Source organism: Astatotilapia calliptera, chromosome 6 (assembly GCF_964374335.1).
Source record: "Astatotilapia calliptera chromosome 6, fAstCal68.1, whole genome shotgun sequence".
Lineage (NCBI taxonomy): Eukaryota > Metazoa > Chordata > Actinopteri > Cichliformes > Cichlidae > Astatotilapia > Astatotilapia calliptera.
In genome coordinates this window covers 9528380-9781119 of record NC_137427.1, presented here as the reverse complement: position 1 = coordinate 9781119, position 252740 = coordinate 9528380, and the positions used below count along the sequence as shown (strand labels likewise).

Genomic DNA, 252740 nt, shown 5'->3' with positions numbered 1-252740 from the left:
TCTTTTTACAGGATCGTATTCAGAAGCACTTAAATGTTTCTGGACTGCTTTCATTCCACCCAAATTATAATCAATTCAAACAAATAAGTAAAAAATTAACTTATTAAAAGTTGATTCTTGTTACAGGTTTAAATTTTTCATTCATTAGTTATTGCTCAAAGAGACACCTTGTGGCGGAAGAGTCTTGTTACAGATGTTATGTACAAATATAGATATAAGCGATAAAAAATGTGAACTCTCTATAAAAAAACAAGTTATAAAACCAATACACTCAAAGTGAAATGTTAAATTAAAATTAATTATTCTAATATGAATATAAGTGAAAATGGTCCAGGTAGGAGTGATTTCCTGTTCCAATGATAAAATATACCTGATCCACATCAGTATCTATCTAGTGAAGTATCTAGCAAAGTGAAAGCACTATTCAGGATTTCTGGCTCTTTAACTGATACCTTTCTTCTTCTTAATTTGTTCCCTAGGTTTTGCATTAAGATTTCATGAGGTACCCTACCACTGCTGTAAGAAGACCCACCCTCACAGCCTCCATAGTCTGGCCTCGCTGCTCTTCTTGCTCCCTGCTGGCTCTGGAGAAAAGATCTCACTTTGTGCAGAGAAGGACACATGCCACACAAATATGTATAATTTATAAAGTAGCATTTTAGCAAAATAAAGGCAGAAACAGTCAGATACAGCTCAGGCTGCCTGACATTTGTTTGAATCTGTTTTATGGCATGAAGCTTTGATGGAGAGAGCACTAATGGTGTAAGTGGGAGTTATCTTCTAGTGCTTTATTATCGCTGGTGTTATAATTGCTGAGAGTGTGGTAAAAATATCAGTGCAAATGTTCGGCATCAGCGGCTTCATAAAATGTTAGATACCATAATAAGCTACATTAAAACTCAGTTCTTGAAATGGTGACTGTAACCTCCTGGTTTCTGCCCCATCTACAAAACAGGCTAACTGATTGTGCGCATGTTCAGACATCACAATATTTGCTTTGCCAGTACTTTTCCGTTAGAGATTAACAACGGTTTTACTAACTTGTTTAACTTGAAATGGGACCTTTGTGAGGTCCAGTTTTTCCAGTTTAGTCTTCACGTGGACTCGAGGCCACAGAAAGCTTTAAATGAGTTTGATTGATTGCATTTATTGCTTGTTACTCATACAGTTCGGTGTGATTGATGCTTTGTTTCGTTTCTTTCCTCTTCATCTTGTGCAGCTCCACATCATGTTAAGTCATATATGAGAAATTGTTATTATACATCTGAGTAATAAATACAACTGCTCAAATCAGTATTTTCAGCTGTGGTTGATTACATTTGCATATTCAGTACATCAACTATGTGCTTTCCTCTTGTTTCCTTTTCTGTTTACTGTTACACTTTGTTTCTATTTGATTATGAAGTTGAGCCAATCATCGCTCAATCATTTCTGCAGGAGCTGAAGAGTTTGCTTGGTTTTGTCTGTTTGTTGCCTCTGTCTGCACCATAACCAGATGAGGGTGGCCGTCAGTAGTTATAATGTCTCCCCATTTTGTGTGAGTCTTCACCTGCATGTGATGGCAAATACACGAAGCTTCAGACTCTGTTCAGGTGTGGCTATATTATATTTTTAGTTTATTAAGGAACTCCCTGATCTGTCTGACTCTGCTAGCCATTTGCCTCATTGCATGTGAATAAGCTGGGAAGAGGAAATGAAATAAAGAGACCTGGACTCTTATTACCTAATAAATAATAAGCTTTAAAAATAGAGATCTTTATTCACTTTTTTATTCACTTTATTCACCTGGTTAGCACTAAGTGCAGGATTTAACACAAAGGTCTTTTGTAAATGTAAATGTTAGATCTCCACCAGGTGAGAAGAAGCTAACCGCCCACCCACCCAAGTGCTGAACTAACTCATAAAACCTATGCGATGAAGCACACTATGAGCTTTTCATAACTGACTGGATATTTTACGTAAAGGAGACCAGTGGTTTTAAGATAAACTGCCTAATTATTCGTTTCTGTACAAGCCAGAGGAGAGATATGCAGCTGAAGGTCAAAGTTGTTGTGCACACATCAGATCCTTTTTTAAAAATTGTGCACAAGTTGTCAAGCTGTATTTCCTTGAGAGTGTGGTGCTAATTCTTCTAATATATTATCCCAATAGAGCACCTCTCTCCCAGACTGCAGGCTTGCTTGTATTTTCCAGAATTTCCAAAAATAGAGTGGGAGGCAGGTTTCAGCTATCAGACTCCTGTTCGTGGAACCGGCTCCCAGTTTGGCTGCAGGAAACAGACACCCTCACTACTTTCAAAATGGGGCTTCAGCTGTCTTTTTCTTTTAATAAAGCTTATATTTAGGGCTCAATCTGGTGACTGTAAACCATTTTTAACTATGCTGCTATAGACTCAGACTGCTGGAGGATTTCCCATAATGTACTTTTCACTCCCCAATGTGTTTATTGTTTGTGGTCTCTCTGTGCTCTTGTTTTTTCTCACCTCTTATTCTTGTCAATCAACAACAACAACCACAAGTTGCATGTAGATGCTCCTCCCTGAGCTTGGTTCTGCTGGAGGTCTGTTCCTGCTTGCTCATAGGGGATCACCTGATTGCCCCTCTGATATAAGAGAAGCTTTACTTGCAATAAAAAGCACCTTGAGATTACTTTAGTTGGTGATCTGATGCTAAATCAATAAAACAGAATTAAACTGAAATCAGCTGAATTGAATACTCAGCATAATGAAAGTCAGACAGATTAATTTCATAGCATTAATTTTACACTTTTATATGACTGACATAATTTAGGTCCTGGCTATTTAAATATATTTCAGGGAGAAATATCTCATGTTCCTATTTTTGGGTCATGGAGGTGGAAATATTCCACTGCTGCAATGTATTTTCTCCACTAGATGGTGATATTGTACACCTGCCATTACGTTCCACTCATTCTTTTGTTTTCTATTGGATATCAGAAGTTGTGAATCAGTTCATTCTCAACTCCATACCAGCCACCTACAGTTAAAGCTATTTAAATTGCCATAGGCATTTGCATAATAAATGTCAAGGTTGTTCACCTTTCTGTTTGTGCTATCTCGTATTATCTTGTCTTTTTTTTCCTGTGGAGGACTGTGGATGTGTCTGTCCTGTTATCTTGTGCATACCAGGAAGGAGCTGACCTTTCTGCTGAATGTCATGGTGGAGTCAATGGCTGCACCAGATTAGCAGGGAGGAAAAATGTACTCTCTGATATACACTTTTAACAGGGTACCACACATACCCTGCTCATTTACAAGTCTGCCCGATATGTACCTATACTGTACGTCATGTCTACCTTGCAGTCTGCTCAGCTTGTCGCCTGTTTCCCACTCTTTTTGTTGCTTTATATAGTTTAATCCCCTGTCTTCTTCTGTTCTGTTGCTTCAGGTCTCTTCAGCTGCCACACACCGACGACCTCCCACCTCATCTTCCACAACTCTTGAAACACATTACTGCCTGAAATGGGGCCAAAACATCCTCCAGTCTCCAGTGTGAGTGTGTTCAGGAGTGTGCAGAGGCAAGTGTTTGTGTGTGTGTGTGTGTGTCAGGAGAGGCAGTTCTGTGTAAGTGGGTCACCTTACTGCCGCATCCAGCGCACAGCCACCCTGCCAGTATATGTCCCCACAATCACGAACACCCACATTTAACCCACTCTCCACACACCACATGCCCCCACTTTTATCCTTTTTCTTCTTCATTTTTTATACTTTTTTAAACTTATTCCTTAAAAATAAGGAAAATATAAAATTCACTCACTAAGTTCTTTTAAGTGCCAGCCTTCACTTTCATTCTTGGTGGGAAGAAAAGCTCTCCTGCTTTTCTTTCATGCCTCATCTGTCCTGTACTTCTCATCTTTTCCTCACTCTTGACCTGCAGGAAGACTCCCACGGTGCTCTTTTGGCATGTTTGAATTTTTAAAGAACCTGTGAGGTCTAAGGAGTCGGGTATAAGCTTTCCTTTATCACTCTAACTCACACTTGCTGCATTTCTCTGTGTGTGTGTGTTTGTCTATATGACTTCCAGTCGTCTTGGCTGCTCAGTCATGCAATGTTTTACGTGTCTCTTATGTGACCTTTCAAATATTGTGTAACACTGGGAGCAGTGTGTTATAAAAAGGCAAAAGCACTCTGATCTTTAACTTGACACCTTCTCTATGGGGGAAAAGCAGGACACACAGGCATTACTTTGGAGACTGCTGAGTTGGGGAGCTCTGTTGCTTTCGTCCTCGTTTGATTTTTTTTTTCTTTGCTTCAAGTAAGTCTTCTTTTTTCTTTGCTTTCAAAGCAGAGTGGAGGAATGCCCTCCCACATGGTTCAGAGAACATCTGTTAGTGAGAAATGAAGGCCTGAGAGAGAAAGAGAAGGAGGGGGAGGTGGTGCAAGGGGACTTACATTAATACAGAAGACGAAAGGAGGTGAAGAAAGAACAGGAGAGCATGCGGAGAGGTGGAAAGGGGAGGAGGGAGAGTGACAAGACCTCAGCTGGGGAGACCACCCTTTCTGCAGATCAGCAGAGGTGAGACTATCCAGAGGTATCCGAGAGATAGTGACTTACAGGTGCACATGTTTCCGTGCACGTATGCATACAAACACACTCGGCATGGTAACAGAAACCTACATCAATAATGTAGCTGAGAGAAACAGGATGCAGTTTCTGCCTTACATAAGAGTTTACAGACGGCTGGCTCGCTCAGAACAGCCTCTTTCATTCTCTGCTTTGCCCTCAGGCTGGATGCACACAAGATTTCTTGAGCTAATTAACCACCACATTTGCCTTCCAAACAACTTTAACAGATAACTATGCAGCTACAAAGGCATGAGAGTGGCACTAAAGCCATTTTTAACTTCAGTCTACTGACTTTAGGTGATTTGTTTTACTCTCTAGAGCAAAATTTTTCAGCAGTGCTTCTGTAGCTGCTAATTTGCTGGTTCCTACATTATTAAAGTATTGCAACAGGCTTGTTTCTAACAGGCATGACTAATGACCTGGGAAATGAACTTTTGTCTTTGCTGCTGCGCACATACTGATTATAGTCAAACCTGGCAGCACCTAAGCGTGTGGCGTGTTTAATCCAGGTCACAGAGGGTCGCAGAGACATGACAGAGGTTCAGTAGGACTTGGTATATTAATGTTTGATGGGCTATATCCTGTGAGGTAAAGCAGAACAAGTCAAAATCTACTAGAGCATTTTCTAAGATGGCAAACATTGCATCAGCTTTACACGAGTATGTTAGCAGCATACTGACTTCAGCTACTGTTAAACTTATTCCAATAACATTTTTAATACTTTTTAAGTAATGCGACACTGTCGACACAAATAAGAAACTGTTGCTGTAACACACTCTTTAATCTATATTTGAAAAAGAACGGGCAATTTTAGTTTTTTGTTTAGGGGTGGCTGTAGCTGAGGAGGTAGTCCAGGTTATCTTCTAATAGGAACTAAGCTCGATTCCTGGCTGCTCCAGTCTGCGTGCCGAAATATTCTTGGGCAAGATACTGCTTTCATCAGAGTGTGAATATGTGTGAATGCTAGATAAAAAGCACTTCTATAGAAAAAAAGCGCTTGCACAAATGGGTGAATAAGACTTGCTGTATGAAGGCCTTTGAGTGCACAAGTACAAGTGGGCCTGTTAAGTAGGTCAGTTAATAAGCTGACTTATTGAGGAAGAACTCAACATATATACAAGCAGAGCAGTACAAGTCTAAACCAATTGTGCATAGAATTATTTAGAACTTCACTAAACAAACCTAAAGTTTTTATGTAAATCCAGAGAGTGAAACAGAAATAAACCTAAGTATAGTGCTGATGTGGGAGAGTATGAAACCATAAATCTGTATGTTGGATTTATGAGGGGATGAAGATTAACAACCTGTTATTTCAGTCGTGGGGCTGTGAAAATCACCATCACAGGAGCATTTCTGGCAACTTCATCAGTTTTGTTCCTGTTCTGGTGTCAGCTTGGGAATTCCTGATATACCTGCTGTATGCTACCTGCTGTGCACCACACACAGAGTCAGCAAAATGTTGACCGCGTAGACAAACTTCCCTCAAGAGCTGTCTGGCATCACGGAGGAGCAAAAAATGAGTAAATATTAAGCTAGCATTCATCAGGTGGACAAAAAAAACAAACAAACACACAAACAAAAAAAACATTTCAAATGAGCATTAGTGCTGCTTTGCATCTTCTGGGTGCATAAATTGGCAACTGCTTGCTGATGCATTAGCTATAACAAGTAATTGAAGTGATAATTTGTCAATATTGTATTTGTCTTTCCCCAAGTGGAGCCAAAATAATCAGTTAATGCTGGGTTTACTGAAGTGTTTTATAGATTAGTGAGAAAAAAGGGGGTAAGAAGAAAAAAACAAGTTAAAGGAAATGCGCATCATAATCCAATAATGTCTATTGTAAGGCAACACAGCAGGCAACGGTGATACTTGATTAGGTATTTAAAAAACTGCTTTCTTGTTCTCCTTTATTATTTTCTTCTCCGGTGCCTTTTCTTCACCTTCTTGTTTTGTGTTGACTGCCTGTCTTTTATGCTGTAATCTCCCTCTTCCTTTGTCTCGGTTATTTCTCTGTTATGCAGGCTTTGACTATCTGCAAACTGGCAAATTGTTAATGCGTGTGCATGCCTGTGTATAAATGATTGTTGTAGAGTTTAAGACGCCGTGCTTTCTGCCCACACCCATTTGAAAGTATGAACTTGTCAAATATGTCTCCATGAAACTGTTAATGTGGGCAGATACATGTGTGAATCACAGTTTTCATTTATAAAATTGCGTGTGTAGAAGCTCATCATGCTTGTGCTATCCTTTTTCTGCCACATTGCCATGGCGACAGTGCCCTCCCGGGGTAATGGGGGACGAGTGCGCCAGAGCTATTTATTCTTTCACCCTCCCTCTTTCCCGCTCTCCCTCCATCCATCTCCCTCTCTTTTCCTTCGTGTCTCTCTCTCTCATTCTCTCTCACCACCTCTCTCACTCACTCCATCTCTGCCCTCTTCCTTCTGCAACCTCGCCGTCTTTCCCTCTCTCCTTCTCCCTCCTTCCTCTGCTCTTTCTTCCCCTCTCTGATTGGCTTAACGCTCTCCTCCTCAAAATGAGATGCTGCCTAATGAGACAGAGGGTGAGGAAGAGAGGGAGGGGGGACAAAGAGCAAGTGTCTTAAAAAAGGCAAGTAGGAATATGTGGGGGAGGCAATCTACGCAGACTTGTGTTGCATGTAAAGAGAGAACCAGATTTAACAAAAACTCTGTGATGTCATTCTGGAGGGAAACGGCACGCTCTTGTTTATAATTAGACATCTCAGGAATGTGCGTATGTGCAGAATGTGTTGTATTCAGTCTTAGGATGTCAGTGGGGGTCATGACCTTTCTAATGGCTAAAATCCCTGAATAAGCACAATTTATACACTGCTCAGCCACAACCATTAAAAGCACTGACAGGTGAAGTGAACAACATTGATTGTCTTGTTACGATGCAGTGTTCTACTCAGAGACCTTGCCCTCACAATAAAGGACACAATAAAGAGCCCCTATGTTTTGATCCGACCGTCAAACCGGCCCAGATCCCGATCCAAATGAGCATCTTTGGGATGCACCAGAACAAGACCAACCCAGCACCCAAAGTTGCTGCCAGGTGTCAGACATCACAGGAAAACTCCACATATTCTGATGGGCAGAGCTGCTTTTGCAGCACCATATTATAATTGGTTTAGCAGTGTAGCTGATTGGTGAGTAGGTGTTTATTTTATTTCTAAGGTGAACAAGAAAGATTTTACCAGTATTTTACGAGAAAATAACTGCAAAAAATTATGAATATGGAAATAAAGATAAATTTGGGTAACTAAATTCTACAGTAGCAACCAGAGCTGGGTGACTTAGTGTGGAAGCAAATGGTTAATTTGCATATAAGCTTCTAAGCTCCTAAGCTTCCAACTTGCAAGTCTTAAGTTATGAACTAATAAGCTGCATAAAAACAGCTAACTGCTAATTAGTGGTAAGTAACTTATAAATACAGTGACAGAACTTCACATGTCAAACCCGAGCACAGATTTCTTGGACATCCTGTTAGTACAATTAATTTGTCTTATAATTGCATTTACCTTAAAGTGCTCCAAAAGGTGGCAACACCCACACTTGAGAAGTCCATTTCAGTGACTTAGATTAGCTGAGGTGAAGTGTAGCAGACCTCCATTAACTGTAGCGGCCTATGTTTGCATCTACATCAAAGCAGACCTGCCACTAATAATATTTTATGTGCCAGGCTGCAAACTTATTTGTGCCGAAGGGCTGAACATGCAAGTCTGTGGGATCAGACCTGATTCAGGAGCCAGCCTCAAGTGGTCATACAAGGAACTGGAGTTTTTGGCACCTTTTCAGCATTGAAATAGCACCCTGGTTAGGGACCATAAGTTTACAAGATATCAAATGCCAGGAAAAGACCACCACCATCCATGTCGGTGGCACTCAGCCACAAAGCCAATTTGTTCCAAGTTAAATCATTTAAGTATAATATCTATCTAAACTTACAAAAAAGAGGTAATGTGATTTTCCTCAAATTACTGGGTTCTGGGGCTTTGATCAAAAGCAGACATGCATTTGTTGGGAACTATTGTCAGCTGTGGATTAATACGCATTTAGTTACAAACTGAGTACTTTGGAGTAGCAGGGAAGTGCACTCAGGATAAACTGCAGAGCTCATGTATAACTACATGGCTCAGTGATGTAGCTTAATAGTTCTTTGGCAGAGAGGAAAAAATACTTGTTAATCGCAACAACTCGCTGTCAGAGTCCTGTCTTTTATTTATTTATTTTGGCAATTAGAGTAGGATAGTACCTGATGTGTCCTTAAGCAGTCAGGTGTCATGTCGCTTTTAATGTGGGCCTAACTACTCTCTCCTCCTGACACAAACTTGAGCATCTGACCGAGAAAGAGAAATGACATAGTGATGGAGGGAAGATTAGGGCGAGATGGAGGCAGTGGGAGGGAAAGGTAGAATGGAAGAAAGAGTAATAAGGACCGAGAGAGAGAGACAGCGAGGGGGGAGGGAAGGGCAGGAGAGATAAATGGCCGAGTAGACAGGAAGATGAGTGAAGCGAGAGAGCAACACTGTGTGACATACTGCAGACAGGAAGACTAACGGAGCGAGAGAGCGGATGGGTGAGAAAGGGAGGCGAGAGAGAGGGCGAGAGAGAGGAGGCATGTTAGTTGCATCCTCCTCCCTTTTTCCTCACCCGTTTCCCTCCCCCTGCCCGTAGCAGACCTTGTCCGGATGGTAACAAGCCACTCAGACAGCTGCAGCGTGCACACACACACACACACACACACACACACACACACACACACACACACACACACACACACACACACACACACACACACACACACACACAGAGCCAGATTTCCTGAGGATCATTTAAAGCTTCACTTCTCTACGTGTGTGTGCTCACGTGTGTGTGTGTGTGTGTGTGTGTGTGTGTGTGTGTGTGTGTGTGTGTGTCATTGTAGCAGCAGCAGTAAAAAAAAAAGGGGAAAAAACAGTCTCTACATATTTAAAGGAGGGAAAAAAGGGACCCACATCACATGGTTGTTATTCTCTCAAATCTGCCTCTCAGGTCACTTTGACAGTCCACTCTCTCTCTCGCCCTAGCTTACTCGCTTGCTCGCTCGCACACACATTCGCACACACACACACACTCTCTCGCTCTCTCTCTCTCTAGCACTCAGCTGCTCATTCCCTCCCTCTCTCTTTCTCTCTTACTCCCTCTCTCCTCCCACCTGAGCTGTAATTTGCAGGGCTGATGAGGGTGAGGGCAGAGCAGAGGCAGGAGCAGTATTCTCCTCACTCGACAACACGCACTCACTTACACACTTGGACACACACTCGCAGTGTGATTCAGTGTACAGCTACAACTGAGAGAATCTGATCCTTTGTGTGTGTGTGTGTGTGTGTTTGTGTGTGTGTGTGTGTTTGTGTGTGCTCTTTTTTTTTTCACCTTTTCTTCCCCTCTTTCTCTCTTTTCTCTTTTCCTCCCTCGCCGTCACTCACTCACTCCCTCCCTCCCTCCCTCACTCACTCACTCCCTCTTCTCTCTCTCTCTGCTCCCTGGCGGTGTGTATATGTGTGTGTATGTGTCTGTGTGTGTGAACCGTGGGGATAACAGACGCTCATGTGAGCAGCCTCAGTGGCGGCAGCAGTGACTGGTGAGAACGAGGAGAGAGAAAAGGAGAGGAAGAGAGCAGGGATAACAGAGCCACCACCACCATCATTCTGATCGGATTCACACCAGACATGTGAGAAGATGTCCGTGGGCGGCTGCGCGTGTCCCGGTAAGTAGCTGCCGTGGTGATGGTTGTCTTTAACGACAGCCCTGCCGCTGCTGCCTCTGCTGCTGTTGCCAGCCGCTGACTTTTTCTGGTTGTTGTTGTTGTATTTTGGTTGGTGAGTGCAGCGGCTGCTGTGGCGTGACCAACTGGGGCAGAGAGATGGGGAAAGAGGTGCCCCGAGGCCCTAGGGCTCTGTTTGCAAAGGCTCATGGGAGGTCACCCTCTGCGATGGCTGATGAAGTGCAAAGAAAATACTAGGACATATGCAGCAAACATGCATTCTTCTTATCATCGTACTCTTTTAGTTTCAAGATGAAACGCTGAAGATATTTGCTTGCGGCGCGCACATCTGTGCATGAAGTTGTTGCAGTGGCGCCACCAATGCAACTTCTTCCTCTTCCTCCACCAGTTGTTGTTCTTGCTGTTTCTGCTGTTGCTAATGATGCTGATGCTTTCTGACTAATGGCCCAGGTTAACAACAGAGTCCTTTATAAGTTACTCTCTCATCCAAAGTGGAAATCTGACAGCGGAGGTAGTGGAAAAGAAGAGAGGAGGGAAAAAAGGGATCAAAGTGTGACATTTAAAGGGCAAAGATCAGTGGCATGAATCAAAGGCTTGCATGATTGATTTTGCTCCTCTTTTCACAGAAGAGTTATTAATGAATGCTTGATGTTTCGTAGCTCACACAGGAGTATGCTGTTTAGGATATGTGAAGAGGGAGATGAGGGGATGCTCCTCTTGCAGGTACAGAAGCAGTTTTTATCACTGATATCAAAGTGGGGAAGAAAGTGCCCTGCTACATCTGTGGGACGTGATTTTTAAAGATTCAAGTCTTGTTCCTTAACCAAAGCATGGATGTATAATAGCCTTGTTAGGGAGCTTTTTACCTAGAAGTTCTCTTTAAGTTCACAAAACGAGGTCAGCAAGTGCACGGTCGAGTGGGAGAAGGGCAGACGCTGATCTTACTCTAACACAATTACTTGCACCTCTCTCTGTTCGCTGCTGTTTTCTGTGACATCTGAGGCTTCTTCATTCATGTTAAATATCTGTCTTTGGGGTTGAAGAAGTGTCAGTCATATCGCCACAGTCGTAGCTTCATAGGCCGTTTTCATTTTGCGCCATGATAACAAAACAGCCCCGCAGTCCGACTGTTGTATGTCACCATTTTATTAAAATTGGTTGAAGTTGAGTATCGGCTACAGGGCTTCTGGGAACAGCGCCACGGAGAGCGACCTGGAGGGAGTAATATCCGTCATATTAGGCCACCATATTGAGAGGCGTGCGACTTCTGAGGAACTCCCCGCAGTCCCCAAACAGTTGTGTTTAGGTGTGGGACGCCTGACAGCAAACAGATAATTCTTCTGGTTTTATTGACTTTAATCAGGCAGAGGTGGAAAGAACAAGAGAAATAAAGGTCTAGAAATAAACCCTGCACTGCTCAGCCTCAGGCAATATATTATTAAGTGTTACAGCGATTTATGTAGCACTCCTGATAGGATGTGTAGGACATGAAATATAATCCTATAGCTGCGAATGTATTCATAATCATGATAGATGCTCTCAGAATCTGCTGCTGTATAATTCTCAGCAGCAGGAGAGGAGGAAGGAAGTGTGATAAAGTTGTGAGCTGCTGTGTGTATTTATGTGCGTGTAGGGTGCTGCATAACCCTGACGTGGCCTCCTCTCTTCTCCTGCCTACCAGGCCACAGCGGCCACAGTGGTCAACCCTCAAACAGCCGGGATGTGGATAAAGAAATTTAGCCAACCACTCATCGAGTATCGTATTTCCCTGGTGCCAGTCTCGACTTTAGTCATTAGAGAGATGGAGCACTAACTGGTCCCATGTTTTGCGGTCTGGAAACTCTTTAGCATTGCAGATTATTTTAAAGGCGGAAAGTTTCGGAGAAGCAAACTGAGAGACAATGTCAGCTCGTCTTGGCTTGTACAGTTGCAGCTTGTAGACAGATGAATAGGAAGAGACACGACCGAGGATGACGGATCAGAAAGCTGGATAGTATAGAAACATGTTGGCAGACAGATTTGGTATCAGCAAGGGCAAACTCTCTAGACGCACCAGATAACAATTTGTCTGGAGCGCACAATGGTACAGGGAATATGGTGCATCAGAGTTTTCGCCTGTGTGTGTGTGTGTGTGTTCAATCATGTGTTTTCAATCTCTGCGCAGCGCTCCGTGTTACAAAGGCAAACGCTGCCACCTCAGCCGTTAAACAAGCCTGCACAGCAGAGGCGAGAGCATTTGTTTAGAACCGGGCCTTAGCTATCTTGTGGTCAGATTGCATACTTAATCAACGTGGTCATGGAAATTTCCAAAAACACGTATGACTGCACTCTTCTGCGCTCCACTTTTGCTCTCATATTGTTCTCTCTGGTGTTCCCCTTTTTGCTTTTGGCTTTTTTTTCTGTTTTCTTTTGTATTCTCTTTTTCATTTTCTCCTTATTTTTCTTTTTTTTTCTCACTTAAAAAAAAAAAATTATTGACAAAGTAGCTTCTTGTCTGGTGACATCTTTCACTTTTCAGCTCCTGGCTTCATAGATGTCGACACATATTTAGCAAAACCCAAACTTTAAAAAGACAACACAACTGTGCAATCTTACTTTCTCATGCACATCTGGTGACCTTAAAGAATACGTGTGATTAATACAGCTTCAGTCACTCACACAGATACACATGTATACACAACATGAGGTAACTGAAAACCAATGTAAACACTGCCTCCTAAAACGGAACAATCACTTCCATTCATTCAAGTCAACTTCAAATGAACCCAAAGCTTGACCCTAAAGTGACGCTAGTTAATTTACACGCTTAAGTTGCCACCCTCTTTATATAATTAAAACACGATCAGAGACTCTGAGAAAGCTGACTAAATACAACAGCATGTAAAATGTGAAACTATATAATTTCTGCCTTTCGGTTGCTTTCGTCTTGTTCTCTGTTGTTTACATTCCTGAGCCGTGTTCAACGCACAAGGATCCTCCCCCTTCTTGTGTGGGCTCACAGTTTGTACGTGAGTGTGTGTGTGTGTGTGTGTGTGTGTGTGTGTGTGTGTGTGTGTGTGTGTGTGTGTGTGTGTGTGCGTCTGGATGCACACACACAGCATGTGTCCTGACATGTGGATGACATAAACAGTGGGCCGAAGTGTGTGAGGGAATAACTTTACTCAATGGTTATTGTGTTTTCTGCTTGGAGATCAATTAGATGACTTCATACTATTCTACACTGACCTTACAGTAAAATCCACACTACTCTGTGCCCCCCTCACCTCTGTGACATCTCCCCCCATACCTCCCCTGTCTCCCCTCTCCCACACAGTTTCAGTCTGCACTGTGTATATACCTTCATCCTTCTTTCCCCTCTCACCCTCCCCTCACTCCCTCTTTTTCTTTGACTCCTCTGATTGCTAGCGTATGTTGGCTGGCTGGCTGGCTAGAGTGGGGGAAGCGGTGGGGAGGAGTAAGGAGGGAGACGGGGAAAGGGAAAGAGAAGGAGAGAGAGCGACAGAGAGAGAGAGAGAGAGAAGGGGGAAGGGACTGTGCCCTCTCATGCAGAGAGTCACATGGTGTCCCTGATTGGAGGAAAATGAGTAAAGACTGCAGCTCTGGCTGAAATGGCAACAGACAAAAACGCACAAAGGCTGAGCTGTTTAAAAACGGGTTGCACAACAAGAGAGCCTGAAGAGGAGGAGGAGGGTGTGACAGAGGGGAAGAGAGAGGGAGTGAGCAGACACCGAGGAAAGATGTGGATTAAGGGAGGAAGAGGAGGAGGAGGAGGAAGTAGGAGAAAGGAGGGAGAAGAGGTGATGGGGGGGGGGGGGGGGGGGGGGGCAGAAGAGCCAAGAAAAGAGAAGCAAGTAGGAGATGAACACTGTAGGAGAGGGAGGGAGATGGAGTGGGTGAGACAGAGTGAGAGAGAGAGATCAGACTGTGTTTCTATGTTTTCTGCAAGGCTGAGCGGTGACGTGATTGGCTGAGGGTGTGTGGGGTGGGGGGGGCAGACCTGACTCTGAGATCAGAGACAGACAAAATGGCTCCCAGAGAACAGAGAACGCAGCATCAGGGCACTGTCATCTCCACTCACACAGCTGCCAGCTGACACCAGCCACCGCCACACACACTCTCGTGCACATCTGTCACACACACACTTAAATCTAAGCTACCTGCAAAATGCCAGGGAGAAAAGGGGGTGGCGGTGTTGGGGGGGGAGTGCAACAGTGAAGATGATGGATAATAATATAGATCATTAAGTTACTACAGCACATGCATGATTCTTTTGACACTTAAAGTAACACACTCATATAATATATTTCAATGCCAAACTGCCTCACAGCTGAGCCTTTTCCTGATTTAATCCCTTCACCTCTTGGCCTGTTATAACATGTGACGCACTTGCCGCTGAACTTCCCAGGTTGCAGTGTGTCTGTGTTTGCCTGCCAAAAAGATCCTGAGTAGGGAATTCACCCAGTGAGTGAGAAAAAAAAACCTGTAGGGCAGCATGAAAACAAAGACACTGGCTCACTGTGGCCACGAGAGGGCGCTGCTATCAAAGGACAAGCTGCAGATTGTAGGTCAGTCCGAATTTTCCACAGTGATTTCTCCTGACTGTAAAGCAGATGAATGAGTGATGGATCTCTGCTGAGCAACAGCAGATCCATTTATATTCAGTGTCGCTTGTTTTGATTGTCGCACTTTTGTTTTCTCTTGCAAATGAGACGCATCAATAACAATTTCCCGTCTGACAGTTGAGCTGTAGGGTGCAAGAGATTCAGATCGTTTAAGTAAAAGCAGTCAAGTCCTTTCAAAGTAAAAGTCCTCACTAAAAAAAATTACTTATAGTATTTAAAAACTATTTATTTTTCCGAACAAAATATCAATAGTCCCTGTGTTAAGCTTCATTATTTTGGACAGGGGACGTTAACATTATCTATGATTTAATAGAGGGAGAAATTAATAATTTATTAATATTAATCCTATTATACATTTTTTTTAATAAAATAATTTTCTGAATGGATAAAATAAGCTTACTCAAGCTTTGAGCTTTACAATATCTTTTTTATTATCTAAATCTGAACACAGAGGGAGAAAAATAAGACCCAGTTGGGACTTAAGCGCCACTGAAATTAGTTTAATATCACTGTTTTGCACAGACTAGCTGACAAACTCAGCAGTATTAGTATTACATGAGGTTGGAGGGATAAAATTCTTATAAATAAGACCATTTGATACTGGTTCTTAAATGTAAGGGGTTTCAACTTCTATCCCTGATTGTTATTACCTATATTGCTTTTCTGTACACGCACGTACACACACACCCTGTTTTTGGGGTCTCCTGTGATTTAAATAGATAAGTCAAAATTACTTTAGACAGTTATTTCTAACTTTTGATTCCAGTGGTTGTTCATGTAAAGAAAGATTACAAAAACACCCAACAAGATATAGTAAAGCTGTTTTGTGATTAAAATTCTAGAGTGAGGCTACCTGTGCACATCTTTGACCAGGTGATATAGAAGCAGAACCTGATGTTTGTATTATCTTGAACTGATGTTAAAAAATCCTCCAAACATTAAAACATTCAGTGAGCAGCAGTTCTCTGCCCTGATAAATATTAGGAGAATGGACAGAAGGGTTCAAGCTGATATGAATGCAACAGTAACTCAAATAGTTGCTTATCACAACCAAAGAATGACAAAGAGTATCACTGAATGCACAACACGCCAAACTTTGAAGCAGGTGAGCTACAGCAGCAGAAAACCTATTCCTGTCAGATGAGAATAGGAAATCTGAGGCTTTGATTTGGACAAGTTGACCAAAATTGGACAATACAAGATTGGAAAAACATTGCCTCAACAAACAACATGAAAGCATGGATCCACCCTGCTTTTTACCAACAATTCAGACTGCTACTGGTGGTGTAATATGTGGGACATATTTTCTTGGCACACTTTGTCCCCCTTACTAGCAGCTGAGCATTGTTTAAATGCCACAGCCTACCATCTCCATCCCTTTATGACCACAGTCTACCCATCTTCTGATCGCTGCTCCCAGTAGGATATCATCCCATGTCACAAAGTCAAATCATCTTATAGTGGTTTCTTGATCATAACAATGAGTTCACTGTACTCTAATGTGCTCCACAGTCATAGAATCGAAATCCAACAGAGCACTTTTGGGATGTGGTGCAACAGAAGATTCACATTATGGACGTGCAGCAAATGTGTTATCATATCAATACGGACCAAAATCTCAGAGGAATGTTTCCAGCACCTTGTTGAATCTGTGCCATAAAGAATTGAAGCAGTTCTGAAGGGAAAAGGGGGTCCAACCTAGTACTTTGCCCTCATGTAATAACTAAGTACAACTCTTGAGATTAGGAATCTCATTTGTGAGTGTGTCCTGGGCCCAGATGGGATGCTGTTCAGTGGCAGAAGTAACTAGAGAAAACCTTCCCAGGCTGAGGGAGATCATTTGAACTCCACAAAGAAATCCTCTTGCTGTGAGCCACCATGCTGCTAATTAATGTGAATGCTACTTTCTTCTGTTGTACGTTTCTCTGTTGAGATAAGACATTTTGCTTTAACCCTAAACCTTGAGTCCATTAAAATAACTACAGCTGAAGTTCTGCGTCAGTTAAGTGTCTGCAGCTCTTCTGGCTCACAGTCTCTTTGATCTAAAGCTGGCCACTGTTAGAGCTCATTCCTCCAAAAAGTGGCAGCTTGTCTTTTGGATCTTTTATCAGAGCTGAATCAGACAGAGAGATCTCTGTCCCCCCCCATCTGATCCAATAAAGGAGTAAAGAGGCCTGAGCTGCCAAATGTATCAAATCTGGCAGGCAGACACCAGTGAAACGAGCCCCAGAGACATGTAGCTAGCCTCCGTGTGGACAGTGTGTGCCACTGATGTGTCTAAAGTACTTATTTAATATTGTGAAGTGGGAAAAGTCGAGAAACAGTAGGCATGCTTTTAGCTTTGGGAAAGAAATGCAGTGAATGCTATCTATGAAAAGAGGAGTGGTTCTGTTTTCATTCCTGTTTGGGGAAAAAACGGAAAAAACAGCACTTAACTGATGTCACTCATTCTCCAGTTGGAACTCATCTTTGAGCTGGGATCAGCTCGGTCAGGGCTTTTTCTGCAGTCAAACCGACACAAAACTGTCCTGAGATCAGTGCTTAGGATTGTGCTGAAGGGAGGCTGGCGGGAATGGTTCTTATCAGAACTCTGGCAGATGCATGTGCAGTTGAGTTTCCTGTGGACTAGTAAGTGGAAGTGGCACATTGCACACATTTGCACATGTGCACGATAGCATGCACGCACACACATGCACATGCGAGGCAGACACACACACACACACACAGACTGTAGGCATCCTCCTTCCCCCTCCTCGTGCCCCTGAGCCTGACAGTCTGGACATGGAAGATATCAGAGAGTGGGAGAGGCATGAAAACACAGACTCAGGCTCTGAGTTAGATCAGTGTGTAGCCGTGAAAGTGCATTTGTAGGTGACAAAATGGCGATGTCAGAACAGCTAGAGTCTGAAGGAGGTAAGTCTGTCTTGCTGACCTTTTCCTTTTTGCCTTTCTCACAGCTGACGAGGTAACAAAAACCTCTGAGGTCAAATAAAACGGTCGAAAAGAAGAATTTCTGATTTGTCTTTTATTTAAAAGCAAGAACTAGTACAGCATATTTATACCAAAATGCTGTACAAGTTCAGTCTCTTACTCTCTTTTTATTGACTTTAACAAAGGTCAATTTAAACAGGTTGCACTTGTGGGTTTAAAGTGTAGGCTTAGTGAAAACACCATGTGTGTCCGCTTTGAGCACTTATTATACATGGCTTTATGGCTTTAGGTGTGAATGTTTAACTGCAGGAAAATGAGGCAAGCTGACGAAGCGAGGGTTGGGCAGATCTGTGTGAGTGTACCCGTGTGCCTCACTGGTTGGGGTGCTGGTTGAAGATAAGGCTGTCCCTATGCCTGAGAGCAAAGGAGATGGTGTGTGTAAGCCCTTCAAGCCTTATCCTGACACACCTCCCACCCCCACCTCCTCTCCAACACCCCACCACACACACATGCACTGGGGATTAACCCCGTCATGTACCATTTCAATGGGTGAGCTTGGGGAGACACACACACACAGGATTAACCCTTGTGTGTCCATTTCCATGGATGTTTCTTAGCCTCTCTCTCTGGTTGTGTCAGCAATGATTGCTCATGTTGCCATAGTGACAGGGGCCAGCCAATGTAAGATAGGCAAATCCACATAAGTCACCCACAACAGACACTCTTAGCTACAACAGACTACACCTCCCCCTGGTACTAGACACACAAAGATGCTGCCAAAGGACTGACAGCAGCCTCGTGAGCTGTGAAGAGCTCATGTCACAGGCTTACCATGGTCAAACCAATATACATAAAGTCAGCCCGGGCATCTTTGTTGCTGGTCGGGTGAGAGACAGGCCTTATAGAGGCTTATCCTCTCTACATGCCTGGCTCTGGGAGACAGTGCACTTCACCATACTCTGGATTTCATACATCAGAGTCTACAAAGAGGTTCATATTTGAGTTGCTGTCTTCATTTTGGGCATATAAGAGCAGCAGATCCCGGTGGGATAGATGTCCAACAAACAGATCCATCACTTGAAAAACATACACAAGTATTTTAAATGTATAAATGGAAAAAAGCATAAAAATAAAAATACAATAAAATGTATTACACCTAGATTCAGTGTATCAAAATGCCGGCATGAATTAAAAAATATAACATAGTAATAATAGTAAAAAGAAATCTGGATGAAAATGTGAGAATAATGTTTTAAAAAATGTGCAAAAATTGCATCTTTACTTATATCTACTGCACACATTTAAATGACTTATAAGTAACTGAGAATTAGATTATTGCATTAAAACTATCATGTATTTATATCATGTGTACAATGTAATAAAGAATCATGGAGCAACATGTATACGGGCACACAAACTGCATACCACTGCAAATACACCCCAGTGCAAGTCTGGTTCAGGATAAAATATTACACCATCAGAACAACAAATGGGATTTTAAATATCAGACAAAGGCAGCAAGTCATAACCCACTGAAATAACTTGTTTAACTGATGCTTGAAGTTTAAATTGTTCTGCATACCAAAATGTGTAAAAAGAAACTTAAAAAAAAATCACATTTCTACTCATGTCCGCTTTGGTGTATATATTTCCAGTCATTTATATGTGTTATCTATAGTGCAGTTAAAAGGTGAAGATGAATGTAATATTAATAATGATGATGATAATAATAATAATAACGACGCTGATGATAAATGTTATTATAATGTTGCAATAATGTCATATTACTGATCAGCACCAGTGTTTAGTCTCACTCCCTCTGTGAAGACCTGTTTACTGAGCAGCTCGCAACAGCGGCTTAATTTATGAATAAATCATTTATGAAACATTGTTTTCACTCCCAGTGTGCATGGGTGGTGTATTAATGAGAACCGTGTTCGTGCTGGTGGCTGTAACAACCTAAAGAGTGCAGCAGGAAGGGAAAGTTCTTTAGTGGGTGAAAGGAAACTACTTTACATCCTCGATATGGGATAATCTGTCTTTTCTGTCCTTTGGGGTTAGATGCTGTAGATCAAATAGTTTGCGTGTTAGATATGACGCTTGCATAAATATGGAAAAATTGCTGTCCTAATACTGCTTGTTCTTTTTATATCACAACTTTGGACATATGGGTGAGATCTCTGCTGGCTGTGATCTGAATATCTGATTATTATTTGAGGCGATTTAAGCAGATTTAGAAGCCTGTGGGATTCTCCTTTTGGCTTAGTGCTTTGTGTGTGTGCGTGGATCTGTGTGTGTGCGCGCAGACTCAGAGAGGAAAAGAGGGTATAGAGATTCCTGATGTTAGGGGATTTACTCGTCCACCTTGGGCAGTTCAGCATACAAACTGAAAGGCAGAATTAACTGACAAACTTATTCTGCTGTCTTTAAGTGTAAATTTATAAGATCTTGGTGTACTTTTGACCAATGGGACTGCTCCACTGCAAATGTATGTGCATCACGTTTGCATCCTGCTTGGGCCCAGGGTCTTGGTTGTCACTGCCTCAGCTCAAGCTGATTGCAGCAAGCCTATGTTCACTAATTAGGTAAACATGACAGCCACTTTGCAGTCAGCATGATCTTTGTCTCCACGCTCATCTCCACTGAGTTGCATTAGGACAATTCTCATCTGTGTCAGTTACAAGGAAGGGATATGGGATGCAGGGAGGAGGAAGGGAAAAATGCTTACCAGACAACCTTTATGTGCAGTTGTGCATTAGTGGGGGGAGGAGGAGCAGAAGTGGGAGAGGGCGGCTGGCGGTGCTGGGCAGAGGAGAGAGGAGCAAATGCATTGCAGAGGGAGAGGAGGAGGAGGGCCTACAGCTATTGTTCATGTCCTCCCGTGAACAAAGGGCTCATCGGGGTCCATATGTAAACCCACAGCAGGCTTCAGCCCACTGACAAGGCCTCATGCGGGACAAAACATAACCGACCGACTCCCGCAATTTAGGCCTTATTCCGTTTGGAGGAGATTTTTTTATTGATCCAATTCAAAGGGACGTATTGTGTGGGTACGTTGCGTCCAGCGGGCCTATCCGTTTTTACGCACGGAGCGTACACACGGTCTATCAGCACGGATCTGTAAACATCAATTTTCTGATAGGACTTCTTTGCAGGTAAAGGGTCGCCTTTCCTCCAAACACACTACTCGACTCTAACGTTTAGCTTTTTTAACGTTTACAGTTGGTGTAGGAACTGCCGCCGGTGTAATTGCTCCTCTTTTTGAGTGCTTTTTCGTTGCGAAGGGATTTAACGCTAAGGCGTTAGCAGGAAGGCTAAAACCAGCTAACTGGTTACAAACAGTTTTCAGGCTAGCTGACGTTAGCCTACCTTGCAGGCCTACGAGGCAGTGTTGTACACAGTCACCGTCGCTGTGGTTGAGGGGATCGGGATTATGTATTGTGTCTTGTTTGTTCACATAAATGTATTGCTTTTCAGATTATTATTGTTTGGCGTTTTGTTGTTAAGCTCGCTCGAGTCCCGTAAAAAATTTAGCCTAGCTAGCAACTATATGCTAGCTTGGTGCCATTCTAATTGCCTTTGTAGCAACTCTACATCCAATCTTCTTTAGCAGTTATATTTATGAAGCATAGATGCCGAAATAACCTAAACCGGTGTCACTTTACGTTCAAAGTTTAACAATGTGGTTCAGGTTTATCCGGCTCACAAATTCCGTTTGGATACTTGTCCCTTATCTTGTCCCTTGTACCAATCATGGTGGCAGTCTTGAGTGGCAGGAGTGCACAACCACGACAGGTTATATCCCCATTTAGAGGAGACGTGATGTTGGGTGGATTTTTGGCGGCTGAGCATGAAGAAAAGTCAATAGTTGAGTGTTTTTTGGCATCCGTGCCAGTTTGACAGATGATCTGCTCTAAAAGTTTCTGTCCACAAGCAGATGTGTGTATGTTTAATGTGTATGTTTCTGTCGACATTGTGTACTGTGTGCTTGTAAAAGAGAGGAACACGATTCCCAGTGGAGGAAGTGGAGTCCAGCTGATGTGATTGTGACTGCCTGTCATTAACCGCTAACGGGAGAGGAGAGGAGCTAATGGAGCTCTCAACAACTAATGGACACACAAAGAATCGATTATTTATTTATTTATCTGTCTTCTGGTGGTGCATCCAGCCCATAGCATAGTGTTGCACATAGTAAACAGCTTGTTTTTAACTCGATTTGAAGCCAGGGTTTCAAATAGATGAGTGTTTTATTGCCTTTTCTTTTTAACTTTTTAGAAAGATGGAAATGTTTTATGGCTCTATACTCTTTACGGAAAACTTTTTTATTAATTTACCTCTGGGTCTGTAAAAGCTGTGATCGCTGCTGTTATTCACAACATATTTGAATGCAATTCCTCCTTTCACTAGAATGGATTTCATAAGGATGCATAGATTAGTGATTTATAGGAACAACATCCTAATGTGTGTGACTTTAAAGGTTAGGCAGCCTCTGTCTGCCCACCTCACCACAGTGTGTCTGCAGATATGTGTTATGAAGTGTTACTAGTACTTTTTACTGGTTTAACTGTTTACTATACATCTTACGTCACTGTGTTCTCATTTCATAACAAACTTTCCTCTGAGACAAGTCCCCCTCTTTGGTTATATCTTTCCTTCAGACATACAGTGACATAAATATGTTTAATATGCAGAGACACCACAGAGAGATATGAAGGAGGTGGGGCTTCACCATGGTGACGCAGAGGTCGTGACCCAGAGGCCGCCACGCCTGGATGGCCTTTATAAGAGAGCCAGGCAATTAGAGTAGAACAGGGACTGGATCTTTATGTGTGTGTGTCAGTGTCATCAGTATGTTTTCTCTTGTGTTTGGGGTTCCTTCTGACTTACTGTTTAGTACTTCATGGTAAGGCACCAGTTTCTATGGTATTGCTGCATGAGGCTTCTTCCATTGTGTTGTTTTATATTTTAATGCCCCAAAAATGAGCCATTCAGGGAAGACCATGGAATGAGTGCAGTTAAAACTGGACCATACTGGTTATTTCAGGCTGATTAGGCATCAGAGGTGTAACAGTTCTCCACTTTTTACTTTGGTTTTCAAAAAAAACAATTTTTAGCACAGGTCCAGTTATTCAATCATGATTGGATCATGGACCAAAAAAGAAACTATGTATTTATGTATCGCCGCTTCAGTTTTTAGCCAGATAATCTTTAAACCTGACAACTTTACCATACTAGCATGCTTCAAGTAGGTAAGGCAAGATCTGATGCCGTATCGTGGGCCTTTGCATCTTTTCAATCTCAGTATTACAGATTCGTACAGCCCTGTTCGACATCATCATCTTTGGTTTTGTTGGTTTTTTTTCCATAACCTCAGCTTTATCAATATTGAAAAGTTTACTTTTTTTTCAGTTAATAAATTTTTTATCTTTATCTTTTGTGTCTAAATTTGGCATGCTTACTATACACACGTCATGTTCTCAGTCAGGTTACAAGTTTTCATCTGCCATAAGTTAAATATAATAATGTATATTACAAATATATACGTCACTTCTATTCCAGGCTGTTCCTCCAAGTCGTTCAAGCTGTACTCCCCCAAGGAGCCCCCCAACGGTAGCACTTTCCCCCCTTTCCACCCCGGCACCATGCTGGACAGAGACGTGGGGTGAGTTTAATTTCTGTGCTGTGTTTGTAAAGCTTGCCAAAAATTAGTCTAGCTGACTGCTTATGGGGCCAACTGTGTTGTTTTTAAAGTATGTTTTCTGTTAGCTGTCAAATGTTTTTCAAATGCTTCTGTGCATTCAAACTGTTGTCGCAAAGTTTTTGCAGTGCGTTTACAATAACCTTACAAGTTATCGACTTAAGTAGCATTATCCTCACTTTAGCTGTCTCAGCTCCGCTCTACAAACACGGCGAAGGAAATCTTGTATCTTTGCATAATTACTTTAAGCCTTTAATTTAAAATCAAACCAACAGATAGAAATCCTCCTCAGTCTGTTTTCCCACGTTTTGTGAGGGATCAGTGTAGCCACTCAATGCTTGCACATTCATTTCAAAGTGTGTAGAGAGATGAGCACATGCAGTAGGTGTGACTGTGAGCACATCAGTGTTGCAAGAGTGTGTTATATTAGCTGAAGCTGGCGTGAAGCGTGAATTTTCCTGGGAAATTTTAGTTCAATATTTATTTAATCCATCCATTTTTATTAGTTACTTATGGTACTTACGGGCGAGGGGGCACAGCCTATCCCAGCTGAAATGGTCAATCACATAGCAACACAGAGAGATGACACACTCACGTCCCCATCTATGGCCAATTTAGTCTCGCCAATTACTGTAACATTCGTGTCTTTGGTCTCTGGGAGGAAGCCGGAGTACTCAGAGAGAACGCACACAGGGATTGGGAGAACATGCAAACCTCAATTAATAATTGAATGCATTATGCTTTAAAAAAGCATCAAGCCTTGAGATCATCTATTGGCATAATAATGTAATAACTGAGTGATGCTACCTTCCAGTATCAGATCCTAAATATAAGCCGTTTTTCAAAGTGTTGCATACGTTGTACAATATTACCACGCACTGGTAAAACACCTTTAATATATGAAGGTTTATTCCTTGTATTTAAGTAAAGGGGGGCCCGCTGATCTTCTGTCATTGAGTGAACATTTGCATCAGTACTGCTGTAATCCAGAGTAGAAAAATGTTATTCATTCATCGTTTACGCCACGAATTATAAAGGCAATTACCTGCTGAGCTACTGTGAGCAATGTTTAAACTGTTAACTGCTGTATGAGGTGAAAATTTACAGCCAAAAAATTGCATTGAATTGTGTAGCTCAGTAAAGTTGGAGAATATCGTTGTTTTTTTAAATTTTGGTTGTTTTTCCACCCGTTGTCATTTTGCAATAAATAAATAAATGAATCGGCTGCAGTTGTTGATTGTGTCTGTGCATTTGAGAATTGATATTTACCGTCTCATCCAATTTTTGCCATGTTTGGCTCATGTCCCGGGGTTGTAAAGGCAGACTAGCTCCTTGAGGAGAGCATATTAGCACTATAGCTGAATGTAATAATGTCTCTGTCTCCTGTTTCTCTACAGCCCCACTCCAATGTACCCTCCCACATACCTGGAGCCAGGAATAGGGTAAGACTACATTGTTTCCCATTATTCCAGGCAGGTTTAAAAACCGTAGTAATACAAATACAGATAAGATTGTGAGATTTTTTTTCCCTTCTCTTAATTGCCTAGAGATCTTGCAGTAAGACTGTAAACCTCAACTGGGTTAAACCCTGCTAAATCTAAAGAGTCTATGAGAGCTGTAACCCTACTGCATTTTGATGACTGTCAGCTTTTGTGTTCTTTTCAATTTGTTTCTTCCAGGAGGCACACACCATATGGCAACCAGACAGACTACAGAATATATGAGCTCAACAAACGACTACAGAACTGGACAGAGGTTTGTGTGCATACACAGCCACATACATTGACGCTAAACGCCCCCAAAAAGGTGTTTAATGGATAACTTTCTCCTCTCTACAACGTAGGAGTGTGACAACCTGTGGTGGGATGCATTTACTACAGAGTTCTTTGAGGACGATGCCATGCTGACCATTACTTTCTGTCTGGAAGATGGACCCAAACGTTACAGTAGGGAGCTGTTTGAATGACACAAATCAGATTCAGATTTTCAGAATCAGGTTTTTCAGATTCCGATTTCTTCTTACAGCAATTGGCCGGACGTTAATCCCGAGGTACTTCCGGAGTATATTTGAGGGCGGTGCCACTGAGCTCTACTATGTACTGAAACATCCCAAGGAGTCCTTCCACAATAACTTTGTCTCCCTCGACTGTGATCAGTGCACTATGGTCACACAGAATGGAAAACCCATGTTCACACAGGTGTGTATGTGCAGGGGATGGGGACAATGAGGTATTGGGGACAAATACAGCTGGTACTTCTAAAAACTGATATTTAAAGATGAAATTTCTGTCTATGTCCATCAGAGTAATTCTATTTCGAGACAAAAGTTGAAATATGGAGATTAAAGTTGTTTCAAGAAAAATGGAGTCGGTGGAATCTTCATAATTAACTTTAGTAAAAAGGAAGGAAACAATTTCTCTTTTAGCACGTAGACGTCAAAAAGGTGGTGCAGGAAGCTGCAGCTGCAGAAGGAAAAATAAAAACACTCGGAAGAGTGGATTTGCACAAAATGTAATGGCTGGCAGTGGACAGATGCAAGGATATCAATAGTTCCACCCTCATCCAATAAAGTGGATGTATGCTGTATCACAAGACAGTTGATCAATTTGTTTCACCAACTCATCTAAATAAGGCATTTTGGAAAGGGTATAGAAATCTGTCTTGAAACAATAACTGTAATCGCCACATTTTGACTATTTCTCATCTTTAATCTCGAAATTTCAACTTTATTCTCAAAGTGATCAACATGTTTCTTTTCTTAATTTGGCCCTAATACTCAATAAGATGTAAATTTAGCTTCTCTCACTTTAAGGCACTTTTCATCTGATTGGCTGTCCATTACAAACAGCAGATTGGAGCATCTGGGTTTAGAGCCGTGTCCCTGAAATAAACGTATCAGGAATATTTCCTCTTATTAACATACAGATACATAAGTTTAGAAATAAAATAAAAAATAATAAAACCCATTGTGCAGATCAAAAACTGGTCGTCTCCTCGAGTTACCTGCATGCTACCACAGCATTAAGGACGTGGTTAGTTGCCGTTTTGATCAGATTTTATGAGTGTTTCGTGCATTCTGTCGTGCACAGAATCTCTGTCCCAGGCTCTCCGCAAGTGATTATTAACTTGGTTGACATTGCATTGATGATAGATGTGACCTTCTCTTTCCACCTCTCTCCACTCTTATTTTGAGTATAATTACTGTCCCAAAAATGGAAGGCAACATGCAGCTTTGTTGATCATGAACTTGGCTCATATCATTGTCCTTTTCTGCAGACAACGTAGGGATTTGTTCTACTCGTGTAGTGAGAATCTGATATTCTGTATAACAAGAATTATTTAAAAAAGTATTTTCGAAAAATTTCTTAATGAATTCCCTGCTGCAAAAAACACTAATCTTTAAATGTGTAAACATGTACCCACTCCTGCATAGATTCTATTCGTCTCTCTTCGGTTGTGTACTAACTCCAGTTCTCTGATCTTCTGCAGGTGTGTGTAGAAGGGCGCTTGTACCTGGAGTTCATGTTTGACGACATGATGAGGATAAAGACGTGGCACTTCAGTATCCGACAACACCGTGAACTCATTCCTCGTAGTATACTGGCCATGCATGTGAGTGAATGCAGAGGAAGTAGGAACCCACACCGGCACACGCTGTTTGCTAGATTTCTAATCTCCTTTCCATATGTTCCAGGCCCAAGACTCTCAGATGCTGGACCAGCTGTCCAAAAACATAACAAGATGTGGCCTGTCGAACTCCACCCTCAACTACCTCCGAGTGAGTACAGTACATGTGCAACATTTGGATTTGGAAAAATGTTCTTTCCTTGTGTCTTGATCGTGGTCCAGATGTAATTTCATAAGAAAACATTTCCATCTCTGAAAACTTTACAGGATGTTAAACAGTTAATTAGGGACATTGAGTAACCTGCCAAACAGCAGCATATGTTATATACAGCATCACTGAGTAGAGTGAGAAGACTGTTCAGAGCAGTTCCTGCTTTTAAAGCACTTTGAATGATTACCTTCTGGTTTATAAATGAATATATAGTTTGTAGTCAAGGTGTGTACAAACTGGAGACTTTATTTTTGGATGCTTTACAGATCCTGTGGGGTGACAACCAACATAAGCACATTGTGTTCATGTACAGTAAAGATACAAGAATGGTTGAAATGGTTTATTACTAAAAACTGACCCTGTATGTAGAGCATTTTTGACTAGTAGTGTCTCTGGAGAGCAGTGCTTTGCTTGAATCTCTTGTTTTACAAGCGTGAAGCTGCTGCTTGTTGACAGGAACCTTTAAAACTTTAAGGGGATATTATAAGTCATCATCTTGGCAACATTTTACCAGCATCTATGTCTGCATAATTTACATTTCATTCAACAGCTATTTCCCCATTTGCTTTTAAAAAAAGGCTCTTCATCCTCTACCCGACTGTGCAAATAATCACAGCTGTTTATTAAATTTTGTGTGTGAGACATGAGAAAAATACTGCCTCTTTAGTTATTGGTGACATCCCCTTGCAGAACAGTAATGCTTTAAATGTTCTTGTATGCTTGACAAACAGGCCCAGTTGGATACTAGCAGGCTGTTTGTTTTTCTGCATCTGGCGTGCCTCTCATTTTAAACACAGCACGCAGCACCACCTCACATCCATGTGAAAATTGATTGGAACATGAGCTTTAGATGCCTCTGTAGTGATTAAGCCACTCTAACGTTGCCGCGAAGTGATAACAAATTGTTTTGCTTGATGTTTTATCCCATCGCATTGTCTGATCTCAAACTTTCAAGTCAACCAGTGATGCTAATAATGCTGAACACCAGCTGATAATGCTGGTAATAAATCAAGCGGAGCATCTCTAATTACCTTGAAAAATGGGTAATCACTAACCTGTGGCATCTCCTCTGTTCCTTCCTCTAGCTGTGTGTGATTTTGGAGCCCATGCAGGAGCTGATGTCCAGACACAAGACCTACAGCCTCAGCCCCAGAGACTGCCTCAAGACCTGTCTGTTCCAGAAATGGCAGAGGATGGTGGCACCACCTGGTAGGTGAACCGCATGATTAGATAGGACACGCAGACACGTTGATATGTGGTAACTGGATGTGTAACTTTCTCTCTTTATTCCTTATCTGTAGCTGAGCCATCAAGACAAGCCCCTAACAAACGGCGGAAGCGTAGGATGTCAGGCGGCAGCACCATCAGTGGAGGAGGAGGAACTAACAATAACAACAACAACAAAAAGAAGAGTCCTGGTAGTGGCTTCCCACTGTCCAGCCAAGTTCCGGTGAGTGCTCTGGTGCCATCTAGTGTCTATCATTTGAGCAGACATTATCATTTTGCTCTTTGATAAACTGCTCCATGGATTTGCTAAGGAGAGTTCAGATAATCGTGGCAACAAAAAAGCGGGACTCAATAAACCAAAGTCATTCTGTGTACAAAAATATGAGGACTGACTCAGATTCTGTAATCCTAACCCTAACTAAAACACAGTTGAAACATCTTGTTACTGACTGAGCTAGTAGAAGTACAAATGTCACTTTTAAACCCTCTCATGTTTTTGCAAACACCTCATCAGGGTTCATTCTTGTTTTGTTTAACTGTAAGATAAACTTGTGCCATTTAATGCATTTTTAATATAGCCGGGAAAAGTTACTAATAGCAACCCAGGAAAATAAAAGCACTGTGCTATGACTTTTGGGTGAGTTCCATACTTTCATTTTCATGGTAGAAAATGTATTAATTTTCTTTAAATTCAGTTGTTGTCATTAGTCTATAGCCATTACTTTTGGAATTAACATTTTAGATGTTGCTTGACTGTAATCAGGTCAGAGCAAGTGTTTTAACAGTAAATACATCTTTATTATTAACAGCTGGTTGGTCAAAGTTCCTGCCAAAACTACAGCAGGTGCAAATGAGAGGTGGCTTTACAGGGGGGGATTCAGAGGCACTAAATGCATCGCTTGTATGATATAAAATCGTATGCCATCTGTTCTAAGATATTCATGTGGTCTGATTGTTGTGCTGTTTTGTAACTCCGTAGGATGTGATGGTGGTGGGAGAGCCCACTCTGATGGGAGGGGAGTTCGGCGACGAGGATGAGCGTCTGATCACACGGCTGGAGAACACACAGTTCGACGCTGCCAATGGCATAGATGACGAGGACAGCTTCAACAACTCTCCGGCGCTGGGCTCCAACTCGCCTTGGAACAACAAGGCTCCTTCCAGCCAGGAGAGCAAGAGCGACAACCCCACCTCACAGGCATCACAGTAGAGCCCAGAGCCCCGCATCCTCAACCTAACCCCTCCCTGTCACTCCTAGGCCCCCACCCCACCTCAATAGCCATGACTGCAACAGTAACAGTCCATCATCTGCTCTCCAATCCAAACACCACTGTAGCGCTCAGATTCAAGCACAGGTAGCCCGAGGGGGCTCGGACTGTTTTGCCGAGCTGGAGGAAGTTTCACAACTTCGATTATTGCGGTGACTTCCTGATAATTAGGCACTGTGTCCCACCTCTCGCTCCCTTTTCGTCATTTCATAGACAAAAAGTCCCATCTGCTCTTGCCAATTTTCAGTTTTGGATGGCAACCGGGTAGCACGAGTGATGATTTAGTCCAGGGGAGAACTGTGCACGCTAAAGTATCCATACTGAAGTTCACATGTAGGAACAGGTGGGGTGGAGGGGAAGGTGGCAGTCGGGCTTCAAGATGGTGGCGAGTCGCTTAGGGACGACTCATCCACTCCTACGCTAAACATGCCTCTGGATTCTGGTCTGCTCTGCTGATGTGCGGGTCGCCCATAACGTTTGTTAATAGAGTGTGTGTGTGTGTGGGTGTGCGCTTGCATGCGTGCGAGTGTGTGTTTGTGAAAGTTTTGAGAAGAGAAAAGCAGCAGCGTGAGTTTAATGGTGGCTTTGCTGAAGCAGATGGACCAGGATTTAGAATCGGTATGTAAAACCATTTGAAATGAACACACTAATAAGAGAGGTGAAATGTGGCACTAGGGAAACATCAAACACACAGACGCGTGCGCGCACACACACACACAACCACACATAATGATCGAAGGATTTTGAGTCCCCCTAGTGCCCAAATATCTCTGATTAGACTACAGTGAATGCAGTCTTTCAAACAGAACATTGACAACACACACACATGCACAGTCTTACACACACACACACACAGTTACACATTTTAAGAGTTTTTATACAGTATATATTTCCCTAGAATGTTTTTTAATTTGTATTAAACGCCTTCATTTCAATTGTTACTTTTTTATTTTCTACCAATACTGAAAAAGCTACAGACCAAGGAGCAACACAGGACTTTTATCCCTTCCCCCTCTAAAATATATTGTTTTTATCTTTTATGTTTATAAAAGAGAAATACTTTAGTGTGGATGTTTTTATTTTGTCTTTTTGTTCCTTTTTTTTTTTTTTTTCCTTTTGAGATTTGAATTTTTGTGTATTTGTGCTTGTATATTTAAGGTAGTAGCAAAGTTCTGTCTGACTGTAATAAAATGTATTCTTACTTAGATTTACCTAAAGCCATCCCAATCTAATGTAAAGAAACAAAAATAGGAAAAAGGAGAAAATTCATGAACCCGTCCCCTCTACCTTCCCACCTGCTCTCTTTCCTCCTCCCTCTTTTTTAAAAATGTAAATTACAACTCCCCCTGGGGGTACAATGCCACCATAGAGAGATGGTTTTACTGTTTATTTTCTTTAATTTATTCAGAAATTCAGTCATGTATTCATCTATACAGAAAGTGATTTTTTTTTCACTTAACATTCACAATTTTGTGTATTACAACTTGATGTCAAGTGAATGTGCTCGCTGAACTTTAGTTATCCGGTGACTTTCATGTTTCGTCACTGGCTAAACAGATTTTTTGTTTTAAGAAGTTTTCTGTCTAAATTGTCTTTATTTGTATTCATAACCAGAATCATACACATCTTCTTAAACCAGCCTCACATTGAGTTCAGTCTGCATATTTGGTAGCAATGCTGAGTCTGTAAAGTCTAATAAATGAACAGCTGAAGCTCTGTCATTGTTTTGTACATTTCCATTTTGTTACTGTTGAATCCAGCAGCAGTTATGACTGAGTTTGAATGGTGACTTGTACCTTCTCCAGACCCTGTAGGAAAATCATTGTTTGATATATATTTTTTTGATTTGGTTAGTTTCTGCCCTTGATAATTAATGTATGGTACCAATAAAAAGATACATTTTCACTTTAAAAAGCTTCTTTGTAGTTGATTGTACTAAATTTTACACTCAAAGCTTATTTAAGCCAACACTGTTTTTTTAGTTGCATGTTGTGTCCTTTTGGCTTACATAATTTTAAACAACATTATGTAGTGCATATTTCGCAAACACAAAACAGCTTAAACCCTGTTGCATATCTGGTTACTGTTTATTGAAAGCTTATTTTTGGATAAAACTTACACACTTTACTTTGTGTGTTACATAGACTGATCTGCTTTCATCTCAAGACAAGTGAGACCATATAAGCTAAAAAGCATAAGAAAATGACTCATCAAACACATGATCAACTGCCTGGTTTAGGAAAAAGTGCAGTTACAGCAATATGTTTCATATTTTCCGCTTTCGATCACAACTCGAAGACTAAGCGGCATTAGATTGCTGTAAAAAAAAAAAAATGCACTGGAAAAACAACAACAACAATGCCCTTTTGTGCAAGATTACTATTTTAAAGAACTAGAGGCGCTAACTGGACACTTTATTGGGTAGGTTCTCTGGTATATCACGTTATGTGACTTTATGTTAAATTACCTAGAACCTGGAGTATGTCCTCTCTGGAAGTCCATAAAAATGCACCTTCTTGAATTCCACATAGGAGGTGTTGATACTCTGGGTTTCCTTCATGTAAACTGCCTTTAACAGCCTCTCTACATGTTTAGTATGCTGTTTACTTTTGTGGCGCAAGAATAAAAAAATAATTTAGGAACGGTAGCAAATTTTTTTTTGTAGTTGTCAATGTTAAAAACCCTCCAAATCTTCAGAAGATTATTTTGCATTAGTGAAACATCTCAAAAACAAAACAAACAAAAGCAATGGTTTTGAGTTTTCTGCATACAACAATCATGAACCCGTCCTCTCTACCTTCATACAGTAGCCATAGATGCCCGGGGTGAAAAACAGAAAGCGTTGATGACAAATATTTTTGTTGCTCTCCTGCCTGTCTCCTCGGTAGTTTATGAATTATAGTACATCCCTCTGTTTTGTCTGAAACAGACCCTTTAGAGCGCAGCTCCTGTTCTAGGAGCCAGTGTGAATTTGTCTGTCTCACAGGCTTGAAGCTGTCCTTCTGGGTGTCCAAAGCCTGCAGGTATTCTGCCCTACCGGGTGGTTAATGGCTGTCAATCAAGTCTACATGTGCCCTGAAACACACATCTACAATAACATTGATGGGGAGAAGAGAGAACCAGTAGGCTTCTGACACCAAGGAACCAGAGATGTTGCCCTTATTGGTGAGACAGATTTCATATCTGTTCAGAGTGGCAACCAACAGTTCTGTCATTCAGGTTTCATCATCAGTCCTTTGTTTATGTAACAAAACCCCCCAAATCAACATCAATAATGTGCCTTCTTCACCCATTCAGTACCAAAAAGCTTTGTTTTTTTCCAAATTGTTTCCACTTGTATTTACAGAAGTGAAATCAAGAGGCTCACTGTGGGTTACCAACATCCTTCAGACATTTACATACACCCTGCCTACCTACCATCATTATTTTTAAACAGGTATTTATTCCTCTTATTGTGCCACATGGTACCTTCACAGCTATAAAGGCTATCATTTGATCTTCTGCCGGGTCAAAGAGCAGACAGTTGGGACACAATAGAAGATTTGGGGAGAGTCAATTGTCTTTGTAAGTCCCAGCAGAAAAAATTATGTATGACTAATTGGGACGATGCACAGTTGGGAGACCAAAAAACAAACAAACATGTGCTGGAACCAAGGCCCTGAGCTGGCCTGGTGTTTGGCTTTGCAAAGTGTAAAATGGGCTGCTGTATTAAAAAATACTAGTTTGGTTTATTTACAGAAACTCTACATGTGAAAGTTTTGCGCCTTTCTACGGTATTCTTTTAATGCACATCAAATGTGCATTAATTTACTTAATTTAAAAACTAAAATATTATTTTTCAAACTGCACTTATTTTTTTGGGACATCTCAGACTTGTCTATATAATAATAGAAAACAATTAAAAAAGAAATAATGCCCTCTGCTGCCTGAAAAGTTTTAAGACAATGGGGTGTGAGGTGTTTTTATCCCATAATTATGGAATGGTTTTACTAGCGTAGCCCACATGAAATCAAATTGACATGTGGATGAAGTGAAACAAGTCTGACAGACACTCATGATAGAAAGAATAACATATGTTAAAGAAATTAGTAATAACGAGTAGTTAGTCTTTTGCGAGGCTCATTGTTTGCAACAGGCTTAATTATAAATGACTCATGAATAAAATGAATCATTGTGCTCTATGGCAGGATAATTATGAACTAATCATTAACTAAAGATTCACTAATGTAGTGTCTCTCACTTTGATCTCTAGTAATTAGTTATTTTCTATTACATACTCACTGTCTATGACGTATTGGTCGATAATGAAAAGATATTATTGATTATTGATTCTTTATCAAGTTCCCTCTTGATTGTTGATAGAGCTCATTGTGATTATTCAGCAGTTTGAACCCAGTGTATAAATAGTGACTCAGGTGTGTAAATGCTCCACTTACATGATTCTGACCATGACTTAAAGCTGGCAAACAACCATGCAAGCATTTATATTTGGATCTTATACCATTCTGATGTACAGAACATTTTAGACCCCTCTTTAACAGTTATTAGGGAAGTACTTTTGAATGATGCATCAAACTGTTCCAGATGAATTCTGTACTTGTTCTTTATTAACTACATTGTTACAATATTGTTGTGTTATTGGATTATCTTGAAATATATCATAGTATTTTTGCATTATTAGCTGTCTGACGCTGCCCACAGCTTCATTTAAAACGTGAAATCTAGTGAAACTCTCTTTCAAAGGTCTTTATGTCTGCTGATGTGTTACAACAGAACTATTGAGCTGTGCTGGCATCAAGTAGCTGGCAGACAGAAATGACTGCGGTAGTGTTTAACTTTCCTTTCTGTTTCATCATCAATTTTAACCTTAACAAAGAGTTTCAAGCAATGAGCACCTGCAAAGTTAAAACCTTCTTAATGTTCTCTCACACTCTATAAACCCAGTTTCTCTCCTCTACTCCTTTCTCATTAGGTTCTGATTTTCTTCCACTCTCTTCCTTCGTCTCCTTCTCTGTCTAATGACGCAGTAAAAGCAGAGCTTGTCTAATTTATTTTGGAAATTGAGGTGGTCCATGTACTCCTTACCAGAAATATTACCCCTTGATTGTAAAAGTTAATTTACCAAAAACGCATGAGGTCAAAATATGGACGCATTAACTACTGTTTTGAACTACAGCCAAAACCATTGGGAAATATATTATCTTGGTCCTGAGAAACAGGTCTACCATAAAGACGGCAAAGCACTTGCTCTAATTCACAGATACAGACAAAATGAACGTGCAGTATGAAGTAGTTAAAAGGGAGTTCATTCATCTCAACTCACTGCATAATTTCCACACAACTCCATAGGAAGCAGTCACATAAATATGACAGAAAACTGCTGCTGAAAAGCCATTAAAAGACTGTAACTTTTACAGAAATAAAACTAAGATGTGAAATTAAGCTCCAGGATTTTAATGTACTGAAAATAAATTACAGTCAGAGGTGGGTAAATGTTTATTTCTGCTACCGCAAGCAATCTTTGTGGTATAAAGAAGAGCTTAATAGTTGGACTGTAATGAAGGCCACAAGCTGAAATGAGCTGGGCAAACAATAAAGTTACATACTTTAAGACAAGCCTTAACCCTTCAGACTGTATGCTCTTCTCTCTGAACCTTTGAGATATGTGAAAATATGCCAGAAAACTCTTAAACATTTATTTGCTGTGTCAATTATTTTTTACATTTACTCATCAGGGGCTTGGACACATTGATACTCTTAAATGCTTAGTGAAACTTTCAATTTTCTATGGACCTAAAATTTCCTATCACTAATTTGATATTAACTGGAACAGACTTATAAAATGATCTTTTCATCGTCTGAAAAAAGGGTGTTTGATTATGTAGTTTTGCTGCTTTTCCTGCCTTGTTTAAAAGCAACATGACTGCCAGAAAAGAGGTCAGGTGACCATTTCACGTATGAGCTTTGCTGTTTTCTGGAAGTGTATTATTACCTCACTCAACGTCTTTATAAACACAGTTTTAACAGAATTTAATAAATCGTCACAAACATCTAAGTGTTAATAGAATACACAGATCTGTCGCATCATAAAAAGTACTGTAATCATTTTAACACTTTATTTGTTTTGTAATTTAGAATCTTTGGCTAAAATTGTGTGATATATTAAAGCAAATAGTTGTTTTCCCAGGTTGATGTGGGATCAACATCACCTAGAAGGGGCTGTGTAGTAAAGGTGCACTGGCTATAACTACAGAAAATATAAAAATAACGTTTAGACTCTTTGTTTAATTAACATTGTCACCACTTCAAAAATGAAACAAAACAAAACACAAGCAAAAAATTGACTTTTAGCTGTCTACCATGTCGACAGGAATAAACCAGTCATATCTAAGTAGGCCTGTAACTGGGAGCCACCATCCGAACGTGGCCAGCAATGTCCTCACAAATAAAGACGGTATTATCTGAATGAATCTCCAGTGAAATAGGTCTGTACTGCTATTTGACTTGATTGTGCTTCACTTATATGTGCAACAAAACCTTTTCTGTGAACCACAACATGCTCCAGTTTTTTTTCGTAATTGCTAAACATCTGTCCTTTCTGCTGCATATTTTTGAATCGGATCCGGTGGGTTGATAATCTTGCAGAGATGTGACCCTCTCAGTTATTCCCATTTTACAATGAGTTATTCTCCAGAGTCCCAGTCTTATATTAAATTATAATGAGTTAACGGGTAGGACAGTTTGTACACAGATAGTAAATATTTAATTTTAATCATTCTCTTTGTCACTCAGGGGTAAAAGTTTCAAAAGTAAAAATAGAAAAGGACAAATATATGAGCTCATGCATTTGCGTGAATATCAGCATCCATATGTCTGGTGTCTATATTTTCCTCATTCATTCATACAGACACGTTCTGTAGTATCAGTGTTTGACAGTGTCAGCACTGTTAAATTGTCAAAATGTTCACTGTGTCTCCTTTGCCCGGAAAAGCTGCCCTATGGCGTAAACATGTTGCAATAAGTGTAGCGCTAGGACCCTGCAGATAAGCAAGAGTGTCGACAGCCGTATGCTAGCAGATACTGACTGTATGCTAGCAGATACTGTTGTTACAAGAATTCATGAACTGCAATAGCAGCATAGGTTTTAAAACTTTAATAGAGGTAAGAACAGACGACAGCCACCAATCTAAACAACACAGTAACGTTGCTAATAATCCCTTTCAGATATCAGCTGACAGCCAAATCGTTGTTAATATCTTTGTGTGACAAATATTAAGCTACGTAGCGTTAGCTTCAGCTGGGAGGAATCTGGGCATTTTATTAGATTAACATTTAATGACCTAACCGCTAAAGTGCTTTTCGGATGTCTGCTGGACAACAGTGCATGCTACATGATGTGTTGCCGTTTGTTGTTTACTGCTTGATCCCACCAAGTTAGGTGGCAGTGGTTAGCAAGCTAATGTTAGCTGACAAGCTAGTACTTCAACGTCCAGTTGGCTTAATACTGATCAGTGTGAGCAAATGTCAATATGATATATGATACTCAGATAATCAATTGATGCAAGCCCATAAGATGTTGGCAATGCAAACTGATAATGCACGTTCATTTTAAACGTATTACTCGGTCTGATTATGGGAAAATAACTTCTTAAATAAAAACTGTATACTTACATTCATAACCTGTTCATTATAAAAAGGGTGTGGGACAAAGGCACGAAATCTTGAAAAACAGGTCAGACTATTATCTGTTTCTTATCTTTTCTTTTATTCAAACAATACAGAATATTAATAGCCTTGTTTTTATAATAATCAATTGACGATTGTGGCTCCACAAGCCAGTGCACTCCTAGGGCCAGTCCTAAGTTTGGTCACAGAGGACATCTGGCATAAAATCCTTTACCAAATCAAACATACAGATTTTGAAGGATGAGATTTCCATATTGGATTGGTCGGGGAGTCTGGGTTAACAAGAACTACCTCTGGTGCTGTTGACCAGCAGGGTACAGGTAAAAACTGTGTGCTGGAGAGGGGGGAAGGCATATTCAGTACAGCGAGAAAGAAGGAATGACAGGAGTGTGGAGATGAGGAATTTAAATGTTGGAACTATGACTGGTAAAGGGAGAGTGCTGGCTGGATACATTGTACAAAGGATGCTGATTATGGACCTACCAGGTGGGGAAAAAGGAAGAACACAGGGACAATTCGTGGATGTAGTGAAGGAGGACATGCAAAGAGTTGGTTTGACGAAGGAAAAAGCTAGGAATACAGAGAGATGGAAGCAGATAATCTGCTCTAAAGGGAGCAGCTGAAAAAAGAAGACAAATACGCATTAAATATATATGTCTTTTAACTGTGGTTATCTTCTCAGACTTAATCATGTCTCAGGTGGAGAAGAAGGCAGGGCTGCTGAGGAGGACGTCATCCTCTAAAAAGCCCTTGAAAGAGAAGGTGGTCCTCATGTATGATGAGATTTTTGCAGTGAGTATCATAGAAAGTCAAACAATGTCGATGTTGAGAGTTTTGAGAAATGCATTATGTTCAAGTGCTAACAATGTCATTTCTGCTTGATTTAGAAAGAAGACCCAGCAAAAAATAACCCTCGTTTCTGGGATGAGCTGTTTCTTATGAAGGTAAGGAGAAAGAAGTGTGCTGCATAACAGGAAATCTCTCACAGTGCACTCTGTGGTTATGTGAAGCTGCAGCAGTGATGTGATGCACATAGTTTAAAGAATGCATACTTTAGAAAAGAGGAAGTACTGATGCTCAAATCAAATACACTGCAACCAAATACTGCAGAGATAAGGACTTTTGAAGATTGCCAGGCAGTATAATTTGCATTTATTGTGATACTTCTCTACTATGAATGGTTAGGCTATTGCTTTTTTAACAGGAGAGTAGTCTGAGATTTTGAAGTGAATCTTTTATATGACTTATGCACCCTTAACGTTTAATTCTCCTTGCCTTTCACTCAACACTTTTATCTTTTTTACCCGCAGGTGAACCTAGAGTACCTGGAGTCAAAGTTGGAGAGTGTGGATGGGGAGGACGTCCAGCGCATTCAAGACAACATCAACTCTCTGTTTCACCACTGCGTTCAGGCTCTGGGAGAGGAGCACCAGATCAAAGTGGTCAATGCCCTGCAGGTAACTGTCACCTGGATTTTCAACTGCGTGCACATTGTGTATATAATCATCACATTAGGAGCAATCTAAGTATGTTGATCAGGCTGTTAGCTTCTTTTGACTGATAAATTATGTTAGCTTGACTCCATATTTTTATTTTATAATATCATTTCACAAAAATGTGGAAATGTGTGTTGTGGTTTTTAAAAAATAAAAAATATTTAGGTTAATGGCATTCTATAATGAGTGTGTTGATATGCATAGAGGTGTTATGATTGCAGTTTATAATAACTACAGTATTAAAGCTTAACCCTGTTAAATAATGAAACATACTAAAACTATTTTTCTCCTTGATGCAGTAACAGCGACAATATCATCCCATGACTGTTGTTGTCTCATGCAGGATTTATGGACCTGCATCAGTATTGCTTTTTAGGTCTTTTTCTATTCAGAGTGAAGTTTAAGTATGCAACCAATGCAGAAGTACCCACCTGCAGTGCCCTTCAAAAAACAACACAGTGTAGCCTGGTGGCACTGACATTATGTAGCAGTTGAATGCTGATTGGTTGAAAAGCTGGGTTAAACAGAAAAGGGAGCAATAGCAGAGTTCACCATAAACACCATCAAGCATGGAAAAAAAATCCAAAATCCAAACAGCACACTCAAAAAGCCCATAGATCTGTCACAACACAGCAGAGTCATTACCGTGTAGTATGACTTCTGTCTATCAAAACTCAAATATATAGTACATATTTACCTGATGTTCCACACCTTTGAGGCATCTCCCCTTGCTGTAAATCTTCGAAAATCTGCATAACATTTAGAAATTACCAATGCAAAATGATGTGGGGTGCTTTACAGACGTGCCGATTCATGAAACATGTGTTAAGCAGCCCATGTGTCCTCCTTTACTTCCAGACTCTCTGTGCACTTTTCCGAGGGGTCCACCAGAAGAACAAGTCGGCGTCCGGGTTTGATATTATCAACATGCTCATGGGGTTTGATAAGGCTGAGCAAAGGATGAAGGTATGTTAGACTCTAAACCAAAATAGAAAGAAATAGAAAATAGAAATAGAAATAGAAATGAAATTGAGTGAAGTCGATTAGTAAATAAAGATGTAAAGGGAAAGATGGGTTGAGTTGTTGCTTTTTTTTAACTCATTCATACACTTCCTTTTGTTTGTGTCTCCTGCAGGACCTGATGGAGAGACTGGACAGCCTTCTCTGTGGAGACAGCTCAGAGAGTCTCAAGAGCCTTTGCCTCAAACTGTTGCTGTGTTTGGTGACGGTGAGATGGAGCATGTATGATAATTATCATTTGATATGCTTGTTCTGCTGTTACACAAAATGTTACAGCTGTTGAAATATTGTGTTACAGGTAACAGACAATATTAGCCAGAACACTATACTAGAATATGTGATGATCAATAGCATCTTTGAAGCCATTCTTCAGGTAAATCATTTGAATAGAAAATATAATTCTGTGATTTTCAGTTATATTTTGAAATTGTCTCTCAGCTCTGGTCTATTCATCTTTGCTCTCTGTTTGTTTCCTGCTCAGATTCTGTCAGATGCATCCAGCAGAGGGCAGCATGGTTATGATGCTGTGGTGCTTCTGGCTCTCCTGGTGAACTATAGAAAATATGAGGTCTGTTTGATGTGCATATGCTGACTTTTGACTGTGCTAGCGTTTCTTCATATAAAGCTTTTTCTACAATAGTCATGAACTCCAGTATAAGACCCATGTGAGACTGAACCGGGTTGTGTATCCAAAAGCAAAGATCAACCTCTTGTTCTCCGACGAATCTCCTTCTGGAAACTGATATGTATCTTCTGCTGTAAAGTCTAAAAATGAGAAGATATGTTAAAGGCAATTATTAGTCTCTAAACACCGCAACAGTAGAGAATAATAGGTAAAAATAACTAAGAGGAAGAAAATAACTCGGGCGTTTTAAATCATGTTTCCAGAATATTAATGGTGCCACACTCTAATTAGTTAAGCCAATGTGGATGAGGGGTAAAACAGTGTCTTCATGCATCATCAGGGTGACTTTACCGGCTGACTGTTTCTATTTGTAGTCTTACTGGGATGCCATCTTGGGTGCATCGGGGACAAAAAGAATAATATTCCAGCATCCATTTTCTGCACTTGGTATAGAGTTTAAAAACATTATTTTTTGTACCAAAGCCCTTCTTGACGCCATATTTTCACCCTCTAGAAAGAAAAATAACCTTCAAAAAGGATGATGTATTTTTATTTGCATTTCTGAACATTGCATTGCTTAGCCTGACCAGTTAAATGTTGCAGGTTGTTAGTGTATATACTGGGTAGGAGGCTCTTGAGTTAGTAAGTTATAATAAATAAAGAATGGTCTTTCATGGTCTTTAATAATAAAGTATTTACTTTTCCTTTTCTGTTATAGTCTGTGAATCCATACATTGTAAAGCTCTCCATTGTGGATGATGAACCAACACTAGATGTAAGTATGCTGTCACTAGCTGTTGTAATTGCAGAATAATAAATAGCCAGCCTGATGTAGGTGGTCTTTACATCAGACAGATAATCAAAGCTTTCACTGACACCTTGAATGTTTTTCTTTTCCAGGGAATGGGTATGGTTGTCCACCAAGCTCTGACAGAATATAACAGGTGCGATTTAAAACTTCCATCTGTCAAAAAGGTGTTTTTAATGATGCAGTACATAGTGTGCTGAGAGTGTTGGTACCATCAGTTTAGTTTGATGTATCCTGCAAATGTTCTATTTCTATTCTCCTTAAAAGAAAACAGGCCTTCATAGCTTTAGTTATTTATATCTGACAGCTTTCTTTGGGAGTCTGTAATGTTTTTTGGATGAGGAAAGGTTCAGATATTAAAATGCTGTGTGTGAAGGAGGTCTTGTTTGTCTGCGTGCATGGACAGACACATCAAAATGATGGATGGTGGCTCAATGCACTTCATTGTTTTTGTGTATAAACTGATTGCCCGTAGATAATAAACTGCAGAGAGCAAAAGGAGGTGTTAGGTAAATGTGTGTTAGGTTAGGCATGGCTGTTTTTATTGCTCTCTTTTGTGGCTTACCTGCCTTTCATTAATTTGTCATTCACTCCTCTTTTTTTGTTCTTTCTACTTTCTGTCCATCTGGTCTTTTTCTCTTTTTAGGCAGTACAAAGACAAAGAGGAGGAGAACCAGGGTGGCTTCTTCTCTACCCTCACTAGTATGGTGGGCAGCATGTTTATAGCAGATGCTGATGAGAAGCTCTCCGTACAGTAAGTGCAAAGCTGTTTCACTTCCTACATCAGACAGATTCATTGTTCTTTATACTCAAGTTAAAAGTAACAGGACAGAATTAGAGTACGAATGAACAGGTTGGCTGAAATGCTATAAACAGAAGGAAGACACTCAGATATTAATAAGTTTAACCCAGTATTTACTGTTATATTTACAATGTGTTACATATAGTTTTTAATATCTTTAAGTCCATTTGTCAGAACCTCAGTTTCATTAATAAAAACAAGATTTATCTGGTAGAATTTTAGATATCTCGCCATGTTATTTCATCATTTAGATGCATGGACTTGCATGGAATTAAATCACTATTTTTGCCCATCAGTCCACATCCAGTAAGCCATAATAACACAGGAGTATTTGATTGTGGCCTTTGTCTAAACCACTTAGACAAAGGTACTATAATTTTGCTTTTGCTCCATTTGCATCCATTTTTCAGGTGATGAGTAGACCGAGTGCTCCTCTGAAATAGTGCTTGTGTCATCAGATTAGACGATTTGTTTCATTCATTCATTCATTCATTCATTCATTCATTTATTTGTTCATTTTCAGGCACAACAAATACCTATATTGAACATAAAATGCACAAAACAAAAAACAAAAATTGCCTGAAAAAGGAGTGGGACGAAGAAAACTTATTAAATCCCACCCCTATACTCACTCATCAACAAAAAAAACAATAAACTTCCCGCAGCTACGCCCATCATTGCATACAGATGTTTGCTCTTGCTTTGTTGCTCATTTTCAGTTCCATATTAGAACCTTGCAAGACTTAAAGTCTTTGTATTATACTGGACTTTAGTTTAGCATTTCAGTTAATGCTGTCTCTGAAATAAGTTCCATTCCAAGCCATCTTCGTTCTCATTGGATGCCCCTTGCAAACAGAACATTTTTACAACAGGTGGGTGGGGCTTCTGGGCTCGCAGACATAGATGTGTGCTTAAGATGTCCATAGTAGGTATACACGCTCTCTGTGACATCATACCGATCTAAAAGTAGAAAAACATTGTGAAACTGAGTGTTGAGATCAGTCTGATATATATAGTCAGCTGCTGTATAATTCTCTCAGTCACTTCAGTCTTGCTAGTTTACCACCAAGGCCTGATGCTTTGTCCTCCTTCAGGAGGTTCTCTGATCTCTCCGTTAGGGTTAGGGGTCGGGGTTTTTCTTACACCTTTTTTACTTTACTATTTAGTTTGAGTTTTGAGTTAATGCTGAACTGAAGGAAAAGTTTTGTTTCAGATTTCTTGCATCTCACAGGTTTTGGGCTGCTGTGCTTGTGGGTTTATAAATCATTTGTACGCTTCTTCTGGTCTATTCCTCACTACAGCTTTACAGCAGATGTTGTAGGAAGTTTATTGGACTTCTTGGCTTGGTATATAATCACTTTTTCACTGTGAGTTATTTAGTCTAGACTGACGGGGAAAAATATATAGCAGTAGACAATATAACTTTTATATGGTATGATGTTTTTGAAGAAAGTAGAAGATAAAAACTGTTGCATTGTTTAGTACAGACAGTTTGGCTCAGGCCAACTAACTTAATATGTTTAAAACTGCAGTCAAATACTTGTGTTCATAATCAGTATACTCACTGTTGTTTTACATGACTAATGTCCCAATTTCTATCAACATAAAAATGGACAATGCATTACGAGGGAATTTGGGAAATGATTTATTATTCTGTTCAAACATTGTGCAGTAGTTAATGACACAGAAAATTAAAAAAGTGACCTGCTGATGCGTGAAGCCGTTGTTAAGAAACTTTGAGCAGCAGAGTGCTTTTCCAGTTGTTCCTTGAGCTTGACTGGATCAAAGGCTGGAACGCTCAGTCCACTATTTTGTAAAATTTGGATATTTATCCAATAAAAAAAGTGTTCTCTCTAACTTAACTTTCATTTCAAGGACAAATGAGGCGATTCTGCTGGCACTCTATGAGGCTGTGCATCTCAACCGCAACTTCATCACTGTCTTGGCACAGGTAACATACAACACTTTTTTGTGTTCTTCTATGCTCACAGCTTTTGGATGTTAGAGGTCAAGTAAAAGTTATTCCACCCCTTAGTTTTTCTGTAATTTTGTGTGTTGATGCCTTTTGGCCTGCACTGTAACTCACAGAAAGTTGGTAAGAAACTACCTTGTCTTCATTTATGATTTAATTTAAAGAGATATTACAGGTGGTCCTCACGCTAAGCAAAGGTCCTCAGGTCCAAAAGTTCCTGAGGTTCTCAGACTGCAATGAGAATTCAGAAAACTTTGAGTTTTATGATTTAATCTTTAGCAAACCTTATCATTTACCTCCTCTCGAGGTTGAAATCTTTTTAATCTTAAATCTTCTGCTACACATGGTATCTGTGAGATGATTTGCCAATAACGACCGATGCGCAGACCAGTGGTTAAGAGTAGAAGCGGAAACAGGCATCACTTTTTATGTATAAGTGGGCACAGGAAAAACTGTTTTATCATGAGGAGACCTTTGAAAGAACCAGGCCCGGGGAAGGACAGCCATGTGTTGTGAGTGAAACAGAAGAGAGAAAAAAAAAGACTATAGAGAGAAAATACTAACTATGGGAGTTAATTACATGCATTTGTCATATATAAAGGCTTCGGAAGTGAAAAGATTGGAGTTGCTTGCAATTTAATGTGTTTTGCTCTTTTAGTATAAATGACTTGATAAGAGTAAAGCGTTTGAGCTAACGACCTAAATAAGGATAAGATGGCAGCCTCAGGACCAGCTCACAAATGTGTTGCTTTTTTGCAGTGTTGTGCTTATTTGCATATTTCAGGGTAAATGAAGAGATTAGGTGAATGATTAGTGCATCGTTCTGTAGATGTTTCACTCTCCTAAACGTAATCTGTCTCTACTACTCTTCTTGTTTTCTCACTGACTCAGCTTTTCTTTACATTATGAGACTCTAGGCAAGGTTAATCACTGTTAATGAGGTGTTTTTATGTGTGTCATGTCTTTCCACAGAGCCATCCCGAGATCGACATTGCCGCCACACCTACCACCACTACTCCAACCACCCCTACGACGCCACTTGGCACAACGCCGCCCTCCCTTGACAGTAAGCCGTACACTTAATATTTTGATTCAGACACGTGTAGACCCAGAAAAGCTTACATGATGTCAGGGGCATTAATCATTGGTTTCGGAGGGCAACTCTCACTGGCTTTATATCACTGTTTGGGAGCACATTTTAAAGTTTCTAGAAAGAATATTTGTTGACCGCAGTAGTCAGTCAACAGACCGTTTTAAAGGCGTTGTCTGGAGGTTGAAAATTGATTGAATAGACTCAGTTACAGGATTCGGTTTTTTAACCTAAAAAACTGTAACCTTGTCTTCTTTGATATAACAAAAAATGACCCTTCAAAGCACCTGAATAGGCCGAGAGCACTGCAAAGGTCTCTAAAGCTGTGGAGCGTTAATGGTCTCTGCTTCTTTGCGTCCATTTAATCGTAACTTTTAATATGCATTTTTAAACACTCCCTTTGAATCTGGCAGCTTTTGTTCACGTTTGCTTTTAAACACTCAAAAGCAAAGAGGCAGAAATAAAAAATACAGTTTGTGCTCTTTACCTGATAGAATTGAGTTCCTAATACACACTCGATTTATTACACCTTAATAAGTGAATTATTAATGCTACTTCAGCTGCTTACTAATCTCACTTTGAAAAGGAGTTCATAGCTCCCACTTCAGCTTTTGTGGATGGTGTATGTTGATGCTGGCACATTGAAAAGCAGCTCATTTGGCATACACATGTGCTGTAACTGTTAAAAGGTACATGTTTCTATCTCTGGATAACTTCAAACCCAAGAGCCATTTTCTATATAAAATATTAACCTCCAGCTTCAAATACAAATGAGAGTTTCACATGGAGTGTGCATCATGAAAAGTTGAGAGAGCGTCAGCCCTGAGGTCTTTTGTGTGGAACATACATGTGCCTTGTAATCACATGTCAGGAATATGCATTTCCTTCTACAGTCGAGCCTCACACGATAGATGGTGTGAAATCTTTTTGTTTTTTTTGGTGGTATGCCTGCTGTGTGCTGAGGAAGAAGGAAACACAGGAGGGTTTTGTGGGGTGGAGGGACATGACCAGCTCATCATTTAACCATGAGTCAAGCTGTATGTTTCAGAGAGCAGAGATTTTTAAATGGATGAAAATGCTTGTCTAGACTGCACAGTTAAATACAGTAGCTACAGTAATGGCAAAAACACATTACTTTTTGTGCGTGAATGAACACTCCGTTTACCCAAACAAGTTAGCTGCTGTTTTATCCCAAAAGGCTGAGTCTGTTCATCTGGACGTAGCAATTTCAGTGGGAGAAACGTTTTGTCACTCATCCAAGTGATTTCTTCAGTCTCAGCTGACTGCAGGATTCCCCAACCATATAAACAGTACATTTGCACAATGACTGAAACCAACCCACTGAATGAACAGTTGGGCTGTGAGGTCAAACAGCTACGTCCAGATGAACAGAATCAACCTTTTGGGATTAACTTACCTGGATGATTGAGCATGCATCAAGACGGCTGTTGTTTCAGTGTCATGCTGTTGTTAATGGTGGCTTTAAGATGGGCTCAGGTTTCATGGAGAGTCATAATTTAAAGACTGGGACTAACTTCAAAATTTCTTTTTTGCAACTCTTTTGTTTTCTGGATTCAGAGTAAATCTGAAAACAAGGAAATTAGTTTGAGTGTGTGTGTGTGTTTTTTTTTTTTTTTACCCTAGTGATGATGTTTATCTGTACTGTCATTTCTACATTTGCATTATAGTGATGAGCAACCCAGAACTGCCTCTGGATCCCAACCTGCAGACCAGCAACCTTCTCATCACCTTCCTCAAGTATGCTTCCATTGTAATGCAGGATACAAAAGGTAACAAAAAGATTTAAATCCTCTTTCTCTTGGTCTCTGCTACTCTACCTTCTTATAATCATTCATTCTGGTAATTTTAATTTCATCTTTGTCCTAAAGTGCCCCCCCAAATTATTAAACTGTTATAGCTGTCATCATGTTGTGGGTTGTTTATGTTTAGTCCTTTTATCTGTTATTGTTTTCAAAGATGAGCACCGACTCAACAGCGCCAGACTGTGCCTGATTATTCTCACCTGCATAGCCGAGGTATGAGAACCTACCGTCCTGCAACAAATGCCACCGACCACATTCTCCATCAACCTGACCATCTTTGTTTTTAATCCTTCCCTGTACGATAGGACCAGTATGCTGATGCCTTTCTTCATGATGACAATATGAACTTCAGAGTCAGTCTCCATCGAATGGTGAGTTCATGGCCGTGTGAGTGACACTCAGTGAGGATAGAGGTAATTACAAGGTGCGATCCGAAAGTCCAGCCTGTTTCTGTTATGCGTGATTAGCGTACATCATGGTCATTTCCATGAACAGGTGTGAGAAGTAACATTCCTGAGTCAGGATTTTGTGTGACAGTGCACGGTCAACACTGGGATCTGCGTTAGACAGGTGTGGACATTTGTCATTTGTATGGTCTCTGTGAATAGCCCAGTGTTAATGTAATAAACCTGCACTGTCAGTGGAAGATGTTTCACTCTAAGGGGACACATCAGGTCAGGATGGTGACCCAGGCCGTGATCATCACTCTTTTGATTGTTCCCGGGGGTTGAAAACTGAATTCATTCCCTAGGATCAGACTTTTTACTGCATGTTCTATTATAACATCTTGCAGCACAGATGAATCTAAATGTTACACAGTGGCACAGTGAATTGTACGCTTTAAAAATGTGCGCTGGTTCGTTTCCCCCTACTAAGATATTTTTAACTCCCTACTTGTCTTCCCTCGCCTGATATTACTCCATCTGATTGCTTCCTCTTGTGCATCAAAGATAGTTAGATAGAAAGAATGGAGCATTTCAAGTGTGGACACTGGGTGTGGTATATGGTGTCTGCAGTTGGTTGGAGGTATCAACTGTTTTAGTTTTGTCAACTGAAACATATAATCAGCTCTTGAGTGAATCTCGTTCTGTAGTTAAACTCAGACTCCATCATTTTGGACTTCAGCTGGCGGCTGTAGACCTTGTTCTTCTCTGCAGCCTCTGTGAGCTCAGAATAGCAGTGCATGGAAAAATTGCCCACTGCTACAGATTCTGGTTAGTGTGGCCCTCTTGCTCACTGATCTCCAGACCAGAAGGAGGACTGCTGACAGTTCAAAACAGTAGAATTGGAGTACCTCCCACAAATCCTCTTTGTGAAAACAGCTAAATGAAATTGACATATAGCACAAAAGCAACCTGGCCAGTGAGATATCTGGCAAAACATGAGATAGGCAGTGACTGAACTCCGACACTAAGATGGAAGGAATAGAGTTGCAAATAAAGTTACTCTCTTAAAAGTTGTACTTTGAAGGATTACATACCCGTGCAGATGCTGTCAGTTTCTGACTGTGACTGTTATTTAGTGTCTGCTGATTATCTGTTCTGTGTCACTTAACAATAAATAACATACAGCTGTAAAAACTGTTTCCAAAACTGCAAAGTAGGCTTGTCTTGTACAGTTGTAATTATTAAAATTACAGAGTATCTGTGCATATTAACATATTTTTCTATTTCTATATTTTTCAGCCTATGAGGCACAGGAAAAAAGCAGTGGACAAGAACATCCCGTCACGGCCGCTGGTGTGCGCTGTTCTAGGTAAGAAGAGTGTTTTAACACTTGTTTACTATGGATTCAAATCAGCAATGATATCTGTTAGCTGTAAGGCCTAACTTCTGAGTTTTAAACCTCATTATTATGCAATCAAAGGTCATGCATTTTAACAGTTATCTTTTGTGCAGATCTGATGGTGGAGTTTATTGTTACTCACATGATGAAGGATTTCCCCATGGATTTATACCTGTGAGAACACATTAAATTACACATATATCATTATGACTCATCCATCATCAAATCGATTCAATCAGAGTTTCTTGTCTTATTTCCTGTGCAGGCGCTGTGTGCAGATCATCCACAAACTCCTTTGTTACCAAAAGAAATGTAGAATCAGATTACACTACACCTGGAGAGAGCTTTGGTCAGGTAATGATACCTCATCTTCTCGCTTATGTACTGTTTGTCAGAAAAAAAGCCCCATTCAGATAGGATTTATTTCTCAGGGTGAAATAAGGTGAATTTAATGAAATGCCTGCTGTTTTTTTATATATCACAGGTTATCTCATAATTTAAATCCCAGTGTCCTTGTATTTTAGAGTCAATCTCAGCTTTTCCATTTTCATCCCAGTTTTTGTGAATTAGTGAGCTGATAATACCATTTAGCTCAAAGCACAGTCCCTCAAAGCTCTGAAGAACAATTTCCAATTTATGACCTTTTCACAGAAATAAGTAGATACGTTTTAGATAGTAGATAAGTACACCCTTACTGCTTTTAGAGTTTAGAAGGTAAGTAGCACCCAGGTGCTGCTAATCAAATGCACTTGATTGTTGATCATTTGCAAGCATGACCACCTCTATAACAGCAGAAGTTTGAGGTATTTGCTTGCATGGCGCATTCAGGTGTGTTAACACAATACCGCAGTCTTTCCACGAATGAACGTTCAAGTAGATTTAACCCAAGATCATCTGAGACTCTACACGCCTCAGCATGTAGCATGTTAATGTTCATGACAGTGCAGCTGGAAAAAACTGTGCAAATATGGATTATTCAGAGGGATTGCCAGGAGAAATGGTGACGTGGCGTCTGTTGGATCTGAACAAAGATTTTAAGACTTCTGGAACAATGTTCTTTGGAGAGAACAGATTAAAGTGGGGATGTTTGGTCGTAATTCGCAACACCACAGCATGTCAGCACAAATACCTCATACCAACTGTCAGCATGGTGGTGGAGGGATGATGATATTGGTTTGTTTTGCAGGGACAGGACCTGGGCACCTTGCGGTTGTTGAGTAACCATAAACTCCTTTGTATAAAACAGTATTCATACTCTAGAGTCAAATGTAGGGACTTCTGCCCAACAGTTAAACATTTTGGTTCATGAAACGGGACAATGATCTCAAGCAAGGAGCAAATCTACAACAGAATGGCTTAAAAAAGAAGAGTCAAGGCAGTGCAGTTGCAGTGACTCATTCAAAGTCCAGACTTCAACACAACTGAAATACTGTGGTGGGAGCTTAAGAGAACTGTGCATAAACAAATGCCCACAAACCTCACTGAACCAAACCAAGTTTGCAAAGAAGAGTGGGCCAAAATTGCTCCACAGTGATTTGAGAGATGGATAAAGTCAAACTGAAAATGAATTTGAAGTTAAATTTGAAGTTATTGCAGCTTAAGGTGGGTTTACAAGCTATTGAATCATTGGGTGTATTTACTTAGAGTCCTGTGAAAAGTTCTTTTTCACATGACTGTTGATGTATATACCAGAAAATAAGTAAATGCTCAACAGGTTACTTTTAACCTAGGTTTAAATGACCTGAGAGACAACATATGACTAATTTAAAATGTTTGATTTGCTAAATATATATCACCTCACGAGCTGAGCAAATAGTTCCTGCTTTTGCAAAACAAACACAATTTTCTTCTAAAGTGTTGTTTTGTAAATGTACTGCATCACTGAAACCAGATAATGAGTCTCTAAAGAAAGCACAATCCATCCTCGTGGCCTTGTTTTCAGCCTGGTCAACAAACAATAGGATAACATTTCAGCTTGTAATGGCCTCATCGCGCTGTGTCTCATTAGAATACAGATTCCTCTAATCAGACCAATAATCAGCTTAATTCCCTGAATAACCCCGACTCTCTTTTCCTGGTGGAGATAATAGCGTACCATGAAATGACACTGGAGAGAAAAATGAATTCGATTGTTTGTCTTCTTTTAGCATGTTGCTGTGCCAACTCGTGTTGGAGCTTTTTTTGTGCGTGCACATTTTGGTTCTTCTCGTGGGATTGTTTGCCTCAATAAAAGCCCGTGAAGAGGCTAGATTTGGTGTTGAAAGACCCCCCCTCCTGTGATTCCATTATCTACCTTAATAAAGCTGCACACTAAGGAAAGCAGTCTGCTGCCATATGCCTGTGCTGCTAGACGATTAGCAACACTCCTCTGTATTTCATTAATGCAAGCATGTCTCCCTCTGCATTAGCTCTCATCAACCTGCTGAAGTTCCTGCTGTCAAATGAGACCACACTGCTGGCCAAGCACAACATCTTTCATCTGGCCTTGCTGGTGAGAATCATACACTGTTAAAAAAAAAACACATGGAGGCACAGGACCAGACCACAAACCACAGTGAGGATTGGTTTAATAGAGATGCTGTATGTGTGAGAGTTAGTAAGAAGACAGATTCTAGTAGTGGCGCTTCAACCACGAATCTAAACAAATTTTATGTTTGTCCAAGGAGATTAAAAGCACCAAACGGATGTGGTGTAAATGTAATTTTCCTTTATAAATCCTCTTTTTGGTTTATTTTTCTCTTGTTGGGTACTTTCTATAAATGTAATGCTCAGCTAATCCTAGTGTGTGTCACTTTATCCAGGTAGTAAACCTGTTCAACATGTTCATAACTTACGGCGACACATTCCTGCCCACCTCCAACAGCTACGACGAGCTGTACTACGAAATTGTACGAATGCATCAGGTCTTCGACAACCTCTACTGCATGGGTATGTAACCTCATGCTTGAGTTTTTAATTTATTTCTTTTAAAGCATTCCTGAACTATTTAATACGCACAGCCATCTTTATACAGCCTTAATCCTAAAAAGGATTTTTGTGTATTTCTGTCATTCTGCTTTCCAGTTTTGAGAGTTTCAACTAACACAGGCCAGTGGAAGGAGGCAGCCAGTAAAGTCACACATGCCCTTGTCAATGTTCGGTAATCACACAGCCACACACCCGCACTCACACTCTTTACTCTGATTTCTGTATCCTAAGAAGGAGAAATGAGTCATACTGGATTGAAGGGAGCTGAAAGTGAGCGAAGTCTTCAGAGCCGTAATTTGGGTTCTCTACCATCTGACTTTTTTTAGTCCACTAGGCCCCTCTATTTTATAAATTTTTAAGCTTTTATCTCCTTCACCCCAACCTCACACAGATATTGTACTTGGTCTCTTCCTCAAATCTTTTCCCTGTAATCTCCCTTTCCTCCTCCATCTTCTCTGGGGAGATGATCCTCTGAGGTCACCCTGGCTCGAAGGCCCCAGAGGGCAGCCGTATGAACAGGATAGTCCTAGAGGATTTAGCAAATGCAGTGGGCTCCTGATAGAACAGCATCCCTGTGTAAAAAGGCAATCAGAAGAGCTGAAGTGAAGGCTGGGAGTATAACAGGAGTAAATGTTGAAAGAATGGATGAATAAATACACGAAGACAGAATTCTAAAGATTCACAGAAGATGGTCTTATAATGAACTTAAATGAAAGGACCAAACCCATTTTACTCAGTTTGTTTTTTCCACTATAGGCTGGCTTCCCATACATAAATGACAGCAGAATTACCACTGCCGAGAATCCTCTGCATGTTTGTCACTATAATCTGTTTGATATATGACGCAGCCAAAGCCAGTACAAAATAAGCCATTCAATCTCTCAGCTGTGCTTAGTGCATCAACTCATACTTGAGCTTTAAAGCAGTTTATTTCTCGGAAATAAATGCTAATGATGGAGAAGATTGCCTCTGAATTTAGATTTGATTCCCTGGTGTATCCAAACAATATAAAGGAGACAGTGACATGTATCAGTGACTTTTCTGTTAACAGACACGTTTTGTCAAAAAATACAAATTTCAGATATTTAAACCTTTAATATAATTTAATTATCAATTATTATTTGAACCTAAATAAGATGTTGTTCCACATATCATAGCCAAATGTATTTGGACATCCTTGCTTTCAGCAGATTTCAGACAACTTGTCAAGGATATCAGGTTTGATCCTTGTAGCCTATATGCCGATTATATCTATTGAACTGGGGCCAAGAGGCACAGCTGTTCTTCCTCTGCTATGTATTTCCATTCTGAGCTGCCCTTGATAAAATCTGGAGGATGCATCACACAAACATGCTTTTCTTGACATAACTCAGATAGACTGTGGCAGGAGTTACCTCTTAAATCATCCAAAACATTTTGTTTTCTCCCATCTTTGAACCTCTTTTGCATTGGTCATTTTTAATCTGGGACAACATCGGACGGGTTGCAGTGTGGCCAGTGTCATAGTACATTTAGACTGGCACTGTTTCTTTGTTTTGGGTCACGACTCTGTTTCAACTTTTTGTACTATTAGTTTAGAAAGATTCTTCCACATTAAACCATCTAATTTATTTTTCCCCATGTCCCAGACAGTGGAACAAGTGTGGAATATTTGTTTGATTGTAGCTCATAATTGCTGCCTGCTGTGCTAGTCCTGCCTCTTTAGTCCTTCAGCTCTGGATCTCCACCTGGCACTCAAGCTCACAGCTGCTGTAGCAGGTGGAGAACTGGTTTATGTGGCGCTACACAGAACTCGCCAAGGCTTCAGACAAGGGCTAAGATCAGCAGCTGCAGTGCATGATGATGAAGTTGGAGTTAATCTGCAGGATAAGAAACTTGCTATAGAGCAGCTCAGTTATGTACTGTAACAAAGTATTAGGTGGATAAAACAGTTAGAGACAGAAGTTGAATTATTAAGTCATTCAACAAACATACACATACATGCGCATGGATATCCCCTTTATCTCCCATTTCTTATTTAAAAAGTTTTTTGCGTTTTTCTTCCAGGGCCATAATCAACCACTTCAACCCCAAGATTGAGTCATACGCTGCAGTGAACCACATATCTCAGCTGTCAGAAGAGCAGGTAAACACTTTGCCTGACTAAAAGTTGCATGTGAATAAAAATGAACTTCCATATCGTCTCGGGGCCATTTGGGCTGAACTCCAGTGACATGTCACTCTTGTTCTTTCAGAAGAAAATCTTCTGAATTTCTCAGTAAACAATGAACTAGGCTGAAGTGTTTGAGGAAAAGCTCACTGAGTTTTGTTTTGGGGGGAAAAAAGCCTATTCATCAAGACGTAGTTACAGCAGTGTGGCAGAAATGAATGACTCAAACATTGGTTATGGTGATGAGACGCACAGAAAAGCAGTTGTTATCACACACATCGCTGAGCTTCAGACTCATCATGGCAGATTCAGGGAAACATTACACTGAAAGGCAGGCTTGAGTTATTCTCATTTGAGATTTTATTGTACATAAAATACAGCAAATGTTGCCATTTCTCTGGTGTCTGCAGCTGCTCTTGTAGAAATAATGACAATTTTTCCACATAGTTTGCAAACACAAACAGAGTGTGGATCGAGTCATTAAGCAGAAGCGCTGGGCGACTTTTGAAACAGTAATTTTTGGAAATACGTGAGCCGGGACTGGAAGGAGGCTGAACTGATATGAGCTCTATAAGTTCCATTTAAGACTCGTGTGAAGTCTTTCGCGATGGAAAACAGCAGGAAAAAAACTTTGGTTTTTTTTGTACTTGATAAGAATTGATGGATTTGGTCATTATTCTCTCCAATTACCTCTCTGCTTTTATCTACTAGATTTATTCACAACAAAGAGGAAAGCCAGAAGGTAACTCAGGTGTCAATGAGCTGCGGCTGGTTTTATGTTATTTTTCACCTTTGGTATTAACAGCCTTTTCGTTAGATGCAAGGGTTGAACAGCAAAGATTGGGTTGAAGCTGCGGTTGCCTAGGGCTGTTCGATATAACGAGATAAAAACTATCGTTTCATTTTACGCTATCGTTTGTTTCGTGGTGTCGCAAAATAAACTGTTTACGGTAATATTTTTTCATCGTTTTGATGGTCACTGTAGTGGCTATATTAATTTCTTAAAGTTCTCTCTTTCTTTTATATTTAATATAACCACACTACAGACGGACAAGCACCTGTTTTTATGCTTTGTCGTTAGCAACAACGACGGTAACACCATCGCGTGTCCTCTTGTTTATGTTCCACATAAACCTTTCAAAATAAAGCTCAAGATCCTGTTGAGACTTTTCAAAATAAACTGAATCACGTGAAAGAGCAGATTATTTACGGATTAGAAGTAAAAAGGAGCCGCCAGGTGCTAAAAAATAAACCTTAGACTCAAGCGTTAGAACAGGCTTTTCCCCGCAGCACGCCGTGTAATAAATACTCACAAAGAAAACGGCGGCCGTTACAACTTATGTCTAAAAATGTGTAGTTTCATGCATCGGTTAAAACACTCGACTCCAGCTACATGACGCGCAGCTGGAAACACTTCCCGCAAGTCGAGCTGGCCGAGATTCACAGAATTTACAGAAAATGTTACATTTTTGTGATTTATATCGTTATCGGACGATAGAATTCTTATATCGGGATATGAGATTTTGGTCATATCACACAGCCCTACGGTTGCCTTTCTTAAAGTCCATAAAATAGGCATTTCAGATCAGTGATTCTCAGCTGACCATAGGTGTGGATGTGATTGTGTTTGGTTGTCTGTCTGTATTTGTTAGCTCTGTAGTGGACTGTCGACCTGAAAAGTCAGTTGATTGTTTTTAAGAGCTGACAATTTCCAGCTGTCCACTACGGTTAAATTGATACAGATAGAGGAAAGCTGGAAATGTTTAAAAATGATTTTCTTTAGAGTAACGCTGGAAAAAAACCCTTTTACTTGTCTTCTCCTAATTTTAGGCTTTAACTGCTTTTGTACACATGTGGCTGGCTTGGCTTAAGCACAACACATCACGTCTCAGCTGTCCAAAACACGTTTCTGCGTTGTAAATGAATGAACTGCAGAGCAGTGTGAACACATGAACACGCGCTGACAGTGAGAGGCTGAAGATGCCAAGACCTGTCCAAACCTTCTGACTCAGCTTTGTCATAACGACATTGTGCAGACCTCTGCAGGATACTGTTTAAAACATTATAAAAGGCCATTAATATAATTTTATGTGTTTTTATGTTTTAAGATTAATGCCCATTGTGCTTTCTCTGCACAAAGTAATTACAATTTGTAACTCAAATCTGGAGGAAAGAACATGGTCACTATTGGGATTAATATTTCGGTTAGTGTGTTTATGCCGGCTGAATAATTACTCTGGTTGTAAATTACAAGATCAGCCACAGCCAGGGCAGCATTTCAGTAGCTGTATGCAGCCGGTGACTCACATATATGCAGCAGAACAGAGATAAAGAAAGCAGGAACACATGACATCTATAGAGTCAGCTCTTTACTTTTCTCTTGTCTGCTTCTGTCCCTTGCTCTTTGTTTTTCAGTGAACTGAAAGAAACTTTGAATTTTGATCCCTCAGTCTTTTGGCATACTGTCCTAAACACACATACACACACACCAACACACACAAACCCCCTGCTCTCCAGCCCTCTGGAGCGACTTCACTCTCTACAGTGACACCAGAAGACGGATGGCCTCCAGAGACACGCAGCATTGAAACAAGCTGCTGTACGCTCTGTTCCTCACACAAAGTACGAAACTGGACTACAATACTAGAGTTAAAACACATTAAAAACCTGCTTTTTAGTCCATGCATCAAGATAAAGACAGTGACAACTGCGTGCACACAATCGTATCTGCTTAGACACTGAAACAGTTGCACAAGCAACAACCCCTTCTAACAACCTCATACACTTTCCTTTAATTCCCCCTTTTTCCTTTACTTTATATCAACATTTTTGCTTCTGAACAGTTTGTTATATCTTTTGGTTTTTTTCTTCTTTACTTTTTCTTTTTGCATTAGTTTGGTTGACTATTCAAACCTACCACCGCTTTTTCATACAGAGAGGAGGGAGATGGAGAGGGAGGGAGCGAGAGAGAGATATGGGTATGAATTTTTCATCAGTGTACCACCAGAGGTTGAAGTAAAAACAACAGCACTTTTTATTCACAAGCAGAGTCGTAGATTTATTAGAGAACACTCTTCAGGTCTCAGCCTTTAATAAGTCTAAAAATGTTGATTCAGCTGGATAGTAAATAAGCTGCCATGGCTAAAAGAGAATTATGTTATGTATAAATGAAATAAGACCTAAATGTAAGTTAACATATGGGTGTTTAATGTATGAGTGTTCATGTTTGTGGAGCCTTTCTGAGAAGCATGACAAAGTGCAGCTCATGTTCTTTGCTGTGAATTTTTCATGCCGTGTGGAGTCTTTCTGGAGCATTAATAAAAAAAAAATGAAAAAGGTCTGCTTAGTGGCTATTTCACAGCTGAAAGGTGTGGAGAATCTCTGTATAATTACCTCTGATTTTAGCCAGTCTTCTTATCTCAGCTGGACATTAGCTGAGGCAACTCTTTCCTCTGCATACGTAACCACAGTTTATACACACTAGTGACGATTCTGCATTATTCGTAGCCTGAAACTTTCATTGTGAAAATGCTTTTAATCCGTGAGTCTTAACAGTCCGCTCAACAACAAAGTAATTAAGCAGCTGCAGTTGAATAAGCCTGTTAGAGTCCCAACTGAAGGCGCGGACAGCACTGAGAAAGTGGGACAGAAGAAATAAAACTTAAATTAAGTGAAATCCGTCAATAAAACCTCATTTTTCTAAATGACACGTGAAACGGTTCATTACAGTGAGGCACATTATCGCTGGAAAAAGTCGGAGAGGAACCAAATGTTACGTTGCAACTCTGAAACACTACTTGATCCCTCATAAATAAAAGTGTGGGAATAAAGTATTTAACACTAATTAATTTTTGACTGCTCTGTAACCATTCCCAGTGTTCGCTGTACAATGCAAAAACCAGTTGAGAGAATCACATGAGACTTAATTTCATTTTGTGTTTGTCTGATCTTTTTGTAAGGTGTTGGAGGTGGTACGGTCCAACTATGACACACTGACCCTCAAACTGCAGGATGGCCTGGACCAGTTTGAGAGATACTCTGAGCAGCCCAAAGAGGCTGCTTTCTTCAAGGAGCTGGTAAGAGAGAGGGAGGGTGGTTTGTTTTGAGTGTTCAGGGTTTTATACACTCCATTTGAACTCTTTCTCAAGTGCATCCAGTCTAATGTTTGACTCAAGCAGCGTTTCACTCAGAATGATCAAAAATCTGTCTCTCAGGAGTGTTAGAAACATTTTCTCAGATTTTACTGTGTTTTTTTTTAAGGAAGACCATTACTTGCCAGCTTGTTTCATTATAAAATTAATGGAGAAAGTACAAGACACGAGGCAGAAGTAGCAGAAAAGGTGCACATTGACACAACAGCTAGAAGGTAGAGGGTGATTGCTCAGCGCACTATTAGTGAGGTTTTAATTTCTGTTTTTTAGACAAGAGGCAATTATAAAGTTTCAGGACTCCCATCAAAAAATTAAGCATCTTGCCTGATGTAAACAGGGCCAATCTCCTCTTCAAGGTATCTTCTTGCGTACCTTTTGACCACTTCCAGTACAGTTATTATATTGCTCTGTGAATGCCTCATTCTGTGCTCTTGCAAGCCTCTGCGACACACACACTGGATCTAATTTCATTTTGGGGAAATACCAAAAGGAGACTAAGCGATCTGCGTGCACTGAATGTCGTCCCTCAGATTCCTCAGGATGTTGCAGTATAATTTAACATTGTTAGTGCTACCTTGCTGATCAGATTCACGGTGCACAGCTTGTGCATGCTAAAGGGAAAACAAACATACTACAGCTCCTGCTTCACCTCGCCCAGTGCACCGCTTCTGGGATTGGAAACTGTGAAGCCTTCAGAGGACTGCAGTTCTGATAATCCTCCATGTTAGACTTGGGTGGAAAGAAAAGTTTATGCCTGTTTTGTGCAGCAGTTGAGGTCTGTGTGAAAATATCTGGCAAATGCAGGTGGTCAGAACACACCTTCCATGGAGTGGTACCAAAATCCTCCCAATTATTGAAGATAGTTAGTGGGGTTAGGTTAATTGGTGAATCTAAATTGCACAGTACATAAGTGTGTTAGACTGGTGTAGCCTGCCTCTCACCCTATCGTAGCTGGGATAGGCTCCAACCTCACGCAGCCCTGAATTGGATAAGTGGAAGAAAATGAATGGATGATGTATTTATTGTCAGTGCCATAAATTAATTTGTCGCTGTCGTTAACGTGTTGAAACCTCAGCAGGAAATCACAGAGGCATAGCTGATGAAGAGAGGTTGTTGTGAGTGGAGTGAGATGTTTTACACAAACATAAAGCCTTGTAATAAATGTGCGTGTCCCCAGGTGCGCTCCATCAGCCTGAATGTGAGGAAGAACGTCTCCCTGAACACGCTGAGTCAGGACGTCCTGCTCAAAGAGTTCTCCACCATCTCCTGAGAAACACCCACACTCCCTTCAACACGGATGTGTAAATATAGTTTAACACATGCAACAGAAACGATAACAATCCTGGATGGTTCTTTCCATAAATCATTTCTCATCTTCAGTGTCCTGTGAACTGGATCGGGGGATCCTGCAGAGACACTTAAAGGCTGGATGCACCTTAAGGACAGGCCTGAAAACTCTCCAGACTTTGCTCCTTGTGCTTGTTCATGTTCGTGCTGATTTGAAGAAGTGCCCATATTGCACTGGTCCCTCACGTGCAATCAGCAGTATTGGCTGGACTGTTAACTGACACTTAAAAGTTTTGATTATGGTAGTAAAACAAAGTATTTCAGTCCTCTGGTGTCTAATCACATTTTCTGAATCATCTGTTTAGCAGTTTGTCCTTCACGACATTAGTGATGGTGATGCTGAGCCGTTTTGAGTTTGGTGAATCTTACTGTACTCTTGAATTAGAGCATTAGCCTTTTCTTTTCCGATCAGTGCTCGTTGCGCGAGTATTAAATTCATTCTCTACATGTTCAAGATTGAATTTGAGTATTTTTATGTACTTACTTGCTGAGGGGATAGAGCAAGCTGAGGATGCTTTGAAGTGACGGAAAGCTTTTTATTTTTGTTTTTGATGAGAGCCAATACTAACACTCACTACTGTTACTCACGTCTCCATTATTTTAACAAATGACCTGAATGTGTTTGACGTGAGCTGTTATCATTTAGAAGAAAAACTGTTTATTAATGAAACAAAATGAGCTGTAATGTCATCATGGCTGTTGTGTCTCTGGCACACACAAGGTCTTTAGTGAGAATAGTCTCATGCGTATGCGCTCTTGAACTCACTTTTCTTCTTTCAGAACAGTTGAACTTATATTTTTGAAAGTTGATCTGAATTATGCAATTTCTTTACCTGAAAGGTCTTCTTTCTTTCCTTCACCTCTAACCTCTGTTGGTATATTTATGTTTCTTTTTTAAATAAAGATTGGTTTCCTACTATATCAGTGATTCCTCTTGACTGTTTTCACACATCGTTGAGGATCTGTGACGTTGGTCGCATTGCCGAAGTGCTAACTGATGAAAGAAACATTGAATTGTAGGGGACAGAATTCATGTCACCTGCAAGAAATATGAAATGTGAATGATTAAAAAAAAAGAAACCAGGAAAAATTAATGGTTCTTTCAGAGTATTTGATATATTTACTGCACTCTGCTGGGACAAACTAGCAGTGTATGAATTTATGTAGAAGGTATGACATCATCTTTATACACACATTTTTCAAAATAAAAAATAATAATAAAAATCCCCGTAAATCCAGCTTAGAGGATGAAATGAAATGAAATGAGAACAGCAGCTGCAATAAATATATCAGACTGAATGCAACGATCCTGATGTATGATTGTAGTTGCAACATGATAATCAGTCAGAGAGATGCAATGTGATTCTGGGTCTCACATGTACCAGGCCTGTTATTCTAAACTGTGGGAACAAGTCTGTGAAAATGAGACACACACCTGATTATATAATGAGAATGTAAAATGTGTTTTGTTGCAACAGCAGAGATGTGGAAGTAGTTCATTAAAAACAAAAAATCAATAGTCTGCTGCTGAATAAACGTATTATCAGGTCATAGTTGGTGAGAAAGTGGAAACTTTCCTGCTCCAGTCTCGCTGTTCCGCCTTTTACCCTTCTTGCCCCTTCATGTTGTGAAACTAATTAGCCAGTATCTCTGATAAACTTTGTCCTCCAGCTACTTCCTAATGATGTCTGCACCCTGAGGCTCGCACAAACAACACCAGCTAAGTCTTTTTTTTCTCAAAGTAACCTAAATCTTTGGATGGAGAAAAAAAAATGCAAGCAGAGGTCAGAGAGGAGGATGGTAGAAATTGTGATAAAGGGAATAAACTGACGCTGAGAAGGTGCAGGAAATAATCTGGATGCACAGTGAGGGCAGAAGTCTGACTTTATTGAAGGGATATTTGGCAGCTGGCTTGCAGAAGTCCAGACGAATCAATAAAGGTAGTGCTTGACTTGCTTTCTTAAAACTTCTCTCCCCTGCTGCTGGAAGTTAGTTTCACACCAGGCAAGAAACAGACATGATCCTTCTGTCAGGAGATTCCTGATTGTTTTCCTTTTTCCTTCATCATCATCCAACTCATAGCATAAGAAGTCTGTGAATACATCTTGAGGGCTTGTATTACTTATTATTGTGTTTGACTGCTTCTGGTAGCTCAGATGACGCCATTGTGGGAAAGGGGTTCCTATCAACTGTGTTAATTAATCACAAATTTATTTAGGCACACGGACTGTGTGCCTTTTTTCTGCAGGACTCCTTTAAAACAAAAGATGTAATCAATCTGATACCAAGCTAACGCCGAGTTAATACGCAGCCTCTGGCTCTGCTGTTTGGTTTGACTTGTATGGCATTAAAGCTGCTTGCTGGTTGTCTTTGCTCCTAAATCAGATGTGACTTGTTTACTGAATTCACACACAGTGCACACAAAAGTTCAGTGTACACAGCATACATAACACATAGGCAAATTATAGCTACTCTGGACCATCTTAATGCAGCCCACAAAGTCCCTAGTGGAATTACTTACAGTGACTCTGCACTTCTGTTCGATCTTAATTACAATGCAGTGTGTTTCATCAGTGACTTGTGCAGCGGTGCACATCAGAGAACTAGTAAGCTGTAGTGATATTGTCCTCATAACCTGCAATCAGGTTTTAGGTAAACTCTGTGGCATTAGCATGCTGTATCTGAGTAATGATGGCACTGTGGAAACAGGAAATGTTGCTCGCCCCTGTTATTCATGTTGAGCATTTTCAGGTTTGTTTGTGTTTAGGGCCGGTTAGAATAGAAAGGAAAGTGACTGTTGCCTCAAAACGCATAAATATTGCATCACATTTGGGCCTAAAATTGAAAACTATTGAGTTGATTTGTATGAGTGGAAGTTAAAATAGAAAGAAGCACTTACCATTAATAATTAACACCAAGCAGTTAAAGAGTCACAGCTACCTTTGAGGAGACGATGGTGACCCCAGCACCCCACTGTTGTTGTGCAACTAGCAGAGATTTGGCAGGTGATTTTATTTTGTATGATCACCTGATTGATGATTGCTGTGATATTTAAAAATATCAGTGAAGGTATGATGAAAGTGTAAATAATCACCATTTATGCACACTTTGTTACAGTTATAGTTGCAATCTCTCACAAACTTGTTATAGATCAATTTGACTGATGTCATTAATGCTGTAATTTAAAAAATGAATCCAGTTGATAGCACTGTCGCCTCACAGCAAGAAAGAAAGTACGCTCTTGGACTGAGACCTCCTGGCTGGAGATCATCTGACTACAGTCATTGTTACTGAACTCAAATGTTTGCCATGTTATTTTATCCTGCAAGATGCATCAAGCAGGAGGTGGGTACACTGGTTTTTAAACAATGCTCAGTTGGTACTTAAGGGGTCCAGAGTCACCCAAGAGAATTTTCTCCACACCATTATACCAGCAGCAGCCTGATCCACTTTTACAAGGCAGGATGGATCCATGGATTCACTCTGACCCTACCTTCCAAATGTTATAGCACAAGTCGAGACTCGAAGCTCGGGGCAGTCCATTCTTCCAGAGAACAATCACACGCTAGATTTTTTCCTCTTTTGCAGCCCTTTCGCTATAAACCTAGAGATGACTGTGTGGGAAAATCACAGGAGATCTGCAGTTTCTGAAATACTCAAACCAATTTGAAGTGGTGTGTCTAATGTAGTGGCCTGTGAGTGTATATTATATGGTCAGTTTCATCTTCACATTCAGTAAAAATCACATCAAACACAATCTTATCCTTTACCTTGAAATTCAGAAAAAATACGCTATATATTAATGTAATAAAAGTTAGAAAACTCAAAATATTAACTTTCTATTTTGTTTTTTTTGTTTGTTTAATGAGTAAAGGAACCATTACAGTGGCATTTGCTTTGTCTACAGTCCAATGTTAAGTTAACTGTGAGGTTTATACCTAACATTATCACAATTTCCAGTTTGGGACAAGTTGTTGCATGACACAAGGAAGGCTGTGACATGTTCTAGTATAAAGAAGCACAAAAGCACTGCTACCAAACCAAACACATTTCTTTTTTTGTAATATTTTGAAGAAAGACAGATGATTAGAAATTCCAAAAGAAGACAGTGGTGGTACACCACCTCCTGCTTCTCTGTCCTTTCTTAAACAACTGCTTAAAACCTTTAGGTGTCTGAGATGCAACAGCTGGGCCTTTGATACTTGCACTTACAAGTCATAGTAATCCTTAGGGAATTGTAAGGAGTAGGAATGCAGTAGTCAGATATTTATTGTCAGCTAAAATAACACAAGTTAAAATACAATTAATTTCTTTTTAGAAACATAAATTATAAAAAAAAACCCATGACCATTCCTTTTCTTTCTTCATTACTAGATATCAGTCATTTTTTAACAGTAAAAGCAAAAAAGTCTTTTTTTTTGTAGCTGCAGGTGGCTACCTGTCACTCCCATCAACACAACAGCTATTGAAACAACTTTGCTCTTTTCACATTCGCTTTTTCGTTTTTCTGCCTTTCTCATAAGTAAGTAAAATTTATTTATATAGCACATTTCACAGATAAAAATCACAAAGTGCTTTACAATAAGATCAGACATACAGTGGGGCAAAAAAGTATTTAGTCAGCCACCGATTGTGCAAGTTCCCCCACTTAAAATGATGACAGAGGTCAGTAATTTGCACCAGAGGTACACTTCAACTGTGAGAGACAGAATGTGAAAAAAAAAAAAAAAAATCCATGAATCCACATGGTAGGATTTGTAAAGAATTTATTCGTAAATCAGGGTGGAAAATAAGTATTTGGTCAATAACAAAAATACAACTCAATACTTTGTAACATAACCTTTGTTGGCAATAACAGAGGTCAAACGTTTACTATAGGTCTTTACCAGGTTTGCACACACAGTAGCTGGTATTTTGGCCCATTCCTCCATGCAGATCTTTTCGAGAGCAGTGATGTTTTGGGGCTGTCGCCGAGCAACACGGACTTTCAACTCCCGCCACAGATTTTCTATGGGGTTGAGGTCTGGAGACTGGCTAGGCCACTCCAGGACTTTCAAATGCTTCTTACGGAGCCACTCCTTTGTTGCCCGGGCGGTGTGTTTTGGATCATTGTCATGTTGGAAGACCCAGCCTCGTTTCATCTTCAAAGTTCTCACTGATGGAAGGAGGTTTTGGCTCAAAATCTCACGATACATGGCCCCATTCATTCTGTCCTTAACACGGATCAGTCGTCCTGTCCCCTTGGCAGAAAAACAGCCCCATAGCATGATGTTTCCACCCCCATGCTTCACAGTAGGTATGGTGTTCTTGGGATGCAACTCAGTATTCTTCTTCCTCCAAACACGACGAGTTGAGTTTATACCAAAAAGTTCTACTTTGGTTTCATCTGACCACATGACATTCTCCCAATCCTCTGCTGTATCATCCATGTGCTCTCTGGCAAACTTCAGACGGGCCTGGACATGCACTGGCTTCAGCAGCGGTACACGTCTGGCACTGCGGGATTTGAATCCCTGCCGTTGTAGTGTGTTACTGATAGTGACCTTTGTTACTTTGGTCCCAGCTCTCTGCAGGTCATTCACCAGGTCCCCCCGTGTGGTTCTGGGATCTTTGCTCACCGTTCTCATGATCATTTTGACCCCACGGGATGAGATCTTGCGTGGAGCCCCAGATCGAGGGAGATTATCAGTGGTCTTGTATGTCTTCCATTTTCTGATGATTGCTCCCACAGTTGATTTTTTCACACCAAGCTGCTTGCCTATTGTAGATTCACTCTTCCCAGTCTGGTGCAGGTCTACAATACTTTTCCTGGTGTCCTTCGAAAGTTCTTTGGTCTTGGCCATGGCGGAGTTTGGAGTCTGACTGTTTGAGGCTGTGGACAGGTGTCTTTTATACAGATGATGAGTTCAAACAGGTGCCATTCATACAGGTAACGAGTGGGGGACAGAAAAGCTTCTTACAGAAGACGTTACAGGTCTGTGAGAGCCAGAGATTTTCCTTGTTTGAGGTGACCAAATACTTATTTTCCACCCTGATTTACGAATAAATTCTTTACAAATCCTACCATGTGAATTCATGGATTTTTTTTTTCAAATTCTGTCTCTCACAGTTGAAGTGTACCTCTGGTGCAAATTACTGACCTCTGTCATCATTTTAAGTGGGGGAACTTGCACAATCGGTGGCTGACTAAATACTTTTTTGCCCCACTGTACAAGTTAAAATTAATTAAAAGCCCGTTTGTATAAAAATGTCTTCAGCTGCTGCTCATACACCTAATTAAAGCTGTGAGCAAGAAAAAACACAATGACAAGCCTCTTATGGACACGTATTATGTTAGTTTAACCTGTTCCTGAGATAATGATGTGGTTTTGTATATACTGGGGATACTCACAGTATTTGCCCCTGTGAGTGCTATGGAAAGAGTGACATAATATTTAACCAGCTATACTACAGTCCCCTGATATTAATCTACATGAAACCCCCTGATACATTTGTCAGCATTATGTACTGGGCACTATATTAACTCCCTGATATATTCTCTACAGTGTGTGTTTGTGTCTGCACTGACGATGGCTTAGACGGTCGGATTGATCCAAGCCCGGGTATTTTACTGTGACAACCCATTAACGCTGCAGCGTATTTATAATGTTTCATTTAGGCATATCGCCCTTCTCATCAAATATTCATCTGAGGGGAGATTGCCTACTTTGTCTTGGCTGAACTCCCTCTGTCAACCCTATTTCTTTATTTGTGTGTTCTTGTATCTGCAGAAAACACAAGATCAACTCAGACTGAGTTGTGGAGATACATGTGAGCAGGCGCACAACTCCTTACGTCATGCGGCACCACTTTTTTGTCCTTTTCTCTGGAAGCTTGTACTTGTTGCCGGATTGTCCTGCATACTTTTACTGTATCTGCATGCATGTGTGTGTGTGTGTGTTGCTTGCCACCTGCACTGTGCATAACTCCAGGCATCAATCAGAGCTCATTATTGGTTATCTGTCGGCTCCACTTTCCAGCCTGCAGAGGTGCTAAATGTCTCTGTAAACCCCTGTGGGAGATAAACACCATCAATACTGCGAGATTTAACAGTCCCCAGGCGCATAATATATTCAAATACCTCTCCACTGTGTTACCTCCGTCTTCTCCTATTTCTCTTTCATGTCTGTGTTCCTTCTGTTGCTTCAGCCTCCTCTTCAGATGCGCCACCATCCCTCTGTTTGATATTTTTTGCTTCACCAGACCTCTCTTTGTGTCCTACCTTTGCCTTGCGCTTTCCTCTTTTTGCAGCAGCTGATAGATATTTTCTCCCCTCCCCATCAGTCTTCTGACTGGGGACACAATAATCCCTCTCTCGCTGGCTGGTCTTTAAAGAAGCTCTACTACACCATTTATCCCCAACAAGGATTATTTCAGCTTTTCCTGGAAAAGGTATTCTCACTTACATCACTCTCTGTATGAGAGAATTCAAAGGCAAAAGTCCATTTGCTAATCATGAAAAGTGCTGCTTTTCATGTGGAAACGACTATAAAGCTGTAAAGCTCCCATTCTAGTTTTATTATGAGCCCAAAAACTTCGAGTTATGTGGCACCGGGTCTTGAGTATTTCTTATTTTTAGCCTGAAGAAGAGAAAAATCTGAAAACAAGAAATTTGCAAAAAATAAAAAAAAAAAGTCCTTGGATGTTACTATTATCAGGTAAAGAGTTTCCGTTTGTCCAATATTCTGGTTTACTTTGGTTCTGTTTAGTGCAAGTTCTTCTACGCTGGTGAGATGGGAACCATAAAAATATTATACCCGCTGAAAATCAGTACATTTGTCTACATGTTTTGAGTCTAATATTTTTTGATAAACCTCAAAATTCAAATTTGCCATGTGGGTAACAGAGAAAAGTTTGGTTTGAGAAACATTAGTTGCTGCATGTAATTCCAGTTGTATGTGCATATTGCTCAAATAGGCTTCAGTGCTGTTTATATAGGTGGCCAGAGGTTCATCCACCTCTTTGTTCCACCTCTGATATTCAGCTCAAAGCACAGCTGTAAAAGCTACACCCTCACAGAGATGCAACTTTATGAAAGAGTGCCTCTACAGTCTACAAAAAGCAGCTATAGCATGGTGTCTCCATGGTGTGCATTCATGGAGATAATATTCAAATATTTTTTCTACCTTGAAAAAATACGAGTGAGTCATTCTTTTACTCTGTTGAGCCAACCCAAGGACGTGAAGCTGACAGGATATTGATCCGCAAGTATTAGGATGCCGAGCGGCTCAAGTCCAAGGTGAGACCATCCATCAGAGAGCCAGGCATAGATTAGTAGGTACACACTCCCACATCCCTCTGCTGTGCCACTCCCTCTTTTGCTTCATCACTCCTCCCAGCTTTGATGGTTTACCTCTCTCTCTCTCTGTTCGCGTCTTTGCAAGGACACCTGTACACGCTCCAGCTGGCAGGCGGACTTTGGATGTTTGGCAGAAAATTAAAGTCAGCAGTACATTTGAACCTCAGATCCACTGAAGTCCTTCAAACTGTGGACGCTGCGCTGTTGATAAGCGCGAAGAAGAGAGAGTTGTAGTTGGGAGTGCAGGGAGCAGACAGACGAGCTTTGCGCGGACTTTTGCTTCTCCGTCGTTCATTTATTTGCAGCCCACACTGACTGATGCTCATAGAAAAGTGACATGCAATCGGGAGTGAATGCGCTGAAGTCGTAGATAAACTGCGGCTCGCACAGATCCTGCAGGTTCAGCTTGGTGATCCGAAAAGAACTGAGAGGGAGGGAAGCATGAAATCCACGAGTCAGGATCAGAGTTTGTCAGACTCCAGAGAGCTGGACAGATCTTACGACCCACTCACAGGTAGGCGTGTCGTCATGTCACTCTTGCCTTTCTTTGTTTTAATAGTATTTTTTAATGATTTGGCGCTGGCCTGGCTCAAATCTCCACTAAGAAGTGCGCCTTCACTGCGGCGATGAAAGTTTTGGTTTGACGGAAGACTTCGGCTCATTGATATTCGACTGTGGGACTTTTAACAAACCACAATCAAACAATTAGTGAGTGTCTGTGCACGTGAACTCCCTGCTCTACAGCTCCCCCAAACAGCAGCATGATCTGATTAATTATTCAGAGTCTGATCTCACAGGTATTTTCCTTTGAAATGAACTTTACACCATCTCCCCACTTTTTGATAATAAGAATGTGAACTAATAGATCTAAAAATGTCAGGTCGCCATCATATGTTGATTATTTTTTAGTTGGAACTATAATACTACTACTACTACTACTAATAATAATAAGATAAATAATGTTCCATATGAATGGCTCAGCAAGAAGAAAATGTGTTACAATGTAAATAATAAATGGAGTTAACGTAAAGAAGTTAGTGTTTGATTTACAACTAATTGACTGTATGTGAAATAAAAGATGGGTAAATAATAGCAATAGTGGTATTATTTGAGCCATTAGCTATAAATTTAACTGAAAGCAGTCCCTTCTGTGGCCCCGTGCTACTGATCAATTAATAATTTAACTAATGGACAGAAAATTAATCAGAAATCATTATTAATCACTGTAGAAATTTGGCAACAGCCACACGCCTATCTTTAGGTTTTCAGCTGTGTTTCTTTTCTTCTTGTTTTCAGTTTTCTAAACAAGCAGCAGTCAGAAGACATCACCATCATGCCGGTCTGCTTTTATCTGGGCACTTTCCCCACCTTACTATTAAATAATTGACATAATGGTTCAATGACTTTGTTCCTCAAACATCAGTGCCATTAATTGGTTACAGCATAGCAACACGATTCTTCTCAGACTAGCTGAAGGAGTGAAAAATGAACAAACACATTAATTTGAAAAGAAAAAAGAAAACAAAGATTTGTTTATATGAACAAAGTAATGCTAATGAGTAGTTAGGATGATAAAAATCTCAATGTGGATTTACTGTAGTTTAGATAATCACACTGGTCGTAGGCCTTGAAGGTGAAAAGCAAGAGAACAGAAAAATATTGCAAAACAGGCTCTCGTCACCTAAAATTACATCTAGCAGTGTGAGTGTTTGTAGCCTAATTAGATCAGTGAGGCTCTTCTCTCTTTCAGACATTTCACTGGTTTATTTTTCTCACGAGTGCTTGCAAACACAATCCTCTTTAGAGATCACACGCGCAGGTCTCTCTTTGCTTTGGCAGGCTGGCCTGTCATTTTTCTGACAGCTTCCCTAAATAGTCCTTTCCTTTAAAAATAACCACATAAATGTGTAAAAATAACCCCTTTAATATGGTGCACATAGCAGCACCATTTAGTTTTTTATATGATGTTTCTAAAGTACTGTATGAGATAGATGTTATACAGATGACAGTTTATTTCATAGCTGATAGTTGCTGTCTCAATAGCAGGTGTGATATGCACTCAGCAGCAGGTTAAACAAACAGAGAACAGGTGCATGAGGTTTTAAGAGGTGTTTAGAAGACACAAACAAAGTGTTTTATTAAACAGTGAAGCAGAGCCCGAAGCCTCTTCCTTTCATCTCCATGGTTTTTGTCTAACAGCAACATATGCTTATGGAAAATTATATTAAAGTGTATTTGAAATATTCATCAGATAAAATTCACACTGAACACTACATGGTCTTTATGTCCAACCGTTCTTCTGTAAAGCTGCTGAAATCCTCATGTTGTTTACTTCTTGGTTCATGCATTATAGATACACATTCCTTTGTGCACTACACTTATTACAGTAGTACAGGCTGCCTGCTTCTGTGGGACAGTTAAACCATGATGTCACAGAAAAACACCGTTAAAAAGGCATTGGTTGATGGTTTGGGAAATCTGCTTAGATTGCATATGAAATTCTTGGAAGCAGCTTGCTATGATGGGCTTGCGACTTGTCCTCTGTGCACCCGATCTCTCATCCAAAGTCAGCTGAAATAGGCTCCAGTGCCCCCATGACCCTGGATTGAATAAGCTGTTAAGAAAATGGATGGATTTATCAGAATTCAGTTCAAAAAGTGGACCCAAATGCAGACCAGTAATGAAACAAAAGATGAGCTTTATTCAAAGGCTCAAACACAGACACCACAAACCTGGAAAAACCATGAGAAGGCAAAAAGGTGGCACGAATCACAATTCCACAAAAGCTGCTAGAAAGACTGGGATATTCATACAAACTCATCCCATACAGAAGGAAACCAAAGGTTCAAAATATGACCAAGAATCAGGATCACTGTGGAATTTAAAGAAATCAAGGCAGAAATCATGCACTACATAAATACCAAACAGTAACTGGAACTAAAATACAAAGCTAATCCTAAAGATTGTAATAAATATAGAATAGAAGGAACACAAGGAAGTAAACTCACCTAGAAGATCATGAAATAAAGAGAACTCGAGACTTTACTTGGTTAGAAACAAATCCACTCTGTGACTGATTGATGGATGGATGGACTTGGTACCTCAACATAAAAACTGTGAACATTTAGCCCTTTGTCCAAAGTTAAGATAATCAGTGTTAAAGCTCACTGATGAACACATAATGTGCTTAATTAATACATTCAAACCCAAAAGGCCAGGAGCAGTTTTCACAACTTTCTACATGTTTATTAATTAAATTCGTAGGTTTTGGTAGGAAGATGTCATGTTTCAATCTTAACCTTAGTCATAATTTGGGACTAATATTTTCGTGAGTGTTGTAATTACAGACTGGCTATAAAGATGTACCGAAATATGAAACATTCATAGTATGTCCACCATGTAATCATATCCAATTTTATAGCCTCAAAGAACTAATTTTAATAAACTCCTCAGCCTACACTATCATGATAAAAATATCTGAAATGACAGAAATAAACCTTGGGAAACATTTGTCTGAGCTGCACTTTAATGTTTTAGTTTTACCCACATCCCATCCACTAACATGGAGCTGATGGGGTTTCTGACCTACACTTTAGTCAGCCACCAAGGAGTGATTGAAAGGTTTATCTTCACTAAAAGATGAAAACAGCTTCTTGGTCTGAAAAGTATAGGCATTATAAAAGGGCCCCGAACCTGCATTATTTGGCCAGAAGCGGCTGAGTCCTTTGGTTGAACACTGATGTTTTCTTATATAAAAGTTTATGGGAAAATTACCCTTTGGTTCCCTTATACTGTGACCTCCGTGACTGTTTTACTGATGGGTTTATGGATTCAGTCACCAGCTTCAGTCTTATTGAACACAGCATAATATTTATTTTTAAAATTATGAGCCTCACTACAAAACACAAAAGCGGAAAAAGGCTGTTTATGTCTTTTATATACAGCTTATGGTCGTGTGACAGAATAATTTCCTCGAGTGAACAAACATGCTTGTGATATGTATGTTTGTGTGCTTGAATGAGAAAAGTGGCATCATTTTCAGACATTTTTTATACAATACTCAAGGATCAAAATATCACCTGAAGCCATCTATAATATACAACACTTACACATTTCATTTCAAAATAAAAGCCTGTCATGAGATAAAACTATTGATATGATCACTGCAGAGCTCATGCTGTCAGCCCCGAGTGAGCAAACTTAAGTATGTTTGCGTGTGTCAGTTCTTTTTCATGAAATGGACATCTATAATCTGAACTGCGTCCTTCTGGGGGATTATTGTAAGTACAGGAGCTGTTGCCCCTGGCAACATTAGCTTACAAATGTTCATTTAGTGCATAGGCTGTCATGGCCTCCTAAAGTCAGCATGAAATGCTTACAGTTAAATGACACACAGTTGTTGGTTTAACTCACCTTTTGCCAATTATTATTATTTTTACTTTAGAGATTAATTAAGCTTTTATAATGAACTGTAAAAGATTTTTAAGAATCGGTGAAAGATATACTGATACTTAGGTCACAGGTTGTGTATTGTCTCTCAGGGTTTGTCCTCCCCCCCCCCATGAAATAATAATAGAAAATACATTTTTTATAAGTAAAATCATCAGAATCTCCTTTTGAAGATTTAAGTCTTTCACTTCATGATTAAATTGAACTCCAAAGTCAATATTTTCAACCACTTCAATGTTTTTTGTCATCTCCCTGATCCAGCTCATCAAAAGCCTAATCGTCAGGCCCATCAAAAGCTTTAAAATCTGCTCAAGGTTTCTGAGAAAGTTATTGACCTTTTATGAGTAAAACTTGCCAAGAAATATCTTCAGCTTGGCCTTCAGAAACTTTTAATTTCGTTCTTTCAGTGAATCTTACTTTCCCCCCTGTGTGCTTTTTGAAACAGTGGATGAAAGAGGCTTTAAATAGTTACAATGATGGCTCAAAGAGGCTGTAAATGTAGTTATACCAAAGGGTGAAAGAGGCTGTAAAGATAGTTATAACGATGGGAAAGCGAACATTGATCTACCCCAGAGGACTGCATTTATTCAAATTGATTTACGCGATCAAAGTCACCCATGAGGGTCTCTTGAACTGACAAATAGCTGCTGGGTACTGTGAAATGTCAACATCGGCTGAAATAGCTGTTCAGTTTTGTTCATCCATAACTCCAGCTACCCCCTGCAGATATATGGTGCTCATTTGCAACACGTATGGGACAGGTGAACAGTTGCTTAATAATTAATCAGGTATGCTTTGTTGCTTTTGCTCATCTTCCAACTGTGTGAACGAATCAAATCATGACACAATGTCCCGCTAATGTTTATGAACCTGTGAACTCACAAAAGCAGCATAAAGCGTGCTTCAGCTCATTTAGTAGCTGTTTTTTATGCAAGAACAACCTCCAGTGTTGTTTGTGTGTAAAACAGTCACATCAAACAGATTCCCTCAGATGGGTTTTTAATAACTTAGGAAGTATTCGTGGCCTGAAATGCCCTGAAAAAAGGAGCCTTTCTGTTCCTTTTACAGTTTATTTTGTGCTTTTTTAAAAGTCATTTATAATTTTGCCACATTCAATCACAAATCTGAGGTGTTTTTCATGCAGCGCGAGTGTGTGTGTGTGTGTGTGTGCATTTGTGTGAAAGGCTGTATAAAGCTTTGTTTGTTTTTCCATGGTCATGCAGCTGCTGTATTTGATAGTTTGATTGATATATCCTCAGCATCCACTGTCACTGATGTTCATGATAAGTGCACTGAACAGTTACTGCCACCCTGGGAGCTACAGTAATTGCTTAAAGAAGACAAAAGCTTGCTTCTACAGGCAAAAAAGGAAAAGAGTTTCACTGTGCATTTTAATACTTTGGATGTATTACTGCAATTTACACCTTGCTTGTTTTGCACGTGCAAAGGGTCTTATATTTCATATTTGCAGCATCCGCTAACAGCGACTGATGTTTGTGGGTTCATAGGTTTCTCTTTATTGTGAATAAAAAGTTTACAGGTTAAACAGTTTTATTTGTTGTTCCATCATCATGATCATCATCATCATTATTTAAACACCTTATTTTTTAATTTCCTCTGCTGTTTCCAGTGTTTGGATCAATAGGACTGTGTGTATGTCTGCAGTTCTTTTTGTGTCTGATCTCAAGCCATTCACTGCTGCTGCTGACTGCACACGTTTGTTCACCCTTTATTTGACTTGGAGGCCCTTCACAATCTTAAACGCACCACTGCCCTCTGGTGGCAGAAAAAAACTTTTTCTCTGGCGACTACAGAACTACTTTAATTTTTAGACCTTTAATCATCCCGTTTTTATCACAACTTATAATAAATCTAAGCGCTTCCAAGAATGTTTTAAAATTTTCTTTAATGTTATATTTAACCAGTAATATGAATGTCTGTTTTCATGGTACCACAGCCTTACCACTATGTTAGTAAACTAGTTAACAAGTAGAGGACGCTTTCCTTCATTAGCGTCACTTTCTTCTGCTTCAGTTATTTCTAAGATTGTTTTCTTTCTTTATGTTTCTGTCTACTTCTTTCTTATTTCACCGTCTTTGCAGGGTTTCATAGCTTTTTTAATATTTTTTTTTTATCATAGTATATTTGCATATTTTAAATGTTTTAATGGTTTTATTTGACTTTGTTTTATTTTGTCTTGATGTTTATAAGTCTGTAAAACTTTACATGTGATATTGTATTACACAAAATAAACTTGGTTTGTCTGAGAAAACTCTAAGACAAAAGTTAAAGTTCAGAAAGTCGTTGCTGGAAAAAAAGATAAGAGAAGAAAGCAGAAAAAAGCAGCAAGCAGAGCAAAGGAAGTAAATGTCAGAATAGATTTCTCCATCCCCTCCTATCCACTTTCTGCTTGTCCTTGGCTTATTTTGGGTTAATATAATATTTCTGTGTCTGGCTTTGGAAAAGAGGCTAAAATCTACTAAACAAGCTTAACACAATCAAGAGCCTTTAACAATTCAATTCAGTTGTATTCATATAACACCAAATTACAGCATTAGTAATTAACCAATTAACTTTATATTGCAAAGTCATATCGCTACAAAATTATAGAGTTTATAGAAATTGCTAACAGTGGATTTGTTTAGCAAGAAGATGTCTTCAGCAGATCCGGTCTCGAGGGCGTGTGGTGCAAGAGCAGCTAGGGAAGAGGAGCATGGCACAGTGAAAAACAGACATGAAAACAATAAATGCAGGTTCAATAAGAGAGAGAAGGGGCAAAGCGAACAACAAATAAACTGGAGGAGAGAGAAGAAACAAAGTTAATGATGTGCAAAAGTGCCATCTAAATGCATTAGAAGTAAGAAGAGGGGAACTGAGAGGTTCTCAGTGCATTATGGCCGGTCCCTAAACTGCCTGGGCCTTTAGAAAAATGACTAAGGGATGGTTCAGAGTCAGTTAGTCACACAAGTTTGAATTCTGTCAGATGAATAATTGAACGCAAACATGCGACTTAATTAATAATTGAGAAGTCCTGATATGTTTTCTTCTTCTTCTTCTGGCTGCTTCCTTTAGGGGTTGCCACAGCAGATCATCTACCTTCATGTGACCTTCCCTAGTTTCCTCTTCCATCACTACATCCATGAATCTTCTCTGTAGTCCTCCTCATTTCCTCCGCCCTGGAAGCTCTGCCTTCATTGTTCTTTGTCCAGTTTTTCCACTATATCTCTTCTGCAGGTGTCCAAATTATCTCAGCCTCGTCTCCCTAACTTTGTCTCCATATCGCACGTCCATTTCAGTCACACCCAAAGAAAACCTTAGCATCTTAAGTTCTGCCAGCTGTGTTATTGTTAGTGTTACTGTCTCCGCAAACATCATAGCAGGTCTTGTAAAGTTTCCCTTCACTCTTGCTGCTACCGTTCTGTTAAAAAAAACCCCGACACCCATCTCTACCCACTCCACCCTGCCTACACTCTCTTCTTCACCTCAATTTTGTGCTGTCTGTTGATTTTCAATGGTTTATTTAAGGTCATCCACATTCCTCTGCTCTCCAGCGCATACTTCCACATCTCAAGTCTCTTTTCAACCTGCTCTCTACTCTCACTACAGATCCCAATGCCATCTTCGAACAGAGACTCCTGCTGTTTGCCTGTCCATCACCATTACAAACAAGAGGGGGGCTCATAGCTGAACCCTGATATAATCCCAATCCTGTCATTCCTACTGTGACCCCACCACTGTCTCGCTGTGCTCTTACATGGAGTACCTCGTGCAGTAGCACAGTTCCTCTCTTAGCACCCTGTTGTGTGATTTCTGTAGTTCTGATATCTTTGACTTCACCCGGCATTATTTTAGGTCCACCGGTACAGGAACATCACACTTTGGGTAAATGCGTCTAAATTAATGCTACAGCTTTTTAATGAGTTAGTCAAAAATATGGAGGTTTTAAAAGATAATGAAGAAGATAGCTTTTTGAAACCATAAAGAATTTGGTTGTTCTCTGAGTTTTCACCTAGCAGCACCATCACAATTTGAATTTGCCCAAGATTTCTATTGGCTATTTTGTTTTAGTAACAATTAACAAAAGTTAGCATTCTAACATGTTAAACTCAAACAGTAAACATGCTAAACATTATGGCAGCATTGCCGTTCAGTTTTTAGGGTTGCGGTGGCAGGATGGGTTATCTACAGTTTGAAGGTTGGTGGTTTGATCCCCGGTTGCTCCAGTCTGTATGCCAAAGTACCCTTGAGCAAGATACTGAACCCTGAGTTGTTCCTGATGCATCCATCAGTGTGTGAACAACATTAGATAGAAAGCACTTACACAAAGGAAAAAGGTGCTTGTATGAATCTGTGTGTGAATGTTATGTTGTATAAAGCATTTTGAGTGCTCAGGTAGAAAAGTGCTATATTATTTAAATGCTTACCACACTGTCAGCAATGCTTGCAGCGCTGTGTTAGTATTACAGATAATCCGTTGCTGTGTTTGCTGACTCCAAAAACCAGTTAATTTATATTTAAAGAGACCTTATAGTTAAATAAATAATGACACAAACTTCTTTTCATATCTAAAGAGAAATTAGATTAAATAATGTTAAAAATTTAGGAATCTGTCAGCTGATTTCTGTATCTTAGAGGAGCTCGGACTTGAGACTCGACTCTGCTGGGTCCTGTCCCAACAGATGTAATGGGTCACACAGATTCAAAGCCAGGTCAGCAAACTTATTTCTATGCAAGACAAGTGATTTCAAGTATTTGAGTCTAGTTTGCCCAGTGTTTTATCCATTTAGCATGGCACTGACTTTGTGGGCCACTGAGTCTGCTTCTAATCTCTGGTCTGATCTGGTTCTTTCCAGGTAATCCTCCATCCAAACCCAATAAAAAGACCTTAAAGCAGCGCTTCCTCAAACTGCTGCCCTGCTGTCGTTCTGGCTCCAGCTCTTCAGTTGATCAAAGCAAGTGTTAGGACACGCACTTTGTCACACCACATCAATTAAATTAAACACAAACAAAACATTGATTTTTACTCTTTTAGTCTCTTTGCCTTTTCCTCTCTAAAGTTTCCGTCATTTCAGGGACGCTCAAAGAGAAACTGTTTCCTTTCTGTCTTCATTCCTCCGATGCAGGGAGCATAGTTGAAGATGGTGAACTATCGACAGTGTGTTACAGACCTGAGGGCCTTGACCGTCTTGTACAGCAGACCAAATTCAGCAAAAAAGAGCTGCAGGTCCTCTACCGGGGATTCAAAAATGTCAGTCAACGTTTCCTGGAAATCATTGATCATTCCTCTTGCAATGAATGCGCAATACTTGAAAACCATCAATTATGATGTGGCTCTACTGTGCTATTTATGTGCATTGGAAAGTATGTGTGAAGGTTTTTTTTTGGTCCACATAATAATTTTATGATTTCCACAGGAGTGTCCGAGTGGTGTGGTGAATGAGGAGACGTTTAAAAGCATCTATTCCCAGTTCTTCCCTCAGGGAGGTCAGTCACACCCACTTCCTTTTATCCCATGTTTTACATTTTATTCAATTTTTTTTCTAAGGAGCTAGGTAGGAGGAAATGTTCTGTCTCATGTGTCTTCAATGTATTCACTGAGGATTGAACTGGTTAGGTGCGTTCAATTCAAATATGTATTTAAATTATAATACTTTCAGCTTTGCTTTACTATGACAGTGACAAATAACATACACATTTGTGGTTATAAACACTTCTTTCATCTTTAAAAGCAGGGTCAAATTATACACAATACTGTGCAAAAGTCTTGAACCACCTCTCATATTTTGCTTCCAAGGCACCAGATTATTAATGTTTTTTTAAGCGGTCTTTTGTCACGGTCTGCAATGGGAGACCATGGGGATGAGGGGGAGGGAGGACCCAAACTCAGGACTCTTGTGCGATGAATGTAGTGCGTTTATTTACAGTGATGTAAATATTACATAATAAATCCCCGTGCGCTCCCCTGACTCCCGTGCCATGTCTTCTTCCCAAAAACCGTGCTCGGTGTTCTCCGCTCCCATGTGTCCGCACAACCCGTCCTCACTGCCCTCTTGTTTTCCACGCTCCTCCTGGGGGGAAATAACAGAGGCAGCCGTCAGGACACTTAACTACAGCACTACAACTTTAATACACTCACTAAACTTGGGTCACTAGGAAAACTGACATGGAGTTTCACGCAACAGAGCGCAATCACACTCTTAAATAGCTCCCCCGACGAGGCTGATCAGCTGCAGGTGCGTGGCATGATCTTCAAGTGTGGCCAGCCACCTGGCAGGGCCACACCCACCAGGCCTGAAAGTGCCTGTCACCTGGCCTATCGGACCAGCCGCACCCACACACACCGGCCTCTACATACAAGCATGGAAGCACAGGAACAGCAGCACAGTGCAGTAAAAACACATATAATGAGTCCACACTGCTCATGGACCCTGGGCCCCTCAGATCCAGGTCCCTGACAGTCTTCAGCAATAGTTCTCCAGGTTTTTTGAAGGTCTTTCAAAGCTTTTCTTTGGGCATTAGCTGCTTTTTCATTCCTTTTCAGTCCTGAGCATTTACAGAGGAAAGCTACTTAACATTGACCTATGAACAATTTTTTGTTAAAACCATGAAGGATGGCTGACTGGAAATGACTGGTTTAAAAAATCTACAGCACATGAACACTTTCTGAAAATCAAGCAAAGACCTGAAACAGGACCTGAGAGATGCATCTGGCCCTTCTGCTGATCGTTATACTGTTCAAAGCTTCATCAGAAATGGTGCATGTGAAGAAGCCATTCTTGAGGAAGTGATACAGGGAAAAAAGGCTGAGGTAGTCCAAATTACACAAGAACTGGACTAAAATGTGAAAATTTGGGTCCAGAATGTAGTAAGTATGTACAGAAGAGGACAGGAGAGAGGTACAACAGTGGCTGTCTAAAGCTCTCTGTAAAACACTGGAGGCTCTGTCATAGTTTGGGGCTGCATTTCAGTCAGTGTTATTGAGGATCTTGTCAAAATTTATGGAATTATGAATTATTTTGATCCATCATCTGGAAAGCATCTGCTTGGCAACAGCTTCATTCTTCACAATGACAATGATCCCAAACACACCGCCAGTGCTGTGAAAGCTTACCTGAATAGAAAAACAGACAATGGAACACAATCAGTCATTGATTGACCTCCCCAGAGCACGGACCACGGCATTGCTGAAGAAGTGTGGGATCGTCATGACAGAGAACAGAACAAAAGGCAGCCAACGTCCACAGAAGAGCTTTGAAAGTCCTTCACAAAGCCTGGGGAACTATTTCTGAAGACTAATGCAATTACAGGAAAGCTTGCCTGGGAGAGTTCAGACTGTGTTGAAGGTCATACCAAATACTGACTTTCGGTTAGAATTGCACAAACTCTGTTTTTGTCTCATACACTGTACTTCCAGGTATGTTTGCACATGTTTTTAAAAAACTTGCTACATCTATTTCCCATTTTCCCAGCCAAATATATACGATGGGTGGCTCAAGACTTTTGCACAGTGCTTGTATACTTGTTAAATGTGTTTATCTGGCTTTAACTGAATCTGCAGTCATATATTAAATCATTTTAAAATCAGACTTTTTGTGTATCCGGGCGCCTGCTTAGTGGGCTGCCCACTGCTTCACTGAGTGAATGGGTCAAATGCAGAGAAAAACAAGTAATTTCCCCATGGGGATCAATAAAGTATCCATTATTATTATTATTATTGATATAATTTGTGCATAGATAAAATGCATTTGCATGTTTTTGCATGTTTACAAAGTGCGATAAACAACCCACGACTGAGCAGCACAGTTCAAAACACTATTACCTCTTAACTGATGCACATTTAATTACCTGTCCACATCTTTAATGTCTCTAATATTTTTCTGTTTCTGTCAGTTTAGGCTGTCATTACACAAAATCATTGACGTGACTGCTGCACAGTTACAGTAACTTCCTTTCTTATATTCTCTTTTGCAGATTCAAGTATGTATGCGCATTTCTTGTTTGAAGCCTTTGACACACAGAACAATGGCTCGGTCAACTTTGAGGTGAGATACACACCTCAAAGCCTCCTTTCATTCCCTGCAGCTCACAGAGATGTTTTCCCTTTTCCTTTTTCATCTTCTTTACTGTCCTTTTCTTTATCTATGCTGTGTAGTTTGATTATACTTTTTCTTAGAGTTTGGAAGAAAGCAGCATAAAGCTTTGTTCTTGGTGCACATCTTGTATAAATCTCATTACTTTTTAAAATGATTTCACTCTGTTGGTGAAACTCTGTGGGTGTCAGTATCACAGGGTTGGAACTGAAAAAACATAAAACATAGTATCAATGCAGCAAATATTGAAAAGTTTTGTCTGTGCCTTTTTTGTCTTTATTGTGGTCTTCACTTTTAGTGCCTGTTTTCTTTCCCTGCTGTAGGACTTTGTTATAAGTCTGTCCATCATCCTGAGAGGCTCCATCACTGATAAACTCAACTGGGCCTTTAATCTGTATGATATCAACAAGGACGGCTGCATCACCAGAGAGGTAAACCAACCAATCACTGCCTGTTTTTTTCTTTTTATTACATTGGCAGCTCATGTCTTTTTCATATTTATTTTCCTTCTGTCTGTTCTTCCAGGAGATGACAGAAATAATGCACTCCATCTATGACATGATGGGGAAGTATACATACCCCCACATGAAAGATAGTGCACCGAAAGAGCATGTTGACAGCTTCTTTCAGGTAAAAACTCACAAATAATCAGATCACACATCACACATCTCCAACACTGAACTCAAAGTGAGTCAGAATGTACTGAAAGTGATGGGTAAAGCATTTACTTTATCTACTGTGTCACTGTTGTGCCCATTAGTGTAAATGTGGAGCTGTGGGTTAAACAGCCAGCTTCGTCAGAGAGTGGATATCTATGAATTTGAATATTTTGCTTTTGCTCTGCTTCATACACACAAAAATAACCCAACTTAAAGACATGTTTTATTTCTAAATTGGGCTTTTAAATGATGAATAATCGTCCAAAAGGCAAAAAATTTGAAGCTAAACAGTGTAGCTCAGAAAACAGATCCCTGTGGAACAACACATCTCGAAGCAGCCGTTTCTGGGTTTAAACCGATGATAGTAACAAAAAAAACTTTTGTCTATGAAGCAGCATTTACCCAGTCTAATGCTGATCCAGACACACCCACTGCCTGATGAGACTTATTCAATAAGATTGTGTGATCCACATTTTCAAAAGCTTAACTCAGATCTAATAAAACCAGAACTATTTTCAATAGATTGCTGTATATCTTACCAAGTTACAGCCCACTCTCGATTACTGGGAAGCATGGTGTCACCTGCCTGCATGTGAGTGATGGCAGGTGAAGGCGTATCTTCATTCCTGTGCACAACATAAATAAGCAGGAATCCACCTTTTCAGCAATTTGGTAGTGGTGATTAAACTAGAACATGTTCCATGGACTTCCACTGAAAATGGGCGGTTGGCAGTGCCAGAAAGCTGTAAAAAAACCCAACAAAAAACCCTGACGTCAATGATTATGGGAGGACCTGCTGAAAGGAATTCATTGATGATCCATAGTGGCAGCCCCAGCTTCCATTACTGTTTCTGAGTCCCTTTGAAATGTCGACTGGTTTTTCAAAGGCAACGAGGTAGAATGGACTTCACACCAACTGAGAAAGCCTGAGCTATGATGTTTGGGCTACTTAAGCTACCCCCTAGAGTTACTATAGAACATAGATTTTTTTAGGCCAGTCCCTGTTTTTTGTGTCATCTGGTAAAATAATTTTTGTCCTGCAAGACTGGAGCATTTCCAGAAATGTCTAGTTGGCTCACAAACACAAATGTAAACAATGCAGGTTTTAAAGGATTTTGCAAATATGTGAAAGAACTTTTAGCACCTGGTAAAACTAAACTTGGAGAATGAGGTCAATACATTTTAAACTTTCATAGTTAATGTTCCTATTTGTGTTTGCCATATTGCTATATTTATTCGGTTAAATATAGGGTCATGATAGACCGTAACAAGGTTGGCTGTTATTAATTATGTCACAGAACTTTCCATTATTTTTTTCAGCACAAATGGGTCAGAGCCTGTAAAAACTGTGAAAGGTTGTAAGAGAGGTAGATTTTATAATTACAAATGTCACATCTGCACATCCCCTCATTTATGACTGGGGTCATGAATGAAGTCATTTAGTTACTTAAAAGTTAAATCATCATTTGTAACTTGTTGCATTTTTCCAGAAAATGGACAAGAACAACGATGGAGTGGTCACGATGGATGAGTTCCTTGAGACGTGTCAGAAGGTTAATAATAATATCTGTTTCAAACAGCAGTGCAGCTACACATCCACAGCTGCTGAAAATACAGAATTCTTTTTTCTTTTTCAGGATGGGAACATCATGCAGTCCATGCACATGTTTGATAATGTGATCTAAGCATTGGTGGACATAGACAGAAAACAGATTTCCCACCTGTTTGGAGCTCTCGGCTCAAATGCAGCTCATCGCCAGCGTGGATGAATTTTCTGAGCTTCAACAGCGGTCCAAGGTTCAAGTAGCAGTGACCTAAAGATACCGACCCCAAACACACATTTTCTAAAATACTTTTAATGAATAGACTGAGCAGAATGAGTCAAGTGTTGATGCAAAATTACTTGACTTGTGGGAAATGTGAGATTTTATTTTTTATACTACACATACGAATGAAAGCGTTAAAGGTACGCCATGTTGCAGTCTGACGAAAACAAAAAGTGCTAATGAACAGTTTCCTCAAGAAAGCAGCAGATATGCACAAGCAGCTGCGATTTTAAAATTTGATGACGTTCTTTCTAAATTATGACTATTACAATATTTCTCTATTGCATGTGTTTACACACTAAAGTGAGACAGAGGCACCGGTTATACAGACGTGGAACAAATGGAATAACTCTTAAATGTTGTAAAGTATCACACACTCTCTCTAATCACTCTTGTCCTATAACAGAGGATAGCTTTAAGTTTGAAATCAAAGCAATAATCTTACATATTATCAGTTCTTATCTGTTCTCTGTGTTCTTATGGAGCTCACCACTCACATTTATTATAATTGTGCATATTGTGTGCATGATGTATCTGTTTTCATTGAATAGTTTAATGAAAGTGTTAATATATTTTCTATATGGGCATAGTAACGATGGTGAGGAGGAAACTAAAAATCACACAGTTGCTATGCAAAAGCAAAAATCATTAAACTACTGAAATATGATTGATGGGTCTGGCTCGGATTACTTGTTTTTTTTTTTTTTTTTTAAAAGTGCTGAAACAGTGCTTAAGAGGGTGTCACCTGTCCAGATTATGATGTGCATTACATTCATGCAGCAGAATGTAATGAGAGCCGAGCTTTTAAGAAGTTCCTGGCACGACTTCATCTGCAAACAAGGTGCATGGAGCAAGTTCAGCAACACTTCATTTATATTTTATTTGTAATGTGTTTCAACTTGTTGATTTTTTTCAGGGTGATCATAAAAACATATGACAAACAATACGTCCTCTCCACCGATGTTGCAGTCGTCTCTTACTTGAACACCTTCAGCACTAATTTGGCTCCGAGAGGATCTTTAAAGCTTCAGCGGCAGGAAATGTTTCTTTTACCCATAAATTGGAAACACAATTAAATGACTTTTTTTGTAGAGAAATGTCTATTTTCAAACTGAAAGCAGTGTAGCCAATGAAACCATTTTTGCCTTTGAATCAGACTACTAATGACAAGAGTAATAAAGAACTTGCTTAAAAAAAACAAAAAGAAAATAGCAGGTGTATAATCAGAAATTGTTCAACTGGGTGTTGCCTAAACAGACGATATAAACCCAGCAGACAACCATTAGATGTACCATGCTCGTACTGGGTTGGACCCAAATGATAAGCGTAAGAAAATGGATGTACAGAAAACGAGAAAAAGCACATTTCTGATTTATAACTCAATAAACATGAACACAAGAACATTTTGAATATATATCCTTTATTTTTATTAAACAAAATTTAAGTAAAAACTCTTAATAAGTAGAAAGACAAATTTCCCTGTCAGTAGTTTTTTTTTTTTTTTTTTCAACCACAGCTGTATTATCTCATCTGTTTACTACGGAGTTGGACAAATCTGTTGCACAAGTATGTAAATGAGGTTTTTTTTCAGTGGCTACATATGATTTCCTCTCTAAATTCATTTTAAAATCAAAGGCATCTCTTTCCTTATTTTCTGGTAATTGTGCATAATGTGAAACTTTCCCAGTAAATAACTTATAAAAGTTGAAGATGACTCTTGAAAACAAACAAACAAATAAAGCAACCGTACTGATCAACTACAGTCCAAATAAAACGCATCAGATGATTACAGAAGAGAAGGGAGCAGCTGTACAGTGTTAGCTCGAGTATCTCCGCTTCTCCCCATTTGCTCACGTCTACTAAATTTTGTGACACATGAAAGGAGCGTTAACCACCTCTTCGCTGACTCTTGGGCCACGGTGTGAGAAAACTGACAGTATATAGAGCCAAAACTACAGCAAAGTCAGAAATGTGTCTTACAAAGGCGTTAAGCGGAGTTGGTGAGTTGGTGCACTGTGCACGCTGAGCCACCTCTGGCAGTGTTTTCAACTATTATTCTCTTTTTCTTTCTTTTCTTAAAAAAAGAAAAAGCTACGATTATCATCACAAAATAAAATCTCTTTGGCATAGAATACCCACCCAAAAGCGTAAACAACCACGCACACTCATGCACTCACTCTTAGAAGGTTCTTAAAAAAACAAAACAAACTACAAGCATCAATGTCAAAATTATAATCTGCAAAATTATGCTATAAAACAAAGTTGAGCCCTGTTAAGATTATGAGTCCCATACTCGGCAATAATTGTATATATTACATCAGGTGGCGAGCAGAGGAAAAAGACCTTTCGTGATGACCACGTTCTACTCTTCTGTGTCCCGTTACATCCTAAATCAGCTCTTTGCTGCCTTCTCCTCGTCTGCTTCTTTCCCCTGAAAGAATACAATTTTAAAAAAGAAAGTTATTATTTCACAAAAACAAAAAAGTGTTTTTATCTTTTTTCCTTGCTCTGAAATGAGCAGGACTTTATTTGAAAAAGGGTGATAACATTTTGCTGTTAAAGCATTTCAGAGGTACAGGCTGCAGTGCTTTTAAAGTGCATTAGTACACTACATTAAAACCACTGATAAGTGAAGTCAATGGCATTGATCATCTCTTTATAATTTAATGTTCTGCTGGGAAACGCTAGGTCACGGTATTAATGTGGATGACACGCCTCGCAACACCCACAGAAATGGCTTAAGATGTTTACCCAATCGCCAAATTCCCAAGAATCTAATTTTTACTGATAATTTCAGGCTGCACAGAGAAGCCGCCTCACAATTCCCAACATCCAAATCATCCGCTGTCAATGACCCACTGTTAGACACTACAGGACACTCCCACAGGATCTTATACAGTGGATATCACACAAGTGGTTTAAATATTGTGGCTGATCACAATATATAACAAGAAAATAACATTTCAAAAAAGTACAGAGATAAATTCTACACGCTGTAAAAGGCATTTAAGTGTTTCTTCTGTGTTTTTAAGAAACCCCAGAGAACATAAGAATTTGATCTTTTACTTATACAAGTTCAAGATTATGCTTTTGAAGCTTGGACTTTGTGCACACACACAAACAAATGGCATTATTTCTCACACAGTCCCGATCAGCTGAGTCTAAATAAAGTAAGATGACTGGCTGAAGTAACATTAGCATCTACTGACCTTAATAATGGTCAGGTGGGTACTGTTGTCTTTCGTAGGGCAAACTGGCTGCGTATTCGTCATGCATCATAGTTCCATCCATGCTGTCCATGGGCATGTCACCTGGATATCCGTATCCTTGGAAACCAGCATCTAGCTCTGCAAAACAAGATGTGTAATTATTATATTAAGGCACATTTCTGGATTACTGGGATCAAACTGAGGGAGAAAAAAAAAAGATTTATTTTTTTATTTTTTTTACTTAGTTGGATCAGAGTAAGAAACAAAATACCAAAACCATAAAAGGAAAAAAGGCAAGTAAAGGAAAGGATAGGACGAAGATGCAAACATAGATAATGAAGAAACACCACAATGGGGGCGAGAGGAAGACCTTAACTTGATAATAATGAAAAGGAAATGATGTATCAGGAAATCAAACACAGAAACAAACAAACACAATGTTGTTTTCAATGTATTCGTTTTAGATTTTCTTAGATTCTGGTATAATACACCTTGACTGGGGAAAAATTATATAACAAAGCACAGATGGAAAGAATTGATAAAAAAAGCAAGTTTAAAATTAATTTAAGAAGATATAACTGACGGTTCATGCGAATCTCAAATTAAAAATTTTACTTTACGGTACATGAAAAATAAGTAGCCATTTGTTTTTTGTGCTGAGCTTTGTGATGAGCTCATTCTTATAGCTACCAAATAATGAAAGTAGTTTGTAAGCAGCAGCAGGGAGGCAACCTGCTAACAAATTATTGCGCTTTCATGCTGCGGCTGCTCTCCGTGGTGTAGTGACCCACTGCTGAGGAATGTGCTGTATGTGCACATTTCAGCCACAGTTACTCACCATCGGGATAGGGTCCCTCCATGACAACTGTGTTGTGGGCCTGCAGATAAGTCACGAGAGGGCAAAGGTCAAATGAAGCCAACACTTTGATATAGAAAGATTTTTAATGCCACAAAAATGCCAAGATGTATTTGACACAGAAACAACCGACGTGAATAAACAAGTCTACGAGAATCTTCATTAATCTTCAGCTGTCGTGTTGGTGCATCAGAGGGTGCCACACCCACTCACCATCTCCCAGGCAGCGGGATCGTTTTTGAACAGAGAGTGTGTGAGCTCCACAGACACTCGCTTCCTGTAGTCTGAGTTCTTATCCTCGGAGATGCGGAAGAGGACGGCTGCGGCGTAAGTAGCTGGAGGGGAAAGAATAAGAAAACAGTCAGTGGTCGGGGTCAGCGTTAGTTAATAAACTTTGAAAGCTTAATATCTGGAACAGAATGTCCTTTACTTTGAGCTTCAGCACATTGGTGCAAAATAAAATGACCAACAGTGCGATTTACAGTGGTTGATCTATGAGTAAGCGTGGCCTTTTTAAACATCTAGAGCTCAACGTTTTAGAGTTTACAAGTATAACAGAGAGCATATAAGACAAAAAAATGCATTTTATTTTTTTGGTGTGAAATCCTTCCTACCTGAAGTCATTCCTGATAAAGAAATGTGCAGCTACATCCTGTTTATTTAAGGCTTATTATACTTCATTGGGTTCATTTGGGCTTTTTCCTCCTTAGCAATGTAATTATAGTGACAGACTGTTGTATCTGCAAGAGCTTCTAAATGTGAAGCTACAGCAGGGGTGGGCAATCTCAGTCCACGAGGGCCGGTGTCCTGCAGGTTTTAGATGTGTTCTCGAACCAACACAGCTGATTTAAATGGCTAAATTAGCTCCTCAACATGTCCTGAAGTTCTCCAGAGGCCTGGTAACGAACTAATCATGTGATTCAGGTGTGTTGACCCAAGGTGAGATCTAAAACCTGCAGGGACACCGGCCCTCGTGGACTGAGATTGCCCACCCCTGAGCTACAGCCAGTTAACCTGCGTCAGCATAAAATAAAATGGAAACAGGGTTTAAAAAACAACAACAACAAAACAGAATAAAACAGCCCAAAATATGAGTACCTGCAGTGCTAAAGTGTACATATTAGCATGTTATATCTTCTTGTTTGTTAAACTGAATTAACCAGGACAACAAGCTGGTGTTTCTGTAGCATCTACAATAAAGACAGAACCTAACAACAAGAAAACAGAATTTCACACAACAATGTTTCCATTATTGTGTATTCTTAAAATGTAGTTTGCAACATTTCATTATGGAATGCGTAGAAAAGTATAATGACTCGCAAAATGGACTTGTGCAAGTGCCTGGAAACTGCACTTACAGTAAGCACAGCACTTGAGTAAATCGACTTTGTTATTTTCCATCTATGACTAAATGCTACGTTACAGTAAGCTAATTACAGTGCATTATGTGCATGTTTTACCAATGCCCTCGTTGTTGGAGTGCAGCAGCTCCATCAGTGGAGCCGAAGCGCCCTCGGCGTCGATGAGCTCAGCTGATGGTTTGTCCACTGCCAGCTCGCACAGGACGCCTGCTGCCACGCGCTTCACGTTGTCCACTGGAGAGTAGAGTAGCTGTAGAAGACAAGAAAAAAATAAGTTTAAGAAAAACAAACATAAGTGCGAATTGAAAGTAAGTAAGTGAAGTTTATTTATTAAGCGCATTTCATAGACAGGCCGTCACAAAGCTAATTGTAAAGGCTTCGTTTCTGTTTCTTTGTTTACCTGGACAAACAAAGGAATGGTCTGGAGATTGGCGATCTCTGCTCTGTTAACAGGATCTCTGGCTAGTATGTGCAAAGCTCCTGTGCAGCCCTCCACAATCTCCTCCATCCTCACTCCATCCTGAGAACAAAACATGAATAGAAAAAATGTGATTCTACAGAAATGCTACAATGTCGACAGAGGGATCATAAACGTCCTTTGACATGAGCCCATCATGTACCTGGTATGTCTGCTGGTTGGATGAGCCATGTTTCTGGGCATCCTGGTGGGCTTTGAGCAGCAGGTTGATCAGACGGGGGACTGCTCCTGCATCCCTCAGAGGGGCCTGGTTCTCGTCGCACAGGGCCAGGTTACGGATCAGGCCAACCGCAGCCTTCAGGCAAGAAAAAACAAGCAAAGATAGACTGATTATGCAGTTCTGTTATTGGTCAGCAAGTAAAATGACTGGAATGATCTCAAACTTTTGTTTTCATTAGAATGTGGTGTTCTGTTTTTCCCCCTAAATCCCAGTCTTGTAAAACATACTGCTCCTGCTGTCATGTGCATTTCATGCTCTTTCAGGATGGCTGAAACTCTGGCTCTCTGCCCTACTTGCCATCCACTTTGGCCATCTGTCCAGCTCCCAGTGTCTACCACTGAACTCTTTAAAGTACTTATTTCACAGTCTTTAATATTTTTTCCAGCATAAAACCACCTTCTTTCAGTCAGATCTTTTCTTCCATAAATTACCACATTTCTGTTGCGCACATTTTTGCCCCACTTTAGAATATCCTTCCCTCTTTTAACTACCTTGATGACAGGCCAGTAGTAGGGTTGGTTGAGCAGCTTGACAATGGGAGGGATGCCATAATGTTTCCTCACTGCATGCTGTGCCATCTCAGCCTGCTGGTGGCGTGAAGTCAGATGGCGTAGAGCGCAAATGGCGGGTTCAGTCACATCCTCCTTCTCACTGGCACGCAATATGGCATGGATGAGAGCCTCAACGCCATTGCTCTGAGTGACCAGAGATTTGTTATGGGCATTGTTGCATGTGAGGTTAGACAGGACGCCGGTCGCACAGGTGAGCATATTGATGTCATCTGAACTGAGCAGGCCAACCAGCTGCTGCAGCAGGCTGTCCATACCCTCCTGAAAGAAAGAAAAAAAGATAGATATTCCCCATTAGTTACTGGTGGGTGGAAATATAGCAAAAAGAACGTGAGAAAAAAAAAAAGTAAGTAAGTAAAGCTGGACTCAGACCTGTTTGGTGGCAGCATCAGAGAGGTTCCTGAGAGTCCAAAGGCAGTTTTGCGTCAGACGCTGGCTAGAGCCAGTAATGTGTTTGCCTAGAGCCTGCATGCCACCTGCAGGGAAGAGAGAAGTAAAATTACTCAGCTCTCAACAACATTTAATAAATTATGCTATCAAGAAACACAGTTACCAAGGAGCCATTGGCCCCTGTTCAGATAACACAAAGCTGACACACCTGTATGACTAGCTTGTGCACACAGGTGTTTCAACACAGAAAACCTATATCACATACCAGCCTCTACAATGGCGGGTTTGTTGCTGGGGCACACAGAGAGGACTTTGAGCACACGGCTTGTGGTCCACAGCAACTTCTCGTAGTTGTAGTTTCTCATGATATGAACGAGACCTTCGGGGCCCCCGTTGGCAAGGATGATCAGCTGTTAAACAAAGACCTTTATGAAAACAAATTCTTACATTTTACAATGCACACTTCTAACTAAGCCATGACTTTCCTGGCACCTGTCAATTCATTACACTAAGCAAACAAACAACCACACCCAGCCAGCACCTGAACACCTCTGTTCTCATGCCACACCCAAAGCAAAACACATGCACACACACGCACGGCATTGTCGACGGTTTCAGATTGCAGTCATTGTGTAACGTAAGCACGTGGTAACAAAACAAGTGCAAACTAAAATAATAAATTCACACACACCTTGCTCTCCTGGTTGCCGTATGACAGCAGCTGCAGACAGTCTGTGGTGATGGCCAGGAACTTGGGGTTACTCTTCTTCAGCAGGGGAACCATTCTCTGCAGTCCATCTGCCAGACGAACGGCCATCTTAGCTCCTTCCTGGTGCAGCAGCAGGTTGTGAAGCGTGGTGATGGCGTAGAAGAGCACAGATTCCACAGGGGAGCTGTGGGAGCAACGAGGAAGAGAAACATGCGTGTTTAGCGTGCGTCGCAAAATAATCCTGTCTATTTTTCGTTTGAGCCAATTGTGTTTTTCCTTATTTTCCACCAGATATATGTATATATTAGTTAGTGGTTGATAGCTCATAGTGAGCATGGCCTAAGCTTCAAATACGTCAGTGCCCTTACCAGTAATCCCTGTGAGTCAAAAGCTCACTTGTTCATTGGACAGAAGTTAATCATCTTGTTCCATTTAGATCTAGCTGATGGGAGGAACAATAAAGCTTCCCACCAGGCTTCCAGCATTGAAGGCTAATGCTGGCAGCTTACTCAAATAATATTAAAAACTTACTACAAACTGTTATTTCCTTCTACATATAACTGCACGGTAGCTGCACTGGAAAATACTTCAACACATTGCCACAGAGCGCATCTTAACAAGGATTTAATGCAACTTTGAGTGACTTTTCTAAAATATTTTGAGTTTTTAATGCAAATATGTCCTATTAACCATAATAAAAAAGTATTTCTAGCAGACCACAAGTGAAAATTTGACCCATTTGTAAACCAGCAGCACCTGAGCATGCGGACTAGAGCAGGGATTCCTCCTGACTTGAAGATAGAGAGCAGGCCCTCTCTCTGGTGGGACAGGTTGTGGAGGATGCTGGCCGTGGCTTTTGCCGTCTCCATGTCGCTTGTGTTCTGCATGGCTCGCACCACGGCCGCCACCATCTGAGGGGACTGCATCAGTGCACGGCGGGATGCCTCCTTGCGTGTAAGCTGGTTCACAATCTGTGCAGCCTTGCTGACTACCACCTTATGAGAGATGGAAGGGGAAGGTATGAGTTAATTTGTACAAGGGAAAATTAAACACCAAAGTTCTTAAATCTTCCTATTCAGAAGGTAATACAATGTACATGGCATTTTTTTCTGAATTTGATATTCACTTAGTAATTATCAGAAATCTAGATAACCTTCAATTATTTGACTTATTTGGTCAAAAATAGAAAGCTACTGCTAAGGGTGGTGGGCTAGGCAGTACACAATCCCCAGGGAAAGCAAGTTTAACGCTTTACAGTTTGTTTCCATCAAGGAAATTACACAAGAATGAGTGAACTGAGTTTGGCTGGCATATTTTGTGATGTTTTGACTGATTCGGATTTATTGTTATCAATCCTCATGCCAGTATAAGCATGAAGACTGCAGCCAGCACTATATTTAGCACACAGACATGACCACAGTATTGATGTCTTATTATTAGCACAATTTTAAACTTATTCCTTCGCTAGATCCATTAATGACTTAGTAATTATTTTAGAAAGTTTAACAAAATATTTATAGACTGTGTTTGTTTGTATCGACGCGGGCACATCTTCGTTTTCATCACCTGGTCTTCATCGTTGAGCAGTTTGGTGAGCTCTGGCACGGCACGTGTGGCTAGCTCGGCATCGTCCTGGTAGTTGATCAGATGGATGATGGCGGTCTTGAGCATCTGAGAGGGCTCGGCCAGGCGCTGGACGTTAGTCATCTGGGACGGGTCTGTCTGAGTCGACAGAATGGTGGTGCCTCCCTCCAGTGTCTCTGGAAACATTGCAGCTCGCACCCTCTGAGCTCTGGTCATAACGCTTTGGGGATCCATGTCTATTGAGAAGCGAGATGATGAGGATGATGATGTAGTCTAGGTGTATTTAAGCCAAAGTTACAGCATGTTAGCTGGTCTGTCCTTACCAGGCTCCTGCATTGTCACAGTGCTGGTCATGGTGTACTGCTTAGATATGGTGAAATCGCCGTCATCATCTCTGACTGTGGTGGCTCCAGACTGGATGCCTGAGTCTAGACCATACATCGTCTGTTGCCACTCTGCCACCTTTACTTTGCCAGTTTCCATCTCACGCACTGCCAAGGAAGGAGAGAGGAAATCAAAGGTTTTAAAAGTAACTTAAAGTAATTAACAGATTTCATGAAGATTAAGAAACTGCTCTTTATTAAAACCTTTGTGTAGATCAGTTTTTCTTTCTCCCAAGATAAACACAGTTGTTTTTTTTTAACCAAAGTAATAAAAATTTTATAGCAGGAACCTGTAGTTATACTTTATTTTAAGGAAGTGATTTCAATGCAAACACTGAACACAATACTTGGAAGTAGAAAAGGTCAAGCTCAAACTGTTCAGGTCTATTTTGAATGAAGTGATAGAGACTGAGGTGAAATCAACGAATCACACAAATACAACCAACATTAAGCTGCTGCCTTGTCAAAACAGAATTTACAGAAGAGGAAATAAAAATCGGAACATAAAATATGATCATGAAATTGAGCTGATTTACTTACTCTGCATTGCCATCCTTTCTTCCGATGGAGCAAACCTAAAAACAAACACACAGAGAAATCCAACGTCAGTGTTTCCACCATTTCACCTCATACAACGGGTAAATACACGCATTCCTACAAACCCTTTTTGCACGAATTAGTGAATAAACTGTCTACTTCTTTGCACGAGACAGCTTACTGAGTATGGGGGTGGCACGAGTTGGACACTTCCCCACTTAGTGTTCACACTGATCTGGAAATTAAAGCACTGAGCAGAGTGACTTGCAAAGAGAGAAGGGAGAGCAAAGTGAGTAAAGTGACAGCTGTAATGTAAAAATGCTAAGCAGGGTGAGTGACCTTTAACCCCAGGTCTCCACCCATGCAGTCATGGGAGCAGCCCACTGCTGATATGTGGCAATCAGGAACCTGCTCATCAGGTTTCAATTCCACTTTGAAAGTGTGTATGTAGATGACTCCCCAACACACCTTTAAAGTAATAAAAAACAACCAAAAAACCCCAACAACACACACCCTTACCTTCACTTTAATTTTGTCTTTATATTTACATGCCCACCAAAAAACCTGGATTTTAAAACTACGACCCTTAATCATAGAGGCCAAATAAACTACTTAAGTCCGCTAAATACTTGGTTTCACTTTAACAATCCCCCAACTTGTGCAACTACCTGCTACCTGTCGGTGCATGTTTGTTCATCATGCTCTTGGTTTATCATGCAAATACTTCCTCTCACCCCCGACAGGTTTCTACATGGCTGAACTGCAGTTAGGTTTTTAATGTGCTTCGCCATTAAACCCTCTGCAAAAAAAGAGCAAAACTAGTACATGTGAAATATTTAGAAAAGATTATGAGGAAAACGTAAATGTATCCTCTCAGAAAAATTCAATGTAATAGTGGTGTTTTTGTATACAGGAAGACAGATTATTCTTGGAAGTGGCCTCCCAGACCCAAAATAAACCCCCATGGTTACAACATGCATGGAAGTTTTCTGCATAGTTCTGTAGTCTTAATGTCATTCACCCTGAATTTCAGAGAAACCTGCATTCGCAATAGCTGCTGGTCACTGGATGTGTCATACAGTCTACAGTATTGCATTCACTTTGCTGCTTATGAGCGTTTTCAAATGTTAGACTTTTACAGGATTGTTTGCCGAACATATCGCCGGGATGGGTTATGTGTGTGATGGTTTTGCTACAGATGTACTTAATATATGAGGGTGTGTGCATTTTCTGAGAGCGCGCTTAGAATAAGAAATCTCAGATTTAATTCACAGAGCTTGTTGCATAATTGGCCATAAATAACAAAAACTATATTACAAAAACAGAGATGATCCACACACAGTAGAGACAAACAAGCAAGTGGAAAAAAAAAAAAGCTTTAATCTTCAAAACCCTTCTGTATGACAGCTGTTTTTAGCTTACTGTGGTTCTGCATGTAATAAGCAGCTCTGCATATCTTCCGTCTTGACTATTAATAAAACAAGTTGGGGCTAAAACCCACAATGGCAAGCTTCTGTGCTAGCATATAATGAGCCATAAACACTTAAATTACCACCTTTACCTATACGCGCCCTCAGTTCCATGGAACAAAATGTACTAAACAATGTTAAGAAAATGGAAAATACTTGAATTGAAGCTGATCAATGGGCATGCAATTACAACTTGTAAAAACAAGAACAAAGAATGTATTTGAGTCAGTCTAGTTTTCTCACGCTACTTATTTGATCTGATGTGCATGCATTACTGTTGCTAGCGGCTTTGTTTTTCATTAAAATTGATACGAAGAAGAAATTTTCACCATTTTTCAGCGTCTGTCCTCAGTTTTCTGTACGCGCCACTTTGTTTAACGAAAAACTCATTTATACGTCGACACATTTACTTTTCAACACAAAGTTATTTACTATACGGTTCATGTGCACTGGCAACATTTTCCTTCATTTCACTTTCAGAGAGCAGCAGCTCTACGAGTTTCCCATGTATTGAGTCTCACTTGAGATCCTGCAGGACCAGGCCACAGAGGGCTGTCTGTGCTTGCAGCTACACGTTACCTTACAGATAACACAACTGTACCAACATTCCCCGTGCATTTCTACCTTTCTCAGTAAAGGTGTGGCCACCTTTTAAAAAATTACGAGCACTGGTTAACAGGGCAACGGGAACAACTGGACAAAAAACAAGATACAGCTTCACTAACTTTTTCAAAGGTTTTAAAACAGATAAAAGTATAATGATCCATTTATAACAAACAGTACACATCTGAGTTTGGTGCAGAATGTATGTACCTTCCTGTTGTCTGTAAATCAGGGTCAGTGTTTGTGTAGTCTTTGTTTTCCTGGGCGAGGCAGCGGGTTCAGTCAACTGTTGCAATGCAGTGACACGCCCCGCATATTGTCTAGGTAACTGAAAGTCTGCTGAAACGCTGTGCTGTGAGGGTTTTATCTGCTGTCCAATCTAAAGTCTGAAGCTCTGGGCACTTGTTTGTTGATAATTTGTCTTTTCCTCTTGGGCTTTCTTATTCTCTTTTTTCCTCCATTTGAGAAAAAAAAATCTATTGGGGAAGGGGTAGGCTACAAATTATTTAAAAGAATAAAAGATCAAAGCAAAAAAAAAAAAAAAAAACCCTGAGTGAACACAGTTTTCTATGTTCTGATGATTATAAAGTCTAACCCAGCCTTCTCCCATTGTTCAGTGCCAACAAAGAGCTGATGGTGCGTGCTGTTGTGACTGAACTTTGTTCTCTTCCAGTTAATCAGTAATATGTCCTTTCACTCTCACTGTGAAGTGCCTTTCTCCTGAATAGTCATTCCCACTGCCATTTATACACCCACACAGACAGTGACATGAAGCCATACTTCAGGAAAACACTTTTCACACACCCGTCACCTCCCACTATCTTGTTAAGCAACAGCCTCTGCGGATGATGATTTAGGAGGCTTAAAAAAACCAAAAAGCCTGCACAGTAAAACCAGGAATGTGTATCAGTAAAAGCTGCCAGTGAGGGAGGAGTGAGTTGCAACAGAAAAGCAAAGCAGAGATGGATCTTGATCAGGGCCCAGCGCTCAAACGCTGCTGTGACATTCCACACTAGTGTTGCATATTCAGTCTGAGTCGTCAATCTGTTTCTGGGAGGGAAAAAAAATAATAAAGAAAAGGGGAGAACACACCAACCTTATCTAAACTTTACTCACTGACTTACTCAGAAATGTTAAATTGCTGAAACTGGTTTTACTGTGCAGGCTTTTCTCTGTAGGGACAAGACTACTGTGACAAAGGATGAGTAACTCTAATCTCTGTAATGAGAACACATTTACTATCATGCAAATCCCTCAGGCATGTTGGAAAGGGAGTGTCTCTTCAGCAGTGACAGGCTCTCAGAAAGGGTGTGGCAGAAGAGTGCTTGGATGTGTGAGGAAGAATACACCTAATGGCTAGAGGGGATCTTACATTTTATTCCTTTCAGTATCCTCCCAATAATTATAGCTTTACAGTTGCAAACGGAGCATAGTAATGAAAAACATTCCAGCAGGCCAGATTTTGACTTTGCTGGTGTAAGCTCTTCTTTGTATCACAGCAGGAATGAATCAGGTCAGGCAAGAGGCCCAGGGGGGCTTCAGATAAACTTTGCTCATATTGCAGTTGTGTTCAAGAGGCTGTTCACATACTTTACAGTATTTGTAGTAAATGTTGCTGAGCCACATGTCGATTTAGCAGGCTGGGGTGTAAATAATATTTCTGTTGCTTTTTTCTGTTTTACTTTCTATGGATTTTTGTTTTAAAGCATAAATACGGGGGGGGGGAAGAAAAAAAAGCATCACAGGTCTAAATATTAAAATATTTGTAAATATGTTTTTTTTCATATTTTTTTTCTCCTGTGAAACTACAACCTGTCATTTTTACGCCAAGCTAAGCTATGCTAACTGTCCTCAGGCAGCGGCTTCATATTTAATGTAGAGAGAGGAGAGAAATACTCATATTTCCATCATGTTTTCTTTCCGTTACATAAGGAAGGAAAAAACTGTTTATGATAATTAAACATTTCTCACAGTTATGGGAGGATTATAACTGGGCTTTAGAAACATCCTTATCTGGTGGCTGTGTGAACAACCTTGCTAAACTTATTTAAAGTAACAAGCAAATAAACTTTATTATATTAGTGAACAGCTTCCTATAGCACTGGAATAGATAAACAATTTGACATACAGGACAGCCTCCCATGCACATGCACACACCCAATCACATTCATGTCCCCAGACATGTAAGCCACACTCTTCTTGCAATAAACCGTTTCCCAGATGGCTTTAACACACACCCTGCACTCCCACAGCCCAATCCTCCTGACACAGTAAATGGCCAGTTCAGCCAGCTGAGTCTGCAGTACAGTTGACATTTTCCTCTCTGCATCCTCTCTCCATAGACCCGGGGTTCAGCTGCCATGACAGGAAACAAGTTAACACATTCACAAACCCTTCTGGTTCCCCCTCATGCCTTACTTGTACAACAATAGATACTATGACACTGTAATGGCAGCAGCTGGGGCTGGATAGCTGTTTGCTATAAATCAATAAGGGAGGATGTGAAGCAGTGCACAGCTAATGGATTTACCATGGTGGGTGACAGGAAGTGGTGGTCAACATTGTCTGACTCACCAACATTTCTGGGCTGTCTGCTCTGAGATGGGAAGTTTATTAGGAGAAGTTACAAACTGCGATAAGGTACTGGGGAAGAACACAGCTTGAAGCCCAGATTGTGTAAAGCACAAACTCTAAGAGAAAGCATTTGTCAACTGACTGTGACAGGCAGTTGATCAAATCCAGACCAGCGCAACGTCACCATACCAAGTGCCTAGAGAGAAGAGACAGCCAACAACACAATACTCCTATGCACTTGTGCAACACACCAAGTGAATTTGTGTAAATGTGGCAGAGTGCATCTCCTTCTTCCCTGATCTGGAAGCCTTCCCAAAACAACAAGCAGCCTCAGCCAAAGAATTTAAAAAAAGAAAGAAAGCGAAGCAACAGAATATCTAATGGGCCTTGATTTGTCAGTTGATTCACTGCAGCAGCTTTAATAAGCTGATTTAGGCCAGAGGATGCAGTGGCTGTAAACTGCTGCGTAGTTGTTTGGTCTCCGTGGGAGCTCTCTGTGAATCAAAGGAAATGTGAGCTGTCTCAGAGGAGGTGCCTGGGTCCAGACCAGAATCAGATTACAAAAAACAGATAAAGGAGGGGGGAGTGAGTAGAAAGGGGTGTAATCTCTGTAGCAATAAACACTCAGATGCAATGCCCGCATAGAAACAAAGTTCACAGAAGTTCATGATAAGTCAGATACTGTGGGAGGAGTAGAGGTATGTCCAAAGATTATCTTCAAACCAGGAAAAGAGCTCAGCATAAAGATGTGGAAGTTAAATAGTGGAATATTTGAGCTTTATGTGTAATTCAAATCTTATGTGAAAAAAAAACAAAAAAACAAACTTGAATTATGTTTTTATCAACAAGAAGAAGGATCCCCCCCCGTGTTGTTTGGTTCATGGTAGGAAGGAAGTGGACGAGCTGAGTTTTTGATAGCACAGTGAGCATCTGTGTTACTCTGTTTAGTGTAGAGAGGAAAAGAGTAGCTGCATTGTCCTATTGACTGCTGTTACTGTGAAAAGGAAACCACTCTCAACTGTCCCCACTGAACGCAACCAAAAAGGCTGAAGCACATCAAGATGGCACTGTGTGTTCACGGGCCAAGTTTGGTAGCCAATGCTGCATCTAAAGCCCCCTTTAAAGGCCTGACAGGGAGTTTTTTCTTGAACTGCTACTGCTACGCACCAGTGTGTATCTGAGCACTGAGGCGATGTGACAGATGATTAATTTTTCAGGGAGATTAGAGGCACGAGGGAGCGGGAGGGGTGTGCTTGGGAGAGCAGGGCAAAAATCTGAAGGGACCCTAAAGAGTACTGCAAGTTCATCTGACAAGTTTGAATTCACAGTTTGTTCATCTTCCAGAAGACTAAAACAAAACTAACATTGTTAAAAATTGAGTGACTTATTCCGACAACACGTCGTTTGGTTCGTACAGTGTTGTTGTCAGATGAAAACCTGGGAAATGTCAACTTTCAAGGAACAAAGAGGGAAGAATAATAGTGTCAGTTGTCTCAAACGCCCATGCTTTTTTCAGTTTATGCAGTTTTTTGCAAAAGTGCTCACAGGCGCCAGGGTTGCACAACATTCGCAACTCATGAGAGCATAAAATCCTTCAAAAGCAGTGAACAAAGAAAAGCAACCACAGTGACTAAAGCATGGATTTTGAACTCAACATATGCAAAACCACCCTTCTTGAGAGACCTCACGTTGCCTAATTAACAGCTGAGCTTCTCCACTGATTTGCTTTCTGTTTCAACCACACCCTTTCTGCCTTTACTTTCTTGAATCTCTCGTAGAAGTGTGATTAAGGGATAGGGAGGAGGCAAAGAAAATAATAACATGACACAACTCATCAGAGTTGCTATGCTGAGACATACGACTCATCAAAAATCATCCACGTGTGAAAACTTTGTCTTTTGAGTAGGGCTGCCACGATTAGTCGACTAGTCACGATTACGTCGACCATCAGAATCGTCGACGACTGATTTAATAGTCGACGCGTCGTTTGAAGCTTTGTAAGATCCCAAAAGACGCAGGAATAAGTAGTAGGATTTAAGAGTGTAATAACGGACTGAAACAGAAGATGGCAGCACTGCATGTACAAGGATGCCAGCTGCCGTTAAACCCCGAAGAAGAAGAAGTAACTCTGTCCCAGAATTCATAGCGCTGCCCAGCTCAGTTTCCAACAATGGCGGCAGCTAGTTAGTTTTAATATTACTCTTATTATTCTTTGTGGGTCACAAAATAAACGTTTAACATATTTTCAGGCGAGAATGTAACCATGTAAACCTCAAATATTTGCTCAGTTTATCAAGACACCACATATTTTTCAAAAGCGCTCCGACGTTTTCGGAGACGTCTGTTACCCACTAGCTCGATAGCTAGCCGGGGGCTAGGCTCACTAGAGCCGATGAGAACACCAGACTCCCGGCAAATCGTTTTCAAACCCACCACCGTCTTTCGCTACTCAGGTTAAACATATATAAGTCACTTAGATAACTTAAAAATGTTATTGTTTGGCTTTTTGTAGTATTTTATTTGTTCCTGAGTAAATCGGTTTGGCTGAGATTAAAGTTATAGTTTTTACACAGCTGAATAAACGTCAAGCAGACAACTGATTATCAGAAGTGTGAGATGCTCGAGAATATACTCCGGTGTCCCGTTATATTTTAGATAGCAAGGAGTTTATTAAACTTCACCGAAACAATCTGCAAATTTCATTAAAATTTAATAAACTATCACCTTGTCTTTATTTTTAGTTAGCACATACCTTAAACACTTAAAGCTGTAAGCTAATGATAGTTATATAAGAGCAGATGCATGCTGCAATAAGCTGTACGTCCAATGGATCCAATGGATCTGATTAGTCGACTAATCGCAAAAATAATCGGTGACTAGTCGACTATCAAAATAATTGTTTGTGGCAGCCCTACTTTTGAGTAAGTGCCGAATCCAGTTCACTCCCTCTTTGTGTGGACACACAGTAAGTAATGAAAAACTTATCACTGGTAATGTATTCATGATGACAGCAGGAGGATTCAACTATTTCTAGAAGGCTGTTAGCATGATGCATGAGTTGTTTTTTTTTGTTTTTTTTTTTACACAGCTTTGATAAGAGCTGACTTGAAATGACCCATGTGGAAGACTTGCCTATGTTTTTTATTTTTTAAAGTGCAAGTGATGAGAAGAAACAGCCATTAGGCCTTTGACATCTTAAGTAACGGGACCATTTCTTGCCCTTGCTTGATCCAACCAAGAGAACTGCTGAAGGTAAATAATTAACTTCAGGGACTGTCATCAGTAGAGTTCAGCTGGGCAATGTCGGCTTCACTTGCTCAGCGTTATTCAACTGCACCCTGCTAGACACTCAAGTTAGAGTTTGGTCATGACAGAAGGCATCTTTTACAACACTGGCAATTTTTGGATGACATTTCTAATAATTTAATAACTGCATTCAAGGATAATGTCATGCATTTCAAAATTAATTGCCACTTATTTTGAGTTATTGCTGGTTTGAAAAGATTGAAAATATAGAAGCACTTGTTGTTAGAGGGGTTACTTTGGGATAACAAATAATAGATGTGTGTATTTTGTCTAATTTGGACTTATATGAAAGCTTTTTTAGCAGAACATAATGCAGAAACAAAGAATGCTGGGGGGTGTTGTAGATGTAGCAGGGTGTAGCAGCTGAGCATGTGGCAGTGCAGGGTAAAACAGTTATTAAGGAATGGCCACATAATTTCTAGCTTGGACCCAGTTTAGAACAGGTGCTGGAATAACCATTTGATTGGATAATGACCAAGAAAATAAGCACCGTTATTCTGATGCATTTCCAGTTCTCTCTGTACCTTAATGAATTTTAAATATTTCAGTTTCATCATACAAGCATAACCAGCGATATCGCGGCACGGAAGACAACAATGAAACAGGCCACAGAAATTTTATCACAGATTCTGTCACAGTTTAAGAACCCCAGTACCCGTATGACATACTGTATGTTTAGTAGGCCTGAACAATATGTGCAATGGTTAATGCAGCAGTCAAATACTGAAGTGTGCACACTGGCTGCACAGTCGCCACATTTAAACATGCACTCAGACTGGATGTCGAGTGTAAATAAAATTACTTTTCTATTCCTTCACTTCATTCAGTCTTTTGCACATTCTTGTATTGTGAAAATGCAGTTTATCTAAGCTGTATTGTATTCTATAAATAATATCAGAAAGAAAAAGATTTTCCCTTTGCAGATTTGGTGTGGTCATGCCACTTCACTTTTATTTCACCCACCCACCCCAAAAAACAACCTTAAAAGAAAGAAACTCTTGTTGTAGCTGACGGGAAACTTTATCTCTGTGCCCTTTTCTCCATGGGAACAGTAAAACACAAAGGCAGACTGACATACAAACACAGAGGAGGTCGCACAATGTGTGCGCTGAGCACCTGTAACTGGAAAGGACTCAGGCCTCGTTGGACTGAGACAGAAGCAAGACGGGGAATCCACAGAAAAAATAAAACCAAGAGGGCAGGATGTATGCCATACAGTAATCCCCTTTGAAGAGTGTAGACCTATTTTTAAAACCGAAGGATCTCCTGGCCTCTTGTTCTGCTAATGTAGGACAGTATGAGGGAATTAAGCAGGAGGGGGGGAGATTATCACCGTGCCACCACAGCTGTAGCTGTGAAATCTACAGTAAGTCACCCCCCTGCTGTCCCACCACCCATCCACTCTTTCCAGACAGGGACAGCTTTCCTACTTGATGACACAGCAAGGCCATTCTGGCACAAAGTATTGGCACCCTGTCCCGTTAAAGCTGGCACACAGTCAGCAAACTCAACTGGAAACATTGGTAGAGAAAGCAGCTGGATACCACAAACCTGTTTGGCACTGTTCTTGCTGCTTTGTGACGCTTGCAGATAATTCAAACAAAAGAACAATGGATAATGTGATTTGGAGTTTGATGGTGTAGTGATTGGCTCTGTTTACTTTCCAATCCCTAATCCAACTGTGTCAAATTAGGACTTTAAAACTATACTAAAGTTGGCCGCAGAGGACACCGCAGATGACTTAATCGCATAAGAAAAAAGCCGATAAGATAAAAGTCATTTGAACGGGATGCTGATTTCAGGGGATTTAGTCATGAAATCAAATGAAAGAAATTTGTGCTCCTGTGCTCCCTAAGCAGGATTAGCTGTCCTGTCAAGTCCTGAGAATCTGCAAAGGTAATGACATCATGGAAGATTTGGCAACACCTGGAGACATCACTGCCTTGAAGCACAGCGTAGGAGTGTGGGGGGTGGGTAAAGAAACATCAGCATGTATCACTGTCATACGTTACAGATGTGCACCCAGGACAACTCATCCCCTCAGGCACAGTTAGCTAACACTGTTTGTTTACAGACTCAACATCACTGTCATAGTTGGTAAAGCGGAAGATCTGATGTGAAAGTGCTTGTTTTTGTCCAACCACATCCAAAGCTAAAAAAAAAACAAAAACCCCAACCTCTTATAAAAAAAATAGACATTCAAGACATTAAAAATAGTGAATAATACCCACCATTACTAGACAATTAAAACACCTACTTACTAATTTTATGTTAATCCACTGATCTTTCATAAGTTAACGGGGAAAATGTTTTTTGTTTTTGGGTCTGCTTCAGTGTGACTTTTACACCATTTCTGTTAAAGGACGAAATAGAAATGGCAAAATCTTTTTTTTTGTCTCCGATTCACGGAAACACACAAATCCAAGCGATTTATCTTCAACACCACCAACAACCAACGACACGACGGGGTCTATTGACAAGTGACGACGTGTAGCTGTATGGTCGATACTGGGGCTAAATGTCGTTATCTTTGGGCAGAGAGAGAGTAAGGGAGCTCTTGCACTTTAAAAAGTTTAAAAAGAAAGAAAGAAAGAAAAAAACTGTCCACCACAAGAGAACAAACTTTTGGTGGCTGTAGAGCTGGCGCAGTAGGCTGCTCCCTAACAACAGGCAGTAGTGGTTTGAGGCATGCGGAAATGAATTCCTAATAGAAAGCATCTGAATTTGCATCCAGGTAAGCAACAAAGAGAAACGAAATTACCCCACACAAACACATAAGATGTTTTTTTTAATAGAATAAACGATAATAACTACACACCAAACAAACCGATAAATACATAAATAAGCGTTCACAGACGCTAAGGGCAGTAAAATCTGTCGGAAAAGGTAGATTTAGTGAATCTTACCTGTCTTAACACACGGCCGTATTTTAGATTATTCCGTGCTTGCTTGTTTCTAATGACTCCTTTGGTCGGCACAAGACTCCGCTCTTTATTTCTTTTCACTTCTCCACACTCTGCCTCCCTGCAGCTGGCCACCAGTCCTCTGAACAAAAAAAAATGAGTAAAAGGAGCGTTACCTCACCCTGACTCCGCCTCCTCGAAGACTCCACCCACATCGTCCACAATGGGAGGGAATTTTATGGCTAGGCACTACAATAAACTGTGAAGTTGAACAGTTTAGTTCGGTTTAAAAAGTTTACTTCTGTCTTTATTGTACCGTTGCTACGGTGCGTAGATTGTCACTGTTTTGCCCTTTGATACAACAGCGAATATTTCAAAGTCAACTTCATTCTTTTATTTGAAGGGACACTGACTGACACCGATTAAAAAATACTTTCGATTTTGTAAAGCACGGTATACAAAATGTGTACAGCACCACATATATGTATTGCAGCCTGTTTAAGTGTGTTTTATGTTCTATTTCTTGTAGTGACTACTGTGAAATCGAGCGCTAACAGCCATGTCTTTCACCTGTATGACGATCGACCACACCTTACGGTTACAACACGAAACCAGACCAAAGAATGAGTCACAGCAGTCGGGAAGCGATACTCACTCAGTTGACAGAGATACTGATAATGTTGATTATGTGTGTCTGCGTCATGCGCATTTGACATAGTGGAGTTTTCATCATTATTTTAAGCTCTATGTGGGAAGTGGCAGAAAGAGAAGCGAGACTACATCAGAATGAATACATGTTCAGTAGAAAGAGGTTTTGAAATCAGAAGCTAAAATTCTATTTTGAGTTTTCAAATGCTTAATTTTTTTTTTTTAATTAAAAATCTCAACAGTGACAAAACTCAGTGAAGATGTACTATACACTAATGTTTTCATATCTACCCACCTTATCTACCCTCATGAACATGATGAGGAGAAGAGGAAGCCCCCCCCCACACCAACCAACAAACAAACAAACCAACCAAAAACTAGGTCACATTTAGCTCATTGCAATGGTTTTTTTTTTAAGAATCCATCTGTACAAGGTAAATTATAATATCTACAGTATAGATAGTATGCATTAATAATAAAAATTTGAAGAGGTATATGAAAATAAAACAAAGTGGGAAAAATAATAATGTTCTGAGCTCCATATACTCAAAAATTTACAAAAGGAAATAGTGAGTGACATAAATAAAGACATCATTAATTGGTGTGGAGCAGACATAAAAATATTTATTTTTTCAAGACAAGCGTCCAAAATGTTTTAGCAAAAATTAAGAATTTAAACGACTTAATTAATTTAGACATTTAACCTCAAGGAATCAACTCCACTGATAATCAAATACAGCTCTCAATGCCTGTTTCCCTGTTTACTGTCATACCAATTGTCTAATCAGGCAAAAACTTTCCAGTCCTCTGGGCTACTAAGGTTTAAAGTATATATATATATATTTTTTTTGTCCAGGTTATCTTGAAATCTCTGCCTGACTGTCTGTCTCTGTATTTGTTTGTTGTGCTGTGCATGTCCTCCTACACAATCAGGAACTGAGCAGCCAAACTTGACATATCTTAGGTCGTATTTAAGGCTCTTATCTATAAGAGATATTGTGGGTGGGTTATTGTGATGTGTTGCCCAGCAACCACAGAGTATTTGGCTAAATGTAACCATTTTTAATGTGTTTATTTATTTATTTATTGCATTTATGCATGTCCAAGCCTAATAGAAGCACTGTATTGCTTTAATTTCACGGCCAGAAGCGCAAACAAGCCAACAATCCTGTAGGATGATCATGTGCTAGTATATATAAATGTAAATAATGGGAAAATGAGATTTCTGGTGAATACATATTAAAAACAATGCAGCACACTGGCTATGAGCAGACGCTCCTCTAACTGTCGATATGAAACACTCAGACTGGATGGACTCATAGAGGTCAGGCTGAGTTCTCAGTCCTGCCTCGGGCTGTATTGTCATGGCTCTCCCTTATGTGACCACAGTGACAGTTATCATCTGTGCCTCCAACAAAGAAAGAGACAGCAGCAGAGGGAGATCAGGCCACTGCTGATTATATAGGCCATTATATTTGTCGGAGTGAATGTGAGGGCCAACAGTCCACTCTTTAAAAATAGCTTCAGGCCCAATTGACACTCTTGGCTTTTCACGAGCTGCTCGGGGGGCTTGATGAGTATGAGATTGCTCACTGAATGGAACAGTGACTTCAACTTGCTGTCTGATTCTGGATTTTACTGTCACAAGTATGACTTTAACTTTTATTTTGCAAGCCTTTAACTTTGGCTTTCTAAGATGTCCCTGGATGTTGGACACGGGGGCTGCAGTGACATGAATGGTGCCTTTGTCTAGAACACAGCAGGCTCTTTATTTTGAAAATTAGCCAGGAATTAAAAGAGTGGGACTGCAGCTCATGCTGTGTCTGTCAAAACACTTTTGTTTTAGCACTGATCCAACTTTCAGCTTTTGATGCCTTTTCTTTTGTAACGCTTTCCTGTAGAAACATTAAAGAGGCTGTGCGGTTACACTCAGTAAGCTCACGTGTCTGCTTTTGTAATGTGACACAGGTGATATAAAATGCCCCACATAATGCCAGACACAGCCCACTAAATATGTTTCCTTTTTTAACATTGCGTACACACAGGTCAAAGAATCGTCTGCAGTTATGTCTGTCGTCTTGGCCCCAGACTTACCCAGTAACCTCCTACCAAACATGTCATGAATCAGACTACACAGCCAAGTCTGTCTTTCATTTCAAGGGCAAAACACAGTGATATGATGTCTCTGCTTTACAATACTCGCCTGTTTCACAGCCCACAGGAAATGGGCCTATTGTCCTCGGGAGAGGAAGTGGCCTGGCGCAGACCACAAACTGACGGCACTGATGGAGACTGTGGTAAATTATTAATCATCTCTAACAAATGGAAGACGCACACTCGAGTGGTGGCTGTCCACTTGGAAAAGTTATGGAGCAAAGGCACAGAAGAGTACTGTAAGAGATGTCCTAGTACTTTGAGTATAAAATACAATTTTAGTGTTAGAAAACTGTAAAAGTTAATGTAACAAATGTAGTCAGAAAAACTTCCTATGAGGTTGACTTTTAAAAATATCATTTTACAAAATAACTCACACTCAACGCTGGCTCACGTACTCCCCTTTTATGAAGCCTAATGACAAATGCTTACTCACTTGTCATGATGGAACTGTGATCACTTGTCTATTTTGTCTTAAACAAAATAACTCCATTCAGAAACTTAGCTGGTATCGCAAATCTGACAGAATCTTCCAGCTAAGTTATAAATCCGTCTAAAATTGGGAGCTGTTTCACCTCAAACAAAAGTTAACTCATAAGTAACTGAACACTGAATTAAACAGACAATTTAAATCTTTTGGCAGATTCAGTGTGTCACCACTAGAGGTAGACAGAGACTCAGACAATCGGCATCGGTCATGTGATCACATCCACTCCGTGTTTGCTTTCAGGGTTAAAATAGGTCGGCATTTGCTCACATGTTGGAGTCCTTTATAGCTTGGCAAGACGTAGATAAAATAACAGAGGCAGCTTAAAATAACATATAGCTGCTACAGACATCCCTTCCATAATAACAACACGACAGGTATCAGACAGAGAGAGGTTGCTGTCGCTAATAGAGGTGGTTACGCAGGAGACGTGCAAATCAAAAAAATCTGAAATGTGTTTATTCCAAGTGTCAAATAAATGCTAAAATGTATTTACCTATTAGAGGAGCATCTCGTTGCATTCACAGCTTTTTGTAATCTAATTCAACAGTGAAAGTGTGTTACCTGTCTGTCACACCCTGTGGAAGCTCAGACAGCGTCAGATAGGATGCCTAAAAATATCCACAGGGTGTGATGTGATTTCTCTGGCTTGAAATACTTTTCATGTGACGAGTTGGTTCAACAGAATCAATTTGCACATGCTATCCTGTCATTTAAAAGATGCAAAAGATGACACCAGGGGAAATGAAAGTGTTTGGATGTTTCTCTGGGGTTGAATGGTCAACGAAATACTATAGTCTTTTATTTTTACTGTAGGATGTGATCGAGTTATTATTTTTTCTTGTTTTTTAACACTTCTCTGTCCAAATTTTTATACTGATTTGTTACCATATATTTTTATTTTTATATATTTTTTTCAATTCCAAAATAAAAGCATTTATTTAACAGATTATAAGGAGTTAAATACTGAACTTAGAGGGTGGAAACAAAGTATTGATCCTTTTGTGCAAGTATTGATCTAATACTGATACAAGTGTTAGTATGGATACTAAGATATTTGGATTGATCCGCCCATTTCTACCCCACAGACTGTTTTTGCAATTTCAAGGAAACTGATCTGGGTTCACTCCAAATGTGTTCTTCTTTTGCCGACCTTGCACGTCTCCAAATTTCATGAAATTTAGCCTGGTGTAATTTTGCAGATAATCACACAAACGGACAGACATGCAAATAGACATACAGACCCCAAAACAAATCAATGAATTGATCAGCAGCTTGTAAAATTTCTAAGTTTTTTTTTAAATTGGGAATATAGCGCGTCATTGGAAAAACTACATGTCCCACGATGCCTCACTCTCAAGCTGACCAAAGGGAACGACCAGCCGTTCAGCTGAGCCTCAAGTTTGCTGAGGGAAACTTCAGCGCCGACCACGACCTTGAACAGATACACATGAAATAAACACGTAAGTTTAACTTTTTTCTTTTTCTTCACCATCTCGCTGACATTTCGCACACACTTTTGTCGCTCACATGTCGCCTCGGTGTTTGTTTCTGCACTGTCCAAAGGTGGCGAAAGGATATTTCCGTAACGCTGCGGGAGGGTGGGCGACTCCTCTGTGGGTGGATGTGTTGATGCTGCGGTGTTCATGGTGTCATGTTTTTAATCTTTTAATAATCTGAATAACTTAAAATATGAGTTTAGTGACACTTTGGTCAAACCTAAATAAAACTGAGAGTAATAAATAAATAAACTACTGACATGCTTGACTTCTCTGGGGTTCTGATATTTATGTTATCCATAATAATGACTATAGGTGACAGGATTACTGGTCAACTGTTAGCCCATTAAGACATTAGGATAATTAGTAGTTTTCTTACTATATAAAATGGGGGTTTTGCTCCTTTCAGTACAATAGCCATTTTTTCCCTTATCACTTCCTGTGATATAGCACCTGTGGGCTCAGCAGTCCTTCAGTCTCCCCTTCTTACAGGATGTAGTCTTGAAGTTAACAATGGCTCCTGTAGACTTGCACATGATAACATTACTACAGAGTCAGGCAGCAGTGACTCACAGAAGGTGCACCCTGTGTACACACACAAACCGGTGGGATATGAATGACACCTTTGTGTACAAAATGCCCTGCATTCACTGTGTGCTGCCCGAGATGTAAAGCAGTGACAACACAAAGGCAGAATAGTAAACACTGTTAAATCTAAGCTTGTTGTAGCTCAGGAATATGTAACACAACCAAGGGGAAAGAATAATTAACCCGTGTTTTACTGTTCACCTATTATTGAAAAACTTTAACAAAGATATATATTTGAAATGCTAAAATTACTGTTTGGGAGCTATTTCACATGTTTCTTGTTTATTAATTGGAATGAATTGATTACGTTATGCATTTTTACAAAGATTAGGCTCTTTCTTAAGTTGTTTTTTCTCGTGGTTGTTCAGATAAATTGGACTTGGTTTTATAATAGTCTAGTGGAGCTGTGGACACCTCAGGCTATATAAGTAATCACGCAGGTATACAAACACCAGCTTGACCTCCTCAAGGTACAAGGTAATATATTTAGCGTTTACCAGAGGTAGGAAAAATGATGCTTTGTTCTTTCCTTACTTAAAATAAATAAGCCAGTAAACTTCACAGATTTTGTCTGGTAAGTTGAATCTGTTTGCCTGTGTGTATTTGATTGAGTTTCACTTTAGGGTGGCATTATCAATAATACAGTTTTTAAACTAAGGCTGCTCAAATATGGCAACATTTCTCAAAATTTCGCAGTTATAACAATGATTTTTATTTTTAGGACTAAAATTCCTTTCGTTAAAAAAATTAATGGATTTACAGAACTGTTTGTTGTAAATTCAGAATATAATCTAAATGAACAATAACTTAAAAAGTTTTTAAAAGTTAGGCGACGGTGGTGGGGGAACAGAGGTGTCTTGTGGGGATTTAGGCTCAGACTAGTTGGAGTTCCTGAACAGAAATGAGAGACCTTCCAAAAGCTGCAGACAACCACTAACAATCAATCCACAAACCTTTTTGGGTTCCACTGGAGTTTCACAGTGAATCCAAAATAGTTTTATCCTCATTATCCTGTTGTCGTAATTGCTAAAATCCAAAGTTGTAACTAAAAAGTTTGTCTGAGTAAGCGTGCAGCATTGGGTTTATAACATTTAAGGACTTTTGTTTCTCTTTATAAAATGAAAATGGATAATACTGATCAATAACTGATCAATAATCAAGTAGTCCATCTCATACTGATATGACAGTAGAAAAACTGCTGTTTTTGGGCCACTCATTTCACTTTTAATCAATACTTATAAGTTATGGGCGATCGTGGCTCAAGAGTTGGGTGTTCGTCTTGTAATCGGAAGGTTGCCGGTTCGAGCCCCGGCTCGGACAGTCTCGGTCGTTGTGTCCTTGGGCAAGACACTTCACCTACCGCGATATGGCAGCCTCGCCTATGTCAGTCTACCCCAGGGCAGCTGTGGCTACAACTGTAGCTTTCCTTCACCAGTCTGTGAATGTGAGAGTGAATGAATAGTGGTATTGTAAAGCGCTTTGAGGGGTCCTGAAAAGCGCTATATAAAATGCAATCCATTATTATTAAGTTTGACTTTATTCATGCTTCTAGTCCCAAATTTGTGAGACTAGGGTGTTTTTTTCCTTTTATTTCTTTTGAGATATTTTTTTTCTTAGAAACTTCTACATGGTGTTAGATTTCAATTTTTATTATCTTAAATGCTACCTAAAGTTCTCATTTTACAGTGTTTTCTTTCCTTCAGTCAGTAAACAAGAATGTTTAATGTAGACGTTGCTCCTTTAAAAATGTATTCAGCACAGCGAAGGAATTTCTTCCTCCATGCTTTTTGAAGGACATTTTATGTGATCTCATTGAATATTTATTCATTTTCTATGATATCATGACTGTGGCAGTCTTGCTGCTATTTTAGACTAAGTGGAGAAAAAAATGACCAAAACCGGTTAGAAGTGTTTTTTGGAGGCATGGACTTTAATAAAAAGCGTTCTTTTTCTGATGTTCTGTCTGAACTGATACACTGTGTTTTGTTCACATGATTAAGTTAAGCCTCATTTAAAAAACAAGTGGAGGCCTGTGTTATCCGGTGAGCTGCACGTTACATTAGGTTCTGTACACACACCACTGCTGATGAGCTATATGTAAACATTTGCTACAATTAACCTTTTACTAGTAATTATTTTCAAACTGTAAGATTAAATCTATGTCCATAGATTAATTATAAGATAGTGAATAATCAGTGACTGATCACTAGCTATAAATCCGTTACCTGCTGTGTTAGGAAACTTGTCATTGTTTCTCCAGCTATACGATTAAATCTAATTGGGATAATACAGTTAAGGCTAAAGCCTGGATCTCTGTGGTATTTGAATGATGCATATCATTGTGTACATGAGGAAAAGGGAAGTTCTGTCACGCCTTATCACGATAACCGAAACATGTGGTAACTGACAGACTTGTGTCCTTTCCTTCTTGTAAGTTGCCTTTATCTGCCCTTTGTGGCTCAGGCGCACAGCATAGTAAACCAGCACCGCTTTTGCCTGGACGTCCCTCCTCCTCCTCCCTCTCATTGCTCCTGCAGCCCCACCTCCACCCTGCCTCACTGTTGCTTTCTTTCTTACTGACAGGACAGAAGCCGGCCGGTAAACCAGCAGTAGCATGAGAAAGCAAGTCATTTGATCAGGAAACAATAAAGGAACCTTTACCCACTGCACACAAAAAAATCAAATGCTAAGAAAACTGCTACAGCAGCACCCCGGTGAGTATTTTTCATGGTTTTATATTGAGTACTCATGAGCTTGTCTGCTGTTATTAGCATTCTAGCAAGCTGTCCTGTTGTATTTAGTGGGCTGATTAATGTAAGCAGCAAAGACATGATCTGTTTATTTTCATCCACTCCTGGTACTTGTCAGCATGATTGAAGTCAATGAAAGGATGTTTTGTTTGTATAATAATGTTGCTTTGTGCTTGAAGCAGGACACGATTAACTGCCACAAGCTATTCAAGTCTCTTGATTATTTTATCTTTGCCAATCAGTCACAGCAGTTCTTAAAACTTCGCTTTAGGCTTGTGTCTTTGTTCTTCTGAAACAGCCCTAAAAATTAGATGTCACACAGTAGTTTCAAGTCCTGTCAGATGTGATGAATGTAAGTGAGACTTCCATTATTTAAAAAATAAATTTGTGTGATGGGTATTAAGGTGTAACATCCATTCAGTGTTTATGACTGAAAAAGTTGGCCTCTATCATTACCCATGATTGCATATTGCAATAGTCTCTTGCTTGTTTAAATGATCAGAGAAGGGATTATAGATTAAGAATAAAACATGCTATCAAATGCACCACATTTTTTCCGAAAATAGCCCAAAAAGTTGTGCAGAGACCTGTTGGCTGCTTGGTTTCTAATACAATGGGTTCTGATACAATGTTTGCAATGCAGCTCACCGAATGTATCGCACATTGGATTGGTTCTCAGTTACAAAGGTCCTTCTTCAATGTATGACTAATCAACTTGCATCATGACATCTTTCAAAAAATTAGGATTGTTGTAATCCTGCTTTACTGCCTGACTTAGGACTTTGGATAGTCCTGATGAGACTTTACAGTCTGTATTAATTATTCTGGCCTTGCTTTTTGCTCTTCCAGTAGCGTTTCTGTCTTGAATCGCTTACTTTCCTACTTACTTTTTTTATGCAGAATAGTTGTAATTCCTGATCTTAAGTATCGTTGTGGGGACTAACTTGAAGAGCAAAACATTTTTCAGCATCTCCAAACAGCAGATCCTTGTAGTTTTAATGGACCACATATTGAGTGAACAGAGCAGATTTCCCTTCAGGAGTGAATGTTTGGTATTTAGGTTTTTGCGACCACTTTCTTTCACATTGACTGTCTAGATATAACTCTCCCAGTTGTCAAGGTGACATTCACAGTAAAATCCCCTATTGTTCCCTGTGTGCCTCTTCTGATGGGATTTCTATTTCATCACCATGTTTATTTATAACAAACCGTCTAGCTCTTAGCTGATGTGGAAATGTAACCTTAAAACCAGCATGATTTTTTTTTTTTTTACATAAAGTTTTTATATATTCAGTTGTTATTATTTAAAGATATTAAGTTGCTGTCCCTCTTTCCTTCACTTTTTGTCATTGGGACTGCTTCTTGAATTCTGCGATTTTTCAGTTGGCAATGCAGACCAAGAAACTTTTTAGGCCGATGCTGGTATTTTCTATAAAGTCGGTTAATTGTTCAATTTGTGGAAAAGTACACATGGAATCTTACAAAGGCTTTGATCGCAATAAAAAGCAGAAAAGGAAATGAAAAAGCAGGCCGGAGTCACTGCAATTTTTAGAAGTTTTAGGTCAGTAAGATCATTTCATCCAATTCATTATGATTAAGTAATAACCATTAAAAAAATTATCTTAGATTCTTTAGCCGCCCATTTTAAGCATTTCAAGCACTGAAGTGTTCAGACACAGAGAAATGCAAACACTGGCACGGGTTTACAAAAACCCCACCACAAACAAACAAACAAGTTATGACATGCAACATCAAACCAACATACAATCCTGACATACAGTCGATGAAAAAGAGAGGACCTCATAGAGTCCTGTGAAAAATAAGTCCACCCCATGATTCAGTTGCTTGTAGAGCCATCTTTAACAGCAATAACTTGATGGAACAATACATTTTCTTTTGTCTCTCACAGTGTTGAAGAGGATTTTTGACACACTTTTCTTTACAACATTGATTCGGTTCATTGAGGTTTTTGGGCATTTCCTTATGCGCAGCTCTCTTAGGGTGCCGCCACAGAATTTCAGTTGGGTTGAGGTCGGGACATTTGCAACACCTTGATTTCTTTTTCCTTTTTAATAATTTTGTTGTAGAATTGCTGCTAAGTTTTGGCTCAGTTTCCTGTTGCAAGGCCCAGTTTCAGTCAAGCTGCAGGTGTTGGACAAATGGTATCGTATTTGACTCCAGTATACTTTGGTATACAGAGGAGTTCATGTACATGCTTCACAGCTGGTATGAGGTGCTTGTGCTAATATGCTGTTTTTTTTTCGACAAATGTGGCGCTGTTCATTTTAGCCAAACATTTCCTTTTGTCTCATTGTCCAAAGGACCTTGTTCCAGAACTGTTGTAGTTTGTTCAGATGCAACTTTGCAAATGGTAACTGTTCTCCTATGCTCATTTAATAGAGAAGAATCGTTCCTCTGGTAATCATTACGACTTGTTGAGTCGCTTGTTGAGTTTTTCTAATTGTACTGTCATGAACTTTAACATTTGATAACTGAGTCCAATAGAATCAGAGATAGAGCTATAGATTTTTCAATTTCAGTTTATTTGAGCATTGTGCAGTCTGACCTTGGAGAGAATTTGCTGGGACATCCACTCCTTGTGGACGTCTTCCTTATGGAGATGTTAGCAAACACCTGAATGATATAGGCAAGTAACTTGCAAAAACTTCCTTTTTTATAAAGGGGGTCACACTTGCTGATGATCAATTAAAGAAGTGCATCTGATTTACCCTCAAAATTCCTATAGAAGCCGTGAGGGTGTATAGGTGCAGTTTTTCACATGACTCTGAATAGTGAGGTCTATATTTCACTTGAACCTGATACTCTGCCTACCCTACTTTCAAATCTGGTGCACTTCAATATTTGTTATGTATTTGCATCGCTACCTGTCTTTTGTCATTATGTAGGCTTTGTATTTACATTGTGCAGATTTGTAGGCGGTAATTTTATATAGATGTGTTATTAATAGTACCATAGATGTAATTTCGCACTGTATTTGTGTTGGTCAAATGATCCGATGACACAAGTCTACCTGACCGTGTTCGTGTGAACTTGAAACTCCCATTTCACAGCATTATCTGCGTCTCCTTTATGACTAATAAACGTGTCCTTTTATGGGAACATGCTAGGTATTGGTTGCTAATGGTTAACCAAACAGTTTGCCCTCCTAATTCATTGCTATGGTGAAGCTCGGTGCTTCAAAACAGCTGACATGTCCAGTAATGATTATGATTACGTGATATTTATGGAATTAGAGTTATCAGACTGACACATTAATTTCATATTAGGAAAAAATAGTTTGTGTGTGATTATGTGAGAAATATTGTCATTGTCATTATTTGTTTTCACTGTTAAAATATAAAAATTCTTCATTACCTTTTAAACTTTGCAGCTCAGACTATAGTAGCTCTGGTGTTTTATTGTCAGGGACTTTTCACTTTTTGTCTTCTGTTTATATGCAGTCTTATATTTTACCTGCCATGTCACAAGCAAAATATTAAATTAAACCATGACTTTCAGTTTAGGTGAGCATCACAGATACTGTAACCTTAGCAGCAGATTACTGCATATGCTGGTAACACGGATGTGCACGCACTTCTCGTCAAAGAATATATTGCCGTTGGATTGGACTATAAAAGTCTTGTGATATGTGTGCATGCATATGTGTGTGTGTGTGTGACTGAACGGGTTGTAAGTATTGTTTGTTGTCTTAATGGTGCCCTTAGCGCATGGACTGATGCACGTCCACTTATCTGTGCTGTAGACGAACTGTTAGGTCATCTTATCCTCCCAGCTGATAAAGTTCAAATATTTCATCAAACCTGACGTTTGAATCTTGACTTTTTAACAGATCATTGATGTCAGAATGATTCATGAAAATCGATGAAGCTTTTAAATAACGTACAACTTAAAAACGTGATTAGAGTTGTGATGCTAGCTTTATAATATCACAAGGTCACAGTATAGGAAGTAAAACATAAAAAACATTTTTTATAATACACTGCCTCTTGACTCATCCTCTTATGACACATGTTTTCATTATTTTTATTTAAAGCTTCTAGAATCTCCCAGTTTCTCTTAAATAGCTTTTATTAACTCTGTTGTCCTTGGACACCAGATTGCCCTGAAAGCTTTGCAAGCAAACAGCTACTTGTGTATCTTGTTTGAGTGACAACACTGTTTTTGTTTTCCTCCTTTGCTCTAAACCATATTTGTTCCATGTTTATCTGTTCTTACAAAGTGCAGTGAACGGAGAAAACCTGTATTAAATAGCATCTTTTCCCTTTTAAAATGGCAACAATCCTTCGAAAAAAAAAAACTCTGAAAGGTTATTTGTGTCCTTGTGAGATCCAAAGCTAACTCCATTATTTGAGAACCAGTTTTGTCCTTTAATATTTACTTATTAAATTTTGCTCAGTGAGGTTTCTAACTTCATGAAATGGTACATAAAATAATACTCATGATAAGAAGCCAAATTTGCCAAATCCAGAGATCTCAAAGTTTACCCAGAGGCAGCTGTTGGTAACACTTTGTACGGCTCTTGAGCTGTAATATAGCAGCATAGATCAAAAAAGAAGGAGCATCTCTCTTCAATATGAATATCTGTGTAAGTAATAGGGGAGACTGCTGGTTAAAACAGCTCTAAACCAGCAAACATATACCAAGGTAGCTCTGAGCAAACACGTAAAAAACACTAACAGTGTTTGGTGTGTGTGTATTTTTTCAGTGTGGCCTCCCTAAAGTGCTTTGAGGACACCTGATCTAAATGCTAACGAAAGGTGCTTCATTTTATTTTACTGGACCATTCTTTGTGAAAGGAAAGGATGTTTAAGTGCAGTCAGACTGATCCCTGCTGTTGTGTGTCCCTGTATGAACTGTACTTTACATCTTTCCCTGGTCACACGCGAACTTGCCAAAGTATTTGCACACTTCTGTTTGTTTCTTTGGCAAAGATAAAATCCTCTTACAAACAAAGTGACGTGTAGCTTTATTCCCTAATCAGCTCAAATCTTTGATTACTGAGAAAACAATTTCCCCACAGAATGCCTCACATTGTTTTATTTATAGAGTTCAGTCAAATTAGGAAGAGTTATTTTATTTTGCACAAAACAATACAAAATATTAAAATGTACAAGAATGTATATTTATAACTATTATTCTTAAAATATTATTCCGAATTTATATATATATGTTAAAGAAGATAAGTTCTTAAGTCACATTTCGCACAATTTTACTAAAAATGTCTTGCTCTGAATTGGTGAGTAAGGTGATTGGATATTAAAGTTATATATATATATATATATATATATATATATATATATATATATATATATATATATATATATATATATATATATATTTTTTTTTTTTTTTTTTTTTTTTTTTTTTTCTATGTTTTATCGAACATGAAACATTGTCATGCTCTTTAGGTAAGATCCTGGCTTACTGGGATATGTTTGCTATTGATTTGTTAAATGCTTACAAAATCCTTTCACTTTGCTTTCACACCCTCCCTGTTTTTCTCTTTTACTATATAAAAATAAAAGTGTAGAAAAACCCCTCATTATCATTAAAACTGCCTGTTTCCTTTGAAACTGGTTGATTACAGTTTTTTTTGGGTCAAGGCTATTCACAGTTCCTTTGCTACATAGCTTTTACTTTGAAAGTTTGACAGTTTGGAAGAAATGTCAAATGAAAAAAATGCTTTATCTGAAACATTAAAACCAGCAAAAAAGGAAGACTGCTACTTTGTGTTAAATGGTGCAAATAACTTGCACTTTTGTTTTTACTGAGTTTTAGGCCAGTTCTGTTAGGAGCAGTGCAGAAGGGATCAAGAGAAAAGAGGTTTTCAGCTAGTGTGCAGAGTCTACCTTATTGAATCTGCTGGTGAAAGAAAGTGTTGACACTCATTGTCTTTTTTTACCCTTTCTCCTAAGTCCCTCTGTGTCAAATGCACCCTTCCTTCAAAAGCCTCGAGTCCAGGCGTCCTCTCTCCCTCCCCCTCCTAGCTCTATCTTTCTCTCTGTGTGCCTCAGCTCACGTACACACCCTCCTGGAAGGGCATTGTTTGCACAGAGTACCAATGTAGAGCTTTTCAAACACCCTTTACCTCTGCTGAGTTCATCTCAGTCTAGGCTCCAAGGTCAAAAGCGTGATTATCTGCTTGTATCACACTATTTCAGTTCAAGCCAATAGCACAAAACACCATAATTATCATTGTTTTGTGAGATTATATTCTGCCCCTATCCTAGTTGTGGGTACATTTTCAAAAATCTCTGATGGCATTTTAAGTCTGTTTTGTGTAGTTTTTTTCTCTTGTTTTAGACGCTGGTGCAATAATCTCTGCAGTTTCATTATGTTCTGCTCGAATCGTGTCCTAGCTGATTAATCAGCTGACTGGCATTATGCGTAGCACACTAAAAGGACAGAAATACAAAGGAAAGAGAGATAACTAATAACCGTGCCTCCAGTGTCACCCCTCAGTGTGACAGGGGTTTTGTTTGCCTTCAGGGGTAACTAACCAGTGGTGTAACTGCTAAATTGTAACTGACATCGCATTAACATGAGAAGCTTGGCTGTCACTGTTCTTCTCTTTTAGCTTTTTGTGTGTATAGAATAATTCATTTAGTTCATACCTATTCTATCCATGGTGAGTTTTATTTTATTGCTTTAAGAAGAAGTCTTAGTTAGAACCTGTACTTTCTCCTCAAACCTCTCATAGATTTATTGTCAGAAATTGTGGGTCAGGTCAGGTTAGGTCAATATGAAAGCTGAAGTCTGTGACTGTAGTGTGAGAGAGGACTAATTTGAGCATGTTGGCCACAAACCAAAGCACTCACCTGATTGGATGGGCTGTGCAGTGGAGAACAGACACCAATGTGGATAAAGAGAAATCTGGGGGGTGGTGATAGGGATACTCGTGGCGGGGGGTTAATTCGTGATGGTGGAACTGTAGTCTTGACTTGTGTCATGTGCATATTGCCCAAGCTGAACTAGTAGCTGTTGCTTAAATTGGCACTAAGCCTTTGCCCTCTGGCCAACATGTTTTATTGACTGCAATAACTTGGCCGAGGTATCAAATGTCCTTTTGTTGCCCCCTGGGTAAACTAAGAAGCCTTTATCTGTGACTTCAATTAGTAAGAGAGGCATTATTTCAAAAATAATGCAGCGCTAAATATAAGCTATTTGAGCTCTGTGAGAATATTTCCAATATCTATGAACACACAGTTAAAAATGTTTTTGTGGAAATTTTCCCACAGCAGCTAGAGTGACTCAGACAGGACGGATAAGGTGAGATAATGTAGTATGTGACAAGTTCTTGTTGTTTTGCATTACTTAAAATAACAAGAAGCACTCTGAGAGCACAAACCTCCACCATGGCAGCTCACTTTCTGGGGAGTATTTACTTTTAAGGGAATCATATTGTATTTTGTAAATGTTTATTGTGTTTTCTTCTTTTTAAACAATATACTTTAAGAAGTTTGGACTGCAGTAAAAACAAGTGTAGAGAAAATATGTGCCCTGTTAAAACCCATTTTAACATACTTGATATAATTCTAATTATTTTTTGTATTGATGTGGATTTTTGTTGAATTTTAAGTTTTTGATCATAAGTTTATTTTGTTTTGTCTCAGAAATACTTGATATATATTTAATCAGTTATAACAAGGTCGTTATAAAATTACGGAATAAACTATACTCAAAGTATCCAGTGCCAACATGGTAGTGTGAAAAGCTGTTGTCATTTTAAATAGCTCTATAGAACATTGTTATCACTTTGACCTTCAAATTACTTTATTGATTGAAGGAGGGGTCAAAAGCCAAATGTGTCGTGATGTTTTAAATCTTTATACACCTTCTATATGCTGACAATACACAGCACACTTAAAAGAATAATAGTTATAACTTATAAGGCTTTTTGTCAATTTCCACCTAATAAATCACTGAGTTGACCTTGAAGATCTTGGTGGACGTGAGCCAATTAAATCGTTAACATGACACCACTCTACATCCCTAGAACATTTTATCAGATTTAATTAAACATTTTTCAAACTATGGTGTTTACAGACAGAATGTACGTGTGTATATATATATATATATATATATATATATGTGTGAAAAACTCCGTTTTTCCTGAAGAGCAGTTATATGGATACAAATCACATTTGATCTCAAAGAAACTACAACACTTTGTAAACTGTTTGGAGAAACTCACAACACAACAAATTTTTACAGTTTGTATTTTAGTCACTGGAACAACTTTAAATTTAGTCGCACAAATCTTGTGATATCTAGTCGACTGAAACTAGACTAAAACTAAAAGAATTTAGATACTTAAACTATGACCTAAAGTAAAGAAGTAAAGTAAAGCTAAATCAACATTTCCTCCATATGCATATATATACACATATACACATATATATATATATATATATATATATATATATATATATATATATATATATATATATATATATATATATATATATATATATATATATATATATATATATATATATATATATATGTGTGTATGTATATATATATATATATATATATATATATATATATATATATATATATATATATATATATATATATATATATATATATATATATATATATATATATATATATGTGTGTATATATATATATATATATATATATATATGTATATATATATATGTATATATATATATATGTATATATATATATATGTATATATATATATATATGCAACCCATAACGGCAATGCTCAGTGGCTAGTGGATCTGAGGGCAGACCATAGCGACCTCCCTGAACAGGGTCCAGTAACCATCACAGTGGCAGATATCCAAGAAAGGGTCTCCAGTATGAAGAGTTGGACAGCACCAGGGCCCGACATAGTTCACGCCTACTGGCTGAAGAAGCTGACTGCACTCCACGAGCGTCTGGCAGCACAAATGAACCAGCTGCTAGTTAACGAGAGACACCCGGAATGGCTAACTGAAGGCCGGACGGTCCTGATCCCCAAGGACCCCAAGAAGGGACCGGTCCCCTCCAACTACCGACCAATAACCTGCCTCAGTACTACATGGAAGCTCCTGTCAGGCATCATATCGGCTAAGATGAACAGGCACATGGGTCAATACATGAGCGGGACACAGAAAGGAATTGGCAAGAATACCAGAGGCGCAAAACACCAGCTACTGGTAGACAGAACAATCAGCCGAGACTGCAAGACCAGACTGACCAACCTGTGCACTGCCTGGATTGATTACAAGAAGGCCTATGACTCAATGCCCCACAGCTGGATACTGGAATGCCTAGAATTGTACAAGATCAATGGGACCCTAAGAGCCTTCATCAGGAACTCAATGGGGATGTGGCGTACAACACTAGAGGCCAACTCCAAGCCCATAGCACAAGTTACCATCAAGTGCGGGATCTACCAAGGAGATGCTCTGTCCCCACTGCTGTTCTGCATAGGCCTGAACCCCCTCAGTGAGATCATTAACAAGACTGGCTACGGATACCGACTACGGAACGGAGCAGTTGTCAGCCACCTCCTGTACATGGATGACATCAAGCTGTATGCCAAGAGTGAACGAGACATCGATTCACTGATCCACACTACCAGGCTATACAGCAATGACATTGGAATGTCGTTCGGACTGGAGAAGTGTAGTCGGATGGTAACAAAGAGAGGGAAGGTAGTCAGAACTGAGGGGATTGAACTACCAGAAGGCAACATTGCAGACATAGAGGACAGTTACAAGTACCTGGGGATCCCGCAGGCAAATGGGAACCATGAAGAGGCCGCTAGAAAGGCTGCAACCACCAAGTACCTGCAGAGGGTCAGGCAAGTCCTGAGGAGTCAGATGAATGGTAAGAACAAGATCCGGGCCATCAACACATACGCCCTGCCCGTGATCAGGTACCCTGCTGGGTAATAGGCTGGCCAAAGGAGGAGATAGAAGCCACTGACATAAAGACAAGAAAGCTCCTTACCATGCATGGAGGGTTTCACCCCAAGTCCAGCACCCTGAGGCTGTACGCTAAGCGGAAGGAAGGGGGCCGGGGACTGGTGAGTGTCAGCACCACAGTCCAGGATGAGACAAGGAACATCCAAGAATACATTGGGAAGATGGCCCCAACTGACCGAGTGCTCAGTGAATACCTCAGGCAGCAGAAACCCAAGAAAGAGGAGGGAGATGAGGAACCATCATGGAAAGACAGGCCTCTTCACGGTATGTACCACCGGCAGATAGAGGAGGTGGCTGATATCCAGAAATCCTACCAGTGGCTGGACAAAGCTGGACTGAAAGACAGCACAGAGGCACTAATCATGGCACCCGCAGGGGCGTGCTGGGTGTTTTATATATGTGTATATATATATATATATATATATATATATATATATATATATATATATATATATATGTATATGTATATATGTATGTATATGAAAAAAAAAAAACACCCAGCACGCCCCTGCGGGCGGTTTATCCTTCTAGCTCGGGTCCTCTACCAGAGGCCTGGGAGCTTGAGGGTCCTGCGCAGTATCTTAGCTGTTCCCAGGACTGCGCTCTTCTGGACAGAGATCTCCGATGTTGTTCCTGGGATCTGCTGGAGCCACTATATATATATATATATATATATATATATATATATATATATATATATATATATATACATATTAGTTTTTCACACATATAATGTTACTGCACAAGGATATTACTCCTGATTGGATCACTTCCAAACTCATCCCACCTTTAGGTATTGTCTCACTTTCGTCATAAATAAAAGGTTGTTGACAAAATTAGCGGTCAGCGAAATTAACACTGTTGTACATACATATGTGCATGTTCTAATGTGTACAACATTAGCTGCAACTGTTTTTTTTTTGTCATGGAGATAACTGCAGATGGTTTCTGAAACCTTCTAATGTTTCTATTCTCTTTTGTTTCCTCCTCTCTCTTCCTCTTTGTCCTCTCTCTAGTCATTACCTTCAGTCTCAGTCAGAGCCCAATGCCCTGGATGCCTGTGTTTTCTCCCTGAGCAACCGGGCGGCCTCAGTCTCCAAGTGGGACACCTGGCTCCGAGTTGACCTTCACCCTGAACCCCCCAGCCCCAGCCAAGCTGTCCCACCCTGTCTCAACCCCCCTCACTTCTTCTCCTCGTTCTTCTCTTTCTCCTCCCTTCTGGCCCCCACAGGCCCATCTGGACACCCAGTCAGCCTTCTCCCTCAATGAGGGGCAGGGGGAGGCTAAGGGGTCCCTGGACGTGGACCCTCAGCCTCTTCACATTGCCTCACAGGGGTACTTAAGTGAGCTGGGACAACGAGCCTGCCATGATGTGTCAACTCTAACTGGTAGGTCTTTATTTTTTTTAATGGTGGTTTGAAAGTCAGTGTCCTACCTAAATATACAAGTGAACTAAGCTGATCTGCATGTTTCTTCAGTTAATTCTGACTCAGTGTGCATCTATTAAGGCAGAGCTTCCCAAAGTGTGGGGCAGAGCCATTGCAGGGAGGGCGCAGTATGAAAAGGGGAAAAAACCCAAAACGCTTGGACACTGCTAGTACGGGACGCCCACACAAACGCAAAGCAGGAGATGAAGCATAGCTGAATATGTTTCCAAACCAACTTCATTCTAAGCCAAAGACTAGAAAATATGGTGAAGCATATCTGTCCTTTGGTTTCACCTGCACAAGTGTCAAGATAGGTCTCCCCTGCATAATTGGTTTTCCCTGCGTCGGGAGCAGCGCTGGGCTCTTCAAATCACGGACAAACAGGATCCCACATTCTTGATTTTTAGTTCACAAACACTTCTTGTAATGACTAACTACTCCTGACATTTTGGAGATGTTAGCTCTTTATACAGTAAAGTTACAGTGGGATACAAATAATATCAGGCTGATCCTGCCACGATTTGTTCCCCCTGTCTAAATCACGGACAAACAGTATCCCACAGTTTGTCCGTGTGACAGAGAGGCACAGAGAGGCATTTTTTGAAAAATGTATTGATAGCAATGTTGAAAAAACAAAGTGTAAAAACTGAAGATAGAGACAAAATACTGTTAATCTGACTATCTGCCATTCTGCAATTCATCTCATGTAAACAATAACGTGGCGCACAGCGTGACGTGAAAAAGGCACATACCTTTGACGTTGCGTGACGAACTCTGCATTCCTCGTCCACACGTAAACGCAAAACAGGAGTTTTGAAAAATCTCCGTTTTCGGTGATTCGAAACGCCGTTTACGTGTGGACGAAACAGCTGTGTTTTCAAAAATACCCGTGTAGCTGTGGACGTAGCATAAAAGAGTTAGTAGTTTATTTTATTACTACCTGTAATTTATTGCAAATTACTTGTATTTGCTTAATTGTTTACAAAATATTTGAGGTGTGAAATAATGGAGCAAAATATGGGTGTGTGTGTGGTTGGAGATGTGACTGTGCGTGTGTGTGCGTGCGTGTGTGTGCGTGCGTGTGTGTGCGTGCGCGCGGGAGGTGGGGGGGGAGACATTTTTCTTGTAAAACAAAGGGGGGCCTAGCAAAAAAGGTTTGGGAACCACTGTATTAAGGGATTGCATTGCATTGCAGATTCAATCATCTGTCAGTAGAGGGCAGTGTACACTTGCAGGTGACATTGGCTTTGTTTTGGGTCTTAATGTCCACTTTCTTTTTGTTTTTCCTCTCTCTCATATTAATCCATACACTCATCAATCTTCATTAAAAACATACATGTGCACACAAACAATCCCCACACTCAGACCTTTGTTCAGATCTGCCGGAGCTTGAGATAGTGAGCCTCCTATCAGAGGGTCAACCCAACTACACTCTTCGAGCAGACAGTGTGTTTGGATATGACAACGACGACTGGCTGCACACCCCTCTGGTGCCACCAGAGGTCGTACTGGGACTCACACATGACCAGATTGAGGAAACACTCAAATACTTCTGTGAGTACTGTTTCATTTCAGCTCTGACTGAACTGTAAAGTTGTTGTTAGAAAGGCTATAAAAATGGATTATTGACTTCTTTAACTCTTGTTAAAGCAGCAACAAACTTATTGTACTGTAGCTGTTTGTGAAACATGCACAGTGAAGGAATTTTAAAACATTAAACATCAAAACTGTTTCAGTTTATTAATACTCTGGAATGTCTTTGTTTGAAAACTCTCTTCAGGATAAACCATCAGCTCTTCTATTAAAGTTATTACTTTAAGTCACAGGTGTCGAACTCCAGGCCTCGAGGGCCGATGTCCTGCAGGTTTTAGATGTGTCCTTGATCCAGTGCAGCTGATTTAAATTGGTAAATTACCTCCTCAACATGTCTTAAAGTTATCCAGAAGCCTGGTAATGGACTAATCATTTGATTCAGTGGGTTGAAACAGGGTGATATCTAAAACCTGCAGGACACCGGCCCTTGAGGCCTGGAGTTCGACACCACTGCTTTAAGTCATTCCAAAACATACATTATCTTCTTTTTCATTCATTATAAGATTGATTGTTTGTTTGCTGTGGGTTTTTACCTCTTTGCCCTTAGAGGCTGAATGGGTATTGTCGCCACTCCCCCGGGTGGTGCGTAGCGTGGACACCCAAGTTTTGTAAATTCGATAACTCAAGAATGACGAAACTCAGGATTTTGTGATTGATATCATAGGTGCATGTACTAAAAATCTTAGAATCCCTCTAAGGTCAAGGGCAGGGGTCAGATTTTCTGAAAATCTTGTGATTGAGATAATTGAAGATGTAGGATTTTCTAAATAATACCACACTAAAAGTAAGGAAATTTGTGTTTGGATGATTTTTTTCCTGTTTTTTTACAATGCTTCTTTGCTACAAATCCTATACTATTAGAAAGCCTGTTGATTTTCTCCTTAAATGGTAAGACATTTGTAAGGGAAATTCATTTTTGGGTTGGGCAGCAGAGTTAAGCATGTGGGTTGCTCCCATGAAAAACTTGTCAAATCTTCTCTGCTGATGCCAAACAGCTTTTGTTTGGTGTTGTTTGTTGGATTTGAAGATTGAAGTATGAAGAAACAAGACATTGTGACAATTTATTAATTTAACAAACGGTGGAGGAACCATACACAGGCACAAAAGCTTGACACCTCCTCCTCGTGCTGGTCACGCACAGCTGTGGGACAGCGTCACAGTCTTCTACCAGCATTTGTTGAAAGTCAGCCAGTTTGATTGTGTTATTCATTCTGGAACGAATGCTGTCTGCTGTCTTTGCAAGCTCAAGCTGATCCCACAGGTGTTCAGTAGGGTTGAGATCCTGACTGCAGGCAGACCACTCCATCCTCTCCACTCCCAGATTTTGGAGGTAGTCTCTAATAAACCCTGCTCTATGGGGGCGAGTATTCTCATCTTGGAGCACAGAGTTCTGTTCCAGACTGTGGAGATATGGGATTGCCACTGGTAACAGAATCTCATCTTGATATCTCTCTGCATTGAGATAACTCCAAAACAAGCCTTGTTTTTCTAGTGAGGGAGATGTCGCCCCACGCCATCACACCGCCTCCAACAAAAGTAGATATCCTGTTGGTGCCGTAATCAGCATAGCATCTCTTTGACCCTAGGATCCAACTGCCACTGGCAGAATCTGGAGTCATTGCTGAACATAACTTTCCTTCACATTTTCAGGTTCTAGCGCACATGCTGCTGACACCAATGCAAATGGGCCTGATGATGAAGGGTAGTCATGGCAGGCCTCCTGGCATCTCTGAAGGCCTCTCTGGAGTGGACATTAGAGACTGGCTGTGTGTGGTCTGTCTGGTTAGAGAGTACCTGGGGTAGAGAAGATTTGCCAACATTTCCATGGGCAGAGCCCACATTCTCATCTCTGCTGCTCAACCCACAAATGCATTAGATGTGGCACATTTAAGGGGGAATAAACAGACTTTCTAACAGTAGTTTGGAAGCTTTATTATACATATTTATTGCTAAGAAGAATTTTTGCAACAAAGAAATAATTAACCAAACACAAATTTCCTTATTTTTCTTTACTACTTTATTTTTTTCCTGTTTATATATGCCGTGAATTGATAAAGGAATTGTGCAATCAGGTTGTTATCTTGTACTTCTGTTCAATCAGATCTCTTTTTGCTACCACAGTCTCCCCCTGCAGGACGTTAGAAAAAAATGCAACTTTAAATATATGTGCACTGATGTCTATCTTCAGACGTTAAAGTCTGTGTTTTATATACAGTCTATGATTATCACAGGCCCTGTTGTGTAATTCGTTCATTTAATACGTAAATGTTTGGTGGCAGTAGCAGGGAACGTCATCAAGCTAAGCTCCTTTTGTGATGTGCTAATAGTTACCCTATGCTAGTTTGTCTCTTCTAGTTGAATTAGCGTGACTCTCTCACTTTAAAAAAATACAAGCATATTTAAAGTCGTACAGTATAATTACAATTTCAAATGTTTTTCCTTCTGTCAGTGTGTTCCTTCTACAAGAATGCTTGATCCATGGTCGGGTAGATATTTCGACTGAGATCTGTTTAAGGCTGCCATCTAATCCTGTTTATGTTAAATTAACTTGTTTCCGAGTAGGTTTGACCTTACCGACATATCACTTTGACAACCAACCAAACAGTTTCAGAGAAGAGGTAATTCCAGGATGACATCAGATCGTGAACAAAGCTGTAATCCAGCTGAAACGTTAATCCAAGTATGGAAAATGACCCCCTGACTCAAAGTACCTTTTGTAGAAGTTGCAATCAGTTTTCAGTTTTCCAGCTCTGAGTCTTTATTCAATGTGCACGTTTGCGGTCAATCAAATTATATTTATGCAGAATTGGTTTTGCCATTGTAACAGAAACTGTAGTATCTATGGATTCATGCAAAATTAAGTTCTACTTGTGTTTACAGACGATAGATAAACATGATGATAAAATATTTTAAGTTGTGTTAAAGTTTAGTCTTTCACTTTCCTGAATTGCTGCCTTTTTAGTGGGCTCAATCTCCCAAAATGTTTCATTGTTGCCATAGGGGGAAAAAAAAAGTTTATTTAATTTAGTAAACGTGTACTGACTTCAGCTCCTCATAGTTGTTTTTACCTTTAAAACATCACAAGAATAAAAACGCGTATTGTCACAGGGAAGTAAGAATTAATTAAAATGTAGAGATTGTCCCAAGAGAAAAATCAAACAATCATTGTGTTAATTTTTTGCCTTTTGTTTTAGAGCTCAGTCTTTGCCCGAGTAAAGTTTAGGTTTGGTTCGTTGAACATTAATATGTTACTTTTGATGGTTGGCCAAGAATGTTCTCACGGCCGCTTTGTACTCGATAAGGTACTGAAGGAAAGACAATAAATGTGAAGGCGCGCCTGTCAACATAGTAATCGAAAACAGACTAGTTAGCTGTTGTGCAGCACACAAAGCACGTTTCGGTTTGCTTTGTAAAGATATAAAGGGAACGGTACTCACAAGAGTGAATATGAAAATTTTAATAGTAAGCTGCATTATTGTGTTTATGGCCTATAAAGTTTGGTGAATGTGTCATTGCTATAGTGCATTTAGTTTTTATTCTGATCAAAGACTGGATAAACTAACTAGTCATACAAACTTACAGTTTTCGAGTATTAAACTTGGAATATTAAATATTAAACCTTTCATTTCCATTTATGCTAAATGTTTTATTTTATTATTTTAAATGGAGAATAAATATTTCAGGAAGCTCCTTTTCATAATGTTTAAACTTGGTGGTAAGAAATAAAAAGGACCTTCCATCTCTCTGGTCGTGCTGTGCACCCAACCTCCCCCACGCGCACACACGCACCACATTTAGGTGAGTCGCAGATGTCAAATGTCACTAATCCGATTAAGCAGTCATGACTTCTAAGCAGTTTATGCTGCAGCTCCGCAAACAGCATATCCTAATGGCGACTCTGACATCACTACAAAGACAATGTTGGCAGTCACTTGCAACACTGATGTTAATACATCCTCTGTTTTAAATAAAGTCATCATGAACTACTATAGAGTAGCTGCAAGACTCAATGCATCTGTTGTTATTGTCCTGAAACATGTTGACTTGCTCTCAAATTATAAAATACAGCTGATGAGAGAATCCTAGAATTGGATTCTGTAGTTCTTTGAGGTATTAAATATTGAATTAATAATTTTGTTAATACATTTATACACTATTATACTATTGTATGTTTCTGTCATTATAGTTGGATCTCTTTTCATAAGGAATAATTTTATATATGAAGCTAAATATGTAAATAACTGCCCCATTACCTTATATTGTGTTTTTGCTTGTTTCTATATTTTAAAAATTAAAAAAGGAGTTAGAGTGGTTTCCTGTCCCTATAGCCCTGATTTATAGTAATAGGATTGCATGTTTGTGTCCTCGTAATGTTAAATAGGCTCTACCTACGTGATGCCAACCCACGTATTGCTATACGGAACAGGACAGACTAACCTGACCCATGCAGACTGTGCCATGCTGCTGTGACTCTTTTTGGCATGTGGCATATGGTGTTGTTTGAGTTCTTTACTTAAGCTCACACCCTGCTCCTCTGTGCTCTTTCTTTGTGTTTTGTTTGCAGTCTTGGAGTCATTTGATATAATGCTAGTTAATGAAAAACACTTTTCAATCATTTCTAGGATTGAGATTAAATCTCTTTCTAAATATTGATCACAGTTAATGTTGAAATTGGTGCATATTTTAGCATTGTGTAGAGTATCTGGCGCGTCATCGAATGTTGAATTTGTTTAATAATATTTATGTAATGATAGTAGATCAAACCACATACACAATGTATAAAGGCGTTGTCTCAAGGTGCTTTATGTTGTAAGGTAAATCCACATATAATCACTGATGTTGACCCCACTCAGTTCATTATTTTGGTTTTTTAGCCTATAGCTTTACTGTTGTACTTTGCTCTTTCTGCATTCTTTGAGCATACAGCTAAAGAGCCAAAAACCTGCTAAGTTTTTGCTCTAAAGAACCAATGTAGCAACTTATAACATTGTGGAACATATAGGAGCTAAAAATTTGACTTTCTTGTAAGTAACTGGTCAGAAAATAAATATAATTGTTTAGCATTGGAAATTGTTTAACCTAATGTGAAAACGTATATGAACTGAACAAACAATGAGTAGTATAGCCAGTTTGTCAAGGAAGTATTAAGATAATTTTTTTAGCGCTATCAAAAATAACAGTAATGATTCACAAAACCAGTGATCCCTAACAAGGAGTGCATGGGAAGTAACCATGAAGCGGCTCAGGCATGCAGTAAAAGGAGATTTTTTGGTTCAATTAGAAACATTGTTCTCCAGCATATTTGGATATTGATTCATGTTTTACCTTTCCATAAAGGATCATAAAGTTATCACAACCAGAGATGCGAGCACTACGTGACGACTGTGCACAACGTTTTTTCTGTAGATGCCCTGAAGCAAAACAAGGTAGCAAGTGACCTTCCAGGGTGTTCCCCTGCATGAATATGATCTCATATCAGCTCATATCAATGATATCAGCTCTCACTTTGCAGACTTTTATCAGTAACATTTGACTCTTAGTAAACAAAGAAACACACAATGAGTTACGCAAGGGTCCTATTTCATGCTATTGAGCTCTTACTCAAAGTTTATAAGGTGATCTTAAGAACTATATCTGCAGGATTTTCTTTTTTTTAATGAACGTGCTAGACTACAGGTTTTCTTTTGTTTCTGGCTGGTGACTTGAAAGTGAAGCTTTTGTCACTTTTTTTATTACTAAGGGCGAAGTCCACACATCATTACTTCCTTATAACCATTTGCTTTTCTTTTAGTTGTGTTGTCTCTTGTCTCATGGTTGAACCATTCCTTCCGTGGACGTGCACGTAATTCACGTGCATTCTTCAGGGAATAACAAATGCATGAATGTCTTTTACAGAATTTGACAGGCACACGGTCAGTTTGTGGGTGAAAAATTAATTAGAAGGTAAATATTTGATTGTAAGAAACTGCTTTGGCTTGGGCAACAACTGAAGTCACAAGATGCACAGACTGGACATATATGATGAAGATGTAGAATATTTGTGACTTTTATATTATTTTAGTGTCTGTAATATTTTTACAGAGAAAAACAAAAAACTTCTTCATTTTATTATTATCTGTGAAAACTTACTCAGTAATTAAGAACAGGGGCTTTTGCCTCCATCAGTCCCCTGTGGGAGTGGGTGTGACTCTGCCTGCACCACTATTACGCAGAGCCCCCTCCTCTATCTGGTACTGCGTATGTGAGGAGAATTAGACCAGCCACTGGCATGGATGGAAGCTACTATCTTGCTCAGTTTACAGGGGTGGGTGGGCTTTGTGCAGCATCCTTTTGAACTGCACCAAATGCCCCAACCAGAATTATTGTCATTTGTAGTCTCATGTCACTCATATCTTTTAATTATTGCTAACAATAATTAATAAATATCAGATTTTATGGCTTGCCATTTAGACTTTGATGCCTCCTTTACCCCTTCTCCTTTCCCCCCCTCTTTTCTTACCCGGTAGTCCAACGTGGCCAGGTGAAGGGAGGCAGGCATGACGACAGATGGCCCTTACAGTCTGACGGATTATATATTAACAACAAGCAGCTCACATTCTCATGCACACGCAAATAGAGGCGTATACACTCACTCACTCACACAGTCTAGTTGATATTGCTTTACCCTACACACACGCCAGCAGATTCATGCCAGAGACACAAATGGTTTGTCACAGCACAGCTGACAGACAGCAGGAGTAGAAGAACGAGGGATTTAACCCATGGACGGAGATACAGAGAGCAGTTTTTCATCCATCACCATGGAGGTGTGGAGCTCCTCAGCATCTGAGGGAGACGAGGAGGAGAGGAGCCATTCCAGTCTTTTAGATGAAATAGCAGAGGAGAACAAATGCCACAACAGCAATAACAATAACAACAACAACAATGACAACCTTTGCAGGGAGGTGACACAAGGTGAGATGTGCTGATCTTCTTCTGCAGAGCTCATACTTAGAAAATAGAAATAAGAGAATGTAGAAGTAAAATATTAAAGGTCAAGTTCAAGTGCAACTCAGATATTCTTGTCTGGTGTACTCTGTAGTACATTGCGTTGTCATGGTCCTCGTTATCTAAGCACTTTAATACTTAATGGTGAACTGCGTATACTGCAGGGTGCAGTTGTGTCACTGAAGATACACTGTGCAAATGAAGATTAACCTTTAACAAAAAGCGAGTCTTTGCAGACCCTGCTTGAAGCTTTAGTTCAAAATTAGAGCATCAAGAGGTGTAAAGTTTTGTAAGTGTATTCAGTTTCAGTTTTTCCTTTTAGTGTTGTGAAGGTCAGAGTACCTGTGAGTGTGTATGCCCATGCATGCTGCAGCAGCACAACCAGGCTGTGTATGCAAGCGATCAAATTATAATTCTCGGTCATTCCATTTTGTGTTTTCTCTTTTTACTGTATGGATCCAGCGTTACACTATATATGTTTTTTCCTTTCTCCTGCAACAAACAAAGGGGGGAAAAAAGCAAAATTAGCTTTAGTTTTTGCAGGACAAGTTAGAGAATTTAGACATATTTCTCTTTCTAAGAATGACTACTGTTTAATAGATGTGCTTTTGAGGAACAACAACTGCAGGTGCATTACTGTACTGCTGCTCTAGTTCCAATCCTATAATTTCAGGAGCTTTTTCCTAAATGTGACTGGTGCATTAAAATGCACCAATTTAAACTGACATTTGCCAAATTGAGACATTTTACATAACATAATTTTTTTTTTTTGCTTTTTCTCCAGATCAGTTTGTATACCAAAAAAAAATCTGGTACTGCTCTAGTACTTTATAAGTAAATGCATGTCTATGTAGGCTTGTTTTTATCTGAATGACTGTGTGACATGTTCCAGGCCTTTTATTTAATGTGTGCATTTATAGCTGTGTTTTTTCCCCTCTGTGCTGCATGTTGTGTGGGTGTGCATGACGGTGCAAACCAAATGTTAATCAGAAATATAAGTCCTATATTTCTTTTTAGTGACATGTATTTTAACTTGGATCTGTCCCTTAATACTGTTATTGACTTGCTTAAACTGCACTAAAAATGTACAGACAGATTTGCACTAGGAAGTCTTGTGAGACAAATATTTTATCCTGCCAATCCTATCAAATGGTCACCTTCAGAACAATACAGATCAATGATCACTGTAAATGTTATTCCTGGAGCTCATCTATGTCCGTCTGATCCCTCAACCTAACAGACGTCATAAGCGCACCTAAGTCATTAAGGAACAGTATTAGACTTGCAGTCCATTGAACTTGACTAGATTTAGCTCAGCCTAGACCCCAAAACCTCTACCTGGATCTGCTCTGTGCCGTGACAGCTGGGTTAAGAGGAAATAGATTAGGTATTTTGGCCAGTGGGATAGAGGGTGTAAATAATACACAGTACTCTAACTTCAGTTTAATGTTCTTGTAACCACTGAGATTAGGCAGTAAAATGTAAAAAAGTAGTGTTTCTTCTTGGTTTAACATGTCATTGTTTTGGATATGTGAAAATGAAAATGTGTTCCTACCAGTAGTCCTGCTGCAGACTTTCCCCTTAGCACTGCACTTTCAGGACAATAGGATTTAAAGAAGTTAACCTATTATCTGATTAACCTTTGTTAATTTACAGATTCTATTGTGGTCATCACATTAGTGCACAAGTAGACGTGCATCACTGTGACGATTTGCTGTTTCGTTTCCAGTTTGGATTATTATTGACCTTGAAGTCTTATCTCTATTGTTGAAATGTTGCTGAACATGTGACATTTTTTCATTAGCAGATTAAATTTCAGGATTTTTGTAACACTTGCATTTGTTTGATTATGCTCACATTTTAAAGAGATTGGATTTTAATACGAGACATTAGACAGTATCTCTGACCTGACTTTTATGATGCAGACCTGCAGAGCTAGTGTTATCATTCAGTGGAGGCTGGGTATTCAAGTGCTTTTGCCTTGCTGCAGTGTCCTTGAGAGAAATATTATCCTGCCAGCTGACCTGTTACATAGCCAACAGTGAGCATTAAAATTGAATCCAAAGGGTGGCAAGCATCATTTGTCATCTCTGTGTGTGTCCTAGAATCAACTCTTTGGCTTTGACACATGATCCCCTCTACTGCTCCTGAGAAGTCTTCAACAAAATAATTAAGTTCCTGATCTCACATATTTTGACAATGACCAAATTTTTCTTTGATCTTAGTAAAAATAAATCCTGTAGATGAGGTTCATGCTATAAGTTATGGCCAATATAAAGTGTTCTTACACAGAGCAATGCGGTACAGTCCAGCCTAACATTGGGTTCCTTCCATTAGGCTGATTAGATACTGACACAGCTATCCAATCACTGTGTTTCTAGGCCAAATTCAGGACAGTCTAATTGTGTGCCAGGCAGCTTCCCATCTCTTTAGCTAAGCTTTCATCTGAAGTAAGATTATTTAACTTTAGAGATGTTGCATACAGAATCGTAAGCTAATCCAGCCAATGTCTGCACATCTTTAAGCAGATTCTAAAACACTGTATATATGCATTTTACACAAATGAGGCATGCCACTAAACAGTACCTATAATTAAAGGCATTATTGCAAAGACAGAAACAAAGTGAAACCACGATCTCATGGTAAAATGGTAAATGGCCTGTATTTATCTAGCGCTTTACTAGTCCTTAAGGACCCCAAAGCGCTTTACATATCCAGTCATCCACCCATTCACACACACATTCACACACTGGTGATGGCAGCCACATTGTAGCCACAGCCACCCTGGGGCGCACTGACAGAGGCGAGGCTGCCGGACACTGGCGCCACCAGGCCTCTGACCACCGCCAGTAGGCAATGGGTGAAGTGTCTTGCCCAAGGACACAACGACCAAGACTGTCCAAGCCGGGGCTCGAACCGGCAACCTTCTGATTACAAGGCGAACTCCTAACTCTTGAGCCACGATCGCCTCATACCTATTAGTAAATGTCTGAAAAATAATTTAACCTATTGAAATTTAGAAATGATGATTACATGAATGCTATTAATGTAAAATCTGTCTTATCTATCCTAAACGAATGACTGATTAATCCTGTTCGCCACTTCAGCTTTAACTGGCTTGTTTATGTCTACTTCACTGTACAGGATGTAAACAAAGTTACAGGTCAATAGCCAGCCACTGTTATCCTTTCCTGGTGTGAATACCTAGTCAGTTTAGTCCCTGTACATAGACCTATATTAGCATCCAGGAGAACGAGGTCTTTAGTGGCGTCTTATCTGGGCTAAAAAGGATCAAGCTAAGAGGATCAGTTTGTGGCTGACCATGTGGAGCTGTTGTGTCTCGAGATCTGGTTAATGATAAATAGCAATAATGTAACTTTATCAGGTAGGCGGGTCTTTCTTCACTCCAGTGGACATCTTGTTTTTATCTTTTTGATAATTCAGGTTCACCAGTGCATCGACAAATGCAACCAAGCACAGCAGCTTTGAATAGAGAAAGAAAAAGAGAAAGAGATGTTACAGTAATGGACAAGAAATATCAGGAAAGTCTTTACACCGTAATATCATGTAACCTATTAAAGGTATTTGTAAAGTAGAAACGGCAAGAGATCAAAGTGACAAAAGCAATCTAGTTGTCTAGTTAGCCTTACACCATCCTGCTGTTAGCACGACTGACTTCTTGCTGTTCTCTTCCATTACCATCTACAGTTATGTCTTTTCCTTCATTCATTAAATTCATCTCTCACTCCTCCCACAGTGCTGTCCTCAGACAGAGTTGGCCAGGTCACCAAGACATATCATGATATCAAGGCGGTCACCCACCTGCTGGAGGAGGTAAGACAGAGACACACAGCAGATGAATGGAATTTAAGAGGATTAGACTTATCTGCCTCACAGATCATCACTGTTTGCCACAGTTTTCTGCATATTTTTGTCACCTCTCTCAGTGCTATCTACTAACATTTTGGTCTTACATAATTACGGTTTAAATTAGTACAGTGTAATCAAATCATTTAAAACCTTAAACATATCTCAACGTATTTATTAATTTATATGTTTGATTATGACTTTGCAGAAAGAGCGTGATCTGGAATTGGCAGCACGGATTGGCCAGTCCCTCCTGAAGCAAAACCAAGAACTAACGGCACGTAATGAAATGCTGGATGAACAGCTTGAAATTGCAAAGGAGGAGGTAAACAGAAAGGCTCCTGATACACACCTGTATAGCGAGATGGAAATATTTCATCTTTGTTGTGCCACACTCTGCTGTGCTTAAGTGATCGTGACTTGTTTTCCTAGATTGCTCAACTGCGCCATGAGCTCTCGATGCGAGATGACCTCCTTCAGTTCTATGCGAGCACTGAGGAGATTGAAAACGCTCAGTCGCAGTCACCGTGAGTACACAAATGTGCACATGGTGTAACGCACAGGGTTGAATGATGACGAGCTGCTGGCAACTTGTTTTGCATATTGTGTATAAGTCTTACTTTAACATATGTAGCTTTTTTCTGACTAAAATTGTATTTGTCTAAAAATCTGTAACAGAGGTGCAATGCATCCTATACTCTAACTATGCTTCAAGATGTTATCACAAAGTACTTTCAGTGGACTTCATGCTGTAGTGGTACCAAAATGTTCCTCAGTGTTTATGATGGTGAATGTCCGCTATGAAGGATTGTGTTTACACTGTTGGTTACTACCTTGGGCTTATACATAAGTAAACAGACGTCAGAACATCCCCACTGATCCTCTCAATGTCTTCAGCTAGTAAAACCCTCCCCATCAGCAGTTAATCATTCCTATTACACATTATTAGACTCTGTTAACTTAGATTCATCGCAGTGATCCATGCTAATTATTTTGAGCGTTAATTATATTATAAAATAGCCTATTTATACAGGGCTTAGCACTTGATCACTCTTTTTCAGAATCAGAATCAGAATCAGAAAGGGTTTTATTGCCAAATGTTGAGCAGGTTTACAACATTAGGAAATTGCTGCAGTACTTAGTGCAAACATACTGTCAGATAATGCTTAAATAAACATAAAAATAAAAATTAAAAGTGCTAAGTAGATAGATATATACATGAGTGCAGGTGGTGATCGGTGCAAACATGGAATGATGCAGTGAGCACAGTGTAGGGTCATGTGTTAGTGGTAGGAACAGTCATGTGGTTTGTTCATGAGAGGTTCTGGTGCGAAAGGACCAGAACCTCCTGCCTGAGGGGAGCAGGTCAAACAGACTGCGTCCAGGGTGAGAAGGGTCAGCTATGATCCGAGCTGCACGCCCTAGTGTCCTGGAGGTGTACAGGTCCTGCAGAGATGGGAGTCTGCAGCCAATCACCTTCCCAGCAGAGCGCACAACATCAACATTTTCATCACTTTTCTTATAAAAATTTGGATTTTATTTAATATAAATGCATTTCTTTCTTTCTTTAGAATGAAAAGGAATGAATCATCAAGTTCACTCACCAACTTCATCCACTATGACTTCCTACAGCAGAAACTGAAAGGTTTAGAGGAGGAGAACCGCAAGCTCAGATTAGAGGTATGCACTAACTTTGAAATTAAAGAGATATTCCTGTTTGTTATGTGTTTATTTATTCACTTATTTGAAAATAAATAGTACAGTATGCAGTGCGTCTTTGCACATTGCACACAGAGTTTTCAAGACTGCTGTTCAGCATCACATATGATAATTGATTATTAATAATTTTTTCTGCAGGCTACTGAGCTCTCAACGGAGACATCAATCTACGAGGAGCAAGAACAGGAGCTGATGATGGTGTGTGTGGATGAGCTCTGTAAGTGTCACAGTCTTGCTTCAGTCAATGAAAATGAGAATTATAAGTCAGGCACAAGGAAATTTATGGGACTTGTGTGTTTCAGCATCTGCCAATAAGCAGGTGGTTGACTTGTCGGAAGAGCTAGCGCGGAAAGTAGAGGATTGTCTCAGGCAGCAGGAGGAAATCAGCTCGCTGCTCGCTCAGATCGTTGACCTGCAGGCACGCTGCAAAGGGGTGAGAGGCTCACACATGTGCACAGCTTTTGTTATGGATTATATTAAAAACTTGTGTTAAAACTTTTTGAATTCTTTTCTCTTTCCGTCTAGCTCACCCATGAGAACGAGGAGTTAAACCACCAGCTGAATGCCTCCCGTGAGAGCCAGCAAAAACTGAAATCTGAGGTAAGATACTCGCTTTGTAATCTCTGTGACTTCAACGGCATTTTTGGTGTTGGATTAAGATGATTACATGAGCTCAGTTTTGATTTGTCTTTGTGTGTGGCTGAAAAGCTCTCATAATATAGACACAGATGTAGAGTTTGAGGTGTTTACAGAAACCCATTTTTGGCTTTAGATAGATATGCTGATTCCAGCACCGCTTGGTGATTTATTATCAAATGTGTATGTGTAGAAGCTTATCATAGCAAGCTTCTACATATATATTCAGCTGCTCCTGTGTATTTTGTCAGTGGCATGACACTTTTCCCCCCCTTGATCTACAGTTTGACTGATTTGTCACCCCCTGTCTCTAGCTCAAGGACTTGCAGGACAAGTACTCAGAGTGTAAGGACATGCTCCACGAAGCCCGAGAGGACATTAAAAATCTTCGAAACAAGAGCCTGCCAAATAGCACCGTGCAGCGGTACACTTCATTGGCCTCAGTCCTCCCCATGGACTCACTGGCAGCAGAGATTGAAGGCACTTTCCGCAAAGGCCTAGACACCCCAGCTCCCTCAGAGTACAAGTGAGTCTGTAACCTGCGTCTGTTTGGCTTATATGCACATTTAAAAAAATCCTTATCCACTTTGTCTGGTCTAAATTGACCAGATTGTACCGTGAATATTGAGTAGCAGTTGTAGTTTCATGTTCCTGTTTTCATAAGAATTATTTTCTAGAACTACAGAGATAACTAAAGTTAAACAAGTTCAGCTCTGGGAAACCACCTTTATACCTTAAGTACTTAAATTCTGTGGTAGTTCCACTCCCTGCCCTATCACACCTTAAACTCAAATGCCTTCGTCAAGTGGCTTTTACTTTTATAGCAGCTCAGCTTTTATTAGACACATTCCTTACAGAAGAAAAAAAACAGCCGGTACAATAGTACTGACTGAGTTGATGCATGTTTGAAAATAATTACTAGTAAGGTTTAGTATGTTACATGTTTATGTGTTGTTGTGGTAATTTTTTAGATTAAATTTATGCGATTTGGATTTCAGGGAATAACAAGTTTTACTTGACTTACGTTTTGTTAGTACGTAATGTTTTCTGTTAAAAGAACTACATCAATGTCAATTGTGTGTAATGACGCTACTTGACATCCATCCATGATTTAGCTGAATAAATGCTTAATGTTAGTTTTGTATTTGATAATTAATGATTTTATAAGGTGTTAGATGGTGTCAGGAAAATGGAGTGGGCCAGTAGTTGATTACAAACTAGTATAATTTTTATTGTTTTGCGTTCTCTTGTATAAACAAAGAAGAAGAACATTGCAAATATGTTTTAATCAGTCTGTGAAATTCTGAACAAATTAATAGTGGAGACAGTGACTTTACCCCCATGAAAAATGATCCGTAGAAATGAAAAAGGAAACGTGAAAAATGAAACGCACATCTATTCTTGCTTTTTCTTCTCTTTCATCTGTGTCTCACTCTGTGCATCTTTGTTATGGCATTTTGCATTCAAAGCAATCTGTAGTTTGTTGATTTAATTTCTTGTATGGATGCATTCCCCGTATTTGGGTAATTTTTTTGTTTTAGGAGACAATATACTACAAAGAACAAGAACATCATCAACCAAAATGTTAAACAAAGTGAACCAGAATTTGAAATGCAAATTGAAGTGAAAATCAATTACAAATTTGACCATTTATTTATTCAATATATATGTAAATAGTATATGTCATATACTATTTGAAAGATATGTCACTGATATATAATAACGCATTTTATTTGAAAAAACAGAATCTCAGACTTGCCTCACTCTTTGCATCAGCCTAAGATCCATAGCGTGAGGCATTCACTTTGCCAGCAGGCCTGTTAAGCTAATAGACTTAAAGGTATTGTAGGTTACACTTAAAACTGTTACAGCTAAATTTTAACTGACACAGCATGACACCTTGGTATATCCCAACACTGACCCCTTTTGCTTATCAGTACCATACTGGTACTGTTAACTGGTAGTTTCTTTTGTTAAAAGAGTCTCCAAACAGAGGAGAATCTTTTAAGTTCAAGTTTGAAGGGTTTTCTTTGTTGCTTCTAAATGAATGGCAATTATACAATTTCCCCCCTGTAGCTTGTGTAAAATTTTGATGAGTTTCAATTCTGAATATTTTTTTGGAGGAGTGTGAATGTGTAAGAGAGACACTCATGTCATTACTTTTGCTGTTTCCTCTGGCAGGAACCACCCCTGGCGTGTTTTTGAAACCGTGAAAGTGGTGAACAAGGCTGTAAGGCAGCGGTCTCAATGCCACTCACCAGGTGTGCCAGGCTCCAGCCCGGTGTCCGCACCTTCCAGCTCTAACAGCACCCCTCGGACCAGCTACTATGGCTCCGATAATGCCAGCCTGAACTTGGAAGACAAGCCGAGCTCCAATCATGCTCAGAAGGAAGACAGCAGGTAAGACTGCACATCAGATGCCACAGTAATGCCTAAAGATTCGACACAGATTTTACATTTTGGGATACAGTTTGAAGCTGTAGGATGTTGACTTTAAAATAATGTTGTTAATTTTTCCTTTTTAGCGTTAGTGGGCCAAAACGTTTAGGTCAACCAGGCACACCAGGAGGCCAGGATCTCGAAACTGCCTTGTGCAGACTCTCAGTCCGCCAGCAGAACCACTCTTCTGACCGACCTTTCTTCGATGTGGAACGCGAACGTAAACTCCGTGCCTTGGCAGCAGACAGTGAGGAAGGCGAGGGCTCTAGTGGCTTCCTGACGCCAAATTACAGCCTGGCCTCCAGCCCAGCTGCTTCAACAGGCACCAACTACTCCAACGGTAGCTCCCGACACTCCTGTGGCTCCTCGGGAGGATCCAGGTCCTACCTACCTGACCGTCTGCAGATTGTCAAACCTCTGGAAGGTAAAATTTTTAGCTTTATGTTTCTCTAATCATGTCTTCAAACCTGCTTCAGCATTTGTGCAGTCTTGATGAAGCATAAGAAAGTAAAACAAGACAGAAAATGACGAGCTTCTTCACCTTAGCCTCTGTAGTAAATGCCACGGATGAAAAGCTGCCCTGCTCAGAGAGCAGTATTTGTAATGCATCTGTATTTTTTTACCACACACTTCAGTGGCAACACCTTCTGAATCTCTACTCTTCAGGCTCAGTGACTCTGCACCAGTGGCAGCAGCTGGCCAAACCAAACCTGGGAGGTATCCTGCATCCACGCCCGGGAGTCCTAACTAAAGACTTCAGGGAGCTCGAAGTTGACATACAGCACGTCTACAGCTTGAACGACCTGGAGGAGGATGAGCCAGACCTGTCACACCTCTCTGGAGCTCACGGCATGAGTACGACACATTGGCACACTACACACACAAGTCAACTAGTTGTCTCATTTCTACTCAATTCCAGATGACATATTTACTTATCTTCTCATTATAGAGGATAGCTCCCATTCCTTGCAAAATTAGTGCAGGGTTCATCTTCATTCAGTCTTTTAGTGACTCTTTAGATGTGTGTCCTTTCCCACATGTGTAGTTTAACCTACCTTTTTCCCCTCCATGACCTCACAGTCTCTTCATCGGGTCCCAACCTCCCTCAGACCCCTCCCACACATCCCATCACCACCTGCCAAGTCCTCCAACCCTCCCTAATCATCCCCTCCTTCTCCACTAGGTAAGAACATACTGTTTTGGGGTTATTTCGTCTTTGCTCATTGTGTTTTTTCACAGCTCTGGCCAAGGTAAATACTCTTTAGGCAGTGTTAGTTGGATTTTTTATTAACCTTTTAAACTAGATTTACTAACCCAAACTTTTTTTTCCCAGTGTCAGTTTCATTAAAGCGGGCCTAAATTGTTTGTTTTCTTTTTTTTGTGAAATTGTGTGCAGCGATACTAAATATGGGCAAAGTTTGACATAATGAGGTCACTGTGTATGCTCTTAACACTATGGCCATCCCAGGCACATAGCTCTTAGCCACAAACTGCTTTTTAAGTATTCTGTTTGCAAGGGACAGCCAATCAGAAGTAAGCTGTCTTATAGGAAAGGTGGCTTTAAAGGCACCAACACTAAAATGGTTCATTTTATACAGAAGATGACTTGAATGAATTACTTCCCCAAGGCTCTAAGGCTACTAATTTAGACTCCAAGAATAAAATTGTGGAGCTGAAAATGAGCACAATAGGTCCACTCTAAACAGGTATAGATATTACAGATTGCAGTTGCTCTGTCTTTCCTAACTTCCATTCTTTACCCTCTCAATGGTAGAAAACGTCTGTCAAGGCTCTTTCTCCAACTCTAGAAGGAGCCACCAGGGAAAAGTAAGAGCCTGGTGTTATAAATGCACTCTGAATGCTTGATTAGTGTCTGTAATATTAACGACAGAGGCATGATCTCCAGCACTTCCAGTCCTCACTCTGTGCATGAAATGAGTGATCAATAAGTCTAGAAAGGAGTTTACTGTGTAAACATTTTAATATATTTATAAAACATAGATCTACCTAAATCTAATGTACTGCATTGCCTTCCTCGGTAAAACAATTTAAAAAGTTGGTTCACTGCTTTTAGATGCTAAGTAGGATGTAGTGGGAGGTCTGTAAATGTTACTTGATGCGCCATGAGTCCTACTTCCATTATGCATGTTATCTTCTACTAACGCTGTGCCTACCGTTGTAACATCTGCTCTTACTTGTTTTTGAGTTTTTTATTATATATATATTTTTTACCATCTCTTCCACTTTCTTCCACACCAGATCTGTTTTCCTCATCACTGGGATATTAACATCATGTTTCTCCACTTTTTAGTGTTGATGTGCTAAACTAACCAAAACGTCTCACATCGTCTTTTTTTCCCAGTCGGTTTATATGAATATGCATGTGCTTGTAGAGGAGATGTTATGTCATTTAGTTTTAATATTTTGTTTGTTTCTTTTTTTTTAATAGCCTTCACTCTTTCGGCCTGCCACCTTCTCGGGACCGTGAGCACGTGAGCACTTCACCAGCCTTGCAGCAGGACTTTGGCCAGGGAGGCCAGACAGCCACCACAGAGCTTAGCACTTCATCACTGGGACTCCTGCAACTGCTGCAAGAGCGCGGCATCTCAGCTTCCCGTCATCCCCACCACAACCTGCACTACAGCCGCACTGGAAAACCTTCATTTTCTACAGTATCAGACAAAAGAGGAGACTTTTTCTCACACAAAGAAGGACGAAGGAACATTTTTAGCTGGAACTTGGTGGAGAAGCTTCAGAGTCTTGGGTTGCACAGAGTGGCAGCCTGGGGGATGAGGGGCCCCAGTGACAAAGACAGGGAAGCAGTCAGACCTCCTCCGAAAGTGTGATGCATTCACCTCCACACTCCTCTCTCATTCACCATAGTGACTTTGCATAAAGCCATGCGATTCCTACTGTGCACTTCAGTGCCCACCACAGCACCCGTGTCTTGAAAAGAAAAGCCACAGAATGTGTTAGAGCCATACTTTCAGTTATTGGTAGTGTGCAGTACAATGTTTTTCTATGAACTTGTGCACGGTAAATTATTCTTTACATGTGGGACATTTTCATCTCAGGAAAACCACCTGATCACTGCTGTGTTGTTTGATTCACACTTTGCTTCTTTTTACGCAAAAAGGAAAATGATGAAGAAAAGAAATATTTTATACTTTTGTGTTTTGACTTTCCTTTTACAATTTGCCCCACCCGCAATCACTGGTTTTAAAAAAACCTCCTCACTCGTCATTTTATTAGTTTCCAAAGAGAAACATGAGCTATGTGTAAATAATAACTGTCATTTAGGGAAATGAAAAAAGACAATGTGCTGTAAATTACTGAGAGTAGAGAAACCACAAACAAACCAATGCTGTCCCTGAAAATGCACTAAAACGCAGTCTGGTCTTCCTGCTTATTCGCTGCTATGTTGACAAAAGCATATAGTATATAAGTATGTCAAACTATTCTTAGAAAGAAGCACTGAGAAGAAGCCTGACGATCCAGTGACTGAACTGAGTAATGTTAATAATATTAAGCAGTCTGCCTTGCAGTCCATTACTTGCTCTCACATGCACACTTCCATTTCACCTCTAAGCTGTTTAAAGTTACGCCTTTATGGACTTTATTCTGAGCCAAACCTCACCACAACCAAATCGGATTTGCATGCTGTATGGAAGACGGTGAAGCAACATGTTGACTCCAGTGACTCAAAGTTTTGTTTGTATAAATCTGCTGTATAAATCATGTCATCGGGAATTTTTAAACCACTGGGATTTAAATTTAACCGAAATCACGCTGGGCATTTCAGAGTGATATCTGTGACAGTAGGCGCAATAAGTAATATGTAATAAGTACAAGAGTTATCATGATAATTTAAACAGCATCACCCTGGTTGATCAATCAGCTCTGGCGAAAAAGCCACAGGATAATGTGGATTTAAAAGGGAAGAATTCATAAACAGAGATTTGTGTTTCTACTTAAATTAACCAAACGACTGTTTCTGTGCGCTGTTGTTTGCTGTAACTCTACATGTCAGTGTGTGCGTGAACTGTACCACCTGTGAATAAATGTTTTCATTTCCACCAAGTTCACTTTTGACTCTTCGTCCACTCATCACCAAAGATATGGAATAAAAACAAGTGCAATAAATCTGCAAAACTGTTTATTTCGAAAGTTGCATGGGAAGTAAACGTCCACTTTTTTTTATAAAATCTGAACAAAAAAGCAGTGCGCCAGCTCTCCAGCTGTTGTGATGTGCCTCATTCTGTGTCCCGGCGGCCAAAATCCACCCAGCCCTGGTAGTCCCGATCCGTCATGCACTCGGAGTTCATCAGCTCTGTGAACAAACCATTCCTACAGTACATGAACCACAAACAAAAGGGTTCAGTATGCAAATCTGAGCATTGTCTTGGACCTCCGCCTATTCACACATTGCTCTAATTAGCTGAAGTGAAACAAGATGACAATCACAGAGCTTTCCCACCCAAGTCTGCAGCATACCTGAAATTGCTTGCATTATTTGTTTGGTCATTATCTCGCGCTCATCAACTGAAAGGTGCGCCCGTCGTTCCACCCGTGCAGAGTGAGTGCGGGGTGCTTGCCTCTGTCTTCCAGCCGAGTCTTTTGCCATCTCATGTTTAGCTAGAAGCTGCTTGAGAACATTTGTCTCCTCAGTCTCTCCGGTTTCAGTTGGGGAAGCTGCTCCAGACACAAGCAGAGCAACCAGCAGTGCAAATACCACGAAAACTTTCCCTGACATTCTCTCTGCGCAGTAAGAAAGAAACATTTGAGTAAACATGAGATGTATTCTAAAAAAAATTAGGTATCAAAAATGGCAAACTTACTGTACCTGTGAAGATAGGATGAGATATGTACACAACAAAGTGTGATGAGCGTGATGTCTCCAGTGCACAACTGCTGATTCCCAGCAGGCTGTCTCTTTTATACCCAAGTTTGGTGTCAGCATAATGGCTTTCAATCAAATACTGATAATGGTGTTCACCACAGAGCGTTTGATTAAGAGATGGATACATTGGAAAAAGGATGTGCGCAAAGGAAATTATGCAAGTTTACATGGAGAAACACATCGTTATATTTGTCACTTAAGACCTCTTTTGCACTGCAATAACAATAAAACAACTCGATGTGTTTACACTGAAAATCCAATATTTCCTTAGAAACCATTTAAAACAATACAAATCTGATGTAACAATAAAGACACTGTTAAAAAGTCAACTTTAGGGAGGAGGAAACACAGGTTTCCTGTACCTGTACAGAAACGTACATTTAAACAACGTCCCATTTCTTTCAGTTTTTTTTAACTGGTAGTATTTATTGAGAATACTATACAAGTCTTTCAATTTGCACATTATATGTTGTTTACATTGCTACTCTTCATATTTTTTATATATTTTCATCCATTCTCTTCCATTTATCATTAAAAAAATCGCTGAGGGGCTGGAGCCTATTCCAGCTACCATGGAGTCAAGAGTCATACACCCCGAACGGGTCATCAGCCTGACGCAGGGCTAAGACATAGAGACAGACAACCATTCGCAATCACATTCACAGATATTTATTTATATTAGCATGAACTATGTAAGTGAAAGTAAAGCAAGTGAAAACAAGATACCTAAAATCACTTAATGAATCAGAATCATCATTGAAATTACCCCCAATTATAAAACAAAACACATCACATTCATTCATACTTGGATTGAATGTATTTACCTGCAGCTTTAAAGAAAAAAAAGTAGAAAGTTACATAGACGTTACACAGATGTCCTTCATAATGTTCAGGCTGTAAACATTTCTGTGAAACGTTTTCTTGACATATGTTTAAAAAGCGAAGTTAAACGGTGATACATCAAATATAAAATGTGCATAATTTATTACTGTCATGCTGCAGCCTGTACTTTCCACATGACGTACACACCACCCTTTTAGCAAAAGTCATACTTGCTTGGATAACATTAGCTCTGTTTACATACAGTACTGTATAGATTTTTTTTTCAAGTGTCCCAGTTACTCTGAATCCAGCGTCCCCTGATAATGTGTGATGTTTAACTGCTTGTAGAAACTCAGCCTTCATATATTTTTCTTCCAGGCAGTGAAAGTGTGGTCTGTCCGCTGTGAATGATTGTCTGCTACTTTGATTTATGCAATAAAAGTGATAACAGCACAATGGAGAGCAGCAAATGTACTTCAATGTATGAATCTACAAACTGCCTCAGGGTATTATAACTAATTTGTAATACATACAGAACACGAGCCTGCAAGTTGATAGAAAGGCATATGTGACCTTTATCCAACCTCAGTCTAATATCTTCTAATACACTGCTAGACAGATTATTACTGGTCTAAATATTTCATTTTTGTTATCTGCAGACTAAAGGGACACACACCCATCAGTAAAATCTGATAATGTCCACAGACACCACCTGCTCTTGACAAACTGCTCCTTTCACTTGTTATTTAGTTCAGATTCATACCCACACACACTGTTAGCTCAAGGCTGCATCGGATGTTTGGTGCAGGTTTTAGTCACTGTCACTGATTTTCTCTTGTCTCATCTCAGGTACGTGTCTTCAAATTCCGTCATGCTGGTGAAAGGTTATGATAAGACGTCTACATTACACATGAGTAGTGTTTCCAATGCAAAACTTCCCGATAAAACTTTCCCTTTGAAATTCCAAATATATCCCAGAATCGGACCTCGCAGTTTAAGGAATAATTTTGCTGATATTCCATAAATGATTTTTTTGTAAAATCCACAATAAAGAATACCAAACAGGATTGTTTTGAAGAAATGTTGAAGTTTAAAGACAAATTGTGGTGAGGGCTGATTAAAGGCTCTTTAACAATATGGTAAAGCTTATTTGGCATTTAGGTCTGAAATCTGTATACATGTAAAGGTCGGTTCCACTGAATAGTGCCATGTAAAATACTACAGTGTACTCAGTCATGCATGTCAGCAGTGTGTTCCACAAAGGTTAAAATGATTTTCAGGTTCTTGTTAGTCACTTCAGAAAGGTTTACTCTGACCACATGTTACCTGAGCTTCCAGAGAAAAAGGTGTGACAGCGTCTTGTTTTGGTATGTTTGGGTGGGGGTGGTGGTCTGGAACAGAGTTCACAGCTCTATTTGGACGGGTGTATATTTAAAATCATTTATGGTGCCAACAGCTATTAATGTTGTTGTCTGCTTCTTTCAATTCACAGAACAAAAATAGCTTTAGCCTCTCAAACAAAATTGTGGTTGTGCAGAGGAACCAGTTTCTAATAGTTAAATCCTTTTTCTTTCACATGAGTGCATGTAAAACCTCGTGCATATAATACTTTTCATTTTGTCCACAAGTGTCTTTGTGTGGTGCAGTTTGAGATAAGGAGAGACTAATAACATAATACAAGAACACAGACACAGATTACAGAGCTCTGCTGTTTACTTATTATTTTAAAGATACTATATTAGAATACACACACACACACACACACACACACACACACACACACACACACACACACACACACACACACACACACACACACACACACACACACACACACACACACACACACACACACACACAGTTTATTCAGATTTGCTGACTTTCATTTTTGTACAGCTCTGTTAAGGTCCTTTCCTGGCATTTCAGTCAGGTAAAGGTCTGGAATTTGGGTGCCCAGGTCCTGTGACTGCAAAATAAGCCCAAACCCTGAAATATCCATCATTGTGCCTGACAGCTGGTATGAGCTGTTTGTACTGATATTGCGTGCATTATGCCTAGACATCTCCACGCTGATCTTGTCCGTCCAAAGTACATTGTTACACAAATCTTGTGCTTTGTTCAGAGGCAGATTTGCATTGCCAAACTATTCTGCCATGCTCTTTTTAAAGAGAAGAGGCTTTCCACTGTGCTGTCTAATCTTTTTCATCAGTGTTTCTCAAGGTAACTGAGGCCTGTAGACTCTGAGATGTAGCTCTTGGGTTTTTTACAGAGCGTATTTGTTGGTTTTGCAAATTGTTTGTATTAAAACTGTTACCAACATACCACTCATTGTTTGGTATGTGCAGATGAAGCTGTCTTACACCCCCAGAAAGGCTTAACAAATACCACTGGCTTAGGCATAATTACTGCTCATAGGTGGTTGTGATAGTGATCTTTTTGTTAAACTTACCTTCTCAGTCAGGGTGAACATGAAAAAGTTGATCACGCTACCTGCCATGATGCACCTGCTGACTTGCATTTTAGAGTAAAAAAACTTAACTATCAAATGCAGTGAAATTAATTTAAAAAAAAAGAAACTGATCATACCCATCCAAATACCTTCTCCCCCCATTTTTATATAATTATTTTACTCTTGTTTGTTGTCTTTTCAGCTTCTTTTGGGTAACTCACTTAAAATCATCTTAGCATTCATCTGTGCCCCATAAAGTAACGAGTAGGAAGTGTAATGAGTTAAGAAGAAATAATTAGCCACATCTTAGGTTTTGGCTGGATTTCAGCATAGTTATCAGTTAAGCTGTCTGACTAGATGTTCCACTTGTCTTTCATCAAAGTTTGTCTAATGAAGACTTACACACCCAATCGATGGAAACAAAAACAAAGACAACAAAAACTATTATCTGCATACCACACTGTTGTTGTTGCATGGCATTTGAGACTGCCCCCCTCACTAAGAACCCTATAAAATACCCTGCTGTGTCTTGCAGGATCACACCTCGGAGACATTCCTTCTGTGCTCACCATCAGCCTCGCATCACGACAACCTCCTGTCACCATGGCAGCCTCTTTGACCCAGCAGAGCAGCTACAGCGTTAAGCAGAGAACCTACAGTTCCAGCAGCCTGGGCGGATGGAAGCAGAGTAGCACGTCCTCTGTTGGCTACACACCCAGTGTGCATGGCGGAGCTGGAGGTTATGGGACCCGCATCTCAAGATCCAACTCTGTCTTCTCTTTAGGGTCCGTGGGCTCATATGGAGAGACTTCTGTAGTCGGAGATGGGAAGGCAACCATGCAGGACCTCAACGACCGCCTGGCTGATTACTTGGCAAAAGTAGGTTTTACTGATGAGCGCTAGTTGCAAGAATTACTCCCCCCCTTTATTTACTTTTAACAATTTGCATTTGTAATCACTAGTTAATAAATAATAAGATTAATTTCCATATAGTAAAATAACAGTTTCTAACAGTACATATTGACCTAACCCTAACCCCCTTTATTCTATTATCTTATCCTATTCTATTGCTTTTTCCCCCTTAACGTTTTACTGCTCTTAAACTTGTACTTTCTGTTTTAAACTTGTACTTGACCAAAAAAAAAAAAAAAATCCCACATGTGGGACTAATTAAGGTTTCTCTTATCTTATTGAATTTTTTCATGCAGCACTTATAATGGGGTGTCTTTATATTGTTGTAGTGAGTAAAGGATCAACATACTCACATACAATAATGAACACACACACAAAAAAAACCCAAACCCCAAAACAAACTAACAAAAAAAAAAACATATGAAATTTTACCAAATGGAAAAATGTAGAACAGTTGCTTTCAGACAAATAATGATAGCCTGCTTGTATGAACCAGTATTTCCTCGTGATGTGCAGGTGCGTTCTCTGGAGGCCAAAAATAGGCAGCTGGAACTGAACATCGCTGAGTTCTGTCAACAAAAGTCAACTGTTGTTACCAAGAACTACGATGGCTATTTTTCCACCATCAGTGACCTGAGAGCCGAGGTACCTCTCACACTTTACATAACACAACACACTGAAAAGCAAACCATTTTACAATGCACACACACGAAACCTCGAACATTGCCAAACACCCGAAGTAAACATCTATGCAGGCGACTGAAACATCTTTCCATTGTTTTACTATCACAAAAATTATTGACACCAATTAATGCTGAAGTGTGGATTTGAAGGGTTAGAACCCGTTGTACGCTATGTGACTGATAGATGGCATCCAAAGAAAGCTGAACTGCTGCGGAATGCAAAATAATTTGCTCAATATCAATAAATGAAGAGTATAGCCTATACGCGGTCAGAATTTCAGACAGTTTATTCATTTTCTCCAATTAGATTGCAAGAAGATTTGCAGAGAACCAGGCCATCCACGTGCAGCTTGACAATGCTCAATTGGCAGCGGAAGACTTTAAAATGAAGTAGGTTTACATTCCTTTGTTGCTCCGTGGTATTTCTGTCACAGTCTGGCGAGGGCAGACTGTATGAATTGAAAAAGGACCCAAAATGCAGACTCCAAGGAACAGGGAACAAAACTTTAATGTTAACAAAAAACGAGCCGTTTAATATGGCTGGTAAAAAAGGTACAAACAAAGGGCAAGGCAAACTGAAGCAAAATTAACACAAACCTAAACTGGGAAATCTAAACAAACAATAAGAAAAACCTAGACAAGAAACTTGGAAGCATGGCATAGGAAACATGGCGTGGACAACAGACGACCTGACAATCACACACTGAAAAAAGAGGACTTAAATACACAGGAGGTGATTAGGGGAAGTGGAGACACATGAGGAAACAGCTGGCACACATGAACATAATGACGTCACAGTGGGAGAGTAAAACTGAACATGATTAACACAGAACACCAGACCTCTTCATAATAAAACAGGAAACATAATGAGACATAGACATGACAACCCGAACTTGACAACGTAAGACACAGACATGAAACGCATGAAGAGCAGGGGAGATTTAACATGGTTGGAAACACGAGGGGAAAATAATAACTAGAAACACTTAGGCATAATAATACAAACTTGATAACATAAGACACGCAGCATGAAACACGAAGGGTGAGGGGAAGCTTAAATACAGGGGAAGAAAACACAAGGAGTCTAATAACCAAATGAACTTAGATAACCTAATGAACAAAATAAACTCAAACTTAAAACGCTGGGTCAAAAGACCCAGGACCATGACAATTTCTTTCTACCCCATATTACTTTATACCAAATATGAAAAGAAATCCCACTACATTTGGGAGTTTTTGTTTTATTATTTATTTTTTTCTTTTGAGACCATACAATCGTTACCCCCATCAAAATCGTGAAAATAATGGCATCTGAAAGGGCTGCTTTTCTTCTGTAGATATGACATGGAGATGAACTTGCATTTGACCGTGGAGGCTGACGTATCCCGTCTCCGAGCAGTCCGCGACAGCTTGACTCTTGGCATCAGTGACTTGGAGCTAAGCATAGAGGATCTGAAAGCAGAGCTGGCGCAAATGAAGGCAAATCACAAGGAGGTAAAAGGCGTATAATAGAAAAACAAACCTATTAAACACTGCTAAAGAGATTGCGTGAGTCAATGCTTTCCATGGTGCAGTGTCGCCATCTGCTGGTGGTGGAAGCGCTTACACTTCTGGATGGATTGGAGATTTAAATACTTTTTTTTGTTGTTGTGTTTTTTGTTTGTTTGTTTTGCATGTTGCAGGAGATGAGCCAGTTGAGCATCCAATGCAGTGGCTCTGTAAATGTAGAGGTGGACAGTGCACACTCTACAGATTTGACAAAGGTCCTGGAGGAAATGAGGGAGCAGTATGAAACTGTGGGGAGCAAGAACAAGCTGGAAGTCGAGAAATGGTTCCAGTCGAAGGTTAGGTTCCTAAAATGTTCAAAACGACTCCGGTAGATCCTTTAAAAAAAAAAAAAAAGTTCAAATTTTCTTATTGAATTTTGAATGCTTTCTTTTAAAAAGGTGGAAATTCTCCAGAAGGAAATCATTGTTTCCCAAACAGATGTGAAAACGTTTCACAAAGAGTTGTCCACTCTGAAGAAGACCTACCAAAGTTTGATGATAAGCCGGCAAAGCGCACACACAGAGGTATGGAATAACAACCCAAAAGTACTGGATATGAAGGTTTTGTAACTGAAGCCAAATGCACATCGCAGTGTTAGGTCTAATAATCTCAGCTTGCTGAAGCTAAGAAGTAGCAGACCCGCTCTTTTTTTCTCATATTGTACCTATCTCTGGTATCTTGGTGACACAGCTGCAAGCAGAGGAGGCAGGAAAGAGAAACAAGGAGAGGAGAGACAACAAACAAACATTGCCTTGGAGGCTCATTTAAAAAATATAATCAGTATTCAACACTACGACATAACATAACTGCCGTATTTTATGAACTCACATGTGATCATGACCTTTCAATATTTTTTAACTAAAATCATTGTGACATTTTGCAATGTGGCAAGAAACTCAAGACGGTTGAAGTGAGAGAAGGAAAACAGGATAAAGACATGCTGTGGAAGAGAGACAGAGATTAATAACAAGTGTGGTTCAGCGCAGAGAGGTCTATTAACACATAGTGACTGAGCAAGCAAATGAAAAAAAAAATAGAATCCTAGAATATAAAATGCATCATCTGAAACAATAACAGAACACTAATCACCCCTTAAATGTTTAAGGAATTAAGAGTTATCTGCTATTTTAATTCCCCCTGTTTATAACAGTCATGAAAAACCATATTCATGAACTTATGAATTTCAAAATAATGTTGGTGGTGTATTTCTGCTCAAAAGCTGAGTTAAATGAGAAAATAGCCAAAAAGTATGTTGCAAAAAATCAAACAAACACATGAAAAAAACATTAATAAAACAAATAAAGGACAAATATACATATAGCTTCCCTACATTTGATTGGGAAATGCTTCATACTGGTTGACATCAGCAGATGTCGAGCCTGGTTAAAATTACTTTTGCTATTTGAAGCACATTAGGTTCGTAATGTTTTAATTGTTAGCGCAAGGGGAATGATTAAAAAATTAAATCAGTTTTTTCCAAACATATCAGGACATATATTAATTTGCTGTAACAGAGAGGAAATGATTCTTCCCACTGACTGTACTCACATGGAGCTGTTGTAACCTCTCTGTCCTGCAGATTACATGCCTACAGGAAAATTTGGAGGAAGTGAAAAGTCGCTATAGTCTTCAGCTTCAACAACTGCAGGTCACCATCTCCACCCTGGAGACTGAGCTGCAGGAGCTGAAGGCCTCTCTTCTGCGGGTGCAAACAGAATATAATGAGCTACTGGACATCAAGATGAGGCTGGAAATGGAGATTGCTGAATATAGGAGGCTGCTAGAAGGAGAGCACTATGAAAAAAAGGAGTAAGAAATTAAAAATGTATCTGTTTTTAATCGATTATCAATTAAAGCAAACAAAAATGTTTTTAAAAAAATGTTTACGCTCTTCTTAGGGTGGTGGTCATCAGCAAGGTCGTAGAAGTGGAAGGTAAGAATCTCCATCACTCACTGAACCAGAACTTCAGATCTTGTCGCAGTAAAACTGAAATAAGCTCTTTACACTATAGTGATGCGATGCATTGTCTTTGCAGAGCGTAAACCCCACATTGAAAAACGAGTGAAGACAATCATCGAGGAAATTGTTGATGGACAGGTGGTCGCCTCCTCTGAGGCCACCCAAGTGGAAACAGTTCAGTAACCTGTGCTCCCCTCACCCGAGCTTCTAAGTTGTTAAAGTTGTGGAGCAGGGAAATTATTTTACTGCTATTGTTAAATAATCATCATTATTACCATTGCATTAATAATATAATCTGCAGTATGATCATTGCTTTAACAATGTAACAGATAGCTTTAAGATGGCCTTAAGATGTTTATGATGATGTTAATTTTGTATTTCAGATGCAGTTATAACTATTGTGTACACAATGCATATCTGTGCTTATTTGAGTTGATGTTCAGGTTCTTTAAAGGTCTTAAGCTTCACTGACGTGACTGTTCAGGTGATACATGCTGAGGGAAAACTAGAACATAGAAGGAATTGCAATACATGCTTACAAAACACTTATATCAGGTCATTTTATATTAAGGTTTTAGTAGAGGTTCTTGGTTAAAACATTTATTTAGTAGAGGACATATACATAGTCTCCGTTAGGTTGTAACACATAAGGATGAGCCTCTGTTCTGGTAAAAGGTCAGAAGTGCAACAGGTGAATTGAGAAAGAGCATTTGAGGACGAGACACAGACAGTTAGTAGGTGAAGAGGTGACACAAAGAGCATGTGAGGTCAACACACACACACACATGAGTTAGATTTATTTAGAGGAGAGATTAGTCATGTCTCGGTAAGAAAGAGGAACCGTCCTTGTTGTCTCGGCAAGAAAGAGGAACAATTCACTTTAAGACAAGAACGGAAAGTACCAGCCATGAAAATAGAAGATGATCTTCTGGGTTAAAAGTCATTGTGGTGTTGATCTGATCTATGTATAAAATGTATCTGTGACGCATGAAGGGGCGTCAGTAAATCAAACCCTGATGCTATAAAATATCTGTTCATGCTTTGATTAAGTTGAAGATCAATTGCTGTCTGCATACAGAGTTGTCTTCCCACACGTGTGTATTCATTAAAAATCATCGTTTGACCAAGAGCTTCTGGACCAAGGGTGGTTTGTACTCTCCCTCCTCAATTTTGAACCTTAACAAAAAGATATCCTTTGGGGAAAATTAGTGAGGGTTGAAGGAGGAGAACAGGTTTGATTTCTTTTGATTTCTAGAAGTAGTGGTTATAATGTAGGCTTACACAGACAGATATTACACAGAAACACACATGACAGTATTGATTCCAGGCAAAAGGCCTCAAATTCATTTAGCCTTTAACTGAACTTAAAGAAGGACCAAAGAGGAAGGAAAGCATATATTTTGGTTATGTCTGATAAACTAGAATTAGAAGGTATTGTTACATTAAAAGGAGCAAAATGAAATAAAGAGGCTATGTTAAAAACAGGTTATAACATAGGAAATGTGAGGGTTAAAATGAAGTTAGTGTTAACACACAGGAGTTGTTTTTAGGCAGCATTTAGCTATGTTGAAATGTATGCAGGAGTAATTGCTTATATGCTTAAACTTAATTGATTAAAGTGGTTGTTTTCTTTTGGATCTTTTAGTAGAATAGGCGCTTACGATGATTTTCTTGTTAAAAAGGTGACTTAAGATTAGAGTAGAGGAACTTGCAGCAGCGACAATTTGTGCACAGGATGTTGATGATCAGATAAGGGAAAAATAGAGCGAGCAACCGGACGTGAAACCAGCGCTTAAAGAATTTTAAAGTGATGAGGAACGTTGAAGAATATATATAAATACAAGTCAATAAGTTAAGAGCATAATTAGGATCATGCTTTTGATTAAAGAGTCCCAGATAGGATAAGTTAGGGAGGTGCAGGAAAAGGTGTTTTGTTTCCTTTGCAGAAGATCTCGACGATCGCGAGAGAGGGACCGAGAAAACCTAAGCTTACACATGGAGTGTTCTCGAAGGGGAGCTGGTGTCTATGACTGGACCAATTGGATGACATGAGGTTGTCTGATTTGCTGAGCGAGGACACAATGTATTGCGACCTCTGGTGTTCCAGAGGTCGAGAGAGGGAGTGTGGAGCAGGGAAATTATTTTACTGCTATTGTTAAATAATCATCATTATTACCATTGCATTAATAATATAATCTGCAGTATGATCATTGCTTTAACAATGTAACAGATAGCTTTAAGATGGCCTTAAGATGTTTATGATGATGTTAATTTTGTATTTCAGATGCAGTTATAACTATTGTGTACACAATGCATATCTGTGCTTATTTGAGTTGATGTTCAGGTTCTTTAAAGGTCTTAAGCTTCACTGACGTGACTGTTCAGGTGATACATGCTGAGGGAAAACTAGAACATAGAAGGAATTGCAATACATGCTTACAAAACACTTATATCAGGTCATTTTATATTAAGGTTTTAGTAGAGGTTCTTGGTTAAAACATTTATTTAGTAGAGGACATATACATAGTCTCCGTTAGGTTGTAACACATAAGGATGAGCCTCTGTTCTGGTAAAAGGTCAGAAGTGCAACAGGTGAATTGAGAAAGAGCATTTGAGGACGAGACACAGACAGTTAGTAGGTGAAGAGGTGACACAAAGAGCATGTGAGGTCAACACACACACACACATGAGTTAGATTTATTTAGAGGAGAGATTAGTCATGTCTCGGTAAGAAAGAGGAACCGTCCTTGTTGTCTCGGCAAGAAAGAGGAACAATTCACTTTAAGACAAGAACGGAAAGTACCAGCCATGAAAATAGAAGATGATCTTCTGGGTTAAAAGTCATTGTGGTGTTGATCTGATCTATGTATAAAATGTATCTGTGACGCATGAAGGGGCGTCAGTAAATCAAACCCTGATGCTATAAAATATCTGTTCATGCTTTGATTAAGTTGAAGATCAATTGCTGTCTGCATACAGAGTTGTCTTCCCACACGTGTGTATTCATTAAAAATCATCGTTTGACCAAGAGCTTCTGGACCAAGGGTGGTTTGTACTCTCCCTCCTCAATTTTGAACCTTAACAAAGTGCACGCTAGTTTCTTCTGGGGAGTTCTCTTTGTTTTCATCTCATTATAAATCGAAACATTGCAAAATGCAGAAAATGCTCATCTTTACACAGTGCACGAGCCTTTGGATAAGTATGAAACCAAACTATGAATAAAAGGCTGAAAAAAATAATGATGATTGACTGATTGATTGTATTTCATTCCAATATATACCGCAAATGAAAAAAAAATATCACTATCATTATTTTTTATTCTGAGTTATAAATGTGTTTTCACATCCAGAAGAGGAGTATATTTTGAATACTGACCTTGCTTTGGGATCATTTAATCACAGAGCTAACAGAATCAACTTAAAATATAAAGCCACTGTCTCCTGTACTTTTCTCGTTTGACTACTGAGGTAAAAATCACAAGAGTATGTGAAAACAAATGATGTATTTAGCTTGTAATTTCATATTTAACCACCAGGTGTCGCCTTTGGTTTTCTTTTTAAAAGTGGTCCTGGCCCAACTTCAGTGGATTGATTGTATAAGCTTATTTTGCTAAAGTGGAAACAGATTGTTGCTACACAAGAGACTTCTAGAAGCATGATCAGTTTCCCTTACAGAACAATAGACAAAGATCTGCAAAGAGCATAAAAATGAAGGCTCATTACAGATGCTATTTCCGAACTGTTGGAAAAATGGGTGACACTGGATCACAGGCATGGAAACACACAAAAGAAAGGAAAGAAATAAAATATCACAGAATACCTGTGTTATGCAAGCTTGTGCTCTAAGTATGAGTGAAGATGATGTTTGATTCATCACAGGCATCTTTATTTGGGTGGAGCTGAATCAAGTGGAGGCTTGAGATCTACAAAAAGCTTCTCAGTGCTTTGATGAGTTAATCTGCTGGTTAAAATGACTCAACCCAAAACTGCCTTCTTTTCGGTGCTTTTGTATTCCAGTACTTTGCCACACTGATCAATCCTAAGTGCTATTAAACGTAATTATCGCCCTTAATTGTAAAAGTGAACCTTGCTGTTTCAGCTGTTTTCTACACAAAGAAATATCAAGTTAAGGCGAAGCAGTCATTCATACAACTCATCATCTAAAACTAAACCTGAGCATAAGTAGTTCATACAAAATTGTACAATTGTTGGACCGTATGCAACTTAGGTTCCTAATTTATGTGCATAAGGTCATGTTTTAAAGTGAAATTCAAATGTTACATTTACCTCAGGGGTTCAAACTTATGCATAATTTCAAAAGCAAAATGCAGTCACATATGGTGGGCAGATTCTCAGTGCACGTGTGTTTTTCTGTTGCACTCAGTCTGTGTATGTTTGATAAAAAGAAACAGAAATTGTGTATTTTACTTGCTTGCCTGCATTACAGAGGGAATATTAGTACGGCATAGCATAGATATTGTGGGGTTTGACTGTGTGCACATGGTCTCTTTATCTATATCCCCAAATTTTTTAATGGTAAAAAAAGCAAATCTGTCTCAGTGAACATTGTTATGCTGTCTCTGCTGTAAATTTCCAGACCTATTGAATGAGATGTTCCTTGCTAGAGGGTGTGGCCAGTCATTGCAGGGCACTGGAAGAGGCAACAGAGACCAGTTTGGGCCTGAATCATAATAACTCAAAACATTCTCAGAAAAAAGTACCTTATTGCACCTTTAGACATATCACAGCGTGGGCTGGTACCGTCTGTGGTACTGTCATTTTAACCTTGACATTGTCTATTTTGTACCTTTGTGGTTTGTACGTTACAAATGTTTCCTGCTCATATACAAGCCACATATATGCAGTGATAAAAAAGCATACAGCATGACTCATTAGCTTGTAGAAGCCTCTTTAGCAGCAGTAACTTGAAGTCACCTGTAACTTTATCTGTTTTTTAGATCTTTGTGGAGGAATTTTGGCACACTCATTTGTACATTGTTGGTTCAGTTCTTTGAAGTTTGTGGGTGTTCATTTCATGCACAGCTCTCAAGAGCCTGCCACACTATTTCAATCAAGTTGGGGTTTGGATTTTGGGCCATTGCAACTCCTTGACTCTTTTCTTTTTCAGTCATTCTGTTGTAGATTTGCAAGTGTGCTTGGGATCATTGTCTTTTTGCATGACACAATTTAGGCCGAGCTTTAGATGTTAGTATCACATTCAATTCTATTTTTTTTTTTTTTTTTTTTTTTTCTAAATGACATCAGAAACAGCAGTATGCGACATTACGTGATGGCAGAGCTTCAGTTCATCCTTTGTCATTTTTTTTTTTTTTTTTTAAATAAATAGGACAGGGGGAATGAATGAGAGAGAGAGGGGGAGAGAAAGAAAGAAAACCAAAGGGGAGAAGAGACGGTGAGAAGGGGGGGGAAGAGAGACAAAAAAAAAACAAAAAACTCCTGGGTCACCTGTATGGAGAAAAAAAAACAAACAAACAAACAAACAAAAACAAACAGAGGAGACAGCAAACAACAAAGAGCAACATAATAATAGAGAAAACAAAGCACCATACCATCACAATAAACTAGCTAGTCATAGATATCAGTATTTACTAAGTAATAAACGATATTGTGCAGCACGCAAGATAGACAGCGCACAGTGTGCTTTGAGGCAGCAGCCAAGAAAGCTTTAGTCCGTGTCTGTAAATACCCATGTGTGCATACCTGTGTGGATCAGCATGCTTGCATTCCAAAGGTTTCTCCATGTAATGATCTGCTAGGGAGTGTGGGGGGGCCACAGCCCCGTCCTCCAGGGTGTGAAGCGGGTATGGAGGAGATCAAAACTCCAGACATCCAGAGGCCCCCAGAACACAAGAGACCATGGAAGACCAACAGAGGGGCAGCCGCGCCACTGTCCCAGTAAGAGCTGAGGAGAGTCCCAGATGAGGGCTCGCCCAGCAGCCGCGGAGCAGAAGTCAGGGGGAGTTGCAGTGACGCGCCCGTGAGCTCCGCCGGCCCCCAGCTGCGCCTGAGTGACCGAGCCCTAGGCCGAGAGGCCGGGGGCACCCCACCTCCAAAGGGGCCCGAGCGAGCCCCAGGCCCCAGGCCCCGACAAGCGGCCGCCAAGGAGTGAGCCGGTGTGTACCCGGACGCCCACCCCCAGACACAAAGAACCACCAACACACCGACACCTGAGGGAGTCCGCCACCGGCAGGGGAAGTGGTGGTGGGTGGAGATAGGCCTCCAAACCTTGGAGGGCCTGAGGTGTCCCCAGAGAGGTGGCGCCTGATACCCAACCTGACATATAGACACAGACATACAGGCACACACAGACACAAACATCCATTCCCACCCTCATGCTCTCATATGCACTCACTCCACACTCAACCAACGTGGAGACAGACATAAAGAGATGCTGTACACACAATCACACTCCCCAAGCGTACTCTACAAACCGGGTCTAGGTACCCTTGCCCCTGGAGGGGGGAATTGCACCCAGACCCAGGTGGTGTTACCCTTTTCCCTGCGGTGGGGAGAGGCAGACCACCCCGACTCCGCAGCAGCAGGGAGGCCCCACACCCCAGACCGCAGTCGGACGGCCAACTCCTCCTACTAGCCCTCCCGCTCCAGCAGGCCGCAGAGAATGGGGGTGGGAGAAGACTCCAAACCTCCCTCCACCCGCTCATTGTAGTGTTGATGCATATGTGTTCTAAGGTGCAATTAAAACCCAGGAGGGCATGGAGCTACCTGCCAAGGAGCAGCAGGTAAGCGCATAGTCCCTCCTGCTAACCCTCAATGACTAAGTGTATTTAAAATTGAGAGGTGGGCAACGACGTCAGGGGTGAGGTATACACCCTGATGGTGATTTGGACTCCGTGATTGTGCCCACCCCCAAGATCCTATATGTATGTGTAATGAGAGTGTGAATAATGTGAATGTCTAAGTTGTGGGATAAAATTGAGGCAGAGGCAGCCAGAAGGGGACAGGGGGGGGGGTAGCCTCCTCTGCACCCTGGTGACATACCCCCACTCCAAGGCCCTGCATGTGTGGGTGGTTGTGGAGGAGCGGGAAGAGGGAGGCAGCTGGAGATTCAATTCTAGAATACTTTGGTATATGGTCGACTTAGTGACTGCAAGGTGCCAAGATCCTGTGAGTGGAAAACAATCCTGCGTCATTACCCCTCCTTGACCATGCTGACAGTTTCTATGAAGTGCTTGTGCTGATATGCTGTGTTTGGTTTGCCTAAAACTGTTCTGTGCATTCTGAAAAAACATCTCTTTTTTGGTCTTACCTCTTCACAAGACATTGTTCCAGAAGTCTCGTGGTTTGTTCAATTGCAACTTTGCAAACCTAAGCATTGGAGCCATATTATTCTTTCTCCTGAAAACCCTTTCAAACAAGCCACATTAGTTTAGTGTATTGAATTGTTATGATCTTAACATGCTGAGGCCTGAAGAGGTTTTCAGACTTTAGGCTGTATTTGCTGTCCACTCCTGGAAAGATTGTGACTTTGTGCTAAAATACACCTGAATGCACCTGAAAATGAACCACAAAAATGTATACACGACTGGTCGCAATAGTTATATTTGTGTAGACTATACCTGTAGAGAATGAAATGGACTTTCGCTGTACCTGTAAATCTGAGAGTGCACACATGGAGAAAGGCAGATGAGCAAAAAAACCCCCAAATGATTCTGTAATGAATCATCAGAACTCTCGCTTTCTTGCCTAAAGGGGGGAGATATTGTTTTATACTGGCTCATATGTAACATACTCACACCCAGGAAAAAGCTCTCTAAGCTATTTGATCATGTCACAGCACATTTTAAACATGGTGTTCCTGTTCTCACCCCAAGCTGCATTTATTTCTGTCAATGAGGCACTTTATACTCAGGCTTGAACACGCCTTTGACATTCCAAGAAACTGGATACGTGACACTGTAAATCTGTCAGAAGAGTTATGGACACGGTTTTTGGCAAAAGTCCAGTAAGTTTAACTGCAAGTACATTTCTCCTTCACGCTATATACAATAGTCTTCCACAATGGCATAAATGTAGTGAATATTGTTTTTAGTCTTATCTTCTTAAGATCTGATTATGGCTTTAAGTGATTGGCATCAGCACTGGTTCTCAGGAATATCTCAATTACAACCATTCATACTTCATTCATAATTTCATACTTCACACAACAGCTCACCTTGCCCTACACATACAATTACGCTAATCAACAGAACTGATGTAAAACCACAGCACGGTTTTTACTGTCAAAGAAAACAAGTGTGCAAATTGTTTCGCAATCAACAAGAGCGTAGTAGGCCCACACCCGAAGGCAACCGGTGACTTTTTAACAAGCGAACATTTGACACTTTTTAAAATATATATTTAGTACAAGACCTTGAACAAGACCTTTGTGAAAATTCATTTTTTATTTTGATTCCCCCCCCCCCCCCCATTCAACATATTTACAAATGCAATTCCAAAAAAGTTGGGACCCTGTGTAGAATGTAAATAGACACAGAATGACAAGATTTAGAAAATCTCCTAAACCTATATTTTACTCACAATAGAACACAGAAGGGCAATGTTTTTCACTATGTAGCATCGGCTGTCTTCTTTTAACAGCAGTCCATGAACACCTGGCAACTGAGGAGAGCAGTTGTTGGAGTTTTGAGACAGGATTGTTGTCCCATTCTTGTTTGATATAGCTGCCCAAAGTCCTGGCTCTTCTGTGTTGTGCTTTTTGTTTCATGATGCACCTGATGTTTTGAATTGGTGAAAGGATTGGAATGAATGTGGTTTAGCTTACTATACTAAAACACATACTTTACCAAAATATGAAAAATCTTTGCCTGAAAAAGATATCAGCATTGGTGGTGCCTTTCCAGAGGCAAGCTCGCAGTTTCATGGCAACTAATCCTCCCCAGTGCAGAGATGCAGTCTTTCAAACTAAGCATTGATGACAAGCTGGACGGACCCTTTCTGCTTCAGTCCAGAGAATGGAGTGTTAATATTGTCCAAACAGAATGTCAACTTTCCATTTGTCTGACCATGGAACAGTTTTTCACTTTGCCTCAGTCCATTTTAGAATGAGCTTTGGTGGTCCAGAGAAGACAGTGGCTTTTCTGGATCATGCTCATATATTGCTTCTTTGTGGCACGATCCAGCTTTAACCTGTATTTGTGGCTGGCACAGCGAATTGACAGGATCATGCCTGCTTTTAACGCAGCACCACCTGAGGGTGATCGCAAGCATCTAAGTGCTGATTTTCAGTTCCCTGTGCACAGAGATTTCTCCAGATTGTCTTTTTGATGATATTATGTGCTTTAGATGAAGAAATATTCAGTCTTAAGTTATACGTTGAGTTACATTAAATGTTTTTTTTTTTCAGGAGATTGGTGAACCTACACTGATCTGTACCTTTGAAAAACGCCTCTCTAAGATCCTCTTTTTAAACCTAATCATGTTACTAAACTGTCGCCAGTTAACCTAATTAGTTGTATTTTCCTCTACCTGTTTCTTTTTAATTCCACTTACTTTTCCAGCCTTTTCCTGCCCCCATCACAACTTTTTAGAGAAGTGTTGCAGCAGTCCAATTCAAAATGGACTCATATTTTCCTTAAAATAATACATTTCCTCAGTTTAAATGTATGACTTGAATTCTATGTTCTATTGTGAATAAAATAAGTGTTTGTGCTACTTTTCTTTACATTTGGATTTGCATCAATAGATCATCTTTTATGAAAAAGGGAAGTGCACTCTTGGGTGTAGAAGTTAGTGGTTATATTGGAGAATTAAAATCTTGGCTAATTGCTAACATAATGCTGACGGCAGGGGTGGCAAGTTTTAAAACACCTCCAAACTAACCAAACTAACTCTAATACTTCTTCATGCAATGTTTCATTCTAGCACAAGTAAGTAAAAATATTTAAGTGAATGCACTTTGTCATGTTGTGTAGCTTTCCATTGATTTCGTGATCTACAGATCAGTGAGTATGAGATTCCTGTCTGTGCAGGTTTTGCCTAATGCCTAAGGAAACATGAGCTGTTCATCATTTTGACAGGATTCTTGACAGCAGCCAATTAGCCACATTATTAAAATGTTCATACCTAGAAGTTAATAAATGTTCCTTTGTACTCTCACAGTAACAAATTTATTTTCATTCAAGTAATTTATTTATTTTTAAATCAATTGTGTTGGTAGTAATATAGTAAGTCAGCGTTACTGAATCACTTTCATGACACTGACGCTTGTTGCTAAAAATGTTCTGTCATTTACGACACATTATTATTTCTTTAACATTTGTTTTTCTGACCAATCTTTTTGCATGTTATACACTCTAAAATGTTAATCAGCAGAAAATCCAAAAATATATATTTAGCAAATGACATGAAGGGATGAACTTCATCTAAGTGATTCAAGTGCACTATTTGTTATGCTCTGTGCACATAAATTATCCTCTGTTATGAATAACCAGTCAGCATCTCAGATATAATTTACAGCTGTTTAGCACATGCAAGAGACAGCTTTGCAACTTGCAAATGATTAGCAGCATCTGGTTTTGCTAAGTAGCAATTGCTAAATCTACTGTGTATGTGCAAGTTCTGCAGCAGTCATTTCTGTGAGGCAAAGGGAAACTTTTTACTGGCTAGGAAACAAAATAAAAGCATTGTTAGAATCATTTTCTACATTAAAAATGAAAAAAAGAAGAAAAGAATATAAAGACACTATAGAGTAAAGAGAAAAGGTAAATGCTTTGCAATTTTTCAAATAGATAGGTAAATGGTAGGTAAATGGTAAATCTAACATTTGCACCAGACTGATGTGGAACTGTTGAGCAAAATCCCCCAGGGTATTGTAAATGACTTAAAATTGGTGTGGAGAGATGGAAAGAAGCAAACAAGCAAGAGCTTGTTCTTATTCAGGCATGATGCACACGTCAAAGTACAATGCCAAGAAAAGTCAATAACAAGCAAGCACATTTCTGGTGAGCTTTCCAGCAGTGCAGTGCCAAATCTTGAATAAGGCTAAGTCTTCTTTGACATCTATAATACTCTGCTAGGCAAACCTGCAGGCTATTGCAGGGCAAAATGAACAAACACATAAAAGATGATATTTTAAGGTAACATTGAGGGAAAAAAAGATGTGTGAGAATAAGTGTGCTGCTGGCTGAGAGTCAAGTAAAAAAAACAACTTGTGTTTGCAGTGCTTATTACCTTGGGAACAAAACAGGTGTGGCTTGCCTGGTTTGGCTCTTTTTTTCAAAAATTATGCTACAAAATTAATGAGGTCCCATCACCTGACAGAACAGTTTTAACTGTATAACTAACTTGAGGCACATGTTGATGGGTGTGGCTGTTTTACAATTTACACAACGTTCTGCAATAATAAAGATACTGGTGTCCTTATCCACAATAATATCGAACAACGGAATACAGAATAATATTGAATGAAATAATGACAATATTCAGCATGAATTGAAGCCAGTTGTAAAATTTGGATACCTTACAAATGCAGTAAATACTTAATCCTACTTTCTCCTTTTTATGATTGCACAAAATGCATATCTGTGTGAACACTTGGGCTGAACACCCATTTTAGGTAATGCTCCTCCCTTTGTGCCTGCATGACACCACCCACACTGAAGGCAGCAGCAGCTTTTTGCAGCATAAAAAGGGTCCAGCAGCAGAGCTGTGCATCTCAGCCATCTCCGTCTGTTCAAGGCAGTCAGACCACCTGAGCAACCTTCACAATGCTGTCTTTGTCAACATCCAATAGCAGTTATTCTGGGCGCTTTGGAGGTTCAGGCATAGGTGGAGGTGGAGGCAGTGTCCAAAGGATGTATGCTAGAAGCGTGCACGGTGGTGCAGGTGGACACGGAGCAAGAATTTCGGTTTCTGGTGGTGGTGGTGGTTTTGGTTTTTCCAGTGGAGGTGGTGGTGGAGGTTTTGGTAGCGGTGCAGCCTTTGGCGGCGGTTCAGGCTTTGGTGGTGGTGCAGCCTTTGGTGGTGGTGCAGCCTTTGGTGGTGGTGCAGGTTTTGGCGGCGGGGATATCAATGTTGGTGCCAATGAAAAGGCCACCATGCAGAACCTGAATGACCGCCTGGCCTCCTACTTGGAGAAAGTGCGCAAGCTTGAGAAGGCCAACGGTGAACTTGAGCTCAAGATCAGGCAGTTCTTGGAAAATAAGACCTCCCCTTCAGCCCGTGACTACTCAGCTTATGAGGCCACTATTGCTGACCTGCGAGATAAGGTATGTCACATGAGTAGTGAATCTGAATGCTACACCACGTTTTAATTTATTATGAAATGCATGAACTTTAAGAAGTTGCTTTTGAAATATAAGTCAGAATCAGTTGTTTTTAATGTTTGCACAAATATAAAGACATGTAGTAGTTATTGAAAAAATGGTATTTCATAATCACACAGATCCGGGATGCCATTTCTGTCAATGGAGGCATCTTTCTGGCCTGTGAGAATGCAAAACTGGCAGCAGATGACTTCAGAACCAAGTAAGGGATAGTAGTGGTTAAATGCTGTTGAACCTTGTGAATTTTTAATTTACACTAAACAAACACAGAACTGTTGAGATGAAATATCTCATCACTTGTGGCCTTGCAGGTATGAGAACGAGCTTTCTATGCGTACATCAGTAGAGGCAGATATTGCTGAGCTGAAGAGACTATTGGATCAGCTGACACTATGCAGATCTGACCTGGAGATGCAGATAGAAGGCCTCAAGGAGGAGCTCATTTTCCTTAAGAAAAACCACGAGGAGGTCAGTAGAAAACAGTGAACAGTCATTCAAGCAAATTAAAAATGGAACAAATTTATTCAACTGTACAATACAACCAACTCAATTAAAATACTGAACCATTTGTCCACCAGGAAATGGCAGCAATGAGAACCCAGATGAGTGGTCAGATCAATGTGGAGGTGGATGCAGCACCACAACAAGACCTGAACAGTGTTTTGGCTGAGATCCGTGACCAATATGAATCTATAACTGCCAAAAAAAAGAAAGAACTTCAAGCTTGGTTTGATCAAAAGGTAAGACTGAAGAAGATCTGATTTTCAATGCATAGATTGTTGTTCGAAGTTATTTAGTGATATATGAACTTTGCATTGAGTCTCATATCTGTTGCAGTCAGATGAGCTGAGCAAAGAGATGACTGCGAACACAGAAATTCTGCAAACATCCAAAACAGAAATCACTGACCTCCGTCGCACATTGCAAGGCCTGGAGATTGAATTACAGTCACAGTTAAGCATGGTAAATAAAATCATTTGGCTTTATTCGAACTCATTCACTAATCCCAGCTTCAGATTTTTGACAGATTTTCTTTACCCCTTCCTTTCTTCAATAGAAAGCAGGTTTGGAAAACTCTCTGGCTGAAACAGAGGCGCGGTATTCTATGAAGCTTCAAGGCCTCCAGATGCAAGTGACAGGCATGGAGGAACAGTTGATGCAGCTCCGTGCTGATATTGATCGCCAGAGCCAAGAATACAAGATGCTCCTCGACATCAAAACTCGCCTGGAAATGGAGATTGCAGAGTATAGGAGGCTGTTGGATGGAGAGGGCAGGTAAGAAAAATGAAGAATTCAGCCCTTTCACCATAAGCTAGTTCTGCAAATTTAAATCTTAAACTGATTTTAACACCAACTCTGTACTTTTCACAGCATCCAAAGCTCTGGATCTTCCAGCGTCACCAATAAAAAAGTGGTCGTGATCACTGAGGAAGTAAGCGATGGCAAGGTGGTGTCCTCAAGTACCCACACCACCCGTACCTAAACTGTCTCAAACAGCAAACACAGCACAACTTCTGGAGTACACAAATTCCACATCTAAGTCGCTACTACATCCTTCAAATACTAACGTGATGCAATAAAAGGCTCTCAGTTTGCTGACTTGAATTTTGTCTTATTTGTGTTTACTTAATTTCAAATGTCATGATAGTGACAGTTCCACAGTTTTTCATCAACCAAGAAGGTATTTTTAAAAGGTATATTTATATTTCATAAGGTATTTCATGACATTGGTGAATACTAAGATAATATTAGTATTTTGACAATATAAACTTGGCTGAGAATTAAATTAAACATAACAGCAAATATAAAGTTGCAGCCTGAGGCCATCTTGCTAGATAGAAAAGCTAAAAGTAATGATTACTCAGGACTGTGCCTCTTTTCAAAATTTCCATTATGACACATGAGCCTAAGATGTTTTATAGTCTTTAGAAAGAGAGCAATAAAGTAAAACATTTCTGAACCTGTTGAGTACACGATGACACAAAAACATTTAAAAACACGTTACAGTCAGCATTTAGACTTTATTTCATATTTGGAATAGAATAGAATAGAATAGAACAGAATAGAATAATCCTTTAATTGTCCCACAGGGGGAAATTTGGGTGTTACAACAGCCAGAAAGACACATATACAAACAAACAGTACACAAGACAGAACAGAAACATACACATTTTTTACATATTTGCATGAAGGACAATGGTTACCAAAAACTGAGTACCATACTGTTATTAAATTAAATAAAATTAAATACAGATAAGAGGCAATCCCTGGTTATAGTGTGAATCGGTTTATAAAATAGTGCAAGATACAGCGCTGATGTAAACATCTATGATTGTTGGGAGCAGTTCTGATTGTACTGTCTGACAGCTGCAGGGAGGAAGGACCTGCAGAAACGCTCCTTCATGCATCTAGGATGCAGCAGTCTGTCACTGAAGGAGCTCTGCAGTTCAGCAACATCTACATGCATGGGGTGGGAGACTCTGTCCATTAGAGATGTTATTTTGGCCAGAGTCCTTCTGTCTCCCACCACCTGCACAGGGTCCAGGGTGCATCCCAGAACAGAGCTGGCCTTCCTAATGAGTTTATCCAACCTCTTCCTCTCAGCTGCAGATAAACTGCTGCTCCAACATACAACACTGTAAAATATGACAGATGCCACCACAGAGTCATAGAAGCGCTCCCTGTACTCCAAATGACCTCAGCCGCCTCAGCAGGTAGAGTCTGCAATGACCCTTCCTGTAAAGAGCATCGGTGTTGTGGCTCCAGTCTAGCTTATTATTCAGGTGAGCACCCACTATCTCTATAAGAGTCCACTATCTCAATGTCCACTCCCTGGATGTTCACCGGTGTCAGTGTGGTGGGTCTGCATCTCCAGAAATCCACTACCAACTCCTTGGTTTTCCCAGCGTTGATCAGCAGGTGGTTCTGCTGACACCAGTCCACAAAGTCCAGAGTCCACTGTCTGTACTCTGAGTCGTCCTCACCTGTGATGAGGGAAAACGTGTGTATGACATCAAGAATCAACAAGTTTTTGTTCATTAAAATTAATGGATCTTCCCACCCCTAACATATGTGATGTGAGCAAAATGTTCACCATGTGGATTCTGATAGACTTCTCCGTCTCATTACACGTGATTAAAGCTGCATCAACCAACATTTTGCCACTAGGGGGCAGGGAATGTGTGCATCAACACTAGAAGACATTTGTCTAGGTTTTAGAAAGATCATTAAAAATGTAAGGATACTGATAAGCTAAGTGATGTTTTTTTTTTAAATGTGTCTTTAATATAGCAACCTCTGGGGTAAATGTTTTTGGTTCTGAACAGAAGTTGTCCACTGAGACAAAATGCCCAAAAAACCTAACTTAGTATATCCACAGGTAAGTGAACTCTAAAGAGACACAGTTGTTAAAGCGTGTAAGCAAACAATGTCTGTGCAATCAGAAGAAACAACATTATTATTATCATTGAATCTCTTTACTATAAACCGATCATTATGTCACTCCATCATTAACCCTCTCAAGGCAGGCGTTGCCGATTTGCAACAGTTAAAAACTAACAACCTGATTACCCCACATACATATTTTATGAGTTTTTTTTACTCAGAAGTACCACTGCAGGACTTGGTTGTGCATTAGCAACAAAAAGTTTAATTTGAGCCTGAGAGGGTTAACCCACTCTTTCCTGGCACTCCCTGTACCTACACCAGGCAGAAACTATTATTATACTCTGCAATTTTACTTCTAAGTTTATAAGAAGTAAAAAAAGCCTTGAGGCGACTTTTGTTGTGATTTGGCGCTATATAAATAAAATTGAATTGAAATTGAATTGAATTAATCAAGCTTTGTAGAGATGGGGTTGAGAATTTGTTTAGTACCTGCTCTAAACTAATTTTAACAGCTTGTTATTTTTTTCCTTGTACTTGTCTTCAGGAGAGATAAATTTATTTTTTGTCAGAACAAGTGTCTCATATGTATAAAGGTTGTTTAGTTTGAGCTTACAGTTTTTTGGTACTCACTGAATTTGATTAACCAGGGGTTTAAGGAACAAGAAAAGACTTTACATTACATAAAACCCTATTTTGTCCACATTTATGATAAAATATGTTGGTAGTCAACATAGACTGAATGTAAAAAGACACTGATTTGTGAACCCCTGTTTTAAAGCCTAAATGTCTGTCTCTCTCACTGCATTTTTCACTCCTGACAGCTGGGATGGGTTCCAGTCCCATTACCCCACAACCCTGAATTGGAGAAGTGGTTGAGAAAATTGATGGAATTTCATTAAAATACTTCAACAGGCACCAACACAACATACATGACTTTGAGTGACTCAAATTTGCCGAGGCAAAGCTTAACAGACTGCTAACAGCTACAGCCACGTCAAAGTTTCCCAGCTGTCAGTCATAACCTCAAAGCCTGTCTGCTTAAATTAAAGCATTATTACAATTTAAAAGGGTGGCTTCTTAATAAAACCAACCCCTTTAAATTGTTACGAAAGGAGATTGGCTACAGAAAAGGGGCTTAAATTCACCTTAAAGCTGCAAAATTGACAGTTATTTCTGGTTTTTCATGTCATACATATGTTAAATAAAACCACACTGACTAATGCCACATGCACATCTACTATAAAGTGACAAAAGAGATGAAAACCTACATAATAATTTTACATTTATGTAGACGCCACACATGAAACTTTAATTCAACTGCATGATCTTTATTTTTTGATCATTCATCCCATATTCCACGAGCTTCTATCTATTCATCCCTAAGTTGACCCAGATTATCAACGGTCTCGTTGGTCTGCACCACCCTTCCATCCACAATTTTCTCCACCACTGTGATGACCTTTTTGACCACTAAAGAAAAGAAGAGAAAAAACAAACATGATAAATTCTCAAGACATTTCTTAAAACTGTATCTAATGTAAATTTATGATATAATTTGGACAATTAAAAAAAATGATACGAATGATACAAAAAAACCCTTTCTTGCCTTTTTTTGAGCTGCAATAAGTGCTGGTGCGGATGGGGGGTGGGAGAGAAATCATTAGTCTGAATCATTCATATCATAAACAATTTCAACAAAATCAACAAACGTAGATTTTTCCCCCTCTGTCTCTAATGTTCTCTCCCCTGACTCGTGATTTTCTCATCATATTTTCTCATTTTTCTCCACTGCCTCTTTCTCTTCACTAGGTCTTACCTGTCATCCTCCCCATCCAGCAGCCTCCTGTACTCTGCAATCTCCATCTCCAGCCTGGTCTTGAGATCCAGCAACATGTCATATTTGTGCTTGTTGTCGGTGATACTGCTGTGGATCTGGGAAAGCTGATCCTCCAGGCTTTTGACCATATTCTGAAGGTTTGTTAGCTTCATGGCATAGCGTCCCTGGGTCTCTGCCAGAGTTCCCTCTAGAGATGTTTTCTGTTTGAGTTTCAGAAGAAAATTGTTCAGTGAATAGGCAGTCAGCAATTGTGTGACATACTGCAAACATTCCCGTCATACTTAATGGACAGATAAAATGACATCAGTTCCAGTGACATTAAACTGATGTGTGTTACCATGGTCAAATGGCCCTGCAGTTCAATCTCCAGTCTCTGGAGAGTGTTCCTCAGCTCTGTAATCTCTCTTCGTGTTGTGACCAGAACCTCAGTTTGTGTTTGCACTTCCTGCTCCACTTCTGCAATCTGAGCAGAAACACAACATCATAATATGTTTCACTCCAGTTGAAAGATCACTTCATGGAAATAATAATAATAATAATAATAACTTCACTTCTCACCTTGTTTTGATACCACAATTCGAGCTCTTTGCTGTTCTTTGCAATCACACCCTCGTAGTGCTGCCTGATCTCTGCTATAGCCTCGTTAAGGTCTCGAGAGGGAGAAGCGTCCACGGATACATTAACCTGGCCACCCATCTGAGTCCTCAGTAGAACCACATCCTGCAGAGGTCAAAGGGCAATAAAATTTCACAAAATATTTCACAAAAAAATCACAAATCCTCAAAATAATCTACCTGTTGTTATGATAGTCATGCGTGTTTTTGGCTCTTTAATCTGCATGTGTGTTCATGTGTGTGTGGTGGGTGCGGGTGTTGAACAAACAGAAGCAATGAGGTAATGGAGAAAGAGAAGAATACATGGAAGTGTGCAGAGAGAAGAGGGGCAGCAAAGGGAAAAGGAGAAGGTGGCAGAGCTGTTTATAAAAGCATGAACCTAACACTGCATTTCCTCTGTATTATCAGGGGTAAAACATGGGTCATGTGTGAATTATGAACAGCCAGCCACAAAAGCTTGCAATGAAAAACAGATGTGATCTCATAAGGTTGCCCTCTCAGTAAACTCGCCTCTTCGTGGTTTTTCTTGAGGCTAATGACGTCTTCCTTCAGGGTTTCATACTGATTCTCCAGATCCAGCCTCAATAGGTTAAGATCATCCGTTAGCTTCCTCAGACCAGCAATGTCTGCTTCCACTGCCAGTCTCATGGCCAGCTCGCTTTCATACCTGAGTGAATTTCACACAAAATGGCAGATGGACAAGTCAGCAGGTTATCACAATCAGAAGCTGTGAGTCAGACATGTGTACATGTGAATGTAGAAGGGTTATAAACATACAGAGGGCACACTCACTTCACTTTAAAATCATCAGCAGCCAGTTTTGCATTGTCAATGTCCAGGATGGTCTTGGCATTGAGCATGGAGGCAATACAAATCTATGAGTGGGCAAAAACACATGGAAACAGTCAGAAAACAATCAAGCTCTTACTTCAGGTAACAACATTTGAGTTCCTCTCTACACCTGTGCTGCTTCTCTGTGTAATTAACATTGTAATATTCAGGACTTAACTTAACTTATGGGTCAGTATCTAAGTCTTTGACAATGATGAATGAGCTCATCTAACTGAAAAGTTAGATACCAAAAGATACCTCTTCTGTTACACTTACAATGAACATTGACAAGCAGGAATTGCTCAGGCAGACTCTTATCTGTATCTTTTCTCTTACCTTTTCCTTCAGATCCTCGATGGTGGCGAAGTAACCCGAGTAGTCACGGGAGACCACGTTTCTGCTCTGGTACCACTCCCGGATCAGGTTCTCCAGGTGCTCATTCTCCTTCTCCAGCTTGCGCACCTTATCCAGGTATGACGCCAGACGGTCATTCAGGTTCTGCATGGTGGCCTTCTCATTGGCCCCAACATGGAGGTCGAGACCATCAGCAAGATTCAAGCTTGGTGTTCCACAGCTCATCTGGGATGAAGAGATACGGACTCCACGACCTCCTGCTCCACCATAGACACTCATGGTGTTCTGCTTGAAGCTTCTTGTCCTCATAGACATGTTGAAGGGTCTTGATGTGAACCAAGTAGGATAACTGGAGTTGATCTGCAGCTGAGTGCCTAACTTTGGCATTGTGGTTATATAGTTGCCAAAGTGGGATGGGCCTTGCATACGCTGAAAGGTAAGAATGCAGTTGACAGCTCAACCCCCCCACCCCTCTATGCAATCTCTCCATCACCATGGGTGTGGTGACCAGTGGGCAGGGGTTCATTCACCTCTTTTCAGGTCAAACTTGTGATTCCACATTTTGTTGCAACTCAGTGAAAGCACAGTGATAAGTTGAAAATTCCTTTTTCTAGATAATCCTTTCATCAGTTTGTTTTTTGCCCCCCCCCCCTTTTGTTTGCTTAGATGTTGGTATGAGAAAAACATACATTTCAAAATCCAAATCTGAATACTTTGTTTATCCTAGGGTGGAATTGCATTACACTGAAGTGTGGATATGAAATAAGAATGATATAAACTGCAGTTTGTTAAAATGTTAAATGTCTTGTTAAGTACTCCAGAGTTACAGAGAATGTATAAAACAGTGAAAGTTTAGGTTCTTTTAATCCTAAGAGACTGCAGTGCGTAGCTATCCTGTAAAATAGTCACTCACCCTACTTACTCATAGCAGTGACAAAAATAACACATACCAGCGATAATTTCACCTGTGTGGTACTCTATGTCAGCTGACGTTATTTTTGCCACATAAGCTTCTAGGCAATAGACAAAAGACTGTATTAATTAAAACTTACACAATGTAACTGTAACACAATAAATGAATGGATGTGTTTATATTTTAAGTGATCACACAGACAAGAGCATGCAGCACTTGTCTGTACAAGAAACTCCAAATTTCAGAACAGGAGAAAATACAAAGGGAAGGAAAATCTAGCACAGGGCTGATCCCGCGAGCCACCAGCAGTTCTGTGTTAATTAGCAATTTTAAATCTTGTTTGCTAATTTTTTTTTTAAATAAAAATGACTATTAAAATGTAATATATCTTAGGGTAGGCAAATACACAGCCAGAAGCTCAATTAAGTGATCATGCTAAGCTAAGAGGTTGAACATGGTAAACATTACACCTGCCAAACATTATCTTGTCACCACTGCCATTGTGAGTATGTTAATTTGCTGATGGGGCATCAAGTAAGATCCACAGAGCGAGACACTAAAACACAAACATGTCCTAAGTGGAATGTCTCTGGCATTTTAGAGAAAGTATACCTAATAGAAATTTATGTTTAATTAGCGCTTATAGCTGATTGTCTTATAAAAGTATTAGCAATCTTTTGGGCCCACAACAAGTAGGATACTGATAAATGTAATATGTTTCACTAATTGCATAAACAACTTGCAAAAGTAAGATGTTAACCTATCGAGAATGCGCCAGCTGGTTTTACTGGTTTGTAGTTATCAGGCCATACTCATGAGAGAAAACAATCACCTTGTACCCCCTCCCCCCACCAACCTATCATCATTCAGTCACATAGCCTGGCTGCCTCTCTGCCATCATTTGAGCTCTTCAGCTTCCTCATTCAGCAGTCACACCGATAAGCTGGGAGAGGCCAGAAAAAGGAATGAGTGATGGTTGATTTGCATCTAAGGAATGACAGTCAGTCTCAGTCTGTTTTGCAAGAGAGAAAGTAGCATTAGAAGCACAGAATCTACAAACTATATTTTTTAATAAATAATATTATTATTGATAAGGTGATTCCTGTTTTAAACACTTGACTTAGTAGTCCAATTTTAGACTGTGTTGTTTGTGTGTGTGTTATATCTCCGTTTAGCATCATCAACAAGTGTGACGACCTTTAAAAAAAGCTAATCTTGTTAGTATGCTGGTCTGGAGTATTCAGTTATGTGGTAACAAAATGCTTCAATCTTTCCTTGAGTGAAACTCGCATAAAATTCACCCAAAGCCCTGATTGTGCAAAGCTCAGAGAAACGGTAAAAAACCCCTGAGCTGCATGTCAGACTCTACATCCTCTTCTTTCTGAAAAGAGTAAAGTATTCTACAGTCAAATGTGAAGCTAACTGTCCAAAAGCTAAAGTTTTGCACAAGCTGGGTCATGCAGCAAGACAATAATCCCAAGCATACATGCAAATCTACAACAGAATGGCTGAAAAAGAAAAGAATCAAGGGGTTGCAATGTTCCAGTTGAAATACAGTCCCCATCTGGACTGAAATGCTGTAGTCAGACTGACAGAGCTGTGCATAAACGATTACGCATAGACCATATGAATTGAAGCAATCTCTAAAGAAGAGCGGGTCTAAGTTCCTCCACAACAGTGTGAAAGACTGATAAGGTCATACAAATACCAGCTGTTTTATTGTTATTCCTGTTTAAGGTGGTTCAACAAGCTATTAAATCATAGGGTGTATTTAGTTTTTCACATGATGTCATCAAGACTTTGAAAACTTTTCACATGACTGAGCTCATGTTGATTGACAGCAAAAAACTGTAACTATAAGGTACAAACAATGAGGATACAAGAATACCTTGTTCACATTGCAGTAAATCGTTCAGTTCTCAATGTGTTTTTTTATTCATGTCATCTCATCTAGTTCATGATAGGATATCTTATGTATCATATTTATTCAATTTATTTTGACTGATTTTGAGCAACACAGTCAGTTTTGGAAAGTCAGCCTGCTTTCCCCAAAGCCTCGGGGGCTTAACAGCCATCCAGTGAAGAAGCAACCTGATAGCCTTGGTTGACCTGACGGACAACTTTTCACGTTACCATAATCCTTTCAAAAACTTTTCCTCAGGTCACTGTTGAAAGATCTTTTAGTTCAGTTTAACATGAGAATAATGTCGCACTTCCCGCCAATGCCTTGTGGTGTTACTACAGGTTCACTGATTTGTATATCTGATTGCATATCAAGGCACACTTGCATGCTTTTTAAAAAGTTGAAAAACTTCTTTTTTGAAAATAAGAGTTCATAGATGGTAACAGCAGCTGTTCAACGAGGGTAAATGTAATCGATTTATGGAAGAGTGAATTCCAATGTCACAGCATTATCAGTTTAAATCCCACTGATCCCAAATCTGAGATAGCAATGGATCTAAATGATTATATCGTATGGTTAAATGATCATCCAGTGTTTAAAGGGGTGGGCAAGAGAAGAATTTACAAGATTCAACTTTAGACCAATCCTGACCAAGCATGGGCTCACCACCTTCCATCAGCTCTCCACACCCACTTAATTTTGCTGTTTCAACAAGAAACCAGGCAGACAGATCAAAAGGAACCCACATTTTGACTTGCAATAAAGATCCAGAGCTCCACTGTGCACCTTTTTTCTTTTTACTCTTCAGCTTCTTTTAGTCATTAAATCAGAAACATTCTGCAGCTGTCATTACATGTTGGATACTCTGTGCATACTTGCGAATGAGCGTGTGCTGAATAGTTACACACTTTGTATGTGACTCTGTGCGTCTCAGGGAAGAGCAAGACTGTGTGCCTGTTTTGTGACGTGATATTCATGTTTTAACTGCAAGATTATCTATTATTAAACTAATAATGTTACAGCATCAATTTCCTTTTATCATTGATTGTATTTATCTATCAGATGCCTCAATAAGAGAGGAAGATGATGACGAACTGTCTTTTGGAAAATTAAGTTTAGCATACCTGCTGCTCTCACTTTACACAACTTTCATGACCCCTTTGGGTGTGGCAGGGTGAGTCACTGAAAACATGCTTAATAATCTACACAGTGAGCAGTTCTGTGTGTGATACAAAAGTGATACCTTTGGATATCGCTAGATGGTGCACTTCTACTGAGAATCTCACCTGTATGCAGGGTGTGGCCCTGTGAGAGTACATTAGCCCAACAAGACCTTATCTGACCTTCTCCTTGTGTCTCTGTGTCTAATCTTTTTATGTTCTATTAGTTTCTTTATATATTAGATGTTTTTAGAATAGACAACAGACCAAGCATGTAAGCAGATGGAAGTTAAATTGTACTTTTCTTTCCTTCATTTTCTGCAGAGGGTAGCTTTAGGTGCACTAAATTAGCTGCACCTACCAAACTCTGAGGTAATTAAGTAGAATCCAGAAAGTGCTTGTAGTACTTTGAGAAGAGAAGAAGCTCTCCTTTAAAACATTGAACAGTGGCTTCACTGCTGGAATGAACCATGGTGGGTCAACACACTTCAGTTTGCTCAAACTACTGTTGATGAATGGACATGAGTGAGTCTATGCACAGCTGATGATTTACTGCATGATGAGAGAGGGAATATAAACCGAGCACACAAAATCCACCATATAGATATACACACAGGTTGGTACACTCACACTTTGAATTTTCAGTCAATAAATTAGCCCAGGACCTTTGTCAGAAATATTGCTGATGGTGTGGTACAGACCTGATAGTTAAAGTGTATCTGATAATGTCTGTGGAAGGGTGTGGTACATTTAGAGACTTTAAGGACTGTGTTGCTCCATACAGACTGTGATTCATACTTTCTCTGCAATGAGCTCCACTCCCTACTGTTTGTGCATTGTATATCTGTAACCAAGACGGAGTTGCATTCATAGCTAGACATTGAGGATGTTTTATTTATTTATTTATTTGTTCATATAACTTGGGAGCTCCCTAATAGATGATAGATCCAGACAAACATGCAATGACACTGTTCTCATTAATTACTGAGTTAATATTGACACACTCTGGTGCAGTAAGGCTGCACAGTATATCCTGCACAAATACCTTGAATTATTAAATTTGTATTCCCTGAAAACAACTGCACACCAGATGCTGAAACTAATAAGAATTACTTAATTACAGCTTTACTTTTGTTTTCAACCATGTCTTTTGTCCCATTGCTTTAGTTGTATTGCCAGCATCAGCATGGTAACATGACAATAATGAGCCTATCACAGACACTGTTTATTGTATTTTTCTGTGTTTACTGAGCAACCTCGACCTGAACAATGTTCCATTGATTAAGTGCCAAAAATCGCACTTCCTATCGTGCCCACTTGAGGTTAATTTAGAATGCCAACATGTGCTGAAATGCTCGAATTATGGCTTTCTGTCTGGCCAGTGCACTAATATCCTGTTGGCAAGCGAAACTGGAGTATTTGCATTCATGCAGGTCCAAATAGTACTTTTAATAGATGCACCGATACAGATTTCCGCATTTTGCCAACAAAGTTAGCTGAATCATCTAACACTTTCCTCTCTTCTGTTAAACTAAACTGCATCTTTACACACCAACGGGTGACATAACTGTGATCTATTAACCTTCCATGCATATCTTTACCTGTTAGTGTAGATGCTAGTTATCACAAATCACAAGGTGCAGCTGAATTTGATTAGTTTTGCTCTTAAATCAAAATACTGGACAAGTGAACATTTTGTTAAAACAGTGCTAAATGATTTCAGCAGTTCACATGACCTGGCCAGTTTGAAGAAGTCCCCGTGTCTGACACATGCATGTGTAAGTCCATCACTTGAGAGAATACAAGAGGATACACCATAATTCTGTTGTTAACGTTGCAGTTTGTCTACAGCGTGTTGTAAAAACCAACTCCGATGAATAAAATGCTTTGCAGGTATCAAATACAAGAGATGTGTTAAAAAACGAGTGTGATGAGATACATTTGATCTGGTGTAATCTACAAATAAAAAGGCAATAATTAAACTTTATTTGGTTCATGTGTGCAATAGATTTCAAGAGGCAATAAAAAAGAATAAAATGGCACTGATATGATATAATGTGCCAATTATTAATAAAGAAAGTAGCCTGGTTGTGAAAGACATGGGAACACCAGCCAACTGTCATTCTCATTGTACAACGAAACTGACGGCAAGGACACTTTGCTCGGTTATGTTCAGATAAAGGAATCCAAACCATCCAGAACACTGCAGAATACAATAGATAAGGTTCAGGTATACACAGTGACGCATGCACACTGCCATCCTTGTAGTTGCTATGCTACAAACAGTCTTCCAAATAGTGGAGTATTTTGATTTTTTGAGTCTACGGTAACTTTGAGGAGAACAGTGGGCTTCCTCTCATGTTCTTAGGTTGTGACTCTTTTTGTTTTAACATTGAATAGAAACCATCTCATTAGTCCTTACAGCTGAGAAAAGGAAACTGAACACAATGAATGGAGCACTTTATTGTTCCCCCTGTTACTGTTAGCTGCAAGTTTGCTTCACTATGCAGTCATTATTTGTGGTTTATTTTAGATGTAAGGACTTAAAACATGGGTAATGAATTTTAGTCTAAGAGCCACATACAGCTCAAATTGAGTTAATCTTGATCGGACTATTATTTTAAAAATAAGCATTTAAAAAAAAGTGCAATTTCATATCAGTCAGTCTACATTATTAAAACGAAATGCAACTGTGGGACCTCAATGAAAGACTGTAACATAGCCAGAAAACAGATTTTCATTCAGACGAATAAAATGAAGTTCAAGACTGCAGGTAGTAGAGTGCATTGTTGTTTCATGAACTTTTATCATGATATACACAGAAGAAAGAAAAGCAATACTGTGATAGAAAAATAGTCACAAAAGCTGTCAAGCAAGTCATGAAACAGAGTGTTATCTGAACAGGCTGCAGGTTGTAAACAGTCTTTATCAGATGATCTTATCTTCATGTTGACTTCTTGGCAAGTAAGCAGTAAGCCAATTTGCCTGAGGGTTTTGAAGTAGGTGGAGGTGGAGTAATATTTTTACTGGATGAGATAGTAAATTACTCAGTATGAATAAAAGCATCATAAAGGACACGGTCAGACACCTTAGGATTGCCACAAAGGTAGAAGGGGCGGCTAACAGGATTTAAATGATTTAGCTTTATCTATTAGGCCACTGATGGAGGACTCTGGAGGATGTTTTAGTAAACATTGAGCATAGACTTTGTTCTCAATCATCATCAGCTTGATAACAAAAAGCTCATCAATTTGAGTTTGAAGCTCAGGTCTGAAGACATTGTCGTCACATGCATCACATCACCGTAGTGAATACATTGTAACTGAAGGTTGCATTGATATTTAAATAAAAATGGACATTAAGAAGAAAGGTGTCTGTGTGAGTCGCCTGTCATGGAGATTATAACCTGCTGTGAATACATGAGTCATAATTTGGTTTTAGTGAAAACACCCAGCTTGATTGACCAACCCAAGTCAGACATGAGGTCAACCACTCTGTTTTAACACGTTTCTAAAGTGTACTCATCTGTTTTGGTAATGAATCTGCCCGTACCTGCATATTTCTCAGCACCTGTGCCAGGTTTGATTGATGCTTTATCGGTTACAATGCCAGGAAGTCTCAGTTTAAAATTTTTTTTTCCAAGTGTTGTTTAGACAGCATGTTGTGTATAAGATCAGAGCTCATGAGAAACCTAGCACCAACTCCCCCAGGGTTTGGTGCATTTTTTCCCCTTTGACCTTCCAGTGGGAGTTTTTTTACATACTCACTGTGAGGATATTAGTTTAGAGGAATTATCTTTCATTCACTGTTTTCATAATATGAGTGCTGGCACGCCCGCTGAGACGCTACATATTAAAGGTGATTAAGGGTTATACAAATAGACTAGACATGTCTTTATCTCCACTCAAGTCAAGGGAAAACTGTAACTCACAGACACTTAAAGACCGTAAAAGGCTATAATAAACACCTAGTCTTTAACACTTAACAAAAACAAACTTATTTCAGCTACACAAAGGCTTATTTTTCTTAAATGGTGTTTTGGAAAAACAAAGTAGAACTGATAAGGAGATGAACTGATCTGCAGGATTAAATCTTAGCTGTTTTTAAAAGAATATGAAATACTGATTGCTTCATCAACCTGATGACGCAGAAGCATTCTGTTACTCATAAATACACATTGTTTCGTTGTTGTAATGACCCTCAGGGCTTTATTCAGACCTTCACAAGACAGTGACAGAGAGAACACTAACTTTAGTGTAACCACACCTTTGAATGTTAAGTTTGTCTAAATGTCTGTGCCTGACCCCACCCTTTGCATACAGGCTCTTAAAAAATAATCTATTTCCTTTAAAAGGACAAAAAAAACATCATACATGAGGAATGCTTTAACCTAAGTGCAAAAAGGATTTGGAGATGGGGGCAAAGCGGACATTTTAAAATGTATGTTTTTGTTGTTTATCCTTTTGGGATACGCACAGACATGCACAGTTGGGATCTTGGGCGTGCCGACCAGGCCTTTAACTCAGACGTGAAGCATACACATTAAGATGCTGTCAAACTGATGGAAACAAGTGCATATTTGGAAGGTGCTTTATGCTTTAGGTTTTGCAGGACACTTATACTTTCTAAAAAGACCATTGCGGTTTCTTACACATGTGCACTTTAAATATAAATATGCACTCTAAGCAGAAAGCTACTGCTAGCTGCTTGACTTTGACCATGCAAAGTTACTGCTGGTTGCCTAGCAGCTTTCCTGCACTCTGGCCCACAATTATATCTTTATAAATGTCATAAGTAGAATTTATAGTAAGATGCACGTTTCACTCCAATGCGCCTAATAAATTGTGCAATACTGATTCATTTCAAGATTTTAAGTAAGAGGGACTGATAGCTCTGTGGCTAGTTCTGGTCATGTGACCCGTGTCTTGCAGGCATTAACAACCCATCGAGATTTTTTTGCATCATATTTTGGGCATAGGCATGAAAGTGGCATTGCCGCGCTCGTCAAATAACATGACAAAAGTAAAAAAAGTAAATTAAAGCAAAGGTGAGTTCTAGTTTGAAGGTTAAAATGAGTATTAAGAGCTTCTAACGGTACAGATGTAGTCTAGACAAAAATCTGTATCTGTAATTTTTTAAGTAGCTTGTGTAACCCAGCTAAATATAGAGTGGCCAGATTCTGCCCCTTAAACAAAGTACAAAAGAAGCATGATTTACTTTTCCCTCTGACTGTAAACTGATCCCCCTGTGCCTCTTTCGTCTCCCCCAGCTGACACCAGATGCTAGAGCACAGAAACTGGCCAGAGCCCAACACTGAGATAATGACAACGCACACATGTGTGCACACTGAACCACCCACACATTCATGTGCTAACACATAAGTTGCTTGCACAATTTGTTGGGGCTCTGTGTCATCGCTCAAGAACTGTGACACAGTCCAAAACCAACAAAAAGAGCGGACACACACACGCAAACACACACGTACGCACGCACGCACGCATGCACGCACACACGCGCGTGCACACGCACACAGGATACAAGACTGAGGGGGGATGTTGTGTGTGATAATAGTGAACAATGGGTGCTGATGTATTCTCTTGACTGAAAAGACAGAAAACAATGTTAGTTAGTGGGTCAAGGCTGGTTTAATGCATTCAGCACCCAGTAACACATTTATTTATTACACATTCTTTTTATCTAACTGAGAGCCATCACAGTGACAAATTAACATGTTACTGAAAAACATTGGTCATAAATTAAATTAAATAGTCCACAATCATTTATTATTCTTTTTTGCCTTTAGAAAATAGCTGTTTAAAAACTTTACCTGTTCGGTATAGACAAATGCATGGCGTTACAGCAAAGTCTTTTGCAAACAGAAGATTAATCAAATTGTTCATCTGTAAAAAGCACTGTAAGGTTAAAGGCTGTGAGATTAAATGCTTCATTTGGACTAACTCTACTACAGCTTGATTTTATCATCATGTGGATTTTAAAGTGAAAGAGACTCATGGAAACTTTTGTTTTTGCAAAGTGCTCATATGAATGTTGACCTATGGTGGAACATTCATACGAGCACTTTGCAAAAACATCAAATCTGGAGCCTTTCCATTTACAGTGAGATACCAAATGGGTGGTGTGATCATGACTATACCGGCAGGTATTTATAAAAGCATACACAAAAAGTATTAATACAAAAACGCACAAAGATATGCACACATACATACGGTACTAACAGTCCTCACACACACACACACACACACACGCACGCACGCGCACGCACACACACACACACACACACACATTCCATAAGAGTTCCCTCACAGGGGTGTGCAGAAACCAAACCCTGGTCCTTAACAGAAAACAAATGTCGCTTTAAAGCTGTAACAGAAAACTCCCTGCCCAGTTCTCCACCTTGCCCCTCCCATTCAGGCCCGCCCCACACCAGCAGCACTATATCAACAGCCTGCCTCTCTCTATCAAACCCCAGAGTCCTGCCGCAGTCTACAGCTGTGTAACGGTTCTTTCTTTTTAGCGTCCTCTCTTGACCAGCAGACAGCCATCATGTCTATCATCAGACAAACCCGCACTTTCACATCAAGTGCTGCTCCCCAGAAGGCCCATAGTGTGTCTGGGTTCAGCCTCAGATCAACACCTCGCATCTCTGCTTCCAGTGCACGTTTTGTGTCCTCATCAGGAGGCATGGGGATGGGTGGCGGCATGGGGATGGGTGGCGGCCTGGGCATGGGTGGCGGTGGCTTTGACCTGTCAGGCGCCCTGGACCAGGGAACAGTGCGCCTGAACGAGAAGGCCACCATGCAGAACCTGAATGATCGTCTGGCCTCCTACCTGGAGAAGGTCCGCTCTCTGGAGGCAGCCAATGCCAAGCTGGAGAAACAGATCAGAGAGTACTATGAGAAGAAGGGACCAGCAGCTGAGAAGGACTACAGCAAGTACTGGGACATCATCAACGGCCTGAGGGACAAGGTATGTGTGTACCAGCTTAACTGCTTAAATACCAGAAAATTCAAATATCTGTTGTGCTGTAAATGGTTAACAAGGAAGCATTTCAAAAATCAACATACATGATAGGCATAATGACAGACTGCATAATCTATTGTGCTACTGAATACTTGGTGTTTTAGTGGACAGTTAACAAATATGTATTAATTCCAAAATCTCAAATTAAGCAAGGAAAACTGACACATTTTGAGTGACACTGTGCGTGATCATTTAGTATAGCTGCAACACTTCAGACGGTGTTGCAGCACAGAGGAACTGCATGTTAACAGTTAACATAAGTATGCAAAGCTAGCAACAGATCAAAATCAAAACCAGCCTAAGCTAACTAATGTATAGTGATGTAACCAAAACTAACTCACAATGTTGTTCTTCTCTTAAGATCCATGCCGCCACAATGGAAAATGCCAACATCCTGCTCCAGATTGATAACTCCAAACTGGCTGCTGATGACTTCAAGACCAAGTAAGCAAGAACTGTTATAATTTTGTGGACTGACTGTCCTTGTAAGATTAAACACAATGGCTTAAAGTAGCTGTTGTCTCATATCAGTGTTCTCTACTTTTAAAAAATGATTAGATTCGAGCATGAGCTGATGATGCGCCAATCAGTTGAGGCTGACATTGCCAACCTCCGCCGCCTGCTCGACCAGACCACCCTGACAAAGGCTGACCTGGAGATGCAGATCGAAGGCCTGCAAGATGAGCTGGCCTACCTGAAGAAAAATCATGCAGAGGTGATTTATAGATATCTTGAATTTACAAGCCATCAGTTATATACACACTGCTAGATGAATCATCTATTCTATAGAGCTGAATAAACTGAAACAATCAAACAGATCTAAATCCCTCTTTTTTCTCTGTTTGTTCAGGAGCTGGCAGCACTGCGTTCTCAGCTTACAGGCAATGTCAACGTAGAGGTAGATGCCGCACCTCAGCAAGACCTGAACAAAGTTCTGGAGGAGATCCGTGCACAGTATGAAGCAATTACCGATAAACATCGTCGCGATCAGGAATCCTGGTTTAATGACAAGGTAAAAAGATTTTCACATAAACAAAGTCATTATATCCCACACATTGCAAATGACTAGGTTTAGGCCTGCAGCAGTCTATCCTGTAATTAAATACAATCTCTGAAGCCAAGATGAGTAACTACTATCATCTAACTTTGTCTTTATTTCCTGCTTTAGTCGGCAACCCTGACAAAAGAGATAACCATCCACACAGAGACAATCCAGACGTCCAAGACAGAGATCAGTGACCTACGGCGCACACTGCAGGGCTTGGAGATTGAGCTGCAGTCTCAGCTTAGTATGGTAAGAAAAACATGAAACCCCAAACCATCTATTCACATCTCACTGATATTGCCTTATATGATCAAAATCCCCACATTGCTGTCTTGTGTAAAAGAAATGAAGAAAGGGACGATGACAGAGGGTGTGGAGCAGAGGGGAGGGCAGGAAAGGAAGGGTTTTTTTGCAAGAATGAAGAAGGAGAGAGAGCGAGTGAGCGAGATAAGAATGATTGGAGCAGTGAAGGAAGGAGGGAGGGCCTCATGGTCAGGAAAACATTTCACAGACATCTGTCCAGATTCTGGGAGACATAAAAGAGTTTAAAGAAAGCTGAAGGAATGCTGAACTGGATGGCTCAGAAGCTGTACTCCCACAGATTATCTGTGCTCAGCTGGAGTTAGTCACTGAACACTCCCTGCAACAAACACACTCAGGGAGAAAAAGACACATGCACTTAAATGCATTTGCCTTTTATACTTTCATAAAGAGAGATAAAGCAGTATAGAAAAACATATATACCTAAGAACAAATATACCTAACACACTGAATTGTTTGCACGTACAGATAACATGATTTAGGCATCACTACTTGTGTGCCCTAATTCTGCTTTTCCTCCCACTTTAACAGAAAGGGGCTTTGGAGAACACGTTAGCAGAGACAGAGGCTCGATACAGCGCCATGCTCGCCGGCTTCCAGAACCAAATCAACATGCTTGAAACAGAGCTAGCCAACGTTCGTGCCAGCATTGAGCAACAGGGCCAGGACTACAAGATGCTTCTGGATATCAAGTCAAGGCTGGAGCAGGAAATTGCAACCTACAGGAGCCTGTTGGAATCAGAAGAGTCCAGATAGACACAGGTGAATGTGCTTTTGAGACTCCTTACGTGAAAATGCACTCATTTCTTGCACTGTACTTCTTTTCTCACTGTTAGACCAATTAGTACAGGTAAGTAATGTCTTATTTAACAAATACCACGAAGACTTGATGGGTTCCTGTAATAAAAGCTAGAAGCACAGCATAAAATTTTTTTTCTTCTTTTAACAGGGGGCTGAAGTACCACAGTCACAACCACCACTGTGTGCACTTCCAGCTAGGAGCTCCAGCTGGCAGGACAAGCTGTTCTTAGACACACGCACACTCACACACACACACATACTCCCACAAATAAAAGATTTTAAATGAGAGGAAACTGTACTGAAAAATGTTGAAAAAAAAAAACTGTTTAAGAGTTCACGATCCAAGTTTGCAAATCAGAAGATGAAATTCCTGATGTACTGTGTGTGTTTGTGTGTGTGGTGTCTCTGAAAAATAAATCTGCCAGTGAATATAAGAGTTGTGTTGTTTTTGTCACTTTACTGATCTTTCAGAACATACTCAGGGTATACATTTTTCCCCCTCCATAACATTGCTCTGTTTATGCAGTTGCAATGGCAACCGATAACTTCTGGGAGGTGGGATATGGGCTTGTGGAAATCTGTGTTACGTAACAGCACTGCTTTCAGGAAAGGGTGAACAATGGTTAACAGCTCAGTGTGGAAAGCACTGGGACTTAGAGGAGAAGCCGGGCAGAAATCTATGGCAAACTTGATGTTAGAAAAATTCAAACATGACAAGAAACTCAAATGAAGCAAATGATCCCAAGTCTTACTCAGAGAAAGACACACCCAGATGGTTGACTAATCCTTGCCCCATGTGGGTTTTCAAAAGTTTTTATATGAAGTCTGTGTAACTACTGTCACCTGGAAACAAGAACACACACCGGCCAGGACAGAAACACAGAGTGGAAATACAAACAGCCTTTAACTGAACAAAGAGAGTCATTGTGCAAACACTGTGCTATCAGTACTGAACTCTGCCCCCTTTTATGAAGTCTGAGGGAAGCCAAATGACCAGTGTGGGCTGTCATGATGAAAAACTGTTAAGGGTGGGGTTGCTGCTAGCTTATTGTATGTTTCGTGTGAAAGAAAGAAAGAGAGACAAGATTTCTGCCTATTTGTGTGTGTGTGTGTTAAGTCACAGCCTCTCAAATTAGAGCGAATTCTCAAGTGATGGTGTAATGCTTGTTGGCAAGAAGAGAAGTGGATTAAATTGCAACTTCTACCCCTCTCTAAGGAGATTCTCTCACCCATATTTGGACCCATTTTTGTTGCACATCAGAGTCTGTCCACACTGGTATAAAGATAAAAATTCACAGCAGAGGTCATAAAAACACGTTGAACCAACTCCAGACTATTTTACTCAGATTATTGCTAACCCACTGGACCCATCTTTAGAAAACTCTGGAAAGCAACTGACTGACAATTTGTAATGTATGTTTTTTTCAGTGATTAAAATGTGCTATGATGTTTTTCTTTTTTCATCAAGCAACTTTTATATTTGTAGTGCATTATCAAAAATCTGTGTCATAGGGTCCAGCAGCAGTTCTGAAGAGTCTCAGACTTAGACAATAGAAAGTTTCCTAACATGCACATGTTCTAATAATAATCCAAAGGGTCTAATCTCATACCATTACATTACAAATGTTACCTTAGGGCAGGTCATCCTTTGCATCTATTACTGCTTAAAATGACTGCTTTCAAGCACATCAGCAGTAGCTGATGTGCTTGAAAACGTTTGTGAAGATTGAAATGCATTAAAAAGATTAATCTGGGTCTGAAATTTGAAGCCCCCACTTAAGTGCTTTGAACCTGCATTTTTTCTATTGACTGGAAAAAGGGGAACTCCTCTGGTTGCAAAATAAAGTCACTGGAGTTTGTGAAATAATGACCCTATTGCTCATTTGATCTTTAAACTCTGTAAAAACTTTCCTGAAGGATTTATGGTCTCTATTGATTCTTCACTGCTTATCCAGTTCAAGACTGATGGAGCCTATCCCAGCAGTCCCAGAGGTGGAGTAGAGCACCAGTCTATCCCCAGTCCAGGGCAGGTAGACAATCATTTGCACTTACAGCCAATTTAGAATCACAAATTAACCTAACAGACATGTTTTTGGACTATGGGAGAAAGGTCAAGTGTCCAGAACTAACCTATGCACACTGAAAAAAATATGTTGTTGGATTTACTTAATTCAATGGTGGACATTTGTTGCACACAGATGTTTTGCTTTGGCAGCAACTTAAACAATTGAGTTAAATTAACACAATTTATTCATGTTCAATAAACTTGTGCAATTTGTGTTGATAAAATGTGACTTAAACATGTTTTGATGAAGTAATTTGAGCTCTTGGAATATTTTAATCCTTCACAATTTTCTCACGTTATCCCAACACGATTCAATAACTTTTACCCAATACTACTTGGTCACTTAAATACTACATGTTATCTTCAAATTACATTTTGCTATTATATTCTAGTATCAAATACACAATTTTCAAATGGAGGCCTTATAACAGATTGTATTGTTCTCTTCCAAGATGGTTGCTGGCATCCACCAGTAACCTTTCAAAACAAAATGTCTAATTTCACTGCATTGACAGTAGGTAAAGAATTAAACTGACATTACTCCTCTACTGAATCTATATAAATCAACAGTTAAATAATGTCAGTTCTTCCGTGTTCTCTGGAATCAATCACAGCAAAGAAATTGGACTGTTTCTTTTGAAAAATGTTGGGAAAGAACAATACAAAACATTCTATTTAAGGCCTCTGACGTCAAGATTCAGTTAAACAACAATTATGACTAAACAATTTGAGGTAATGTTAGTTTCCATTAACATTAAATTAGGTTACTGAATTGGCAAACACCTTCCTATTAACACTACCCATTTTACCCCAATAACTAAAGAAATTAGCACTTGCAGGTCAAAACCTTTATTCAAGAGACGCAAAAATAACATTGATACAGTGACTGTCAAAAATTACAGCACTGATCATACTGTGACATCTTGGTTCAAAACAGCACACTTAAAAATATTCAACGTTCTTTACTTCAACTGAATGAAACTGAAAATACCATTTCACACGACCCATATGGGATATTTAGACTGTATAACTGTTCACGCTACATCTCTTCACTAGTAAAAGAAAGAAAAAATACAAAGAGAAATTTAAAAATGCTGCCAAACAGACAAACAGAACTTGTACAGAGCAAAAGGAAAAACAAACAACAAAAAACGGCTCGTCCTCATGGCAGTTGCAGAGTATATAAAAATGAACCCTGCGATCCGTTCCTGGAATTGAGCTTCAAAAATGCAGCAGAACAAGTGTGAGATTTAAATGTCCTCTCACCTAGAGCTGGTCACCTCACATGCATAACAGTGAGCTTCGTTGCAGGAGCAGTTTTGTCTTAGTTGTGAGCTTTTCTTGAGAGCTGAGTTGCATCCAACTCCATTACCACCCATTGAATCACCTCAAAAGTGTAGCAGAGTTGTGATGGGTAACTCATGTTGAAGGAATAAAAAAGGTCCAAACAGCATGGCTACTGCAAAGGTCACGTTATCCAGATCTTGAAGAACAACATCAGAAAAGTCATTGCCTGCCGCATCCTCTGGAGACAGATGTTCATTGTGGTTTTCTCAATCTGTGCAGTGGCCTCAGTCAAGTCCTGGTTAAACACAAAACATTTCTTTAAGATTCCTTTTTAAACTCATCTCTTTTGAATCTACCAGTTCTAATGTTAGAGTAATTTAAACCAATGCAAGCAACATAGTAAATAGCTATAGCCAAAGAGTGGCCTGCCATGCTGCCATTCATGGTCTAACAGAGTTTCTAAGAGAGGGTGAAAAACATAATAATTTCAAATGCTTTACATTAGTTTTTGTTAGAAAGACACCGGCCCATCAGAAATCCAGGTTATGTCACTCAGAAGATGTTAGAATTTAGACTTTCAGCCCCACAATTTGGTTAGCTGTTGGTCAGTTGGTCATTTTTTCAAACAAAAGCTAATATAAATATTGGTGGGATTTTCCTTTGTTCATTAGAATGACAAATTTAAAGTTTTTTCACACTGATGTGACCCCTAATACAGGGGTGGGGATGGGGCCTCAAGGGCCGGCGGCCGAGTTCACTACTAGGCCTCATGTGAACTTCAAATTATTAAAGAGGACTACTGGTCCTAACCAGTCCAATGAGGATCAAGTGGATAACTAAATGCATTTTTAAATGTTGCAAAGCCACAATCTACTCATAAAACACTCACCATGAACTCCTGCACCAAGATGTTGCAATTGTCTTTCACACAGATGCGGAGCACTTTGATGAGGGACTCCGAGCATTAATGTCATCCTTGACTATTATAACAAAGAAAACAGAGATTTGTGAACTTTTCAGTAGCACAGAAGAAAATGATCCCAGACAAAAACTCTTGACTTTTTAAACCAGTCAACATGCAACACCAGCATCTACAAAGCAATATCAAAAGTTCCTGTTTGACATCAACTTTATGGATATATAGTTTCCAGAACATTTATTTTTAAAAAAAGATAATTTTTTCTCAGTGGGCCAGTAAATGCATGACGAAAATTATGGCATCCTTTTAGTGGAATCATTACTCACAGGTAATAGTTGACTGTTTCAATGGATGTAGCATAAAAATCTTTTACTGACCTAATGCAATACATATACACTTTGTAGTTAAAGAATTTTAAAGTTCTTACTGTCATAATGGCAGCTACATCCTTTAGCTTTGTGCCCTGTTCCCCCGATCACTTTGCAAACACTTTCAGCAGACTGTCAGAGAAAAACTCAGCTCCGTCAGAAACCTTGACTGTAAAGGCATGGTTGGGATGCACTGGAATGCTGCATTTTATCTGAAATGACATAAAATTATTTTGAAATAACAGCAGGCACTGTGCTTGGTTAATCAGTAATGTTTTGTTGAATAAAAACTGTGTTTCCAGATCTTATGGGATTAAAAAAAATCCAAAGATGTTTGTTTCTGATTTGCAACCCAACAACCCACAAGTTACAACCTCATTTCAGTTCAAGTGTGCATTAATGTGAGTCCAGTAATCATCTTTCTGGCAATACATACAGGTATAAGTTAAACCTATGGCAGATTTTGGATCTCTCAGTTGTATTAATAGGGTGAGTATGCATGCACCTAATAATTATAAAAAACCTATTATAATTAAGTTACAGAAACGAAAATAGAATATACTTTCTTACCATAACACCTTGAACCCACAATCCATCAGCTGACTCCTGGTGAAATGCAGAATAGAGGTCATCTCTCAATGTGCAGCAAAAAAAACAAAAACAAAAGGACAGCAGGTGAGGGCAGGAGGGGTAGGGATGTAAGCTAGCATAATGCCGCTGATGATATTAGCTAAAGCTGTTCAATGTCCAAAATCTCACTAACACCACGGTGCAGTAAATACACAATGTAACTGAAGAGTCAGTTGACAAATCTATTCACACAGAAAACCAAATTATGTTATGAGTGCCTCGTAATTAGGTTTAATGTGATATTACGGCTCTTGTGCCAAAGACAAATTCAAATGAAAAAGCGCCAATTCTTTGACAACAGATAAAACAGCAAATAAGCTAACGGCTCTTTTTTAGCATGTTACATGGCGACACTCTAGACGTTTAACTACATTTGGCTGAATTATGGTAAAAATGAATTCAAAAAATCAAGACATACCAAAAACGTAGAGTTGGCTGCTCGACTTGACTGAGATGGATGCCTTTTTTAAACCACGATCCAAAGCCCGCGAGATGAAATCACGCGTGGTTTCACGAGATTTAACGTTGCTATCTTATTGACTTACGTCACCTGAACATGATATGAACAATTTAATACACCCTTTCTGCATATCATGTAGTTTTTACACTATATAGTTACATTTAACTTTAAAACATGAGGCAATTGTGTTAAATGCATGCAAGATGCTTACATAAATCCAAGAGATGGCCAGTCCCTTTTTTTCAGTGCAGGCAGAGGGACAACATGCAGATTAATAAAGACAAGCCCCAATTGGCTGGTGGATTCCAGCCCAGGATCCTTTTGCTGTGAGGCAACTGTTCTAACCATTGCACCACTGTGCTGTCGTTTCCGTATAAACTTTCCTGAAGAGTTTAGGATCTCAATCACTATCTAATGCAGCATGGTACACTTTTGTAAATTATGAAACTAGTAACAGTAAAACATGAGGCACTGTATGCGTTAGCGTGTGGCTATACAAGTTGCTCAATGTCAGTTCAAGGCTACAAAATGTCATGGTGGCTAGACCCATCCTTTATACTGCTCAAAAATCAGGTCTCAATGGGGAAAAAAAACACCATGCTGGATGTGTATACGGACATGGACTGGGTAAGAGGATGATTCACATCATTTGATGTACATGAAAATTATCAATCTACAGAGGGCTGAATTCAAAGACACCAAGAAAATCAAAGTGAAAAAATGAAGCAGCGGGCTAGTCAATTTTGCCAGAATTTCATTGTAGCAACAATTGTACACAGTAGTTTGTATGGCCCCCATGTGCTTATATGCATGCCTGACAATGTCGGTGCTCCTATTGAGACGACGGATGTTGACCTTGGAAATCTCCTGCTTGCATACTCTCGCCACATGAGGTTGGGCCTTGTTGTGTCAATGGATCCAAGGATTTTATCCAGATCCCTAATGGCAGTCGGGGGGCTGTTGTCTAGCCCGTCGAGCTCTGATCCACTGACCCATCATCAAACCAGCTAACTATGATGTAAGCAGCTGAGCATTCTCCACAACTTCTCCTGACCTGTTAATGCATCATGTGCTCAGGGATGTACCTGCCAATTCTGGTAACAGACCAAACAATGGTCTCTAACTGCAGGTCATTTTGTATGGTTGTGGCAGTGCTTCTTAGTCTTGAAACTGTGCTGGGTGACACAGCAAACCTTTACTGTGTTTTCTTTGAAAGTAAAATCTCAGCCCACATAAATATATCAACAGCAGTGATCACAAAACGGTGTATAACTGAACACAGTAGTGCGATTTTTAACCAGGTCTTCCCATTAACACCTGACCTGTCCAGAGGGTCAGTCAATGAGCTCGTCAATAGCTTCAATGCTAACATGTTAAATGAAATGGACACTATTGCTCCCATTAAGGTGAAGGTTATCTCTGGAAGGAAAAAGTCTCCATGGAGAAACTCCACACTAGTGAAAAATGAAAAAAAAGAGTGTAGGAAAGCTGAGCGCAGATGGAGAAAAACAAAACTCCAGGTTCATTATGACATCTATAAAGAGAAACTTCACAATTATAATTTACAACTGAGGAGTGCAAGAAGGTCCTACTTCTCTGACATCATCACTAAAAACAGCCATAATGCTCAGGTCTTATTTTCTACAGTTGACAGGCTAACAAACCCTCCTGTGTCAGTGGCAGCTGAACTTCATTCGACCATGGCCTGCAATGACTTTGCCAAATTCTTCACAGAAAAAATCCAAAAGATTAGACAAGCAATTGGTACATCAACAGCAGATCCAGAATATGTACTGTGTCCACCGAAAAACTGCTTAAACACCATGAAACAGTTTCACCCTATTAACAGCAAATACCTGGAGGACATCATAGGTCAGCTGAACTCCTCCTGCTGTTTAGATGTCCTGCCAACACGTTTTTTCAAAAAGGTCTCAAAGACTTTGGAGTCAGACCTGTTACAGATTGTCAACTTTTCTTTAATGTCAGGTGTGTTTCCAGAATCACTAAAAACTGCTGTAATAAAACCTATACTGAAAAAGGACAATCTTGACAAGACACAAATGAACAACTACAGGCCGATCTCAAATCTCCCATTTTTAAGTAAGATCATTGAAAAAGCAGTTTCTCAACAGCTCAATTACTTCTTAAAACAGAATAACTACTACGATGCCTTCCAGTCAGGTTTTAGACAGAACCACAGCACTGAAACCGCTCTGACCAAAGTGTTCAATGACATATGTCTGAATACAGACAGTGGAAAAATGTCAGTCTTAGTTTTACTGGATCTCAGTGCAGCATTTGATACAGTTGACCACAACATATTACTCAAACGACTGGAGAACTGGACAGGTCTTTCAGGAACTGTACTAAACTGGTTCAAAACATACTTAGAAAACAGGAAATACTTTGTATCAATAGGTAACTTCGCATCTGAGCAGACAAGTATCACATGTGGAGTTCCCCAAGGTTCCATCTTGGGACCCCTTCTGTTTAACATCTACATGCTCCCACTGGCACAGATTATAAAGAACAACAAAATAAACTATCATAGCTATGCAGATGACACACAAATATATATCACAATGTCACCAGGAGATCAAGGCCCTGTACAGGCTCTTGGTAAATGCATTGAGGAAATTAATGACTGGTTGTGCCACAATTTTCTCCAGCTAAACAAAAACAAAACTGAGGTAATAGTCTTTGGTGCCAAAGAAAAACGATTACAGGTCACCAGAGAACTTCAATCTATACACCTAAAAACCACAAACCAGGCGAGAAATTTGGGTGTAGTGATGGATGCAGACCTAAACTGGAAAAACACATTAAGACAATAACAAAATCATCTTACTATCACCTCAAGAATATTTCAAGGATAAAAGATCTGATGTCTCAACAGGACCTGGAAAAACTAGTCCATGCATTCATCTTTAGTAGGCTTGATTACTGTAACAGCATCTTTACAGGTCTACCTAAAAAATCAGTCAGACAACTACAGCTCATTCAGAACTCTGCTGCTCGAGTCCTCACTAAGACCAAAAAAGTGGACCACATCAGTCCAGCTCTGAGGTCTTTACACTGGCTGCCTGTCTGTCAGAGGATCGACTTTAAAGTTCTGATGCTGGTCTATAAAGCTCTGAATGGTTTAGGACCAAAATACATCAGTGACCTCCTGACCCAGTATGAACCTTCCAGATCCCTCAGGTCATCTGGATCCGGTCTTTTATCAGTTCCCAGAGTCAGAACCAGACACGGAGAAGCTGCATTCAGCTTTTATGCTTCTTATATCTGGAACAAACTCCCAGAAAGCCTCAGATCAGCTGAAACACTCAGTTTATTTAAATCCAGTTTGAAGACTCACCTATTCTCAGCTGCATTTGAATAAAGCACCAAATCCACACTTTTAAGCTTAAATTTCAAAACTTACATTTAACTACTGATTTTATCTACTGTTCTGATTTTATCTGTTTTGATTTTATATACTGTTTTGTTTGTTTGTTTGTTAATTAGTTAGTTAGTTTGTTTGCTTGTTTTAATCAATTTTAAATCATGCTTTTTATTTGTTTTTGTTTCTAATGTCTCTGTAAAGCACTTTGAATCACCTTGTTGTTGAATTGTGCTATACAAATAAACTTGCCTTGCCTTTTGGAAATGGCATATATGGATGTACCATCCTAGAGGCTGTAGGCTGAATTGCAAAAATTTTAATCACCCTCAGTCTATATAAGTTTCCTCCATTATCTGGGACAAGTGGGCCATGACATTGACCGAAATCTTTACAACCAATTACTTTATAACAGAGGACCAAACATTATATATTATCACTGCAATTTTATGAATGATTTATAAACCACTGACTTTCCCACATAACTGGAAGAGGAAGTGTTTAAGCAATTTGGTTTAATTTGTAGAGGAGCCTCACCTTATAATGAATGTTACAACAAATAGCTGTCATGTCATGTGCAGCATGAACAGGTTAATAACTGTCTGCACGTGGCTGCATAAAGGAACCCCATAAAAAGCGCTGCCAAGTTGCAAACAGGATTTCTGTATTTCCCACTGTTGTGGCTGCTTGCCATTCAAGGCTAGCCTGGGGCTTGTAGAGTGAAAGAGGAAGACACTTGGCATATAACAGAAATTCTGCTCAATCAAACTAATAATGAACTGATTGTTAAAGTCAGCATTGGCTGAATACTTTAGTGGATTTGGTCTTTGTGTAAAAGAAACCTTTCCACATCATACAGTGGTTTCATCCCCTGCAATAGTATCACTAATCTCTGGCTGTGTTCACCACTTGTTTTAACAACTTATCTGGTATAATATTTAACTTAGACAGAAAATGACATCCCAGCTTTTAGGTGGTGCTGAGCGCCAGGCTAAGCTAATTTCGCCATCCGCTGAATCACAGACTATAAAGATGAACATTCAAGTTAATTCAAGGGAAAAGTGAAGACATCTGGAAGCATCTTAAACCCGTATGTTTTCTACTTGCTACAAGGGAAATATTATTGTGGTTTTAAAAAGAAGTCCATGCTGGTCCCTATTAGGATAAAAAAACAAAAATAGGATCATAAAGAAAGTTGTTTACTGCAGGCCTACTTCATGAGTAACACATCAAAGTATGAGCATGAAGTGTCTCTTGGCTTCATAGTCAGATGTGCCCCATCCAGGCGGTAACCTACCCTTCATCATACATTAGCTAGAAGGTAGAACAGCGTTATCACGATTAGTGTCTTAATCCATACAAGAAACCTTCACACAATACCTTGCATGTAACATTTAACATAAACTGCAACTAGGGTTGCCAACCGTCCCTTAAAATACGGAATCGTCCCGTATTTAGAAACAAAAGCACACGTCCCGTATTGAGCTAATAAGGGACGCACTTTGTCCCGTAATACAGTGAGAATCAAAAGTAGTCTATAAATGTTAATGGAATTAACGCTTTGTTGGAAAGCATAATTCCCAGCCCCTCTCCTGCTTTGTGACCAATGAGCTGACAGCACACTTATGACAATTCGAGTATGACAATTCAGATTACCGCTCATCTCATTGGTCGATGAAAGGTCGCTTACGGAGAAAATACCGGAAGACAACAGATGACCACAACAAGAAGCATGGCCAACAGGGAAACAAACGCCGACACTGCGGTGCAAGTCTCGGACGACAGTACACCTAAAGCTGGGCAGACACTGTGCGATTTTCAGTCACGTTATTCAGCTCCTGCTCAAACTGCACGATTGACTCGCAGGGGTTAGAAGTTGGTAGGTCACGATGCAGGGTCTCACACTATACGGCCCGATGCTCTGATGCGACCTGAGTGCTCACACTGTGCCTCCATAACATGAAGGTTATAACAGAAAATCTGTCGCTCTCCCTCTCTGTCTTTCACTCACACAGACACACCACCACCATCAACTTTGCTAAATTGCTAATGAAAAACATTATCAGGCAGCTGTGAATGAGCAGCAGTGTAGATCCAACTATTTTCACGGTTGTTGTGGTCGTGATAATTTTGTGATGCCACATCGAAAAGGCTCGGATGAGCTTTCCAAAGTTCTACAAGTTGTGCCTCCATCACTTGTGTCCAGATCACACGCTGCACTGCCGTGCTGCGCCGTCTGTTTCACCGACGTTTACGTGTGAGCAGTGTGAGCGGCTCACGAGCGATTGATGATCGGGAGCTGCTCGAGGTGTTAATCACTTCTCGTTACCCCACGTATACTACACGATGCACGATGAAGGCCAAAATCGGGCCGATCACCAAATCGGTCGCACGACTCAAAAATCGGCTCAAAATGGGCCAAAAATCGCACAGTGTAAGCCCAGCATTAGAGCAGCAATGTTTGTTCGCTCAGAGAAAGAAAAATAGGCTGCAAAAGTACTGGGAGGAATGGGAAAAGGGAAACACCTGGCTGGGAAAATACACCATAACACCTTTAAAGCGCACTGCACTGTGTGCCGGCGCACTTTTTCCATAGGCATGCTTCTAGTGGTGGGCACATGAAGAACATGAGGGGCGTGAAAGCTCGGGGAACCCTTAACCAATTTCTTGTCCACCAGGCCAAGGCAGAAGCAGATATGGTATGTAAACACTGGTTTGTTGTTTAAACCCTCTGGTTAAGGTTAATATGGGCATGTGCAGTGAATATCAGCGCTATGTGGCCAGAAGTGTGATAATATAACTTATTTTGTGTAATAAACAACTGCAAGGATAGATGATTACAACAAATAGATCACTAATACATAAAAGTAATACATAGATGAATAATGATGATGAGTTATGATGCGTAATCATGGGAACAAGTGGGTTTACAAACCTGATTAGCTTTAGAAAAGCTGAAATAATACCTCAACTGAAGCCAGTTGTACTAAATGCACTAAATGTGCACAGTTACAAGAATGATTTTGTTCTATTGTTTTCTATTAATTTATATAATTTTAAGTTAAGCAGGACAGAGTTCTTTTAAAGAAAGATTTACTTATATCCTCAAAAGCTAAGCATGACAGGCTTCTGTTTAAGAAAGAGACCTGTTTTACTGTGTTAATGTTGTCATTTTGAGCTAAAAATAAACGGCTAAATGATCATTTGTTTCCCATATGGTCATATCACAAAGAATATGCATCTGCTTAAATCAAATTCAAGTCAAATGGTTAAAAAATAATTTCACACACAAAAAAAAGAGCTACCACACTGGGAAGGGTGAAGACAACTGGGTTGCCCGGCCCTGGCCACGAGGTGTCCCTTATTTATTTTTCAGGGAGTTGGCAACCCTAACTGCAACAGTAACCTTTAGTTGTAGTCATACTTTTTTTTTTAATAACAGCTTATCTATTGGCACAGTTTTGAATTTCCACAGTCAACAGCAATTCATCACACTGGACAAAACACTTTGCTTTCTTCCTGACTGGGCAGGCTAGCAGTTTCCAGTCTTTGTGCTTAGCTAAGTTAGCTGGCTGCTAGCAGGCATTTAGCACAGACGTAGTACAGAAGCTTTACTGCACCTTTCAAAACTACTTCTTGACCCAATTGATAACAAGATTATACTAAGAAAGCAGAGTTTATTCAACACTTCACTAGGCCTGCTGTATATCAATGTGGAATTTAACTAAAGTACATTAACCTTTCCTATCAGAAAAATGTTTAGTTAAGTATTAAAGATGTCTGAAACAGCCTGATGTACTTATTGGCAGCACTGTTAATGGTTCAGGGTCAAAAAGTCCATTAAGGGGCTGGTGAAAGCCGGAACATTCTTCACTCGGATGGCGGACTCTATTCTGGAGCATTGTACAGTTTGCCATACAAGCTGAGAGGAATGCCTAACCTCTTTGCTAAAGGTCTCAAACACTTCATGGCATCAGACCTTACTGTGAAAGTTTTCAAACTGGGTTGGAGTTGCAGCAGGGCGCAGAAACAGTTGAGAGATAGAGTGGAACAAGGCCAAACAAATTCAAGGGGCTTTCAAGCCCTGCCAAGCATGAGCTGCATGTTATTTTTCAAGCCTCTGTAAGTGTTTTGATCATCCTGTGCAAGCAGAGTATTCGCTTTCAGCACATTCTCACCACTGAACACCTTTCAGGGACACATATCCTTCCGACTTAACTGAATGGTGGCTGTTTAACAGGTAGAGCTGGTTTGATAAGCCACAGCGTGAAGACCAGTATGCATCTATTTAGGCAAGGCTGTGCTTACAATAATGTTTACTACTATGAAAGAGGGAGCTTATCCCAAAGAATAGCTTTGATCCTGTAGCATTTTTCTCCAATGACTGTAAAACTGATTTTTCAAACCACATCCATTTTTAAAAGTTTCCCATAAGCTGGGTGGATGTGTAGAGGAACACATCCTAGCATGCAATAGGTGGAGAAACAAAAGACATGTCTTGTGTACTGAAAAGAACACAATTAAAATACCATTTAACAAACACAAAACTCGGAATAACTACCGGATGAAAAAGACAAAAACCACTTGATCAAAACTACTCTGAGGCAGACTGAAGCATATTTTCCCTACTGGCTGTAAACACATAGTCTGACTATGATTTTCCAGCTCCTGCAAGGCCCACAAATTAACTTCAACAAAAGAGCATTCACTGCACCAGCTATATAAAAAACTTTATATAGCCTACTGTATGTAATACTGCACAAGCAATGTTAGGAAGGGAGAAAACTCAGCAAGTTACCAAGTAAATAAAATCAAATACGTAAATACACATTACACCATGAGCGTATATCCGCAGAATAGTAAGCACATAGCTTATCAGTAAGACAGGAGATTTGGGGCAAAGACTTATCATATAACTTGGCCTTCTATTACAAAGATTAATGTTACACTGCCACCAGGTGCTTGTTACCGCCACACTTTGGTAAGTAAGAAGTTGCTTCTTTACTGAGAGACTTGCTCTCATGCACCTAACTTAAACTTTATAACAGTAATACAGTGAGCATGGCATAGTCACATCTACATTGTGTTGCTGAAATGAATATCCATCAAAGTTCAGGAGACAAGCTCTAACTTGACTTACTTGAAGATGCTTTGTGCTGGTTTAGATTCATTGTGCTGCTATACAGAGCTCTATTGTTAAATAAAAGCCTCTAGCTCAAGTGAAGGGCTACAATGCGTTGGCATTACTAGCAGTGCACAGAGAACAAGTTACTGAAATAATGTAACCACAGTCCAGCGAACCTCTTCCACTCTGCTCTACAAGAGGAGGAGTGACTCACAGCAGAAAAACGCCTTTGGTTCACAGCCCACAGGGACTCTCGGTCCGCACTATGGTGCAGTGTAGTTTGGGTCTTAAATCCCATTTTTTTTAAGTCGCTGTGAAATACTTCTGTCCAGCTAAAACTTTCCACTGTCTCAACACTGTCATCTAGAGGACAGCAGCAACATAGTCTTTTAGAGAGCTGTGCTGTGCTAAATGTCAGATACTCTCAATGTTGGGAATTAGAATAGCAACCAGAGGCTACATGTCTCTACCAAGCAGTAAAATTCGAGTTAACTCGTGTGTAGGTAGGTAGTATCATGACTTCAAATGTAAAATATGGTAAATTCCTTCTATCCTATTCCCAATTTCAGGTTCTGGATAATGTTACGAAAGATGTTTTTGCAGAGCAATGTGATGTCAAGCTGTGATACATGACCTTTTGGATATAATTAGTTCATCCAATTAGATATTTGTGGGATATTTTGTCATGGTTTTGAAATATTGAATTATGGTTATTAAAAATTAGAATCAAGACACAGTGACCATGAGTTCAAGTGACTCGTGGTCATAGCAACTCATGAGAAAACTGATTGTGCCAAGTTTGAATATTCAATAAGTATTGCTTCAGTAAGAAGATGGAAGTGTACATTACTGGTTCTGAATTATAACCACCTCACGTGGGGATGTTCTTGGTTTGCAAAGTACCCACCGTCTATTTTTCATTCCATCTTGATGATAAAAATGTGTATTTCACAGCGACAATGTTCTCTTCCCGTGTGACTCTTCCGCTTGAAGGGGTGGCTCTGGGTGTGGTTCAGTTGGTCTCAGGAATAGTTTGCATGTAATCAGTAACCCCACCCAAGTGTGAAAAACCAACGCTTTTTGAACAACTGCCTCCATGAAAACAATTCATAAATGTAACCTGTGTCCTAAAATTGTAAGGACTAAGTAACAAAAACACATCAAATCAGGAACTTCAGTTTAGTTCATGATTTTATGAACTTTGGGCCTGAATGCTTGTCCCAGGATCGAGAAGCACAATAGGAATGCAGACTAGTGGATTTGTGAAGAGGGAGTCTCGTGCTTCATCTATGTACAAGGCCAAAGTGCTTTGTGTGAGTCCGCTAACAAGAATGCATCCAGGGTACATGTTGTGAAGATTATTAAGTTCACTGTGTTTATTTTTAGGGCCACAGCAGAACTAGATCGAATGTTAGACAAATGAGAGAAATAAAAGTGGGTGTGTCCCTGCAACAATTACATTTCACCAATTTGAGACATAAAAAAAAACTTTGACATCTGTTTTACAGAACACACGTAAAAGGAAATTATTTATTATCACTTTAATTTTATAGGGGAACCACCAAGTACTTTAAAAGAAGGTTATACAGCGCTGTACATCTGGGAGCAGTGTCAACTGACCTCATAGTCATACCCTTCTCCCTTTAAATACTATTCATTTAAATGTTCTATAATCTTATAATGATACAGTGATACAATAAAAGCTTGTTTAACTGGTCCTGCAGCTTTTCTGATATGTCGATGTTGATGATGGGACTGTTGTTTTCTTGTCATTTTTTCCAAAAAAGGAAAATAAAAGTTATGATCAAAAACCATACGACAGGCAGAAACTGCCAGGCTGTAATCCTGTATGACTCCCAATTCACTCACACAATAGAGAGAAAGAGAGACAGAAAAGGGAGAAGGAGAGAAAAAAAAAAAGAGATACAATTTTCATGTTCTGAAGGCTGGTCTGTGATCGAAATGGGCATCAGTTCATAGTGAGGTACGGAGAAGCACATCCTGCAACCTCGACTTTTACTCTGCCCAACCACCGACCTGCATGAAGGCTCACTTCCATAGCTGTGTGCTCAGAGTCTGGCCAGAACCAGTGGGAGCCCACCCGCCCATAGCTGACGGAGGTTGACCAAAGGCCATCTGACCACCCGCGCCATTCAGAGTCAGCCCTGACATCTGCTGGTTCACCTGGGGATGTTACAGAGGTTAGTGTGAGTAACACTAGAGCAGGATCACCTACATCTGACTTATTACCACACCTTGCCTGGATTAGAAATAGTCACTGAAGATTAACTGGGACAACATTATACTACTACCCATCCACCCGCTAGTAGTTCATTACTGAAGTTCTGACTGTGTCCCAATTCCACCCTGCGTGCTAACTGTAATAAAACTCTAAATAATGTAATGTTTTATGCTAATAATAGATTAGTCTTTACAGCTGTGAGCAGCTCCTACAATTTCTGCGTACACTGCATTATGGGAAATAATTGTGTACAGACAGCATGCAATTTTTATAGCATGTGTACAGATTGCTTTAAGTTCATCTTCAATTTGAGTGTCCACACTTACAATTAAACTACTTACAGTATATATTAGGGATTTAGTGCATAGTTACAAATCTGCTGCATGCTTGTGCTGCCATCTAGTGAATACTGGATGCTCCATCTCTACAAAGTGTACAGTAGAGGGCTTCACAATGGACTATTGTGCAATGCACCAACTCTTCTGGGTGTGGTCACATTTGAGAAAAAAAAGTCTCCTGTGACTGTGACATACTTGAAACCAGTAGCACAAGTCTTAACATGAGGTCTCTTGTTAAATAACCTCACACAATGCTGCAGTACAGCGAAGCTATTTCCTTACCTGACCCATGTTCCACTGAGCCTGCTGGCCAGGCTGGATGGCATACATGCCCTGAGCAGGCATCATGCCTGTAGGCATTGCACCACCCTGTGGTCCCATCATTCTGGGGGCCATGCCCATCATACCGGTGGCTTGCGCGTTCCCCATGAAGCCATTAGGCATCGTCATCCCAACCATCATTCCTGGACTGGGCCCCATCATGGGTGCACCGCTCTGAGCCATCATGGCACCCATGACAGTAGTGGGTGGCATGGCTGTACCCATACCAGGGAAGGCCTGGTAACCAGCTGCTGCCTGGACAGGAAACTGCATCTGAGAGGGGCCCATGAACATGCCAGCTGAGAGGAGGCAAGAACATAAAAAAAACAAGTTAGTTTTTGAGGTATGGGTCTGTTTTGAAAACTTGCTTGTGTGTTTTAAGGAGTCTGTTAAGCAGGAAAATAAGTCAGCAAAGCTCTGTGAGACTGAGCTGCAAAATACAGGTATCTACTTGTTCCTTGTGGATCATGTGATGTCACCACATTTGCATTACTTTAACAAGCAAAGTATTAGTCAAGGGCAGTGGTTCCCAAAGTGTGGGCTGTGGCCCTCTGGTGTGTTGCTAAGGTACTGCAGGGAAAAGGAGGCAGTTTACAAAAAAATAAGAACCAGTTTATTTTCAATTCAGTGGATCAATGACCTTAAAATACTGCATTGCATTTAAATAACAAATAAGAATCCAGGGTTTCTGCATCTTCTAGCTCATCAATGGCAGGGAAAGAATTGCATCTATTAGGTGACAAAACAAAAGCTGTCAATGTAGACTAATTAATCCAATAAAAACTAAAAGGACTCATAGGTCAAAAAGAGTTGTGGTTAAAGTTTTAAGTATGACTGTTTCTACATAAAATAGATTTTTCTTCGTAACAGGGTTGAATTTACAATATGGCACTGGTGTTATTTCAGTTTGTGTGTAAATCCTTACCGGTGGGGGGCTGCTGGGACATGCTGTTAGTCCCATACAGAGACAAGATGGAGTCCTTGGACAGGGGCTTCTTGGCTGCGTCATCAGCTTTAGTGGTGCTACTGCTCTCACTAAACAGGTCGAGGTCTCCCTGTAATGACCCTGAGTTGGCTACTCCTCCTGACACTCCATGTGCTGGAGCTTGTGTCGGAGTGCTTGCCGAGTTATTGGAGCTCACCTGGAGGCAGGAAAGAGATTGAGATGTTTAGAAGATTTAAAGTCCGATGACAAAAAAAGCACCCATTTTTGTGACAAATCTATGGCTCACACGGTTTTATTGTGTGCTGTACAAACGCAACTAAACAAAATTTACAAATTAGCAGACAACTACCATTAACAAACAGCAGTAGATCCTTCAATAACAGTACTGTTTGGGCGGTCTTGTTGGGGGGCCTCTTTTAGCTATGTATAAATGTAGATCATAAATACAAAATGGGCCTATCCTGCATGATTACTCTGATTCAGCTGTGATCTATTAGTGAGATGTTAGTAGCCGACAGAGATAGGCTTTATCTCTATAATATAGGTAATAAAAGAGAATTATTGATTAAATTGACTAAGTATTAATATATTTAAATTTTATACCTAACTGATAAATTCTTTGATTAATCAAAATTAATGAATGCAGTGATAATAAAAGTAAACACTGCATTAAGCCCCATTTCAATGTTAAGTCAAGAGTGCCTGATTTACTGCATTCATATTCTGAAGTGTGTTTCTGCCTCTCTTTCATTTAAACTCACTGTCTCTCAGCACTGGTGATACTGTCATGCGGGCTATTGACGCTGATGGTTATCATTTGCCTTTTTATTTTTTACTGCACATTTAATTTCAATTTTACAACCAGGCAACAGTGACTGTTAAGCCCTGCTGAGCAATAATCGGAATTTGGATTTAAATCTGAACTGGGAAATGCTTTCTCAATTTTACCTGAGAAAACTGAGCTGTGGATGTGGATGAGGGCAGGGGATTGGAGACCATGGGGCCGAATATATCCAGGTCATTATTCTGGCTTGTGCTTGTGCTACCGTTGTTAGCTGATGCAGCTGTTGGTGCGTCTGTGACAGAAAGAAGGAAAAATTTGTTTTACAGGTGGAACTTAAAAAAAATACATCAGGAAATAATAGTTCCCACTACCCACTGACCATTTCCTGATTGTGGTCTGCATTAATTAAAAGATCTTTATTTAAAGTTCAGGAATATAATCCTTATAGAACAGGCTAATTGACATAGAAAGGGTGTTAAAAGTGAACAGAACTGCTTTCATAAAATGTTTTCTTTTCTTTTTTAAATATTCAACTGTAAAAACCTCCCACAGCTACAAAGCTGCCCACGCAGTGAGAACAACAGCTAGCGCAATAAAAAATTAATCAGCTTAGCCCATTTAGCTCACTAGCCACAGAAGAAAAATAACAGTAAACATGATATCCAAATAATGCAAGCAACCCTTAAGCCAGTCAAAAACACAACAGCATCTTCTTTTAACTGTAAATAAAGGAAGCCTCTTTAATAAAATGAATTATTCCTATGAACCAAAAACCGATCATAGCTATAATGCTGAAAAAAATAAAGTACAGAAATTTAAAAGCAAGAACTAATGTGAAGATATCACAATTTGATGACAAAGGCGCACACTGTTCAAACAAAACAGCTGAACATTAAGACAGAAAAATATACATAACTTCCATTTCCATTCACATCAGAGTTCCTCTTGGCTCAGAACGAGCTTTTGGGGAGTGACTATTTATGCAAACAGAGCTTGTCCTCATACTGTAAAGGAAACATGTTTGTGTTTATGCATTCTCCTTTATTTCTGACCATTTGAGAAATCAAAGTTGTCAAAAATGCATTAATAAATGAAAAAAAATTCTACAAAAGAAAAAAAAAAGTGCCTTAGTTAATAACGCTTTGGAAGAAGTTGCTAAAATCTATCCATGCCAGAAAACCTTGCATGTACTAAAAGACCTACTTTAAGTGATCTAGCAATCAAGCCAAAAGAAAACCTATACTTGGTGCAAGGATGGCAGAGATATCTATGTTGTGCAATCCAGTGTTGCCCCTTCTTCTTTCTTTCCTGCTACACTTACTTAATACTGATCCAACAAAAGTTATACTCTAGATAAACATCAGGATTTAAAGTAGAAACAAGAAGTTACATGTCTACTGCAGCAGCTGAAGCACTTCCTCTTTTCAACTCAAAAACCTTGCAGTGGTTTTTTAAATTGAAAGCAACAGAAATAACATCACAGCCACAAGTAACAGCAGCGTGTTGAAAAGACGTCAGCGCAATGTTGATACAGACAGCGGAGAAGACCAAATGGTGTTGCTATCTATCATTTACAAGTGAGATGGTTTAGTTGCTGTGTTACAGATATGCTGATAGTTGACGCAACCAAACCCTTTAAATATGGTACTTTCTCTCTCCTCCATTGTTTGGTAAACACATGCAGAGCCACATGTTTGAAACGAGAAGATAGCACAGCTAAGGGTGGAGACAATCTTTAACGCTGAACCAAAAAGTAAACAATCTCAGGTAACACCACAGCATCAAGATGCAGAGCTGAGCAAAGTGTAGAGGTAATCACCATCACATAAACAGTGATTTTACAGTGTAAATTACAGTGTATTTTGATTGCTAGATGTCATGTACTACATCCAGATATCACCTTGGAAACTTATCTATACTTAAAAATAAAAACAAATAAACTCAGACATATTAATTATCCTAATTCTGTACACAATATATTAGTCAGAACTTTCCCACAGCACATTCTACTCTCACACTAAATCCCCCAATAAGGATGTCCTCTGGCGGTGGTGCTAAACTTGAATCATTTTCACACTCACCAAGGCCTAGTAGGTTCACAGAGGGTTCTGCAGTCTTAGCAGGGCTGATTTTGGGAACTGGCTTGGACTCTTCACTCTTTAAAAAAAATGAAAGGGTTGTAAAATTCAAAAGCAGAACAAACTTAGTGTGGATAAGAAAACAATGCTAAAGGGCATATTGAGACAGGTTTATTATTACTGGAATACATGCGAGACTTACCTTGGTGTAAGATGACACCTTGCTTCCTCTGTCGGGCTCCCTTTCTTTCTTACCATCTTTTGGCTGATAAAAAAAGAATAAAAGAAAGAAGAATGAGTGAGTACAAAACATTATGAAGATCTAGATCAGAATCGGAATACTTTATTATTAACTAAGGAAATTATGTGGGTTACATTTGCTCCAAGAACAGACTAAACTTAGAAAATAGTACAATAAATGAATAATTTCATGAAATGTTTAGTTGATACATACACTGGTGCCATTGGTCACATTCTTGCTGTAGTATTTCTTCTTCTCATATTTATCCCTGATGAAGAATTCCACTGCTCTGAGGTCAGGGTTAAGAGAAAAATGTAACTCCAAGAAAAGGCAAAAAACGGTTAAACATATGCTGCATGGCACTTTTTTGTTACATTTGTGGATTTACTCTAAGCGAAGGATACTGGTCTGTTTGAGGTCTTCTAAAGCTATCTGGAAGGTTGGCCTCATAAAGCCGCCTGGCCTTGGTATTACCCATGTCCTGTATACTCTGAAGAGAAGACAAAGATGTAAACAAAATGGATAATGTTAGGATACAGTGTTTCATTGGGGCAATCAATTGACTAAACACATGATAAGTTCGCTCATAACAAATATGGCACAACAGATAAAAATGGGTGTACAATACCTTATGTGGCACTTTTCAGATATGAGAAAATAGCCCCCAGGTGATAAGCCAACTTATGCAGTTTGACTGAATAGTTTATATTGTTAAGGTTAAAAATACTGCAATCAGTTTTGGTTTTAGTCATTGACTGAGGTTTGACACCAATATTTCTTCAATATTCCTGGCAATTAAGTATTTAACAACACAAGCCTGGATATTTTGAAGCTGTCATTAAAATGTCAACTAGTTGTTAGTATGACAGCAAGTTCACTTGTACAGTAATTTGCAGTTTAAAAAGTGGTTATTAAAGTAAATTCTAAATGACATAAATGAAGGGTATTGATAGTCCTGATGACAGTGCAAAATGAAAATTAAAGCTTGACCCACATTACGGACAAGAAATTATGTCTTTAGCCACTGAACAGAATTTCCTGTTTTTGTGTCTGGCCAAGTTTCCTGAAGTGCAAATGAAAAATCAGCAATATTGTAACAGCTCTGAACCATCAAGGAAGGTTACATTTAGTGGAGAACACATATGCCCAATCAAAAAAAACATTTCACAGTTTCTAACCATATTTATGCTTACTGTACATAAAAAAGGATTAGAGAGCCAATAGCGGAATACTTGGCAAAGACATTTAAATGTCACATTTAAAAAAGGAGAAATGCATTCAGTTCTTGTGTTCATTTACATTTTCTGCTTTATTTATTTTCAGTGTAGAGAAGTTATGGTACACCTTTAAGCTGATTTGCATTTTTTGTATTCATGTTGTGCCAGTAAGCAAATCAGTCCAGAGGGACTTAGACCCAGAGTCCCTTGACCTCTCAGCCCCCAGGGCTACTGCCCGGTAGGTCAGTTCAGCAATGCACACAGGAAAAGTGGAAAAACAAGAAATCAGTACCTGGATTTGTTCTGTTGTCCATTGGTCCAGGTTGACTGATTTCACTCTGGATATGTGCACTCCCAGGTTCCTGTGGATGCCAGCACATCGGATGCAGATAAATACCCCCAGATTCCAGGATGCCCATCTTGGACCTGTTAATGACAGTTAAACCCAGTTTGGGAGGTGAAGATACAAAAACGCCGGAAGAAACACTCAAACATTCTAGTCTTTGTTGTGACTTGAAACGTAGGATGCAAGTTCTACATTCTTTGTCAATGATCTAATTTAAAAAAAAGTTGGCTGAAGTTTCTTAGAAAGACCTGACACAGTTTGTTTACCGCTTGCAAATCCCGGTAACTAAGCATACGGCGACGAGGGAGAAGCCCTGTGGGGAGCTTATGTAGCTTTAGAGAAGTTAGCATGCTGGTTAACCACTTAGTTTAGCTTAAAGGGAAGAATGTCAGGTGACTAGCTTGGGCCAGTTAGCTAAGCTAAGCTAAGAAGCGCGGATGTTATACTGTTAGTTACCGTTACTGTTTGATTCTGAGTGAAACTGCTAACTTTGTACAGTTAAACAATAAAATCGCCGACAAAACGAACACCACACCTTTCGCCTCGCAGTCGGCGCAGTACTTGTTGTCTTCCTCTCTCAGCATTTTGGACAGGATGGCCTGGTGCTGTTCGTTGAGTTTTTGGGCCTTCTCTCTCTCCGAGCGTGTCGCCATGCTGTCGGCTTTGATCGGGCAATCTTAATTAAAAGAATTCTAATTTATTCAGTGGTCAATCGAGAAAAGTTTCCGATAAAATAGCATAATCAGAGGTATGATCGCCTCCGACTGGGATATGAAAACACCCGGAACCGGAATCGCTTCTCCGCCCACAGGTATTCTATAGCTGACGCGGCGGCCTCACTGGATTGGATGGGAGGCGTGACGTTGAATGACGCAAAACATTTCTGACGAAATAATTTTAACATTTCCGCCAAGAAACTGGAAGCTTAGCCTTAAAAGCAAGGCCCTAAACAAATCTCTGCAATTAAAGAAAATAAACACAAAAAACCGTCTAAGTATTTTAAGTACTTGGTAGCTGAAACCATCGATCATTGCATATACAGGGAGTGCAGAATTATTAGGCAAGTTGTATTTTTGAGGAATAATTTTATTATTGAACAACAACCATGTTCCCAATGAACCCAAAAAACTCATTAATATCAAAGCTGAATGTTTTTGGAAGTAGTTTTTAGTTTGTTTTTAGTTTTAGCTATTTTAGGGGGATATCTGTGTGTGCAGGTGACTATTACTGTGCATACTTATTAGGCAACTTAACAAAAAACAAATATATACCCATTTCAATTATTTATTTTTACCAGTGACACCAATATAACATCTCCACATTCACAAATATACATTTCTGACATTCAAAAACAAAACAAAAACAAATCAGCGACCAATATAGCCACCTTTCTTTGCAAGGACACTCAAAAGCCTGCCATCCATGGATTCTGTCAGTGTTTTGATCTGTTCACCATCAACATTGCGTGCAGCAGCAACCACAGCCTCCCAGACACTGTTCAGAGAGGTGTACTGTTTTCCCTCCTTGTAAATCTCACATTTGATGATGGACCACAGGTTCTCAATGGGGTTCAGATCAGGTGAACAAGGAGGCCATGTCATTAGTTTTTCTTCTTTTATACCCTTTCTTGCCAGCCACGCTGTGGAGTACTTGGACGTGTGTGATGGAGCATTGTCCTGCATGAAAATCATGTTTTTCTTGAAGGATGCAGACTTCTTCCTGTACCACTGCTTGAAGAAGGTGTCTTCCAGAAACTGGCAGTAGGACTGGGAGTTGAGCTTGACTCCATCCTCAACCCGAAAAGGCCCCACAAGCTCATCTTTGATGATACCAGCCCAAACCAGTACTCCACCTCCACCTTGCTGGCGTCTGAGTCGGACTGTAGCTCTCTGCCCTTTACCAATCCAGCCACGGGCCCATCCATCTGGCCCATCAAGACTCACTCTCATTTCATCAGTCCATAAAACCTTAGAAAAACTAGTCTTGAGATATTTCTTGGCCCAGTCTTGACGTTTCAGCTTGTGTGTCTTGTTCAGTGGTGGTCGTCTTTCAGCCTTTCTTACCTTGGCCATGTCTCTGAGTATTGCACACCTTGTGCTTTTGGGCACTCCAGTGATGTTGCAGCTCTGAAATATGGCCAAACTGGTGGCAAGTGGCATCTTGGCAGCTGCACGCTTGACTTTTCTCAGTTCATGGGCAGTTATTTTGCGTCTTGGTTTTTCCACACGCTTCTTGCGACCCTGTTGACTATTTTGAATGAAACGCTTGATTGTTCGATGATCACGCTTCAGAAGCTTTGCAATTTTGAGACTGCTGCATCCCTCTGCAAGATATCTCACTATTTTTGACTTTTCTGAGCCTGTCAAGTCCTTATTTGACCCATTTTGCCAAAGGAAAGGACGTTGCCTAATAATTATGCACACCTGATATAGGGTGTTGATGTCATTAGACTACACCCCTTCTCATTACAGAGTTGCACATCACCTAATATGCTTAATTGGTAGTAGGCTTTCGAGCCTATACAGCTTGGAGTAAGACAACATGCATGAAGAGGATGATGTGGACAAAATACTCATTTGCCTAATAATTCTGCACTCCCTGTATTGTGTGGAATATCTGCACGATTTCACTTTGTCAATTCGTATTTTCTGTACATTGTTTGTAAGTACAAACATAGTTTTAAACATGATTAAATGATCACCTCACTAAAACATTTACATTATGCTAGTTGTTTTCGTACAACAGTATGAAGACACCCAGAGATAATTTCTTCGGAACAATAATTACATAGCAACACCACATCTAAAGTTTCCAAATTTATTAAACATGGACAAGAAAATGTATACACACACACACACACACACACACACACACACACACACACACACACACACACACACACACACCATTACTGAACATATTTTCCTAATTTTCAAACATAATAGAAAACAGTTAAATGAAACCAAAATTAAGATTAATTTAAATTTATGCTGATAAATATGAATTCTCATGAAAAACAGACATACACATGGGATTTCTAGAAACACATACTTTGGATAAAACACTCATACATTTGAATAACATTTGAATATGTAAAAATGGAACTAGAAAAATAGGTGCGCTTACAAGACATTTTAACTAAACAGTATTTAAGAAGTCTAAATAGACAACCATAAAAAAGTATCTACATAGAAATGTTACACATGCATTTAGTAAATTCAGGAACACCCTAGCATCACTGTTTCTCCACCATGGACTTCCTACTAGCTTACAAAAACATGCATAATGGTTTCCCTGCACAAGCAGACTCAGTTTCAGCAGAGTGCTTTAGATTTTTAATGCACCAGTGCTTCAGAAAAAGGTTTCCAAGCGGAGCTTAAAGTTATTCTCATGGTGTCTCACTGCAATTCCATAACGGAGCAGCATTTCTACATACGGTGGCCAGAATGTGTCATCTATCGCCACATAGGGGTCGTGTGGTGTGTTCAGAGCCTTGTTCATGAGAATCTGCAGGTTTATAAAAAGGGAGATGAAGACCAGGCTGAAGCATATTTGCAGTAAAGGTACAAGTTTAAACAGTTTTATAAGTTTAGAGTTTTATTTTGCCTTTACTTCCTTTACTTATTGAAGGAATAGGTGATGGCCACTAACAAAAATATAGGATATTTACATGATTATCAAGAACAGAAACATTCAATCACAGAACAAGTTAAAAAAAAAAAAAAAAAAATCATAAAAGCTGCCCTCAGGTCTAAAGGTTAAGTTGATATCATGCCTTTTGGTACACATCAGCTTTTGCTGCCATGGGTGATCATTACTGTGAATCGATTAATCACTACACTCTCGCTTTTATAGCACTTACGTCAGCCTTTTTGTCCTTTTACTTTGATAAACAAAAGCAACATGACACACCCACACAGTCCACATGCGTCAGACCTGCTGCTTTCTTTGCACTTGTGTGGTTAAAATAGGGCCTTAAACAGCATCTCTATAGAAAATGTAACATTAACAATGGGTTTTTATAATTTCCAGTTCCACCACAGCCAACAAACGTAGGGCTAATTTATATGTGACTTGTCGACATAAGAAATATGCAGCTGTTAATAATTAAACACATATTTATTCTATAATAGGTCAAATATCTGTTGGTGGAGTGCCAGCTCTTTCCTAGAGGTTGATAACTGGGGGGGTTTATCAGAGATAATTAAATTATCTTCAGCAAAATCTATTATTTATCTCAATATCTAGGATACTTTTCAGTCACATACAAAAGTGTCAGTGAATGATGTGAAAAAAAGGAAACACTATGTGTGAAGCTATCTTCAAAACAGAAGTATTTCAAATATTGGGATGAAAATTTAGGGGTTTTTTCCTGATCAATGTTTTACTACTCCATTCCCTAATGTAATTCACCCCACCTTGAACTCATCTTCCACTCCTACCGCACACCTCACCAAGGTCTGGCTGTTATCGTACATGTCTGGCACCAGCCTCACATGACTTCCTCATGCTGTACCACACTTCCTCTCTTGGCACCCTATCATACCCTGTTTGTAGATATACAAACACACAGTACAACTCCTTTCGACCTTCAATATTTCTCCATTAATACTATAAAAGCAAACATTGACTTTGTAGTGCTATTTCTGGGCAAGGAGCCATGCTGCTGCTCACCAATCATCTCCTCTCTTCTCAACCTAGTTTCGAAAACACTTTCCCATATCTTCAAGGTATGCCTCATCAACTTTATCCCTCTATAATTGCTACAGAGATGCACATCACCCTTGTACTTGAAAATCTGTACTTCATTCCTCAGGGATCCTCTTACTCTTCAGGATTGTGTTTTCTCATTTTCTTCATTCATGAGCTCCTTCAGGCGCTCACCACACTCTCTTCACTTGTTAGCACATTTCCATTTCTGTGATAACGTCTTACATATCACATCACATGCTTCATACAAGTCATTTTCACCTTTCTTAGTGTCCAGCCTCACATATAACTCAAGCCTTGTACTTTGCCACTTCTCTCATTGCTAACCTCCCAGCACTCATCCATTTTCTTCATCTCCCAGACTATCCCACTTTTTCTTTGCTAACCTCTGCATTTGAACAGATTTTTTTTACTTCCTCCTTCCAAAACCAAGTGTCCTTGTCCTTTTTCTTCTGTCCAGAGGATAACCTTTGGGCAGTTTCCCCCAGAACATTAGCTCTACTTTGCCAGCCATCTGGCAACACTTCCGTACCACTGACAGCCTGCCTCAACCTCTTCCTGCACTCTCCACAACATTCTTCCTTCTTCAACTTCCCTTCACTCGCTTCCTCTTCTTCATGCCCAAAGTCATCATACAGACTACCATCCAATGCTGCCAAGCTACATTCTCTCCTGACACCAACACAGGGGGCCTCTATGCGGTCCATCTTTCCTTTCACATTTCTCTCCTCAATATCAAACCTCATCACCTGTTTCATTCACCTACCTGTCCAAAGCCAAATACTGAGATTTTTTTTGATTACATAAAAAAAACTCGAGTTAAACAGTTCGTTTTTTTGTATGAAAAAACTCACCTCCAGAATTTCATTGAGTGAAATCAAGTTTTCATGAATCTCATGAGGAACGTTCTGAAAATTAAGATAAAAGACTGTAAGGTGCAATGAATTCATAATAAGGCACTTTTCACATGCAAAGCCATAATCTACACCTTCTTCTTCTTGTTTGTACTGGAATCCTCCTGAGGGAGAGGAACGTGCTTCTCCAGGATGTACGCCAAGCTCTCCATCAGCCTTTCCTGGTAGACCTTCATTTTCTGTATTTTTTCCTTGATGTCCTGCAGTATCCTGAAGAATGCATGCACATGCATCAACAAGTTTATAGATTTATTTTTCTACTTTTAAGATTAGGCTTAAAACTTTCCTTTTTGCTAAAGCATATAGTTAGGGCTGGATCAGGTGATCCTGAATGCTCTCTTAGTTATGCTGCAATAGACGTAGGATGCTGGGAGATTCCCATGATGCATTGAGCATTTCCTTTTCAGTCACCTTTCTCACTCACTATGTGTTAATAGACCTCTCTGCAATGAATCATACTTGTTATTAACCTCTGGCTCTCTTCCACAGCATGCCTTTTTTTCCTGTTTTCCTTCTCTCACCCCAACCGGTTGCAGCAGATGGCCCCGCCCCTCCCCGAGCCTGGTTCTGCCGGAGGTTTCTTCCTGTTAAAAGGGAGTTTTTCCTTCTCACTGTCGCCAAAGTGCTTGCTCATAGGGGGTCATACGATTGTTGGGTTTTTTTCTGTATGTATTAGTGTAGGGTCTACCTTATAATATAAAGCACTTTGAGGCGACTGCTGTTGTGATTTGGCGCTGTATAAATAAAATTTAATTCAACTGAATTAATTTATATTACCCTTGAAGCATTTCTGTTTTCTGGTCTATTCTGTGTAAATAAACACCTGATCCCTTTTGGTTTAGTGTGACGCTGCCATCCTACTCACGTATGTTCTGACAACTTCTCCTTTTCAATTTGAAGTCGTTCACTGTGACCACTGGCAGCAGCCAGCACCTGTTTCTTCTCCTCCAGCCATTTTAGCTCACTAACAACAAACACACAAGCATCACATTTTCACAACTATACACAAAGTATAGCAAAGGGAAAGTCTCTGGATGGTCTCCTTCATCCAATCCTGAAAGGCATCCATAAAACCAGAAGAAGGACAGTAAATAATGTAATATGTACAGTGTAACAAAAGGGTTACATACAGTTCCTTAGTCTCTTTCAGTTTGTCTCTTTTGGCTTCAAAACAGGAAGCAACCATCTCAAGTTCAGAGCACAGCTTGTGCATCTATGGAAAAAGTAAAGATTGCATAAAGTGAGTGATGCATGTAAATGAGCAAAAGCAATAGTTCACTGTTTAACTTAACCACACCTCTTCTTTTCCTGCTTCGAGCAAAATCTCAGAATTTTCTGCCAGCACTGCATGAAAAATAAAAAAGGTCAATTGTATTAAAAGATAAAGTACACAACATTTATGATTTATATCTTTTTTTTTTAGAAACCTGAAATCACCAGTTGACCAGAACTGATAACTTACATTGTGGTTCCACTGTCGACCACTGCTTCAGCTCAGCTTCTGTTGCAATCAGTCTTTTTACTGACTATAGAAGGAAAAACAGTCACGAGGAATAGAAATTACAATGATGAGCCACAGTGAAGCTGTCTGACATCAAAACAAACAAACACAAAACTCACTTTATCAGCAGCTACTCTTGGTTGCTCCCTGATTTACAATGAGTCGGCACAGCAGGAAGCTCTACAAATATTTAATCTGGCAGGTTTTTACACCGGATGCCCATCCTGACGCAACTCCAAAGAGATGTGCATCTCCTCCTGGGATCAAGCATGGGATTTTTTGCTTGTTAAGCAAATGTGTAAACTACTACACTATGGAGCCAAGGGTGCATTTGACCAGGCATGAAATGCTATGTTATTGCCAGCTGGAGTCTCTAACCTCACCATTTAAAGCACACTCAGCTGTTCCTTTTAGTGTTGCCACTGCTGATGCTCACAATGTTTACATTTTTTTACTGCTTGAATAGCACTAATGAGCTGTTTATGACTATACAAACTATTAAAACTAATTGCTCTTTTTGTAACGTATCTTGCCTCTGTAAACACCTTTCACATACAACATGTTTATGATTAATGCTAATTTTGAGCATCAACGGAAACCAAAAGTGCCATCTTGGCCTCTTCATTAAGTCATTTTATGCAAAATTCATATGTCCTGTAACCATGATACATGTAAAAGATGTTAATATTAATGATGCAAAGATTGTGAAATTCTGGGCTGGTAGCTGCTTGAAATTTGCAGTATGGCTGATGATTAATCCAATGTTTTGTTGGCATTTTCTATTATTTAGTTTTTGTTGTTCATTTTCTTGTTTGTGTTGGGAAAATAAAGAAACCTCTTTGAATGATCGCGTACAAAGACAAATTTGATGCTGTAATGTAATGGCTGCAATTGATTAAGATATTTTATTTGCTGATAGGCCAAAGGAACCCACTGACGTAACCATCATCCAATTAATCAGCACACACGTAAAGAAATGCCAGAGGTGTAACAATTTTGAAACTCAGACCAAAACCGCAACAAAAGAGAGTTTGCAATACTTTATCACAGTTCCAATTTACAATACCAACTACGAGCCAAAAGCTCCTAATTGTTCCTAATACACGGACATCAGGCTATTAGGAGAATCAGAAGCTACTGGAGCCTAAATAAAGTAGGCAAGAGTATTACTATGGAGATTAGCATGGTTTATCTGGTGAAAATTGTAATGTTTATGCATCATTCAGGTAACAAACTGGAATTACTCACATATCGGGTCTGTGATGGAGTATATACTTTTTTTTTCTTACAGTTATTTTCTACCACATTAAAAAAAAACTGACAAATGTTAAAAACCATGTTAAAAAAGATATGAATTTTCTCAGATATTTAAAATTAAGGATTTCCACATTTTTTCTGTAACATTAACCTCCTAGGACCTGGCGTCCACATATGTGGACATCACATTTTCGGTTGTCTAGACCACAATTCTAAATTTTGCTCTACAAGGGCCTGATGTCCACTTACGAGGACATTATATTGCCACCATCCTATTGAAATTTAATTTGAACGTCCTCATATGTGGATATCAGGTCCTTGCAGAGAAAATCAGGTAAAAAGATAATTCTTTGTTTTTACATTCATCAGGTCCCAATCAGCCCAAATAGCAAAGAGAAAGAGGTTGGATCTTAGGAGGTTAAAGCAGCGAAAGCAATGAACAAGTGAACATTTGGAAACAATCATCTCACCTGTTCTTGAGGATTCTCACAAAAATCTGGTTCACACAGTATAATCTCATTCTGAAGCTGTAAGACAAACACAGTTTATCATTTTACCCATTTATCACAAAGTGTGTGACAAGGGGCTAGAGATAAAGTATCTACACATTTTAAAAACATATTTACATATGTGATGTGGTCAGATTTTGGTTGGTTCTAGTTTACTAGCCTAGTCAACTATTTTGATTCTCAGAAGAAATGTGGTTCAAGAAAAGTTGCAGATCTCTGAATGCATCGACACTGAAACCTAATGATGATTACCTGAAAGAACCAAATCTAAGATAAAAAAAAATAACAGGTAAGAGTGTTAACAGCTAAACAACAGAGCATAGGCCTATCATATAAGACTATGGAAAAAATATTTAGTTTCTATTCATAGTATTTTTCTAATTATACAAGAAAGTGGAAAAATGTACTGAATTATAATGTAGTAACTCTGAACAAATTTTGCCAAAACTTTAACTTGCATATCTTGATGCATGCTCAGTCAACCAGTTAAGAAAATGTAGTTTTTAGCAGAACTGTTTCATCACTAATCCAAGTGACTTCTTCAAGAACAGAATCAACTTTTTGAATCTTATGTAGAAACATTTGTGTGAAAATAAAAGTGGGAAAAAATCATATAAACTTCAGTAATATATTTCTCACATTGTACCACCTCTTGGTCACCCCACTTGTTGCAGTGGCTCCATACTATCCCAATCCCCCCAAAACAATATGTATGGTAAGACAAAAAGTTTTTGGACACACTGGATTCACATGTACCTTTTCCAGCTGCGCAAATTGCTCCTCACAAATGTCCAGCAGCTCAGATTGGGCGGCCTCTGACAGCTGCGCTGCTGCCCGGCCGTCTGCCTGAACACGTAAACAACAAAGACGCATATTCGTGTACGTTTTAATCTAAAGAAAAACTGGAGCGGTGCAAGTAGGTACAATTTCTTCTAGAGCTTGTTAGCTACAGGCTAAGGTGAAAAGTTGAATGTACGTAAACACACGTTAGCAAGGCATGTAAACATTATATAATATCGTGCGTTATATTAAGCACGTGTAAATGACGAGAGTTTTTTTTAGACGACGATTAGTCTTACCATGTTTAACAACAGTTCCCTACTTCACGGACCACAACACTAGACGCTACTCGCTTTTCAAAATACCGCCAACTTTGATGACGTATCATTCGCGACAGAGAGGATGTTGGTGAGCGCCATTGTTGCGCTAAAATGCGCAAGCTTGTTAAAACGTTTGTAAACGAGTTTTTGCATAGTTTTAGATCCCACCAGGTATCCGTCTTCCCACATGAAAGCAAGGGTAAGTACTGAAACATCTTTACAGAGCCATGAACACCGAGGGGCTGTTTTTCCCTCTTTAATAGAAAAAAATACATAAAAAGTCTAAACCCTACAGACTATCAACCAAAGCAAAAATAAATTATATGGTAAAATTAGTTAAAAAACAAAGTATTGAATAATGACGAATTCAAATAAATAAAAAAAAGGTTAATTATTGATTAAACGTGTCCCAAAGGAGGGCCACATATTTTAGAGGGAAAACATTTAGATAGACGCTTATTTATTGCTTACTTATTTTATTACCGTAACTCCTTCTCAGTGACAACATCAAATTGCCACTGGGACGCTGACACGATTATGTATGATCAACTCAGAAAAAACAGATTAGACCGTTAGATACAATGGGCTGTTTAAGTGTTGATTGTCTCAGAACTCTTGCCACAGGAGTTGATGTTTAGCATTTGTTCATAATGAGTATATAGAGATTGCTAAGATGGGCAATGGCAGTACCTGATGTTGAATATAGTTCATAAAACTGCACGGTAACAGGCCTGACATGTGAAATTTTACTATATATATATATATATATATATATATATATATATATATATATATATATATGTATATATATGTATACATACATACATAATCATTTATAATCTCAGTTCTAATGTCAGATAAAATGCTGACATATTGAAAAACAAACTAAATGTTTATGAAAAAGCATTTTTAGTTACTCTAACTGCCGAACTTACCTATATATGTTAGAACAGTTGTGTTTATCAGATATTCTAATGGTTCCTCTTAATAAATGTGTTTATATTATTAATGTATTTAATACTATTTTAATATTTTCATTTATTTCATATATAGTAAATATATTTTTCATTATTCTAAATGTGTTTATATATGTGATGTGTGTTCACATGTGCTCGATTATGTTCTTATGTGCATACAAACACTAACTAACATGTACACGTGAAAATAGTCATATACACATGAGATCACAGACACTGAAAAGAGAGAGGCTGAAAAACAAATGGTGATAAAGAAGTTGAAAAATGCCGTGGTAAAGTAGCGTGAAACTAGTCATTACAGCATAGTAACAAGAAAACAACAGAAAGCATGTCTGGTTGTGAAAGGCCAAGAAATACAGTCTGTGTGTAGTGAGAGGATGAGGATGAGGTGATTGTTACATTTTTGATGAAACCAAAGGTTTAATGTTATTCACATGCAATGTTGAATTATTGCACGTGGTCTAAAATACCCAAGTTCACACTACATAAAATATCCAGTATTATACAATTTAAATATGACAGTTAGCACTTTTCATAGGTTCATATCTTGACTTTTACTTAAGCACCGCTTGACCTGCCCAATTAGTACGAATACCATTCATTAACCCACAACCATACTTGTTATACTTGAGTGCTACACTTGTGGATTTTCACTTTATGTATGCATTTGAAAGAATGACTTATACCTGAGGTATTTCTATTTTGAAAATATTAAAAGATCAACACTCATTCTTTCAACACGCAAGGCGTGTGTAGTATTAATATCATTCATTATTCCAAGAGCATGTCAGGGTAGAAACTCATTAGATGGATTTTTACAAGGTGAAGATGTAGTAAGACTGCAGGAAATGAGGATGATTTCATGCAAGTGTACGAAGTAAAACAAGAAATCTGTTATTATCCTCAATATGGCATCATTAGCTCTTTAGTAAGTCTGATAAGAGATATTCACTGAAAGAAAGGCTTAGAGAAATGAGAAAGAGTCAATAAGATGTAGGAATCAAGTTATTAAATTCATACTCATCTAATCAAGAAATTACTATTTTTATGTTATTAGTTATTTATTTTATTTTTAAAAAAACAACACAATTTTCTTAAGGACGATGGAGGTTACATACTCAATATCTGCTTCCTTTTAAATCTTGCTTTATGTCTTTTTACATACTGTTTACCATTACGATTACATTCCACCTCTAATTTTATGTTTTCATTACCAGTCTTGTACGAACTGTTCCACCAGCCTGATATTGATCGTTCAAATAAAGCAATCTAAAAATATGTATCATATTTGATAATTCAGTTGCAGCTTTATAATATACAACCACTCTCATACACACACTCTTTCATACACACACAGACACATTACACACAGCATGGCTGGTTTGCTGCTCAGTGAAGTGCAGGTCACTATCCCGTTGACACCAGCAGGTGTCTCTGTTTGTCTCAGAAGCTAAGCTGGCGCTGGCTGCAGCTTGTAGCTTGTCATCAGCTACACTTTTTTTTAAAGGATGGCTTAAATTGGCATGTAACGGTATGGATAGTAAGTTTGTTTGTTTTGCTTTTGTTTTCCTTTTTGTTCACCCAAATGTATTTTGACCTCATATGATTAAATGATGAGATATTTAGAATTGGATGAGCTTCCAGATGACTTTAGTGAAAATGCACTTTATTCACTTTTTTTCCCCCCACTTGTAGTTTTTCATGCTTTGTTCTGTGCACCACACAGAAATCATCAATACATGTGCTAAATAACTCCCACCTGAGGCCACAGATCTAACATTTTCTTCACTTTATCCTTCATCTTTCCTTCAGGGACATATATTCATGTGCTGCTAATGGATTTTATGATTTTTTTTAATGTGTAGAGGAGTTTCTTTACAGCATTGTTTCTGCTTAAAAAATCCGTTCTAAATAGTATAAGTAGATGCTGTTGGAACATAATCTATATTAATTTTAGACTTCAACCACCACCATCGCTAGTTGAAGAAAAGCTCCAAAGTAAACACTTCATGAATCATTGAATTTAATAACTCCTACATTTTTTTCAGGTAAAGCGGTCTACATGGTTTATAATTTATCTACCTGCAGACTTCTGATTACCTTTTAGATGAGTCACAGCACTTAACTATAATTGCAAAACATTTTTGAAACTATCCTTTCTCCTCCATAAATCATTCACCTGTGATCTGAAACAGCCTTCTGAAAACCCAGCCTTGTGGCAATATGTAAAAATCTTTATTATTCTAATTTTATTCTAATTTTAAGAATCCAAAATATATAAAATGCAGTACTTGATGCAACACTTTTCTTCTCTGCCACCCACTTCTCCCATTCTTGTTTATTTATAAAGCACAGCAGCACAAAGGTTTTGCTTTTTTTTCCACTTTGAGTTAATGTATCTGTATATTTGTTGCAAAACTCTGGATTAGCAATTTAGTCCAAATAAGCCGACTGACTCTTTCTATCTGATTATAGTACAGTGGACAAACAGCAGAAGCTAAGTCAGACCAAATATAGTTGATGTTTTCTTGCTACATCCCCGATTTCACACAGCCTTGATTATTTGAATGATCAACTAGAATTTGATTAATATGCAAATTTCTGAACAAACCGTTCCATTTGAGCCTTCAGCGCAGCCTAATTAATCAACAGTTAAAGGAAATTAATACATACATCAATTCTGTCAGGAACATGCTTAGTTCAATCGCCCGTAAAATTGAAGTTTGAAGTATTAACTGGCTCCACAGGAAGGCTATGATTAAAACTCTACATTTTGGCTCTATTTAGATATATAGAGTCATTTAATTCGAGCCAAATATCAGGTCATTTACAGATCTCCTTTTTAATACTTATTCATCATCATCATCAACAACAACAACAACAACAACAATAATAATAATAACAATAATAATAATAATAATAATAATAATAATGCATTCAAGGATTATTTGAAGCCTATGGATTCAAATAATTAATTTAAATAATCAAACAATAGATTAAAAAACCTTTTTCTTCTAAGTTTGTGTCATATTTTTAAATGAGAACAAGGTCGTAAACATTAAACAATTTAATTTCAGTGCTCTCTTTGCTGTCACCTGACTATTGCCTCAAATATGAGTGTACACTTTGCCCCTGACACTGTTTTCCACAAGGTGCAAATAATAAAGGAGAGAGTATAAAAAGGGGAGGGGAAGAGATGAAAAGAGAGAGGGCTGTACTATTGTTTCAGTAGGGACTCATGCATCAAACTTCAATTTTCCGGACGATTGAAGTAGTGATTTTTTCTATCTTGAAGTGAAATACTGAAATACACTTAAGACCTCCAGATTAATTACCACGAAGTGGTCCCTCAGACTGTAGTATTACTTATCACCGGGCCCGCCTGACAACCCCTCATAAAATAAGCAAGTGAAATCCATAAACTTACCTGCCTTAACACTCTCTCCCTTCATAAATATGCTTGATTCAGAATAGGCTCCAGAGCACGCACATAGGCACCCGCCACCCCCCCACCACACACACACACATACACATACACACACAAAATAAATTAAAGACTGACATGTTCATATTTGCAGATCAATTTTCAGAATAATTGAACTGAATTGATTTTTTTCTTTCTTCAATTGAAGTGTTATCTAGAATTTAAACCTTGATAAATACTATGTACACCACCTTACCACCTTATTTTGCATGTATAAAGTGCACATAATCATTTTATAAATAATTTATAAAACAATATAATGCAGTTGTAATAATATTCTGTGAATTTTACAGTACAATATTTGCCAGCAATTAAAATTTCTTCTTTTGTGCATATTCTGTGTTATGATCAGCGTGTTTATTAGGCTGCAAGTTAATATCAGTTTATATATCAGCTTCCAGTTAGTCCACTTGAGCTGTTATACTAATAAACACATGTATTTGCTCCCTGTTATAAACCGTACTATTTATAAATGCAGTATAAGGGCATTAAAGCAAATTTTAGGCTAATGATTTTTTTAAAGACTCTAATTTATCTACAGAGAATTTACAAAAGCTTTGGTCACATTAACATCTCCCAGGCCTATAAACTTATTTAGCTTATTTAGGTTGACTTGGTTAAAATAAAAGTAAAATATAAAAAAGCAACTTCTATAAAACATTAACAAGAAGACAGCTCTACTTATCGTTTCTGTTAACAAAGAGGGTTAAATGGGAGTTTGCCTTTTGAGCTTCTCTTCTGGACACTCTTTCTTTCTCACATCACCATGTTTTCAGCTTCATTAAACTCCTTAAAGACAAAAGAAATAAAAAGGCAGACCAAGAAAAAAGAGATGAGAAGAAAACAAACAAAGGACTCCCTAACCAGACTTTGGCATAAATGTCACAGCCCAAACTCTTTATGGCTCCCTACTTAACATTAAAAACACTTCCAACAAAAATCCATTTCTTGTTTAGAAAACGTTCTTGGACAGAAGTCAAACATATTATTCCAAAGCTAAAAAGCGCAGAAAGACAAGCGGCTCTCAAAAAAGGGGCAGTTTCATTGTAATTCATTGACTTGTTCAAAACGCCAAGCAAAGAAAGGGGCTAGACATTAATAGCCGCAGATGCCCTCATGAAGGGAGAGTCTATGTAGGCATTATGGCCTTTGTTCGCACCCAGTTAAACTGTTTAAAAGGAGGGTTAACTCAATCCATCAAATTGTCTGAAATTGTGAGGAAATTTCAAAAACCATATGGCTTCCAAACGTTTGCGTCCTTTTTGTGCGGTGGGACACACTTGTCTCAGTATTGCTGCCTGCGGGGGACCGGCCCTGCTCCTTTGTGGCTCGTCCCATCAGGGAACGCTGCTCATTTGTCCCCACTTTTCATGCTTTACGCTCAAAATTACGGCCCAGTCCCGCAGAACAAAAAAGGTCTATAAAGGCCCGGGGAAACTGGCCCAAAACTTTGTGTTTTTGTGGCTTCCTCGTCTTTTTTTCTCCGGCACCAGATTTGTGTTTCTCACATAAATTTTTGCCACGAATGGAGAAACACGTCTAAGGGTCAAGAAGCCACGATACGCATTTAGGATGTGAAAGGGGATGTGAGATTCCGGGCCACAAAATGTTTAGAGCATCTTAGTAGAAAAGGACACAAAGGAACAAAATAGTAACTCTAAATAGGCCGCTGTTGACGAGCTTACACGCCCAGATTTGGCAAGGGGAGCCGTTTCTAAAATCATTTTTCTTCCCTCAATAAATAAATTAAAAGGGGCTATTATATCCACAACAAAAACCTAAACAATATTTCAAGAACTGCAACATAAAAGAATTATTCAGAAAAGCCATTTTATTCCCATAGTAGCCTATATACATTACAGTCTGTGCATTGGTTTTCAAATAATGTCCTGATTTCAGAAAGGCACTTACAGGTGTACAAAACATAACAAATTTATAACTGTAAATCTATTGTATCCAAACAATAAATCTAAAAAGTAGCTTGTCAAAATCACCGCAATATCAACCGCTGTTTCTCGCCATCGCTCGAGCATTTCCACAAAACACGTTGTAACTGTGAGTGTCCGAGTTTTGCCTTTCCGACCGTCATCATCATCTTCATCATGCACTGCAGCATCGGGACGCAGAATATGAACTGAAGCCAGGGGTTACAGTCAAATGATAATGATAATGTAGAGGAGAAGAGCCGGCAGTGACAAAGTGACTGAATCGCGATTTGGCTCGCAGAAAATACAAAAGCAATTAAATTAAAAAAGTAAAAATAAATAGATAATGATCACAAATCAAATCATGCATTTACATGCAAAAATATGGAAAACTGGAGCACTTCACTGTGATGTGTGGGGCTATCGGGAAAAGCAATAAAACAATGTGTGTGTGTGTGTGTGTGTGTGTGTGTGTGTGTGTGTGTGTGTGTGTGTGTGTGTGTGTGTGTGTGTGTGTGTGTGTGTGTGTTGGTTTATACTGTAAAAAAATAAGTTACTCATGTCATTTCAGACCATATTGCTTTGATCGAAAGAAGTAACAGTTTGCTAATGAATACATTGTAAAATATCACTGCATAATTCTTGTTCTGTGTTCATGCTTCACTATGAATAGTATCTGTGCCAATATAAAAGTCATTACATTTTGGTACATGTTCCGAGATATGGTATACAATATAAGCAGTAAGTTACAAGTCCTCCGCGGGATTATTTTATCGTCTTTTTGTGTTTCTTGACCTTCAAGCTCCTGGATGCGCCATCAGTCATCCACATCAATCTCCACGTCCTCGTCCTCTGAGCACTCTTTACTAGTTGTGTGGTCTGAGAATGGAGACAGCGGCGACGTCCTCAGTTTCTGAGAGAGCTCGTGCTCCTGCTGGCCTCCCCGCGCGGGGGACTCGGCTCGCGGGTGGCCCAGCGTGCCATTGGCGCATTTCTCCAGGTCCGCCAGTTTGGCGAGCTTGTCCAGTGGGACCTGGCCGATGGCCTTGGCCGACTCCACGTCGGCCTTCATCTCCTCCAGATCCCGTTTTAGCTTGGCCCTCCGGTTCTGAAACCACGTGATCACCTGCGCGTTTGTCAGGCCCAGCTGCTGAGCGATCTGGTCCCGGTCGGCTGGGGACAGGTACTTTTGATACAGGAAGCGCTTTTCCAGTTCATAGATTTGGTGATTGGTGAAAGCCGTCCGAGACTTCCGACGCTTCTTCGGGGTGGTTCGCTGGCCGAACAGAGTCATCCCATCCCGGCCTGTGAGGGAGAGGAGAGGCTGAGTGAAAATCATTGATAGATACAGGTGCAGGGCGTTTTCTGCACTGCTGCAGTATGCGCGTAAAAGTACCCATAACGCAGACATAACAACGAAAATGATGCTGTCTTTGAAACAGAAATGCCTCTCAGTCCTTGTGGGAATAGGTAGACAGTTACAACAATATTACACAGACACCACTGGGAAATACTGAACATCAGACAATTGGTCTTCCTCTTTACACGAGGCCATAAAATTAAAGAAAGGGCTCTGGTGATAAGAGCGGCCCAGGAAAAAATAACGCACCTTTTTTAGATATATATGTGAAAAGGAAAATATGCGCACTTAAATTGGAAAAGAGTGTCTCGAGCAATTGAATAAACACGTTTGAGCGAATTTTTGTTGTTTAAAAATCTAGTTCCAGGCGTATTAGTCAAAACGTGTTTGTCGTGCTTTTTTTCATCTTGTAGATTTACCTTCGGCAGCCTGCAAAACGCTGACTTCCAGCCCCTTGAAAGTCTTGCTGGCCAGCTCCTCCAGCGCGCAGAGCGGGGAGGTTTGGGTGAGGAGTCCCCGGTTGGACAGAGGGATGCTGGAGGGACGATGTTTCTCAGAAGACGAAATTAGATGAGCTGTGCCGCAAATTGTATAACTTCGTTTCACAGATGGTTTGTTCAGGATGTCCTCAATGCTGAATGGGGTCAGCGGCTTGTTGGAGTTTGCAGGAGGCGGCAAGTGGTCCAGCGGACTTCGCCTCCTGTTTTCCACTGCATCACATTTGGCGACTTCTTTGGATGTCATCATTGGTTGTACGCAGAGTTTATAGGACTTGGTTGAAGTATTAAGCAGTTACAAACGAGCGAACGTATCGAGGGTAAAAAAGTCACATAACAGTTTGGAGGTAGAAAAAAAAAACAAAGATAAGGAGGGGAGATTGAGGGAAAGAAAATCTTATTCCAAAATGGGATGCGTTCAAAGTGTCGATCCTCGCGAGCAGCAAGTCCGCAGGAGTGAGATGCCTCCCTGAAAATGGCGAGGTCCAAAGAGTTGACGATTACTAACAAGTTATCATTGATTGGTGGGTAATCAATTATCTCCAGTGGCACTTTCGCCCTCTTCCCTTTCACTCTTTGACTATGTTGCAGTCCAGTGCAGGGCTTTTTGCAACTGGGGGTGTCCCATTAATTAGGACGCATGGCTGGAAGGAGGAGGAGCCGGGCGGAATTATAATGCTTTGTGCTCTTATCATCTTTGGTCTAATTTAGTCGTGTGGTGAGATACCAGAATAGGTATATGGGATAAATAAGGGGAAGCTCAGAGAGAGGGAGAGGAAGAAAAAGGAAGAAGGGTTGAGAGACATCAGAATCTTTAGCCAATTTTAACGCTTTAAAAGTTAAGTTCAGCAGCAGGTTTGTTTAAAGTATTTGGACTATTTGGATGGTTAAAAAACAACAAAAAAACAAGTCGACTCAGTTACAGATTCCGCAGCTTTAGTCAGAAGAATACGTTCCTCCCAAAGCGTGGATGATCCTTTGTTTTGTAAAGGTAATGTAGAGCTGGGCTATATATCAGCTCTGATGATACCTCCTCTGGGGCGAGATAGAAGGAGCAGCATGCATCCCTCTCAGCAACGCCAAATCCGGGCCATAACTCAGGCGAAAAGGCTCCTTTTATATCTTCCGAGAAATATTTCATTTCCTCTCAAATCTCCTCGCATCCTCCAGGTTTGACAGAATGGGTTTATTTTGGCACTGGACACAGATCGACGGCAGGGTATTTTGCATAGTGCGGCAAAGTGTTTGTTTTAATTTAGAATTAAACTTCAGATTTTAAAGATGTGGTTTTAAAAGGTAAAAAAAATAGTTTTTTGTTTCACAATAGTCTGTTTAACTTCTCCTTTAGTCCTTTAAATGAACAAAGTTGAGTTAATTACAAATACATTGCGGATAGGGGAATTTTAAGTCTATTAGTTCTGTCGCTATTAATTGCGTATCATGTTTGTTATAATAAAGAGTATTTATTTACTTTAACAGCAAACGAAGATGCAGTAAATCAGTATCGTGGTGATTATAGATTTCGGTGATGGAAGTGCCTGTAAATTATGATCATATCTAGAATTATGACAGTCGTGGTGCAGAAAGAAAATTAGTACAAGATTGTTGTTTTTTATATTTGGATTTTTATTTTCAGCTGTTTTATTAAATTCTTAGGTGACTGTATTTTCAAAAATTACCTTATTTTTCTATTTAGGCAGCTTGTATTGCCAATAACGGTATATTCAGGTTATCATTTATATCATTTATATATGGCGGTGAAGACAAAAATGTAAACCACGATGAGCAGAAGGAAAAAGAAAAAGAAATTGGATGTGAAATATATTTTTTAAATGAGCCTGCTCCCTTCCTCATCTATTATATTTATATTAAAATAAAATATTTGTTCTTAACAAATTGTGCATTTAAGATTTATTAATTTTTTAAAGATTAAGAGATTAAAAAAAAACAAAACAAAACAATGTTAGTTTGCAAAAGACTTTCAATGATGTGACCAGTTTAACTTCACCAGATTGTAAAAAGAAAAAGAAAAGAAATAAAAATCAGGCAGACAGTTTATATTTGCTGCTGGTGGGGGGTAAGATCTAATTTCAGAGGTCACTGTTCTTTAGATCCTTGTTGAAATTTAAGGAGCTATTTTTGAACACATTTTCTTCCAGTTTCTTTTATTTAAACGTAAATATTATAGAGAGACCAATAGATAAAAAAAAACAAACAATAAAACATTGGCAGCCTAAAAATAATATGTACATGAACTTAAATGCTTTTAAACCAGAGTTTGATTGATGTATGTAATATGAAGGGACATTAGCCATTGCTAACAAACAGACAATGTTGCAATAACCCAGCCAAAAAGAATTAACATTAGATAGTTTTATTATTACTAAAAATATGATTATATATATAATTAAGGAAAATATATAGTCACCTTATTTTTTCCACTTTACCTCACATGTGTGTCTTTCTATCCAGCTAAGCTGTGGTGGATCATGGTGTTGGTTCAGTGCTATGCCCTCCTGTTTATTAAAGACAGATATTTGCAGTGGTGTGTCATCATTGCAGTGTCTTGCTTGCCAAGGTCAATGACATGTCCTGCCTCTCGGCTCTCCTTTAGCCAGAGAACTTAATCTCTTAAGTTACTAGACTGTGCAGTGGACATTTCTTGGCAGTACAAACTGCATCAGTGACTGTCCTAAAAATTACTCTATCCACACTTTATGTTCTTATTAGCCAAAGCTTAATGTTGGCTTTATAATTTTGATTAGATTGGAATAAATGGTTATTGAATTTATATCTGTAATAAACACTGAAAACATTGGTTTACTGTAATCCAGCAGTATTAGTTTAATGCACTCTGAATATCTTCATCTACTGCTCCTTGACATGTATGAATGCATACAGAATACAATAGCTCTGTTACTTCCCAACCAGGTGTTGATTTAGGCCATCCACACTGCGGTCTGTTAGCTTAAAGTGCCACCCTGCAATATGTGTTAGTGACCTCATGCAGGAGGAGACACAGTGCTCACTGCAGGCTTAGGCTGCGATTAGACAGCTGCAGGGGAAACTGTCCACATTGTAGCCATTTTGTGAGACCCCAAAGACGAGTGTCATGTCTCCCTCGTCTCCCAAAGGCCTGCCAGTTATCTCACATGACACCAGATATAGATACATAGAGAGAGGGAGAGATAACCTGGCTCAAATGTGTCTCTCTGTTTAAAGCATGTACTGTATAAATCACACGTCATTACCAGAGGTCACTCGCTGAGGTACCCTATTGGATGGTTTCATCACCAGGGCCAGTCTGGTTGGAGGAGAGTGGATTTATCTGGCAGCTGGATCTCTAGAGAGGCAGCCATATTTTATGTGACTAGAGATGTAATAACAGGCCTCTGACAAATCCCCAATGGCCCGGCTTTTCCTGCCTCACAGTGCAGTGCCAGTGCTGCTGGAACAGCAACAGTGGATCTTAAGCAGCACCATTATCACTATGATACTGCACCGTGTCACTCAGCAGACTGTTGAGTTTCACATGAATTCTATTTAAGGGTAAGGTCTCCCGAATCACCAGTGATATTTAGCTAGTCTAGCGTTCAAGTGTCAAGATTTTCCGATATTTAACACATAAATCTATTGCAGTGTGCAAAATAAAAAACAGCAGCAACAAAAAAACAAACAATACAGTAGTGGCACATGGATGGGCAAAGTGCAACAAGACATACTTCAGAGTGTGATAATAACACATATTTTAAAAAAAAATCTGAATAAAAACTAAACGTACGAAGCAGTAAAAAGCCTGAATACTCAGCTAAGTGCACGTTTGGTGCGAAAAGCTCAGATGGCCTAATAACACCAGTTACAATGGATAACCTTAACAAATCAGATAAGAGTTTTATATGTTTGTGTAACATAAAATTCCAAAATTCATCATTATTGCTATCAGTGACATCTCTGAAGTAAACTTCTTATGTACAAAAACAAAGGGTCAGGTACTGTCATTGAAAAAATATGTTGTTGTTAAAAACTAAATAAATTTAAGCTTTGAGTACTACTTTGAGTTGGTTCACAATAATTTAAAATTGTGCATTCAAAATGTTAATTATGGAAATATTGTGTATGACATGTAAAACATAATTTTGTGATTAAAATTCGTTGGACATTAAAAGGGGCAAAATAATAAGTTTTTTCTGAAATATTTCATTTGCTATTTAATAATATTTTGTCCATAAATGCTAATGTGTCTGTCTAATAAATATGAAAAAATAAAAATGATTTATCTCTGGAAAGTAGAAAAAGTGCAAATTTCAGCAAATGCCCTCAAACTTATGCCAGTAATATAAAGTTACTTTTCTCTACTGGTCAATATTCCAATTTTTTTTTAAAAATGGGTCAACGGTCCCTTTAAAAATGATAGATTATCAACACACAACCTGCACAAATAAATAAAAAGGAACATAAAATGGGGACAGTAAATAAATTACAAGTCATGGCATTATCCCCGAGGCACGAAAAGAAAAAACAGGTGCACAGTCGCCCAAGAAATATAAGAAGCACAAAAGTTACCCCATGTGGGGTGCATAATGCTGAGTTATTTCCTTCTTCTCTTCTAGAAGAAACCTTCTTAGGGGTCTCTGGCTGTAGTAATACCGAATATTAGCTGGTGTCGGGTGTGCCAGGATTCTTTGTTTACTTACGATGACAATAACAACTGTACCTGGGGCCATAAGATCTGTTTATTGTGTCCTACCTGGTGGAACAGTTGCTCATCTCACACTGCTCTGCCAGCCAGTTACAGAATGGCTGCATGCTCCTGATCGTGCTGGTGTGGTTTGGGGCCTGTACACTTGTTGTTGGCGCAGCCTGAACATAAGCATTTCCTCATTTACAGAAGGCACAATCTGAAACTGCACATATGCGACCATCAGAAACCGTCCATGCCATGCCAGTTTTGACCATTAAACCTCACTGAAAACATGTCTCACCTCATTTTTATTCTTCCTTTCACAATCTGTTCCTTTTTATTTCAAGACAGCTAGTTTTATACTTTTACAGCAAACGCTTTCACACGCTTATTTCCCTTTGCTCCCAGATTCTCGGGCGGCTGATGAATCCCTCCGCTCCACTATGGATGCCATAGACCGGCAGCAGATAGTGCTTCATTTGAATGTTCCTTCTTTCTCATCTACACTTCACCATAAAACACAGTAAGCAGTGATGCTGAAGGATTGTGTTATTTGGAATGGGCAGGGTGGAAAAGATTATTCAAAGCCTTTGGTAATAAAAACTGCCAGAGGAGAACTGGGGAGAATTATGACAACAATCCTGTAGTTTTTGTTTGTGGAGGCTGTTTTTTTCCCTTTTTATACTTATTTGATGCAAAGACTTGCAAAGGAGGATAAAGAGACCTTGAGGTGGAAAACAACCGAAAATCCAATTTGTCACATACACAAGTGTAAATACCAGCTGCATTTCTGTTGATTACTCATATATAACATTGTAAATCAAACTGGATTTTTATGACTTGTTACTTACTGTTTGTTGCTGGCTGCAATCACCTGCTTCACATTTTCTAACCTGTGATCCTTCATCATCAGTGTTATCTGATCACCTCAAGCTTTAACCATTGACGAGAGGTTTATAAATGATGCATAAACACCGGAGCTTATATAATGCAAACACGTATTTATAATATGAGAAGATCACAGGGCCACTCTCATTACATAAAGTGGGTTTGTGTTGTGTTAATTCAATGCCCGCAGGGGCTTTTTCAAGATGGCCGCACGAGACCAAATGCTGACAGGTCAGCTGTTCTTTCCGAGAGGAGGAATGTCTTTCGTTCTCCTCCTCATTCCCTATTCCTCTTTCACTCCATCCATTGTCAATTATTTTCTTCACTTTTCTCTTCTCTTTCACCGTTCTCTCTGTGAAGTCTCCCTCTCAACACACACATACATATACACACAAACACTGTCTTTGAGTGATGGCCTCTGTCTTTCAATTAGCCTGCAATGGCCCTCTTACAAGGCTGGCGTCTGGCGATTTAGGCCTGCAGCAGATGCTGCTGTGGATTGGCCGTTCATCTGCAGCCTGCAGACTGTATTGAATAGTCATTAGGGTGGAGCTGACTATTCATGACAGAAGAAGTGGCTTTGTGTGGGAGGGAATGCTGCTACATAAGGTTATCTTTATTCTCTTGTTCTCTGTGGAGTTTTTACCGTGTTTAAAAAAAGGGGGGCTACTGATTAGCAGGATTAACAGATAATGAGCAAGTGACTCAGTCTGACACTTATCTCTAGTGTGGTTTCTTTTTTTGCGGCTTGTTATATAACTCTGTTCAGAAGAAAAATCAGCAAAAGAAAGGAAAAGAAGAAAAACAGCCACACATAACCCCCTGTTGGGTAGTAGAGCCACGAGCCAGTCTGTTGGATTTGTGCATGATTTGTCGACTCTCAGTGGGTCTGTTCATGAAGCACCTGGCAACCCTGCACAGAGGAATATGGTGGCTGCCATGACCATACACCAACACACACACAACCATATGCCCCCTTTGTCATTCCAATGAGCTCGGACAACATTCACTTTCGCCTCCTTTCAGCTAACACTATCAATACAAACCCCATGTGGAGGGGCCCAGGTCAAGAGGGAGTCTCACTACAAAGTGGCTGCTGACACACACAGAGGCACAAGCAGACACACACACCCGTGCACACACATGCATGTAAACATACACACACCCTGGTGCCTCCCTCTGCTCCTCCTCCCCCTCTTCTCCTGAACCCCCGTAGGCTGCACTGAGGAAATGTGAATTAGCTTCATCAATGCAGAGGTTAACATTGCGCAAAGATGATGTTGACCTCTTGTTGTATTCTTGGTGATGTCTTTCTTAGGGCCAAATGCTTATGAATAAAAATGGCGAGGGGAGAGGTTGCCAAAGGGATTTGTCTGATTAATGCCAAAGGAGAACCCCTCAGGGAAAGCCTGGTTAAGCCCAACACCACTGAATCCCCCCCTGCAGTATTATCAATCATAGAGTGGCTCACACGGCGCTGTTATTGTTTTTGCCATAATTGTGTCAGAACAGCTTTCATTTGTCTCTAATGAAAAGTGCCTGCATTTGTCATGCTAATGTGGTGACAGCAGAAATATTACGCGTAGCAACCTATAGCACTTTGCCAAACATGTACATTAAAATGTGAAACATATGTGTTGCCAGGTTGTGCATGTGCGGTAGAACAATTTAACGTAATTTAAATGTATAATTACAAAGTGCCAATTTACCCAAATAATAATAATTAAAAAAAATCTTCCCACTGATAGTTAATGGTTTCTAGGTGTCAGTAAGACGAACAATAAATCTGTCAGTTTCAGGAAGTGCTTCTTTGGTTGAGTTCCAGTAAAAATTCTTTTGAATATCCAGAAAAATTAGTCAACTGTTTTTACTGGAAATTTAAAAAATATAATTCTGAATAATTCTCGCACCACTTTCCTTTTAAATTTAAGAGAATTTTCTCACATATATAGCGAAACTTGGACATGTGAAACAACTTTTATGGCACAATTTCCTACTACTACTAATAATAAATGATTAATCATTAAAGGTTAAAAGTGTATACGTTTCTTAGTATGTATGACAGCTTTATTAAATAATTGCTATGACAGATCCCTCAGAATCAGCACTAATTATATGACCTATTTAAAAAGGCTTTGATGGGCTCTTTTATAATGCGTTATCAGAATCAGAATCAGAATCAGAATACTTTATTGATCCCTGGGGGAAATTATTTTAATGGTAATAACCATCAGTAAGAACATAAGCAACAGAAAATCTGAGGCAGCAAAGGTGAGGTAGGTTCTCAACCTTTAACCCCAATATAATTGAAAAACAAGTCTGCATTTGTAGGCTACACAATTGAAAATGGTTTGTTTTAATGTAACACACACAACAATAACAACAAAAATATCAAGTTCAAGGCCAAGAGCTTGTTTCATCACCAGAAATCTCTTTTTGTGTCTTTCTGTGCACGTGATTGCACGTGCAGGTGCTCGTCTTCATCTCCAAGTCTTTTTGTGTGCAAACAAATTAAAGACTGCACACTCCCACGCAGACTCACACATTATATGCTCCACAGGGCCTAGGCTTGTGTTTATGACTTTATTAAAAGCGTCTTGTTTCATATCATGCTCTCCCAGCAAAGAACCATATACCCAATATATCACACTGTTATTGTAGGTAATTAAGTCCAAAACTTGGTGTTATACGGCGCCTGTTGTGCATAAGCAAAATTGACCATTTTAATTGCGAAGGAAATATTTGCTTGCATTTTATCTAGCGTGAATGATAGTATTACTCTTCCTAATACTGAAAGAGGGGGAGGGCCCAAAGAAGATAGTACAGGCATTTATTATACTAACAGTCCCCTTTTAAAAAATGAATGGTAATGAGACACAACAGCTATTTACTTTGCTTTAATGCTGTGGCAAGTAACAAGCGCGACCCCCCTCTTTCCTTGCAAATGCCCCTGCTACTGCCCAGAGCTTTTTTAAATCCTTGGACTTGTTACACTGCAAAATACAATATTGCATTAAAAATTTAAGCGATAGAAGTTGAACCCTAATCCACCTTGTGCTGATTATCCTGCCAATCAACACAGGACGCATCAGTGGATTTGGGATCTGCTGTTGCTGCCTATCGGGCTCCTTTAATAATTTTTCATCCAAATGGAGGGAAAATACCACAACATGCTCAACTATCTATCATCACTTTTAATCTAATGCTCATTCTCTGCCTCTGTTTTTGTGTCTTCGCTCTCATCTCAGTATTGTTCACAGCGAGCCCAATAACCTGCGTCTCTTTCTCCCGAACAGATGAGTATAGCCCGAAGGAGTAGGACTGCCATTCATCCAAATCTGTGCCTGTTCCTGCCGTTTAAACCCGAGCAGGCTCAACTAATGCCCCTGCCTCACATCTCCGCCACGCTGCTGCTTTATAGGCTTTGTTTGAAGCAGCTCCTTTATTTCCTCCTCTATCCATCTTCTTCATATTTTCACCTCATAATTCTCTCCCCCATCTCTCCTCACCTTGATCTCTTTGCTCCTGTCCTCTCACCATCTACTTCTACTTCCCTTTCTCTTGTGTTTTCATTTACCTCTTTTACCTTTCACATTCCTCCTTAGCAATTGCTTTCTCCATAGTTTTTTTTCTCCTCCTGTAAAAAAAAAAAGCGGCGGTGGTGGGAACAGGGTGGGGGCTTAGATGAGAAGTCGGTGGCGTTGAGCCGAGGAGGACACACTCCACTTAGATAAATATCCCCATCGCTCTGAGCAGAGCCAGGGAGATTTATTCATCCGCCGAGCTGGCAGAAAATTGACTTGTTTCATGGGGGCAGGCTAGTGACGCATCGCCATGAGAGGCAAAGAGACAGGATGGAGGGAGGGGAAGGAGAGATGAAGAATGATAAAGAGACGAGGCACATGGAGAGGGAGAGAAAGAAAGGAGGGAAAGAAAAAAGGGGTAAAAGGGGAGAAAGACGAAAGCGATTTAGGGAGATGGGAGGGAGAAAAGGCGATAAAGAGAGATGAGAGAGAGCGATGTCCCTCCCCTTGTACCAAAGGATAAAGCCAGTGGGGTGGTGAAACAGTGATGAGGGAATGGTACAGCTGACATTTATATAAGAGGATATTGATGAAGCAGAGACAATAGCAGACTCAATTCACTCCTCCTCTTCCTCTTTTGCCTCCTTTATCTTGTTTACTACTTTTCACTCTTCCTCTGCTTGTCTTTTCTCCTCTGTCTCCTTCAGCTCTCTCTCTGACAAAGTGCTGTTATTGGGCACTACATCCTCATTGAGGAAGAAGGGCCACAACCTTGGGTGACTTAAGACTACAGCCACCAATGAATCACACTGATAATCTCTTATTTTCTGCCTCCCACCTCCACATACAAACTGCAGCCAGCATGCTGCAGAAAAACTACAGTGATCCTGTGCTTCATATCGTGTCCATGCTAACACAGCAAATAGAGAGGAGACGAATGCTGCCTCCCCTTGGCTTTTCTGAGGAGGTGTAGGGAATGGAGGTGTGTGTGTGTGTGTGTGTGTGCAGGGTGGGGGTGTATTTGTATGTGCTTACTTTGTATGTGTGTTTGTGTGTGTCTGTAAGTGCGTATGTGTTCTGGGAGTGATGGGGCGTGGAGGATTTCTGCTTGTATCAGCACCTGGGCTGCACTGAGAGAGAGGTATACAGGGGAGAAAGATGGGGGAACTGGGAGTCTGAGCGTGTGAGTGTGTATGTGTGTATGGGAAAGAGAGAGGTGGGGGTAGCTAACAGGGAGTGGAGCAGAGTATAATTTAGTCGCACCGAAGCTCAAGGCTCATGTCAACCTTGGATAGGGACCCAGGATGATAATTTGAATTGGGAATTAAGTCACCAATCAATGGTTATACTTATGCTGAATCAGTGGTTTATTAAGAGGAGAGAACTCAATCATCTGATTGTGTGTGTGAGTGTGTGTGTGCATGTGTGCAGGTACATCTACATTCGAGAATTAGCACACTCCATTTCTGTGTGATGTTTTGTGCAAGTGGATGTAGATTGTTTGCTGGTATTTGACATGTATTTACTCACATGTGGTCCTCAAACTAGACAGCCGTATATGGTTTTCTTTGCTTAAAAGACGTTTTGTGATCACAGGTAAACAAGAAATGGTTATATTAGCTTAGTGATAGAGTGCATCCTATAGACAGAAGGGCATAACCACCGTGACTTCATTGTTTGACTTAGGACTTCAGTGTTAGTATTTTTCCTATGCCCATGTTGATTTTTTTGGAGCTAGACATGGACATATTTGGATGAAAGGGTGAAGTGCTAAGTTAGCAAGCCATCTAGCTTGTTAGCAAGCTCCATTCATAAACTGTAGGAGTGCAAATACACAAATCTGCTCATTAGTGCCAGTAACAGTGTATTAAAACATTGAATTTTACTCAACAAAACTTCAGAACAAAGTACTAGATGGTACCACACATATCTCTGCAACAAAACAAGCAATGACAGTAATCAGATAATCCATTAAAAATGCTCCAAAAGGCACCAGCAGCACAAACACAGTGAAGAGGTCCAATTTAATAACTTGAGGTGGTACATGAGACCTGGCAGTCTCCAATTGGCTCAACCTGCTTCTGTTGAGACACTTAACCAAAATAGTCACATCCCTAACTCCAGTATCCAAGTGGATGAGTTAAAAAATTCAGTCAAATGAAACGGTCCATAGAGACCAAAAGCATTCATTGTACCAGGCTGTAAATGCTTTCTCATACTATAAAGTTGGGCATTTTCACACTGGAGTCTATGGGGATTGAGCACCTTTTGGAACCAGTCTCAAGTGGCACCAAGAGGAACTGCTGCATTTGTTTTTTCCATGTTAGATCATTTTTCAGCTCTAGAGTCTGCCCTTTGGTGTATCCGCCTCATTTGTGGAAAAAAGTTAAATACATTTATTTTGGCTTTTTTTCCAGACACAAAACATGTCACTAGTGGATGTCTCAGGCTCTGGTTCATCAGGGAACCCACATGTATAGTAGATATGTTAGTCAAGAGTATCTTTGATTCCCCCTCATACTTCAATAATGTTGCTTCAAAGTTGAGATTGACACTGGTACACTCTAGTTGAGAGCTGCTGAATTTATATTTTATGGTAATATATATATATATATATATATATATATATATATATATATATATATATATATATATATATATATATATTCTAAAATGTACATGCTTTTAGGACTATGACAGTCTTGACTTTATTGACTTTCTTTCATGGTAAGAAGGATAATCAACAAATGTCAAAACCATTGCTACAGCATTAACTGCATATTCTCAGTTTCTATGCTTACTTTATCTAAGTGGTTACATAAACCCTGTGTTAACTTTTATAACTGCACACAAGGAACATTAGTAAAGGCCAAAAGCTTTACCTACTATAAACTGAAGTTTCACATTTTAGTATAGTTGCAGTGTTGGCAAAATGGGAAACCTCCCACTGGGAGCGTTCACATCTTACTTTAAATGTGAAGCCATAAATACTCTAAATCACATGAGTACAGTGGGTATCTGGTAGAAATCAAACTAGATTAATACAAGCTAATAACATTTTAATTGATTTTACTCAGCTGTAACTGAAATTTTGCCAAGAGTTTGCTGACACGTTCAAAACCTTTTTGCCAAAAGGGAGAAATCAAAGACTCATCCAAGACTTGAAACCGGCATGAATGGTTTTTCCCACTCCGCTGCTTGTTATTAGTTTGCCATGATGTGAACATAACATTAGAGATAATTCTAAGAATGAGAATTGAGCACACTGTTTGTGAGGAGAAACACAGTTCAAGGAGGTTCTGTGTTAAATCAGTTTATTTTTCCACTTTGTTTGCAATCATGAATTTTGTGAATCCAGGCTCACTGCAGCTACTGTTCATCAAGTAGAACCAAACTTATTAGAGCTATCCTTCATGTCCGCAGATTTAAGCGTTTCATCATCCAAACATAGGTTTGACAGACTTTGCGTCAGATGCATTAAAAGTCATTGAGGGTTGATACCTAGCTGTACTAAACTCCAATCTTAATAAAACATGGCACAATTGGAAAACACCCTGGAACAAACAACTTGTGCACTCGCTAGTTTCAAATGACCCGAGGTTTTCTTCAGGGACTGTAACTTGTGTGTAATTTCGTCATGTGAGGGTTTTCATACCTCTAGAGTCTGAGTAAAATGTGAGTGGCAGACGTGTTGGAGGGGTACCGTGACCTTCTCTCTCTGGACTGTAACTCAATCAGAGCTCAAGGCGTGACACCGTAACCCCGTGTGGCAGGAAAGGGCCTGGCCGCACCACTCTGCTAATGCCTTCACTAATGGGCGTGACCGCACCGTGCTCATATCCCTCCGGAAAACAAAGCCCTCCACTGCCAGTTCCTTACGAATGAGAGATAAGCCTGTTTTTTGTGATTCGCTCCAAAATGTGTGTCCAGGATGACAAGTTCACAGGTTACCAGCTCTCAGGTTACAGATTCATTAAGGGAATTAATGATGCTTCAGTGGCAGTTGGATTAAGGGAGTATCTGCTTTCCTTCTAGGCATGCTCTCGAAAAAGCACTTTGGAAACAATGTGTATTAACCACGATTATTTTAAATGGCCTGTAAACTGACAATGGCCACTTTAAAGAACATGAAACTGGGTGCTGATTTTTTCTCAGGCTATAAGGTGGCATTAGGTTAGGTTAGTAACACTTGTAGATGTTTAGATAAGGGAAACTAACTAATCTGATTATGTGGAGTTCATTGCTGACTAAATGGTGGAGGCTGGCTGTGTTTCATCAGCTGCTGCGAGGAACCGCACAGCTTGTGTTGCTGTGCTTACAAACACCTGCATACCCACTGGTGTGGCCATTTGGGAGTATGAGTGTGTGTTGCAGTAGTTATTGCAAGAGTATCTCGTACCTCTTTCTGCTCTCCGTCTGCTGCTGTTGGGTTGGGACTGTTTTATATTTTCAACTTTAAATGAACGTCCGTTGTTATGGAACTTTTGAACTGCCCGGTTGTGAAAACATCCTTCACCCGTGAACAGTGAATTTTCACATTAAAAAAAAAATCTTTTTATTTGGTCTTTAAATTAATCAGCAAAGACCACAAGAAGAAGTGACCACTTTTGTGCTTCAATAATTTCCATCATTTTTCACAGCTCCAAGTATATTACCTATAGCAATAACTAAGTATTTGAAAAAACACTACATTATTTAATAAAACAGGTGGGTACTGGATTTCTTTTTATTAATTTTCAAAACACAGCAAATTGAATGTTACTTTACACAAAACGGCAGATTCATGAAACAGTCCTAACACCTAACAGGTGACGTTAAATCGTTTCAGACAGCAATTTGTTGCATTATCTTTAACCACTGTATGTGTGTTGATCAACCTCCAAAGCTAAAGATACACATTTGTTATTTTAAGCTTAGTTTTTTTTGTTTTTTTTTAAAAAGATCTTTTGAATAATCTGAATCAGCTCAAAAATGTCTGACAGCATTTTAAAGTTTGAACTCTGATACAATAATAAATTAGGGCATTGCCAGTAAGAGCTTGCAGCCAATCTGCATGTGTCACATGTTGGATCTGTGACTTTAGACATTATAGAAAGTTTAACTATGGAAAAATGAACATGATACAACAGCTACACGTGGCCTTACACTAAATAAGGCCATGTGTAGCACAAACTGAGGCATCAAGTACCTCTTTCAGTGCTTCCATCCAGTGCTCTGCATTTCCAAATCTCCTTCCAGTGCATATTTCAGAGACTCTGTTGCTCGATATTGGGATATCTTTTATCTTTTAACACATTACTTGCTCCAAAATATAAAGTGCATTTGTTCAGGAACTATTCACAGCTGCAGATTAATATGCATCTTCAGCTTTACAGTAAATTCATGGCAGCAGAACTGTTGGGCTGACTCAAACTACAGTGTGGCTGTTTATTGGATTGTTAATTTATGGGAGCATGTTGCCATGCTCACGTAGCTATTTTCTTTAGCAAAAGTATAGTTCTATGGTATGTTATGACAAATAAGATATAAGATCAGGTTTTAGTAACATGCTTTAGATTAAACATATTATTAGGATTACGTTGATGTTATTCTTTGGCATTTGTTAACAATTAGAAAAAAGCTAAATATCACAATTTTGAAGATTAATAGCTTACTAAAGTCAAACCCAAAGTTATTTTTGGTAAAAGCTTCTCCAAAAACCAGCAGTTTGTGGAGATATATTCGGATATTTCTGGAACGTATCCAGAAAAAAAATCTTTGTAATAAATTTGTTAACTATTAATAAAGCAGGGAGAAACAGCCATAACCATGAAGCTGGTTCTATGAAACCACTTACACTACATAAGGATTTTAGTTCACTAAATGATGAGTGAATAAATGACAAAAACAGAGTGATCAAAGAGGTTATTATCAACAAGCAGTTACCAGCCAATCAACAGAATCTCCAATTGCATGTTTTACAACAGCACCTCTATTCTACTAATGTGGGAGTTGCATGTAAAAATAGATAACCAGGCCTTTATGTTCATCCATGTGGTGGAACAGGTGCAGCTTTTCAAATGAGTGCAGCATGTTATAAGTGCTTCTCCTTCTGACTCCGAAATCGTGAGAGGGGACCAGGTTGTTCCTGTGAGATCAACAGTCTTGACCCAGCTCATAAACTCTAAAGTGCTGTGGATTAAAAAAAATGGCAGACATCCACGTTTGGAAGTGATGGAGAAGTCTGGCGTGCTATGTGCCGCTATGTGCGATTGGCCTACGTGTGCTATTTCAGTCTGTTGTCAGTTTTTGGTGCATGCACATGCAAAGTTTTGACTCAGATTACATGCAGCAGAACAGAGAAAATCCACACAAAGAAATATGAAGTTGTGCAGGCATGCACACATATCAGCACACGTGAACTCCACAGTGATTTGCTCCCTGATACTCATGTTTATTATCAGGGCTGGTGTTGGAGAAAGGGTTTAGTTGTAGGGCAGAGGTCGCGGCAGTGGGATTTGATGGCTAAGGCAGAGATCGGGTCGCTTGTGAGAGAGCACGGCCTCGCAGAGGTGCAAAAACAAAGAGAATCCCAAATCGAAACCCTGGACAAACACAGAGGAATAACCAGGAACGACATCACAGAGAAATGACAAAGTGTATGTTCCGTCTGTCCGTAAAGAAAAATCCTGAAATACAACAAACTAAGAACTAAGACAAAACAGAAAAGAACTGCATCTAGCATGAGGAAAAAAAGTAAAAATATTAACATTATTTACTGCCCTTATTTTCATATCCGGGCTCCCTCCCGGATTTGCATGTGTTTGAGTTCTCCATTTGTCTTTGCTCGCAAACACAATTTAATATTAGAATAAATTACAAATGGAAGACTGATGCCTGGCTTAGATTTTTCTTGCGGGAAGTTCAGACTCCACCAACATTAATGTCCCTTGCCACCGTTGGAGGCATAAATCTCTTTTTCCCTCTTTTTGCCTTGAATCATATAGGGATATTGAATTACTCCCCTGCTCCGCACACATAGAGGCATTGTGCATTACATTGACTGATAAGCTGTCACCAGCAGTTTAACTTAGAGACATTCAAAGAGTAATACACCAGTTGAGGATAAACTAACCCCAGTCCCCTTAGAGTAAGCTATGGTGCTGTCACTGTGAAAAATACGACGGGGGCATTTCATATAACATGCAGCATCTGGCATCTGAAAATAGAAGAAAATACCTCTGAACAATGCTTGGTTTATGGCTGTTTTCATACTGGGAGACAGTTTTACCCTTGAACATAAGAGAAAGCTTGGAGAACCACAGTGCTATAACACGCTGATATATAAGCTTTACTGATTCTTGAGGTTATATCGAATCAAAAATCTTAACAATATAAAACAGTGGCTCTGCTATGCACTGTGATTACTGTGTTCTTTCGAACATCATCACAACTGGTTGTATTCTGAGCTTTTTTGTGCAAGTGTCTTTCTCTCTCGTTCATTCTTTTTTTTTTTTTTTTACCTCTTTACCATATTTATGAGAGCAGCTAAAGGGCCTTTTCTTGCTACAATCTGGGAACAACCATTAACGCTTGGAGTTGGACCAATGAGAGTGAACCATCTCGTAGCAAGTCGTAGTTGGCATTAGAGTGGGCCGATCCATCACGACAGGTTTGGCGGCAGTGAAGCTCACTGTATGCCCCGACGCTTCAGGGTGGTCTGTCCAATTCAACATCTGCATGAGACACTCCGGCAGAGCAGCTGTGTAGGGGGGGCGCGGAGGGGGCTGCTCCTGTGTCTGTGTTTGTGTGTCATGCTTGTATTGGTGGCCTGTAAATGGATACAAACTAAAGACAATATTACAACATTAATAAAGCATTGCTTGTATTACGACAGGAGGAAGGGAGGTGCGCTTAGTGTAGAGGAACACAGTGTTGTGTTTTTCTCTAATATGTTGCGATTTATGATATTGGAAATCAATAACTACATATGAGCAAAGGCTGACTGACTGTAAGGGCCGTTTGATGATATTTCATGGTTTCTGGACAGACATGGCTATGAATACAGAGATCGCCTCAGAGAGGTGTCTCATTTTGTACGACTGAGAGGAAAAATGAAAACATGTTTCAAGACATGCAATTAAGTCAGCTGGAGATCCCTGATTTTTTTTTTCTTTTTTGCCTTTGTATGTGATTTGCACAGGCATGTGACTCTTTCAAAGCACAAAACAAAAGTGAAACAGAGTCACCAGCAGTGATATGTAATGTGCACAGAAAGCTTACCTTTGAATCATTGCTCCGAAAGATTAATTCATTGTCTTTAAACCCAAGACTCAGCGTGACAAAGAAACGTTTAAAGGTATGGCCGTAAAAATGTGATATGGCAAAGCACTGCCACTGACTGAGAGGCTGAAGGAGGACATAAACAAGACGGATGCCCGTCCCTTTTAATATAACATAAAGACTGAGCTGGAGAAAATAAAACACCTCATTGTAATGAAATGCATTTACTGCAGCACAGGCTTGAAATCAGGCAGAAGTGAGCACAAATGTCAAAAGAGCTCTCCTGTTGAGCAGAGCGGCAGAATTAAGAGGCCTGATATCTAATCCATTTCTTGTGAAACCGGCGGTGTAGGGGACATCAAAGAGAGTTAAAGGGGATTCAGTGAGAGCAGTTGGAGTGGCAAGACGGTGAAATATGGCACATTTGGTTTCTTCTATCCCCCGGCACTGGGCCTTTAGAATAATTAGAGCCTAATTCTGTCTAATTAACGGACTCAATTACTCCTGAAGAAAGCTCATCAAAAAGATGGCGGGAAAGCAGAGAAGAAAATGGTAGCGTTTTTTCTTTAATTAATGAACTGAGTTGAATAACGGCCATGGAATTAAACATTTCCCCCAATGTGTATGAATTGCAAATTGGAGCATAGTTTCTTTTCCTTTTTTTTTCAAGACTGGAGCCCAGGGGCTAACGCTGCTGTCAAGTAGCTCTCTAAAAAGTCAAAGCGCCGATGCAGCACTAACAAATTACTTAAGATTACCATCTTTAGCACATGCGGCGGTCCTAACGAATAGCGATGAATTAATATGCCGTCTGTGTTCCAGCTCTCCCATTGGCTATGAGTTTCACTGATCCTAAAAGAGCCAATAAACCAGGCACCAGCGTGAACTTTATGGAACACTTTTCTTCCTGTACAATTGGTTGTCTGTCGATTGCATATTTCACATCTTTGAGACGTTGATATAAGTCTTGTTAAATTACTCAGCTGAGATGGAGCGGTGCATACACGAGTGTTTTCAGGGGTTGAAAACTTTTTATGTGCTATCAGGGCTGAGAATGTGTGTGTGTGTGTGCATGCATGTGTGCACAAAGTGCTGTGCTGTGCTCAGCAGCTTTAAAGGCCCAAGGGTCGGCTAAGCTAACTCACTGCCTCAGCACTCTTTAGCTCAGTTCTTCAACACATTCGCTGAGGCACTTGGAAACAAACTTAAAGGCCCAATATTATCACCCATATGTAGACAAGGAGTGCAACACAACAGCATAGGAGACATTTGTTGGTATCCTCAGTGTAACTGGTGTTTTTTGCAGACAGATCTTTTCCTGTACCATTATTAGGTAATAATTTTACCTAATGTAGTACTTCAGCCAGGGATTTTTCTTTGGTCTTTTTTCCATTTCAAGTTTATCTATATTAAAGGTTCAAGCCTGTTGTAAGTTATTTATCCAGTCACACTGGCTCACCTGTAATGCCTCCTATTTCAAGCTTCAAAATGAAAAGTAAAGCTGTATGATCGCACCGATTTCAAATCTGACCTCTGAATTTCGCAAAGATACAGCACTGCATTTACATCCTTGAACAACAATTAGATTCTTAGCTGTTGTTCCAAGTTCATAATCTGCATGGGAAGAAATTGAACTCCTCAAAATGCGTATTAGTCTTGCGTGTAGTCTTGGCCATAAAACGGTCCCAAAGCACAAACGTTTTTCTCTTTCGTGCTTGCGATATATTTCTGTGTAATTTGCTTTTAAATTGGAGAAGCGTTTATGGAAGGAAAAAGCTTGAAACTTGAGTTAATAAATATAAGATGTTGTCAGTAAATTTAGACTCCTTGTAGAACACAGATGAAAATCATCAAGTGATTGTAGCCTTACAATTTCACATGCATTTTATTTAGCTACTTTATGTCTATTTTATCTTTGGATGAAGACCACAGAGTAAAAGATCGTGACATCCATTGCTGATATCACATATTAACTACATATATGTATAGCGAGAGAGAATTACAGATAATAACAATAAATGTCCTGATAACCATGGATGTATGTCATGATGTATTTATTTAAATAAGAAATCAAAAATGCCACAATATCAAAATATCATTCTTATCTTAACAGCAAATATGTTTCATTTGCTTAATGAACATAAAAGTTATAGATGAGTATTTTTTCCACAGTTTGCTGTCATTGTGATTTTTTAAAACTGTGATAATCATGAAGTGGAACTGGAATTTCTAGCTGCGCATAAAGTACAAATTCTATTTTAATATTATTATTAATAATATTGTTGTTGTTTTTAATCAATAAAGGTTAAATGTGCATATTATGTCTAATTAGTATTGTCGTTAATGTTCATGTTGTCAATCAAAGTAATTTTTTGTTTACAGTTTGCTCCTTTTTATAAAACATGTTGGTTGTTCAGACAAAATAAGCACTCTTGGTACATTAGCTGGGGATCTGGAGAGTTGCAGTTTTCCTTTCCCAGTAATTTTCAGTAATTCCAAAAACCTACAAGTTATTTAATAACGATAATAATCCTTAATTTCTGTGCAGTTTTTCGTTTTCATCTACTTCACTGAGTGGTTCATCCCCAAAAGATAATTACATAACACAGTTAGATTACTTTAAGGCTGATTCGTTGTTATATTTGGCTCTGTTTAGAGCCCTGGGTGTTGCCTTGAGTCGCAGCCGTTCTGATTTACAGTTTGTTGCCTATATGCCATGAAAGAAAGTTTAAAAAAAGATACAGAAAAACACACTAAACATGAAGAAAACTGTGAAACTTCTGAGAGGCATTTTCAGGAGGTTTCTTCATTTGGTGTTAGATGTGCCATGACATGCCTTGTTTACATTTGGAATTGGGAAAAAGGACTTTCAGATCATCCAATTAAAGTTGTACCCCTCCAGAGACCCGATGCCCTTCCTCTCCTCAGCTTATTGGGTAGCACCCACTGAGAAAAAGCATTTGACTGCATTAACAGTAAATGAGGCCAACTTCATTTGTTCATTAAAGCGCCATTCTGAAGATGATAAAATTGATAATAGTCAGCAGCATGTATTTCCAAATTTGCACTCTTAATTTGACATTCTTCATATTTTCTGAGATTGGTGGCGGTAATTGAATACATTTATAAAAACAAAAACAGATATTGTTACGGTTCGACTAGCAATATAAAAAAAGATGTATGATAGCCTGCTATTTCAGCACTGTCTCCAATGATCATCGTTTAGGAGCACCTACTGTGTTTTTAATATCCTGTAAATCTAATTAAGAAGCAATACTGTGGTTTTGGGGTTGTGTGCAAACAAGTATTGGCCCTCAACACCGGCGTGGATGTAGAAATTCAAATTAGAAATGCACTAAAACAAACAAATCTGAACCCAGATAATTGTTTGTGTGAAGGCGTTAAAATCAATAACAAGGATGTTTATTAGTTGAATGGCTTTGTTTGAATTGTGGGGCTCATATCTCTCAACTCCCTGTGTTATTTTAAAGCTGCTGAAGAAGAGTTAGCAGGTAGACTGCTGGAGTTTGAGTATTTCTCAACCTTAAAACACATTTAAATCCCAATGAAAAAAAAAAGAAAAGAAAACAATACAGATGGCTGAGGCTTCCCATCTGTTAAAGAAATGGTGCAATCTCAATCCTGAGGGTTGTTTCACTTTTAGACTGAATAGCATGTGGCACGGCATAAACAGTATCCTAGCTTATAAAAGGCTTCACTGGTTTTACCATTTGTAATTAGCAAAAAATAGACACCAGTAATTCGCCCTCTCGTAATAGCCTACAAGAAGTCATCAGTTCATCGCATTAGTTTGTAAAGTTCAAAGATAATTCTGGACGGTGGAGAGAGAGAGAGCAATACATAGCTCTGACTGATAATGAGGCTCCAGCTAAGCGTGCGTTTGTGAGTGAGGAAATGTTGATGGAGATGAAATGTCATGACAAAACCCTGTTTGTTGGAAAAAGTACAAGAAGTTTTTCTTTTTCACTTCGCTTCTTCGTTCTGTGCGCCGCAAAAGCAGGGGCTCACATAAACGAGCTCGCAGATGCACACACACACACACACACACACACAAAGGGGCAGGTTCCACTGGGGGGCATCCATCTTATGGTAAGCACAGCTGAACCATTAACCTCATTAGTATAATGGTCACACATGAGTGGTATGCAGCCTCCATGCTTCATGATGGCAAATTGATGCTGATACACTCCTAATGTTGCTTTGATAAATATAGGCAGGAACAGGGAGCTCACACAAAACTGGTATACATCATTGTTAATGAAAAGAAGCAACTGTAGTCGTTAAAGTTTTCCTGGCTGTAGGTCTGCTTTTGCGGATGCAAAGCACGGTGAGGCGACAAAGAGCGGCGTCCTGAGCTGCTGAGAAGATCAAAGTGTTCTTTTGTCGTGTATTCACTGAGTGTTTGACCTGCCTCTATGACTGAAGCATTTGCTTGACATTCATGCAATACTTTTATACGCTTACCCAAGTTTTCAACGCCAACAAAAATGCACCGGCACACAGAGTGACCTGTAAATGCTTTCCTCTCATAGAGATTCTTTGCAGCATTCGTAGCCTTTTGCATCCAATCTCACTTCAACATATTGAGTCAGGTAAAGAGCTCTGGAAAGACAGTGAGTGTGTCCACGCCACAGTGCGCAGGCCGTCTGCCATGACGGAGAGCGCGTGGCTCAGGCTGCGTCCCAGGGTCCTGCAGGCACCCTGTTAAAAATGTCACTGCAGGGAACGAAATGGCCGCCCCGGGGCATCACGACCCCCTTTTTTCCATGGAGAAAGAACACAAATTGCATTCTGGCAGTCACGATGGCTCTCCAAATGTTAGATTTCAGTATCATTTCCTCGGCAGAGTGGCCTCAGAGAAAATAAATAAAGAATATGTTTATAAATATAAATACATTCAGAGGCGGCAAAATGTGTCCGATAGGGCAGTAAATGATAACGCAGTAGGGAGCCATGTGGAATGTGTGTTTATCCCTTTGGAAGGCAATGACCTCTATCCCTCCTGACATTTCCCCACCGCCCATCCCCAGTCAACACCAATAGTGTTAGAGAGCATGTGTGTGTATGTGTCTTACCACTTTACAAGAAGCTAACACAACATGCCCCCGAGAGGTACCCTTTTCAGCCCGAGCCATAAAAACCACCAGCTTCAGCAGCCTTTGGAATCATTCAGGATGAAACATCGGCAGTTCGGTATTAAGTGTTTTTGATAAATCACTTTTATGAGAAATGCTTGGAAAACAAACCGGGGATAAACTGCAGTGGGCAACGGCGAGTGAATTGAAGGAGAAAAATGTTTCCACCACATTTGGATAGACATGTTCATCAGTCTTGTTTACTAACATATGGCACAGGGATGAAAAAGAGCTGCTCCTCCAATGAAAAGTGTAGCTTAAAGATGCTAAAGCACCCTGCATCTTAAAAGAATTGAGAGCAGACAAATAAGAAAAAAACACAACAACACTGAAACAACAATGTGAGTTGATAATTTGAGAGCGAGGCGAAGAATAGGTACAGGAAATTGTTGCACCATTCCTCCTATTTGGCCCTTTGCCAAGGCTCCAGTTTGGGTTGGATCCCTGAAGCATTAGCATCACACATTCAAGCTGTTCCAACAGCCTGAGCGCTAACGGGCTAATGGGCTAATGGCTAATGGAAAGGCTGCATCATGGGCGTGGGCTCTGTCACGCCAAACCTCCACAATAACAGAGACACACGACAAAATGGTAGCAAAAAACACGTTATCATTAATGAATCCCTGGGAATACCAGAGTTAGTCGTATAAACCTGTTTCGCTAACATCTGCCCGGCCAGTTTTAATTATGTAAGAAAAAATCAAAACAGCACTGAAATGTGGTTCATTTGATTCATTTACTTGCTTAAATCTGCAATTTAACTAATTATTTTCTTTCATTAGCTGGGAAAAAAACCCTGCAAAAACACATCCATCTCACTTGTGCTAAAAAGTTTGAATAATAAAGTTAATAGGTCATGTAGTCAAGACACTGGTAAGATAAGAAGCACTGATTCTTAATTGAAAAACTTTTTTTATCCTTCAAACTTGGCTTTTGGCTTTGCAGCAATTGCAGTCCTGCTTTGGTATTCACGCTGTCATTTTGTTGAGGTAATCTGGAAAAACTTCACCCCATGCTTCCCGAAGCGCCATCCACAGGTTGGACTTGTTTGATGAGAACTTCTTACATACCATATGGTCAAGCTGTTACAACAACAGCTCAAATGGGTTGACTGCCACTTCAGACAGAATACCAGCTGACTGCTTCTTCTCTAAATAGTTCGTGCATAGATTGGGGCTGTGCTTTGGGTCATTGTCCTGTTGCAGGAAGTAATTGGCTCTACTCACGCAGCACCCACAGGGTACGGGTTGGTGCTAAGAAATGGAGTGATAGCCTCACTTGTTCCATTTTGTTCTCAGCAAATTTCTCACTTTACTACCAAAGCAATGTTTGAATGCTCTCTCTCAGTATATTTTAATTTGTTCGGTGACCCACAAATGTCCCTTTCCCCACGTAAACACCACCTTTCTCCGCATTGTTTTTTGTCCGTTTTTCAATATCTGTGTTCTTTTGCTTTTTGGCCAGTTTCACATGTATTCTGCCTAAAACACCATTGTCCAGGAGGCTTCTCTTTACTGATGACACAAGTTGGACTATTTTGTGATACCAATTAAAGAAGCTGCCAAAGTAGGAGCAATGATGTGTCCTTTTACTTTAACTAGAGATTCCGATGTGCACTTGTTCACAGTAGTTCATAAACTAATATAAAATGTTGAGGATTTGAAAACTGGAATAGCTTTCATTTCGAGAATATTCAGATAAGCTGCTGAAGAAAGATTTACTTTACCCATTTTGAAACCCACATAGCCGAACACGCGCCCAACACTTAGCTAGCCAAATTTATATCTTCTTTGCCAGATCAGCAGTAATCAGCTGCGCCAATATATTTGGAAAATGTTTATTTCTAATCATCATTTAGCCTTTTAACATCATAAACTTCAATCACGGCACACAGAGTGTACAATCGTTGCTGAAGATGTAGATACTCCACTGAAAAAAAATATTCATGCAGTCCTGTAATTCACTGCCATTTATAACTTTATATAAAGATAGAAGCGTCTTTGATTTTATTTCTGAGATAAAAACATTTTGTATCTGTGACTGTACAAAGATGATAGCAGCTTATGTTTTGCTTATTCTGCATGATTACAAAAGGCTTTTTTAAATGCAAATATTCACAACTTTTATACCAGTCACAAAAAATTACAACTTTTTAAAGTTAGTTTAGAACAAGTCTGCAGACTGTTTCCGTGCTTATGTATTTATTTATATTTTTAATTGCAGGTTAAATCACATAGATCACAGGCGTGTAATTTGTTATTTAATTTTTTGCAAATACAAGTCAGCATAACAGAAACACTTTTTTGTAATCTCTAAGGTTGATTGAGACTCTCAAATGATTGAGATGAAGAAAGTTTGCTCGTTTTCATGCTTTCTACATACATGCAACCATTGTAATACACCAAATTACAAAAACTTTAATTTTATGTGGACTTCAGCAGCTGATGAGTAAGACAGGATTATTACAGACACTTCCTAAGTCCCTTCACACATTCATCTTATCATTTATTCAC

General features: G+C 39.6%; 14 protein-coding genes and 2 long non-coding RNA genes across 27 annotated transcripts; 8 read left to right on the top strand and 8 right to left on the bottom strand.

Annotated features, from left to right (window-relative positions):
* Positions 1–9708: 9708 nt before the first annotated feature.
* Positions 9709–30925, top strand: ldb1b (LIM-domain binding 1b). 3 transcript variants are annotated; one of them, XM_080302358.1, is made up of 11 exons: positions 9709–10353; positions 23484–23586; positions 25020–25064; positions 25302–25377; positions 25466–25568; positions 25648–25820; positions 27112–27234; positions 27317–27400; positions 28546–28669; positions 28762–28910; positions 29667–30925. In XM_080302358.1, the coding sequence occupies exons 1-11, from the start codon at positions 10326–10328 to the stop codon at positions 29895–29897; spliced, it is 1239 nt and encodes a 412-aa protein (XP_080158484.1). In that variant the 5' UTR covers positions 9709–10325; the 3' UTR covers positions 29898–30925. The 3 variants fall into 3 exon arrangements, with proteins under 3 accessions (XP_080158484.1, XP_026025903.1, XP_026025904.1); XM_026170118.2 differs by lacking the exon at positions 9709–10353 and adding an exon at positions 17789–17906; XM_026170119.2 differs by lacking the exon at positions 9709–10353 and adding an exon at positions 20701–21079.
* A 6050-nt stretch (positions 30926–36975) lies between these two features.
* Positions 36976–60597, top strand: armh3 (armadillo like helical domain containing 3). 2 transcript variants are annotated; one of them, XM_026170117.2, is made up of 26 exons: positions 36976–37116; positions 38324–38433; positions 38529–38585; positions 38952–39098; positions 39996–40103; positions 40273–40365; positions 40456–40530; positions 40639–40725; positions 41501–41557; positions 41683–41726; positions 42237–42344; positions 44268–44343; positions 45337–45430; positions 47143–47244; positions 47432–47490; positions 47583–47648; positions 48963–49032; positions 49176–49236; positions 49328–49416; positions 51471–51553; positions 51864–51990; positions 52126–52201; positions 54076–54154; positions 58138–58254; positions 59507–59630; positions 59710–59906. In XM_026170117.2, exons 2-25 carry the CDS (start codon positions 38332–38334, stop codon positions 59597–59599), a joined length of 2070 nt encoding a protein of 689 aa, XP_026025902.1. In that variant the 5' UTR covers positions 36976–37116; positions 38324–38331; the 3' UTR covers positions 59600–59630; positions 59710–59906. The 2 variants fall into 2 exon arrangements, with proteins under 2 accessions (XP_026025902.1, XP_026025901.1); XM_026170116.2 differs by having other exon boundaries at positions 59507–60597.
* A 7470-nt stretch (positions 60598–68067) lies between these two features.
* Positions 68068–84766, top strand: LOC113023767 (A-type potassium channel modulatory protein KCNIP2-like). 2 transcript variants are annotated; one of them, XM_026170115.2, is made up of 9 exons: positions 68068–68528; positions 77317–77415; positions 77587–77711; positions 77878–77947; positions 80435–80505; positions 80877–80984; positions 81079–81183; positions 82703–82765; positions 82850–84766. In XM_026170115.2, exons 1-9 carry the CDS (start codon positions 68456–68458, stop codon positions 82895–82897), a joined length of 762 nt encoding a protein of 253 aa, XP_026025900.1. In that variant the 5' UTR covers positions 68068–68455; the 3' UTR covers positions 82898–84766. The 2 variants fall into 2 exon arrangements, with proteins under 2 accessions (XP_026025900.1, XP_080158483.1); XM_080302357.1 differs by having other exon boundaries at positions 77317–77419; positions 77591–77711.
* jupa (junction plakoglobin a) lies at positions 84442–104349 on the bottom strand. Of its 3 annotated transcripts, none has more exons than XM_026170113.2 (16): positions 104193–104349; positions 93338–93372; positions 92738–92905; positions 92397–92650; positions 91587–91825; positions 90813–91014; positions 90387–90531; positions 90104–90207; positions 89654–89992; positions 89085–89237; positions 88865–88984; positions 88564–88714; positions 87317–87438; positions 87086–87125; positions 86248–86385; positions 84442–85469 (listed from the first exon to the last, which is right to left on the bottom strand). In XM_026170113.2, the coding sequence occupies exons 2-15, from the start codon at positions 93348–93350 to the stop codon at positions 86249–86251; spliced, it is 2187 nt and encodes a 728-aa protein (XP_026025898.1). In that variant the 5' UTR covers positions 93351–93372; positions 104193–104349; the 3' UTR covers positions 84442–85469; position 86248. The 3 variants fall into 3 exon arrangements, with proteins under 3 accessions (XP_026025898.1, XP_080158482.1, XP_080158481.1); XM_080302356.1 differs by lacking the exon at positions 104193–104349 and adding an exon at positions 93516–93620; XM_080302355.1 differs by lacking the exon at positions 104193–104349 and adding an exon at positions 93460–93618.
* An 18663-nt stretch (positions 104350–123012) lies between these two features.
* On the top strand, positions 123013–127371 carry LOC145429159 (uncharacterized). The gene is made up of 4 exons (XM_080302205.1): positions 123013–123073; positions 123357–123668; positions 125073–125261; positions 126951–127371. Exons 1-4 carry the CDS (start codon positions 123013–123015, stop codon positions 127004–127006), a joined length of 618 nt encoding a protein of 205 aa, XP_080158331.1. The 3' UTR covers positions 127007–127371.
* Positions 127372–131913: 4542 nt separating this feature from the next.
* hap1 (huntingtin associated protein 1) lies at positions 131914–145028 on the top strand. 4 transcript variants are annotated; one of them, XM_080302352.1, is made up of 15 exons: positions 131914–132254; positions 136045–136121; positions 136363–136479; positions 136587–136681; positions 137726–137834; positions 138012–138090; positions 138176–138306; positions 138399–138473; positions 138824–139035; positions 140691–140909; positions 141035–141372; positions 141615–141803; positions 142029–142131; positions 142723–142775; positions 143398–143538. In XM_080302352.1, exons 1-14 carry the CDS (start codon positions 132062–132064, stop codon positions 142754–142756), a joined length of 1971 nt encoding a protein of 656 aa, XP_080158478.1. In that variant the 5' UTR covers positions 131914–132061; the 3' UTR covers positions 142757–142775; positions 143398–143538. The 4 variants fall into 4 exon arrangements, with proteins under 4 accessions (XP_080158478.1, XP_080158477.1, XP_080158479.1 ...); XM_080302351.1 differs by lacking the exon at positions 142723–142775 and having other exon boundaries at positions 143398–145028; XM_080302353.1 differs by lacking the exon at positions 142029–142131 and having other exon boundaries at positions 143398–143584.
* A 59-nt stretch (positions 145029–145087) lies between these two features.
* Positions 145088–145875, bottom strand: LOC113023764 (uncharacterized). Its single transcript, XM_026170112.2, has 3 exons — positions 145792–145875; positions 145443–145706; positions 145088–145278 (listed from the first exon to the last, which is right to left on the bottom strand). The coding sequence occupies exons 2-3, from the start codon at positions 145699–145701 to the stop codon at positions 145202–145204; spliced, it is 336 nt and encodes a 111-aa protein (XP_026025897.1). The 5' UTR covers positions 145702–145706; positions 145792–145875; the 3' UTR covers positions 145088–145201.
* A 3779-nt stretch (positions 145876–149654) lies between these two features.
* On the top strand, positions 149655–157461 carry LOC113023762 (keratin, type I cytoskeletal 19-like). The gene is made up of 10 exons (XM_026170110.2): positions 149655–149998; positions 150548–150676; positions 151022–151104; positions 152052–152208; positions 152397–152558; positions 152661–152786; positions 153842–154071; positions 154161–154195; positions 154299–154444; positions 157311–157461. Exons 1-9 carry the CDS (start codon positions 149723–149725, stop codon positions 154403–154405), a joined length of 1305 nt encoding a protein of 434 aa, XP_026025895.2. The 5' UTR covers positions 149655–149722; the 3' UTR covers positions 154406–154444; positions 157311–157461.
* On the bottom strand, positions 152420–153952 carry LOC145429198 (uncharacterized). Its single transcript, XR_013909420.1, has 2 exons — positions 153811–153952; positions 152420–152597 (listed from the first exon to the last, which is right to left on the bottom strand). It is a non-coding gene; the product is annotated as an uncharacterized LOC145429198 (long non-coding RNA).
* An 8214-nt stretch (positions 157462–165675) lies between the features above and the next one.
* Positions 165676–168131, top strand: LOC113023760 (keratin, type I cytoskeletal 50 kDa-like). The gene is made up of 7 exons (XM_026170108.2): positions 165676–166469; positions 166646–166728; positions 166838–166994; positions 167105–167266; positions 167364–167489; positions 167584–167801; positions 167898–168131. Exons 1-7 carry the CDS (start codon positions 165969–165971, stop codon positions 168007–168009), a joined length of 1359 nt encoding a protein of 452 aa, XP_026025893.1. The 5' UTR covers positions 165676–165968; the 3' UTR covers positions 168010–168131.
* A 3089-nt stretch (positions 168132–171220) lies between these two features.
* Positions 171221–174026, bottom strand: krt98 (keratin 98). The gene is made up of 8 exons (XM_026170109.2): positions 173532–174026; positions 173157–173239; positions 172875–173031; positions 172309–172470; positions 172088–172213; positions 171730–171950; positions 171520–171542; positions 171221–171383 (listed from the first exon to the last, which is right to left on the bottom strand). The coding sequence occupies exons 1-8, from the start codon at positions 173973–173975 to the stop codon at positions 171283–171285; spliced, it is 1317 nt and encodes a 438-aa protein (XP_026025894.2). The 5' UTR covers positions 173976–174026; the 3' UTR covers positions 171221–171282.
* Positions 174027–183995: 9969 nt separating this feature from the next.
* On the top strand, positions 183996–187167 carry LOC113023763 (keratin, type I cytoskeletal 19-like). Its single transcript, XM_026170111.2, has 7 exons — positions 183996–184512; positions 184928–185010; positions 185125–185281; positions 185417–185578; positions 185735–185860; positions 186464–186694; positions 186882–187167. Exons 1-6 carry the CDS (start codon positions 184090–184092, stop codon positions 186686–186688), a joined length of 1176 nt encoding a protein of 391 aa, XP_026025896.2. The 5' UTR covers positions 183996–184089; the 3' UTR covers positions 186689–186694; positions 186882–187167.
* Positions 187168–189631: 2464 nt separating this feature from the next.
* On the bottom strand, positions 189632–192561 carry LOC145429197 (uncharacterized). Of its 3 annotated transcripts, none has more exons than XR_013909418.1 (5): positions 192421–192561; positions 191943–192006; positions 191432–191584; positions 190975–191065; positions 189632–190380 (listed from the first exon to the last, which is right to left on the bottom strand). It is a non-coding gene; the product is annotated as an uncharacterized LOC145429197 (long non-coding RNA). The 3 variants fall into 3 exon arrangements; XR_013909419.1 differs by having other exon boundaries at positions 190240–190380; positions 191943–191978; positions 192421–192554; XR_013909417.1 differs by lacking the exon at positions 192421–192561 and having other exon boundaries at positions 191943–192082.
* Positions 192562–202495: 9934 nt separating this feature from the next.
* Positions 202496–210293, bottom strand: LOC113023759 (stromal membrane-associated protein 1-like). Its single transcript, XM_026170106.2, has 10 exons — positions 210018–210293; positions 209429–209562; positions 208324–208409; positions 208133–208208; positions 207881–207943; positions 207682–207757; positions 205765–205892; positions 204796–205012; positions 203832–204169; positions 202496–203153 (listed from the first exon to the last, which is right to left on the bottom strand). Exons 1-10 carry the CDS (start codon positions 210133–210135, stop codon positions 203019–203021), a joined length of 1371 nt encoding a protein of 456 aa, XP_026025891.2. The 5' UTR covers positions 210136–210293; the 3' UTR covers positions 202496–203018.
* Positions 210294–212285: 1992 nt separating this feature from the next.
* On the bottom strand, positions 212286–219586 carry cenpk (centromere protein K). Its single transcript, XM_026170105.2, has 10 exons — positions 219453–219586; positions 219130–219219; positions 218335–218391; positions 216569–216632; positions 216404–216450; positions 216237–216319; positions 215972–216070; positions 215181–215316; positions 215047–215100; positions 212286–212989 (listed from the first exon to the last, which is right to left on the bottom strand). Exons 1-10 carry the CDS (start codon positions 219453–219455, stop codon positions 212834–212836), a joined length of 789 nt encoding a protein of 262 aa, XP_026025890.1. The 5' UTR covers positions 219456–219586; the 3' UTR covers positions 212286–212833.
* Positions 219587–225747: 6161 nt separating this feature from the next.
* Positions 225748–228315, bottom strand: lbx1b (ladybird homeobox 1b). The gene is made up of 2 exons (XM_026169252.2): positions 227639–228315; positions 225748–227164 (listed from the first exon to the last, which is right to left on the bottom strand). Exons 1-2 carry the CDS (start codon positions 227964–227966, stop codon positions 226677–226679), a joined length of 816 nt encoding a protein of 271 aa, XP_026025037.1. The 5' UTR covers positions 227967–228315; the 3' UTR covers positions 225748–226676.
* Positions 228316–252740: the final 24425 nt, after the last annotated feature.

Excerpts from the sequence above, each read along its gene's own strand:
- ldb1b (XM_026170118.2), top strand. The coding sequence starts at position 17,873 with ATGGCGATGTCAGAACAGCTAGAGTCTGAAGGAG. Across the intron at positions 25,821-27,111 it reads GAAAACCCATGTTCACACAG|GTGTGTGTAGAAGGGCGCTT; the intron begins GTGTGTATGTGC and ends GATCTTCTGCAG. Across the intron at positions 28,670-28,761 it reads GAGGATGGTGGCACCACCTG|CTGAGCCATCAAGACAAGCC; the intron begins GTAGGTGAACCG and ends CCTTATCTGTAG.
- armh3 (XM_026170116.2), top strand. The coding sequence starts at position 38,332 with ATGTCTCAGGTGGAGAAGAAGGCAGGGCTGCTGAGGAGGACGTCATCC. Across the intron at positions 47,491-47,582 it reads TTCTCACCTGCATAGCCGAG|GACCAGTATGCTGATGCCTT; the intron begins GTATGAGAACCT and ends CCTGTACGATAG. Across the intron at positions 49,417-51,470 it reads CTGGAGAGAGCTTTGGTCAG|CTCTCATCAACCTGCTGAAG; the intron begins GTAATGATACCT and ends CCTCTGCATTAG.
- LOC113023767 (XM_026170115.2), top strand. The coding sequence starts at position 68,456 with ATGAAATCCACGAGTCAGGATCAGAGTTTGTCAGACTCCAGAGAGCTG. Across the intron at positions 68,529-77,316 it reads ATCTTACGACCCACTCACAG|GTAATCCTCCATCCAAACCC; the intron begins GTAGGCGTGTCG and ends GGTTCTTTCCAG. Across the intron at positions 81,184-82,702 it reads ATGTTGACAGCTTCTTTCAG|AAAATGGACAAGAACAACGA; the intron begins GTAAAAACTCAC and ends GCATTTTTCCAG.
- jupa (XM_026170113.2), bottom strand. Across the intron at positions 90,208-90,386 it reads ACCCGCCATTGTAGAGGCTG|GTGGCATGCAGGCTCTAGGC; the intron begins GTATGTGATATA and ends TCTTCCCTGCAG. Across the intron at positions 87,439-88,563 it reads CTCCAACAACGAGGGCATTG|CTACTTACGCCGCAGCCGTC; the intron begins GTAAAACATGCA and ends TTTCCCCTCCAG.
- LOC145429159 (XM_080302205.1), top strand. The coding sequence starts at position 123,013 with ATGTTACTGCACAAGGATATTACTCCTGATTGGATCACTTCCAAACTC. Across the intron at positions 123,074-123,356 it reads CAAACTCATCCCACCTTTAG|CAACCGGGCGGCCTCAGTCT; the intron begins GTATTGTCTCAC and ends TTTCTCCCTGAG. Across the intron at positions 125,262-126,950 it reads GGAAACACTCAAATACTTCT|GTTCTAGCGCACATGCTGCT; the intron begins GTGAGTACTGTT and ends TCACATTTTCAG.
- hap1 (XM_080302351.1), top strand. The coding sequence starts at position 132,062 with ATGGACGGAGATACAGAGAGCAGTTTTTCATCCATCACCATGGAGGTG. Across the intron at positions 136,682-137,725 it reads AACGCTCAGTCGCAGTCACC|AATGAAAAGGAATGAATCAT; the intron begins GTGAGTACACAA and ends TTCTTTCTTTAG. Across the intron at positions 140,910-141,034 it reads GCTCAGAAGGAAGACAGCAG|CGTTAGTGGGCCAAAACGTT; the intron begins GTAAGACTGCAC and ends TTTCCTTTTTAG.
- LOC113023764 (XM_026170112.2), bottom strand. The coding sequence starts at position 145,701 with ATGTCAGGGAAAGTTTTCGTGGTATTTGCACTGCTGGTTGCTCTGCTT. Across the intron at positions 145,279-145,442 it reads AATAATGCAAGCAATTTCAG|AGCTGATGAACTCCGAGTGC; the intron begins GTATGCTGCAGA and ends GTTTGTTCACAG.
- LOC113023762 (XM_026170110.2), top strand. The coding sequence starts at position 149,723 with ATGGCAGCCTCTTTGACCCAGCAGAGCAGCTACAGCGTTAAGCAGAGA. Across the intron at positions 151,105-152,051 it reads GCGGAAGACTTTAAAATGAA|ATATGACATGGAGATGAACT; the intron begins GTAGGTTTACAT and ends TTTCTTCTGTAG. Across the intron at positions 152,787-153,841 it reads GGCAAAGCGCACACACAGAG|ATTACATGCCTACAGGAAAA; the intron begins GTATGGAATAAC and ends TCTGTCCTGCAG.
- LOC113023760 (XM_026170108.2), top strand. The coding sequence starts at position 165,969 with ATGCTGTCTTTGTCAACATCCAATAGCAGTTATTCTGGGCGCTTTGGA. Across the intron at positions 166,995-167,104 it reads TTAAGAAAAACCACGAGGAG|GAAATGGCAGCAATGAGAAC; the intron begins GTCAGTAGAAAA and ends TTTGTCCACCAG. Across the intron at positions 167,490-167,583 it reads TACAGTCACAGTTAAGCATG|AAAGCAGGTTTGGAAAACTC; the intron begins GTAAATAAAATC and ends TTTCTTCAATAG.
- krt98 (XM_026170109.2), bottom strand. The coding sequence starts at position 173,975 with ATGCAAGGCCCATCCCACTTTGGCAACTATATAACCACAATGCCAAAG. Across the intron at positions 173,032-173,156 it reads GCTGATGATTTTAAAGTGAA|GTATGAAAGCGAGCTGGCCA; the intron begins GTGAGTGTGCCC and ends AAATTCACTCAG. Across the intron at positions 171,384-171,519 it reads TTATTGCAGCTCAAAAAAAG|TGGTCAAAAAGGTCATCACA; the intron begins GCAAGAAAGGGT and ends TCTTTTCTTTAG.
- LOC113023763 (XM_026170111.2), top strand. The coding sequence starts at position 184,090 with ATGTCTATCATCAGACAAACCCGCACTTTCACATCAAGTGCTGCTCCC. Across the intron at positions 185,579-185,734 it reads AATCCTGGTTTAATGACAAG|TCGGCAACCCTGACAAAAGA; the intron begins GTAAAAAGATTT and ends TTCCTGCTTTAG. Across the intron at positions 185,861-186,463 it reads TGCAGTCTCAGCTTAGTATG|AAAGGGGCTTTGGAGAACAC; the intron begins GTAAGAAAAACA and ends CCACTTTAACAG.
- LOC113023759 (XM_026170106.2), bottom strand. The coding sequence starts at position 210,135 with ATGGCGACACGCTCGGAGAGAGAGAAGGCCCAAAAACTCAACGAACAG. Across the intron at positions 209,563-210,017 it reads CGCCGACTGCGAGGCGAAAG|GTCCAAGATGGGCATCCTGG; the intron begins GTGTGGTGTTCG and ends TGTCATTAACAG. Across the intron at positions 208,209-208,323 it reads AGAAGACCTCAAACAGACCA|AGCAGTGGAATTCTTCATCA; the intron begins GTATCCTTCGCT and ends CCCTGACCTCAG.
- cenpk (XM_026170105.2), bottom strand. Across the intron at positions 216,633-218,334 it reads GTGAGAATCCTCAAGAACAG|TCAGTAAAAAGACTGATTGC; the intron begins GTGAGATGATTG and ends TTCCTTCTATAG. Across the intron at positions 216,451-216,568 it reads GTCGACAGTGGAACCACAAT|TGCTGGCAGAAAATTCTGAG; the intron begins GTAAGTTATCAG and ends TTTTTCATGCAG.
- lbx1b (XM_026169252.2), bottom strand. The coding sequence starts at position 227,966 with ATGATGACATCCAAAGAAGTCGCCAAATGTGATGCAGTGGAAAACAGG. Across the intron at positions 227,165-227,638 it reads CGTTTTGCAGGCTGCCGAAG|GCCGGGATGGGATGACTCTG; the intron begins GTAAATCTACAA and ends TCTCCCTCACAG.